The sequence below is a fragment of the Schistocerca nitens genome, chromosome 3 (assembly GCF_023898315.1).
Source record: "Schistocerca nitens isolate TAMUIC-IGC-003100 chromosome 3, iqSchNite1.1, whole genome shotgun sequence".
Classification (NCBI taxonomy): domain Eukaryota; kingdom Metazoa; phylum Arthropoda; class Insecta; order Orthoptera; family Acrididae; genus Schistocerca; species Schistocerca nitens.
Window position 1 is genome coordinate 177769836 of NC_064616.1, and position 288358 is coordinate 178058193.

Sequence of the window (288358 nt, forward strand, 5' to 3'; positions counted from 1 at the left end):
CGAATTAAACTATTTGCAGCTTGCGTGGAATAATTCATTATAAAATGTCATGTTATGACGTTTTCTATGCTGTGGGTCGCCCAAAAAGAAAATAGTCTATGGGTTTAATCAAACGCTTGTATATCACACAAAATTCAGAAATTGTGTGACAATGTACATAGAAAATTTTATTAAAAAACAAGAAATACTGCTGGATGTGAGGGAATACGCACTATGATGACAGAATCAGTGTAAACAATAATAGTACATTCACTAGCTGCATTAATAATCAATCTTTTGGGGTAGGTTGTTTGCCAGATATGTTAAAATATGCAGAAAAAATAAAATCACCCCTCAAGAACGGAGCAAGGGAAGATACAACACATTATCGCCCTTTATCATCTCTCTCCTAGCTGCCTTGTGTTTGAGAAAGTTGCTACTATCCAGAAACAATCATGTAACACATGAGATTTTTCATATAATAAATTTGGCATTCCGTAAGGAAAAACTACTATATATGTTATGTATGAATGCATGGTTTCCCGGCGATATGAATTAATAAAATTTTCTCGGGCGTGGGTGGGTCAGGTGGTTAAAATCCCACGAGCTTTCGACCGAGCTCTCCTCAGTCACTGTCAATTGGTAACATTGACTGCTGCGTAGCCGTGGCCGCGTCGTAATATAGCCGCACTGCTGGCTGTGACGTCACTAGTGCTCTCTTCCTCTTCCTCGCCATATGTGGTAATGTTTTCATCCCGCGTCCGTCGCGCCCGTTTTAACCTCGCGATGGCTGGGTCCCAGGCTGTGCTGAGCTGCAAACCGCCATCCTTGTTGATGGTGTTTTCAGAGATTTTTATTTTAATAGCTTCTTTGCCCCCCCCCCCCCCACCCATGAACAATGGACCTTGCCGTTGGTGGGGAGGCTTGCGTGCCTCAGCGATGCAGATAGCAGCGCTGTAAGGGCAACCACAATGGAAGCATATCTGTTGAGAGGCCAGACAAACGTGTGGTTCCTGAAGAGGGGCAACAGCCTTTTCAGTAGTTCCAGGGGCAACAGTCTGGATGATTGACTGATCTGGCCTTGTAACACTAACCAAAACGGCCTTGCTGTGCTGGTACTGCGAACAGCTGAAAGCAAGGGGAAACCACAGCCGTAATTTTTCCCGAGGGCATGCAGCTTTACTGTGTGATTAAATGATGATAGTGTCCTCTTGGGTAAAATATTCTGGAAGTAAAATAGTCCCCCATTCGGATCTCCGGGCAGGGACTACTCAGGAGGACGTTGTTATCAGGAGAAAGAAAACTGTCGTTCGACGGGTCGGAGCATGGAATGTCAGCTCCCTTAATCGGGCAGGTGGGTTAGAAAATTTAAAAAGAGAAATGGATGGCTTAAAGTTAGATATAGTGGGAATTCGTGAAGTTCGGTGGCAGGAGGAACAAGACTTCTGCTTAGGTGACTACAGGGTTATAAACACAAAATCAAATATGGGTAATGCAGGAGTAGGTTTAATAACGAATAAAAAATAGGAATGTGGGTAAGCTACTACAAACAGCATAGTGAACGCATTGTTGTGGCCAAGATAGACACGAAGCCCACGCCTACCACAGTAGTACCAGTTTATATGCCAACTAGATCCGCAGATGACAGAGATTGATGAAAGGTATGATGAAATAAAAGAAATTATTCAAATTTTGAAGGGAGACGAAAATTTAAGTCATGTTCAAATGGTTCAAATGGCTCTAAGCACTATAGGACTTAACATCTGTGGTCATCAGTCCCCTAGAACTTAGAACTACTTAAACCTAACTAACCTAAGGACATCACACACATCCATGCCCGAGGCAGGATTCGAACCTGCGACCGTAGCAGTCGCGCGGTTCCGGACTGAGCGCCTTAACCGCGAGACCACCACGGCCGGCTAATAGTCATGTGTGACTGGAATTCGATAGTAGGAAAAGGAAGAGAAGGAAACGTAGTAGATGAATATGGAATTGGGGTAAGGAATGAAAGAGGAAGCCGCCTGGTAGAATTTTGCACAGAGCATAACTTACCGTCTAGTAAGGTCATCCGAAGACCAGTATCAGATTTAGAAAAGATTGCTGTGTGGTATGGCAGGTGGCAGTTGACGCTAAATGACGAAAAGTGTGAGGTGATCCACATGAGTTCCAAAAGAAATCCGTTGGGAATCGATTACTCGATAAATAGTACAATTCTCAAGGCTGTCAATTCAACTAAGTACCTGCGTGTTAAAATTACAAACAACTTCAGTTGGAAAGACCACATAGATAGTATTGTGGGGAATGCGAGCCAAAGGTTGCGTTTCATTGGCAGGACACTTAGAGACAGCTTACACTACACTCGTTCGCCCTCTGTTAGAATATTGCTGCGCGGTGTGGGATCCTTACCAGGTGGGATTGACGGAGGACATCGAAAGGGTGCAAAAAAGGGCAGCTCGTTTTGTATTATCACGTAATAGGGGAGAGAGTGTGGCAGATATGATACGCGAGTTGGGATGGAAGTCATTAAAGCAAAGACGTTTTTCGTCGCGGCGAGATCTATTTACGAAATTTCAGTCACCAACTTTCTCTTCCGAATGCGAAAATATTTTGTTGAGCCCAACCTACATAGGTAGGAATGATCATGAAAATAAAATAAGAGAAATCAGAGCTCGAACAGAAAGGTTTAGGTGTTCGTTTTTCCCGCACGCTGTTCGGGAGTGGAATGGTAGATAGATAGTATGATTGTGGTTCGATGAACCCTCTGCCAAGCACTTAAATGTGAACTGCAGAGTAATCATGTAGATGTAGAATCATACCTAACACTTGGTTTAAGAATCATGAAAAAAGGTTTACACATGCAAGAAGCCTGGACATACTGGAATGTTTCACATAGATTATATAATGGTAAGACAGAGATTTAGGAACCAGGTTTTAAATCGTAAGACATTTCCAGGGGCAGATGTGGACTCTGACCACAATCTATTGGTTATGAACTGTAGATTAAAACTGAAGAAACTGCAAAAAGGTGGGAATTTAAGGAGATGGGACGTGGATAAACTGACATAACCAGAGGTTATAGAGAGTTTCAGGTAGAGGATTAGGGAACGATTGACGAGAATGGGGGAAAGAAATACAGTAGAAGAAGAGTGGGTAGCTTTTGAGAGATGAAATAGTGACGGCAGCAGAGGATTAAGTAGGTAAAAAGACGAGGGCTAATAGAAATCCTTGGGTAACAGAAGAGATATTGAATTTGATTGATGAAAGGAGAAAATACAAATATGCAGAAAATGAAGCAGACAAAAAGAAATACAAACGTCTCCAAAATGAGATCGACAGGAAGTGCAAAATGGCTAAGCAGGGATGGCTAGAAGACAAATGTAAGGATGTAGAGGTGTATATCACTAGAGGTAAGATAGATACTGCCTACAGGGAAATTAAAGAGACGTTTGGAGAAAAGAGAACAACTTGCATGAATATCAAGAGCTCAGATGGAAACCCAGTTCTAAACAAAGAAGGGAGAGCAGAAAGGTGGAAGGAGTATATGGAGGGTTTATACAAGGGCGATGTTCTTGAGGACAATATTATGGAAATGGAAGAGGATGTAGATGAAGATGAAATGGGAGATATGATACTGCGTGTAGAGTTTGACAGAGCACTGAACGACCTAAGTCGAAACAAGGCCCTGGGAGTAGTCAACATTCCATTAGAACTACTGATAGCCTTGGGAGAGCCAGCCGTGTCAAAACTCTACTACCTGGTGAGCAAGATGCATGAGACAGGAGAAATACCCTCAGACTTCAAGAAGAATATAATAATTCCAATCCCAAAGAATGCAGGTGTTGACAGATGAAAATTACCGAACTATCAGTTTAATAAGCCACGAATTCTTTACAGACGAATGGAAAAACTGGTAGAAGCCGAACTCGGGGAAGATCAGTTTGGGTCCGTAGAAATGTTGGAACATGTGAGGCAATACTGACCTTACGACTTATCTTAGAAAATAGATTAAGGAAAGGCAAACCTACGTTTCTAGCATTTGTAAACTTAGAAAAAGCTTTTGACAATGTTGACTGGAATACTCTCTTTCAAATTCTGAAGGTGGCAGAGGTAAAATACAGGGAGCGAAAGGCTATTCAAGGGGCATGAAAGGGAAGCAGTGGTTGGGAAGGGAGTGAGACAGGGTTGTAGCCTATCCCCGATGTTATTCAATCTGTATATAGAACAAGCAATAAAGGAAACAAAATAAAAGTTCGGAATAGGTATTAAAATCCATGGAGAAGAAATAAAAACTTTAAGGTTCGCCGATGACATTGTAATTCTGTCAGAGACAGCAAAGGTCTTGGAAGAGCAGTTGAACGGAATGGACAGTGTCTTGAAAGAAGGGTATAAGATGAACATCAACAAAACCAAAACGAGGATAATGGAATGTAGTCGAATTAAGTCGGGTGATGCTGAGGGAATTAGATTAGGAAATGAGACTCTTAAAGTAGTAAAGGAGTTTTGCTACTTGGGGAGCAAAATAACTGATGATGGTCGAAGTAGATAGGATATAAAATGTAGACTGGCAATGGCAAGAAAAGCGTTTCTGAAGAAGAAAAATTTGTTAACATCGAGTATAGATTTAAATGTCAGGAAGTCGTTTCTGAAAGTATTTGTATGGAGTGTAGCCATGTATGGAAGTGAAACGTGGACGATAAATAGCTTAGACAAGAAGAGAATAGAGGCTTTCGAAATGTGGTGCTACAGAAGAATGCTGAAGATTAGATGGGTAGATCACATAACTAATGAGGAGGTACTGAATAGAATTGGGGAGAAGAGGAGCTTGTGGCACAACTTGACTAGAAGAAGGGATCGCTTGGTAGGACATATTCTGAGGCATCAAGGGATCACCAATTTAGTATTGGAGGGCAGCGTGGAGGGTAAAAATCGTAGAGGGAGACCAAGAGATGAAAACACTAAACAGATTAAGAAGGATGTAGGTTTCAGTAGGTACTGGGAGACGAAGCTTGCACAGGATAGAGTAGCATGGAGAGCTGCATCAAACCAGTCTCTGGAATGAAGACCACAACAACAACAAAAACAAAAGCTTCATTTATGACGCTATCCCGAAATACCTTCGTCCTCATGACGACAGATGTTTCGTTGAATAGAATTCGGTGTCCATTTTCTAAGGTGTGTTCTGCCACGGCTGATTTTTCTGTATAGCGTAGGCGTAAGTACCTCTCGTGTTCCGTCCGGCGTTGCTCCACAGTGCGTACTGTTTGGCAGACGTAGTAATAGCCACACTGACATTGTATCTTGTACACTCCAGGCGTTCGAAGCCCTAGGGCCTAGATCGTCCTTCACCGATGAAATGTTATATCTCTTCAGGAGCCGGCTGATGTTTCCCGACGCTGTATCACAGAAAGGCAAAAACACAAGTTTTTTGCTTTCTTCTTCGGTGGTGTTCTCCTCTCTGTTGGTGCGTTTCTTGCGTGTCAGACGAGATATAGCCTGTGACACCTGTCCGTGGCTGTACCCATTTTCCTGGAAGACTTTTCGGGGGTGGCTCAGTTCTAGTGGCAGACTTTCAGGGTCTGAAACGACTTTAGCACGATGGACGAGGGTATTCATAGCGCCACGTTTTTGTGCCGGATGATGGTGGCTGAGAGCGTGCAGATACCGACCTGTGTGTGTCGGTTTCCTCTGGACACTGTGGCTGAGGTGCTCATTGGTTTTCCGTCGAACGAGGACGTCAAGGAAGGGCAATGCACCATCTGTCTCGACTTCCATGGTAAACTTGATGTGGCCATGATGCTGTTCAGGTGTTCTAAGAATTCTCCCAGTTTTTCACGACCATGGGGCCAGATGATAAAAGTGTCATCGACGTAACGATAAAAGCAACTTGGCTTAGCTGGAGCCGTGTCTTCTAATTTATCCATAAAAAGTTTGGCTATGGATGGAGCTAATGGGCTTGCCATAGCCCCTCCGTCCAACTGGTCGAAATACTGGCTCGCCATGTTGGAAATACGACGATGTCAACGTGTGCTTAAACAGTCCCACAATTGTACTATCAAATAACTGAGAGAGGAGTTCTGTGCAGTCTTTGACCGGAACACGTGTAAACAGGGATACCACATCAAAACTAACCGTTATATCTCCTTGACTAAGACGCAGTTGTTTAATTCTGTTGATAAAGTCGTCGGCCTTCTTGATGTGATGCACACAACGACCCATATGCGGTGCAAGGAGGCTGGCCAGGTGTTTTGCCAATCTGTAAGTGGGTGAGCAATGGTGTTCACAATGGGACGAAGAGGAGAATCCGGTTTGTGGATTTTTGGTAATCCATAAAGCGCATGTGGTCTCGGCGTCTGAGAGATCAGATTCTTAATAGCGCCCTCTTCCAGTGTTGACTGTTTTGGAAGCTCCGATGTCTTCCTCATTATTCTCGACGTCGGGTCCCGTGGCAGTTTCCGGTATGTATCCTCTTCAAGAATCAATTAAATTTTGGCGTCGTAGTCAGCTTTATTCAGAATGACGGATGCTGGCAGAACCACGATGAGGGGGTCGTTGCGGAGTGCGTGAAGACCATTGAGTTCAACCCTAGTCAAGTTAGACCTCCGTCGTTTAGATTTTGAAATGATACGACACGTTTCGCGACGAATTTCGTCTGCACACTCACTAGGCTTCTTGCGGAATGCTTGTTCAACCCCCCTATAATATCACAGATAGGGATGCTCCGAGGCGCTGGTGCGAAGTTAAGACCGTTCTTAAGCGCCGAAATGGCACCCACGTCGATCTCTTTCTCCGTCATGTTGATGACAGTTCGTTCTGTTGATTTTCGTTCTGCACCGTGTTGTTGTCGAGATAGCCGCGTGAACTTCCCTTTCTGTTTCTCTGTGGTCTTCTTTTGCGGTGACACCTGTTGTGCTGTGGTGGCCACGTCGAGCCGGCCGTTGTGGTCGAGCGGTTCTAGGTGCTTCAGTCCGGAACCGCGCTGCTGCTACGGTCGCAGGTTCGAGTCCTGCCTCGGGCATGGATGTGTGTGATGTTGGTTAGGTTTAAGTAGTTCTAAGTCCAGGGGACTGATGACCTCAGATGTTAAGTCCCATAGTGCTTAGAGCCATTTTTTGGCCGCGTCGATCCACTCCCAATCTACTTGCGAGAGTACCTCTGTCAATTGCAGATGGATAGCAAGCAGCTCGCGACCGTTTAAATCCACCTGACGTGGCTGGAAGCCCGAGAAACTTTTATTAATTCACATCGGCGCGAAACCATGCGTTCATACATGACGTACCTTACGAGGAAGAGACGTGGCACAGTATTAAACGCCTAGGGCCAGCCGCCGTGGCCGAGCGGTTCTAGGTGCTTCAGTCCGGAACCGCGCTGCTGCTACGGCCGCAGGTTCGAATCTTGCCTCGGGCATGGCTGTGTGTGATGCCCTTAGGTTAGTTAGGTTTAAGTACACTATTGGCCATTAAAATTGCTACACCACGAAGATAACGTGCTACTGTCGCGAAATTTAACCGACAGGAAGGAGATGCTGTGATATGCAAATTATTAGCTTTTCAGAGCATTCACACAAGGTTGGCGCCGGTGGCGACATGTACAACGTGCTGACATGGGGATAGTTTCCAACCTGGTGAAACGGTGTTGTAATGCCTCGTGTAAGGAGGAGAAATGCGTACAGTCACGTTTCCGACTTTGATAAAGGTCGGATTGTAGCCTATCGTGATTGCGGTTTATCGTATCGCGACATTGCTGCTCGCGTTGGTCGAGATCTAATGACAATTAGCAGAATATGGAATCGGTGGGTTTAGGAGGGTAATACGGAACGCCGTGCTGGATTCCAACGGTCTCGTATCACTAGCAGTCGAGATGACAGGCATCTTATCCGCATGGCTGTAACGGATCGTGCAGCCACGTCTCGATCCCTGAGTCAACAGATGGGAACGAAAACATGTTCAAATGTGTGTGAAATCTTATGGGACTTAAATTCTAAGGTCATCAATCCCTAAGCTTACACACTACTTAACCTAAATTATCCTAAGGACAAACACACACACCCATGCCCGAGGGAGCAGAATATGGAATATCCTGCAAGAACGGGCCAACGGCGACTGAAGGGAATCGTTCAACGTGGCAGAAGTGCAACCATACCGCAAATTGCTGTCAATTTCAATGCTGGGCCATCAGCAAGTGTCAGCGTGCGAACCATTCAATGAAAAGTCATCAACGAAAAGTAATCGATATGGGATTTCGAAGCCGAAGTCCCACTCGTGTGCTCTCGATGACTGCAAAACACAAAGCCTTATGCCTCACTTGGGCCTGTCAACACCGACATTGGACTGTTGATGACTGGAAACATGCTGCTTGGCTGGACGAGTGTCGTTTCAAATTTTATCAAGCAGATGGACGTGTACGGGTTTGGAGACAACTTCATTAATCCATGGACCCCGTATGTCAGCAGGGGACTGTTCAGCTGGTGGAGGCTCTGTAATGGTGTGGGGCATGTGCGGTTGGAGATACGACTCCTGAGAGGTGACACATACGTAAGCATCCTGTCTGATCACCTGCATCCATTCATATTCACTGTACATTCCGACAGACTTGAACAATTCCAGCCAGACGATGCGACACCCCACACGTCCAGAGTTGCTCCAGGAACACTCTTTTGAGTTTAAACACTTCCACTGACCACCAAAATCCCCAGACATGAACATTAGTGAGCATATCTGGTATATCTTACAACTTGCTGTTCAGAGGAGATCTCCACCCCTCATACTCTTACGCATTTATAGAGATCCCTGCAGGATGTGTCAGTTCCCTTCAGACGTTAGTCGAGTCCATACCACGTCATGTTGCGATACTTGTGCATGTCTGCGGGGGCCCTACACTATATTAGGCCCTACACAATATTTGGTTCTTCAGTGTATTAGCGGACAGAAGCTAAATTTCAAGTAATTCACTGTTAAAATGAGCAGCATGGAAGAAATACAGGGATTAGTAAAGACAAATAATGGAATCTGGAAACTTAGTCACAGGGGTGGGACTGTAAGTAATGTAACAAAACAGTACTCAGGGTCTGGCATCACAAACATAAAATTTACAGTATACCTTTGTAGTGCCAGATGAAGACATCTTAAAGACCTTCAAAATATGATGATGATGAGGAGGAGGTCCCATACTCTGAGGGGCGTAGAGGACGATGCGGGAGACCCGCACCGCCGACTAGGCAAGGTCCTAGTGGAGGTGGTTTGCCATTGACTTCCTCCGACCGTAATGGGAATGAATGATGATGAAGACGACACAACAACACCCAGTCATCTCGAGGCATGGAAAGTCCCTAACCCCGCCGGGAATCGAACCCGGGACCCCGTGTGCGGGAAGCAAGAATGCTACCGCAAGACCCTTCAAAATATATGGAATCATATTAAGTCTAACCAGGCAGAAATGGTCGAATGAGTACAGAATACAAGTAGATTCAGGAATATACAATGACATGCAGAAGCACATCTCATCTTTCATTATGTTGTGTGGACACAGGTGTTTCGTTACATAGAGAGTGGATAGCCTCAGAATTGCTCAGTATCCCATGCAGTAAACCACATGTGGAATAACTGCCCATGCAGACAACCGACACAACTGGCAGAGAAATAAATCGTATGCATGGGTAATGACGAACCTGAATACAGAGTTCCCATCGCTTACTCTTGGAGAAACAGAAGACCTGCAACCCTCAAAAAAGACAATGGGTAATGCCGTGACCCCAGCTAGGCAGCAGGCGGAGGCTGCAACAGGAAAGCCCATCCATACAGCACCCGACTGATTCTGCTCACCCACCCCCCACTGAGCGAGTTGCTGACTTGTCTGACAGTGTGTGAGCACACTGCGACTGCATGGTGGACCCTACCTACCTCAGACGGCAGGTAACGTTTGGGGCAAGCAGGTAGAGATCTGCCAGCAAACTGACGCACCTGGACCATGAAGCCAACTGCTGTAAAATCACCCTCACATAAGTGAACGGGTTAGGTCAGCCCCTCTTGGCTGGGGTTTTGCTGGCTGGTCAGCCTGTGCACAGGGACCTAAAGCCACTCATTCACATGTCGACCAGTCTGCCAACCCCCCCTACCAAGCTGGGTACTCTGACATGATCGCCTTTGTGAGATACCATTTTATAGCTTTTGTGTCCAAGGTCCAGCTCCACCAGCACACCGCTACCTGGTAGCCTAGACCTGAGACGGGTCAGCGACCTGCTCAGTGGAGTGGGGTTGACCGACTTGTCAGCCTATGAATGGGTGGCGTAATAGACAGTGAGGCCACACCAGTATCTGTAGTGGAAACGACTCCTGACCTGGCACCACCATTGTCACTGGCACCAGCCAGTACCAGTGAAAGGCGGATTAGCGATGACAACTTGGAGGAGAGCGAAGGCTCGGGATAGCTGAGGTTGGTCCACATGCAAACACAACATGCGGTGCCAAAACAAACGATGGAGCCGATGCAGGTCGAGTTACCAGTGACATAAAACGTCAAGAAAGCCGCAGCACTAGAGATGACACTGGAGCAGCTCATTAAAGAGCAAACCAACTAACTGAAAACTTAACCAGGAAGATGATGATATCACTAAACTCCTATGAGGAGAAGCAAAGAAAAGAGCAAACAGAAACAAGAGATGGCAGAAAAGAGCCTGGTACAAAGCGATCAAGAAGAAATAATAACTCGATCTAGCGATTAGCACTCTCGTGCACTTTATGTATTCTGCACTTCGCTGAAATGCTCGTAGAGCATGCAACTTTTTTTACAAGTTTTATTCCACCAGTAATCGAAACCAGCCTCCCCCACCCTCCCCCACTCTCTCTCTCTCTCTCTCACACACACACACAGACAGACACACACACACACACACACACACACACACACACACACACACACACATACACTGAGCAAGTGCTCATGACAGAGCCACACAGATTGTCGATTAAACATGGTTGGAAAGTAAAGTCGATTTTCTGGAGAATTTTTTAGAGTTGCATCGAACTGCTTTGGGAGTGGTATACTTAAGTTCTGAACTTTATGTACGATAAATATAAAGAATTACAAAAACCTTATTGCCGTGTGTTCTCCTTGTAAGATTTGGAACTGTACGATCCTTCTAAAGCCATTTGGTTTGCCCTACATATCAGAGAATGCTACCCAGGTAGCTGACTATGTGTTGGGTGCACACAAGGTTTTTATATTAGCTTACACTCCATCCAGTCCATATAATAGTACCTGTAGGAGATCCCATAGTGAAAGATCCTAAAAATGCCTCCACAGAGGTGCTTGATGAAATCCTAGTAATAAACTGCTGAACCACTCATAAAACGGTGCCAGAGTATGAAGCAATCCTGAAAACTATTGGACCTATTATGATTCTAGGTGTAGAAAGATGGTTAAAGTCCGAAATTGACAGCAGTGAGATTTTTAGGGCAAATCTAAATGTATATCAAGGAATGTGTTAATAGGGAATGGACGTGGTTTATATGTCGTACAAGACAAGAAACCTAAATGCAGCAACATCGAAACAGAAGTTGCATATGAGATAGTCCGGGAAAGACTCAATATAAAGGGTGAGCATCAATCTATAATTGGATTTTCCTATCAAATATAACCGAAAACCTAAGGGAATATCTCATTTCACTAGTACAATATCCTCTCGGATGCTATTTGAGAAGACTCTAATCATCCAACCACTGATTGGGAAACTTGCAATTTTGTGAGTAGTGGGCATGACAGTGCATTGTGTGAAACAATATAAAATTTCTTCTCTGAAAACTACCTATAACAGATAGTTCAGCAGTCCACTCATGGTGGAAACGTACTCCACCAAATGGCAACAAAAAGACCTGACCTCTTTGAGGATGTCCATTTTGAAACTGGTATCAGTGAGCGTGAGATAGTTGTACTAACCATGTTAAACAGTGCACAAAGTGCAGCTAAAACATTTGAGAGTTCAGCAAACTTGACAAAGAGGCAGTAGTATAATATCTCGATGAGGAACTTGAAATATTTAGCTCTGAGCAGGAACATGAAGATGTCTTGTGGTTGAAATTTAGGAGAATAGTTTTACAAACAATGGATATGTTTGTACCTCGTAGAACCATTCATGCTTATAGGAACCCTCCCTTGTATATGGCTTCTGAAAATAATCCGCTAAAGAAACAGTGGCTATGGCACAATAAGTGCAAAACATAACATTGGAGTGTTGATAAATACTAAGTGAAATTCAGTAGGCTGTCGAAAAAGAAATTCTGCTTATATGCTAAAGTCTGCCATTGGTACCAAAGATTGTGTCCAGATACTCATTGATGCTGCATGAGCTGAAATTAAACATAGCAAAACAAAAGCAGAAATATTGAACTTCACTTCCAATGCTTCCTTAAAAAGCTAGTTCCAGGCGTGCTGCCCCTGTTTAATTCTTGCACCACTGTAATAAGGCGTGATAAAGATATTAATGTCAGTAGCATTGAGAACCAGCTGAAAACAGTAATGTTGAACAAAGCTTCAGAACTCAGTGGAATCTCTGTCAGAGTCTATATCGAATTTGTGGCAAAGTTAGCACTCGTTTTCTCATACTCTATCACAGATCCTTCGAACAAAATACTATGCTCAGTAGTTGAAAGAAATACTAGGCCACACCCGTCTACAATATGCGGGGTCCCGCCCACTCACCTCGTATACGGTGCCTAAGGGATGCTGTGTTTCGGAGTGCTATACAACAATTCAAGCAAATATCATTAATAGTTTTATTTCAATAAAGCAGATTGCCAATACTTTGTATTTAGAACAAGTGTCGCAAGCGATGGGATATATGCAAACAATAATGTTCTTCACTGTAGACAAAGTCCAAACATGCAATGGATATGGATCACTAATGAGTGGTATCGTAGCGCTCTCTCCTAGGCCATGCTAATACTGTCCACTAATGTCCAGCCGAGGTTGGCAGGAGCAGCACTTATATCCACTTCGGCTAGATGCCACTCCTATTGTGGTGACGTCCAGGTCGGCGTACTATGGTAGTCTCCATGTGACCCGTGTTTACGTTTCGTGATTTTACTGTTTCCTCTTCGTTTACAGCTCTCATGTCAAATGAAAACAAAGTGGATATCTGTGGCTGGAAGCTATCAAGTGAATTAAAATACATTCACATAATTATGGAAGACAAAAATGTGTTATTAGTTTCAGTTTTCTGATCTGATTTTATTTCCACATTATTGGCAATCAAGTATTAATCGTCATGCAGAACACTGACGTTATTTCTGTCGGTTTGGTGAAGAAATTTGGTTTTTGTTAATCTTATCGAAAGAGGTAGTCTATTTTTTTGAAGCCAATTGGTTCATTCCCAGCTATCGGCTAATTTCAGCTGTCCACTAATTCCAGGTGCATGTTTTCATCTCCTGCCACTTATGGCATAATACCATAATAAAGAACCAAACCTGAGGTTATACTGTACTGGTACTCCAAAAGGACTGACATCTCGAAAAACTCACTGAAAACTTAATATCAGATAGGGGCTTACTTCGTTATGAATCTGGACATACAAATATGTACTTTAAGCCTAATTATGCAGTTTAGTGTGGTTTACGAAATTCCTATGCTCATGGAGTATTCTCCGACATCCTGTTTCTTTTATGAAATACTGTAAGATCTCTTAATTCTACATATGTGCGAAGATATGTAAATCTTCACTTGAATATGACTAAGCAGACAAATTTGGTCCGTAGTATTGAATAAAATCTTTTGCTTCAAATACATTGACAGCTTTAGCAGAATTTTGCAAATCTGCTTTCTGTAAAACACTATGTTTCTTGATCACAAGATGTGTTTAAGTACTTGTCTGATGCCTCACGTAGGCTTGATGCTATTTCTTAATTGGTATTGTTTAAATCTTAAACTTACTGAACACTATCCTTTGCAAAATTACAGACTGGCAGCACACTGTGTTTTATCATTGCAAATCCCTACAAGGCTTTATATTTACTCCTGGAGTAGAATGTAAGCTGCCAGTTATACAGTTTCTTGGCTTCATAGACAACCTCTTAAATTTGTTATACTGTTTGAAAAAGTCGTGAAAAACGTATTGTCCTTAGTTCTGCCATATACAAAGAATTGGTTTTTTAATTTTTGCAGGAAATTTGTATTTCTTTTTACTAGCTTTTTGCAGTGCTTAGTGAATTGGAAATACTACATAACAGTATTGCAGAGCACGAATAAAAAAATCTATGTTAAAGTCACCACATGGCAAAATATTAGGGTACTCTGACTTGCAGAGTCTAGTTTTGAAATGAATATTATGCCAAGGACTGCTTTTTCATTTTGCACTCTTTATCAGGATAGGACATGATAAAACAATTGCCCTGAGTACAGTAACTCTGTATGTCCCAACGACATACATAAACAACATAGACTGGCCAAAGCGCCACCATAATTGAAGACAATTGAAGACTTAGCAGCCATGTTTTTCAATGTCAGGTTGCGAAATACTAGTATTCTAATAGCAAAGGATCGTATGTTAGTTTTTGTTACACAATAGCATTTTGCTGCTGCCCGTCACAGAAACAAAGCGTTTCGGGAAATGATCCAGATAATGAAATGCATTTGACAAGTCCTGCGTCATTGCGATGTGCGATCTTCTGCGTTATTTTTGTGACTTTACTGTAATATAAACAAGCGTATTTTTGTAATTATAGATGTATCATTCCATATAGATACATGCAATTGGTTTATAATTTTTACACTTAGTTAGTCTATTTCTGATACGAATTACATTTCACACTTTGAAATCCTGCATTGCATATGTATAAGAGGAACAGTCAACAGATCGTTGGTTTTGTGTGCATTTGCCATATCTGTTTTCATCTGTCCTCAATTTGTAGTAAACGCAAATGATAAATAAACAACGTTTAAAAGCGTGCTTACAATGCTTAATTATCGTTGTTGTTGAGGAGAATTACATTTTTATAGGCATGATTTTTTTAGTTGTAGCGTTATGCCGCTTTATATTTGTTTCTCGGAAAAGAACAACAATGAAATCCCCTGTGATCAATTTATTTAGGTTGAATTTTAATGCAATTATAACCTGCTCCATGATTCAACACCCTACAACACACCACAAATCTGATATCAATCTGCTGCTGTCACTGCATAAAAGCCAGTATTACTGTTCAACAAGCGAAACCAAAATGATACTGAAACAGAGGATGACAGACTAAAGGCCGAAATACTAAATGTCGTTTTCCAAAGCTGTTTCACAGAGGAGGACTGCACTGTAGCTCCTTTTCTAGGTTGTCACACAGATGACAAAATGGTAGATATCGAAATAGATGACAGAGGGATCGAAAAACAATTAAAATCGCTCAAAAGAGGAAAGGCCGCTGGACCTGATGGGATACCAGTTCGATTTTACACAGAGTACGCGAAGGAACTTGCCCCCTTTCTTGCAGCGGTGTACCATAGGTCTCTAGAAGAGCGTAGCGTTCCAAAAGATTGGAAAAGGGCACAGGTCATCCCCATTTTCAAGAAGGGACGTCGAACAGATGTGCAGAACTATAGACCTATATCTCTAACGTCGATCAGTTATAGAATTTTGGAACACGTATTATGTTCGAGTATAATGACTTTTTTGGAGACTAGAAATCTACTCTGTAGGAATCAGCATGAGTTTCGAAAAAGACGATCGTGTGAAACCCAGCTCGCGCTATTCGTCCACGAGACTCAGAGGGCTATAGACACGGGTTCCCAGGTAGATGCCGTGTTTCTTGACTTTCGCTAGGCGTTTGATACAGTTCCCCACAGTCGTTTAATGAACAAAATAAGAGCATATGGACTATCACACCATTTGTGTGATTGGATTGAAGAGTTCCTAGATAACAGAACGCAGCATGTCATTCTCAATGGAGAGGAGTCTTCTGAAGTAAGAGTGATTTCAGGTGTGCCGCAGGGTAGTGTAGTAGGACAGTTGCTACTCAAAATATACATAAATGACCTTGTGGATAACATCGGAAGTTCACTGAGGCTTTTTGCTGATGATGCTGTAGTACATCGAGAGGTTGTAACAATGGAAAATTGTACTGAAATGCAGGAGGATCTGCAACGAATTGACGCATGGTGCAGGGAATGGCAATGGTATCTCAATGTAGACAAGTGTAATGCTCTGCGAATACATAGAAAGAAAGATCCTTTATCATTTAGCTACAGTACAGCAGGTCCGCAACTGGAAGCAGTTAATTCCATAAATTATCTGGAAATAGGAATTAGGAGTGATGTAAAATGGAATTATCATATAAAATTAACCGTCGGTAAAGAGGGTGTTGGACTGAGATTCATTGGAAGAATCCTAAGGAAATGCAGTCCGAAAACAAAGGAAGTAGGTTAGAGTACACTTGTTCGCCCGCTGCCTGAATACTGCTCACGGCTGTGGGATCCGTACCAGATAGGGTTGATAGAAGAGATGATAGATAAAGCCCTGTGGAAGACACTGCAAGAGAGATGCTCAGTAGCTCGGTACGGGCTTTTGTTGAAGTTTCGAGAACATACCTTCACCGAGGAGTCAAGCAGTATATTGCTCCCTCCTACGTATATCTCGCGAAGAGACCATGAGGATAAAATCAGAGAGATTAGAGCCCACACAGAGGCATACCGACAATCTTCCTTTCCACGAACAATACGAGACTGGAATAGGAGGGAGACCCGATAGAGGTACTCAAGGTACCCTCCGCCACACGCCGTCAGGTGGCTTGCGCAGTATGGATGTAGATGTAGATGTAGAAACCATTGGTTTCACACTTGTAGGCTTCCATGGATAACTTGAGAGTGGATAAAATAAAAGTGAAACATATTGGCCGGCCGGAGTGGCCGTGCGGTTCTAGGCGCTCCAGTCCGGAGCCGCGCTGCTGCTACGGTCGCAGGTTCGAATCCTGCCTCGGGCATGGGTGTATGTGATGTCCTTAGGTTAGTTAGGTTTAAGTAGTTCTAAGTTCTAGGGGACTGATGACCACAGCAGTTGAGTCCCATAGTGCTCAGAGCCATTTGAACCATTTTTGAAACATATTGTTGTTTGTTGTGCATTCAGCTAAAAACAAATCTCTACTGACAGTCTAATATTTCCGTCATAAACATAATAGGAATAAAGAGAAATAAAATGAAACACGTTTATGATATACAGTAATTGACAAGTTTAATAATAAATAGCGCTGTGTTACCTAGGCATACAGTTAGTTCTTCGACAGTGTGGGAGCGATGACCTTGCTGCTTGGTCCCCTCCCATGCATCATCCTACCAACCATCTTCGACAGTGAAATGTAGCTGTGTTTCTACATTAAACAGGGCCATTAATGAGAAATTCTCATCATTAAGATTTCAACAATATTAATTTTGTGTAAATTTGCCATATCTGTTTTCTCTGTCCTCAATTGATTTTGTTTTCCATAAATGGTGTAACCTACAAGGGAAGTACTGGTAATGTTTTAACAACAGCTTTTAAGAATAGACTAATAACATTCATCTACAAATTAAGAGGAAACAATGAGGTGACCAAACTCAGTTAATAATTCGGCCACCGTTCAACATTCTGAGTACATCAAGATATAAATTTAAGGGAAAATTATTCTCCCCTATTGACATTTAATAATTCCTTAATACCCTCTCTGCAACTTTGAACATACACAGGGCACGATTTATGATTAAGAAAAAATTCTTTTACTTGAGCTTTCTATCACAATACAAAGCTTCTGTTGTATCAGAGAAGTACATCATAGAGTAAATATCTCTGTAGTGAGCATTGCGTTCTGCGCATGTTGTCAACATTAAACCAGGATTGACACGTGTTTTCGGGACTTCGCTATGCGTGTGTGCTTTCTGCAGAGTTTGAAGTTTATAATATCAAGAGTTTTTGTTGTGTTTTCACCGTTTGTTGATAGTTTAATAGCGATAGTGAATTACTGTTGTTGCTACGAATGCAAAGAAAAATATGTGAAAGGAGGGATAGTAACTTTTTATGGGTACTATGTTTAAAAATTTCGAGACGCATTATAATTAAGGCTTGATTCTGTAGACCTATTTTTCTACGATTTTATGACTATACAATAGATATTACGGCTCGTACAAGAGCTTACAAACAATCGCTTCCTCTCGTAAATTTGCCAGTGGAACAGGAAAGGGAATGGTTAGTTGTTTCAGCAAATACTATCCTCCATGCATTTATCAATGACTTGTCGATTATGTATATAGATTTGAAAGACATATGTGTGTTCAAACCTTTTTGTTTACTATAAAGTTACAGTAGGATACCATGTTAAGTGTGTCTACGACATGGAGAATAATTATGTGTGATTTATATTTTAGTTTCCCGAAGGATGAACAACGAGTAAAGATGTGGCTCCAGAAAATAAGGAGGAGTAATTTTGTCCCCACAAAATATTCCAAAGTATGTTCAAAACACTTTCAAGAAGAATGTTTAGACAAGGAAAAATTTGGACGTGCATTCAGCTTAAATACATTTTCTGCACAAATCAAATAAAAAACACAATAGTGTAGCTAATCAAAGTACACATTCATCTTCTTTGGTGTATTTTGCCTTCAATTTATTTTCTTCACCATTTGATTAAGACGCGTAAAATATTAGTAAACACGTCCCCAAACTCTTTCATTTGTGTCACTTTCCACTTCCCTTAATGGTGTTATATGAATTGACTGTTACATGACCAGCTGTATTTGCTTTACAGTACATTTATTCTCCGATCGCCGTTTTTCCCCCTTCTTACTCAGTCTACTATTTATTTAATAAACTGGGCGCAAGTACGTAAAATGCGTTAAATAAAGACTTCAGTGTGTCACCAGTAAGAAAAATTGTGCTTTGGGCCACAAAAACGTGAAAATAAATATGCAGAAATAGCAGAAAAAATGAATTAGCAGGGATATAATCGCTAATGTGTGGCAAATTCGGTGTTTTTCGGACACTTGCAAAATTACTGTCAAGTCGTTTTGCAAGACTATCACTGCCAAAATATACGTCAAGCTCTGTAATACTATAAAGTGCCGTATAATACCGAAAACTACCAAAAATCGAGTGCATCTGAACTTTGACACCTATCGCAAAGAAGCAGAATGCAATATCACTTGCCCTTAAAAGTTACGTGGCTGGTTTTTTCCCGGTATCAAATGGATACTGTTAAGATGTCTTCGCAACATATATAAATAATCCCCGATACGTACGAAAAGAATCCGTCTGTACTAGGGATGTAGTGACATTCGAAATATACAGGGCGCTATACGGACGAACACACGACGTCCCGAGAACACGTGACCAGGACGGCAATGTATGTTGACAACACAAAATCTGTTCTGCGCATGTGAATGCTCACTCCAGAGATATTTACTCTATGAAGTACATAATGTTTATATTCACTGGTGCGCCAAAGAAACTGGTACAGGCATGCGTATTCAAATGTAGAAATATGTAAACAGGGAGAATACAGCGCTGCAGTCAGCAACGCCTGTATAATACAACAAGTGTCTGGCGCAGTTTTTAGATCTGTCACTGCTGCTACAATGGCAGATTATCAAAATTTAAGTGAGTTTCGACGTGGTGTTGTAGTCGGCGCACGAGCGATGGGACACAGCATCTCCGAGGTAGCGATGAAGTGGGGATTTTCCGTACGACCATTTCACGAGAGTACTGTGAATATCAGGAACTTGGTAAAACATCAAATCTCCGACATCGCTGTGGCCGGAAAAATATCCATTAAGAACAGGACCAACGACGGCTGAAGAGATTCATTTAATGTGACAGAAGTGCAACCCTTCAGCAAATTGCTGCCGATTTCAGTTCTGGGCCATCAACAAGTGCCAGTGTCATAAACATTCAGTGAAACATGCTGGGATTTTGGAGCCAAAGGCCCACTCGTATACCCTTGATGACTGCACAACACAAAGCTTTACTCCTCGCCTGGGCTCAACAACACTGACATTAGACTGTAGATTACGGGAAACATGTTGCCTGGTCAGACGAGTCTCGTCTCAAATTGTATCGAGCGGATGGATGTGTACGGGTATGGAGACAACCTCTTGAATCGAAAGACCCTACATATCAGCAGGGAACTGTTCTAGCTGGTGGAGGCTCTGTAATGGTGTGAGTTGTGTGCAGTTGGAGTGATATGGGACCCCTGATACGTCTAGGTACGACTCTGAGAGGTGACACATACAGAAGCATCCTGTCTGATCACCTGCGTCTATTCATATCCGTTTTGCATTCCGACGGACTTGGGCGATTCCAGCAGGACCATGCGACACCCCACACGTCCAGAATCGCTACACAGTGGCTCCAAGAACGCTCTTCTGAGTTTAAACATTTCCGCTGGTCACCAATCTCCCCAGACTTGAACATTATTGAGCATATCTGGGATGCCTTGCAACATGCTGCTCAGAAAAGATCTCCACCCACTCGTACTATTGCGGGTTTATGGACAGCTCTGCAGGATTCATGGTGTCAATTCCCTCCAGCACTACTTCAGATATTAGTCGAGTGCATGCCACGTCGTGTTACGGCACTTCTGCGTGCTAGCGGGGGCCCTACACGATATTAGGCACGTGTACCAGTTTCTTTGGCTCCTCAGTTTAAGTCGTTGTGTTCATCCATCTAGCTAAACTGCCGAGTGTGTTGGCGTTACAAAATATGGCATCTATTCCTGCTTGTTGCTGTCATCCAGAGAACTGTTAATGCATAGACAGCCTCTCTATGTTGATTATACACTTACATCTTTCATATGTCCCCTCCAAAAAAACATGTGGCAACACCGCAAATGGTCACGTGATACCCTACTACTCGCGAATTTCCAAACAGAAATGTGACGAAAGGTGTATGAGCAAACACCAAATACGGGCTTCCTACATTATCGTAGGTGCACATGCGCAGTAACGCCCGTTGTCTGGCGCTCTCACACAAACATTCAAACGAACCTTTGGATGTAACGGTTTGTATGGCAGCTGATGATTTGTTGACATTGTTACTATATGAGTTGTTTTCCTAAAAATCTGAGAAACCCAAGTCATCCTTTGGTGTAAGTGTATTAGAAAACGTAAATGTTTTTCATGTAGTTCCAATAGCGATGTAGACGCTAAGTGTTGGTATTCGTTGAATTATTAGGCGTATCTACTCTTCAGTTCAACTGGAATTTCAGAAATGATTCAGCCTAACAGGCGTTTTCAACGGGATGATGAGGGCAGTATTAGTACAACCTAACTCAAGATGTTGGAAATTCGAAAGAATCTGAAAAAGATGAAGAATGTGACTTTTCAGACGATGATTCAGACACAGGCCCAACTTTCCATTATAACAGCGATCACGATAGCCGTTCGGAACAGTCTGATGACAAGGAAGAAATGTATAAAGACAGAAGCGACTCAGAAAACGAAGATGAAGCAAGCTGGTATGTAGTGAAGAATGGTATAAAATGTAAGAAAAATTTTCCTCCTTAGAATGTGTGAACTAGAAGTTCCAATATTATGAAGAAATTTCCTGGACTTGTTAGTATTGCAAAACACGCAAAAACTGCCAGTGAATGTTTTAACTTGTTCTTTGGCCCAGCTATGATATCAGAAATAACCCAAAACACTAATACTTATTTTGATCATGTAAAAGAAGGCAACGTTGACAAATTTAGAGTCAGAATACGTCATAAAAGGATCATTTGTAGGTATAGTGTATTTGTTGGGTCTATATAAGAGAGGAAGGACAAACCTTGAAGAGTTATAGACTAGAGATAGTTCAGGAGTGGAATGTTTTCCTGCTCTTACGTCACTCCTTCGCTTTAGGTTCCTGATGAGAGTTATTCAGTTTGCTGATGTTACATCTAGATCAGGGAAAAAAGAAGTTGACAGATTAGCAGTCATGATAGATATATGTCAAACTTTCGAAGAGCACTGTCAGATGCATTGTGCTTAGGGGAATTTGCCACACTCGATGAAACGCTTTTAGCCTTCAGGTGCAGATGCGGATTCAGAGTTTACATCCCATCAAAGCATGCAAAATATGCTATGAAGATGTTTTCGGTAGTTGATGCCAAAATGTGGTACACATATAATCTGGAAATATACTGTGGAAAACAGGACTACTTGAAAACACCAGTTTCAAAACTGATATTATCGTTGAAAGAATGTGTGAGGTCACATTTGTTCAAACAGGAATGTAACAGAAGACAGTTGGTTCATGTCATATCATATGATAAGGAAAATGACTGAACATAAGCTAAATATGGATGGAACTATAAGAAGAAACAGAAGAAATCTTCCACCAGAGTTCACATTCTCAAAAAACCGAAATGTGTATTCCAGTTTGTCTGGATTCCAAGAGGGCTTAACTTGTGTTTCCTATATGCCAAAAAAAGGAAAGACAATTACATTATTATCTTGTATGCACTTCGATGTTACTGTTGATGAAGAGAGTGGGGACCAAAAGAAACTCGAGATCATAACGCTGGAGTGTACTGTGTAGATGAATTATTATTTTTCCATAACGTGGCGAGGAAGATGGCCTTTAGTAATATTCTATTCATTATTAAATGTTGCTGCCGTTAATACTTTCGTCATTTATAAGTGTAATTTTTGCAGTGAGAGTAAAAAGTGACGTAATTTCATAAAAGAACTAGTGCTTGAAGTCGCAAGAAAACTTGTTGAAGAAAGGGGGTGTAGGAAGTACTGTACTCGGGATATTAGTTACGTATAATAACAATTAACAGGTAGCACGATTCCACAAAAACAGTTTATTGTCCTACAAGGTACAAACTACAAGGGATGTAACAATCATCGATCAGAGCGAACAAACTGCAAGTCCAGAGAGAATAGTTGAGCTACATCAGGACAGCGATATTGTTCCGGGCGACTCCACGGAGCCAAGACAAGTTCACATAAGTAACAAAAGTATCGCCCTAGCTAGTGGCATGCTGCAGTTGAATGTGTGAACCCCCAGATTTTAGTGGTGCAACTTAAGTGAAGCAACTTTTATCATGCCACACGAAGTTCAGCTTGGTTGTCCTTTGTTGCACCACTTTCCTTCCGCCACTGCTCAGTGGTGGAAGTATTTCGAAACACGAGCATTCTTCTGCAGTTATGGTGGAGTAATTGCTGACGTACTTCATTTGATTTTAGTACGTTTTCATTTTATTACTGAAGAAAAGTGGAAACATTAGCCGGCAGGTACACTTTTGCAGCTGTATGTGTGTGTGTGTGTGTGTGTGAGTGAGTGAGTGAGTGAGTGTGGGCAATATTTGCAAACCAATGACGTTTCCCGCAATATTAAAAGATTTTTGAATGAATAAATAAATAAATAAGTATATGTAACCAAAAAGGCGAGTCCTTACAAGCGCATTCTCAGCACCTCTGAACACAGACAAGAGCTCATATGAATAAAACGGAAATATACTCGATTTTTTGGAGAACATTCTCAGGTTGCCGTGAATAAATTAATTTCGAGAATATACTTCACACGAGAACGCTCTCAGCGTGAGTGAAAGGGAGGGGGAAGTTGCTCAAAACACAGAACATTCTTCGATTTTGTATGACTAAAACAAGAGGAGCTTCTCACAAGTGGAGAACATTCTACGTTTTTTGAAGTGAATTCTGTTACATACTCCGAGCTGAGTAAGTTCTGTTGAAGTTAAGTTTTACCAACTTTTTGGTTGTAATGGCAGAATTGATGTTGCTGTGAAGGCAAAAAAAGATATACCTAGCCCAAAGAAATATTTATGAGAGAAATTGTAGACGTTTATACAGGTTTAACAATAAAACATTATTTGCTTGGCGAGATTCCTTCCATAACACCATGAAAGAAGAGGGGGCTGTCTTTCAAAAGAAGTGAAAAGTAAAACATTTTTGCTGCTATTTGGCAAATCCAAGTTTCCAGACTGAGAAACGAAATGACATAGATATCCACCAAACAACTATGCCAATGACATTTCCAGATGTTTATCATCATGCCTCCTCACAGCATAAATCATATAATTTGTGGTGTCGGAATTAAGTAGGCGAATCAAAAAAATTAGTAACTGGTTTATTACAAAGTTAGCGATCTGTTTCCCATAACAAACTGCACGGGCGACCGCTTACATACTTGATACATGAGTAGACCATTATGCATCGTATTTAACGAATATTATCTCATGTTAGAAAACTCATACAGAGTACCAGTTTGTAATTAGTGAATATGCCAAGTAATTTAAGATTTCATTAGCATTATTTGTTCACCTAACTTCAGTAACATAAAAGCTTCCCGCATGTCGAAAATTCGGTAACATCCCAAGAAAATTCATTCTTGTAAACTGTCCGTAATCGTCTTAATAAGTTGTTGCTGCACATAAGAGTAAAATCGAAACGTAGTGCAACTCTCCTAGACACGCTGATGCCAGTTCCATATTTGTACACTGAATAGTTTGCCTGTTTGAGCGAGTTGAATGAAACAAACATTATGCCTGCGTTGTGTGCCAGACACGGCAGAGGTGACGCACCGAGAACCTGCTCAAGAAGAATGGGTTGTAGTGAGAAGGAACTCCCTCGTCAGAGAATATGCTTCGATTTTTTAACTCATACGAAACTGAGAACTTTCTCAGGCAATGGTCTTTTGCTCTGAGAATCTTCTGAGGACGATGTTCTCTTTTTTTAGTCATACAACCCAAAAACTCTGGCATTGAAGATGCTTGGGAAGGGAAAAGAAGAGGAACCAAGAACTGTTGCAGTGGAAGCTAACGAAGGGAGATATTTCAAGTAGTTAAGTACCATTCTCACGTATTAAGTGGATAAATATAGAATAGAGAATAGAAACTCAATTGTCACTTAACATGTCATATACAGTCAAATGATTGGAATATTATTGGCTCATCAATTTAAAGCTGCTTTCTAATACACAATAATTTATAGCTGTTTACTAATTTGAAGTACCACAAAATGATTTAATACAATCATGTGGAAAATAAAGAAAAATTAAGAATAAATATGTACCTTAAGTACTTTTTTAGTATGAAATAGAATGAAATTAAACATAAGGCATAGTTATATGTGACAATCAGTCATAAATTCTCCTACGCTGTAATAAATTACATGCTTGGTACTTTTATAAATTAACCCCAAATTTTTCTGGTTCACAAATTTTAAAATTTTCACAGATTTTATCTCCCAGCCTCATATCCATATAAAAAGAGCCTTCTCCAGCAGTTTTAGCCTATGAGTTGGTTATTTATAGTGAGATTTGTTTCCTGTTTCGTAACCATGCTTGAACAGGTTATTCTCAGAAAGTGGTAGGTTTTGTTTGGAATATTTAATTGTCTCATAGATACAGAGACCAGAAGCAGTCATAAGAGCAAGGGCTTTGAACAGATGTCTGCATGATTGTCTTTTTTCTACACCTGCCACGACACTAATGATTTTTTTCTGTAGCCCATAAACTCTCTGTAAGTTATACCATATTTAATCACAGACACAAAATATGTGTAATATACAACTTTTTGGACTGATGTTTCTATTATGCTGCGTATAATATTCATTGCAAGTATTAGACTATTTAACGATACATGACATCTACATGGTCTTATCATGAATTTGATACAGTTTGTGGTAGCAAGGTGATTGTCCTCATACAATATTTCAAGTGTATCCTGTACAGCTGGTTTCGTGGTAAAGTGAATGATTTTTGTCTTTGTTAGATTTAGTTTCAGACCATTATTTGTCACCCAGATCTCGATTTCAGCAAGAGCCTGCTGAAGATGGCTATTTAAATTCTCTCTTTTCTTGCAACAGACTATCGCTGTCGAGTCATCTGCGTATATAATTGTACGTGAATGTATGTTAGTCGGCATTTCCTTTATATAAAACAATAATAATATAGGCCCAAGGATAGATCCTTGTGGGACACCTTGTTTGTCCGTAACAACAAAATTTTCATTTTAAATTTTAACTAAACCCTAGATCGTCAGACCAAACTTTTCCACTCCCGTTAAATTTTCTCACCGATACGTTGCGGGGCTAAAAGTGTGTGGTTTCTGTTATCTCGTATGCGTCAAAGTGGTCTTTCCGTCCAAAGATCATCACAGGAAAAGAAAGGCTTCGCAATTGTCTAGTGTAGTAGTGTAGTGTGTAAGTGTGCGTGTGTTTTGGGCGCAAGGTAGCAATGTTGTATTAGTTGTTTGGTGCAAAACAGTATATCAGACATGAATTCAACTGTATCATGTATTGTGTTCAGCTTTTATGTGAAAGTGCCGTCATGCAGGACAAAAAATGATTTGCTTTGACGAAGAAGAATTTGCGTAAATGTTATGAAATCTGGTTAATAGTACCGCAATGGCGGACGAAAAGTGGTATTTTTCTAAAGAGCAACTAGGAAACACACCAAGCAGACGATGTGGATATGATATGGACAAAGAATTATCGTATAGACAACAAGCAGCGAACTTTATTCAGGATATGGGTCAAAGGCTGCTTGTGTATCCTTCAGTGCACCATGTTTCTGTCGGCTTGTTTCTTTGTGTTTATGTTGTATTTTATTACTGTAGTGAGATGCAGTGAATGCCCAGCATGTACACATCGTTTTAATTTATGATCTAGAGATTATTAGCGAGACGATCTTTAAGTTATGGTTTTAGTTCAGATTTCAGGTGTTGCTTCATTTCCGTCCTGACACTTGCTAATCCGAGAAGATAAGAGACGGCATATATGTTTGAGTTTCACACTCCGAAGTGTATTCATTCTCTGAGCTGATTCTTGGCGCAATGGCGGATGGAAGCGTCTGTAAATGCATTTCCCATATACTGGCGCTCCCAACAGCCACCGCGTCAAATGTTAACTTAGTTTGCGTGAATATCTTTATATTCACGCAAACTAAATTGACATCTGGCGCGGTGGCTGTTGGGAGCAACTGTAAATGGGAAATGTATTTGCGATCGCTTTCCTCAGTCACTGCGCCAAGACTCGACTTAGTTTGCGCGATTAGTGGATCATAAGTGACGCTAATAGTTTAGATTATTTACAGGACGCCTTTGACGATAAAGAATGTAAAATATACAGTTCACTGTCTGACAAGATGATTTTTTTCTAAAGGCTAGTTATTCGTAGTTCATTTTTCCTAAAATTATTTGTAACCATATAATTGAATACTAAACAAATTCAGGTTCTAGATATCAAAGTAGTCTCGTGTTTGTACATCTAACTGTGCCTGTGCTATGTGATAATTGTCATTAATCAGTCATAGTTTTTCCATTGTTCAACATTAATATCAGATACACAAAGCTGTTTACTGATAAACTGTGTCGAGGATTTCACCCGCTCATTATATACTGCAATGTTAAGGTCGTCATTTATGCATGCTCTGGTATTCAATCCGTGTTAAATGCAGAATTTCTTCCAAATTTAGTGCAAGAAAACTGCACAATAATTGCAAAGCATTCGTGTTTATGGCGTTTGATTTCTGGGTTAGTGTTTTACTAGTATTTGCTTCTGTAGTCCACTGTGTGTGTGTGTGTTTCTTATTCTTCTCGATATCAAAACATTGCGTGCCGTTGTGTCGTTAATGAGATGTCTTAATCCTAGATTTGAAGGCATATCACTACCATTTCGGAATTATTTCGTGGGACGCTTGTTACATATTCGCGCCCAGATATACAATAAAATTGTGAATCGTTTGACAGTTATCCATATTATCATAGTGGAACAGATTTGGGTAACCGAAGATTTAACTATATGTTATCCGTTGTAGGAATATAACAAGGGTGTTTGAGTGCTGAGCATGTTCCATTAATATCATTGTCACTCACATAATGGCATTGTTCTGTGAAATTAGTGTTTTCTTTAAACTACTTTATTCAAGAAAACTATTCAGTTCAATGTCATTCGCAGATATTGCTGTAGTGTATGTGCATGTATATGGACAACACCAAGAGATTTCTTTAGTGACACATGGTGTTCAACTTTCTCTAGTGCTTCATCTGAGTACAGAGACTGTTTGTCCACAGTAGACAATGTAGGTCAGTGTTTATGAATCACAATTATTTGCCTAGAATTGCACTGCATTTGCTATTTGACTGAAAATCTCCTTTGCCATATTTGTGAATGTTGGGATTAATGCTGTAATAACGAGAACTACCATACTGCCATTTTATGTCATCAAGATTGGAAGACTGCAAAATGTTGTGGTTAATTTCCATACCTAATTGATAATGTTTAATATTTCAGGTGAAATACTTTTTTCCTGCTAAGTAATTCATGTGGATATGAAACTCAAATGTATGGCACTCTAATTCTTGCACTTAAGTTTTTCTTACCAGTTTATATCACTTAATGCTGTTCTGAGCACTGCAAAAATTAAAAACATTTGCACTGAGGAAAAAAGTGTTTGTGATATATTTAATCCTTGGGTATCCACACATTGTTTAAACTGTTAGGAATGATAAAAGCCTATAATTGAAAGTTAGTTCATCATTTCTACTTTTGTAGATTGGCAGGCGGTATTTATCAGTCAGTCATTCGGTAGTCGATTACATTTATAGCTCAAGTCATGGTTAATTGAAACTGTGCAAGATTTCAATATTTTGTTGGGTATACAACTAGTAACTCTGAGAATTCATACATTATAGTCCCAAATTATTTTTGCAATGTAATTTGTTTTGTGGGTCTAATTTCTCCCTCCTCCCCTGCTGAGTGTTATAAAGCAGTATGACTTTATTTTTATTATTCCCTACAATTTTTCCTGTAAGTTTGTCTGGTCACCTAATGTTTATTTTTTGCTTGATTGGTTGTTGAGTTATTTATAGTTACATTTCAGTTTATTGTTGCCACCAAACATGTACATCAAATGATCTTTATGGCCTGAAATATCCTTATGCAGCATTTAGGCATGTACATATAATCTTTTTCTCTGTAAATGAGGGGGCATTTCACAATATTTTGGGCAAGATATGTGTATTGCCGTTTTTAAGAAATTACTGACAGTGACATATGAAATGGAAGGATAATTGTACATTGTTTCTAAATACAACAAAATTGATTATGAGAAATTTGTGTGCCAAGACTAGTGTAACAGTAAACTTGAAATTTTGAAAATTCATGTTAGGCATGCAATATTATTTGTATGTGCTACATATCATACGGTCATTCCAGAAGGAATGAGTAAGTATATTTTTTTAATACAAAGAACACCTTGTTAACACAACTTACATACTTGTTGGCTTATTGAACCCATAATATCCATTTTAATCCAAGAAACTTTACATGATAGAAACTATCCTATTCACCAAGTGTTGGCATACTTAACATATTTTGTAATTCACAGGGAAGAAAACATTGAAATTATTTGAGAATTCTGGATATATGTGATCTGGTCCAGAAAGTTGCCAATAAGCTATATGATGGGAGTTCTGTAAATATTTTATAGCTGAACTCCAGGCAATAGAAACCATATATTTAATTTACTTGTGGCTGTTGTAGGGTTTTCAGGACAGGAAACTTTGACCAAAGGCAGTTTGAATTTAATGTTTTGATATTTTTGTACAGACTTGGTTTCAATTATCCATAAAATCATTTGATGAGCTTGCTTGTATGTTGCGGTACTGAAAATGATTTGATTTTTGCCATTAATGCTCAGTGAATTTCTTTAGAGTAGAAGTCCTGATTGTGCTTTGAAATGTGTGGGCTTTGACAACAGTAATGTTGCTTTAAACAGCTAGTGGAATTTCTCATAGAATGCTACAATTATCTTTCATGGAATGTGGTTTCTTAAAGTCAACAATGGCTAACATGAAAGTATCACATTTTCACTGTTTACTATGAATTTACCTTAACAGCTTTCATAGTACCCAACTATGCATCAATACAGCAATTGTATACATGCACCGTTTCTATGTGTTTCACTCATTCACGCATTTTCACCGCAATGCAATGGCTGCTGCATCATTGTTTTTGGCAGCAAAAGTGGAAGAACAGCCAAGGAAGCTGGAACATGTTATTAAAGTGGCACACATGTGTTTGCACAGAGACCATCAGCAACCATTGGATACCAAATCTGAGGTATTTTTTTTTTCCTCTTTCAATACAGCATGGTATATTATCCTTGTATTCCTGTGTTGTATTGTTTTTAAGCTCTCTTGAAAAATTCCTGTTGTTGTGATTGATAAAGTAAGACAGAGAATATATTTACAGTTTTGAGAGATTAATGATATGAGAATTTTGATACTGAAGTGAATTAAAGGTTAATTTAGAATCAAATATTTGTGCTAGTTAAGAAATTGAACATCATTTGAAAAAAAAAGGGGGGGGGTTGGCTGGTAATTGTAGGAAATCTGCAGTATTCTTACTAACTTATCCATGAGTCATCAGCCCTGTAGACAATGTGTTGCATCAGCAATCAGTCTGCACTGCATTCTGTCTGTCGTTGTTTCCTCCCAATTGACTACAGTCAGAACTTCCAAATCTTTCTTTATGTTGTTTTCCACTCTGTTTCTTGGCATACCCATGGATATTTTTGTTGTAATATGGGCAATGAAAGCTTGATAAGGGAATCAGGTCTCTAGCATACAGATTGTGATACTTACTTATTGCAGTCATCTGCTCTTTTGACATCGTTAAATGTTCGGCTGGTTCATGATGTCACAAATTTTGTTATTCTTTCTTGCTCTAGAAGTGTCTCTTTCTCTTACCAGTCTCCAGATTCTTCTCATCATATTTCTTGCAAATGTTAGAAGCTGTGTCCCTTTTAGCAAGTGTCCAGCTTTCTGAGCCATAGGGGATAATGGGACATTTAACAGCATCTTTGTTTCACAAAATGTGATACGGCTTTAGACTTGAACAGATCTCTGAGGGCATATAGACATCTGGAGCCAGCATAAATATTAAATCTGTGTGCGTTTTATTACAATAATTGTACCTACTTACCAGGTACTTGAACTTGGGTCTGTTAACTGTGAAGTGCTCTTGTGCATATTTGGTTGTGTCCACTTGGATATGTTCCATTTTTGGTTTATTGATAGGTAGTCCTGCTTAATCTGCTGCTGAGGTGATCCTTTTATACAACTCCCCAAGGTCTTGTTCACTAACAATATATCATCTGTGTAATCAAATATCTGAAACCTGCCACCTTCCATTTGTAGCCCATTAATCACTCTTAACTTTGCTCTCTCTCATAAGACTTTCTCCAGGATGAGATTAAATAGAACCCATGGCAGTGCACTTTCTTGTCTTAGCCCAGTTCTTATGGGAAAATGTTGAGTGTGCTCATCCAGTTCTTATTATTGCTCTTGAATCACTGATACATACTTTAATTATTTCAGTGAACTTATTTGAGATTTGAAACTCCTTCATGATTTTATAAGGGGTGTTGTGATGAGTACTGCAATGTGAAACCTGTAAAATATACAGTGTATCCCAGGAGGAATGGTCAATATTAAGGGATGCGACAGGAGCTATCATTTGAAGCAACCAGGTCTAGTAAACATGGGCTATGAGCACTAGTTCATCTTCACTACTGTGAAACATATCTCTTTTACTCTATAAGTTCTCATAGCTCATAAAGTATTAATTTTAGAGCCATGTTTACTAGACAATTTCTTATCCCAAAATGTGGAAAGCAAAGATCTTTCAGTAGAAGAGATTTGTTCCGCAATACCAAAGGTAAAGAAGTGCTCATAGATATTAAGGTATGGATTTTGGAGCCCATGTTTAGCAGACTTTTTTTTTTTTTTTTTTTTTTTTTTTCAAATGGTCATTCCTGTCGTATCCCTGAATATTGACCATTCCTTTTGGGATACCTTGTATAGTTAATAAATGTGTATGTCCTTGTGTAAAATGTGGAATGTAGTCAAATTATATCAGGTGATGCTGAGGGAATTAGTTTAGAAATGAGACACTTAAAGTAGATGAGTTTTGCTATTTGGGGAGCAAAATAACAGGATGGTCGAAGTAGAGAGGATATAAAATGTCAAGGAAGAAGGTAAATCTGTTAACATCGACTATAGAGTGAAGTGGCAGGAAGTCTTTTATGAAAGTATTTGTATGGAGTGTAGCCATGTATGGAGGTGAAACATGGACAATAAATAGTTTGGACAAGCAGAGAATAGAAACAGCTTTCAAAATGTGGTGCTATAGAAGAATGCTGAAGATTGAATGGGTAGATCATGTAACTAATGAGGAGGTACTGAATAGGCTTTGGGAGAAAAGAAGGAATTTGTGACACAACTTGACTAGAAGAAGGGATCAATTGGTAGGACATGTTCTGAGGCATCAAGGGATCACCACTTTAGTATGGGAGGGAAGCATCGAGGTTAATAATCGTAGAGGGAGACCAAGGGATGAATACACTAAACAGATTCAGAAGGATGTAAGTTGCAGCAGTTACTCGGAGATGAAGAAGCTTGCACGGAGAGCTGCATCAAACCAGTCTCTGCACCGAAGATAACAACAACAACAAATTGAGGTGACAAACAGTTGCTAAATGTTTGGTTGTATTGAAAGTATAGTGCAGGAAAACTCCATGTAAGATAATGACTATTGTAAAAGAGTTTGGGAAATGGAAGTTTCTGTTAATGTAACTGACATTAAAGGTATTTGATGAAGAGTATATATAAATTTGTATAACAGATGGAACTATGTCACACAGTGAGACCAAATTGTAAGTTGCAGGGAGGCAAGATAACAGTTGACAGAAATATGATATTTTTGCATTATTGTTTGTGACGGAAGTGGTTGTATTGGATGGGCACAGTTCATGTGAGGTACACATGCAAAAGATTGAGGATAAGGAAATGGTGAAAGTTGAGGGTGGAATGGGCAGCAGGGGAACAGAGTACTATGCTATATAAAGATTGTTGACATATGACAATGATAGTTACATGTTAGGATTTTGAAGAGGGCAGGTTAATATAAAATGAACAAGGTAGCCTAGAATGGAAGCAAGGAGTCAGCAAACTGTTGGGGTGGCTGGGGCCAGAGGTAAGTGTAGGACAAGGACTATCTGAGGGTTATGCCCAGATGGTTGTAAGACTGAAGGAAATGTTAAAGGGAGCAGGAATTTCCACCTATGCAGTTATGGTGGCATGAATTGTGAATCAGTGAAGCAGACTATTGAGCATTGTGCTGTGTCACTCTTTGATCAAACTGGACTCTCTCTCTCTCTCTCTCTCTCTCTAAAACACACACACACATGTTATTAGAATTGTACATTAAGAATTTCTTCCATGGAGTTGAAGGAGCTGTACAATTTCAGTTTGTGTTTGAAATTATTATTATTATTAGTGAATATCCACATTGGAGAACAATAAGCAGGTGATTTTTTGGTATGGTTTTGGTTCCCTCTCTGGAATACACTTCCACTTGTCAATTTTGCTTCTGTCTGATGTGTTTGTTATGTCAGTTTTTTGCTTTTCTCAAATCCTTCTTAATTTCAGTTACTCAAGGTATTGATGCTTTAAGGAATGTTACATAGTCCAATAGATGTTTAGTTAGTCTGTTTCCAGGTAATCTGTGTAGGTGTCCATAGAACTTCATTCATCTCTTTCTGATGTCTTTCTATGTTTGAAATTAATTTTAGTATATAGTAAATTCTTTACATCACCTGTGTAACTTGTCAAAGGTTTTAATTTGAAGAAAATAAATACTGACATCTGTACTTCTATTAATTACTTTGATTACTAGTTTTGTGTGTCACTGGCAGCATTTTCAGGCCCCTGTATAAATTGACAAAAACAGTCTTACTGTAGACAACAAATCTGATACGCAGCACCAGTTGTAATTACTTAAAATAAATTAACCATGCATATGCTATGAAGTAAAACAATAGTTTTCATATTGTAGTAATTAGAAAATCTTCATTGAAAAATATGCTGGGTCACATCGTACAAACAATGGTATCACATCTAGTGATTGTTCTGTAATGAAACGTCGTGAAGGCAGAGAATCTGTCCCAATACATGTGTATTAAATAATGAGGGGCTGAAATACCGAATGCATACAACCTGATAAATGAATATGTTTTATGCACTCATTATTTCAGCTCCTTATTTTTCAATATTTATAAAGTGAGACAAATTGTCTGTCTTTAGGACATTTCGTTACAGTATGGTCCCTGTATGTGATACCATTGTTTGTATGACATGATTCAGCCTATTTTTCAATGAAGGCTTTTCTAATTACTACAATATGGGAACTTTTACTTTATTTCATAATATTGTGTTGACATTGTATTTTAAGCGTTTTTTATTAGTACGTTTAATAGGTACAGGCTAGTCTGTGACCAGTGTTGTATGTCATGCATTTTACTTTGTGTTATATTTTTTTACTGATGCATATGTATGGTTAATTTAGTTTAAATAATAACTAATGCTGCGTATCAGATTTGCTGTCTATGGTAAGCTTGATTTTGTAGATTTGTACAGGGGCCTGAATATGGTATCGATGAGGCTCGAAACTGGTTGTCAAATAAAATAATTAATAAAAGTACAACTGTTGGTATTTATTTTCTTCAAGTCTTTGACCAGCTGCTGTCCAATTCCATTTACACAAGATGGAACTACAGAAAAATTTTAATGACTGAGTGACAAAAAGTGTAAGTCATTTCTCGCTCTAATATTACATTTATGAATATTGCTGCTGTTCGAAAATTCTGAATCGTTGTTGGTAACAAACTTTCTGAGGTAGTACATCTGGTGTGATACTGGAGAGTATGTCCAACTGTTAAGAGAGCTGTCTAAAAGAGGTTGTAGAGTGGGCAACATATATTATCTGAATTACACACCTTTATCCAGCAGAATAGTAGATGTTAAATGAGTGAGATATCTGGAAGTAAGTCTGTAATATCAGATGCTGGTAGGCAATCAAGGAAGCACCATTGCCTTTTGTTATTGATGTGATGACTTCCTTTGGCCCTTTGTTTGCTTGATCTCTACAAACTGGCAGCTAAGATTGTGACGCTGTGTGAGCAAACCGTTTGATATGATGAAACTTGAAGTAATAATTGATTTACATCTCAGCTTATGTCTAACTTTCCTTACTGAAATGTTGGAGCAAGTGCAAAAATGGAAGGTGTTATTTCAGCTTGTTGCCCATCCAGGTTTTTTGGAGTTTCTTTAACAGTGTGGGTTAAGGAAAGCAAATAGTTGACCCACAGTTCTCAAGTGCTTTGTAGGGGATGCCAAATTTTGGCCCAGCCACAAGCCAGTTTATCGAGATAATCATATTATGACACTCTTTGTCAGGCTCCTCTGCTAAGGCTTGTCTGGCTTGAGTGGCCCTACCAGAAGGTATGCTACTGCTGGCAAAGCCCAGAGCTTCATTGAGGCGTGCAAAGCCTTCTCCCCCTCGCCTTCCCTCCCGAGCACTGGGGATGCCTACTACAGTAAAATGATGTCCTCCAGGAGGAATATATATATAATAACTCTTTCCATATATGGTAGCCGTATCTCTAATAGCATATACAAGGTGAAATAGAACTCCTCTTGGAACCTTCCAGAGATGGTAGTATGCACCAAAACGAGAACATGGACTCTGAAATGCCTACCTTGAGAGATATGAGCACTTGTTCAGTAGGAGTGATGTGTGTTGCTGAGGTAAAGATGAACAAGTGCTCATAGCTCTTAAGGAATGCACTTTAGAACCCATATTTCCTAGACATTATTTTCTCATTTTGATTACATGTATGTTACTTCACAGGATTGAGATCATAATACAGAACACTCTTCTCACTGTTATTGTTACTTCTGCAAATGCTGATAATTACAGTAATTTTATCAATGATTTTAGAGTGTTTAGTTTTATTTGAATAGTTCTTAACATTAATATGGAGTTAATTCTCTTTGAAAGTATTTTTGTTTTTATTCTACATCTATACTTCTCAAAGCACTGTAAAGTGTGTATTTTAGGGTGTACTTTTATCATGTATTCAGGTTTATTCCCATTGCACTTGTAGATGGAGTATGGAAAGTATGACTGATTTCTTTGGAGAGAGAGAGAGTGTAAAAGAAGCCCATATGCATTTGTTCTGCAGTAGCTGTATAAATTTTTTGCCTCTTGTTAGTGTAAATTGATATGGATCGCTCACACTTGAGCAGAAATGTACAACCCTTAAAAGTGTCTTTAGCGACTCTATTTGTAAAAACATTACAGTTTTCACATCCTTCCAGTAATGTGTGGTCATTAAAGCTTCATATTCCCTGCTACTCCCTGGTATTTGTTTGTCATGACTGATTACAGTCATCATTAATCATGAAGAGAAATAAATAGGGGCCTACTACATTATTACGTTTCATGAAAGAAACTTTTTAACTTTCTTGACATCGAGAACTAACATTCAGGAGATAGTTTTTCAAGATCTGACAATATATAACTAAAATGTCAAAAAATGCTGTCTCATAGGTAGTTAAATCATTTTCTAAAACTTTGAGATGTGGATGTCCCCATCACACTTTGATGGCACGCACTTAAAATTATGCCTGTGGGTGATAATTGTAACACATTGCACCCTGCCCATCAGAAAGTCCTCAGTACGATCACAATTCTCCTCCCCTCCCCCCCCCCCCCCTCTCTCTCTCTCTCTCTCTCTCTCTCTCTTTGCAAATAGTTGCCACAGCCACTGAATTTTGTTGGTCTAAGAACACTGTATTGCTGTTGTCTGTTTTCGTCCTCATATCCTTAAGTGCCCTGAGAACCTTCACATGTGGCTTAACTACACAGGCTGCTGGAAGAGAGTCTATGGAAGGAATTTATGCCGCAGTTAGAGAGTGCTTTGTACATGGTTTTCCTACTTAGCAAGTATGTTTTAAGGAGCATGCCACTATCAACAGTATTATCCTTTGTTTCATGTCTATTGTGAAAGCATGTGCTCCACTTAAGAACCTTCCTGGTGTTCTTAAACAATAATCAATATCTGGCACCATTAACTTTTCCAGATAGCAAGGCATATGTATTTTTGCATAGCCCGCTTGACTGTTCACTTGAAGTGAAGCCACAGTTTCTCTGCAGAATCCATACCTAAATTTTGTTTTTTTACACAAAATGCCATGACGGCGTTCTTGCCCATCCAGCTTAGTTGAATTCTTCACTACTCCTTTTTCATCCTATTGTAAAACTTGTGTTTTGCATGTGTTTGTGAAATACTGGTTTACGTAGTTATAGAGAAATAGTTGTATGTGTGTAAGACACCTACCAATCTGCTGTGAGCTAATTGTAAATGATATGCAGTCAGGGAATTCCAAATACACTTTCCATTTCTGACATATTAGTATGTTTTAAATGTACATAGTGGCTCATTGTGAGTTGATTCTAACCTTTGACTAGGTTTAATTTATTTTAAATAATTCAGGAGTAAAGGAGCCCATTTACTGAGTAGCAGAAACGTTGGGTTGTTGATAGGCACAAGCAAAAGAGAAGAAACACTTGCTAACTTTTGGAATAAATTCCTTGTCAATGTAGTGGCTTGGGGAGAGGCAGCAGGTTTGCTGACTAGGAATATGGAAGGGAGGGGTACTGGAGCTTGTGAGGTGTGATGCACGATGAAGGTGACATGGATTGGGAGAGGGTCACTAGACAGAGGAAGGGGAAGCTATTGGGTGGGGGATGTGGGAGTGGGTCAGTGGAGGTTGGGACCAGGAGGGCTACAGGAGGAACTGGTGTGTGGGAATGATAACTTCTGCACAGTCCAGAAAAGCTGCTTGTGGAGGGTAGAATCCAGTTTGCCCAGGTTGTGAAGCAGCCATTGAAATAGAGCATATTGTGCTGAGCTGCATGTTGTGCTATTGGGTGGTCAACTTCATGCCTGGCTACTGTCTGGTGGTGGCCTTTAATACTGGTCAACAACTGTGTGGTTGTTATACCTACATAAGAAGCTGTGCAGTGATTGTAGCAGAATTGATACATGAAATGGGCGCTTTCTCAGGTAGCCCTACATCTGATAGGACAGGATAAGCTTGTGACAAGACTGGAGCAGGAAGTGCTGGGTGGATGGATTGAACAGGCTTTGCACCTTGTATTTCACAGGGATATGATACCTGTGGCAAGGTATTGTGAGTGGGACTGGCATAGGAATGACCAGGATGTCATATTTCTAGATTTCCAGAAGGCTTTTGATACCACTCCTCACAAGCGACTACTAATCAAATTGCTTGCATATGGAGCATCGTCTCAGTTGTGTGAATGGATTTGTGATTTCCTCTCGGAGAGGTCACAGTTGGTAGTGATAGACAGTAAATCATTGAGTAGAATAGAAGTACTATCTGGCGTTCTGCAAGGTAGTGTCATAGGCCCTCTGCTGTTCCTGATTTGCATAAATGATCTAGGTGATAATCTGAGCAGCCCCCTTAGATTGTTTGCAGATGACGCTGTAATTTACCATCTAGTAAAATCATCAGACGATCAATTCCAATTACAAAATGATCTATAGAGAATTTGTGTATGGTACGAAAAGTAACAATTGGCAGTAAATAAAGAAAAGTGCGAGGTCATCCATATGGGTACTAAAAGAAATTCGATAAATTTTGGCTATATGATAAATTGCACAAATTTAAGGGCTGTCAATTTGACTAAATACCTAGGAGTTACAATTACGAGCAACTTAAATTGGAAAGACCACATAGATAATATTGTGGGGACGGCGAAACAAAGACTGCGCTTTGTTGGCAGAACACTTGGAAGACGCGACAAACCCACTAAACAGACAGCGTACATTACAATTGTCTGTTCTCTGCTGGAATGTTGCTGCACGGTGTGGGATCCTTACGAGGTAGGATTGACGGAGGACATCGAGAAAGTGCAAAGAAGGGCAGCTCGTTTCGTGTTATCGCACAATAGGGGTGAGAGTGTCACTGATATGATGTGCAAGTTGGGGTGGCAGTCACTGAAACAAAGGCAGTTTTCTTTGCGGCAAGATCTATTTAGGAAATTTCAATCACCAACTTTCTCTTCTGAATGTGAAAATATTTTGTTGACACCCACCTATGTAGGGAGAAATGATAATCATAATAAAATAAGAGAAATCAGAGCTTGAACGGAAAGATTTGGGTGTTCCTTTTTCCCACGTGCCAGTTGAGAGTGGAATGGTAGAGAAGTTGTATGAAAATGGTTCGATGAACCCTCTGCCAGGCACTTAAGTGTGAATTGCAGATTAACCATGTAGATGTAGATGTTGTGTAGCTTCGGTGGGCAATGGAATACCACTTTAGGATGGGTGGGGATGGTCTTGGGTAGGGTGTCCCTCATTTCCAGGTATAATGGTAGTGAATCAAAGCCCTGGTAAGCAATATGCTCCAGTTGTTACTGTCCAGGGTGATACTGTGTGACAAGGGGGTGCTCCTTTGTAGCTGATTGTTTGGGGTGATGGGAGGATTAGGAATGTGTGAGGATATGATATTGGAACTCATCAAATAGAAAAGAGGCTGCACAGAAGGCAGTAGAGGCAGGAGGAGGGTAATAAGTTGCTTAGCTTTTGAATAAAGTCTGTTTTAGTGTGTGCAACACACACAGAAACACACATTCCTTCTCTCTTACATATACATAGTTGTCTCCTGAGACTGCAGACCAGCTCAGAAGAAGAAGATGAATTTTTATCATCATTTGGTGATTTATCAGATAATGTACCAATTCATCTTGTTAGGAGTAGTGTGATAATATCTGTCCACCATCAGCATGTAGGTTTTCTGTAGGTTGACTGAAACTTCCACTTCCCACTAATGCATGACCATTAGTGTAGTTTGAATCATTTCCTTGATGATGGTAAAGTGGTAGCGAACAGATCTGTAGTCGAAATTAATTAAAAGAGGAGGGATAAAAGTCCTTGCTAAGAAATCATGATTTGAAAATTGGTTTTCAACACGCGTTGAAGTTCAGGACTATTTTTAGGTATATTTCACTGCTAAGAATATTGTTCTAAAGAGAAACCTGTTGGAAACAACCCTCTTCCCTGATTCACAAGAGAGTTTCCACTCTTAATGATGGCCCATTTTACATGCAACATACAACTTTGTCCCACATATGTAGCTTTTTGTATTGTGCCTTGTTTGGAGTAATGTCACACTGAAGGGGGGGGGGGAACTAATAATTACATATTTCAATAGCTGTTTTTTCCCCTTGTAATTTGTAATGTTTGTGGTGGGTATTGGAAATAGCATTCTCAGATCCTCATAAACCAATCCTGAATGCTCTCTTAAACAGACTGCAGAAGACCTTCTTTATTTTTTTAAGTTTTGAATTTACACAAATTACTGCATGCTCTTACTATACCCGTAAGTAGTTTTTGGAGTGGGGTTATATTTTCATTAATAAGAGCCAATATACACTAAAGTTGTAATGAATAGAGAATGGTATTTCAATTTGCAATTTTATTTGCTCCATGTGTTATAAAACTTCTGTTGTACTTTCATCCCAGATGCTACCTGCCTTCCCCACTGTATGTTTCCCATGTCAGTGTGTGTCAAATATGATTCGAGAAACTTCTTCCTCAATGTTGTGTCATTGACACAACATATTTTAGTTGTTGAGTGATGCTTTGTTTCATGTACTAACTTTTCTTTGAATTGTGTAATTTTTCCGCTATGTATTAAGAGTTTCTTACTTTGTTCTGCAGGATCATTGTTGTTCCTCACAGCATTTCTGTGTCTTTGTTTCATCTGTGGGCATGTATTTCAGAAAGCTGTTACGTCTTTTTGGTATTTTTTGTGGAGTTTTAGCTGTTACCATTACAAATGAACTGTCATAAACTACTACTAAGCAGTCAGGTTAAACAGAACATGTAATGTGCTATACACCTGTTTGTCTGCCTTCTTAAATAAGTACGTTTCCTTCCCTATTACAGATACAAGCATATCATTTCTTCATACACATTTGTTTGCAGTGAGGAGACAGTGACAGTAATTTACAACTACGCAAGATAAGACAAAAGCATTAGCAATAGATGTCATTATTAAATTTTTGAATATTGTTCACTGTGACGAGAAAGAATGTCATTTACATTTTAGTAGATTTTTTCTCCATTTTCATTTTATTTCTGCTACCTTCAAGTTGTCCAGTTAACTCTCAATAGTGGTAAAATGCAGTTTGTAATTTTATATTTTTAACTGTACTCATGCCAATGCACCGTTACAAATAGGAATGTGCCCGGATTTGAAGCTGTGGAGCTTCTAGCTCTGAAGGAAGCATTAGTTAATGCGAACAAGTTGGATATTTAATTCGCAGGTGAAATTTTTTGTAGAATGTAACAGATACATGCAGAAGGATGAACAATTTGTTCTGTATGTGGAATTCATGAAGTTTCTATTGTGAAAGGATCTCATGACTTCATGATAATAAGCTTAATTTTATTAAATGATGATATTTATTGACTGGCAATGTCCTACACAGTGATGAACTAGAATGTGTGTAATATCTGTTGCTGGGTGTCTGCTTAGGTACTCATGCTCAGCTCATTTGTGAGTAGTGTTTGTGCAGTTCAGCCACACAAGTTATGATACTGAAACCACTGTATTTCTAACTGCAGAATCATCATCTTCATCATTTATTGCACACGAACAGGTCTTTTAGGCTCCTGACAGAAGACATATACAAAATACATAAATATAAAACATAACAAAATGATCAACACATCCAGTCCACAAATCATGACTGAATAGAATTGTGACATTACAAAAATTGATTACATATGTTTGCCCATTTACTTCTGTCTTGGGCATCCTCAGTGCTGTCTGTTGGATCTGCTCTTTCCAGGTCACTAAAGTTCTGTCTTTCCACCTCATTCGTGGACAGCCTCTTGGATGTCTACCAGTTAGCTGATTTACTAACACTGTGTTAGGGAGAGTACCCTCTGCTTGGAGAGCATGCCCTTCCCACTGTAGCCTTTGTCATGCACTCACTCTCTCAAACCACAGATACAGATCTTCATTGTCTCTTCTTTCCCATCTTGCAGTTTCTGTATTGTATACTGGACCATAAATTTTCCTTAAAATCTCCCTCTCAAATGCATAGATGTGCTTTCCATTGTCTGTGTAATTTACCATGTCTCACAATCATACAATATAACAGGTCACACTAGTTATGTGTACAGCTGTGTCTTGTTTTCCTGGGATACAATGCGTGGCATGTATATGCGGTTTCAACTGTAGTGTACCCAATTCATGTTTATGATTCTTTGTCAAATTTTCTTCACTGCCTCACTTTTATTCGACAATATTGACCTCAAGTACTGGAATGTTTCGACTCTTTCAAAATTGTCAACATCTATGCTGATGTTATCCATATTGTTTTGTTGACAAGTGTACCATATACTTCGCTTTATCATAGTGGACCAGTAACCTTTGGTTGGTTGTATAGATTCAGAGTTTTGCCTACAAAATTCACACTGATATGCGCCTACAGTTCTTCCGAGCAGTGGTTTTAGTTGACTTAGAGTGGTGTAAACTTTACATCCTATCTTCAGCAGTGAGGTCCTTCAGTAATTACACCCTTTTGTGGCGGTGTCCATTTTAAAAATCAGGCATATAGTTGCCTTTTTCCATTCTGCAGGTATTTCTTCTGCTGACCATATTTCTACTAAGCTATCTCATACCTTTTATCACAGCTTCCCCTTCCCTGTACTGAAAAAATGCTGCAGTGATGGCACTACTGCCTGGAACCTTATTGTTTTTAAGGGCCTTCAGCATATTTTTATCTCATCTGTTGCTGGCTCAGGGACTACTTCTCCCATCACCTGTAATCTCTGCAGTTCTTTGGCTTCTACCAGATTTTCAGGATTTATTACTTTGTCAAAATATCTTCCAAACATATCTGCTTGCTCCACTGAAGGAACCAGTGTTTACTTATCATCTCCTAGGATTAAAGTTTGTGGTCTGTAAATGCCTCCTACAAAACTTGTTAGGTGAAAGTAGTAGTGAGATAATTTCTTTGAATTTTCAATTTGCTCAGTAGTTGTTTGCCGTATCCTCATTTCTTCTGCCATGTGATTGGTGGTACAGGTACTCCTCTAAATATGTAGCAACACTTCTATGATGTGATAAATAATTAAGGAGTGTACCCAGTGAAAACTGCAGGGAAGTGTCTAGACACTTCTATACCCATGGCACTCATCAGTTCTGTATTGTACAGTTACTGAATTACAGCAAAGAACTTTCTGAGTGGAGATTACAATCATACAACACTTTTTAATATATTGCAGGGCATATAAGATTATTTTGCCTAAATCATTAGGAAATTGCATGGAAGAAGTTGGGCAGCACAAGTTAGTTTTCCCTCCATTGATGTGGTAAGAATATTTAATATACTCCCAAAATGTGTTAACCCACTAAAACTAATCTGTGGGACACTGAAATCCATAAAAGAACTTACAAGGGTAGTTTGAAAAGTTCTCGGAGCTGAATAGGAAAAAGTACTTACATCAGTGAAACTTTTTTTATTTTTCAATGTAGTCTCCTTGTAGATTAATGCACTTGGTCCTATGTTGTCCCAGTGCTTCGATCCCATCTCGAAATTGAGTTTCCTCCAGGCCAGCAAAATAATTGTCAACTCTGTAACTATCAGTTCTTCATTTGAAGTGAATCTTCATCCACCAAGAAAAATTTTCAGTTTTTGGAAGAGATGGAAGTCTGACGGAGCCATATCAGGTGAATAAGGCGGGTGTGGCAACAAGTCATACCTTTGTTCGTGTAATTTCACCAGGGCAATGGCACATGTGTGGGAGCCCCCATTGTCTTGTCGCAGCACCCATTTTGCAGTTAATTTTTTCATTTCGAATTCTTCAGTTAAAATGTGATATACCCTTTCACATGACATCTTCCAAGCATGAGCAATTTCTCACACTTTCAATTGGCGATCCTCCATGACCATTTTGTGCAGTTTTGCAATGATTTTTTGAGTAGTGACACATCTTGGCCGATCACTGTGTGGCTCATCATCTAAGCTCTCCTGATCAAATGTAAATTTATTTGTCCACTTGGCAACAGTTGAATATGAAGGAGCAGAGTCCCCCAGCATATTCTGGAAATCAGCATGAATGTCCTTTGCTTTCATATCTTTCTCTACAAAGTACTTAATCACTGCTTGAATCTTGATTTCCCCCCCCCCCATCTTCACAAATTACTACGCAGTAACAACAACAGAGCCACATCACTGCCACAGCTCTCTTCCAAGAGTACTGACATTGCATGTGTTTACAGGCAACAGTCCAATGAATATTACATGAACAACTCGTTGCGCCAGTGCTGACCTCTCGTGGTGATTCCGAGAACTTTTCAAACCACCCTCGTATAAACAGAACCCTTCTTGTAGAAAAAGCTTCAACAATTTACGTGTTGGAACACTGGTGTATTCATGTTTCATATGTTGAAAATGAGGGATGGAGAGGGGTAGGGGTAAAGAACAGACAACTTGTGCTGTTTGTGGGCAGCCTGATCAAGAGTTAGGATTAATCCTATAATCTCCACTGGCATGCATCAACTAGGAAATCATGCCTTTTGAGATAAGGATTGTCCAGTATTTGCTAATGATGATAAAATGTATACAAGTACTCTGAAGTGAAGATGATATGCACTGTTCTGCATTGAACAGTTTTTGCACTAGTTTCCACTGCCACTCCCCCAAAAAATAATTATTTCAATGGCAAGCACATTTTTACAGATTCAGGCTGCTGAAACATCACTAAAACTTGCATGACCTTTATATAAACAGTTATCTCTGAGCAAACACCAGTAAGCACAACACTGATAGTGTTTCAGAAGTTCCTGTCACTTCATATCAAAAACAGTATTAACACCACCTCCAGAAGGAAGAGTTTCTCTGCCTCCCCATCAGAAGGCAAAATTGTTTGGATAAAAGTGAAAATTGTTGAGAAAAAATCACCCAGGAAATAAGAAGCCTCCCAGTTGTTAGTTTAAACCCTAAGAAACTGCATTCCTTAGAGTTTTTTTTAAAGAGTTGGTTTATTCATGAGAGAAGTTTGTAGCATTTTATCAACAGTAAGGAGTTCACTGCAGTATTATATGTGGCAGACTTTTCCATCTTGTACTAATTTTCTGTGACAGATGAGGGCCATTCCGTGCCAAGTGGTCTAATATCGAGAAATGTTTCCACAAGACCATCATGGATTTTGATGAAATTTTGTATGAACATTCACACATGTTCTCAATGAACACTGGTAAAGCTTCAGTTTCAGAAATTCAATACTTTTGGAGATACAGTCGCTTGTTTAAGAGCATAGCACAACTTTCTATAGTGCGTCCTTGAATTTTCAGCAACTTTGAGATGAGATATCTCTGTAAGTATTTGCATTAAAGAAACAAAACTTGGCCATCTTATACAACTTTTTAGAGCTCTTTAAAGTAAAATATTAAGAAAAGGATTTCTGAGCAATTTTCATATAGATAATTTGAAGCAAATTTGGGGGAAAAAATAGCTGTTTTAAAAAAAATGCGACCTTTAGTTTTTTATATCTCCAAAAGTAATTGTGGGATGTACATGAAACTTTGCACTCCATAACTCACCAACACAAGGTCTTAGAATATAAAATTTCATTCTCCAATTGCTTTCCATTATTTCACAAATCCAGGGTGAAGTTGACGATTTTGCAAACAGTGCTAAAAATGGTTATTTTTAGTCAAATTTTTCAAAAAAGTGTTTTCTCCAAACTCTTCTAAACTATGGTCATTAGAAAGAGCATATTCTAAACTATCTAGAAAAGTGGATTTGGTTTTGCAATGCAAGCATATAAGGCCCTAAAAAGTAGCATCATCAAAGAGGCGCACTGGAAGTTTGAACACATTGTTCTGGCACTCAAATTATACCTGAAACCTTTTATTATGCCTAATAAATGTTTATTAGTGCCTTGAATAATTGAAATAAAAAGATCTGGTAAATAGGCAATGAGACTGTCAGAAAAACTTGAAAACTATGAGAGGTAGCCCTTCTGCTTTTATCGTAAGTGTTCATCTTCATTTGTATAAAAAGAGAGAGAGAGAGAGAGAGAGATAATAAAGAATTCAATGAATTGAATGAAAATAGCTTCATATTTTTTGTACTTCTCAAAATTGTAAACATTTACAAGTGGAAAATGAAGACCTAATTTTTGGATTCAATTGTATAAAACATTTTTCCAAAAAAGAATCGGTTTGCTTGAATCATGCATCAAGTGATGTAAATTTTCCAATCAATATTGCAGAGATTTTAATACCTAGGTGTTGTAACCTGTGAATTTTTGTCTTAAAGTTATTAGGGAAATATGTGAAATTGATTGGTCAAACATCTAAGAGTTTTAATTTTGTATTTAATCACACTTAAATGTAGCCTACTACCTTGGTAAATACGTAACCACTAGTTTCACAGAGAAAATTCACAAGATTCACTGTTTATAGAAAATATAATGGCAACAATTACTTTAACAGTCAGATTGTTTCATTATTGTGAGCCTTGTTTGAACAATCAGTATTTCAGTGGTGTGTTTGCAGCATAGTGAGTGGGTTCTCTTGACTGAGTGTGGCTTGTTAAGTGATTCATAAGACCATCAAAGTTTGTAATCTAATTTACAAAAAATTGTTTCGATTGTATCTTTTATAGCATATATCTCTTATGAGATTTTTCCATTGGTATTACACATTGTGTATAATTTCATTCAGTAGCAATTTGCCTGAAATTTAAGCAGATTATAATTTGCACTTAGAGGCCAAATACATTATGTAGTTACTGATTAGAGATGGATGCTGAAGGGAACAGCATATGAGGAAAAAGAGTTGCTGGTCCGACGTTCTGAAGCAAAGCTGGACAATACCTCTCAAGTTTGTGTACACCATGAAGCCCTGTTATTGACAATATGAGAGGTTACAAAAAAAAAAAAAAAAAAAAAAAAAAAAAAAAAAAAAAAAAAAAAAAAAAAAATGCTTAAATCCCTTTGAGAAGGTGAATCATAATGTTAAGGCAGGAATTCACACTCTTGATACTGAAACAGCTAATAAGGTTTCTGATATGTTGAAGAAGCAGCTTGTTATTAACATAAAGCCAGGTCAGAAAATTTGTCTGGCTTTCAGGACTACCTTAAATAAACACTTGGACGAAGCTTTATCAGCCTCATCATCACATTCTGATGAGGACTTTACACCAAAAGAAGAATTAAATAGTAGCTTATTGTCTATCGGTATTTCACCCCTGAAGAGAACAGTAAGCTACAGAGATAAGCCCCAATATGTGAAGAAGAAAATTCAAAAGGCTCAAAATGTGATTAAAAACAGAATTGTAAATGCAATGGGAGTAAACCGACAAATTGAAGATGCTAGTGAAATTAAGGAATGTGGAAACTGTGCCGACTATGCACATTTGCTGACTGAACTGAAAGCCAAGATGCAGAATGCAATTCATAAAGAACAGATACAAATTTTAACGTTGGCACCTGTAAGTTGGACAGTCAGACAAACAGCAGCTCAGTTCGGCGTGTCCGAAAGAATGGTGAAGAATGCTCGGAAGCTTAAGGCAGAGAAGGGCATTCTGGCACTTCCCGAAAATAGGCAAAGCAGGAAATTACCAGCAGAAGTTGCTAGTAGAGAGCGAATTTTTTTTGAAAATGATGAGTATAGTAGGGTGTGCCCTGGAAAAAAGATAGTATTTCAGTTAGACTTTTAGATAGGAAGACATACATGCAGAAAAGATTGTTACTTTGCAATTTACAGGAAATGTATGTTATCTATAAGAATATAAATGGTCCAGAAATAGGGTTCTCAAAGTTTTGTGAACTTAGACCCAAATGGTGTGTAACAGTAGGATCAGCAGGAATGCATGCAGTTTGCGTCTGTGCAATTCACCAAAATGTTAAGCTTATGCTTAACAGAGCTGGTATACGTGAAAATTATAAGGAGATTCTCAGCAAGGCAGTTTGCAGTTTGAACTCTAAACAGTGCATGCTACATCGCTGTGAAAGGTGTCCTGGGCCCGAAGCTATAGCATCTGAAATTGCCAGCTATTTCCTAGATCATGAGCCACAGGAAGTTATTGTGTTTAAGCAATGGATACATACCGATCGGGCCACACTGGACACGAAGCAAATGGTAGTGGATGAATTTATTGAAGATGTAAAAACTAAAATATGGAATCTATCATGCCATCATTACATCGCCAAGCAGTAAAGCTTGCACCTTAAAGGCCTTAAATGTCATCTGAAAGATGAAGAGCTTGTTGTCCTAATGGATTTTGCAGAAAATTATTCTTTTATCATTCAGGATGCTGTGCAAGGCTTCCACTGGGACAATAGTCAAGCAACAATTTATCCATTTGTTATCTACTTTTGTCGAAATGAGAAAGTAGAATCTTTAAGTTTTTGCATTATCAGTGATTGTTTGCGGCAGACACTATTACAGTTCACGTTTTTATCAAGGAGCTCATCAAATATATAAAATCACGGCTTGCACAGGTATCCCACATTCATTATTTCAGTGATGGCTCCAGTGCTCAATATAAAAGTTTCAAGAATTTCCTAAATTTGTGCTATCATAAGAGTGATTTTGGAATGACAGCCAAATGGAATTTTTTTGCTACTAGTCACGGGAAATCACCTTGTGACAGGATTGGAGGTACAACAAAGCGGTTAGCAGCAAGAGCAAGCTTGCAACGGCCACTTAATGGACAAATTCTTACTCCCCTAGATCTGTTTCACTTCTGCTCTGAAAACATTAATGGAATTAAATTTGTTTTCGTCAGTAAAGATGAAATTGAAAAAAAATATTGTGTCACAAGAAGAGAGGTTTAAACTTGGACAAACTGTATAGCACGCACTAGAGAAAATCATCACTTTTTACCTATTGATGAAACAACAATTCAGGTCAGCAGAGTTTCAAATGATTGTTCATATTTTCTAGCAAAAATGGGTCACAGTAATGAAGGGGGCATGTTAATGTCTGCTCTCCAACCAAGACAATATGTTGCATGCATCTATGAAAACGTGTGGTGGATTGGGAATATCTGTGAGACCTCCACAGAGCAAAGGGATGCATTAATAAACTTTATGCACCCACATGGTCCAGCAAATTCATTTTATTGGCCACCAAGAAGTGACAAGTGCTGGGTTCCGGAACACCACATTATTGCAGTTACTCCAGCTCCATCAGTAAATTCGTCTGGCCGGCAATATACCATTCCTCTTGATATTCATCAGAAAATTAATGTAGCATATCAAAAATTGAAATAGGTTAGAGGAAACAATCTAAGGAACCCAAGAGTGCCTTCTAATTTTACACAGGGCACTTAAATAATTTTACTATCAGGCTTGGGAACCTGTGTAAAGAAATCCTTATCAGGCTTGGGATCCTGTGGTAAAGAAACCCAACCATGGCTGTTGTTACTAAGCTATCGGGCATGGCCCCTATGGCAATGGGTTCTGGTTTTCTCAGGTGAAATGAAACTAGCAGTGATTAAGCCACCATGGACCATAGCAACTCATTTATACACTTCTTTTCCATCAGTAAGCTGGTATTGTTCATTAAACAGGCAACTAATAATTAGATGATTATGCAAATAAATTTTACGATTTACATTCATTCTTAATAATAATTTGTGTGTGTGTGTGTGTGTGTGTGAGAGAGAGAGAGAGAGAGAGAGAGAGAGAGAGAGAGAGAGAGGGGGGGGGGTGACAATTAAGAAATAACATTGTTTCTATTTTTATTTTTTTGCTATTCGGACTTAAACTAGGTCCTACTCATCAGGACTTCTTATTTCACTTATCCCAGGCATTAATAAACATGTATAAGGCAAAATAAAAGATTTCGGGTATAATTTGAGTGCCAGAAAAATGTGTTCAAACTTCCAGTGCGCCTCTTTGATGATGCTACTTTTTAGGGCCTTATATGCTTGCATTGCAAAACCAAATCCACTTTTCTAGATAGTTTAGAATATGCTCTTTCTAATGACCATAGTTTAGAAGAGTTTGGAGAAAACACTTTTTTGAAAAATTTGACTAAAAATAACCATTTTTAGCACTGTTTGAAAAATCGTCAAATTTACCCTAGATTTGTGAAATAATGGAAAGCAATAGGACAATGAAATTTTATATTCTAAGACCTTGTGTTGGTGAGTTATGGAGTGCAAAGTTTCATGTACATCCCACAATTACTTTTGGAGATATAAAAAACTAAAGGTCGCATTTTTTTTAAACAGCTATTTTTTCCCCCAAATTTGCTTCAAATTATCTATATGAAAATTGCTCAGAAATCCTTTTCTTAATATTTTACTTTAAAGAGCTCTAAAAGTTGTATAAGATGGCCAAGTTTTGTTTCTTTAATGCAAATACTTAGAGATATCTCATCTCAAAGTTGCTGAAAATTCAAGGACGCACTATAGAAAGTTGTGCTATGCTCTTAAACAAGCGACTGTATCTCCAAAAGTATTGAATTTCTGAAACTGAAACTTTGCCAGTGTTCATTGAGAACATGTGTGAATGTTCATACAAAATTTCATCAAAATCCATGAGGGCCATGTGGGAGCCTCTAGACCACTTGGCATGGAATGACCCATGAATAGGACAGTTTAAACAGCAGTCGGATAAACTATTCATATAATTTATACACTGAAATTTAGTTTGTGACAACTTTTAATTAATACACTGTGAGAGGACACTAGGCTATATAATGGACCTTGTAACCAACATGAGTGCTGAATCTGGTCAGGTGCCTTTTGTCAGGTCATGAACATGATTAAAAGATGTGGTTTGTTCCTCAGTCGACAAATATTTGTGCTAAAGCCCATCAGGCTGACAAGTACAGTTATATGCAGAAGCAAAAAAGCTAAGAGAGATCCTGCAAAAGAAATAAGTCAAAGATGTATAGGTTTTACACGAGTTGGTACAAATTTTCAGTATGGCTCCTGAAGCAGCTTAGATCTATTTTAAAAAATAGTGCTATTAAATTGTTTTGTAATATTTCAGTTGAACAGTGAAACAAGGAGGGAAGTTCAATGGGCTGCTCATTTTTTGCTGAACTTGGGCTCTAGGTTAACCATCCTAATGAATTCAGTTTTTTTTATTTTTATTTTTATTTTTTTATTATAGCTCCATGCAATAGACAGGATTCTTGAGCTGATGACAAGTTAGCATGTAATATTTTATGCTTTTAGTACTCTACAGTTGATATAGCAAATGTAGCTGTCATTCCATGGCAAGTGGTCTAGAGGTTCCTGCATGACCATCACGTATTTTGATCTAATTTTGTATGAGTATTTGCATATGTTCCCAGCATTTGGATATGTTCCCAGTAAACATGGTAAAGTCTCAGGATCACCGATTCAATGCTTCTGGATATATAGTCGTTTGTTTGACCCCATAGGACAGCTATCAACAGTGCACTCATGAATTTTCTGCAAATTTGAGACACACAATCTCCAGCAGTATTTTCTTGAAAGAAACAAAATTAGGCCATTTTGTACAACTTTCTCCACTCTCTTAAGCAAACTAATAAAGAGATTTCTTGATCAATTTTCATATGGAGAGTTTGAAGTAAAGTTGGTCGGGAAAAAAAAAAATATTGACGTTTAGCTTTTAGTTCCTTGAGAAGGAATTGCGGGCTAAACTCGATTCGTTGCACGTAACAGCATATCAATACAAGGACTTACAATATAAAATTTCATTCTCCTTCTGCTATCCTATAGTTTGCAAGTTGAGGACAAAGTTGATGATTTTTCTTAAACACTGTGTGCGCGAGGGCGAGGGCGAGGGCGTGGGCGTGGGCGTGGGCGTGGGCGTGGGCGTGGGCGTGGGCAAGGGTGTGGGCAAGGGCGTGGGCGTCTCACAGGTGGTGCTCTACATCTACATACATACTCTGCAATCCGCCATACGGTGCGTGGCGGAGGGTACCTAGTACCACAACTAGCATCTTCTCTCCTTGTTCCACTCACAAACAGAATGAGGGAAAAATGACTGCCTATATGCCTCTGTACGAGCCCTAAATCTCTTTCATCTTATCTTTGTGGTCTTTCTGCGAAATGTAAGTTGGCGGCAGTAAAATTGTACTGCAGTCGGCCTCAAATGCTGGTTCTCTAAATTTCCTCAGTAGTGATTCACAAAAAGAATGCCTCGTTTCCTCTAGAGACTCCCACCCGAGTTCCTGAAGCATTTCCGTAAACTCGCATGATGATCAAACCCACAAGTAACAAATCTAACAGCCCACCTCTGAATGGCTTCTATGTCCTCCCTCAATCCGATCTGATAGGGATCCCAAACGCTCGAGCAGTACTCAAGAATAGGTCGTATTAGTGTTTTATAAGCGGTCTCCTTTACAGATGAACCACATCTTCCCAAAATTCTACCAATGAACCAAAGACGACTATCTGCCTTCCCCACAACTGCCATTAAATGCTTGTCTCACTTCATATCGCTCCGCAATGTTATGCCCAAATATTTAATCGACGTGACCGTGTCAAGCGCTACACTACTAATGGAGTATTCAAACATTACGGGATTCTTATTCCTATTCATCTGCATTAATTTACATGTATCTATTTTTAGAGTTAGCTGCCATTCTCTATACCAATCACAAATCCTGTCCAAGTCATCTTGTATCCTTTTACAGTCACTCAACAACAACACCTTCCCGTACACCACAGCATCATCAGCAAACAGCTGCACATTGCTATCCACCCTATCCAAAAGATCATTTATGTAGATAGAAAACAACAGCGGACCTACCATACTTCCCTGGGGCACTCCAGATGATACCCTCACCTCCGATGAACACTCACCATCAAGGACAACATACTGGGTTCTGTTACTTAAGAAGTCTTTGAGCCACTCAAATCCCACATACTCGTACCCTAGTTAGGAGTCTGCAGTGCTGCACCGAGTCAAACGCTTTCCGGAAGTCAAGGAATATGACATCCGTCTGATACCCTTCATCCATGGTTCGCAAGATATCATGTGAAAAAAGGGCGTTTCGCAGGAGCGATGCTTTCTAAAGCCGTGCTGATGCATGGACAGCAACTTCTCTGTCTTGAGGAAATTCATTATATTCGAACTGAGAATATGTTAGAGAATCCTGCAACAACCCGATGTTAAGGATATTGGTCTGTAATTTTGAGGATCCGTCCTTCTACCCTTGTTATATACAGGCGTCACCTGCACTTTTTTCCAGTCGCTCGGGATTTTACGTTGGGCAAGAGATTCGCGATAAATGCAAGCTAAGTGAGGAGCCGATGCAGCAGAGTACTCTCTGTAAAACCGAATTGGAATCCCATCAGGACCTGGCAATTTATTTATTTTCAACCCATTCAGCTGCTTCACAACCCCAACTATGTCCTCCATACAGGAATCTGTACGAGACTCAAACGGCGGTGTTTGTACGATCCTCCTGCGTGAAAGATTTCTCAAATGCTAAATTTAAAATTTCAGCTTTCGTGTTGTTGTTTTCCGTTGCCAGGCCAGACTGATTAGTGAGTGACTGGATGCAAGCCTTCTACCCGCTTACCGATTTACGTAAGACCAGAATTTCCGTGGGTTTCCAGCAAGATCTTTTGCTAAGGTATGACGGTGGTAGTGGTTGAATGCTTCGCGTATCCCTCTTTTTACAGCAGCATGAATCTCTACTAACTTTTGCCTATCCTCATTCTCTCGATCTTTCTTGTACCGCGAGTGCAACTGTCTTTGCTTCCTGAGCATTCTCTGAATTGCGCTGTTAAACCACGGTGGGTTTTTTCTGTCCGTACCCCACTTTTTTGGCACATACTTGTCCAATGAGTGATTTACAATGTGTTTAAAATTTGCCCATAATTCTTCCACGTCCATCATACCGGAAGTAAATGGTGTACTGACTGGTGGTAGAGTGGTGTGCTGTGGACACGGTACTTCCCTGTCCCTGGTTTCACACTTGCTGTTTAATCACAGTGATTATATACAAATTTGGGAAAATATTTATACATATATTCAAATGTTTTTGATCTTAATTTTGAGTAAAAAGATTGTTTGGAATGTTTTAGACAATTCACATAATTTTTTTGTACGTTCTATCAGATCTGTGCTTTCAGACAGAGCACTGGTTGGGTGGGTGCTTCATTATTTAAAATGTATATTTAATGTTATTTTTGTGTCCACATACATAGTAATGTTTATTTACATTTGGTTACATTATATTTCAGTATATTACATTTCAGTGCATTATGTTACATCAATTTCACCACCCCCCAGCGGGTCCACAACTCTTTTGTGGATAAGTGCGTAGCGAGCACGGGACCCCAAGCTAATGTGGCCCTCCTTCCTTTCCAGGCTGCATACCTTCCTTTTCCGCATCCTTCCCTCTCCCCCATCTTCGCCACTCCTCCCTCACCTCTGGCTCTTTCCTTCCCTTTCTCCCCCTCCTCCCCCTCTGGGAGTATGGTTTGTGCCTACGTCCGGAGACGGACGCTCGTAAATGTACCACATTCTTCGCCTTCTCTGCTTGTATGTCTTCATCCTTCTTTGTCCTTCTCTTTTCCTTACCTCTTCTCTTTACCCTTTTCTCCGCTGCGGCGTTTGAGACCTCTCCTCTTTCCTTTCTCTTTCTTTGTTTTTCCCTTTCTCTTTCTTCCTCCCTGTGCGTGTGTGAAGGCTGACCCACGCATTTTTGTGCGTAGCCGGTGACGGGGTAACGCGTAATTCCCCGCTCCGGGTAGACAGGTAGGACACGTACGTACCCCCTGGTAACGGCCAGGCCCAGGGAGGGGTGATTACCCGACCTGATACCTTCCGAAAGTGCCGATTGGTCCCTCCGTCCGTTTGTCGGGAGGTGTGACCTGAGGTGTGAACAATCACCTAAGGCGGGAGTGCCCTCAGAGAGGGCCCCCACAAGGGAGGAGCGCGCCATCGGAGACGCCGGTAATCATGGGGGATTCTTCCGCAATGGTTTCCTCACCTTCCACTATGTCTGCTCACAAACGTAAGTTCACTGAGTCTCAGCCACAGACAGTTCTTCCATCGTTGCCACAGTTCCTTGTTGTTTCTCGGTCTGACGAAGGTCACGACTTCTCCACGGTCAACCCTTTCATTATTCAGAAAGGTGTCGACGCAATTGCAGGTCCTGTAAAGTCTTGTTCCAGATTACGGAATGGCACCTTGTTGTTAGAAACAGTCAGTGCCCTCCAGGCACAAAAATTGCTGTGTACTTCACTGCTCCACACCTTCCCTGTCCAGGTTGAAGCGCACCACACTTTAAATTCCTCGCGTGGAGTCGTTTATACACGATCCCTCGATGGATTGTCTGACGAAGAAATTCAGCACTACCTGTCTGACCAGGGTGTAATGGCTGTTCATAGAGTTATGAAAAGGGTTGACACGAACATCATTCCAACCCGCACTGTCTTCTTGACATTTGACAAAGTTCAACTCCCATCGAAAATCAAAGCAGGCTACGAGATAATTTCCGTTCGCCCTTACGTCCCAAACCCTACGCGTTGCTATCGGTGTCAGCGGTTCAATCACACCAGCCAGTCCTGTTCCAATCCGGCCAAATGTGTTGTGTGTGGCAAGGATGCCCATGAGGGTGCTTGTCCACCTCCATCCCCTCGCTGCATCAACTGTATGGGTGACCACGCTGCTTCCTCTCGTGATTGCCCCGTTTTTAAAGACGAAAAGCTCATCCAGGAAATCAGAGTGAAGGAAAAGGTGTCGACCTTTGCTGCTCGAAAATTATTCGCCAGTCGACAGCCCACCGTGCCTTAGACAGGAAAATACAGCACTGTCCTTGCTTCTCCTCGGCCAGCAAAGGAGGCGGCCACGCAGACTTACGACCTCACCTTTAGTGCCACGGTCGTCAGATCGGCCAGCGCAAAGATCGCCCATTCAACCTCCCCACTTTCGCCTGCCCACTCTATGGCTCACCCTTCATCGGGTTCTGCTAAATCTCGAGCCCAAAAGTCAGACACCAAGATTTGGAAAAAAGAGCATACTCGTGAAGATTTTTTACGTACCCCAACTTCACAACCATCGGTTCCTCCTTCTTCTAAACATCATATTTCCAAGAAGGCTACGAAGAAACCCAGTTCATCTCCTTCTCCGCCAAGGCGTGTCCCATCTACAGCACCACCTGGCGAAAATCGCCCTCGGCCGTCTTCTGTGTCGCCGAGGCGCACTGCTGGCGGCCGATCAACCGGCCGATCGCTGGTGGCAGGAGCTGCTCCTGAACAACCTATGGATCAGGATCTTCTGCCTTCGTCTGAATGCCATTCCGTGCTGTTGGTCGCAAGCTCTGAGCAGTCGTTGAGTTGACAGCAACTTTGGTCACATTCCTCCATTTTCTGTTCACCCTATGTCCATTATCCACTGGAATATCCGCATTCGAGCCAATTGGGATGAATTGTCGATCCTCTTACGATCCTACTCACCGGTCATCTTCTGTCTTCAGGAAACAAAGCTGCGTCCCCATGACCGCTTTGTTTTCCCTCATTTTCAGTCCGTCTGATATGATCTCCCCTCTGTTGAAGGCACTCCAGCCCATGGAGGACTCAAGATTCTTCTCCATGATACTCTCCATCATCACCCAATCCACTTAAACACTTCCTTCCAAGCTGTCGCCGTCTGTCTTTCCCTTTCTGGATACATGTTCTCTCTTTGTACTGTATACATTCCATCGTCCACACCAATGGCACGAGCTGATCTCCTTCATCTTCTTGGTCAGCTTCCACCCCCCTATTTGCTGGTTGGGGACTTCAATGCCCACCACCCGCTTTGGGGATCTCCACATCCTTGTCCACGTGGCTCACTATTGCTAGACGTCTTCCACCAAGCGGATCTAGTTTGCCTCAACACTGGGGTCCCCACATTTTTGTCTGCCTCCACGACAAATTTATCTCATTTGGACCTTGCGGTCGGTACAGTTCCGCTAGCTCGGCGCTTCGAATGGTTCGCCCTTGATGATACACACTCGAGTGACCACTTTCCATGTGTCCTTAGACTGCAGCCTCAACTACCATATATGCGCCTGCAGCGCTGGAAGTTTGCCCAAGCCGATTGGACACTTTTTTCGTCTCTAGCGACATTCGATGACCGTCACTTTCCCAGCGTCGACGATGAGGTCACACATATTACCGACGTTATTCTTACAGCTGCGGAACGTTCAATACCACACACCTCCGAATTGCCCCGGCGCCCCCCAGTTCCTTGGTGGAACGAGGCATGCTGTGACGCAATACGTGAGCGGCGACGTGCTCTTCGCGTTTTCCGCCACCATCCTACTTTGGCCAACTGTATCCGCTATAAGCAGTTCCGTGTGCGATGCCGTCGTGTCATCCGCGATAGCAAGAAGGCAAGCTGGAAATTCTTTATTAGCTCATTTAACACCTCCACTCCCTCCTCGGAAGTTTGGAGTCGGCTTTGACGGTTCTCAGGTGCGCCTAGTTTCTCCCCGGCCGTCTATTCTTCGGCGTCTCGACTCTACCCACCACCGTGGATTACGTTTAGTGTCTGGAGCTTTTTACACCAGCCCTGTGGAAAGCCTTTATGCTGAGACTGCTGAACCTCCGCTGTCCAATCGGCGAGCAGTCCTTCTGAGTCGTTATGCTAGCCATCTGTCTTCCATGCCTGCTAATCCAGCCCATGACATTTTTTTCGACACCTCCTTTGATGTAGGGTATGCAGGCCGCCCCTCCTCCCTACTACCACCGGGAGTCCGCTTCCGTCAACTGCTCCATTCTCTTTCCTTCCGCATTCCTAAAACCTTTTTGACAACTTGGGGTACAGCACCGCCTTGGCTCCGTCCCCGGATCTGCCCGCTCCGTGACCTTTGTCGATTTCCCAAGGATGGTACCCCTTCACTTGTTTATCATCGGGCATTTGCTGCTCTATGTGCACAAATGACGGAAGCCACATTTATTTACACCGATGGCTCGAAAACATCGTTAGGTGTAGGGAGTGCCTATATTGTTGGCGACACCCCAAATCACTTTCGGCTTCCCGACCAGTGTCAGTGTTCAGTTTATACTGCGGAGCTTTACGCTGTTCTCCAGGCTGTCCACTACATCCGCTGCCGGTCAGCGGATACAGTACATTACCTGCTCGGATTCTCTCAGCTCTCTCCTCAGTCTCCAAGCTCTTTACCCTGTGCACCCTCTGGTCCACCGGATTCAGGACTGTCTGCGCTTGCTCCACCTGGGGGGCGTCTCGGTGGCGTTCCTCTGGCTCCCGGGACACGTTGGTATCTGTGGAAATGAGGCAGCCGATATAGCAGCCAAGTCTCCCGTCTCTCTTCTTCGGCCAGCTATTCAATCGATTCCCTTCGCCGATCTACGGAGCGTTTTATGTCGTCGTGTTGGTTTTTTATGGCACGCACATTGGTCGACACTTCCCCATAATAAATTGCGGGACGTGAAAGCTCTTCCTTGTGCTTGGATCTCTTCCTCCCGAACGCGTCGTCGGGAGGAGGTAATTTTAACTAGACTCCGGATAGGGCACTGTCTTTTTAGCCATCGACATCTTTTAAGCGGCGATCCTCCCCCACTCTGTCCCCACTGCTCTCAGCTGTGGATGGTAAGACACCTTTTAATTGAGTGCCCCAATTTTACTCCGTTACGCGCCCGTCTACAGCTGTCACCTGATATATCGTCCATTTTAGCAGATGACACGCGCTCGGCCGATCGCGTTCTCGAGTTTATTAGTGCCAGTGATATGACATCAGTCATTTGAAGCTTTTTTTGGGGACAACCAACCCCTTTCTGTAGTGGATTTTTAAGCCTTCCTTCTGCTTTTAGTTTCTCCAATTTTATGACTTTCGTTCCCATTGCTGCTGGTTTCCATTTTCGGTTTTTACTATTTCCTAAGTCACGGACCGGGCGCTAATGACCATAGCAGTTTTGCGCCCTAAAACAAAAAAAACAAAAAAAACAATTTCACCAGACAGGAGCATTACATTTCAAAAATTCTTCTTTGTGCTATAAATCGTGAAGCAGGGAAAGGCACACAGTATTGTATTGTATGCAATACTACACATTTTCATCTGCTTGTACCTCTTCTGCTCATTACAGACAACACAGATTCTGTAGCTACTCCACTCTTCTGGCAGTTGAGGTCCTCCTGTCAGTCTTGAGGGGAGTTCAGATCTGTTTCCTCCACCAGGTCTTCTCTCTACTTCATATTTTTCCAGGATTTCCTGGATGACTCCGATTTGAAAGTGGGCCTAGCTAGTTTTCCGTACAAATTTCTTGTACAAACAATAAGAGTTAAAAAGTGACACGTCCATAATGTGAATGAACAATTTAGTGGATTTTCTGATGCTGCCCACTGTCTTTATTACCATGTCACTTTTATCCACAGATCCCGTTGATTTGTTGTAGTCCATCACTGCTGTAGATTTTAGTTTCTTCTGCCCTTTTTGACAATCCACCTTTGATGTTTCCACCATTTCTGCAAAGTGTGGGCTGTCGTAAACAACCACACATCTTTTTTGTCACACCATTTTAGTGCCAACTGTAATAGATACAAAACAGAAAGTAAACTCACATTTGTTTAGTTTTTCCCGCTATGTTAGGCATATATTTTCTTACGTGCCTGACTGTACCACAAGTATTGGTTACCCAGTCATAAACCGCAAAACAAGGCAGGGCTTATCTACAAATTGTCACAGTACAAGGTGTTTCTCTTTCGTAAATATGGTTCTACACTTGTAGCTACATCATCTCCTGAGTTGCCGAGGTCATATTTGTGATGTGAGCTGCAATAGGCAATGAAATCTAAAATATAATTTGTGTGGACATTGCAAATAATCAAAATGTTTATTCCAAAATGGCTTCGTTTAGCAGGTATATACTGCTTGTTTTTTAATCTTCCTTTGAATAGTAGAAGGCTTTCATTTATGCATAATTTTTTGTAAGGGTAGAAATTTTCTGTATATTGTTTTCTAAAGTGGTCAATTACTGGCCATAGCTTGTATAGTCATTATTGTGAGGCTTTTTTAATAACTGGCAAAATGTAAAAACTTCAAAATATGCTGAAATTGGTCTCTAGGTAGCAGTTTAGAAAACATTAGTGTGTGAATAACTGGGTTCTCAGACGAATATTGAGATAGGCTCAATTTTCTTACTCTAGTCATGATAAAGATTGTGACAGTAAAGATGTAAATATTATTGGTATTCACATCACTCTATATCCTTTGGACCCTTGTCGGAACATGACCAGCAGCCACCATGTGAGAAAGGTATCTATTAATTTCCTCACACAAAATATTGATATCCACACTAAAAACAGCTGAAATAAACTTAAATTGCTGTCATTGTGTACAATACCTTCCAGTCCAGAATTAAGTGTATCAGGCATACATTTCTTCGGGGCCATATTTTCACCTTTCAACATTATTTTTTGTTTTTCTTTGTTGTTCCGGTGCTGCTTCTTCTATGTCACTGTCTGTAGATTAATTTTCATCTTCAGTGGACAAGCCCAAGTTGAGAATTCTTTAGATATCGATGGAACAGCAGGAGTAGCACATATACCGTTTAGATGATAAATTGCTTTTGCCTTCAAAGTCACTACCTAGTATGAGGAAAAGAGCTTCCTTTGCAGTATATTGTTTCTCTGCCATATTTGTCTTGGTAGAAACAAAGTGAGGAGCTGAACACGTCAGTACAGAACGGAAACCAGGTGGGAAACCAGTAGTGCAACAAAAGCTGAAACTAGACTTTGAAACTGAATGCAACTGCCATCTGGTGACCCTGCAGCTAACTGCAGTCTTCCAAGACAGCCACTAGAGGCCACATGGTTAAAACTTCCACAGAAGTTGAGCGTAGTGAAGTGGAGAAATACCAAGAGAGGCCTAACTGCTAAAGCAGTCCACTGGCTGAGCGGCACAGGTGGAATCTTGTTTATAAGCCTGGTGGCCACTCAGTGCCTCAACGGTACAGTGAGTCCTTACCTATAGTCCTTACATTGTTTGACAACATGTATTTTGTTATAGATTACTTTTAGTTCTATGCAACTTCCACTTGCAAAACACAAACTGTTAAACTTCTATTGCCTCTTACAACCAAATTTAGCCTCATCAAACTTTTAATCTCCTCAACTCAAGAAACAGAAAACTGGTACTGACAAAAAGAGGATTCATTTCAAAAGCACAGAAGTGTTAAATGAGGAAGCTCTAGTGACACCCATGATGGGAACTGTTATAAAAATATCTTTTCTATCACTTTTGAGCTTCATTTTCTCTCCTCTTCTGTCTCAACAATTGAAATCATAACTACCATCACCTTTCTGTTGTTGAATATAGGTACACTGAAAAAGCACACAACTAAGTTAATTTAACAAAAGAATCAATTCCCCCACAGTAGTGGTGATTCTGAGTAAAATGCCTTGTTAGTGGCCTTATACAGTTTCACTTTTGTTCAACCAGCAGTGTCATTGTGAAATTTCAATGAAACAAAGTAATGTGGAACTGAGTGGTATGCTCATCTAACTAAATGCTTTTTGCTGCTCTGTATCTCTCTTACATTAACACAGTGTAATTTAAAAAACCACACTAATGACACTTTCAAATGACAATAGTGTTAGTACCCTAATCTGCTGGCTCAGGCAGACTCAGTAAACCTGCAATTTGGTGCAGAAATCGTACATTGTTGTTGTTGTGGTCTTCAGTCCTGAGACTGGTTTGATGCAGCTCTCCATGCTACTCTATCCTGTGCAAGCTTCCTCATCTCCCAATACCTACTGCAACCTACATTCTTCTGAATCTGCTTAGTGTATTCATCTCTTGGTCTCCCTCTACGATTTTTATCCTCCACACTGCCCTCCAATGCTAAATTTGTGATCCCTTGATGCCTCAAAACATGTCCTACCAACCGGTCCCTTCTTTTTGTCAAGTTGTGCCACAAACTCCTCTTCTCCTCAATTCTATTCAATACCTCCTCGTTAGTTATGTGATCTACCGATCTAATCTTCAGCATTCTTCTGTAGCACCACATTTCGAAAGCTTCTATTCTCTTCTTGTCCAAACTATTTATTGTCCATGTTTCACTTCCATACATAGCTACACTCCATACAAATACTTTCAGAAACGACTTCCTGACACTTAAATCTATACTCGATGTTAACAAATTTTTCTTCTTCAGAAACGCTTTCCTTGCCATTGCCAGTTTACATTTTATATTTTCTCTACTTCGAACATCATCAGTTATTTTACTCCCTAAATAGCAAAACTCCTTTACTACTTTAAGTGTCTCATTTCCGAATCTAATTCCCTCAGCATCACCCGATTTAATTTGACTAAATTCCATTATCCTTGTTTTGCTTTTGTTGATGTTCATCTTATACCCTCCTTTCAAGACACTGTCCATTCCGTTCAACTGCTCTTCCAAGTCCTTTGCTGTCTCTGACAGAATTACAATGTCATCGGCGAACCTCAAAGTTTTTATTTCTTCTCCATGAATTTTAATACCTACTCCGAAATTTTTTTTTTTCCTTTACTGCTTGCTCAATATACAGATTGAATAACATCGGGGAGAGGCTACAATCCTGTCTCACTCCCTTCCCAACCACTGCTTCCCTTTCATGCCCCTCGACTCTTATAACTTCCACCTGGTTTCTGTACAAATTGTAAATAGCCTTTCGCTCCCTGTATTTTACCCCTGCCACCTTCAGAATTTGAAAGAGAGTATTCCAGTTAACATTGTCAAAAGCTTTCTCTAAGTCTACAAATGCTAGAAACATAGGTTTGCCTTTTCTTAATCTTTCTTCTAAGATAAGTCGTAAGGTTAGTATTGCCTCACGTGTTCCAACATTTCTACGGAATCCAAACTGATCTTCCCCGAGGTCCGCTTCTACCAGTTTTTCCATTCGTCTGTAAAGAATTCGTGTTAGTATTTTGCAGCTGTGACTTATTAAACTGATAGTTCGGTAATTTTCACATCTGTCAACACCTGCTTTCTTTGGGATTGGAATTATTATATTCTTCTTGAAGTCTGAGGGTATTTCGCCTGTCTCGTACATCTTGTTCACCAGATGGTAGAGTTTTGTCATGACTGGCTCTCCCAAGGCCGTCAGTAGTTCTAATGGAATGTTGTCTACTCTCGGTGCCGTGTTTCGACTCAGGTCTTCCAGTGCTCTGTCAAACTCTTCACGCAGTATCTTATCTCCCATTTCGTCTTCATCTACATCCTCTTCCATTTCCATATTTTCCTCAAGTACATCGCCCTTGTATAGACCTTCCATATACTCCTTCCACCTTTCTGCTCTCCCTTCTTTGTTTAGAACTGGGTTTCCATCTAAGCTCTTGATATTCATGCAAGTTGTTCTCTTTTCTCCGCCGGCCGGTGTGGCCGTGCGGTTAAAGGCGCTTCAGTCTGGAACCGCGTGACCGCTACGGTCGCAGGTTCGAATCCTGCCTCGGGCATGGATGTGTGTGATGTCCTTAGGTTAGTTAGGTTTAATTAGTTCTAAGTTCTAGGCGACTGATAACCTCAGAAGTTAAGTCGCATAGTGCTCAGAGCCATTTTTTTCTTTTCTCCAAATGTCTCTTTAATTTCCCTGTAGGCAGTATCTATCTTACCCCTAGTGATATACACCTCTACATCCTTACATTTGTCTTCTAGCCATCCCTGCTTAGCCATTTTGCACTTCCTGTTGATCTCATTTTGGAGACGTTTGTATTCCTTTTTGCCTGCTTCATTTACTGCATTTTTATATTTTCTCCTGTCATCAATTAAATTCAATATTTCTTGTGTTACCCAAGGATTTCTAATAGCCCTCGTCTTTTTACCTACTTGATCGTCTGCTGCCTTCACTACTTCATCCCTCTTCTTCTATTGTATTTCTTTCCCCCATTCCTGTCAATTGTTCCCTTATGCTCTCCCTGGAACTCTGTACAACCTCTGGTTTAGTCAGTTTATCCAGGTCCCATCTCCTTAAATTAGCACCTTTTTGTAGTTTCTTCAGTTTTAATCTACAGCTCATAACCAATAGATTGTGGTCAGAGTCCACATTTGCCCCTGGAAATGTCTTACAATTTAAAACATGGTTCCTAAATCTCTGTCTTACCATTATATAATCTATCTGATACCTTTTAGTATCTCCAGGATTCTTCCATGTATACAACCTTCTTTTATGATTCTTGAACCAAGTGTTAGTTATGATTAAGTTATGCTCTGTGCAAAATTCTACCAGACGGCTTCCTCTTTCATTTCTTCCCCCCAATCCATGTTCACCTACTGTGTTTCCTTCTCTCCCTTTTCCTACTCTCGAATTCCAGTCACCCATGACTATTAAATTTTCGTCTCCCTTCACTACCTGAATAATTTCTTTTATCTCATCATACTTTTCATCAATTTCTTCATCATCTGCAGAGCTAGTTGGCATATAAACTTGTACTACTGTAGTAGGCATGGGCTTTGTGTCTATCTTCGCCACAATAATGTGTTCACTATGCTGTTTGTAGTAGCTTACCCGCACTCCTATTTTTTTTATTCATTATTAAACCTACTCCTGCATTACCCCTATTAGATTTTGTATTTATAACCCTGTATTCACCTGACCAAAAGTCTTGTTCCTCCTGCCACCGAACTTCACTAATTCCCACTATATCTAACTTTAACCTATCCATTTCCCTTTTTAAATTTTCTAACCTACCTGCCCGATTAAGGGATCTGACATTCCACACTCCGATCCGTAGAACGTCAGTTTTCTTTCTCCTGATAACGACGTCCTCTTGAGTAGTCTCCACCCGGAGATCCGAATGGGGGACTATTTTACCTCCGGAATATTTTACCCAAGAGGACGCCATCATCATTTAATCATACAGAAAAGCTGCATGCCCTCGGGAAAAATTACGGCTGTAGTTTCCCCTTGCTTTCAGCCGTTCGCAGTACCAGCACAGCAAGGCCGTTTTGGTTAATGTTACAAGGCCAGATCAGTCAATCATCCAGACTGTTGCCCCTGCAACTACTGAAAAGGCTGCTGCCCCTCTTCAGGAACCACATGTTTGTCTGGCCTCTCAATAGATACCCCTCCGTTGTGGTTGCACCTACGGTACGGCCATCTGTATCGCTGAGGCACGCAAGCCTCCCCACCAATGGCAAGGTCCATGGTTCATGGGGGGATTGTACATTGCAGAGTGAAATTGAAAAATTTCATAATCATCTAACTTGTGATTTTCTACTCTAAAAGCTTACTGAATCAGCAGTACTTTCATTTGCAGTTTATGTTGTCAAGATGAGTAGGCATTAAGGTAAACAACTGTGCTTTATCATAAGTAGCAATATCCTGAGCAAAACATAATTGTTCAGAAAATTTCCTGGTTAAAAATGTGACATTAGTTGCCTAACCAACCAATGTAACGTTTTGGCCAGACTCTACTGTGGCCTTATAGTGAGTGAGTGAGTGGCTATCTTTTTAACTAGTGCACTGCATCTTAATAAAGCCACATCAATTTAGTAGCTGTATGTAGAGCTACACAAATTTAACACACTGACTGTAAGTGTCTTTTCTTTGTGAGAGCACTGTTGTCAAGGAAGTTATTACTTAATTAAATTCACTGCCATCAAAAAATGCAACACTACACTTGTCTGCAGTGTGTCCTGTTAAGATATTCATTCATTTTCTCATCAAAATGTAATGCCATATGTGTTTTTGAGAATTTTACTAACAGAATAATGTAGTTTAAAAATTCATGATTTCTTTTACAGCAATATATGGAGCAAGCTCACGAGTTGGTGTTCAATGAAAATGTGTTACTGCAAACTCTTGGATTTGACGTAGCAATTGATCATCCTCATACACATGTTGTTCGTTGCTGTCATATGGTCAGAGGTGAGTGAGTTTTGTATGCAATGTCTTGGGTTGTTCAGTTGAAATCTTAAAAGCTAATAAGTTTATGATAATTATTTATGCAACGTTATGTTGCTGTCACATGTAACAATTCATTGCAGAGTGAAATATGATATAGCGTATAAAAATATAATACATTCTGAAAGCTGAAATTTATACAAAATCAAGTTCCATATATGAATAATTTAAAGTATTTTATAGCAGTAACTGGCTGAGTTTTGTTGTCATTCCATTTCTTCATAAACTCTTAATGCTCTTCCATCACTATGTTTCCCTCTGTAATTCAGGTTTTGAACACATGTAGGTTTTTAAATTGTCACAAAATTGTGGTGAGCATTGAGGCAGTCATCCCCCTGATACATCAGTTTGAAGATACTCATTTGGCAAAACACTGTGTCCTGCTGTGTGAAGAAGTCCTTAACTGCCTGCTCAAAGTCTTTTTTAAGGGACCGAAAGCGTGATAATCATATGTAGGGGGCAGGGGGCGAGGAGAGAGAGAGAGAGAGAGAGAGAGAGAGAGAGAGAGAGAGAGAGAGATATTGCAGGACCATAGGGCAGGCACTAGAGTATCTCCCACTTGAGTTGGTGTAACCTGTGTGTTATGACATTTGCAATGTGGGGGGGGGAGTTATCACGCAGCAGCACCAGCAGCAGCACCAGCACCACCACCACCTTCATTTACACACAAATTCTGCAAGCCCCGTATGGTGAATGATGGTGGATACCTCCTACCACCACTAGTCATTTCCTTTCCTGTTCTACTTGCACACGTAGTAAGGGAAAAATGACTGTCTCTAAATACAAGCCCTAATGTCTCCATTTTATCTTCATGGTCCTTAGGCAAAATGTATGTTGGCAGCAGTAGAATCATTCTGCAGTCAGCCTCAAATGCTGATTCGCTAAATTTCCATAATAATGCCTTGTGAAAAAAGCATTGCCTTTCATCCAGGGATTCCCATTTGAGTTCATGAAGCATCTCCATAATACTTGCGTGTAGGTCAAACCTACTGCATACCTGCCAGCTCTCCCGATTTTTCTCCCACCTCACAGTTATCCCATTATTTCTCCCTATTTTTAGCATATATAATATATATTTGATAATATATGTTTGATAATATATATTTGATTTGAAAAAATGCCATTTCAGTTTTTTGTCCAATGGAGGGAAGCCCTTAACACTAGTCACTTTTAATCAATATATGTATTGAAATTTTTAGTATTCAGGAAGTTACACATGACCTGTTTATCATGTGTTGGTGTGTTGTCATTGTAATTAAGTGAAGTCGCTTATTATCCTACGCTTTTACAATTGGTGCCTTCTATGTCATGTATTTGTAGCCATTTATAATTATGTGATGTCATAGGGAAAGGCTCATATCTGTTATCTCAAGATTATATTGGAAATGAGCTGCTGTTTTTGGTCATTTGTACCTCCCAAATTTTGAAACTGAATTTTGGCTTTTGAAAGTTGGCGGGTATGCTACCGGTAACAAATCTAACAGCATGCTTCTGAATTGCGTCGATGTCTTCCTTTAATCTGACGTGGTGGGGATCCCAAACATTGTAGCAGTACTCAAGAATGGGTTGCACTAGCATTGTATAAACCACCTCCTTTATAGGTGAACTAATCTTTCCGAAAATTCTCCCAATAAAACAGAGTGGAGCACTCACCTTCCCTTCTACCAATCAACCTGACTGTCAAGCAGCACACCACTCATGCTGTATTTGAACATTACAGGATAATTTTTCTTAGTCATTTGCATTAACTTACATTTTTCTACATTTAGAGCAAGAAATCATTCATCACACCAACTACAGTCAGTCAATGACGACACCTTCCTGTAGACCACAGTGGCATCAGCAAACAGCTGTAAATTGCTGCTTACCCTGTCAGTCAGATCATTTATGTATATAGAGAATAGGAGTGGTCCTATCACACTTCACTGGGGCAGTTCTGATGATACCATTGTCTCTGATGAACAGTTGCTGTTGAGGTCAACGTACTGGATTCTATTACTTGAAAAGTCTTTGAGCCACACACGTCTGGGAACCTAATCTATATGCTCAGACCTATGTCAATAGTCATCCATATTTAGAATTAGCTTACATTCATTTTACCGTGTTAGTATTTTCTCTATTTGGAATTTACTAAAGTTACTCAATGAAAATACTTTACTTTACAAAACCTGTGTTGTTAGCCTACACACTGAATGTGCTATTCACTTTGACCATCTCACATATTCATTCAGGTTTTTCCATTGTTTCAACAAACATCTGTATCTCATACTAATCTTGTGTTGTCAAATTTAAGGGCCTCTCAAAATCTTTACAAGAGCAGCAAAATTAGGATGTCTTTTCAGTGAGAAACTGGAAAGTGTAATCTGTGAAAATAGAGAGTAGTGTCTGTTCATTTAAAGCCAAACAAGGCACATAAAGATTTATTCCATTATTTACTTGACAGTAAGTCTCAGAATCAGTGCCCCTCTTTGGGTTGATTGCCAAAACAGGTCTACTTATGATGTGTAGGTTGCTATCTAAAATAGACTGGAACTTAGTTTTGAGAAGCCTTATCAGGAGAAATGCATTTTTCCAACCTCTGCCTGTCCCGATTCGTGCCTTGTTGGGGAAAGTGAAAATATTGGAGGAGTTGAGACGAGATTGCATAAGGGTGTTTGACTTGACCGCTGAACTCGTGCACCTTTATGTCATCTTCTTGCAGGTGGAGAGGGAAACAAGTATGGGAGGGGGAATTATAATAAGGTAACTGCCTGACAGCTACAGCGGAGTTGAATTTTTTTAAAAATATGAGACAGTTATTTGGGAGTGTGTAAACTTAATGTTGTTCAAAGGCAAATCAGTCTCCTCCAATACCAAGTTCTTCTATAGCCATCCTATTATTGTCATTGTAATAAATTATTTTGGGTATGTGTGTGGGTTGGTTGTGTCAAGGTGCTGGTGACATAGTGGATTTAACTCGTGCTTCCAACTGATGGGAAATTCTAAGATGTGTTGTAACCTCTAGGAATTTATAGCAATATAGTATTTCTACATTGTTTGTTGTGAACAGAAATAACTGATGAAAATTGCATTTCTTTAATATATCTTAAATGTAACTATCCTAAAAAATACCGTATTTCTCAACTCTAAGCCCCATCTGAGAAATGACACTTGAAATCAAGGAAAACAAAAATTTCCTGAATCTAAGCTGCACCTGAAATTTGAGACTCGAAATTCAAAGGGAGAGAAAAGTCTTAGACCGCACCTCCAAATCGAAACAAAGTTGGTCAATTGTAACATGAGACACAATTTAGGTCGAATGGATGAAGATACAGCTACAGTAGTTTCGTTCGAGTCGTAAGCTTAACAGTTAAGCTTTACCAAGTAGCCATTGCTTATTGTCAGGCACTCCATCTGTATTTCTACTGTGTTTATGTCACTCTAAGCTGAAAATGCGTTATTGTACTGTGTCATGCATTGTTTGTCGCATTCTGATGATTAGTGTTTATGACCTGTCGCCGCTCGCGGCATGGTTTGCTTTGTGCGCGCTACCCCCGCTTACAATAAAAAAAGAGAGGAATTGTCTCATTAGCGAAACAATGGCAAGAGACTGCTATTTATTGTTACTTACACTGCTGCTTTCTTTGATAATGATCAACAAGAACCAAATAATAGAGACTGCATATGATAGATGGTGTTCTGAACGACAGTTTAGTGAAAATTTTTCTCCGTTTGAAAATCTTTGCAGACGCCTCTTTAGTACATAACATTCTCCTCTTTAGTACATTACATTCTGTACAGAAATTAGTCATCTTAGATTTAAAAATCTAGTTAGTTGCCTTGCTTCATTTCTGACTATCACTATTCAGCATAAGAATAATATGAATATAAACATGATATGATATTTATATTCTTCTGCATTTGCTGTTGTCTCACTCTAGTTTCATAGTTTATTAGGCAGATAGGATTTAAATGAGATAGCAGCAAACACAAAAGAATACATGGCATAATGTTTACATTATTCTACCTTTTCTTATAATTTATTTACTGATACAGAGGTTTTGGCACCAGTATTTATCTTTGTGACTGCAAGCATGCCTGTATAGCACTACATATATTCGACGGCAGAAGTTAGTTGTGGCGGCACCTACCAACATTTTTCAGAACTTACGCTTACTTTGCACTCTATTCTAAGCCACAGGCGGTTTTTTGGATTACAAAAACCAGAAAAAAAAGTGTGGCTTAGATTAGAGTAAATACGGAAGAGTTGTTCATGTACTTATAGATACACAGATGAGAAAAGTTTCAACAATAATGTTATTTCCCCCTCTTTTGTTTCCGATCCTGCTTCTGTTGACCTCTGGATGTGTCCTCTGAAATTGACAGCCAGTAAAGATCTTGCACAAACATCATACTTCATGGCTTCTAACAGGTATGCAAACCCATTTCCAATTTTTTGCTGCATGTTATATTTAGATCTGGTAATCACTTTTGAATCTGATAGTTTTGAAAAGCTTTAACAGTGCTTCAGTACTTTAGCTGTGTGTCTTAAAGCAAATAACAATGTTTTCACATTTTCATGCATGTTTAATGGAATTTTAATTTGAACCCTTGAGTAATAGGGAGAATTTGTATTGTGTGACTAAGGTATGTCCTGATATGTCCTGAACTACATAAAACTGGAAACCCCCCCCCCCCCCTTACACACACACACACACACACACACACACACACACACACACACACACACACAGAGAGAGAGAGAGAGAGAGAGAGAGAGAGAGAGAGAGAGAGAGATAAAATAAACAGCACATTAATATCATAATATCAGTTGCAAATAAATATCTGGGTTCCATATTGAAGTCTTTGTGTTGTACATGCCGTGTTAAAGTAAGAAGGTATTATTGTGCTCACAATAATTTTGTGCAATTTGTATTACATTAGAAAGAATTAAGTAAGTCCGTCAAGAGTTTATAGGCGTGCCGTGTGGAAGATGAACAATACACAAAATATTGTTAATTAAAAATTTCAGGCAAAGTTTAATGTAGCAATAAATGAGTTTTGTGTGTTGCATTTACTTAAGAAGATGTAGTAGTTAGTTTAACATTTTGATTTGCCAAGAAGAAATGAGCTGGTGTAGGTTGTTGATCATTTTCAGGACTATTGAACACTTAAAGCGAGCATCAGAGTTAAAGTGAACATAACACCCCCAGCAGTTCAGGGGTTGTGATTTGTCAGGTGGAGGTAGGATTGACATTTAAACATACAAAAGGGAAGGAAGGATCTCTGATGAAAAATTGAGTTATTCAGTCACAGTTGTTAAAGATAATATTCAGTGTGACTGGTGTTGTTTCCTCTGTAGTTGAGCACGCGGAATGTGTATGCTGTTAAAATTGAAGATGGTATGTCATTGTCGTCTGTTTAACATCAAACTGAACCATATTTCATCTTGGCATTTTTCACATAAAGAAATCATTGTCAAAGGTGAAAACAGTAGTAAGCGACAGAAATATTCTCAGGACCAAATGATGACTGTTCTTTGTGCTCGTAGACTAACAGAGGCCTGGCCAACATTTGCACTCCCAGTGCACGCTCGGACTCTGCGAGCGCATTAGAGGCTGCTGAGTGCTCTGGCTTCCCCAGCACTGCGCTATTCTGAGGAAGTGTGTGAGAGACAGCTGAAGGCTACACATGCAGGAAACATGGGAAGACGTAGTTGCAACACAGTGCAACTATTTCTAAGAGACGAACGATGCAGCATACTTTTATAAGCTGGCGTTTTACAAGTGTGTCTATTTTCAAGTTTTAATTTTTGGCAAAGCAATTTCTTATGCAGATTATAATCTATTAAACCCAAATGTTATCAGAGCTTTGTCAATTCCAGAAGAGAAGAAAAAATGTTTACGCATTTTGTTGAACCAAATATTGAAATAACTTTAGCAGCTTGTCTGTGTAATTTAGGATACCTCTCTTGGGGGTAATATTTTATAAGTCTTGTAAATACCTGGACAGGACGAACAGGTCATTGAGCTGGATGTTCCATTGTACATCTATCACCTCAAGTCAGAAGTAATGAGGTATGTTAGCAGCAAAAATCGAAAACAATCTGAAAAATAAATCAAAATCTACCTTCAGTCTTGCAATGTCTTGCAATTTCTTTGAGAACTCATGATGAATTGTTTTACTGAAATGTATTCAGTCACGTCTGGTCCACAAATGACTGCCATGAGTTGTGGAAAGTGTTTCATGTCATGAACACAAAGCTGAATTTTCCACAGGGTTAATTTTTGTTTGATAGCATCATTCTTGTCCTCCACATTTATTACCAAATGATTCTCCTTTTGCATTGAGACTCACAAAAAATTCAAATCATTTGTGATGTCAACAATTAAATATTTTGTTACTCAGCTTTATTCCCTAACGGGCACCTTCAGTTCTGCTAGCATTCACTGTCATTTGTTAGGGAAAAAAAGAAAAGAAATGATTCGTGTCATCTTTGTGGCTGGTGTTATAATGATGTTTTAGTAAATGTTTTTCCAGCTCATATCAGTTGCTATGGCATATTAAGCCCTTTGCTTGGCCATTAAATTATACAAAAAGGAAGGCAGTTTCCATCTGTCATTCAACAATTGGCTTCTCCACTTTTTCTTTTTTGGAAAACACGTGGGTGCCTTAGTACTAATGCAGAACATAAATCTAATTTAATGCAAGTAATGTTGTCAGCAAACTGTTTGGCATCTGACAGTGCAACTGTCCAGCTGTAGCAGCATTCCGCTGCAGCCTTCGTTGTCTTCATCCTAACCCTTCAGCCATGCTTGCCGCTATGTTTGGAGCACTAGGCAAGAGTGCAACTGGAGCGCTCGTGCTCACGGAGCACTGTTTGGCCAGGCCTGGCCCAACACTTACCCTCTTGGTACCAAGTTACACTAGTCGTATAACCAAGAATAAAGCAAAACATAGCTTGTGGATTAGCCATCTGACAGTGGGAACTTGGATATGCTTTGTAATGTCTACACAGAGGTAAGACATATGCTGATAAAAGAGTAAGTGGATGTACTAATCTTTGGCGAGTCATGAGCAGCACTACAAATACACGCACCTATTTTATTTTTATAAAGGAAATAACAGTCTGCTGGTATCCTAATGAAGGCAATAGCCAATGTGACTGAATGAAGTGCTGCAGGATTTATATTGGTCATGGCTTCACGAGCAGGGCTCAAATACCTGTCTGACCACCCTGAGTTAATTTTTCACTGCTTTCTCAACATTGCCAGATGAATATTGTAATTGTTTATTCAGTAATGGCATTGTCAGTTCTTTCTTTAAACTGGAGACAAATGAACAAGTGGTCTCTGATGATCATTATGTTCTGAGATAGGAAACATTTTGAATTCTTTTAGCAGTCATTGCAAAATATAGAAATAATGCATTTTTCAGTACTCACAAGGGGAGGCCATGGCATTGGGATCACGGATTTACTTCAAACTTTGTACACCTTTAGTAGGCCATGAAAAGGACATAATGTGCAAGTAGCAAGATGAAGTTTTATGCATCTGTTATGTAGCACATGTATCGGTGCATAGGTGCTGGATCTTAGAGTTTACGATGGCCAAGTGGTTAGCTTTCGAGCTACAATACACGAACATGTATGGGGCAATGATTTGACTCCCGTCCAAACTTAATTTTTAATATATATATTTCTTTACATCATTGGTTATATTATTTAATGTATATGATGTTTGAGAGATAATATAACTTAAAAAAAAAATAGTGAATTTCATGTTATTTGGCTACTTGCTATTTTTAAATAAATTTGACTGTTAGAACAAACATATTTGTAAGTATTGACAAGTAAATGAAGAATATATCTAAAACCAAAGATGATGTGACTTACCATTCAAAAGAGCTGGCAGGTCAATACACACACAAACAAACACAATCATACACACAAAATTCTAGCTTTCGCAACCAACGGTTGCTTCATCAGGAAAGAGGGAAGGAGAGGGAAAGACGAAAGGAGTGGAATGTTTCCCTCTATTATATTCATATCAAGTAAATGAAGAAATGGATAGTTTTTCCTGAAAATGTATGCCTGCCATGATTTGCAAAATCCCTTACACACAATCTGGTAAGGTACTCGGAACTACTTTGTACCTCAACACTTCGAGCTGCAGGCACAGAGGAAGGCCCCATTCAGCAGTTAACCTGCGTAGTGGTGAGATGTTGCTAATGTAGCAAGAACGAGTAGTGTAGGTGAAAATTTTTTTGAACGTCACAGAATTTACTCTTGTACTATAAAAATGAAGGTTTGAGCGGGACTAGAACCACCGCCTCATCCACATTCATCCTACAAAGCTTGAACACTAACCACCTGACCACCATGAACTCTTAATGCCTAGCACCTATGCACAAATAAATGTGTTACATAATAGACAAGTAAAACTTCTCTTCTGATTTCCTCGGTATTGCCACAGTAGTGCACCTTACCACTTGCACATTATGTTGTTTTAATGGCGTACTAAAGGTGTGCAAAGTTTGTAGTAAATCCATGATCCCAATGTTGTGGCTTCCCCTTGTCAGATGGGGAGCAATAAATAAGTTTAGAAAGTTCTGAAGCAGAAGGTTGCAAATACTGCCTGTCCATCCACATTGAGATTTTATGTAGTTTGCGTGTATTAATTCTGGGGAATATCTAAATGGTTTCTTCTAAACTGTTGCTAATTTCCTTCTCTATCCTTGTGCAACTGATGTCTTGCTGTCTGTGTGGCATAATGCCTTAGCATTCATTATTAACATGACAGGAGATAAAAGCTTCATTTTTATGAATAATTAAGGCAGTGATCTGAGCTGTGGATAGACATTTAAAATAGTGATGAATACTTAGACTTTTAAACTCTTTACTCTTCAGAGTAGGTGCTTTAAATAGGTGTACACACACATTTTTTACTATGGAGCTTTACTGGTATGTTTAATGATCCAGGACGAGGAAGGTGGGCAAGAAGAAGATTTCTGAGAGTTGCATAGAGTGAAGACTCACCTGAAAGAGTCATAAGGATGAAAGAATGTGGTGTAAGGTAGATAAACAAACAAACAAACAAATAAATAAATAAATAAAATGAAAAAGAAGGTTGGTAATAGAGTAAGGCCAGCAAAAATTAGTAAATTCTGAAACCACAAGAGGGAGGCTTGGAATCAGAATGAAATAGAGTAATAAACAGAAGTAGGGCAGAGTAATGGAAAGGAGGTGTAGACATGGAAACATATACAAGCAGAGACTTAGTTCAGGAGAAATGCCAGACTGTAGGATGTGCTGGAAGGGCAGCCCCAGATGCACACAATTCATAGTTGTTCGTATTGTAGTGGGATTGATATGATAAAAGTTATGAGCTATTTAATCAACTATACTAGAATAGAATGTACTTTGCACTTGGTTGTGAAATTTGCCCATGGTCAAGGTTTGGAGTTGAACATTGACCAGAGAATGTGCATTTGTCAATCTCAAATGGAACACTACATGGTAGCTGCAACTAAAGGTCTTGCTGAAGCCTTTGCTGTTGGAATCATCGGTACCTACTTATTGACTGACTAATTATGTATCTGTGTGTTTTGAGGTTGTGGAACAAGGAGATTAATTTTTAATTGTTGAGACAAGTTTAGCATACCAGTAATGACATGAGCATCTCAAGGCAATAGTCCTGTAGACCATTCCATGCCATAGTGCTCACACACAGGTTTTATCATGTCTGGAAATGAAGGAGTGTACAGGGGAACTTGGCAAGCATTGCCTGAGATCAAGTTTGGCAAACCTAAGGTTCCAGAGGTGGGGCTGGGGAGTGTGGCTAGATCCCTGTTTCTTATAAAATCCGCACATTACAGCAGCACTGTGTTTTATTTTGTAACTTTCTTTTTTGACGTCTCATTCAGTGGCACATTATCATAGAATACACTGCTATTTATCAGAACAACACAATAACTTGCCATGTGGCATGGTGGCGGAATATAGTGTTCAACTTGGCTTAACTTCCATGGTTGTAATGTTGGCAGAAAAGTGTTTTGGCATAAAACTTAAGTAGAACAGTTCACAGAGGAAGTAATAGATGTTTAGGCAGAATACAAGGCATTTAGGCAGAACACATCTTAGATTGCTGTCTGTGGAGTGTTGGTTGCCCTACAATTTTATTAAACTACACAACCGCGTGTTTGATGTGAATTAATTCCTGTTTCTGTAGTTTCTCATGGCATGTAAATAGAGCCTATTAATTGTAGTAAAAACCCTCCAGCAGCTCGAGCAAGCCTTTGCATAGTACTTTCATCCACCTACCTATAAGACTTTAGGTGTTCAGTTTTCTTGAAAAGACTTCTACAAATATATCAGTAAATAACAACAATAGACCTTGTTCTTTGATGTTGAACATATTTACCATTATTCAAAAAAAGTAGGTAATTAAAATTTTTCTTGATGATGGCTTGGTGCAAGTGAGGTTCAATTTTGAAACTATTGATGTTGAAGGGTGAAGTATTTCTCATGTATCTAAAAGATGGTACATAATTGACTGATAACCGACGTAAGATCGTGTGGTGTACCTTCACAAACATGACTGCCTCAAAAAATTTTTGATGAATAGAATCCAGTATGTTATAGTGGATTTAGAATGTTTAGCAGCAACAAAAGTGACATAAAGTGTGTCCCAAGGAAGTGTTACAAGATCACTAATGTTTTCAGAGTACATAAATGGTTTATGATACAGTGAAACCTCTATATAAAGTTTTTCAAGGGACCACAAATTCTGAACACTGTATTGAGGAAAATACTACAAAGAGGCAGGCTTCCAAATAATAATTACAGGGCATTACTGAAGATAGGGATACCACTAATCAGCTTTGACAAATGGTGCCATAGATGACATTTTAAATTTTCACAATACCATAATATGATATTCATTGCAAATGATAAATGTATCAAATGACTAGTTTTTTGTAATTAAAACATGGGGCCCAGTAGGTGGATGGGTGAAAGTAAATGGATCAGTTTGTACTGTAAAAAGTTATAACAGATTCTTAAGATATGACATCATTGTCCAAAGCTGACAGGTGGTATCCCATTCTTCAGTTGACCCACTTATAGAAAATGAGCCAAATTTTGTTTATGATATACTGCACATATTACATAAAACACAGTAAGTAGTACAGATTAAAAAAGAATTAGTTACAAAAAATTACTTTAATAATTAAATTATGAAATGGAACTTAAATTTGAACAAAACTCTAGGAACCTATGCAATCTGAAAATCACATACCTATGATTTTTTAAAATATTCAAGCAAGCATGTTTGTTTTCTATTTCTCCTTGACTGTATGGCAATCATTTATTGCTCGTTCTGTCCTCAAGTCTATGGGCCATCATTTATCTCCTGAATGTTTCAAAGGCTTCAGCTGCCTTTAGAATATGAGGGCACAGGGTCATCTACCTTGTCACTGTCACTTTCACTACCACTATTATTCTCCAAGCTTCTCTCTGCAGTCAGTTCCCCAATACTTTGTACTCCTGTGGTTGCCACGTTGTCATCCACAGCCACAAAGTCCTCAAAAGTGACAGAATCACTGCCTATTAATTCCTGAAACTCTTGCAAATCACTTGCAACATCTTCCACAGGAGCTGCCATCTCATTCTCACAGAATCCGATTTTGTGAAACAGTTTTTAATAGTTTCAGCACTGACTTGCCTCCACGAGTACATAATTAAATTCATTGCCTGTAAAATATTCAGCTTCAGTTGTGAGCTCTGCTGGCTTCCCGGTTTTCCTTTGGTCCATCAAATTCAAGGCCTTTTTTTTACAAGGGCTGTCCTATATTTAACCTTAAGGATGTGTACTATTCCCAAGTCCAAAGGTTGCAGGTGGCTGGTGCAGTTGGGTGGCAGGAAAATTACTTTCACATTTCTCAGAAAGGATACGTCTGGTGGATGTGCCGCACATCTATCCACAAATAGCAGCACTTTTCTTGCAGCACTCCCCATTATGGCATCAAATTCTCTGAGAAAACGTAAAAATATATCACTCATCATCCATGCCTTGGCATTGTTTGTATATTTGCATGGAAACGTGGAAATGTTTTTGAAGCACCTCGGAGTTTTTGGCTTCCTGATAACCAAAGGTTTCAGTTTTTCACTGTCATCGGCATTTGTACACAACAAAATGGTAAGACGTTTCTTGCTCTTCTTACCGCCATGGCAATTTTCCCCACAAAAAGTAAATGTCTTATCCAGCATTAAATTGAAAAACATGCCAGTTTCGTCAGTGTTATAAATGTCACGCAGTTTGTAGCCATGTATCAGATTAGGGAGAGTCTGCATCCACTGAGTTACAGTTGGTTCGTCCACACTTTTACTTTCTCCACATTCCGCTTTGTATACAACACCATGATGCTGTCAAAATTTATTAATCCATCCAGTGGACGCCGTAAAATTTTCCATTCCTAACTGCAGTGATATTTGAAGCACCTTCTCCTTCAGAATAGTTAAGTTTATAGGAATGTTTGCAGTGCGTGCTTGCTGAAACCAAGTTAATAAAACTTCCTCCATTTCATTGTAAGTCGATGGTTTCACATGCATACGTTTCGAATTTCCACAATTCTCAAACCCTTCCATTATCGACGATCTGTTTCCATAGTAGTGTTGAGTGTTGAGGGGACCAGTTAAAATTGCTTAGCTAGCTCCACGTGACTCACACAAGGAGATGCCTCCACTTTTTTAATAACAGAAAACTTCTCTTCCAGAGAAATGTTCTTCCACTTTTCACTCATGTACACTGATGAAAGCTTTTTTTTTTTTTTTTAAAAAAAAGGTTATATCGAAGACACACTCTCACTAGACACACAAACTGTTTGCTGCTCAGCTCACACAACACGCTATGAATCCAAAGCATTGACTGAAATGGCACCAAAAAGATTGCAAGCAGAATGTGCGTCACATGTCGTGACCGGGTTCTGCCACTGACCTATGAAATACACTGAGTGCGGGCTTTCTTGTGAATCCACAGAACAGAAAACTGTGTGTCTACATCCAGTCACTTAAACGTTATAAAGAGGTGAATAATTGACGAGGGTTCCAAAAATATGAGCATTACATGGAGGAAATTGTAATATAGAGGAAACTCAGTAAAGAGGAAAATTTAACATTGTTTATATGGGCTTTTAGTCGGGACCAAAAAAAAATAGATGTAATATAGAGGAAAACATTATATGGAGGAACGTCATAAAGAGGTTTCACTGTATATCTAAACCATGAAGTAGATCAGAACCAGACTGATTTAGGATAGTAAGGTTTATCATATAGGGTCAACACTTACGTTCCCTATAGGAAAGTATTGTTGCTGGATGATTTAAGGAAGTGCACACTTACTTAGTCTGTTTTCTACTTGCTGCACTGAATGCTGACATTAGTTAGATGTAGGTAAATGTTAGAAAATGCCCATAAACAAGAGAAATAACCTGATTATATCTGATGTTGTTATTGGTAGTAATCCTTTGGGACCCTCATTTCTTAAATACTTGAAGAGAAAATTATAAAATGATATGGAATGGACCAAACATGAAATCGATCATAGGGAAGGCAACAGGAGAACTTTGTTTAGTTAGGCACATTCTGTTAATGAAACTGCATAGTGTGACTTAGACTAGAGTACTGGTGCACTTTTTTAATATTGCTTATCCATTATGTGTGGCAGGGGCGTGGAAGGACTTTAGAGACATTTTGCTAGGATTGTAACTGGTTGATATAAAATGAAACAGATACATGAGGAACTTAAAATAAGAATCCTTTGAAGGAAAGTAACATTATTCTTATGAAACTGTGCCCTGTTACAGAACTTTATAGGTCAAGTATTTCGTGTGTACTATGCAACAGTCCTGCTGCCTTCATTGTACATCTTCAATTGGGACCATAAGAATAAGACTAAACAGATTGAAGTATGCATGGAAGGCAATAATGTTTCATTTTTCTTTTCCTACATACGGAGTATGACTGACAGTGACTAATATTGGTACGAAGCAAATACACCACTGACCATTAAAATTGCTACACCAAGAAGAAATGCAGATGATAAACGAGTATTCATTGGATAAATATATTATACTAGAACTGACATGTGATTATATTTTCACGCAGTTTGGGTGCATAGATCCTGAGAAATCAGTAACCAGTACAACCATCTCTGGCCGTAATATCGGCCTTGATACGCCTGGGCATTGAGTCAAACAGAGCTTGGATGGCATGTACAGGTACAGCTGCCCGTGCAGCTTCAACACGATACCACAGTTCATCAAGAGTAGTGACTGGTGTATTGTGACGAGCCAGTTGCTCGGCCACCATTGACCAGACGTTTTCAATTGGTGAGAGATCTGGAGAATGTGCTGGCTGGGGCAGCAGTCGAACATTTTCTGTATCCAGAAAGGCCCTTACAGGACATGCAACATTCGGTCATGCATTATCCTGCTGAAATGTAGGGTTTCGCAGGGATCGAATGAAGGGTAGAGCCACGGGTCGTAACATATCTGAAATGTAACGTCCACTGTTCAAAGTGCCGTCAATGCGAACAAGAGGTGACAGAGACGTGTACCCAATGGCACCCCATACCATCACGCCGGGTGATACGCCAGTATGGCGATGACGAATACACGCTTCCAATGTGCGTTCACCGTGATGTCGCCAAACACGGATGTGACCATCATGATGAACAGAACCTGGATTCATCCGAAAAAATGACGTTTTGCCATTCGTGCACCTAGGTTCTTCGTTGAGTACACCATCGCAGGCGCTCCTGTCTGTGATGCAGCGTCAAGGGTAACCGCAGCCATGGTCTCCGAGCTGATAGTCCATGCTGCTGCAAACGTTGTTGAACTGTTCGTGCAGATGGTTGTTGTCTTGCAAACGTCCCCATCTGTTGACTCAGGGATCAAGACGTGGCTGCACGATCTTCTACAGCCATACGGATAAGATGTCTGTCATCTCGACTGCTAGTGATACGAGGCCATTGGGATCCAGCACGGCGTTCCCTATTACCCTCCTGAACCCACCGATTCCATATTCTCCTAACAATCATTGGATCTCGACAAACACGAGCAGCAATGTCGCGATATGATAAACCGCAATCGTGATAGGCTACAATCCGACCTTTATCAAAGTCTGAAATGTGATGGTAAGCATTTCTCCTCCTTACACGAGGAATCACAACAACGTTTCACCAGGCAACGCCGGTCAACTGCTGTTTGTGTATGAGAAATCGGTTGGAAACTATCCTCATGTCAGCACGTTGTAGGTGTTACCACCGGCGCCAACCTTGTGTGAATGCTCTGAAAAGCTAATCATTTGCGTGTCACAGCATCTTCTTCATGTCAGTTAAATTTCGCATCTGTAGCACGTAATCTTTGTGGTGTAGCAATTTTAATGGCCAGTAGTGTACATTTATTGATTTTGAGGTAAAATACCGTAATCCCTTTCAAAGTAGTCTCCTTGGTAATGCACACACTTCTCCCAGCACTTCTGCAATTGTTGGAAACACTTCTGGAACACATCTTTTGGAATGGTGATCAGCTGGGCTGTTGTGTTCCACATGATATCTTCTCTTCACCCAAAATCATGTTCCTTTCAGGGGCATTAACGACTTGGGAAATAGCCAAAAGTGACATGCAACTATGTCCGACAGGAATGTTGTTCTTGGTGAAGAAAGTTCAAATCAGATGTGCAGAAATGTTATCACCACAAAACTGCAATTTTTTGCTGGCCACTGATCTGGTCATTTGCACCACACAGCATCACAATGGTGACGAAGGACCTCCTGGTAGTATTAATTTATGATGATTTGTCCTTGTGATGTGTGTTCATGATGCACCACCCCATGAGAGTTGAAAGAAATGGCCAACATGATGTATAATCTTTGTTGTAGCTGTATTAAATATTAGAGTATTGGTATCAGCATGTTAGCTTCAGAGAAATTGTGAATACCTCTGGAATAATTCTGTCAGGGTTGTTTGAAAACAGCTTCTTGCTGAATGTAAGAAATACTCATTGTTGGGTGTGTGAAAATCCACTGTAGCTGAGGCAGGTTGAACATGGCAGCCAGTGAAGTGGGAACATTCAGTGTGGGATTATAGGAGGCTGTGTAATTGCTCCTTACTTGTGAATGGCAGCTAGCTATAATTGTTGAAAAATGTAAGGTAATGCAGATGGAAATAGGAAAAAGCAAACCCATAATATTTGAATACAGCATCAGTAGTGTGCTGCTTGACACATTCACATCGATTAAATGTGTGGGCATAATGTTGCAAAGTGATATGAAATGGAATGAGCATGTAAGGATGATAGTATGGAAGCTGAATGGTAGACTTTGATTTATTTGGAGACTTTTAGGACATTGTGGTTTGTCTGTAAAGGCTACAAGTGCAATCCATTCCATGTGTTCGGGATCTGCACCATGTCAGATTAAAGGAAGACAGTGAAGAAAGTCAAAGGTGGGCTGCTAGATTTTTTTTACCAGTAGATTCAAACAATGTGCAAGTATTGCGGAGATGCTTCGGAAACTCAATTGGGAATCTTTGGAAGGAAGGTGACGTTATTTTCAAGGAACACTTTTGAGAAAATTTAGAAAACCAGCATTTGAAGTTGACTGCAGAATGATTCTACTGCTGCCAATGTATGTTCCATGTAAGGACCACAAAAATAAGAGGAATTTTGGCTCATACAGAGGCATAAAGACAATTGTTTTTGCCACACTGTATTTGTGAGGGGAACAGGAAAGGAAATGGCCAGTAGTGGTACAACATACCCTCCGCCATGCCCTGTACACTTGCAGAGTGTGGATTTGGATGTAGATGTAGATGTAGCTGTACTGTATTGAAAAGATTGTAGCTTCTGACTATACACACAATTTATTATCTAAGCATTACTGACTCTTCTATGGGAAGTACGCCTTGATATAAACAGATGTATGTGATGCCAGCATGGCGGGTTCCTTGCTCACTATTTGTATGTGGTTAGGAAAGTGCTTGCTCACTATTTGCGTGTGGTTAGGAAAGTGCTAATCCAGCTCTTTCCTGGTCACTGGATAGAATGTCAAAGCGTTAAAAGTTGGCCCTGATGCTATCCAATGTGGCACTATTGGACTGTTTTCTCTGGGATAAGTTCAAAGATGAAGTGATAATATTAGTACATCCTTATTGAAGGAATCTCATCAGTCTTTCCAGAACTCCTTGGACTACCAAGTGCAAAAGTGTACTGCTGTAAACTGTTGGTGACTTTAATGGAATTTTATAATACTTTTGTTTGTGATTTACATTTTGTTGCTGTTGCTGATGTATTTTTGCAATATAAGTGTGTATCTTGAAATTAAAATGTTATTTTTTCATGAAAAGATATTGTTTAACATTCTTGATATTCGATTTCCTTTTTTTTAACAAAGCAATTCAATTTTTGACAATCATGTGTCTTTCAAGACTGATAGAATTGTGTGTAACTGTTATCATTGTTAGCTGGTGATCAGTAACTTTTTACAACTATTCCAAATCTGTCATTGAATTTTTAACTGTACCAAGCTGGTGTGCCTAATCAACTATACACAGGAGTTCCATAGGATTAACATTAACTCCTGCACTCTATGAGAAAAAACTGATTATTCAAGATAGACAAATCCTAATTTTTAAATATTTCTGTTTCTCCAAAACTACTTATCGGGTTTGGAGAGTAAAGCACACTGAATTTGTCTGTTTGGGGTCTACGGTATTAGCAACAGAAATTACTTAAGTTTATTTGAAAAAGGAAAGTTTGTAGTGATGTATCTGCAATGTGCCACTCAAAGGCTAAACTGACAAACTCTAGTGCAACAGAAACTGAGATTAAAGTTAAATGCGTATTTCAGCTTTAAATTATAACTCACTTTTCAATTCATCATAATATAGCTGTGGTAATTGTAATTTTGTGTGATGTACAAATTTTATGAAAACACAACATAGTCACTGAAACAGAGAATAATGTCACATTTGTAGTTTTTCAGCAGTTAATCACATTGTCTGTTGAAAAAGTTCACTTTTTATTCCACTTTAATTTCCAGTATGATTTATCATCACAGTTCCTCACAAGTGGTCACTAGTTTCTTCAGTAGTCATGGTTCACAGGAGGAATATACAGTACTTCAGGAGGAATATTAGATGTCCTAACCCTTTCCTTGTCTAGGGCATCCAGGTTTACATTTGCAAATTCAGGTTGGTGACCTGCTGTGGATTTCTTCAAATTTGCTATAAGGAATGAAAAATCTTCACAGATTTTGTCTTCTGCAGTAGAGTGTAAGGTAGTAATCTTCCCAGTAGAATCCATTGTGTGTCAAGCCAATTTACTGGCAACCCATCGACTGTCTTCTGCCTGTTTGTTATGGCGTCTTAAAGAGTCTTTGTAGATAAAAAAAATCATTGTGATTTGTTTCAACTACTACAAAGGGGTTCTTGGTTTTGCAGTAATGAATTAAATCGTTCCAGTCTTGTGGTGAGATGTTTTCTCTCTTTCTCACTTCGGATTCAGTTATACCAAAGTTGGAGTCATTTGGCAGATAGCTACCTCCAGGCATTAAAAATTGAAAATCAGTAATGTCCACTTTGGTTGCAGAACTTGGTAGAAGTTTCATCATGGTTAACATAGTTTTTGTGTTTCAATTCTGATCCATGCATAAACCTGAGTAAGTCAGTATATGCATGTGGTCTGTTGCATAGTTTGTTATGTGCTGTTACAGGCATGTATCTCCCTCTTGTGACCCCCCAAGAACTTTCTGTTTCTGGCCATTCATGCATAGATACGTAAACATAAACCCTTTGCTGTTATTGAAATCATGACAAACAAAATTTTATACACACAAGTTTCATTTATAATACGCAGTTGATAATGATAACTTTATGTACAAGCATTTAGGGGCAATACTGAAAGCAAGATGAAATGGGGTAATCATGTAAAATTGGTGTTGAGGAGGGTGGATGGAATACTTAATTATGAAGAAGCAGACTCTGTGGAAATATGTATAAGAAAACTTCTGTCACTTCGGCCTCCGAAAGCTGTAACAAAATGTTCAGTTGCCATGGAAAGTATTGTTACCTAAGGATGCGAGATTAAATGAATGGAGTTAAACATTTTGGCCACTGAAAATATAAATGTTTGTGAGGTTTCCGTAATCAAAAGTAAAAACAAAATTATTGAAAAAATTGAGTTAGTCAGTTTGGCCTCTGAGTGGCACAGTTAATACAGCTATTACAAAAGGCTTGATGTTTTTCAATGAGGACTTTATTACAGTTCATTGTGGTGAAAGTAAAATCTTGACATCTTAAAAAGTTTTAGAAATATTTGATGTGAACACCTTTAACTGTACCACCCTCATATGTAGATTTAGAATAGTAATCTTGCTGCATCATATACCTACTCATGGTATCATAACATGGTACTTGTTTTAAATGTAGTTGATTCTGTCAAAAGTGAGTATTAGTGTGCTATGCATTTTATATTAGGTTTGTGAATAATTTCATAGAGTGTTTGTTTTGCATGTTGTCATTCTGGTTGCTATGGATTACTTATTGATTGCCATTTTTTATTTGTAGTTTACTGTTGCTGTTTGAATTAACATATCGTCATTTTTCTATTTGGAGATAGGGAGTGGAGTGTTGGATGCTAAAAATTGAGTGTCAGCTGGAGAAATCAGAACATTTCCGACATATTCTTCTGTTTGAGTTTAATAGAGGGGTGACAGCGGCATAGACAACCAGAAACATTTGCGCTGTGTACAGGGAAATTGCCATTGGACAGAGCATGGCAAGAAAATGATTTTCTCATTTTGAGGAGAATCATTTTGACATTCCATGTTCAGGAAGACCTTTGGGATGTGATTAAGATTGTTTAAACGCATTAATACGCAATGATATACAGCAGTGTACTTGAGAATTGGCAGATGTGATGGACTGTGATCATTCTACCATTGTGCGATATTTGCATGCAGTTGAGAAGTTTCAAAAATTGGTGTAGGGTACTGCAAGTTTTAAGCCAAAATCACTAAAATCAGCAGTTGTCCATACATGCATATCTCTGCGTGCTCATCATCAATTGGTTTGTGAACAAGACCGACCATTCCTATCTACTGGTGCTGAGAAATGGTATCTTTATGCTAACTTAAGAAAAAGAAAAGAATGATTGAACCCAAACAAAGCAGCAGGTTCCCGTAAAAATCACCTGCGTGCATCCACAAAAGATAATGTTATGCATCTGGTGGAACAGCAACAGTGACAGATTGCTTCCTCGAGGTGTAACTGTTACTGCTGACATTTATTGTCAATAACTAAGATGTCTTGCAGAGACAATCCAAGAACAGAGTCCAGGAAGACTGTGTGAAGTGATGCTACTCCACAATAACGCCCACCCGCATTCTGCTAGACTGACAAAAACACTATACATGAGTTGGGTTAGGAACTGATTCCATACCCACCTTACTCATCTGATCTTGTACCCTCAGATTTTCACCTTTTCTGCTCTGTCAAATAACCTTCAAGAAACTTCCTTTCTGGATGAAAATGTGCTGTGAACTTGACTCATTGAGTACTTCGCCTCAAAACCACCCGATTTCTACAGTTGTGGAATCGAAAAGCTACCACAGTGTTGGCAGACTGTTGTAAATAGTAAAGGAGAATATTTTGTTGATGACTAAAGTCTCTGTTATGTGTATCTGTTGTGTTTATTAAAGTTATGGAAAAAGCTATGAATTTATCATGAACCTATCGTGTTGATGCTGTGTGCAACTGACTTAGTGACAGAATATTAGCTGTAAATAATTTAATTATCTCACTCTGCATTCCAATAATATGTAATTTGGTACCAACAATATGTTGATGGTTGGAAATGCAGCTTTCATTATTGCCAACAGAAACAGTTAAGATAGAAAGTAACATAATAGAAAATGCTGGTAGCCTTAGGAACTACACGATCCCTCTTTTTGGAGGAAGGAGTGATTGGTTGAGGAATGTTAGTCATCCTTTTATTTCTGAAGAAGGAACATATAGTTCTGAAAGATAAGAGTGTTATTTTCTATTTCTTTATTTTGGATTTTAGGTTTTTTTGCTGGCGGTACTGGGAGTTGTGCTCCCTGAAGAAAAGCCCAAGTTCAGGGCATTTGCTCTGTTCTTCTGTAATTTCAATTATTTTAACGCTTAAACTTCACATTTTATACATTTGATTGATAGAAATATGGGATGTATTGCTTACTCATTTAAATTGTAGATTTATGAATGCAGAACTTGTGTTGAAGTGTTAATGCAGTAACTTGTATATAACTTTTACAGTCTCCATTTGACAACGATGTGCCTTCAATACAAACCAACTGTTGTGGCGTGTTTCTGTATTCACTTGGCTTGCAAGTGGTCAAATTGGGAGGTATGTTTACTCATTATTTTCTTTGCTAAATTTTACCTGGTAAGGTGAAACCTTTATTTTGTAGCTGTTTTTAAAGCTCTTTAGATATCTGATTGTTAAAAGGAAAACCTGTTTTGTGGAATAATATAAAGAAACATTGTTTTTTCAGTCCCCACCCCAGTCCTTCCCTCCTATCTCCATACAACATTGTTGTATGATTTTCACAAAGTTTTGATGAATTGTAATTGAGTAAAAGTGGTTGTTCTAGAAAATGTGGGCTGATACACCAGCTGATCTGTTGGAGTTTTTCTTATATAGAGTTAGTGCTCTGTGATTGTTCTAAAAGCAGTAAGTGAAATATGTTTCGAATGCAAAATGGGAGAACAATGCAAAATTGAGTGCTGTGTGTTACTTAAATTATTGGTGTTTCTTTTATTTACAGTCATGAACAATTGAATTTGAAACTATTACCTAACAATAAGTAAACCCTCTGCGGTTAACAACCGTAGTTGTAAATCGGAGCTTGCTCCAACTAAGGTTGACAACCTTTGACAGTCAAAAATGGAAAGGTCTTTTAGGAAAAAAAATTCCACCGTCCTGCTCAAAAAGGCAGGAAAAGGCTACATCGGATTCGGTGGGTAGTCAACTAGAAGACAGCAACGAATCGGAGCGTTTGCAACCATCCAAATGCACATTAAAACACAAAAAGAAGATTAAACATGAGCAAATAAATTTTATAGCAACACACAACATAAACTCACTACTTCAGACTGGAAAACTCAAGGAGCTCACAGATGAACTAAATAAACAAAAAATTTTAATAACGGGGATCCAAGAAATGAGAAACACCACAGAGGACCCATTCGAATCACAAGGATACAGAATTTATAATGGGAAACCAGGACTGAGTGCAATGAAACAATGTCCCCAGTTTGGAACAGGGTTTTTAGTAAACATAAAAATAATAGATTCAGTAACGGATTTCCAAGCAGTATCACCAAGAATTGCGACTCTAACCTTTAAAACAATGAATAAAACCTATACAATAATAAATGCTCATGCCCCAACAAATGAAAAAAATTGTCTAACAAAAACAAAGGAAGAGGTAGATAAATTTTGGGACCTTCTAGAACAAACTGTGAACAGAGTAAATAAAAAGAATGTAAAAATCTTATTGGGAGATTTCAATGCTCAGTTGGGAAAAGAAAGGAAATATAAAGATATAATTGGAAAATGGAGTCCACATAAATTTACAAACAAAAACGGTCAAAGACTTGTAGAACTCTGCAGAGAACACAACCTTATATCTAAATCAACATACTTTAAGAGGAAACCAAGTAAACTTAAAACATGGAAACATCCAGACTGGAGGAAGGGCGAGTGGCAGCTAGACCATGTCTGTATGGACAAAAATTTTCATAAGGAGATCCACAATGTTAAAGTACTGAGAGGAGTAGACACAGGCTCAGACCATTATATGGTTAAAATTAAAATCAAATTCACACCGTTAAAGAAGAGGACCAGAAAAACTAATAAAATAAAAAGGAGGTTTGACCCACATCAGCTAATTCAAAATAATAAGTACCAACAAATAACACAAACCATCAAATTAACAGATGATCTAGAACAACTAGTGCCTAATCTTAAAAAAGAAGCAGAGAATCTAGCTCCCTTGAACCCACGAAGGGAACATGCGTGGTGGACATCAGAATGTGACAAATTCCATGAAGATAGACACCAAGCATGGTTAAAGTTTCAAACACATAAAACTGAAGAAAATGCCATCAACCTAAAAAATGAAAGAAAAAAAAATTCACTCAAATTATTAGAAGAATCAAGAGAGGATTTCATAAAGATATTGTAAAGTCTGTAGAAGGTAATTATCATAAAACCAACTCCAGGAACTACTACAAAATCTTTGGGAAACAAATACAACAATATGAGGCCCCTACGCTAATACTGAAAGATGAAGATGGAAGAATGACACACAGTAACAAGGAAAATGCAGAAATCATGGCAAAAGCATTTTACAAACTTCTGAATTGCGAGGAACCCAAAGAACCCTTACAAATCAACATAAATACCCCAATAAAAACCAAACCTAACAAACTAGACCCTCCAACTTTCCAAGAAGTAGAAGAAATTCTTAAAGAACAAAAAAATTATAAGGCATGTGGAGAAGATCAGGTTTTTGTTGAAATGTGGAAATATGCAAGTGACACAGTCAAGACCTCCTTACACATGGCTCTAACAAAAATTTGGGTAACAGAACAATTTCCCGAACATTGGACCACAGCTATCATCCACCCACTACACAAAAAGGGAGATAAGAGCAACCCAGACAACTACAGAGGAATCTCTCTCCTAGATTGCACATATAAAATTCTATCCAAGATCCTATATGAAAGAATCAAGGAGGAATTAGAACAGGAGTTAGGGGAATATCAGGGGTTTCAGACCATGGAGAAGCTGTGCAGAGCAGATAATTAGTTTAAAATTGATTATGGCATACTACAAGAAACGGAACAAACCTCTGGCAATAACATTTGTAGATTTTAAGAAGGCATATGACTGTCTCCACAGACCTTCAGTATTAAAAATTTTAAGAAATCTAGGACTCCATCCAAAACTAATTAAAATAATACAACTCACTCTAACCAACACCAAATCAAAAGTGAAGTTTAGAGGAGAAATTTCGGAACCATTCCTCATAAAAACAGGCTTAAGACAAGGTGACTGCCTATCACCATTACTTTTCAACTGTGCACTGGAATACATAATGAGAGAATGGTACAAGGACAATCCAAAGAGGATAAGAATTGGAAGTGCAAAAGATGATATTAGCTTAAACTGCTTGGGATTCGCTGATGATCTTGCTCTCCTAGCCAACACCATTCAGGAAGCCAGGCAACAAGTGAAATCACTACAAGAAATAGCAGAGAAAGTAGGCCTTAGAATATCATTTGAAAAAACGGAGATTATGCTAACTGATCCACCACTTGCAAACAAAATTACAATAGGAGAACAGGAAATCAAAATTGTTGATAAATTTAAATATTTAGGCGAAATAATAACATACAATCTAAATGAGAAGCCATGGCAAAATAGAATAAAAAAACTGAACTATGCAAATTACATTACCAAAACTACATACAACAAAAAAAGCCTATCTATGATGCAAAATTAAAACACTATAAAACAGTTACACAACCAGAAATAACGTATGCAGCTGAAACTATCTTCAAAACAACTAATACAGCAGAAATTGACAGAATACTAAAAATAGAAAGAAGAATAATTAGGACATGTATAAATAAACAGTATAAAATAAATGGACATTGGAGAATAGCATCAAATGAAACAGTATATAAGAAAATAGAACCAGTCATGAGCACAGTCAGGAAGAAACACATCTCATTCTTTGGACATCTGATGAGAACTCCAGAAAACAGAATTAGGAAAAAAAAAAAAAAAAAAAAAAAAAATACAAAAATTGTGGAATAGCAAGAGCGACATTAAATGGATCACAGAAATTAAGGAAGATATAAAAGAACTTCACATTACAGTAGATGACCTAAAAAACAAGACAGAGAAAACCAGAATACTGCAAGACCCGCAAACCAGACTACAAATGAAAATCAATAAAAGGAGTACAGGAAGAGTTGTCTCAGATGAAGAAAGAAAGAAAATATCTGAAAGAATGAAGAAATATTGGGCAGACAGAAGAGCAAAACACCTTTCATATAAGAATAGCCTCTAATAATTATATTACCTAAATATCATATTAAGTTATTGTCGAACCAAATTGTATCCCTGTGTAACAACTTGTTTAGAACTTTGTATTTTTGACTACAGTGGTCCAATGAAGGCCATAAAATAAATAATAATAATAATGATAATAATAATAATAAGTAAAATCAGCTATCACTCTTCATGACGGTGATTCATAATGGTAAGGAAACTGGAAGAAATCAGAAGTTTATCGGAGCTATCCTGATCCATTGCTGATCAACTCCCTCCTCCAAATAATGGAGACTGGAGGAATGAGGTCCAATTCACTTCATAGAATTGCTGATGTTTTACATTCTCAATTCATTTGAGGTTAGGACAGGGGCAGTCAAGTACTCTGGTCACATGCAGTGCTTGTGCAAGTGTGTCAATCCCTCGCACGAGTGCACACTTCCCCCCTCTACCACACAATGCTGTCTGAGTGGGAGGAGGGAAAGGAGAGGTAACTGCAAAAGCGTGGATTGTGGCTTTGTTTTACATTTCTCAACAACGTAGATCATAAACAAAACAAATTTTAGTTGTACGTAATTATTTCTAGTGCACTGAAGACATAATAAGATTTATGTATAGCTCAAACTGTTGTCATGAGAAAAGTGTCACAGATTTTTCATCTCACAGGTTGCCACGTAACAGTGACTTATTTGGTTTCATAATTGAAAAACACCTTTCATGTACATATGTTGATCGAAACATTGATATAATATTTGCAATCTCATGATGCAGACGTGGAAATGCTTCCCGAGGAACACAACATAAAACTCCTGGACAGTTTTAATGCAGAAGTCTTTGTCTTTTAAACAGGAATTGTATTACAGATTGACCAGTTTTGTCTGCAGATGCACGTGGACTCTTTCAGCTGAAATGGCTAGGTGTCTCAAAAACAGCTCAAAAACAGGTGTAAGAAAGGCTGTGGCCTCAGATGTTTAGGAAGCTTTTGCTGGAATTATTGAAACTCATTAATAGATTGTTCAAAATTCATGTTTCCTTTAACACTTCCGCTATTGTGGGGGTTTCTACACATCCTGCTACACTCTTCTCCAGGTGCTGTGGATGTGTATACACATGCCATTTGGGTTTCTCTACAGTGCTCTGGACATCTGTATGCGTCCTTAGCTGCCAACCTCTTATTGCTTCAGATGAGTTACATCCATATCTTGGCAAATAAAAAAAATTTGAATAATTAAAAAAAATGAAATGAGATATCTTACTGCTTTCGATTTTAAACAAAATTTCAATATCTAGTCTATATCGTTCACTGCATTATATGAGCTAAACTCAACCACATGCGAAGTTACCAGTGTGTTTTTACCTCTGCAAACACTTTAAAATTATGTGCAATGTTGTACTCAATTTGATGTGGCGCAGTAAGTATGATGCCTAATAAAAAGGAGTTCGGTGAAGATATCAGTCTGTAAGATGTACAAAAATCAAATTTTGTCACCTAATGGTGTTTGAAAAATCTCTCGGCATTTGGCAAACAATAGAGCCATAACAAAAGTTGTCCTCACCACAGAATGCAGAGAGCAGGCCTGCAGTAGTAAAAGGGCTAATGCCAGTTAGCTTAAGGAAATGTATGGTGTTCCTCGTTAGAAGTTGTCCCTTCCACAGTGCAGTTTTCTTTTTAAATGCATCCATTATCGCCATGAAATCAGAAATAAATTGCTTCTCATCTTGCAAACTCTCCCTGAAGGCAGTCTGCAGTTAACTCTATTTAAAATGCATGGTCTGCAATCCATTATGGATTCTCTAATTTTTGTTCTTGCTTTCCATTTTTCTTTAGAGATTCAGCAATAGTGGATCTTACATAAGAAACTCATTCCAGACATTTCATTTGCCTTAACAAGCATACTTTGCAGTAATATATAACGTATCCATACTCTTCATTCAGTTTCATAAAAAAACTGCTGTGACTAACGCTGTACATCTACATACATACTCTGCTAGCCACTGTACAATGGGTGGCATAGGATACCTAGTATCACTACTAGTTATTTCCTTTCCCATTCCACTTGCAAATAGAGTGAGGGAAAAATGGCTGTCTGTACCTCTGTATGAGCCCTAATTTCTCTTATCTTATCTTAGTGGGTCTTGGTGGCAGTAGAATCATTCTGCAGTCAACTTCAAATGCCAGTTCTCTGAACTTTCTTAATAGTGTTTCTCAAAAAGAATGTTGCCTTCCCTCCAGGGGATTCCCATTCTTGCTTTTGATCAAACCTGCCAGTAACAAATCTAGGAGCCCATCTCCAAATTGCTTTGATGTCTTCATTTAATATGACCTGGTGCAGATCCCTAACACTGGAATAATACTTGACAATGGGTCGTACTAGTGTTCTACGAGCCATCTCCTTTACTGATGAGCCATGATTTCCTTAAATTCTCTAAATATACCAAAGTTGACCATTTGCCTTCCCTACTACAAACATTATATGCTGATTTCATTTAATATCGCCCTGCAATGATATTTAATCAACCTGACCTGTGTCAAGCAGCACACTGCTAATGCTGTATTTGAACATTATGGGATCACTTTTCTTACTCATCTACTCATTACTTAAGAAGACTTAGCACCACTCACATATCTGGGAATTCTGTATGCTTTTACCTTCATTTTTATACATTTAAAGCTAACTGCAAATCAGCACACCAACTTGAAATTTTGTCGAAGTCATCTTCTGTCTTCCTACAGTGACTCAACATGACACCTTTCCATACTGCAGACAAGGGAAACTCCAGCATTGGTCATATAAATTTGAAACCATTATTATTGTTATTTCTTTACTTTCTCAGACGTTAAGTCTGGTTGAGAATGGAAAGTGACGCGGACCTTGATCAAGCGTCACTTCCTATTAACTGTACGGTATGTGTTATATTTCATTTAGGAACTTTCGGGTAATTGAACATGTATCAATAATTACGGATTTCTGTAGTTGTATATATGTGTTTGGATGTAGCTGTATTGCATTGATGTACTGGTGGATATTGTGTGGTATGACTCCTGTAGTTGATACTATAATTGGTATGATGTCAACTTTATCCTGATGCCACATGTCTTTGACTTCCTCAGCCAGCTGGATGTATTTTTCAATTTTTTCTCCTGTTTTCTTTTGTATATTTGTTGTATTGGGTATGGATATTTCGATTAGTTGTGTTAATTTCTTCTTTTTATTGGTGAGTATGATGTCAGGTTTGTTATGTGGCGTTGTTTTATCTGTTATAATGGTTCTGTTCCAGTATAATTTGTATTCATCATTCTCCAGTACATTTTATGGTGCATACTTGTATGTAGGAACTTGTTGTTTTAAAAGTTTATGTTGTAAGGCAAGCTGTTGATGTATTATTTTTGCGACATTGTCATGTCTTCTGGGGTATTCTGTATTTGCTAGTATTGTACATCCGCTTGTGATGTGATCTACTGTTTCTATTTGTTGTTTACAAAGTCTGCATTTATCTGTTGTGGTATTGGGATCTTTAATAATATGCTTGCTGTAATACCTGGTGTTTATTGTTTGATCCTGTATTGCAATCATGAATCCTTCTGTCTCACTGTATATATTGCCTTTTCTTAGCCATGTGTTGGATGCGTCCTGATCGATGTGTGGCTGTGTTAGATGATACGGGTGCTTGCCATGAAGTGTTTTCTTTTTCCAATTTACTTTCTTCGTATCTGTTGATGTTATGTGGTCTAAAGGGTTGTAGAGGTGGTTATGAAATTGTAGTGGTGTAGCCGATGTATTTATATGAGTGATTGCTTTGTGTATTTTGCTAGTTTCTGCTCGTTCTATAAAGAATTTTCTTAAATTGTCTACCTGTCCATAATGTAGGTTTTTTATATCGATAAATCCCCTTCCTCCTTCCTTTCTGCTTAATGTGAATCTTTCTGTTGCTGAATGTATGTGATGTATTCTATATTTATGGCATTGTGATCGTGTAAGTGTATTGAGTGCTTCTAGGTCTGTGTTACTCCATTTCACTACTCCAAATGAGTAGGTCAATATTGGTATAGCATAAGTATTTATAGCTTTTGTCTTGTTTCTTGCTGTCAATTCTGTTTTCAGTATTTTTGTTAGTCTTTGTCTATATTTTTCTTTTAGTTCTTCTTTAATATTTGTATTATCTATTCCTATTTTTTGTCTGTATCCTAGATATTTATAGGCATCCGTTTTTTCCATCGCTTCTATGCAGTCGCTGTGGTTATCCAATATGTAATCTTCTTGTTTAGTGTGTTTTCCCTTGACTATGCTATTTTTCTTACATTTGTCTGTTCCAAAAGCCATACTTATATCATTGTTGAATACTTCTGTTATCTTTAGTAATTGGTTGAGTTGTTGATTTGTTGCTGCCAGTAGTTTCAGATCATCCATGTATAGCAAATGTGTGATTTTGTGTGGGTATGTTCCAGTAATATTGTATCCATAATTTGTATTATTTAGCATGTTGGATAGTGGGTTCAGAGCAAGGCAGAACCAGAAAGGACTTAATGAGTCTCCTTGGTATATTCCACGCTTAATCTGTATTGGCTGTGATGTGATATTATTTGGATTTGTTTGGATATTAAGTGTGGTTTTCCAATTTTTCATTACTATGTTTAGGAACTGTATCAATTTAGGATCTACTTTGTATATTTCCAATATTTGTAGTAACCATGAGTGGGGTACACTATCAAAAGCTTTTTGGTAATCAATATATGCGTAGTGTAGCGACCTTTGTTTAGTTTTAGCTTGATATGTCACCTCTGCATCTATTATCAGTTGCTCTTTACATCCTCGTGCTCCTTTGCAACAGCCTTTTTGTTCTTCATTTATAATTTTGTTCTGTGTTGTATGTGTCATTAATTTCTGTTTAATGATTGAAGTTAATATTTTGTATATTGTTGGTAGGCATGTTATGGGGCGATATTTAGCTGGGTTCGCTGTGTCTGCTTGATCTTTAGGTTTCAGATAGGTTATTCCATGTGTAAGTGTATCAGGGAATGTGTATGGGTCTGCAATGTAACTGTTAAATAATTTAGTTAGATGTGAATGTGTTGAGGTGAACTTCTTTAACCAGAAATTTGCTATTTTATCATTTCCAGCGGCTTTCCAATTGTGAGTAGAATTAATTGCTTGGGTGACTTCATGTTGCAAAATTATCACTTCAGGCATTTGTGGTATCATCTTGTATGTGTCTGTTTCTGCTTGTATCCACCGTGCATGCCTGTTATGTTGTACCGGGTTAGACCATATGTTGCTCCAGAAGTGTTCCATGTCTGTTATGTTTGGTGGATTGTTTATTTTAATGTGTGTGTTATCTATTGTCTGGTAAAATTTCTTTTGGTTTGTGTTGAATGTTTGGTTTTGTTTCCTTCTATTTTCACTTTTTTTGTATCTTCTGAGTCGTTTGGCTAATGCTTGTAATTTCTGCTTCTTTTCGTCTAATTGCTCTGTCGCTTCTTGTTGTGAGATTTTACCTAACCTTTTTCGTTTTTTTTCCGAGATTTCATTTCTTATAAATTGTGTTAGCTGTCCGATGTCTTTTCTCAGTTTTTCTATTCTGATCTGTAGCCTGTGTTGCCATGCTGGTTTTGTGGGTTTCTTCTGTGTGTTGGTTGGTTCTGATCTCTGTCTAGTGTGTATATTTAGTGTAGTGAGTGCTCCTATATAAACCAGTAGTTGTAACTCTTCCATAGTTGTGTTTTCACTTATTTTGTTGTGTATGATTGTGTTGATAGTTTTTATTGTTGTTTCGACTTGTGGGTTATTTGGTGGTCTATGCAAGAATGGTCTTATGTCTGTATTTGTGTCTTTGTATTCTATATATGTCAGCTGAAATTTATTATTATTATTATTATTATTATTATTATTATTATTATTATTATTGCACATATAATTATGCACAAAATATAACTTCAAACCTAGTTATAGTAAAGAATATGCCAATTGCTAGTTGGCATGTTCTCTGCGATGAACACACATGTTTGAAGTTATTTTTTATTCATGGTTATATGGCTTCACAGGACCTAGTCTTGCACTGAATATGATCACTCTGTGATTGAAACTTGATATGCAGTAGTAATAATAATAATAAATGTTTTCAGATTTATACAACCAATGCTGGAGTTTCCCTTGCTTGCAATACTTATTTTGTGGTTAATGGAATTGAACCTTCCTATACACCACAGCAACATCAGCAAACAGTGACAGATTGCTGCTCACCCTCTCAATCAGATTGTTTATGTATATAGAGAATAATAACAGTCCTGTCACACTTCCCTGGGGCACTTGACGATACCCTTGTCTCCTATGAACACTCACTGTCGAGGACGAGGCACTGGGTCGTATTAATTAACAAGTTCAAGCTAGTCACATATCTGGGAACCTAATCCATGTGTTCGTACCTTCATTAACAGTTGCGGTGGGGCATCTAGACATGTGGAGTTTGCCTGCTGCCCTTCATCCATAGTCCGCAGGATATTGTGTGACAGAAGGGCAAGTTCTGTTTTGGACAAGCAATGTTTTCTAAAACTGCTGATTTATGGACAGAAGACTTTTCAATTCAAAGGAAATTTATTATATTCAAACTGAGAATATGTTCAAGAATTCTGCACAAAACGGATGTTAAGTACATCGGTATGTAATTTTGCGGGTTAGTCCTTTCACTCTTCTTATATACAGGAGCTGCACTTTTTTCCAGTCGGTTGGGACTTAATTCTGAGTGAGAGAGTCATGATAAATGCAAGCTAAATAAGGGGCCAATGCCATAGAGTATTCTTTGTAGAACCGAACTGGGATTCTATCCACACCTGGAAACTTATTTGTTTTCAGCTCTTTCAGTTTCTTTTCTACGCCAGGGATGCCTATTGCTGTGTCCTCCATATGCGAGTCTGTGTGCTGGTCAAACTACAGCATGTTTGTACGATCTTCCTGTATGAAAAATTTCTTAAATGGGAAATTTAAAACGTCAGCTGTCCTCTTGGCATCTTCTATTGCCACATCAATGTGGCCAAAGAGTGAGAGTATAGAAATCTGACACGTTTAGCGATTTTACACAGGACCAGAATTTTCTCAGCTTCTCAGTGAGAACTTTTGTTAAAGTATGACAAATGGTGGTAATTGTTGTGTGCTTCATGCATCAGTCGTTTTACAGACACACAAATCTGCACTAACTTTTGCCTGTCAGCATTTGCGTGTTCTCTTTTGAACCAAGAGTGTAATAGTCTTTGATTCCTCAGTATTTTCTGAATTTTGTTATTAAATCATGGACTGTCCTTTCCATCCTTAATCCACTTACTTGGAACATACTTCTCCTGAATGCGATATGCAGTCCATTTAAACTTTGCCCATAATTCCTCTATGTCCATCATACTGGAACTGAATGACGCCCACTCATTGTCAAAGTGGGATGCTAACAACTGATTATCTGCTCTTTCTAGCAAAAATACTCTCCTAGTCTTCTTGGTCTTTTTATTAAGTCTAGTAACCATTGTCACCAAGATGATGTCCTGATCACTAATCCCTGTCTCTATACTGATGCCTTTGATAAGGTCAGGCCTGTTCATAGCTACAAGGTCTAAAATATTTCCAGTGCATGTAGGCTGTCAAACTTGCTGTTCAAGACTGTTTTTGGAAAAGTGTTCAAAAGTGCTTCGCAAGACTAATAATAAAGTGTGCAACTTCAGAAAAATTACTCTTCTCACCACAGTTTCCATCATGTATTCAATGCCTGCATGTTTAACACAAAGTGCTTCTTGATGTACAGAACAAGGAATCCTATACAAGCCATCTGTCAGTTGTTATAATCTGTAGCTCTTTCATCATCAACTAAATCTTTAAATCCTTTCTACATGGTGGTGTAATGGTGTTTTATAGCAAATTATGATACCCATCGATTATTCAAGTACGTAATAGATATTGAAAGCTCTCATCCTTCTCCTCTGTGATTCCCATTCATTTTTATAGGATTGCAACCATAGAGCCCTAGATTGTCTCTCCTGCACAAACAGTCACTGGCCCTGGGAACTTCCTTTCTACCAGAATAAATAAGAAAGGATAAACATTGCTTACCCCAAGATTCTACTCAACTGGAGAAAGTTGGGCTGACCAAAATAAGGTTCAGCAAATTCATAAGAAAGTGTCGCATCACATTGGTAAATGAAATGTTGCACCATACCGAGGAGGGCAGAACAAAGCTGAGACATGGACTAGTGCCGAGACAGGCTGAACCTTGGACTGCATATGGGCAGCTTGTTGTTCCTCATGAAGTTTTTCGTGCCTGACCGACCCTGGGTTAGTTAATCAGGAAGGGAGGAGGGAAGGGCGCACAAGCAATTTCGTGCTCATGTGGTGTTCATCAAACCATTGTGTGTATTGGGTACTGTAGGCTAATGAAGTGATGCAAATGATTGTAGACAGTAGGATATTTTATTGTTTTTGTTGAGAGACGATGACTAGTATATTAAAATTTCATCCCATGTATTGTCTCCCATAAGAGAATACCTATGCCACCTGCCTGAATGATGCCTTGCTTGCTAGTGGAATATACTACCACTTTTGGTTTTCAACTTGTTTATACCCTGCTATTGACATTTGCCAATGTATACTGTGAGATGTCATTTGTCATTCCAAACAGTGGTTTTCCATGCTTGTAGCATCCAGTGGGGGTTATTTTCTGCCCACGATATTCTATGTACCACATATTGAGGAGATCATTCTCGATGGTATTTTTGACCACTGGCAGTTGTTCAGCATTGAATTGACAAATGATTTGCTGCGCTGTGGCTGGACTCTCCCCAGTTACGAAACTTGATGGTTGACCTTGTCATCAACACATTGTTTCCATGGCAGTTGACTCTGGCAGTTTCTCCAGAATGTAAGTGCTTTAGGTATGCTGTTGTCACAGTCGACATGAAAAGCCCAGTGCTTGCACAACCACAGAAATAGAATGTCTCATCCATTATGCTCACATGATACTTCTACTATCAGGTGTGTTGATATCACATGTCCTGCCGATTCTGCCCTCTATTGTCACGGAACTGCCCAGTGGGAGACATAATGACTCCCAGTCCATTCACAATGGTGGTGAGCACTTTTCTCCAATATAGCAGGTAGCTCAGATTTCATTACTCATGGTTGTATAAAGAAGAAATTTATAATTGTCAAAATAGTTCTTAAAAAAATAAATACCAAATGCTGCTAAATGTAAAAAATAAGGTCGCAAAGGTACAATGCCAGAAAGAACTATACAATTTGTAAAATCTGATTGTTGGAAAAACTCCTGCAATATTGTTCTTGATATAAATCCCTTGGCTTTAACTGTTAAATCACAAAGCAAAACAAAATATGTCTTTATTCACCTTCCAGAATACACAGTATGGTGTGCTTGTGTAAGTGATGGACTGTTAAACAACTAGGACAGCCTACAGTGGCTAGTCCATGTAGTACTCGTGGTGGCTGTTGTTGTTGTTCATGATGATGATGATGATGATGATGATGATGATGATGATGATGATGATGATTTTCGTTAATTGAAAAGGCATCTGCACTCTTCCCCCTTGGTTATGACAAATGGGTGAACCACCTTCATTGATAACAGTGTTGTCCTTTTTAGCAAAATGTAAAAAAAGGCGTGCAAACTCTTGTGCAGTTACTTAAAGAATCTATTGTTATACAACGAAATGCAATACTTTGTCAGCTGGATCAAACAAAATGAATGGGCTTCAGTGCAGCCAGATTGTCTGTATTGATACATATGAAACTGCAGAGGGATGAAAAACTGAAAAATCTAGTGCCTTACTGTGAACAAAAATGGGGACTCACTAGGTGCGAGGTGGTGTAAAACCAAACATACAGAAGTGTGTTGGTTGACACATTTCATTGCAAAAGAATACAATCATTCTTGTATAAAAATGTGTAAACTTGGACCAAGATATCTACAACCAGTTCCCTAGAGGAATAATTACTAAAAGGATAAAATAAAAATTCCCTCCAATCTAAGAATATTGTGAGTGAAGGTAAAGAGCTGTGGAGAGGTTCCACTCTCATATCCTGTGCATTAATGCCTGCTAAGTCATTGCAAGAATCGTGGGTGAGGCAAAAAAAAAAAAAACCCTGGTGTTTTTTCCAGTTGTCAATGAAAATCTAAACCTTACAAAGTCATTAAAGAATGCCACATGTTACCGAATGTATTCGACATGTAACTTCAAAATCACGAAACCAGGTTACATGGTTGGAAGAGACCTGGTGGCACCAGAATATGATTTCAGGTAGACTGTATAATTGTAAGATTGAGATTTAGAAACCGTGTTTGTATTGGAAAACATTTTCAGAAGTAGATGTATATCTTTCACCATAATTTCTTTGTTATTAAAAACAGACACAAGCTGAATTACGGAATAGTACGAAAGTAAGGAGAAAAGGTCCAGGATTAATTGAAAGAATTAAAGGTTATTGAGACTTTGAGCGTTCTAGATCAGTACTCTGCAAGCCACTGCGCAGAGCATGGTCGAGAGTACTTCATACTAATACTATCAACTTTCTTTACTATTCCATTTGCATACAAAGCAAGGGCAAAAATGACTGTTTATATGCTTCTGTATGCACTATGACCTTTCTTCTTTTTTCTCATGACCCCTATGTGAGATATACTTTGGTGGCAACATAGTGAGATATACTTTGGTGGCAACGTAGTGGTTGCCCAATCTTCGTTGATTACAGGTTCTCTAAATTTACCCACTAGGGTTTCGCGAGAACATTGTCATCCTTTTTAAAAGGATACCCATTTAAATTCTCTGAGCGTTTACCTTACACTTCCCTATGGTCTAAACCGACCTGTTACAATCCTTGCAGCAAGTCTCTGAATTTGTTCAGTGTTTATCCTGCATTAGGCAATAACTGGGTGAAGTAGTCAAAAGAGTCTTCAGAAATAAGATAGATGAAGAATGAGTAGTCTTGAGTTATGAAACAGTAGCTTTGATTTGTGAAATAGTCAAGGCAACAAAGGGCCAACTAGGGAAAAATGACAAGGCCCAACAAAAATAGTTGGATTTAATGATGAAAGGAGAAAATATAAAAATGTAACAAATGAAGCAGACAAAAGTAACTGCATATCTCTAAAAAGGGTTCTTGATAGAAAATGCAAACTGGGAAAATTTAAATAGCTAATGGGGAAGTGCAAAGTTACAAAACCATGCATGACTATTGGAAATAAGGTTGCCGTGTGTAAACAAATTAGATACCTGTGGAAAAAAGAGAAGCATCTGTATCCACATAAGGATCTCGGATGGTTAGCCATTACAAAGCAAAGAAAGGAAGGCTGAAATTTGGATGGAAATATTTGGAAGGGGTATATAAAGGAAAGACATGGGAAACAAATATTATGGAAAGGGAATGGGAATGTGATAGTGAGACTAATTTGATAAGGCACTGAAAGTTGTAAGCCAATTATTACGATACATGGGAGAACCTACTGTTCCACCTCATATGCAGGATATGAGACAAACAAAATATCCTGACTTCCAGATAATTGTAATAATCCCAGTAAACTCATGTGCAGGGTATGAGACAGACAAAATATCCTGACTTCCAGATAATTGTAATAATCCCAGTAATGAACATTAAGTGTCTACAGAAGAGTGGTACGACTGGGGAAGTTGACCTGTGAGGAGTTAAATTTGGGTTCTGGAGGAATGTAGAAAGATGAGACTCGGTGACTCGTCTTAGGAGGTATTTTGAAGAAAGGAGACTCTAAATTTATAACAACTGTAAATTTAGGAAAAAGTTTTTGACCATGTTGTCTGGATTACAGTCTTTGAAGTACTTTATGTGCATGGATTGAAGCAGCGGGTGAAACTTTGTACCAAGGCCAGGAATCGAGGCTGGGTCTCCTGCTTACTAGGCAGGTGGAGGCTCTCTATGTTCTGAAATAACACCTCTGCATCAAATTTAAATGTGGGATCCAGCCTCAAACCCAGGTGCAGATACACAATTTCAGATACTTTACTGGTGTCATATAGATATGATTTTATGCATATAGACTGATGCGGTGAGCAAAAATTTGTGCTAAGGCCGGGAATCAATCCCAAGTTTCCTGCTTACTATGCAGGTGCATTTAGCCAATAAAACACCTTAGCACAGTGTGCAGTTGTGTGAACCATATTAAATCTCCTGGATTCAGTGCTTTGGTTATAAGAAATTATGTTTTAAAAACTTGAATGTCATGACAAGTTTTTATGTGGGGATGGGGGGGGGGGGGTGTTGCATAGATGAAGAGGTGCATTCTGTCACGTAAATTTTAGAAATTAAGCACTGGAGGGAGCCAATTTAAGCCTGTGGGCCTCTTCAAATTGGTTGATACCTTTAAGCTGCGAAAAGTATTCCAGCCATTGATAGCAGATACAGTAAAATCAACATTATCGAGTACATATGCACAGCCTGAAACACTTGGGCCAGTTTCTTCAGTTTGTTAAACAGTTGACAGCTCTAGCTAATGAGCTTTTTTTTACGTAAGATTGGATTGGATTGTTTGGGGGAGGAGAGCAGACAGCGAGGTCATCGGTCTTATCGGATTAGGGAAGGACGGGGAAGCAAGCCGGCTGTGCCCTTTCAAAGGAACCATCCTGGCATTTGCCTGGAGTGATTTAGGGAAATCATGGAAAACCTAAATCAGGATGGCCGGACGCGGGATTGAACCGTCGTCCTCCCGAATGCGAGTCCAGTTTGCTAGCCACTGCGCCATCTTGCTCAGTTTTTCGTAAGAGCTCATTTAACAACTGCAAATAAGTACCCAGTAAACTGAAAACAGTACTATTCGATAAAAACAAGGTCAGTAAAGTTATTTTGTGTGTTCATGTAAGAAGTCAGGACAGGAAACGTAGAGGAGGTATAGTCTGTCTGTAGACTGAAAATCGAGCAGTGCTAATGGAGGGGGAAGTTACCTTTCCTGAAATAATACTAAATCTGCTGTACAGGATGACTAAGAATCAACTTACCCTCTAGCAGTGTAGAACAGTATGCAGAGATTTACATAGGTTCTGCCCATTTGCATTTATTTTGTTAGCCTTCTTAGTAACTCCTATCTGCATTCCATGTAGTGTTGACGTATTTTGTGGGAAATAAACGTCCCCCAGGCGTGTCTGCACAGTGATTCATAAGGGATGCTGTGGAGGGTTAGTATAATTTATAATTTTATGAAACACCCTGTAGTTCCTTCTTGTGACGTAATGGGATAGACAGAGGGAGGAATCACTTGCTCAATCTTCAGTTTGCAGACCTGTGAAGGAAGGAAGTGCATGACCACAATCCAGCTGCCTACCTTCCTTGCTCTCTGACACCCTCAGGACACGTTGTGTTCCTTAATAAGGCCTTACCACACTTAGGCTTGGTACACATATTTAATATTTATGTTTAACCCAGATTGTTTAAAGACATGTTAATCTTAATTTTAATATTATAACATTAAAACAATATTTTTAATAATCCACAACTTTCCTATCACTTGCAATGCTGAAACGATTAGTCCTAGAGAAAAAAGTGAATGGGACATTATTTTAGGAAATGTAATGTAGTATAATTGTACTGGGAAACATTTTTGCTAGGAACAGGAGGGGGGGGGGGGAGGGAGATGGAGTTTGTCTGTGAAGTATGGTTGAAATCCCAGTGTTATCTGTCAGGCAAAAAATACTTTAATGACCATTATATAAAAGGGCAAGATGAAAAGCTTTTGGCTTTGCATGGTGTTGATGGCGGCATATATGAAGTTTCGTTTTAGTTATGTTGGTACTCATTACACGAGAATGTCAGTCAGCTCTCAACTTCATCTGCTTAATGTTTTTTTTGGACAAATATTCTCAAGTAGTCTTGTTGGGCATGTTTTCCTAAAATGAGGTGACTCCAATAACATGTCACCGTAAATTTCTTTTTTGGACAGTAAAAATTCACCCAAAGTTCATGAACATGTGCACGAAATTCACACCTTCATTTTTAACAGTTAAGAAACATGTGGCTGAACTTAAACAGGTGTTTCAAGCTGACATCATACTCATACCAATAGGAGGGATATAGTAAATTTTACATGAAAAATTAACCGTGAGAAAGTTTTGTGCAATATGAGTGGCACATTAGGTGAAAGACGACCAAAAGCAGATCTAAAACTGGCTTTTGTGAGTAATGTTTAAACTGTTTTTATATATTCAACTGATTTTGCGTTCATATTTGTTATTGAAGATGCTGCAAATTTATCAAAAACTGTATATAAAGAGACTGATGTCATTCAGCATTGATAGTAAGCATCCCCATTGCCATAATAAAGAAAATCAGGTGAGGTGGAATAAGAAAAGTATGTCCTAATAACTTTTAAGGTTATATTGAAGTACAATAAACTGACAAATGTTGTCCATTTATCTCCCTCAGAACTAAAATCAAGGTGCGGATGTGTAGATTTAGGCAACAGTATCTTAAGATTTGACACTTGTTCTGTGATAAAATTGTGACACATTATTGTACTTAGATGTTCCTCCTTAATGTATTTGCGAGTATGAGCTTATCAGTCGAGAGGTTATTGTACAAAGTAACTCACACAAGAGCTGTATTGTCTTCTGCAGACATAAAATAATAAATGTAAACAATCAGGAATAAAATGTTTATTTTTATGGCTTGAATTCAATGCTGTGAAGAAGGTGAGCAGTTGGTTGGTCGGTTGGTTGGTAGGAGGGGACCAAACAGCAAGGTCATTGGTCCCATGAGATTAGGGAAGGATGGGGGAGGAAGTTGGCCATGCCCTTTGAAAGGAATGATCCCAGAATTGGCCTGAAGTGATTTAGGGAAATCATGGGAAACCTTAAATCAGGATGGCCAGACACAGGTTTGAACCATTGTCCTCCCAAATGAGAGTCCAGTGTGCTAACCACTGAACCACCTGGCTCAGTGAGCTGTTAACGTCAAGTTAACTGCAATAAAAGAAAGTAGAACATTTGAGCTTTCTTCTGACTCCAGCAGGAAAGGTAGTGAACTTAGAAAGTTGTTTAGCATCCAGATAAGTAATTTTTTTCCCTTGTGTAGCAGGAGTAGTATGATATAATTTGTGTGACACATTGTTCATATATGGCGATTTATAAATTTTTCTGTATTATTTTTAAACATATGTCCACATCAATTAGTTGTTTACTTCTTTCCTGTTATTTCTGGTAGTGGCAGCTGAATGTCAAGAAGAACTTTAGTTATAAATTTGCTAAATTATGTCTTGGAGGTCCCATCACATGCATGTATTTCAGATAATGTAATTTAAAACTCCTCCCACCTCCCCTCATATTGTCAGTATGCAGTTCAGTTTGACTTTTGTTTCTTCTTCTGTTAAACAGATACCTCAATCAAATGAAGGAAAAGATTGGTTTTGGTATGTGGACAAAACTGTCAGTCTTGATCAGTTGGAACAGCTGACAGCAGAATTTTTAATAATTTTTGACAAATGTCCAACAAAACTGAAACGGAAGATAATGAGTATCAGTGCTTCTCAAACAGCACCAATTCCGCCGACTATGGGAGGCTCCCTTTTCGTAAGTTTCTCTCATCTGTTAAGATATGTCAGGTTTAGAATTCTTTGTGTAAATATTTTATTTTTGCAATAAGTTTACTATGAAGATCATAAAACTGGTTTCAGTTACTGTCTTTCTGTTGTCAATAAAAGACTATACTGTGTGTCTCTGCTTTGCACATCTAGTTTAAATAAGTGTATTGCAATGTAATGCAGTGTTAGTAATTCAAATTTGGAATTGTGCTACATCTGTATGAAGTATCGAGATGTGTGTGTGATATTTTTGTGAATATGCTTCAAAATTATTTTATATAGTGTTTGAGTATCTGACTATACTTGTTGAAATCCTCTCTGAAACTTTATGAAGACTGTGTTTGTGACTGTATGCTAAACTGTTGAAACAGCTAAAACTTATGTGTATTAATCACACAATATTTTGGAAATTACCTGAAGATGAAGCAAAGTCCCCAAAATGTTTTTTGACAACAAACATAAGTTTCTGTGCTGTGTGTGGCTACCAAGTGTTTAATGGTGATAGTTAACTTTATGTTGTATAGATATGAATTTTTGCACAGAAATTATGTTAAGTTTATGTAATAACTACAAATATTTATACTGTAGCAATTATTGCATCAATTTAGGATTCAGAACCTCGGAAAGTCAAGCCATCTGAAGGAGCCAACCCAGCAGGAGAGGGTCTTGGTTTCCAGCAGTATGGCCAAGCAGAGCTTAAACATGGTAAAATCAGCTGTGATACTGAAGTTCTCTTTTGTAATTGAATTTTGTGGCAACTTAATGTTGCCACTTAAATCTCTCTCTCTCTCTCTCTCTCTCTCTCTCTCTCTCTCTCTCTCTCTCTCTGTGTGTGTGTGTGTGTGTGTGTGTGTGTGTGTGTGTGTGTGTGTGTGTGTGCGCGCGCGCGCCCTCCTCCCTCTCATGCTCCTCTTTTTATTTTTTACATTCCCCTCCCCCTCAATAAAATATATTGCATGTTTTATTTAGTTAGAAGCAGTATATAATCTTTTATGGCAACCATTTCCTTAATAATTGGTTTTACTATCTGTCACAAGCTGTATGTTAAACCCCCCCCCCCACACACACACACACAGAAAAAAGCAGTCTTTGACCTAGGCTATTACAATTTGCTCGTTGAAAGTCTATGCTGTGAAAATTTTCTCATACTGTGTTGCACAGTAGAGCAAACTGTATGAAGCAATGATGTGTTGTTAACACAGATGTGGGTCTTAGTGGTTTACAGTAATTGCTTAAGAATACTGGTCTTATTTCTTGACTACATACAGCATCTCTTAAAGTTTGTTTCAGTCAATGCCCACAAAATTTATTTAGTGTCTATACCATTTTTGACAGACCAACTTTTATTGATGACCTGTAAATATTTCTTGGCCAACAGCTGCGTCAAAGAATTTAAGGAGTCAACATTTTATATTGACAATGACTAGTCTGTCGAAATTGGTACAGCCACTTAATATTTGATGTGAGCGTTTCAGGAATTGAACTTAAAAAGTAATGCACTCAGTGATCCTCTTAACCATAGTGTGCCAAATGTGCAGAAAATTTGTGTCAGTCATTGTATAAATGTGGAAAACATAAGAAACAGATGTTACATGGGCAAATTTAAAGTATCAGCTAGTCACTACCTTTCCCACTGTCTTCAGTTCTGCACAGACATATTGTTCATAACTATGCAGACTATACTATAAAGCAGTGAAAATGGCGCCTGGAGGGGCATGTGTAGAAGGAACTCCTCCTCCTCTTCTGCCTGCTTAACCTCTCTCATGTTCTTGCTGTACACATCAGTTGCCACAAGCCAAAAGTCTTGGTCAGCATGTGTTCTGATGAACCCGGCAAACTATGTCATCAGACAATGCATTTATGTTCAGTACATCAAGAGACACTCACTTGAAAATGAAATGATACTCAAATCAGCAGGTAGCACATTGTAATAAAGATTTTGTAATCAGAAGCAGACAATGACTTTTCTCAAACAATTTATTATGGCCGTGAAACCATATGTTGACAAAATGTTTAGAAAATATTGTAGTGAAATGGCAGCCTTTAATGTATTCTCGTACATTTTAGAAGATTTATTACAGCCAAATACATTAATATTGCTCGTCTGTTAAATTATACAGCTATAGTGAAACCCCGCTTTTACACTTTTCAAGGGACTAAAAAACGTGGTGTACGAGGTGCATTCAAGTTCTAAGGCCCCCGATTTTTTTTTTCTCCGGACTGGAAAGAGATAGAAACATGCGCATTGTTTTAAAATGAGGCCGCGTTCATTGTCAATACGTCCCAGAGATGGCAGCACCGTACGGCAGATGGAATTTTACCGCCAGTGGCGAGAATGAGAACTGTTTTAAATACTTAAAATGGCGACGTTTTCCTTACTTGAACAGCGTGGAATCATTCGTTTTCTGAATTTGCGTGGTGTGAAACCAATTGAAATTCATCGACAGTTGAAGGAGACATGTGGTGATAGAGTTATGGATGTGTCGAAAGTGCGTTCGTGGGTGTGACAGTTTACTGAAGGCAGAACATCGTGTGACAACAAACCGAAACCACCTCAGACTCGCACAACCCGGTCTGACGACATGATCGAGAAAGTGGAGAGAATTGTTTTGGAGGATCGCCGAATGACTGTTGAACAGATCGCCTCCAGAGTTGGCATTTCTGTGGGTTCTGTGCACACAATCCTGCATGACGACCTGAAAATGTGAAAAGTGTCATCCAGGTGGGTGCCACGAATGCTGACGGCTGACCACATGGCTGCCCGTGTGGCATGTTGCCAAGCAAACTTGACGCGCAATGACAGCATGAATGGGACTTTCTTTTCATCGGTTGTGACAATGGATGAGACGTGGATGCCATTTTTCAATCCAGAAACAAAGTGCCAGGCAGCTCAATGGAAGCACACAAATTCACCGCCACCAAAAAACTTTCGGGTAACCGCCAGTGCTGAAAAAATGATGGTGTCCTTGTTCTGGGACAGCGAGGGCGTAATCCTTACCCATTGCGTTCCAAAAGGCACTACGGTAACAGGTGCATCCTACGAAAATGTTTTGAAGAACAAATTCCTTCCTGCACTGCAACAAAAACATCCGGGAAGGGCTGCGCATATGCTGTTTCACCAAGACAACGCACCCGCACATCGAGCTAACGTTACACAACAGTTTCTTCATGATAACAACTTTGAAGTGATTCCTCATGCTCCCTAATCACCTGACCTGGCTCCTAGTGACTTTTGGCTTTTTCCAACAATGAAAGACACTCTCCGTGGCCGCACATTCACCAGCCGTGCTGCTATTGCCTCAGCGATTTTCCAGTGGTCAAAACAGACTCCTAAAGAAGCCTTTGCCGCTGCCATGGAATCATGGCGTCAGCGTTGTGAAAAATGTGTACGTCTGCAGGGCGATTATGTCGAGAAGTAATGCCAGTTTCATTGATTTCGGGTGAGTAGTTAATTAGAAAAAAAATCGGAGGCCTTAGAACTTGAATGCACCTCGTAAAATGCAGGAAAATGTAAAAAGTGGGAAATAGTGTTTTAAGCATTAAAAGTTACATATAGGATCCTCCCTTGCTTTTTTGCACTTTATATAAGATATATGTACACAATAGGCATCAAACTACTTACTAGGGGCTTATTATCTAATAAAAGCTGCCAATGTAATTGGAACTGGTAACTGTGTGTGAAGTAGAAATTTTAGACTTCATTTCGTACATCATAATTGATGTTTTTGGGAAGCTTGCAATTGTCATTCATTACATAAATAATGAAACATTCCACAAGTTACATATTTTTTTGTGTTTAGCATGACATTTTTTGAGAATTTATTCTTGCTGTCAAGTACAAATATTTACATAAGTATTTTGTGTGGTGTCTGCATATGTGGTGTTCAGCTGTCTTGCACTGTAATTGTCTTTCTGAGGTTATCAGGCACTGTGCCTCCTCAGTTATATAGAAAACCACACACACGCACACTATCACTTATGTTGTTTGTTTGTGAAACATCGCAAAAAAATACTTGCATAAAGATTTGCACTTGACGAGAATAAACTTTCAAAATGTGTTGCTAAGCGTTGAGGGGAGGGGGGGTGGGGGGGAAAAAAAACACGTAAATAGCACTGTATTTAAACCAAAGACATTTTTCGCAAAGTCAGCAGATGTGTCAACTAGTGCCAGATGTGGCCAAATACCAAAACACACTAAATATGGTTCGAATACTGCAAATCAAGATGATCACAGCAATCATGAATTTGCACATGCGCAGTAGTGACAGTTTGGAAACGGTTGATTGTGTGAACATTCAAGTGTTCCTTAGATTTGCATGTTAATTTTAACCTCTGTTTCCCAGAAGTAACATCAACAAATGTGTCGCCACAGTCACCATACACCTGGTGGCTGTTCTGCCCGGAATTGATGAATTGTTGGTGAAGAGATGAAAGGGAAGATGACAGGAAAGGGAGCAATGTTCAGATTTCAGGGGGAAGGGGTGGGGTAGGGAGGAGGGGGTGGGGGTGGGGGAAAGCAACAAGAAATATAACATTTAATGTGTTAATTGCTGTTTGATTGTCTTGTTCAGAGGACTTGTTTTAGGCAATGACAATTCTTTCAGTGAACTTTTCTTGGGTGCTTTCCTCCAGAAAGTCATTTTCTGGCAGGTTTTCAGCATCTAAATCTACATCTACATCCATACTCCGCAAGCCACCTGTCGGTGTGTGGCGGAGGGTACCGTGAGTACCTCTATCGGTTCTCCCTTCTATTCCAGTCTCGTATTGTTCGTGGAAAGGAGGATTGTCGGTATGCTTCTGTGTGGGCTCTAATCTCTCTGATTTTATCCTCATGGTCTCTTTGCGAGATATACGCAGGAGGGAGCAATATACTGCTTGACTCCTCGGTGAAGGTATGTGCTCAAAACTTTAACAAAAGCCCGTACCGAGCTACTGAGCGTTTCTCCTGCAGAGTCTTCCACTGGAGTTTATCTATCATCTCCATAACGCTTTTGCGATTACTAAATGATCCTGTAACGAAGCGTGCTGCTCTCCGTTGGATCTTCTCTCTCTTCTATCAACCCTATCTGGTACGGATCCCACACTGGTGAGCAGTATTCAAGCAGTGGGCGAACAAGTGTACTGTAACCTACTTCCCTTGTTTTCGGATTGCATTTCCTTAGGATTCTTCCAATGAATCTCAGTCTGGCATCTGCTTTACCGACGATCAACTTTATATGATCATTCCATTTTAAATCACTCCTAATGCATACCCTCAGATAATTTATGGAATTAACTGCTTCCAGTTGCTGACATGCTATTTTGTATCTAAATGATAAGGGATCTATCTTTCTGTGTACTCGCAGCACATTACACTTGTCTACATTGAGATTCAATTGCCATTCCCTGCACCATGCGTCAATTCGCTGCAGATCCTCCTGCATTTCAGTACAATTTTCCATTGTTCACACTTAATCAAGTCTTTCACTGTGACATCATCAATTGCTTCCTCAAGTAAATTGTGCACATCATTCATTTTGCAGTTTCTGGATGCAGCCTTCCCATTCACTAGGCTCATTACATTTTTTATTTGGTAATGTTGACAGTGGTAAGGGGGCAGCCTCATGACCTTGTTTCCCATTTCTGCTGCTAAGCTATCAAGTTCATATTTGTTATAAAGGTGCTGCTGACACCATACATCCTCTGGCATTTCCAATTTTGTATAGCAGGTGCAATTTCTTCCTTCTTTGTACATGAATTAGGAATTTTCTTCTTTTTTTTCTTGAAGGTAACTGGCGTTATCCATGACATCTTGCAAACCCTTTTCTAAAGCCCACAATAAATCTAAATGACATTCTTTAAATGCACTATGATTCATTTCTTCATGATGGTCACAAAATTTAAATTTTTCTTTGCACTTTTCATGAAATCATATGTAAATGGTCCTACATGACAGGCAAAAAAATCTTTTTTTCTTTGCCAGTCCGCACTTTCAGCTGGCCATTGCCTTTAAAATCCTCCCAGATGTGCTCTATGGCGTAATTTTGACTGAACCAGGTCTCATCGAGATAAATAGTAGGGCTACAGTTTTCTTCTCTGATGTATATTTTTCTTAGAAAAGTAGCCTTAACTGCTAAAAAATGTGATCTCTCCATTAGAATACCTCTTCCATTGATATGTTTTGTGTGTCTAAATCCCAAAGATTTCAGAATTCTTCCACCCAAATGGCAGCCCCCCCCCCCCCCCCCTGTGAAAGCAATCTTGTAATTTAAAACATTTGTTACCTATTTTGCTTTGTAAGATACTTGCCACAGTAAGAAAATTCCAATACAATATGATGAACAATGTCTATTTGGAAAAGTCCAGTTCCATGACAGTTCTTCACTAATATATTTTCTTGGAGATGGAAACTTTATTCCGAACCACAGATTTCCATTATCCATGCTTCTGCAAATATTTTCAGTATGGTTTGTAGCAAAACACCACATGCCTTTGCTGTTGCAGTCTTCAGTGCCAAAAAGAATTCGTTTATTCTAGCATTGCCTTAAAGGTTACAAAGAAATCTGTATACCTTGTATATGACTCCCTTTGTTTGGCTCTGTGTGTGTCGAAACTGTTCATCTTAACTCACAAACAAAAATAACAATACTATGTGATGAAAATCGCTGTTATCTTCACAAATGTACACTTCCATGCAGTGCACGCAAACATGAATGCTGGATAGTGGATAGCAACTAAGTTAAAAAGCCATGCTAGGTGCAGCATGAATGAAGCATAGTATTGCCACATAAACCCTGTTAACAGTAGGTGTTTGTTCGGCAGCTGTTGATTTTTAAGATGATATCTGGACGGCACCCGTGGCTGAAATGACACTGTGGTAACAGTGTGAACATAGAGTTAGTGGCCAACTGGACCACGCCAAAGACTTCTTTCTGCCATTTAGCTCTTAGAAATGGAGGGAACGAGGAGCTGCTCCCTAGTATAATGACTAACCCCCATCCCCCACATTTGAAAGCCCTCCACCTCACCATGTATCTCTTTTTGGTCATATTATTCACACTATTAGCCCCTTCTTTGAAGTAATTATTACTCTGGAGTCACCGGACCTAAAATTTTTGTTTATTGTACAAAATAGAACTTCCCAAGTTCAAGGTTGGTAGTTAATTTTCCAAATTTTGTTGTAAAGACATCATCTAGTAATGTAATTTTCCTTTATTAGATAACATTTTAGTGTGATGCTCATCCTCTACATCTGTATATGATTAGCTGTTGTATGTCTGCTTCTTTAACAAAATCAGTTTTAATAAAACTTGCTTACTATTCCTGACTCTGGAAGTACACAAAACAAAATGTGTATGTAGATGGATACCTTGTGGTCAGTATAATACTCTGAATGTTTGGTGAATAATGCATATGTCACTGTTGGCGACCACTGTTTGTAGGTTCGACTGGGAGAACTTTGATATGAATCACGGTCTTGGTGCTCCCATACACCAGCAGCTCAACCACTGAAAACACAACAGTTGGTTGAATGGTGAGTGAAGACAACTCGCGTCAGGCAGACCAGCAAATTTGTGTGCTAGCCAAACCTCGTCAGTGTGTAACAATGAAGTCCAAATCACACTCAAGGAGAAAACCATGTAGCACAGCATTGCCATCAATAGGTGCACTGGAGAGCATGCTGTAGATCTTGATTGGTTGACAAGTGAGAGCGGGGCAATGTGCAGCAGCCATTAAATCTGCTGTGGGTGTTTTGCCATGTGAACTGGCACTGGCAAATGTATCCTTCCATGCTGCACCTAGCAAAGTCGCCAGACTTAAGAATAATTATATGAAGTGACCCATCAATATGTCTGGCCAGATTAAAAAAGTAGCACCACCTGCTTTCTTCCTTGTAGTTTTCACTTCAGTAGGCTAATACTGGATATATGATTTTGAGAGTAATTTCCTTTTAGCGTTTGTGTTTATTGGGGACATGTGTGGAATTAATGGATCACATTTGGTGAGGACTTCATGTCTCACTGAATTTCTTTGCTTCCTTGCCATTCTGTAAGTAATTCTGACTTCTTTACTGTCTGCCATAGTATCCCAATTAAAATGCAAGGGTGGTGTTACCACCTCAACCTTCTCAACCATTTTCCTTTTGTAGGCCAATGGTCTTGCCACAGTGGTAACACAGGTTTCCGTCAGATCACCGAAGTTAAGTGCTGCTGGGCTGGGCTAGCACTTGGATGGGTGACCATCTGGTCTGCTAAGTGCTGTTGGCAAGTGGGGTGCACGCAGCCCTTGTGAGGCAAACTGAGGAGCTACACTACCGCTCATTACTTTCAAAACACCCAGTCAATGACATCTAGTTCTCTGTAGATAAGGTCTAATACCATGGGTACAGTTGAGGAAGCAAAGGAATAGTACAACAGTTGTACACGTCATGGTTTTTGTGTGTAGTTATCGAGATACAATAGTATCCAACAAACTATGTTGTGTTCGTAAATGTGATATGTTTGTTTACCTAATTGCCAACGGGAGCTGCATTTGGTGCACTTGTGTTGTTCCCTGTAGTGATGTAATGTCCGCAGTGATTGGCAAGCATTGCTACGATACACAACACGTGGTTCCTGCATGTCGGTTCCTTCATGACATTGAAGTGTGCACACTGAAGTATGGCTCCACGAGTGGAGATATCCATAGAAAAACGTGCTGCAATTGCAGCACTTAGCCAAGCAGGTTTATCTATTCACCAAATTGTGAAACAGTGTAGTGTGTCTATAGGGGGAGTGCAATACATCCTCCACTGCCAGAAGACAACAGGTAGCAATAAGGACATACCACGACCAGGACGACCTCGTAAAAGAACTAAAAGTAATGATAAATTTATCAGAATTACCAGTAAGAGAAATAGATTCAAAACAGCGCCCCAGATTTGTGCAGAATTGGTAGAAATGAACACGACAAAAATATCTGTTGCAACATTAAGGAGGAAACTGACTGAAGCCTGCTTGTAAGGATGTATCACAGCAAGAAAACCCCCTTCCAACACCCATAAATAAACAGAAGAGACTTGAATGGGCTAGAAGACATCATAATTAGACATCAGAAGAGTGGGCGAAGGTGTTATTCACCGATGAATCCAAGTTTAAGATTTGTGTAACCAGAAGGAGAATATTTGTTCACCGATTTGTAGGGGAAAGGGCATGTGTTCTACCTACAGTTAAATGCAGTGGAGGTTCTATTATGGTTTGGGGATGTTTTGCCGGAGATTGAGTTGGCAACATTGTGGAAATAGAAGGATATATGGATCAGAAGCAGCACTACCGCATAGTTCAGTATCATGCAATATGAAGTGGATTGCATTTAATAGGGAAAAGGTTCACCTTAGAACAGGATAATGACCCAAAACATTGGTGGGCACACTGTACGAATTACATTGCATCAAAGGAAAAACAGAAAGTACTGAATGATATGGTATGGCCGTCCCAAAGCCCCGATTGTAATTGCATTAATATGGTCTGGAATGAAATGGACAGACATATCAGGGGCCGGCCGAAGTGGCCGTGCGGTTCTGGGCGCTGCAGTCTGGAACCGCGAGACCGCTACGGTCGCAGGTTCGAATCCTGCCTCGGGCATGGATGTGTGTGGTGTCCTTAGGTTAGTTAGGTTTAACTAGTTCTAAGTTCTAGGGGACTAATGACCTCAGAAGTTGAGTCCCATAGTGCTCAGAGCCATTTGAACCATTTTTAGACGTATCAGGGAAATTAATATATCCAGCAAGAAACATCTCTGGAATATTGGTAAGGATGTGTGGAATTATATAGATTCACGATACATACAAAAACTGATTAACCGCATGCCTCGAGTTAGTAAGGCAGTCATTAAATCCAGAGGAGGATACTTTTATGAAAGTAAAATACAATGATTGTGATTGTATTATATATGTGGAAGTTAATATAATTATATTTTGTGAGAAATAACATTTGATTTGTGTTGTAAATCTGAAATACCAGTGTGTATCGAAATTAATGAGCAGTAGTGTACTTGATTGAGAAGTAGTGGCTCTGGTCTTGTAAACTGACATATGACCAGGAGAGTGGTGTGTTGACTACATGCCCCTCCATATCCGCATCCAATGATACCTGTGGGCTGAGGATGACATGGCAGGCGGTCGGTACTACTGGGCCTTCATGGCCTGTTTGAGTGGGAGTTTAATTTAACGTAGTGTAGGACCTTTTGTAGACTGAGGTAGACTCTCAAAGACAGTGTCTCATATTGGAAGATAGTCTCTCAAAATAGATGAAGACATTTACAGTGAACTGTTACATGCTGGAGTTTGCTTTCAGCTCTTGCTCCGGCAACTTAACTTCAAGCTACCTGCCACTTTCCAGATGGGTGTGAACCCTTCGCCACCTTGGCTTCGTGCGGTCGTCCTGTCCGCCTGGGCTTTCATTCACTTCTGAAGAGACTACTCCAGTCTCGCTCTATTGCCTTCACTTCCATGACCTTCGCTCAGAACTTCGCAATAGTACATTTGTGTACGCTGATGGCTCTTCGACTGACAGTGGTGTCGGGTGCGCCGTCATCATTGGCACCAACATTTTTCGGTATCAGCTTCTGGAACACTGCTCAGTATTTACAGCAGAGCTCTTCACCATGTATCAGGCCACGCAGTACACCCGCCAACACAGGTTTTTCAATTGCGTGATCTGCTCCAATTCTCAGTGCCCTTCAAACCCTCTGTATGTTGTCCATCTCTTAATGCAACGGGTCCAGGAAAGCTGTTACTTGCTCACTCTTGGTGGAGCCACCGTGATGTTTATGTGGGTTCCTGGTCATGTTGTTCTGACTGGAAACAAGGCCGGTGACGCTGCTGCCAAGGCTGCCGTCCTTGTACCTCAGACCGCTAGTTTTTATATTGCCTCCAATGATCTCTGTGTTGCTGTCTATCAGCAGGTGGTGTCACTTTGACCTCATGACTGGTTCTCCCTTCATGGGTACAAGCTCCGGAGAATTAAGCCTCTCTCATTGGCTTGGACGACCTCCTCCTCAGCCCAATTGCTGCAAGGAGATAATTTAGGTAGGTTGTGTATTGGGCTGTCTTTTTAGCCATCGCCATTTGTTAAGCGGTGCTCCCCAACCATTATGTGCTTATTGCCCTCAACCTCTGATGGTTCACCATTTCCTGACGGAATTCCCCTTTTTTAACCAGTTACATTCTCATTTATATTTTCCGCCTGAGTTAGCGTCCGTTTTAGCAAACTACATGCGGGCTGTAGACTACGTTTTATTTTTTTTTCCATCATAGCAGTATGGCGATGGACATTTAATTTCTAGTTCAGGACCTCTGTTTCTGTATGGTGTATTTTATGGACATTTCTCCCCATCCCTGTTTTTAGCTGTCTTTCCTTCGTTTGATTGGGCTCAATGTGTAGTCGTTTTTAACTCCTTTTTTTCCTTAGTGTTCTGCAGTTCTGACATGGGTGTGTATGACCTTAGTTGGTTTTCCACCCAAAAAACAAAACAAACCAATGAATTGGTTTAGCACAATTTACAAAGAATGACGATGTAAGTCCTTTGATGATGTGAAAGAATTTTTGTATTTATTGAATTCACAAAGTATTTTTGTGGGAATGTTTGCTTGAATAAATGCTACAAACATTGGCCTGACAAGACTGAGTTTTGAATACCATTTATGGAGGCATACGGTTCTGTATCCAGACAGCAAATTTTGGTTGAAGCTGATGAAAGCCTTTTAGTATTTGGATATAAGTTTGTGTAATAAGTTTTTTGCAGCTGGAAGCAGTGACAGGTGTTTGGCAGGTGGTGTAAATGAATTATGAGAGCCTAAATAAATTTGTCTTAAAGATATTTTCTTCTGAGAAACCATAATTATGTTTCAGTGATCACTAAATGGTCCATATTCTGAAGGGTAGGCAAAGAAAAAAAACTAAGTGAATGAAGATGAATGGGAACTAAGTGAACGAAGATGGATGGGAAGTTGAAATGTTGGCACTTTGGGTTACAGTGGCATTTCTCAACTTTTCAGTATTCACGACTCAATTTTCGATCATAATTTTAACCGCCCCTCCCACCACCACCTTTTTCCACATGTGATTACTATATATACATTTTGATGCTAAAGCTGCAAAGTTAGAAACCTTACCAGTTATCAAGAATAAGTAAATTTATTGCTTGCTTTTTTGCAACACTGATCCACTACCTTGACAAAACCAGAAACGATGACCCCCTATTCCTCTGTCTTACAGGTAGTGTGCAAACATACTCCCAAAGGTCTCTCAGCTGCCAAAGTAGTAGTGTTTGTAGACTTCATGGCAAGTGTCGAAATCAAAAGACAGTTTAGTAATAATTCGCTCTTTGAATTTTAGTTGTGGGAGGACTGATGAGTTTTCCGCACTGAAAATGAACATTTCATGTACCATCAACGTTCTCAACTTCCTATCTTTGTGAACCCAGTTTTTCTGCATTGACTGCTTTAAAGACAAAGATCTCAGCTAAACATAGAAATAGAATTAAGAGTGTCTATGTTTCGTATATTACATCCTCGTTCGAAAAATGTTGCTTTGCAAGCCAGATCCAAGGGAATCACTTATAATTACAAAACTTGTTTTTAGTGTAGATTGAAACATTAATTATTGAATCATGTGCAGTACTAAACAGTCCAATTTTTCGTGCATTGTATCAGTGTAAATGTGAATCTTAAGTTTTTATTATGTCAGAATGTATTCTGCTTTACTTTTCTTTCAGAAAATTAATTGGTTTATGACTTCATATTTTCTTCTTTTCAATAACCTCATGCTCCCCGCCCCCCTACAACCCCACCCCCCACCCGAATAGGGGGTGTGCCCTACAGGTTGAGAATGAGTGAGTTACAGGGAAAGTTATTGACTGTGGCAGAGGGGGGGGGGGATCGACAGTATCAGCAAATGTTAATTTATTATGTGCAAAAGAAGGAAGATTATATGGAGGTATATCGTTTTGGATATTAAACAAAAATCACAAAAATAGCTGAAAAGTTGAGTGTTGACTGTGATCAGACTCATATTCAGCACATGGCATGGAATAAATAAAATCTGAAACCGTAGCTTGAGGCAAAGAATTTATACGAGGGTTGGAACTTTAATAGTGGCAACTATTTATTCACAACCGATACAAAAGAGTTAAATGTTTGCACTTGTTACTCTCCTTCAAAGTAGTCACCAACGTTGTGTAGAACCCGTTGCCAGCGATGTGGAAGGCATAGTATACTGTTAGCAGAGCCCGTTCTGTTGCTGGTGCAAATGGAGTGGTCTAAAATTATGGTGATTCTCATGTATGACTGTGATGGTGTTATCCTAACGCATTACGTTCCTACACGGCAGACAGTCAATGCACAGTATTACTGTTCGTTTTTGAAGCATCACCTGTGACCAGCTTTGTGAAGGAAGCGGTGACACTTTCTGCGCAACCCACCCATCATTTTGCACAACAATGCATGGGTGCATACAGCGCAAACTGCGGCTGCTCTGTTTGGTCAATGGGAGTGGTAAGTACTGTACCATCCACCATACTCCCCGGACTTAAGTCCTTGTGACTTTGATTTAATTCTGAAGATGAAGGAACCACTTCGTGGCATTCGCTTCAGAACTGTTCCAGAGATTGGACAGGCAGTAGACCACTCCATTCGCACCATCAACAGAACAGGCCCTGCTAATGGTATACTATGCCTTCCACATCGCTGGCAGCGGATTCTACACAGTGCTGGTGACTACTTTGAAGGACAGTATCAGGTGCAAACATGTTACTCTTAGTCAGTAAAATCATTTGTCTTACAAAATTGGTCTTAATGTGTGACACGGGAGCATCCCATATATGCTGTATAGGATTAAGAGATTTAGGTTGGCAGTTGGTTGGCATTGAAGGTGTTTATGTGTGCGACAAACCCAGTGGTGCTGAGTGTTGTCATCTTGCAGGATTGTATTGTTACCTACTTCCCTGATATATGAGGTGTGGTTATGAAGTAATGGGACTATTGCTTAAAACATTCTGTTTCAAAAACATACGTATTTAGTTATTGTTGCTGTCAATATACCTCCTCCCTCTATCCCTGTAACACTCCATGTGAATTTTCCATTGATGGAAGCAGTGCTAAAAGTCGTCCTCTGTGAACTTCTTGATGACACATGCCACTTTTTCTTTCACTGCTTCAGTGGACTGAAATCTTGTTCCTTTTGATGCAGAATTGACCTCTGGGAATAGATAAATCACATTGTGCTAGGTCAGGTGAATAATGCAGGTGGGCTAACACTGGGATGCTGTACTTTGCTAGAAACCTCTTAATAGGTGATGTGGTATGAGCTACTGCATTTTCATGATGCAGAACTGGAGACTTGTTCTGCCTCATTGTGGATATTTTTTCCACTGAGTTGAGCAAGAACCTCCAGTTAGTAATGCTGATTAATAGTTTGACCTTCAGGAACCCAGTGAAAATATACAATTCCATCAATGTGTGTGTGTGTGTGTGTGTGTGTGTGTGTGTAAATAAAAATAAAAAAAAATTTAAAAAAATCCTCATTTTTGGATCTTGATATGCTCATTCGAACTTCTTTCGCTCTCGGTGCCATTGGTCCCTTTCAGTGCATGGATTGGTGCTTGCACTTCACGACAGGTATCTGAAATCTTCATAACCATTAAAGTTTAAGTGCTGTTGCCACTGCACATGCACAGATAGGCACTGTTCAGTGCTAATACATTTGGCAACCTTCAGTCTCCCACATGTGTCTGTTGTTGTTTTTTCCGTGTTTGTGGTTCTAGTGTGCAATGACTTAAGATGAAAATTATGATGCCTTTTAGTACATCAGAATTGAAAGGCAGGAAACTGAATAGTCAATCTCTGGAGATTGTATGTAAAATTTTAATGTTTATGGAAGATGAGTTCACGGGTAGCACTATCCAGAAAATTAAAAGGGAAGGTAAGCTATCAGAATCTGGCAGAGGAAGGAAATTTGTAACTTCGGTTGAAAATACATAAATGCAAAACAACTATAGACATTGACAGTTTTGATGAGGTTGTCGTCAGGAGATTTGCTTAAAACTTTCCTCTGACCAAAAACCCATTGTCTACAGTGGAAGGAATTAAACAGAAGTTGAAAGAAGCTATAGACTTTCAAGATAGCAACACAAGTGTAAGGTGGTTATTGAAGAACTTAGATTTCTGCTGCTGGGGGGAAAATTAATAATAATAATAATAATAATAATAAAGCAGGCTCATACTGTTAGAGAGAGAAGCAACATTCAGGAAAAAAGAATTGCGTATTTGAAGCAATTAAACAATTTATTAAGGAAAACTGGGACATTGTTTAAGTTAATGAAACTGTAATTTTATCATCACATGTAGGTGGAAAATCGTGGAGTGATAATACAATTTGCGGTCTCCTCAAACCAATATCAAAGGATCAAAGCCTAACAACAACTCAAGCAGGTGGTGAAAATGGCTTCATTCCTAATGCACCTGTCAAATGGAAGTCAAATCGAGCAATGGGAGATTATACAGCCATTGGAACCAACAAAATTGTGAGAAGTGAATGACAGGAAAGATGATCCCCAATTTAAAACCTAACTCTGTGCACTAATACTTGAAAGTGCTCCATATCATAATGAAGATGATATTAGAAAGTGGCTAACAAAGGAACATATCCCCTTCTTGGATGACATGCTGAAACCTGTTCTGTATGAGCTTGTTCTAAGAACCAAGACAAGGCCCATCAAGTATTCCGTCGATAAGATTCTGTAAACTGTTGGTCATGTTGCCTTAACGCCTTCCACCTTACCACCTGGAATTAAATCTGATAGAGAACTTCTGGTCTATTGTGAAAGGTTGGGTGGCTTCTAGAAACGTTCTCTGTAGCATAAACCTGTGAAAATTTGTGCGAGGAGAAGTTTAATTCAGCGAATAAAGAAGATTAGATTCTGTTGTGCAAACACGTTAAAAAAAATTGAGCGAGAATACATGCAATAAGAAATCTCTTTAGATGGTGAAATTGATAAAGTAATAATACATTTAGGTGGCATAGGTAGTGATAATGACAGTGATTATGATGATTCTCACTCTGAAGATGATGTAGAACTGGAAGGAGTAACTGTGCTGTCTGACAATGATTGAAGGTGATTACTCACAGTCCATGTTTGCTGTTCAGTGTACATCCTCTTGTGCCAAGCTCTGCGGCCATTCTCTCTTCAATGTCACCCATGCTTTAAAGATATCTGGCACAGAGTGTAGTTTTAGTATCATAAGTGAAAAACCAATATATGTCACATGTCATCAGTGTTTCCAAGATATTAGGATCATTTTCAGTGGTATTCAGAGTGTCAGTACAAACATTTTTATGAAATTTTTGTTCAAACATGAGAATTTTTGGCTCCAGTTTCATGCACACATTTCTCATGTTAAATTTGTCATGTAAAATTTCACTTACCCATACTTTTCATTTCTTACTGTTTCAGCAATTGATCGAATACTCAATCAGTAGTCAGATCGAATCATGTTATCTATTTTTTTTTTTTTTTAATATTTTCATCTGTTTTTGAAGTTGAAGGGCAACCTAAGCATGAGTCATCTTCAGTGTCTTTTCAGCCATCTTAGAACTGCATGAACCACTCAAAAGCTTGTTTATATGATGAATTGTTTGCACCATACATTTCTTTTACTAAAAGATAGGTTTCGGTAGCAGTTTTTCAAAGTTTCATGTGAAACTTCACAGTAGTTCATTGCTCTATTATGACACTTACCATTTTTCCGGCAAAACAAAATGACAGCTCTTACACAAATGAAGGCGACAGCTGCACCAATTTGTCTATAGACATCAGAGGTGCGATATTCAAATGAGAAGGCTTCACTCTTCACAGCTATTGGTCATCCATTTTTGGTGCATGTGTAATTACTCTTGACAGCATTAGTCCCATTATTTTATAGCCACATCTTGTATGTAACTTTTAATTCATTCATCAGGTGTATTTGGGGAAGGGTATTTATTGACATCTGGCCATATGAAACTAGTCTGCTGGCACTACGCAAGCTAAATGAGGTTTCATATGTAAGGAGAATCGTCGTCCTTCTCTAGTGTCTGTGTTGAATTGTTCACTTCATAAAATACTGTAAATGGTACATAAAGTGTATGCGGATGGTCGTTCTGTATACATGTTGTTGTGTCAGTAATAGAGGTGGCCACATAAGACAGTTGGACATTTATGAAAAGGTAACACATCAGTAAGTTTATTTATAATATGTACTCTTAATAATTGAAATATACATAATTTTGAAGTGCTGTAGGTCTTTCAGTGGTGCTGAGTTATGTACAATGAGAATAATGTTCTTGATAAAAGCAAAGTGTCTTGAATGCTGATACAATCGGATAAATCACTGGTAACTCATAAAGCTTAGTAGTGCCATGCTATGTCACTGTATTTTCCTCTCTGCATTTTCCATACTGAGGTTGATAAAGAGTTTGTAGATTCACTGAGGCTGGAGTGAAGCTCTGAGTGTGTTGCTTAAAAATACATGACAGCCAGTCAGTCCTAGGCAGTGAGGTCATGAAAATTCAGTGTTCTCTGGTGGTGGAGAGTAATGGAAGAGCGAGCTTGCTCACTACACACTGGCAGGAGGTTTCAAAATGCTATCTCCTGTGTAACTGAGGGCGGTGCACCAGGTGTGGTCTACAAAGATTCTATTGATACCGCATGTATACTGTCCTTGATGCCTTTTTGCACTTTTATCAATATCAGTTGCTGGACCCACATTGGTGAACACTGTAGCTCTTGCAGTTTTCTTCATTTAAATCTCTTTGCAGGCAAAGCCTGCAGTTTCTGAAAAACAGAAGGTTGAACTGTCTCAGTTTCACCTTTTAATGGCTCTCCAAAGCATTTCATCCATTGAATGATGCTTCTCTTAAACTATACATAGTTGACTGACATACATATCGTTTTTCACTCTTGCAGCACAAACTATGATTTTATAATCCAGAAGTTGTAGTTACAGCCATGATGTCAGTATGCACATTAGCTGCATTCTTGTCTTACGGTGGAGGTGGAGGCATTAGCAAACCATTAGGACCAACAGTGTGTTCACAAAACTTATTTGAATGTTCAGAAAACATAAGGAAGGTTCTTGCATTTTAGGGCTCTTCAGGAATTGGCTTTGTGAGGAAGTGCATTCATATACACACAACTTTTGAACCGAGCACTTTCAGTGATACGGGTGAACGAACAGTGACATCCTGTACAGGGAAAGTGCAAGCTGTGTTCCGTCTTTGAGGTGCAAGTCTTTCGATTTGACGCCACTTCGCCGACTTGCGTGTCGATGGGGATGATATCATGATGATTAGGACAACACAACACCCAGTCCCTGAGTGGAGAAAATCTCCGACCCAACTGGTAATTGAACCCGGCCCCTTAGGATTGAAATTCTGTTGTGCTGACCACTCAGCTACCGGGGGCGGCTAATAAATAATTGCTAGATATTAAAGAGCTGAAAAATAACAGAAAAAATCCAGGTGCTGACTGAAGATTCTATGTTGGAACCTTGAATTTGTATTCGGACCCTTACTTACTCTCCGAGGCAGCCTATTGATTTTAAATGCATTTAAGTACTTGTTGTCAGCACTAAGTATTTGCAGGCAGCTTTAAACATATTGCTAGTGTGGGTTTTAATGTTAGCAAGGAAATGGGGTAATTTACCGCACTAACTAAGAAGCATTCCAGGAAGGAGCTGAAAATTGACAATTTCGATAGATGTGTCATTCAAAATACAAAATATGTTCTTTTAAAGCAGCTGATGATGAATGACAAACTGTGAAAATATAATGTAGGTGTAAAAGAGACCACTAACTGAATAGCAGAAGTGTTGAGTCATTGACAGGCACACACAAAACAAAAAGAAATTTTCTAGCTTTAGAATAAGTCCTTTGTTGATCTAGACTGCAAATACACACACAAAACACATGGTGCAGCACCCAGGGACAGTGACCATCATATCTCTCTCTCTCTCAGCTATGTTGTCTACTCTAGGTTGCTTACTTTGACCTATTGCCTAGTTCTTTATGTGAACCTCATCTCATCTATTGATACTTCCTCTCCTCTTCCCTTAATATTGTTGTCTGGTATGTTTCCTTTATATGGTCCTTGTGTGTGTGTGTATATATGGTTATAATAGAGGGAAACATTCCACGTAGGAAAAATATATCTAAAAACAAAGATGATGTGATTTACCAAATGAAAGTGCTGGCAGGTCGACAGACACACAAACAAACACAAACATACACACAAAATTCAAGCTTTCGCAACAAACTGTTGCCTCATCAGGAAAGAGGGAAGGAGAGGGAAAGACGAAAGGATGTGGGTTTTAAGGGAGAGGGTAAGGAGTCATTCCAATCCCGGGAGCGGAAAGACTTACCTTAGGGGGAAAAAAGGACGGGTATACACTCGCACACACACACATTTCCATCCACACATGTACAGACACAAGCAGACATATTTAAAACTCTTTGTCTTTAAATATGTCTGCTTGTGTCTGTATATGTGTGGATGGAAATGTGTGTGTGTGCGCGAGTGTATACCCGTCCTTTTTTTCCCCCTAAGGTAAGTCTTTCCGCTCCCGGGATTGGAATGACTCCTTACCCTCTCCCTTAAAACCCACATCCTTTCGTCTTTCCCTCTCCTTCCCTCTTTCCTGATGAGGCAACAGTTTGTTGCGAAAGCTTGAATTTTGTGTGTATGTTTGTGTTTGTTTGTGTGTCTGTCGACCTGCCAGCACTTTCATTTGGTAAGTCACATCATCTATGTTTTTAGATATATTTTTCCTACGTGAAATGTTTCCCTTTATATATATATATATATATATATATATATATATATATATATATATATATATATATATATATATATTCCTTCCACCTTTCAACCTTTTCCTTCTCTGCTTAGTATTGGCTTAGTAGTGGTGTGCCATCTAAGCTCTTCTTGCTCTTACAGTTGCCCACATTTTTCCAGAAGTGTCTTCAGCTTTCCTTATGTGGCATTTACCTTTACTGTAGTCATGCATGCTTCTACGACTTTGTATTTCTCTTGTAGCCATATGTGAATTGCCATTTTACATTTTCTGCCAATCTCATTTTGTAGACATCTGTTTTACCTTTACCTGTTTTATTTGCTGCATTTTTAGGGTTATAGGATCACTTTGTTGTCTGTCTGTTAATGACCACTTCTTCTCAGAAATGAGTAGAGATATAAAGTTGAAAATTTGTCATATACTAAGGTCCACAGTTCCTTTTCAGTGTAAAAAAATTTAAGCTTCTAAGTCAGTGCAATCAAAAGAGGCAGCCAGTTATGTCATATATTTTGATTCTCTCAAACTCACTCATCAAAACCTACAGATGAACTATCTGCATACATAATTAAGTTTGTATGGAACCATTAAAGTGCGAGTAATACACTTGTCTGGTTTTTATGCATTTTCTCCTTTGATCTATCAAGGATTTCTGCTGAGCGATGTCTTTTTGCCTATTTGATCCTCTGGTGGCTTTGCTGTTCCATCTCTCAAGGCTACCTATTTCTCTTTTCTTGTATTACTTTTTGCCTAATGCTCCCTTTGACAATCACAAGTAGTTCAGGTTGTTTCAACTTATCAGTGTCTCATCTCCTTAATTTTCCTACATTTTTGTAATTTTTTCAGCTTTAGTCTGGCTTTCACAATGAATAAATCGTGGTCAGAGTTCACATCGGCTCCAGGAAATGTTTTATAGACACAGTGAGCAATAATGTGGGCTGCAGCTAGATTAATTCTTCCTGTCAGTGTCAGTTCACAGTTTGATTAACAAATCCTTTTTTTGTACTGTTGCTGAATGCAACATGTGAATGGGTTATTTATACTAACATGCAGACGCTGTAACACAGAAGTTATTACTCCAGGAATAATAACAAGATCACTGGCTACACTGTGGAGCTTCTTTTTTACCTCATTAGTGAGATGACCATGAAATGCATCAAGGCAAAGCATTGATTGTAGTTTGGAAAGCCCATCAGGATGCAGTTCCCATATGTTTCAGAGCCAGTCAAGGTTTGAAGTTAGTTACCCATCCCCTCTCTTGACTTTACATTTTTAAGGGTCTTGGCACTTGTTTTCCACGTGAAGATTAAGAAAGGGGAAGTTTGCAGCCATCTGCAGTGATTACCAACATTACAGGTATGCACTATATTTCAAACCCTTATGTTTTGATGGTAACTTCTTTTGTCCCCTTGTCATCATCTGTGTAATTATGTGGCAAATCAAACAAAATTAGCATCTCATCAGTGTTACCTATTTGTCCCATCAAAAAATTCTTCTCTTTCCATAGTATGATGACATACTGCTGAAGCTTTTGTAGCTTTTTCTCAAAGTCCTACAGGAGCTTTTGGCATACTGTTGTACAGTGTTGTAGAAGTAAGCCCACGTCTTTCGTAAAGTGATAAACCCATCCATGACTAGCCTTAAGCTCTTGCCTTGTTATATTAAGAATTGCAACCACCTCTTTGCTTTTTTTTCTTATGGTATCACTAGTCACAGGTTGCCCAGTTTTCCTCCTTTCACGGGGGAATCCCAAAATTTTTACTTAAACATCTTCAATGTTGTCACTGAGCAGAAAATTCAAGTTTATACTCGAATGTAATGAGCCATCCAATCTTGTGCATGCACCAATTTTGAGTACTGCATATGGTAAAAAAAAAGTGGAATTAGATTCCCATAAGTGCGGTAGTAGCCATGTATGAAACTTCCTAGCGGACTGAAACTGTGTACCAGAGTGAGACTCAAACGTGTCTTCAGACTTCACAGAAGTTCTTCCTGGTACTAGTAAAGGATATAGTGGAGAAATGGCTTTGCTACAATCTTTGGGGATTGTTTCTGGAATGAAAATTCATTCTAGTGGCCATGTAATGTATGTATGTATGTATGTATTTATTTATTTATTTATGTATGCACGTATGTATGTACTGCTGTGGTGTGTCAAGATTTTGTATCTATCTGAGCTGTATTAATCTGTCCTCTCTGCTGTTCATAGTAGTTCATCTGCATTCCTGTTTCTCATTATTAGACCTGCATTACCCTTATTTGAGTTTGTATTGATAACCCTGTACTCATGTGACCAGAAAGCCTGTTCTTTTTGCTGTGACACTTCACTGCTCTGTCTGACGTCAACACACACCTTTCTCTTTTTAAGTTTTCTAACCTTTCTATAAGATTAAGGGATCTAACATTCCACACTCTTATCCATAGAACACAAGATTTCTTTTTCTGATTACATCCTCCTGAGAATAGTCCCTGCCTTGAAATCTGAAAGGGAACTGTTTTATCCCCAGAATATTTCATGCAGCAGAATGCCATAATTAAGCCATACAACACACTGCATGTCATCAGGGAAATATAACAGTTGTGGTTTCCTGTTGCATTTAGCTGTGCTTCAGCACCAACATAGCAAGACTAGTGTTAAGAGTCCAGATCAGTGAATCATCATGATTGTTGCCCATGCAACTACTGAAGAGGCTGGCATCTCCCACATTTTTTAGGAACCACATGTTTCTATTTTTTTTGGTCCATCATCATCATCCTGGCTGGGGTACATCAGCTGGTAATTAATTGTCAATGTCAATAAAATTCACCAATAGTCATATACTTTTTAGATTTTATTTTATTTTATTCTGAAAGTAACTAGTTTTGGCATTTCATTATGCCATCTTCTGGCCCCATACGCTTCTATCCAAATAAACGAACTTTTTATATAGCACAATAAATCACTGGATATTGTGACAACATTTTTTTAATTAATTGTAAGGATGTTAATTAATGCATTATTTCCTGCCAAGTATTTGGCAGGTTGCTACATTTTATCATTTGTTGATTCAGTTCTTATATTACTACAAACTTTGATTATTTCCTTTCAGCATATAATGCAATTAAAGAGGAGAACAAAAATTCTACAGCCACATTTCCGCCAGTGACTGGAGGTGGAACCAAGCACGCAGAGGTACAGTCACGTGAAACTAACTGGGATCATCGGGAGAAACGTGACCGTGACCGTGATCGAGAAAGAGACAGGGACCGTGACCGTGACCGTGAAAAACAGGACAGAGATAAGAGTGGGACATCAACGAACAGGTGCAATCTTCTGTTACATTCTGAGATATCTATTAAATAAAAATAAATTTGTGTATTTTGCTGTGATACTACAATGTGAGATGTTATGGACTGATTGTAACACCATAGTGATGTGATATATCTTGTGGCTGCAGTTGCTAGTTAGTAATTGAGTCAAGGGTTTTAATGATGAACAATGCTGTGTTCATGCAGTATCACTAATATTTTTGTGACCTTTGCTTTCACAGACTACTACTGTTTGAAATTTGTAGCTGTCAACTAAGACATAGAGTGTAACATGTCTGTTAGATAGGGGCTTTAAGCTTGGTGGGCTACTTGATGCTATTCGAAAAAAATGGACATGTACAGACACTGTATCCATCCTGTCATTTCTTCTCCCTTGTGTAAAGTTACATGTTGTTCATTACTTAGAACTGCACATGACAAATTGGCAGTGGTGTAGGGCCCTACACAAAGAAATTCTCTACTGAACCTGCCCTTGACATGACCATAGTTACATATAAAGAATTTGACACTGCTGAAAGAATGATATCAGGAATAGATTTCAATGGTACAGCTCACTTAAGAAGGTGCTTCATTTACAGTTGTGAAATATATTTCAGCCATTTCTTCTTGAGGTACAAATAAAAATAGCTAAGTATCCTGAAGATTCAGATTTTTATTCTTTTAAAAGTACAGTGCTTGTAACTCCAGAGACTAGTCCTTTACTTCTTTCATGATTGAAGCACTTGTGAAACATCTATTTAAAGTGTCTTGTAGCTGACTCATTACGATGTACTTGATACCTTCTGAGCACCGGACCAGAACTCTTTCAACAGAATTTTTCACTTTTTACTACGTTTTTATCAGAAAACAGTTGATCAGATTTTTTAAAAATGGTGGTTAAATTTTCTATTTTCTTTTGTGAGCAGCAGCATTTTTTGTGAGCAGCTGCATTGTTCTGAGGAACTAGGCTTTTTTTATATTCCAGGTATCTTCTCTTGTATTTATTCATTCAGAAGATTTGTGCGATATTGCCCTGTAGTTGTGTGCGAGGTAATCAGTAAGAAGAATCTGTTTTGGATCCTAAACAGTACTTCCCCTCAGATGAATTCGGCTTTGCTTCCCACCACCCAATGCTGCCTGGACTTTGTTTAGTTTATGGTATAAAGTAGCAGATCCACATCATACATGTGGTAGCAGCTGTCACTCAAAATCAGGTGGAACATACTTGAAGGACCCTAAGCATTACTCAGAAATTTGTTTTCGGACTTGCTTTTTGAAAGTGTTTAACATATGTGCCACTCATCTTGCACAGAAACTTCTAAAATTTTTGTGTATAATGTCCCATGCTCTTTCTTCTCAAACAATGGAAAATACAGGGTAAAATAATGACAATATTATAAAAAGTATAGATTGCTACTCTACTTAAGTGTGGAGATGTCGAGTTGCAGACAGGCACAACAAAAAGTTGGCTAAACAAGTAAGCTTTGGACCAAAAGGCCTCCTTCTGAAGTACACACACACACACACACACACACACACACACACACACACACACAGAAACATGGGACCACTGACAGTGGTCAGAGGCAGTGGTCATGTGTGTGTTGGGTATGTGTGTACTTCAGAGAAAGGCCTTTGGGCTGAAAGTTTACTTGGTTAGCAGTCCTTTTGTTGGCCCTGACAGCGACTCACCATCTCCACTTTGTGGTGAGCAGCAGTCTAGCCTTTTCATAATATAGTCTTTATTTTGAAACTCCTATGGAGTCGGATTGTTTTTTGCAACTTCAGTCACCTGTTGCTTAATACTGCATTTTGTACTTACTCTGTGATTTCATCTGTGGTTGAAATTTTGGGATGTCCCTCACATTGATCATGTTATAGAGAAGTGTAGTCACATTTAAATTCAGCCACCAATTTCTCTACCATGAAAAATGATGGAGCAGACAGCATACAAACTTCCACAAATTTGGAATGAATTTTCATTCATGATAAACCATTCAAAATGCAGATTTTGATAGCACTATACCATTACAGTTCGTCAGGTTGAATGCAACTCTCACAAACTAGCTCATTTGTAAAAGCCACAGAACACAACTATTTTGTAGATAAAATTGATGTTTGACTTAATGACTCGGCAACATGTACCAAAATAACAAAAGCAGAATTCACTGATGTCATGGCAAGAAATATTCTCCTTGCCCTCATGTTTGTCAGTGTTATGTATTCCTGAGGCACTGTATTGCAGCAGTTGGCAGAGTGGGGAACAGCCAGTGTGTCTCCACCTTAACCTTATAAGTGGTCAGGCATTTTCAGATCTTGAAACTTCCTGGCAGATCTTGATGCCGTAAAAACCATACTCAGTAGCAACTACACTTTGTTTCTGGATAATCCCCCCACCCCCCACCCCAGCTCTTCTATAGTTCTCATTCCATTTCTGATTATATTACTAGTGCTTGAGCAGTGTCAAATAGCTTTGTATCTTTTATCGCACTTGTAATTTTAAAGAACCATATAAGGTGAGGTAAATTTGTTAACCTACTTTGTGGACAGTGGTTTCGCAGTGACACATTGTTTCTACATTACAGGTATAGAACATATAGTGAAATCATTCATTTCTTCTGCATCTGCAACAGTGTTCGAATCATATTTTAATTTTTACCGCCTAACGTTATTGCATAGGCAGTGGTGTATAGTGGTTTTTTGTTTTTAGATATATGCAGAAGGTTTTCCATTGGTAACTCTGTATTACAAAGCAGCAGATCTCAAATGAAATAACATTCTGCCAGTGCTGTCTGGAATTTACCTTTGATTGTAAACCAAACTTCTATGTGTCACTTCCAAAGTACATTCCATAAAAGTAGAATTCAGTGTTGCCAACAAAGAGAAAGCTTTGAGACAAAGCATGGAGGGTATGGTGGATCTTACCAAGTTTTGTAGATGCAAGATCAGTCAACATGTTCTTGTGTCTGGATGGAGTGAATTGCATTTTATACACTGGTCAAATCATTGAGACAACCAGAGGGGATAACATTCATTATGTAAGGAATCCAATTCTTCTTTGTCTTCTGCGCTTCATGTATTAAGCTTAAAGCCTGTCCTTTTTTTCGGAGATTGACTGCGTCCTCTTAACAGCTCTGCTTTCCATTGGGCTTTAAGCCGATGCTGATTTGGGAAGTTGAGTGTTGTCCGTTCACTAAAATATTCTGTATCTGGTGTTTCTTGTTCCCAGAAATTTAATGGCTACACTTTGTATTTTGGATAAATTTGTTTTTGTACAGATACTCAGCATTCAGTTCTATGAAAAATGCTGGAAGAATGATAATTTTACTCTTGTGTCTTTTCTGGCCATATTTTAACATGTTATAAACAGTGCAAATTCCAACTTGTAGAAATAGCTAGCTGTAACTTTAGTGCTATCTAGTATATTTTGACAGCCCAAATATCTGAAAGATGATAAATATTCTAAAATCACGTCATCCACAATGATTTTACTTTGCCCTTTCCATTACTTTGATGCCATATACATTTGTGTGTGCGTGCGTACACATACATAAATTGGTGGAGCAATCACAGTTTGACCGTCCTTATACAGTATGTTGTCAGTGTGAATAGTCAAACCTAAAGAGCATCTTCAGCTCTAGAGCAATCATGAGAGATGTGGATCTAGATGATGATTAACTGAATTTCAGATGACTTTCATAAGATTAATGTCCGCTTTGGATATTGTCACGAATTTTGTGAGATACAGCTAATGAAGCATGTTTTTTCCAGTTGATCTCTGTGTGGATGAGAACTGGTGAGTTATAGAATCCAGAATCCTCAGTGATACCAATGTAAGCTGAATAGGAGATTGGAGGTTCTCATCCCTCTATCTTTGAGCTGTCAAATAACCGTTTTGGATGATGTGGTCGTCCACCAATGTTGATTCCTACAATCACTGCCAGTCTACCACTATGCTGTTATACAGCTCCATTTAGTGTGTCATTGTGTCTTCCAAGCCACATGCACACTCTACAGTGTCACGTGGTTACTGTGACCCAGAGAAAAGAACTATATGCATAGAGGCCAAAAGCACGAAGATTATTGCAATTAGTTTGACTTGATGTCCTGTTGTTTGAAAAAGTCTCTTGCTTGTTCTAACAGAGAGAACTATTGTCTCAGGCCACCGTTGCTCCTGAACAACAGTGCCTGATTTTCTTTGAATACCTCCTGTTGTCTAAAATTTGATTCCACTGTTCTGAAATTACACATTGAGAATACTTATCGGTATGTGCTGCCTCACACTTGATACACCAGTTTCTACCTATCATTGGCTCACTATGCTAAAAATTTTGATAAATTACATTGCTTAGACTGTGCACCAGCTTTTCATGTAATTAATAGCAGCATAATCACAGATGACTGCTGGGTGTTCAGTACTTGAATAGCGCTCCACTTATCAGTGAGCTATATGTTTAAGGTGTAGGTGAATGAAATGGTCTCTCTTCCCATTCCTGTAACAATGGAGTGACTGTACTCAACATTTCCTGAAGGTCACAATTTTTTTTCGTATTGTGTTGTATCTTGTCTGATCCCCAAACTGTTTTGACCATTGTACTGTGTATTTAGGTTTACTGTAGAGTTCGTAACTTAATATTTTAACGTCATAATCTTTGGCGTAGGCACAGTTGAAGACTGTGGCAATATTCATATACACAATAGTATATTTTTTCCCTTATTTTTAAGATCCATACCGTGCTTTCACTGATTTCTTGTCTGTTGGAACAGAAATTGTTACAAACTGGTATCCCACATTGTACACATTATTGGATTACATTTTGTAAAATCAGACATAAGGGCATATTATAACCAGGTTTGAATATCGTGCGATTCATGCAACCTCCTAAGGAGAAACTATTCATTACTACATTTTGCAGACATAACTGTCTTGCAAAGCCTGGTTCATTATTTTTATGTTACATGTTCTGTAATACCATGTGATAAGAAAATACTGTGAGCAAGTGGTCTCTCGATCCGACTGAAGCTAATAGTGCGCTCACTAACAGTAATGTGAATATACAGTTGTTTCTCACACATTTGTGTACAGCTTCTTCATCGAAGTGCATGTCCTTTTTATGGGGAAAATGAAATCACATAAATTGTTAGTGCAGCCTGTAAATATGGTGAAAGAAGGCAACTTTTGATATGTCTTATGTAATTCTGTAAAACCATCATCTCAGTTTTATTGTAAATATGTCACTATTATTTTCCTTGGCACTATTTGTGATTTTGACTTGAGTGATGAAGACCATTGCATATGTGTCTGCTGTTATTTAGTATTTAAAGTGTAGCATTCTGTTCTTCATTTTTCTTAAAAAAAAAAAAGAAAGAGAGACAATATTTTCAACAATCTTCCTGGCAGATTAAAACTATGTGCTGGGCTGAGACTTGGTCTTGGGACCTTTGCCTTTCGCATGCAAGTGCTCTGTCAACTGAGATATGCAAGCATGACTCACAATCCATCCTCACAGCTTCAAATCCGCCAGTACGGATCATGAGTCATGCTTGGGTAACTCATTTGGTAGAGAACTTGCTCGCAAACAGCAAAGGTCCCGAGTTCGAGTCTAGGTCCGGTACACAGATTTAATCTTTCAGGAAGTTTCCTATCAGTGCGCACTCTGCTGCAGAGTGAAAACTTCATTTTGGAGTATTTTCAACACGCTGTTGTATAAAGTGGAATTTAACTTTATGCGAAGTTTCAAGCTGTTTTCATGAAACACAGTATTAATGTAATGCTTGTTTCCTAGTTGTAAACTAATTAAATTATAAATAGAACTATACCTAAAATTTGTTGTGCTGTGCAAATCATATAGTTGCATATAGTTTTATGTTTATGATTCACAGGGAAGTTCCTCATCACCACCACCACCATCACCACCACCACCACCACACCAGCAACAGTGGAGGATCTTTGGCACCGTCATCAAATGGCCCCCATCACAACAAGTCAAGCTCAAATCAGGCTCTGTCATCTCAGTCACATCATCCGAAGCAGGTGTCTTCACGGAATGATGTTCCCATACGACAGTCTACATCTTCAGCACGTGATGCAGCACGTCGTGAACAAGCCCACAGCAGGGAAAGTTCAAAGCGGGATGTGTCTGTAAGAGGTACAAGTGAACACAAGTTCATACAACCATCTCGGCATGAAACCTCAGAGACAAGAATGCATAATACCTCACTACCCCAGGAGCTGCCAGTATCGTCAGCTAGTCATATTAAAAAAGAACCACGTTGTATTGAGCTGACAGCAGAGTCGGTTGTTCAAGGAAATGAAGCGGATGATATTAGATCATCAGTTTCTGATAGTAAGCATTCTAGTAACACATCATTATTTGCAAACTCGTCAAAAGATGGGATGATGGCTATGTCGACAGAAAGTAAAAATATTCAGGCAGAACATTCAAAATATACCCAGAATACAGATGCTATGAGACACAGGGGTTCAAATGAAAACAAAAACATTCTCAATTTGGTTCACAGTAGTGGTGATGTACGTGTTAAGGAACTAATGAGAGCTGCTGGTCCAGCTGATAGTGATTTGTCTTCAAATATGTGGCAAGGTCCGTCACAGAAGAGTCACAGTGATGCAGCTTCAGATCAGCACAAACATCAACACAGTCACAAACATTCTGGATCTGATAGCAAACATCGTAGATCTAATTTCACTGATTCACACAGCACTATTGCTGACATGTCAGAGCGAAGAGCAGATGGCAGGAACAGTTCTGAAGCGTCAAAATCCAATATTCTTGCTTCTCAGCCAGGAAAAAGTGATGTGAGAACAGAGCTTAAAGGTGATCGTAAGTTGGAAATGCCTTGTGATGTGAAGTATGAAAGACCGGAAAGGTGTGAACCTAAACAGGAACAGACACAGAATAGAGATGACCACAATGAAGACACTGTAACAATAGCACCAACTAAAAATGTATCTTCAAAATCACAGCAAAGTTCTGCTTCAGTTAGTTATAGCTCAGAGAAGTCTAGTCACAAAACTCACCACAGATCCTCAAGTCATACATCTCGAGAAAAATCATTGTCTGGGCAACTTCAGGTACATTCTCATGGACAGGGTACATCCCCAGGCAAGAGCCAGAAATCTCTCTTAAAAGTGAAATCGAGTGGACATTCGTCCAGCAATAAAGCAGATACATTGCAGGTACCGAGCATTAGTGTTAGTCATTCCTCTAGCCGAGTGGATGTGTCATCCGCGTCTTCTCAGGTTTCAAGTGGAAAAAATGATCAGTTCGCAGTTAATGGTCTTCCTGTTGCAGTTTCTGGAGAAAGTAAAAAGAGGAGGTCTGAGAAAGATGTGTCACCATCAAAACTGTTACAGGTTGAACATGAAACTGAAACAGTTAAGCATAGTCCATCAAATTTGTCCACTCCCAGCAAGCAGTTAGGAGGAACCTCTCAGAAGACACACAGTTCAGAGAAAACCACACCAACAAGAGAAACGCCGCACACGCCTCGTGTGGCGAAATCCAAGCAGCGTACACCATCATCTGCAAGAAAAGTTCCTTCACAGCCACCTGATACTACTCAGATACATTTTGGGTCGCCACCTCTAGTTGCCCCAAGCACTCCTGGAAAGAGTATCTCATCGGGACCCTCAAATCAAAGCCATAACCGTAACAGAACAAGTAGTTCGAGCAGTGAGCCTGAATTAGTGCCAGTGGTTAAGAAGCTAGACGAGATAGCAGGTTATGAGAACATAATCAGAGAAGCCAAGATGGGAATTAAACTACCGGGTAAAGCATCAGAGGCAACTCAGTCAGTTCGTGAAAAGAAGAAAGATGAAAGTGGAATGAAAGCTACATCTAAGAGTATGCCTGCATCGAAGGATGCAAAACCTACAAATATTGTTCGACAGTTTCCTAGTCACATGGTGGCAGAGTCACAAAAACCATCTATTACTAGTGATTTGGGAGCAATAGCATTTCCATCACCAGCAGCAGAAAGTGGTAGTGGTTTCTCTGGTTCACTTATCCATGAACTTAATCTTAACAATAACAACATGTTAGATGTTGTAACATTGCTCGATGTTCCGTATGAGAAGACTGTGACACTGACTTCAGAAGGGAACCACGTCGACACTCCTGTAACATCTGAAGCGACTGATGCCGATGACTCATTGTTAAAAAAGGTGTCGGAACATCATAGAAGTGACAAAAAGAAGAAAAAAGAAAAGCACAAACATAAAGATAAAAGAGATGAGAAAAAACATAAAAGTAAACACAAAAGTAAAGATAAAGAACGCTACAAAGTGGAGCAGCCTGAATCTATTCCAGCAGCTGCTGTTCCGATTAAAATAACGATACCAAAAGGAAAGATACAGAGTAGTTCATTGGAACCAGCTTCTACCAGTTCCGGATCTGGATCAGAACTGAAACTGAAGTTAGGGCAAAAACTGAAAATTGCCAGAGACCAGTTAAAAAAGCTAGATGTACCTAGTGATCCTCCACAAACTCTGCCAAATACCCCGTTAAAAGTGAAGATTCCTCAAGCTGCTCCTAGTGGTCCTCTGAAGATTAAAATCAGTTGTAACAGTGATAGTGGCAGTGCGACGAGTTCTTCGACTCCTGTAAAAGACAATCGAAAACGTGAGTGGACCGCTTCAAAGTCAGAGATGATAAATCAGCCGCCTCACAAAACTGCACGTGTGACGACACCAGAGTCGTCAAAAAAATCTACGGGTAGCAAGCACAATGGGGCCGAATTGCGATCCAGCAGAGGGCCTCATAGTACTAAGGTATGTGATAGGGGTCAAGTTAATCTGTCCAATTTTGGAGACAGCGTTTCATATCTGTACCATCCTTACTATGACCAACCATATCATCATCCCCAGGGGATTATTCCTCAGCCTGACTACATGTATGGGTACTATAGCATGCCATATGACATGCAGCAGTCCATGCACATGCCAATGCTATCAGTTCCGCCACCACCATTGCCACCTCACCTACACTCCATACCACCACCGCCATTACCTCCATTACAACTTCGTCCACCCTCACAGCCACCATTGCCCAAAGATCCCCCTCCACCTGTTCCTCCACCCCCTCCTCTTCCATCTTCACCACCTTCATCATAATGGGCTATAAATATTGTATGATACTAATGTAAAGAGGCATGCTTGTGTTAAAAAGTTCCTAATCTCTTTATGTGAAGTAAGAGTGTGATAGTAGATGCATTACTATTTGCATGAAATTTCTTATTGAAAATTCTGAAGTACAAGAATTAAATTACTTTCGTCCATGTGAAAAACTGTGTGCAGTTGGATGAAGACTGCATGTATCGTTTTTTAGTGAAAGGAGTGGTATCATTAGGAGTTGAATATATTTTTATAGCATTGACCGTATTGTTTTATTTAAAGTCTAGAAATCTGTTACATTTGTGGAGGTGTCACCTTAGTCCTTCAGATGTTATCCTCAGGTTATAAATCAGTTTTGATGGCAGATATTCTTGCATTCTTTTTTTCCCATGTGTCAAATGGTAAACTTCTTTCCATCCCTCAGCATTCTCTATCTCATACACACAGAGATAAATATATACTTATGTTCTTAGTCTTCTTTTGATTTGTGCAATATTATTATTCTATGAAGTTATCAGATACTCAAGAGTCTTTATTTCCAGTGAATCATGCTATTCATTCTTGTTTTGTATATTGAATGTTTGGAAAGTATTTCTTTATTGAGATGGGATATATTGTTACTTCTTTTTAAATGATTTATTATTTGTATGCATGTTTCCATGAATAAATTGTCTTTAATTTAATTGTTTTCATTCAATTTTTGCAACAAACTGATCAGTTTTTATCACATAAAATGCTGCATATATGGGAGAAGTCTGCCCATCAACACTTTTTTTTCGATATGAAATTGTTTACAATTATAATTAGGGGAGTGGTGATACGTAAGAGTATTTTTCAAACATCTCTGATTCTTTTACATTAATTTGAAGCTTGGCGAAGTCTTTCATTGATTGGTTCATTTTAAGCTATAGTGACCATCAAATTAACCCCCTCCTTTATTCCCAGCTTCCTGTGATTATAAATTGGTGATTGAATGCCTTACATCACTAGCCAGTTTCACTGAAGTTTCAGTAAAGTTCTTATTGTTGGAACAGAAATGGATGCTACACTCTTCGTTTGCTTACAAATGACTCTGTAATGATAGAAAGTATTGAAATGCATGATTTAATGAACACTCTGTTGTAGCAGTGTGCGTGCGTGCATGCGTGTTTTTTGTGAGAAAGTTGTGTGTGTGGAGAAAGTTGTTAGTCAGTTAATTTGAGTCCAGTGATTATTAGTAAATTCCTCTCGGTAAACTGTCAATTGAATTAGGAATGAAGTTGTCAGATTGTCTTTATTATGGTATCAAATTTGAAAGTACATTAAATATTTAAAAGAAACTTAATTCTGTAATGCTTCTCATGTTGTTGGAGAAATTATTTGAGTCTTTCAGGAGCTTCTGAGACAACAGAAAAGAGCCGCATTAGAGCAGTTTTAAGCAAAGCTTTACAGTACCTTTATCTTTGGAGCTTGAATTAAATGAATGATCAAATATAAAAGAAGAATTTTTATGGAACTCTCACGCAGCTAAATGTCCCTCGCACTCTTTGACTGAAAAAATCTGAATGAATTTTGTGATGAAGCATCAAAATTTTTCACGGGTCATGACTACGATATACTAACAGTTACAAAAATATGTTTTTAAGCATTGTTTTTCCCAGTGTTTGTATTTCAGCATTACCGGTTGTGTTGTGCCAAGCACTTAATTGTCTGTAAAAATGCTAGTATGAAGGAATCTGACAAGCACTCTGAAATAAAAAAAAAGAAAGTTATTCAAAAGAACTATTTAAAACTTCCTTGTTACCTGCTTGATGCATACAAATTTTGTACTTTACCCTCATATGATTAGGCATTTGTAAATTTGAAAGGAAAATTTATTTAAGGAAGTATATCTTCTGGCCAAATTGGATGCTTGTTTGCTGTAACTTTCATAATGGCGTCTCCAGACAGGTACCTGACAACCAGACATTTTAGTTGACATATAGATATTAAGGAAATTCGATACACTGCTAGAAAAAGTCACTCTGTTAATTAAGCTTTGTATATTTTCACATTTCCTTACCTAAGAAACATCTTAATATTTGCTGTCTATATATGTTTTGAGCTCTGGAGTGTTGTTATTTATTATGAATTAAAATATCTCTCATCTGTGAGCAAACTAAATATATATATTTGTTGTGGGAGAGGCACAGTTATCGCCAGTATCTTGCTACCCCCATACCTCTCCCCATTTGTTGCTTGTCTTTGCATGAAATAGAGGTGATTCTTATTAACACTTAAAGACCTCCGAAGTGATGTATATGACACTGCAACAAGTAATTTAATGTAAGACACATGGGGCTGCAAATGTTGGGAAATACTCAAAACGTGGATGACAAATGTTGAACATGTGGTGTCACCAGATGATGTACTTCACTGCATGTGCAACGATTGGGCTTGTTGATCCTACCATCACTGTTAGGGGCAGTGCTGCACATTGCTCTACTAGGCTACTCTGTTTTTGAATATTTTTTGTAAATGTGATCAGTTGTAAATGTAGAAGCTACTAAATTATTTTCCTCGCTGTAATCAAGCAAAAGCTGTTCTAATTTTGTGTTTATTTCCTTTTTTACCATCTTTCTTTGTGTACAGACTTTATGTAGTGAAGAACGTGTATATCATATACCGGTATCGATGCAGTTCACAAAATTATACTTATTTACTTCTAGCTCCATATGGTAGGTTTTTGTTGTACTGTACTTTGCAGCTAACCAACAGAGACCACAAGACTAGTAAATAAAATAATAAATGTCACCTCAGTGTAAATGTACAACCGTCTAATAAAAGAAAAGAAAAGAAAAAAGAAGAAGAAGAAGAAGAAGAAGAAGAAGAAGAAGAAAACACCCACTGCCTGTCAGACCCAAGACTCGAACCCTGAGCTACACTGACCTGAATACTTGTCTTGGGTTGTGATGATCAGGTCCAACAGACTGACTGGCTCCACTGCTGCTCCTGGTGACATGAAATGTTCAACATTTGTCATCTACTTTTGGGGTATTTCCCAACATTTGTGGCCCTATGTGTCATATATTAAATTACTTTTCTCAGTGTCATCTACATCACTTCAAGTTTTTTTTAAACATTAATAAGAGTCACGCTATATAATGCAGTGTAAGTGCAAAGTTAACTAAAAACTTTCATCAGTCTTTCTCATATAACTGTGCAATGTCTACTTTCATATTTCCAGCCTTATCTTTGATGTTATTTCGTCTTGTACTTTAAAGGTTATTTGATAAAACTATTCTATTGTTTAACAGTGAAAGTTTATTTTCAGGTATGTGAAACTTTTCTACACATTACTAAACGTTTCTGAGTTATAGTCAGGTGTAGTCATGTTACCTTTATGCAGCATGTCTTCTAGACTGTGTGTATGTGTATGTGTGTGTGTGTGTGTGTGTGTGTGTGTGCGTGTGCGTGCGTGCGTGCGTGCGCGCGTGCGTGAGAGAGAGAGAGAGAGAGAGAGAGAGAGAGAGAGATCCATTTGTGGTGATATTTGGTGAACAGTAAATTACATTTTCTTATCTCTAAGAGCAACTAGTGTCAGACTTCTTATCTGATAACAAAAAGCTTTTTTGAGCATGGGGAGAAAAAAAATTACAAGGGAAATTTTTTAAAAACAAAACCTGATCCTTATTGTAAAAGATCTCAACAAGTATGCTCTAAGATGCCGGCTGCATATGGTGTCCTACCAGTGTATTTCAGCATTGACACTACCAGAATTGAACATGGTTTTGTTCACTAGTGCTTCCAGAAGTTCGTACTAGTCTAGAGGAAGAGTTCTTTGACAGCTGTTTTGCAACATGTCATATAATAGTGTTGCTATCTTAATCACAGTTTCTTCTGATAAAATACTGTGAGAGTATGGGCTGTCAAGTCTCTCATGGGCTGAATTTGTCTTCTTTAACAGGTGCCATTTCTAGAAAAATAATATGTAAAAGTTTACACTGTGAATCAGATCAATAAGAGCTGCTAATACTTACAGAAAAATTTGGCGCACACACACTCACATAGTGGACTGGGTACTGGAGAAAGTTTCAAGTCCCAAGAACAATTTATTTGAAATAAATAAGATAAGTCTGAAATTTAGTAGTGAACAGTTTCATAGATCAAACATACTTCATAAAATTTCTTGATGACATATTAATTGTGCTCCATTTACAATTAGTAAGTTTTTTGGTCAATTTGAATTTGTCTGAGAGGGGCCATTTAGCAGGCCTACACATAGGCGTAGCACAGGTACATGCACATAATGTGTACTTTCTGTCTATTAATGATGTTGCCAAGGTGGTCAGTAGCTTATTTGACTGAATTATTAATGGACATATTTGTTTGAATGTGTCATTGAGACAGAGAGGACTAAGTACTCCAGTTCGTAGGCAGATTAAGTTGAACTGCTCATGTATATACAACACGTATCATGTTGCAACAAATTCAAAGTGATATTTTAAAACTAGAAAAATAAATTTCTCACTGTCACAGTGACTCTTACTTAATTGTAGATGTTGGTTTTAACGTGATCTTTATTATTATTCCAGGCACTCAATAATGAACCATCCCAGTCAGTTTTGAAATAGACATTGAGTACAAAACACTTTTAATGGGCATCTGGAACAGAGTTGTACACTAAATGCATCATAGACTAAGAGTTTTTGATCTTTTTTGTTGCACATCATTCTGAACATAGTTAGCACACGTATACCACTGTTTCCTTAAAGAATCAAACTCCTGTGTGTAAAACAGCTTTAAACTGCTAATTACCATACAGATCAGTTAACATGTTAAATGTTTTACGTTAAACACGTAAGTGAGAAAAAGTTTAGTAAAGGTTTGAAATTTTGTTTAAAGTTTGTTGAAGCCTGATAAGTGCTGTCATTATCAAACCTGGATGAGTATGATCTGGGTAATTTGCACTCTGTTTTAAAGAAAAACTAGTTTTTCATGCATCTCAATGTTTATGATGTCATATCTCCTGAACCGTCTGCCATAGAATGATAGATTTGCAGGTACATTTACTGTTACATGAGAAGACTGCAGGATGTGTTGTGAATACAGTTTAGAAGTAAAGAAGAGATAAATTAAAATGTCATGTCTGCTGCAGCAATTTTACTGTATGAACAATGAAATTGTAGTAAGGGATAAACTTTTTCCCTTTCATCATGTTTTGAGTTATGTTGGGCGAGTAGTAGTTTTGTGAAAGTTTGAAAGTATGTGTAAAGTTTGTTGCAAGTCAATAAGTGCTCTCAGATCCTGAATGAATACAATCTGGAAATTTACGTGTGGTGAGTTATCCTGTCTTGAGACATATACACAGTTTAGAACTCTAATACTTGTCTTATTGTATTGAACCTTTCACATAAGATTGTGTTTCTTAATGAGAAGATTATGTCAGCATATGTAATTTTTATATTCAGTCACTATTTATATGAAATACTGAAAATCAAATTCTTGGCATCCCTGGAAGCTGTTAGGTAGGCAACATGCAACTCTCTGCAGGTTTCGTGCCACGGGATAGTTGCTTAGTAATATAGATATCAGTAACATACATATGCACACAACAAATGATAACAGAATTTTAAAAAAATGGCATATTAGAAATGGTCCTAGTGACATCAGAACCTCAAGTTTTAAGGTTTACTGCTTGATGAATTGTGTTTACTTGTAACCTGGCAGTATGTAACAATGAATGGTTGCTTCATAGGTTCAATGATTCCTTTCATATCGACTGTTAAACAACTTGACATTCAATTTGGAGGGGATTTTTTGATGATATAGCTGTGTGTTCCATACCATGATCTGGGCACTGTTGTATATGACTGACTAGAACTAGTGTTTGTTGCTTTTACACTCTGTCTGAGGGGTCTCTCTATTGTCTCACATTCCTGTTTGGCTAATGTTTGATCCAGGTGTCAAAAAACACAGCTGTCTACCTTTGCATTGTATGATTATTAATATCTTCACAGCCATTTGAAGTGTCTGCTTGACAGCATTCATTTTGCTACCAATACCAGAGGCTCTTTTGTCAAGTACACTATGGCAGGACTAACATTGAATCTGAATTTACTGTATGATATAATTCATATTTGTGAGAAGTTTTAATGTTTAAAATCAAACACAACTTTGGGATTATGTTGCTTGATGGTATCTCATATTTGTCAGTTGTTGTTGAGAGAGAGAGAGAGAGAGAGAGAGAGAGAGAGAGAGTGTGGGGGGGGGGGGGGGGGGGGACTGAATAAGAGTAATATTTGCATATGATAGACAGCCATTGCAAGCATTCTCTGGTGTGAGGAGTCATTTTTGTGTTGGATGTTTGTTTCCAGACAGTTCTTAGCTTCAATGCAGAATTTTCAATTGTTATACTAAAAGTAAGATTTTTGTAATTGTGTATTGTGATCCTGTGTAACCTAAATAAAAATCTAAAATACGAGCTCTATAATTTGGGCAGTTCAGAACAGTAGTTCATCTTATTGGGAATGTGAATTATAGAATGAAAGTCAAATTAAAATGTCTGAAATTAAACTTATGGTTAAAAATAAGAACTGCAGATCTGTTACTACAACTTTAGTTTAGTATGCAATTTATTTAGCAATCATTACATCAATCAGATGTCATCTGATAAGAGCTAGCAAGAACTAGTGTTCTCATAGGCTATCCACAGATAAGCAGGTAAACCATCCAGCAACCCAGGCAAAGCGAGTTGCGGAGGGCAGAATGATAGTGAAATCCTTTTATGCAGTGACTAAATAAGTGCTCCATTTTTATAAAGTTTTTATTGACAACGTGTATAGATACAAAATACTGATTTAATGATTTTTTAATTCTTAGTATGATGATAATTTAGTTGACAGAAAATGCATTATCCAAAGTTATTTACATATCATTTTTGTAATTTTAAAACACTGTATTTCACTCTCATTGTATTGCTTCACAGTGTGATGTGAATCTCTTTAGGAAATTTTAAAGTGCCTTTGTATAATGTGATATTGTATGTTGGAGGAAAATGCAGAAAAGAAAGAGAGAGGAATTAATGAATGAGTAACTTTATTTTTATTTTTTAATAGCAAAGGAATTTGCAGAAGTGTATGAAAAATCTATGGAACCCAAAAATAACAAGAATAGTGTAGAGGTATCTTAGAACTGAGAGCGGGAAGAAGGCCTTTCATTGCACAGTTGGGACATTTGGCAACAAGAAAGAGATGGAGATGGAAGAAGAAGATTATGGTGAAGATGGAGGAGGAGGACCAGGAGGAGGTGTGTGTGTGGGGGGGGGGGGGGGGGGGGGGATGGCAGATTGAAATGGAGAAGCTGTCTTTTCTTTAATGTAGTGATGTGATACATCTGGAAACTTTATTGTAATCAAAAGTTTCGCGATGCTGTTTGCCCTTTAGAGAGAAATTTCTGTAAGATAACAAACATGTTAAAGAAAGCAATGTGTTCAAAATGTAAGCATATTGGTAGACGATATGAATAAATTAGAGTTTTAGGCTATCTTGAAGGTGTAGCCTTATATGGAAACATATGGGATATGATAACAGTCCAGACAGAGGATATTAGATTCGTATGAAATGTGGTGTTACAAAAGGATGACGAAGAAAATGAACAGGTACTGAATCAGATTGGTGGGAAAAGAAATTTATGTACAACTTGATTAAAAATAGGGACTGTTAGATAGGACACGTCCTGAGGCATCAAAGAATAGGAATGATGCAGGAGAAGTGTGTAGGGTAAAAACTGTAGAAGGAAGACCAAGGTCCTCAACCATGAAGTAGTAGTTTATCTGGAAATGATAGATGGAAGTGTAAGGCAAGGACGAGGGTGTAAAAATTGGAGGGGGAAGACCAATGTTTGAATGCAGTAGGCAGGTTAAAATGGTGAAGGTTTCAGTAGTGTTGCACAAATGAAGAGATTTCTACTGGATTAGACTAGCATTCTGCTGGATAGACTAGCATGAAGAGCTGCATCACAACAGTCTTTGGATTGAAGACAACCGCAATGACAGCCAAATTGATGACAAGAAAACCTATAAAGTACTAAACAATACATTTTGTTATCTAGAGCATAAAATTAATTCGCATCTGCTATTTCAGCAGTGTAAAAGTGTATCATGAAATAACCAGGTTATCACCATTTGCCGCCTATTGTTTTAAGTGCACGGTAGTCCTAAAATTGTGAGGAGTAGATGGTATAACAAACGTGGAGACTTCAATAGACGTATAGTATTTGGGAGCATCTGGCCATCCTGATAGCAGTTTTCTTTAGTCACATCAGTTGAATACTAGCATGATTTCCTTAACAAAATGGCTGGTTTCATCCTCCACAAATGTACAAATTGGGATAGTACTGCATCACAAACTTGTTTTAATTGTGCATTCTTTCTTTATGGTCACATAAAGATGATGATAACTGTTGATGTCTGCTTCACTGCGCAGTCATATCAAACTTTGGTTCACTTTATCAGAACATGGGGAATGAATTGTGTTCCATCTACAGTAGAATGTGAGCAACCACTGTGAATACTATCATATCTTGTTAGTGTTTGTGATGTACCTTCATGTGATCAGTTTTTCCACATTACTTTGGTTTGTTAGACATAGCACTTATGTTGAAGATGCACTACTGAATTGGTCAACATGTGCTTCCATCATGATATGACACCTTCCTATTAGAAGTCTTGAGTGTGAGATGATCACAGACAAATACCTGGAATATAACAAATCTATTAGGAAATGCCAGTTATGTATTTGTTTAATTTGCCCAATAGTACATCACCCTGCCCCAGCCCCCTCCCAACTGTTATTATTTATTCATCATCTTGTATTTAAAGGGCAACCAGATTCCTTAAAACACCAGTTCTTAATTAATTATTCATTCTACTACTGTAATTGTACTGTAGTAGTTGAATCTAATAACTAATTTTCAATGTTCACATAAATGGAGTGTTGTTTTTTTCTATAAATTCCAAATATTTACACTTTAGAGTTTTCTTCTTGATCAAAGTTAAATGCAGCCAAAAGTAATATGTAAACACTCAATGCAGTTTCATTACCCAAGAATAAATGTGAAAACTTCTTTGCAACAGCTTTTCTCCTGATGGTGTAGAATCAATCTAAACATTTATTTAACTATGTTCAAGACTGAGAGCTGGTTATTTAGTAGTAAAATATATTTGAAAATGCTTGCACGTATTCACTTGCTGTGTGCATTTCAGTTGAAAGATATTTATAGACCCATCCCAGTTAAGAATAGGGAATGTATTATTCTCAACAATTTAAGATAGGCCTACCTGAAAAGAAAATATCATTGTCAATGTGGTTAAAGTACTGTTTGTACAGTAATTTCCAACAGATATGTAAGTCTGGTTTAATATTAACTGATTTTCACTGAAGATGATTTGTAATTTCTTAATGTGTGCATAAGGTATATGGATTGTATATAGAAAGCAACTGCAGCTATGATTGAAAATCTGCTCTCAACAAGTTGGGATACAATTTGCTATTAAACTGTTCATTGTATTATATAACTTTTGTTACCTTGCTGTTCTGTGTTTCACATTTTACCATCTGCAATATATAACAGTAGCCTTCATTGAACATAACAGATTTTCATATCTGCATATGTTTCATTTGGTAGAGTGCATTTTGTGAATAGTAAATGAGGCAGTTTCAAAGATGTGTGTACTTTCAATGCATCTGTGTATCTGACAACAGTCATGAACAAATTGTAATGTTCTTATTGTGTGGTGTTTTATTCTGCTACAAGGTAAGGCAGTGTTATTTGCAAGCATCATAATGGAATTTAAATTGCATTGGAGATTGATGCAACTGAGGGTGGTCAGCTTTTCGGTACTGTTATGGATTGTGGTTAAGATTACATATTCATTCATTGAATAACATGTGATACAACTATCATATTGGAGCTGATAAGGTAGTAATGATAAATTATTGTTCATGCTTGGAATTATTTTTATCACTGAACTGTGAAAGCTGCTGCAATATGTATGCGTAAAATACAGTCGCTTTGCTTGTTAAAGTATGCAGTTGGAAGACTTTGTATAGATGTACTCTTAACTGGTTCTTTATATGCTGAAAACAGCAAATTATGTATTTACTTGTTAACATATCTTGGAATTCACATGTAAAAAAATGTTTAATTTCAGCAAAGACAATAATATTTAAAGAAAAAATTATTTTAATCTTGATGCTTTAAGTGAACCCATTAAATTAGCCAAGCCAACCAGCACCTGATTTGCGGAACCAATTGTACACTCATTACTATTGAGCATTTTTGTCAATTTTATAAACAGTTGCACATTTGATTTCATAGTTAAGTGTTGCACAGTTTCTTCTTGCAGCTGATTATTGAAATTTGAAGATTGTAAAAAATTGTTTTGCATTTTAACCAACAACTTATTCGTCTCTGTTAGCCTCATATCATGCTTTGTTATATTGTTCACAGTTTGTGTACTGATTTTCATTATCATTATTTTCATCATCATTCATAATGATATGTAAATAATGTTTGTTAGTATTAGTTATTTTTATGTTAGTATAAAACATAAACACCAAATCTGGAAACTAAAAAAGCAGTACCAGTGAAATGTAGCAGTGGTAATGGATTGTAAGGCAGTGGAAGGAAAGTGAGAGAGCAGAAGAGAGCAGGAGAAGTCATTTAAATTTTGGTGAAGAGGAAAAGTAAGCGTAGAGTGAGGGAAGCGAGAATTGAAAAAGAAATAAATCTGAATTCCTTAATGCATTGTGTAATTGAAAAGTAAGGGTCTTTTGTTTACATTTAAGTATCGATGTATCGGAAACACAGTTGCTCGAATGCATAACTATCTATTAACTGCTTACAAAGCTGTAGAAGTCTTTGTTTTTGGTTGGTAGTCATTTGGGTATGGATGACAGCAAACACCAGTTACTTACAAAAAGCATTGCTTCCACTAGTTTCAAAGTGCATGCTGTAATTTAATATTTATGTGCAAAATATTCTACAGCTGCTCAGATTCATTGGGAATTGTGCCTAGTTTATGAGCCTACAGTAATGAATGAAGTAAAAGGCCAGACAATGACCTTAAGACTTCAAAAGTGATTGTAAAAATGCACATGATGAAGAGTGGAGTGGCAGATTTAGTATCCTGACTGATTAAATTGTGCAGCATGTGGTGCAAAATCTATGATCAGGTTGACTGTTGGAGACTGCTGCTCAGGCTGATGAATTCCCTGTGTTGGATGCACTACATTTTACGTGTTTGTCATGAAAAAGTGTGGATATCACACATTATATGCAAGATGGATGCCAAAAATGTTTATTAGCCAACACAAAGAATGATAAATGTGTGCTTTTGAACAGATATTGTCAAGAAAAATGATTGGTTTTCACACATTGTTACGGGCAACAAGACATGCATATCCTACAGCAAAACATGATCAAAACAACGGTCAATGCAGTGAAAAAAAAAAAAAAGACTCAATCTCCTTATTCAAGCCAAAAATGATGACTTTCATTTTCAGGGATGAAAATGGTCTTCCTTTGGTTGACTCCATGGAATGTTGGTCAACAATTACAGCTGACATTTACTATGAAATGTTCATCAAATGAGATGAGCCATTCAGAATTGATGAAACAGCTGTATGGGAAAGCTCTCCTCCATGACACTGTGTGTTCACACTGTACTATCCATACCAAGGATAAGATTCAGCATTAAAACTTCTAACTACTCATCCTACAGTTCCAAACTTGTGCCCAGTAACTGTTACCATGTCTTGCCCTCAACTCTGGCTTGGTTGACAATGATGTGAAGAAAGCACCAAGCAGAAAACTTATATGCAGAGGGATTGAAGAACGTATTGCAACTTTACAGCTTATGGTTACAGCAACAGTAGTCTCAGAAGTCTGGCTGGGATGTAATTATGAGAAGCAAAGGTCGGGTACTGAGGTTGCAACAGTAATAAGTCACAAATACAAAATGGGAATTTCTGAGAGCAGAACAGGGATAGTATTGATATAATTGAAATTTTTTGTTTGTTGTATTGGTAATTGTGCCACATGCTGAAAAATATAATGTTTTGGACAGTTTTATCACCATTGGCAGTTGATCCAAAGTTGTTAGGGTGTATAAGGAGTCTTCAATCTTCACTTTAAGTGGTTATGGAATGATCATCTTAATTGAAAGGTGACATCACTTTTTGCAAAGATGATATGTAAGAAGTATGTCCCAAAACTGCAACCACATTGTAAACATTGTGAAAGTTCATGTGTGAGTGTTGGACTCTCTGCAGTTAGAAGCGTATGAATACTTCACACCATAGGCATACTGGAAAAAAGAGTAAACATATTACATGAAGAATTAATTATGAGAAAGCTTTGAGCAAGCTGAGTACCACATTTGTTGAATGCAGGCCAAAAACAGATGTGCAAACAAACTTTAGGCTGTTTTAAACCTAACCAACCAATTTTATATACCAGTTTGTTTCTGTGAGTGAAATGTGGGTCCACCATTTGAAGTAGCAGTCGACCAAGAGTGGAAGTATATGGTTCTGAAAAAATAAGGGGGGGGGGGGGGGTTGGGGAAAGCAAATATAATCTGTAAAATGGTTTATGTACAGTGTTTCCTGGAATGCTTACCTTCCATAGTGTTTGCCAATTGCTGTTTATGCCCTTTACAAATCTTTTGGACCAGCCAGATTTTAGAACAGAATGTTAGGCACTTGAATTGTAAAAGAGAGAGAGAGAAATATATTCAGAACAAGGCACCTGTCTTCAAAGAACTGAAGTAGTAAAGTACAAACTGGATGGACATCTGTGTGTTTCATCAGTTTTGCACTTGTGTATTCCTACAGCTACTGAAATTTGTGGCTGGGATGTTTAGAGTCCAGTGAAGAGGCTACGGCAGCCTAGTTCTTCAACAACTGCTCTTCAAGAATGAAGCATGATAAGCCAGGTGTGTTTAAAAAGGCGATTGGGTCAGAAATTAATGGTGTTCTTTAACTAAAAAATTATAACTTTTTACTGTTAGATTGGTAACATTCAACATCGCTCTTGTATGTGGAATAATTGATAAATACACTACAAATTTGACTGATGAAGAAGTGTGTTAGTATTCTTTCACTGAAACTTTATTTTATATTTGCATAATATTTACAATAAAGTTTTCTGAAGTGAAAAGTGTGAATGTGCTGTTTGCAAACTGAATGATGAAATATTATGTTGGAGAACCAAATGGGCCCTACGAGCTGCAAGATTAGGAGGTACAAGTGTGTGCAATTTGCTAGGGGTGAAATCATATTAACATTTTCCAATTCACAACTGTCAAGAAGACTGGATTATCACAAACTGTTCACTGAGACTACACGACATGGTATTGCAGAAAATACATCACAAAGCCTTAAGATGCTTTTATCATTCACGTAAGTTGAATATCTCCTGTCAACGCCAGAGCTTCTTATAAGCTCCAGCCCATACAAATACTTGGCTTTTGTCCATCTGAATTTAATTTACATTAATCTTCTACATTCCTCTGTGTCTTGGTTTGCAAATATTTGCTTCTTGACTTTTTATTTATAAAATAATCGTAATAATCTCTGTGCATACTCCTACTCACATGCCCCCCCCCCCCCCCCCCCACACACACACACATACATACACACCTCTCTCTCTCTCTCTCTCTCTCTCTCTCCCTCTCCCTCCCTCCCTCCCTCCCTCCCCCCCTCCCTCCCCTCCCTCCCTCCCTCCCTCCCTCCCTCCCTCCCTCCCTCCCTCCCTCCCTCTCTCTCCCCTCCCTCCATACACTTTTCACCTTTGTAATTTTTTTTGTTTTATCATTTGTGATAACTCTCTGTAAATTTATTTAGCTTGGTTTTTCTCTTATATTCCTCACCCCTGATTTCCATCTTATTGGTAACTAATAAGTTTCGATTATTTGTCTCAACACAGGTAAATAATTTTTGAGGCTTTCTTCTTAGTATCTCTTGTAGAAGGGAACCTGGGAGCTAGTTCTGACAGGTTAAAAAGTAAAAACTGTTTTCGTAACTGCTCCATTTTATTTCAAAGGTGAAAAGGTGCTTCCGTTGTGTACAGTAGATAATAGGCCATTGCTCTCATGTTTTAATTGTGCATTTTAAATCTACAGCAGTGTGTTCCAGATAAAATATTTTATTAGTTGGCCTGCATTTTAAATATAAGTAAATTGTATTCATCAGTATTAAACTGAGAGTTGCATTTTCTTTTCTGTTTATAATTCCAAAAAAATGTTCTATCTGTTACCAGAATAGCATCTTAACCAAAAAAAGCCTGTTGGAAATATTTGGTATATTTTAAGGCGATAGATCAAATTTTATTTTATTTATTTTTCTGTGCAAAATTGCGTGACCATGAGTTGTTGCAAAATGAATCAAAGTCGCAGATATATTGAGCAGGTTTTTGGTTTGGTAATAGAAAAGTTCTACAAGGAAACAAAATTAATGATTGAGAGTAGTTACCATTAATCAAACGGTGCAGTTACTGGTACAATGGCTGTTTTCTCAGCTTATTCTGTATGTGTTGTAAGTAGTGTGTTTCACAGGATCATTGTTGGTGGGTGTATGGGAAAGACTCTGTTCTAATGTTTACAGGGTTCTGTGTCTCAGGAAGTGTGTTGATGAAAGGTAGTTTAAATTGTAAAAATTGTAGTTGAAGTATTTAGGTATCTGACTGAGCAAGGTACTTCCTATCAGAGTAAATGTCGAGGAGAAGACTAACAGCACATATTGATAAGATCTGCTTGCTGCAACATATGCAGTGTCCATAACTGCCCAAACTGAAACTGTAGGGAAAAGAGTTTACTTATGTGAAGTATTAAATGGATGACAATTGTGAATTTGAGGTATTGTTGCTTGTTGGTGGGTTTGCTCATCGTTCAGCAGTGTTGTGTGATATTTGTGGAAGAATATCTTTCATAGGTATTTCCATTCTTGTCCTGAATACTCTTCAATCCTGCATGTATCCTGTATTCGACCTACTGCTTTAGATAGATGGTTTCTCTTTCATTAAACTGATTGTGTTGATCCTTGGTATGATGTCCCAATTTAGAGACAGTGTCTAAGTAATGACAGCAGTGCTGTCATTTCAACAAATGACAGTGCGAAAATTGGGTACATTTATGGGATTATATCATTATGAAGATACTACATAATAAACAATCACTTGTGATTGTAGAATACAATTGTGTTTGTAAACCATACAAAATGTACTTGCAAATTAGGTCTAAATTATTTATAAGCTGATAGTGCAGTTATGCAAACAAAAGCTGCAAGTTTTGAACAAAGTTGAATTTAAATAATGAATCCAGTAGAAGAGCCTTTGTCTTCATGGAAAGATGTCTCTACACATATGTACATAACAAACTGCCTATTGGCTTCTGTCTCAGGTTCTTCGGCCGACGTTCATCTAATGATTTTTCTGACGTTTTGCCAGCACTAGTGGCTGGCATTGTCAAAGCTTCACCCTCCATTGCCGGTGGTGAACTGGAGCCGAGCTCGCGGGCGCAGACTATATGTACCTGGCGCGCCAACGTCCGAGGGCTTCTCCGCGGTCATTTCCGGTGCGGTTCTCCTCTTGCTACCTGCGACGGTCGTTCGCTGCAGTACGGGAAGCCAGGATCCGTTGACCTTAAGGCTTTCCTCTTTCTTGTTCAAGCTGTTCGCGTGTTTTTGTATTTCTACAGCTTCTCTGAACAAGCGCGTGTGATAGTGGTTCTCTACAGCCAGAACTTCCGTGTCGGCGAATTTTATTACGTGGTCGGTCTCATTCAGTGCGTGTTCTGCCACGGCCGATTTCTCCACCTGCCCCAACCTGCAATGTCGCTTATGCTCCTTGATCCTGGTGTTAATGGATCGTCCAGTCATCCCGACATAAACTTTTCCGCATGTGCATGGTATGCGGTATATTCCCGACATTGCAAGTGGGTCTCTTTTCTCCTTCGCCGATCTAAGACACTCTTTGATCTTCCTTGTCGGTTTGAAGATCGTCTTTACGCCATGTTTGCGCAATATACGGCCGATTCTGTCCGTCACTCTGGGAATGTATGGCAGAAAGGCCGTACCCGACATTTCTTTTTCTGGTTCCTTACTTCGCCGAGTGTTTGGCTCAGTTACACTTCTAATATAATTTGTGGAGTACCCATTGCTCCTCAGGACTGTTTCCAGGTGTTGCATTTCTCGTTTGAGGTGTTGCGGCTCACATATTCGTCCTGCTCTCGTTACGAGCGTACTAATCATGCCCCTTTTCTGGCTCGGGTGGTGGTTTGACAGTTTGTGCAGGTATCGGTCCGTGTGAGTCGGTTTTCGATACACGCTGTGTCCCAGGTTTTCGCCGTCCCTTGTGACCAGCACATCTAGAAATGGCAGTTTCTTGTCCTTTTCTACTTCCATGGTAAATGTTATGTTGGCATGGAGGCTGTTCAAGTGTCTTAGGAAGTCACCGAGCTGTTCTTCACCATGGCTCCACACCACGAAAGTATCATCGACGTACCTGTACCACACCTTAGGTTTGCAAGTCGCCGAGTCCAGTGCCTGTGCTTCGAATTGTTCCATGAAGAAGTTGGCCACCACTGGACTGAGAGGACTACCCATGGTGACGCCTTCCAGCTGTTCGTAGAAGTCGCCATTCCACGTGAAATAGCTCGTGGTGAGACATGCATGGAAGAGCTTTCTGATGTCTAGCGGGAAAATGGAACCGATGTGCTCCAGAGCGTCACTGAGTGGCACTTTCGTAAATAACGAAACAACATCAAAGCTGACCAGGATGTCGTTTGGTGCAAGTTTCAGTTTCTTCAGCTTCTCAATGAAATGTCCTGAGTCCTTAATGTATGTGTCGGTCTTCCCCACGTGTGGTTGGAGCAGAGAGGCCAAGTGTTTTGCCAGCTTATATGTCGGTGCCAGAGGAAATACGCAAAAGCCTCAACAATTTTGCATATGTACATACTTCGGAATACACCACACGGTGAATGCTGTAAAGTACCTTGTACCACTATGTCATTCTGTTTCCTGTTCCACTCGCAAATGGATCAAGGGAAAACCAACAGCATATATGTTTACATATGAGTCACAATTTCTTTTATCTTGTTTTTGAGATCCTTGTGCAAGATGTATATTGTTAGCAGTAAGGTGGTTCTGCAGTCTGTTGCAAATACTAGTATTTAGTAAAAAGAGTGTCTTCTTCCCTCCAGGGATTGTCATTCAATTTCATGGATCATTTCTGTAATAATTGCATGTTGATTAGATCTACCAGTAACAAATGTAGCAGTGCACCTCTGGATTGCTTTGATGTCTTCCTTTAATCCAAGCAGGTGGGGATACCCAACACTCTAGCAGGATGCAAGAATGGGTCACACAAGTGTTCTGTACGCAGTCTCCTTTGTAGATGAGCTATACTTTATGTGAATTCTTCTTGTAAACTGAAGTTGACATTTTCCTTTCATTACAACCACCCCTACTTGCTCATTCCATTTCATGTCACTTTGCAGTGTCATGCTTAGATATTTAATTGATATGACTGTCGAGCACACCCCACCAATACTGTAATCAAACATCACATCATTTTGTTTCCTACCCCCATTATCTTACTTTTTCACAGTTAAAGGGAACTACCACTAATCATACTAAATAGAACTTCTGTACAAGTCATCCTGTATTCTACTACAGCCACTCACAGACAACACTTTCTTATACACTACAGCATCTTCAGCAGACAGTCGCAGATTGTTGTTCACTCTGTTCATCTGATCATTTATATATGTTGAGAACAAGAGCAGTCCTATCAAATTTCTCTGGGGCACACCTGACAAAACCATTGTCGCTGATGAAAACTTTCCATCTAGGACAGTATACTGGGTTCTGTTACTTAAAAAGTCTTACGGAGTGAGGTTGCACAGTGGTTAGCACACTGGGCTTGCATTTGGGAGGACAGTAGTTAAAATCTGCATCTATCCATCCAGATTTTGGTTTTCCATGATTTCCCTAAACTGCTCCAAGAAAATGCCAGAATGACTGCTTTGAAAGGACATGACCAGTTTCCTCTCCATCCTTAAAAAATTCTGTATTTGTGCCCCATCTCTAATGGCCTCTATGTTGAAAGGATGTTAAATACCAGTCTTCTTTCTTTCCTTTCTTTCTTTGAGTCACACACATATCTGAGAATCTATTTTATGTGCATGGATCTTTGTGTGCCACTACCAAAGATTTTCCAAAAATCTAGGAGTATGGAATCTGTCTGACGTCCATCATCCATGGTTCACAGGATACTGTGCAAGAAAAAGACAAGCTGAGTTACGCATGAGCAATGATATGTAAATCTGTGTTGATTTGTAGATAGGAGACTTTTTCTTTCAAGGAAATTTATTGTATTCGAATTTAGAATATGATCAAGAATTGTGGGAGAGCCATACCTAATTGTGTGTTATGATAAAGCAGATAGAGAAATTGCTAATGAAGATAGAATTTAGGATATAGACCAAATATTGGTCAAAAGGTGTTAGAAGTGTGGTACAAATCTGAATAATGTTTAATATTAAAGTTTATTTTCCTACTTTGTTACTTGTTGTAGTTGACAGACATGATCTAATTGTACACAATGAAATATATTTACTTCCAACTAGTTGAATTAATTTTGTTGGTAGCATGAACACCCTGCTACCTTTATATATATATACTTCCAATAGGCTTCTGTGGGAAGTATGGTAGTAATAAAAGGCACTGTGACAGCTGTGGCCTGTGTTAATGTTATTGTGGACTATGTGCGTTGTGCATGATGATGTCCCACAGGCAGAGGCGTCTTCCAGCAAGATAATTATCTGTTTCACAGGACAAGAATCGTGCCACAAGGGTTTAAGAAACATAATATTGAACTCATGTTGATGTATTGTTCAACAAATTCACCTGATGTGAACCAGATGGAACACATCTGGGATGCTGTCTGCACCCACAAACTAGCAACATGTAATTTACAAGAATTGCATGCCCTGTATGTAGACATTTACAGCTACATACCCCCAGAAACTGATCAAACACTAGTTGACCCCCAGAAACTGATCAAACACTAGTTGACTCCTTGTCATGCAGTATTGCTGCTGTATTGTCTTCCGAAGGTAGACCAACACACATTAATGGTTTGGTTCATCAGTGTATACATAATTCAGATTATATGAGTAACAATCTTTTTCCTCTCACATTTGCATGATTATGAATCTAGTTACCCAAGTGTGTAGTTAAGTTTTATGTAATTGTAACCAACAGCCAACAAAAACCTATCTGTTTTAGTCAACAGTTTCTGAAATACTACCTAGTTATACTCCATGAACAATAAAAGAAAGTGTGTGTGTGTGTGTGTGTGTGTGTGTGTGTGTGTGTGTGTGTGTGAGTGAGAGAGAGAGAGAGAGAGAGAGAGAGAGAGAGAGCAATTACAAATAACACCATCTTTTGGATTCTTGCCAAGACAAGACCATTTCTTAGTAACCAGTATCAGAAAAAACAAGACAAAATTTTCTTTGAACTTTTGAGTAGTCAAAAGACCAATGATCAAGTTTCTGATACAGTAAATTTGTGTTAGTACCGCAAATCTGGAAAAAAAGAAAAAAGATACAGGAATAAGGGAATAATTGCAAAATTTGAGCCATTCTTTTTTGTGTAAATAAGGGGAGGGGGCCGCAGAAATACTGTTATTTGCATTGTGTAAGAAACTTGGGTGATCATCATATTACAATGTTTGTGGCTGCACTGCCATAGTGGAGAAACAAAACAATTGGAAATTTCAGTGTAACACAACACATCCTGTTGTCTGTTTTGGAGTACATCCTGTTATTGTTTTGGAGCAGATGTTAAAAAAGGATTGAATTACTGCACCTCATACTCTTAAATGTTCATTTAGAACAAAAATTAGACAAACATTTTTTACATTTACATTAAAAAAAGGCTGTGTGAGAATCTACAACAGAAATGCCTGTTAATATGAAGGTTTCATTATCATTATGTAGCACCTGGCTCCATGGTTGGCTGTATCAAATGTTCCTGAATGGAGAATAGTCTGATGCTCATGTGATCTAACTTTGTATAGATTTTTGTAGTTTCCACACAGGATGATGAATACTGTAAAAGAGATGTAATTAATTGGCCGAAGAAAATAAGAATTTATATCAACCGTGTTCTACATGAGGAAAACCAGAACAAGACCCAATAGCTGTAAAAAGTTGCTCCCTGGCTACTGACTGGAAAGTCTTATCTGCTTTAATTTTTTAAAAAAATGATTGCAATTATTGCCATTTAGGTCATTATAATTTGAGGCATAAACTAGTTGGACCAGATATGGACAAAGTTATTAGTAGTAGCTTTGGTATAAAGAAACAATCATGCCTTTTTCCCGTAGAATTTTTAGAAAAATGTGGGTCAGAATGACAAAAGCTGGACATAACACCACACATCATCAAAACAAAACCAGTGTCTTATATCATATTGCTACCTGAATAATTTTGATAGATACTAATTTGAAGGGGGAGTACAGTATTGCTTTATGAAGTCACTACTTTAAAATGTATTTTTATTTATAACTATTATATTAAGTATTCTATTATACTAAGTATTCTTCTCCCTAGTCTCTTTTCCACTTAAATTGCCCATATAGTCAGTCATTTTGTATGGTACCTTTACCAGTGGAAGCAGTAACTGTGGTGGGTTTCATAGGCGTAGTGCTTCTTACTCCATCCATGTTTCAAGGCATTTTCAGAATACTGTTTTGTATGTAAGTTTTGCAAATGATGATTTAAAAATGTTTTTTATTGAATGAAACAAGTTTATTGTTACCAGTCACTGTTTACTTGTAACCATAGCACATTTCAGAGGTCTATGAAAATGAAAATGCATAGCTTGAAAAGTAACTATTATGATATACCTTCTGCTAAATTTTAGTTCAGTTTAACAAGATAATGGAAAGAAATTAGCTTGGAATTTGTTGATAACTTTACCCAGGGATTTGCTTGAAGAAATTACAGAAAGATAAAATCGGGGTTTGTTTGACAAACAAGTCCTGTGGAATAGCCAGTGCATTACACCATGCTGTGGTAACTTTCTCTTCAGAAATTTTGACACAATAACTACAAAAACTGTTTACATATAGGTATGTTTTTTGTGAAGGTAAAGGCATAGTACAGGGCTGCTTGTGAAAATTACTGAAAAATTACAGCACTGTTTCACAAGATATTGTCAACATCAAAAGCTATGATATGATAAAAGTACGATTTTGAATCATGTGGTGTATTGTATTGGAGAAAGTGTGGTTTTCTTAATAACAAATTTGATTTGGATAGGGTAGGTAGTTCACTGTAATAGAACTAACTATTACAGTGAAATTTGGAGTTTACAGGCTAATGAAAGCTGGATATGCACTTCTCTTTATTGTAGACAGTATCATGAGGGTGGAGGGGAGGGGGGGGGGGGGGAGAGAGATCATAACAGGTACAGCCATACATTGGCCATTTTCAGATTCTATATGACATAGGTGAGATTTGGGAAAGAAGTTTTAGAATTTAAACTATGGTGTTTGCCAGACAAGTTGCAGCGCCTTAACAGGAGATAGCAGTGCTTAAGTTACCATTGAGATCTCTCCTAAGATTGTATCACTTGAGTGGTTGATCCCTGTTAAAATGACAATTACTTTTTCCATGCCCTGTATAGACAAGAAAAGAATCTTTGGTCGGACCCATAATATTACACAGAATGCCCAGGATCACTATGGAGAAAAATATCAAGTGGGCTGTTTTGAAAAATGACCAGGAAAGAAGTTTTTTCTAATTTGTTGCTAAGTATGTTTATTGTGAGAAAACTGCCAGAGGATGGTAATAAAACGTTAGTTAGTGAGGAGGTATGGTGCAAAAGGCAGAGGACTCATATTTGGGAAGAACTGGATTCAAATATCTACTTGGCCACAGTTATTTAAGTTTTTTGTGTTTGTTTATACTCACTTCAAGTAAATGATGAAATGATTCTGTAAGCGGGCTTATGGCCACGTCCTGATCCCAACTGAGTTAGAGCTTCATCTATAGTGACTTGAGCACTGATGAGCTTTTGGAAACTAGCTTTTGTTTTTTCATTTTGTACATCCGAAGTATATACTTAATTAGCTGTTCATTTACTGCATCAATGTACAGAATAAAACCAGCTATCTGTTTTTTTTTTTTCTTTCCTTTTTCATTTATAATGTTCACTTGTTGAAATACAAATCACCCTGGAGGAAAATTCTGGGTTTGTTTTGTACATGTAACTAGTAAAAATGTATGTGAAATGTACATGTAACTAATAAAAATTGAAATTATTGGTTACCTTTAGGATTGCACTATTTTTTATTCTAGACAAGAAAATAACATACAATATTTTGTGGCATTACAAAATGTGTTGCAGAAAAAATTAACACAATCTGATACTTCAGGTGCTGGAAAAGTGTGGGCACGCGACCCCCCCCCCCCCCCCCCCCCCCCCCCCCCAACACACACACACAGTGCATGCACATGTGGTTAATCATGAGTGGGCAAATACGAGTATTATTATGATGTAAAAATGTAATGCATTCTGAAGGTTATGAATATTTAGATGTGACAGTTTTATACTCAAATGGAAGTTTCTTACGCCAGTTTTAAAATTGAGACAAAATTTTGTGGTTTAAAACTGAGTATGCAACTACAGTGATGAAGGTGCTGTTATTGCGAACCTAACATAACATAACGGAACCTAACCTAACCTAACATAACCTCCATTGTGGTTAATTGACATGCAGTTGCCCACGGCATGCATCCTTATGTTACATTCACTTTACCGGCACACATCACGTGAACTGAACCCTCCAGAAGCTAAAGTAAATATTTAGTGTGTCTGCAGCTTTTCACCCACTGTGCAGGATTGAGGTATGAGAGAAAAGGCTTGCATAACGTATTAAAACAGTTCCAGAATGAAACTTAGTCTGTGACAGTGTGTGCACTGTGTTTGGAATGTCCCCTAACAGATTAAAACTGTGTGTCCTGAACCAAGAACATTGGTTTTTTGTGGGCCAGTGCTTCTACCAACTGAGCTGTTCGGGCATGGCTCATGACCTACCTGCAGAGTTTCAACTCTGCCAGTACCTCTCTTTTACTTTTCAAACTTGCATAATTTGTCCTGTATACAAGTAGACATGTTTAGTCTGTCAGGTAGCTATTGTAATTGTTACTCATTTAAACTAGTCATTTTAACATTAGTTGTGCTTGTTCTTTCAGTCATTACTTTCATTGCATCATGTAATATTTTTCAGTTCAGCCTTTTTTATCGTAAAACGTTTGTAATGTGACATTAATGAATATATGCCTTGAAAAAAATACTTGCTGTTGCATTTGCTTGACTTTCTGTAGCTTCAATCACAATCACTTCTTTATCGGCAAAATCATGCAGCCTGCTGCAGAATTGCTGTTTCTGAGAAAGCAATAGTCACTCATCAGTTGCAAAGTATGTCCTACTCAATACTACTTTCCACAATTTCTGTGGACAGGTGTCCACTGTGACCATTATTGCACTTAGTAGTTCCCCGTAAAACATGTTGCCTGTTATTCAGGTACTGTGTGTTTAGAAGCATCACTATGTACCTTTCTTCAGGAATTCAGAATTTTAGGCAGTTTTGACCTTGTTTTGTTGAGAATTTTATATGGGGCCCAGCATTCAGTATTCACCTCAGTATTCAAAGATTAAGCTGCTTCTCATATTGTAGTCCACTCTATTGTGTAGCAACACTGGAACTTGGAGGACCGAGTGATCAGGCTGAGAAGTTCTGGACATTCCTACAAACACATGTGCATTATAATCAGAAATAGAATTTCAGCTAAATACATACTGCCTGTATAGGGGGAAGACTTTAGAAAATTTAGAAGAGCTTAAAGGATTTATATGCTTTTATACTGTAATTTACGTTCAGAACTTTGAAATTACATGACAATATAGTACCTCACTCCCTTCAGTATTCATCTGTAATGTGTAATGTATTCAGATTATTTATTTATCATATTTGTACATGGTTGAATGTGACATCTGTGTTTCGATGGTTTCAGGTGATGCCAAAGCCTGTGAGCACCAGTGTGATGCACGCGAAAGGAGAAAATGCATCAGTTGATGAAGAGCAATAATGCAGTTGTGCTTTCAAAAACAAATTCTTAGAATTTCTTATATTGAATTTAGCTAGCTGTTGAATAAACAGATAGATCACCAAAAGTGTTTGATTTCTTTCCTTGTTTTTATTTTTGTATCTTTATTGAACAAGAGTGACTTTGAATTGTGTATTTTAAAATATGATTGAAAGAGGTATCAGGGAACTTCTTCATTGCTTGTATCTGTCTTAATTTAATAGTGCTATCAGCTTTTATTCCAATCAATTCATCTTTATATGCTGTATTTTACCCTCAAATACAAAGTAATTCATAAGACATGCATATTCATAGACCATGCATGTTCATACAAAATGGAATGTACAGATTGTCTTCGTGTTTTTAAGATAATTGATATCGAAATTGTACACATTATTTATTTATTTGCTCCAAAGTCTTTTGCCTTCATATTATTAGAAAGATTGTTTTAAATGCCTTTTTATTGACAACAAAATGGCTATTAAGATGCAACTTTTAGATGATGGAGTATGCCAAATTAAATTTGGTGTGATAACCCTGCTCATTGGTTAAGCTGAATTATTTGTGCTAGTGTGTGTGTGTGGGTGTGTGTGTGTGTGTGTGAGAGAGAGAGAGAGAGAGAGAGAGAGAGGGGGGGGAGGGAGAGAGATGTGTGTAGTTTTTCTGTTTTGTATTTTATTGCTCCTCATGATTTATATAAAATACTTCTCTTCCTTTCTGATTTTTGTTACCGGGTAACAACTTTTTGAGCAGATTGTATGAGGAATTTACTATTAAAAAGCCACAGTGATCATGTGACACTACAGTGTTACATTGCCATGCAGTTATTTGACACACACTGTAATTATCTGTTACTTCGCATAGGTGACTTCCTTTTTACGACATATCCAAGTGAAAATCTGTACTGTTTGCAGCTGTATATATGTTGTAACAAATATCACACAAATGATAATATGGAGGAATTACCTGCTATTAGGCTATAGTTAGAGTTTCTGTCACATGAAAACAGCAGTAGAATACTGTAAGTTAAGGCTTATAATAATATTTTCATTCAGATAATTTATTTTGTTGCTATGCTATGTTGCATTTTTGTATCTGAGTATAGTCAGTGCCTGCTGTAGCATTATTTTGTTGTTGTTGTTGTTGTTTTTGTTGTTGCTGTTGCTTTTAATTTTTAAAATTAACTTAGTCATCAGCTCACTACCACCTCCAAGATAAAGAATTTATTCATCTCATAAGATAAAATTACGAACTGCAATGTTTTGATCTGTGTTAATTTAAAGATTTCAACCTGGTGCCCATAATATTGATATACTAAATACTTAGTCGTTCGAGATTGACAATGTTAGTTTTTCAGTGTTACATGGTATATTACTGTGTGATAGAACTGTGATGTATCGTGCTAATGTCAATGAACTTTCATGTACACTGTAACTTTTTGTTCTCCTTAATTTTGGTGTCTATTTCAATTGGTAGTGTTCTGTGGGTGTTATATGTATTATTATTATTATTATTATTATTATTATTATTATTATTATTATTATTATGTTTATTTCATGGGCTCTCCTGCTTTTCTACAATGTACATTCTGTATGTGATTAACCATTTGTTGTTGGGTAGATCTTGTATACATTATTGGGCATGATCAAGAGGACCTACAAAGATTTAACAAAAAGTAAGAATGTTAAGGGTTGAATGTTTTTAAATTGAACTAGCCTCTGCCCAAAACCATTAACTCAGCGCAGCATTTATTCCCACTCATACCACTCTGTTTTCAAGTTTTGTTACATACTATGCATGTATACCAATAATTGCATCAATATCTTAAGAGCAATGACTGTAATATTCAGGGAATTTTGTGCTTTACGGGAGAGTAGCACAGATATGGCAGTACTTGGATGAACAAATAGTTGCAATGCTTTGCAGAATTCCTCTTGTACATACTTTTGTGCTGTAATGAGCACCCTTGTAGTCTTCTGTCACTCTAAGGAACACTTTCTTGATTATCATTTCCAATGTTTCCGATATTCTTTGTGACTCACATGATCAAATCGCTGAGAAAAGGCCCCCTGCCTGCCTCCCTCCCTCCCCCCCCCCCCCCCCCCACACACACACACACAGACCGGTAGCAGCAGCAGCAGCAGCAGCAGGAGGAGGAGGGGGTGGGGGATTGTATAGAGGTGGAATTTGTTTAGGCGGCAATATTGTCTAGTGCTGTTATGTACCCCATGACATATGAAAGAGAAGTGTGAGGAAATGAGTGTGAATGAAGTATCTGTTTCATTTCCACATGCTCTTACCTGCCCAATTTGTCAGGTTTCATTTCAGTTCAAAGATTTGTTGTGACAGTAAAAGTGTGACATTGTATATTAGAAAATTGCTTCAATGAGTTTGTTTCAGGTTTTGTCAAATTTCATTAACAACAGAGTCTGTGTGAGTAAAAAATTCCACTATTGGTGTAAATGCTCCGAAGAGAGTTGTTAAAAATGACAAACCTACAGCATAATCTAGCAGCTGCTGCATGAGAAATGACTTTTGATTATGCATCTGTTTTATCTGGAAATCAGCCAAGAAACATACTATATTTCATTCAGTTAGAATCACTGCATTTGAATGACAAGTGAAAATATTTTGTACAATGTATTTGCTCATTTCCTACACTTATTTCATGTTGACCACTCCCATTACACATATTCCAGCCACCTCAGGCTCTGCCAGTTTGAACATTACACTTTGTTCCTTGCTAGTGATACATGAAGTCTTTCTAAATTAATGAATTAGTGCATATGAAAACGGCAGAAGATATCAGTGAAATGAAATGTTCCCTTTCATCACACATCACAATAAGTCAAGTACATAAAAGTAGCTATAAATGTTCACTTTTTATTAAATAAATCAATATGTATAGCTTTAGGTCACATCATCCAGATATTAAGTAAAGGAAGATAACACGATTTTCTTTGAGGTAACACACTACCTGGTGTGTGTTTGGAGCTTAGGGGCACTCATTGCTGAGGTTATCAGCACCCACAATACCCAGTATATATTACATGGCAATGAAAATTGGTTGTTAAAAGATACAGAAGATTGTGCCCCAAAATGCCAAGAAGAGTAAGCTCCAATTGTGTGGCTTTATAGGAAGTGAGAGAAAGGAAAGAACATTTTTGAGAGCAAAGAAAGATTAAGGAGACTCTCAGAACTTTGATTGTAAATGTTATTGAGGTAATTTAAAGCACCTGTGGGCTTTGTTCATTATAATCTGCAAGTATTCATTCATTTCAGTTTTTCCCCTTGTTGCTTGACCTTAAGAGACTGTATTGTACATTTAATTTTTTAAAATTTTTATGTAAGATATATAAGAAGTTACCTTCATAAACTTTGGGCCCGTGTTCCTCCCTTTCATTAAACTTAACCCCTTTTTACCTTTTCTGGGGAAGAATGCTGTAATGAGAGAAAGATGGTAAATATTTTGGATCATGCTCTTTGTTTCTTATCATTCCTTACATGTGCTTGCATTTCCTTAGTGTGTGTGTGTGTGTGTGTGTGTGTGTGTGTGTACACGATTTTCTGAATGTGTTCTCCTTTTCCTCACATGTAACTCTAGCATAGCATTTATGTGTGCACAATTATGCAGTTTTTCTTGTAAACTTTTGATGGTGGGCATGTAATTTTTGGGTTTGGACAGCTCATACATTTGTGGAGAGTTATATAAATCAGTCCATAAATTTTTTTCTTTTAAGTTGTTAATAATTCAAAGTGTTATTTATTAAAGAGACTTTTGAAAGAAAAGTGACATGAAAGATGAGTTACCATGCTCAATATTTCACTCTCGAAAACTGAAAACTTGTGTGTTTCTTCTGTACTGTTTCATCTCCATCACCTATGCTACTCCATTGTAAAGTAGAAAGTTACAAAGTTCAGTTACCTAAAGTATTATATATAACAGTAATATGTTTTGATTTGGCATTTGTTGTACTTAGTGTGTGCGCATGCATGCCATGCATGTGGGAGGGAGAGAGAGAGAGCTTGCTTGCAAAATGCACACTATGCAGTGGAGTACAAAATTGTGAAATGTGAACACACCACTTCTTTTGTATCTCTGCCATACATTTGTGTGATGTGGAATTCACAAGAGACCATTTCATAAAATTAAATATACTGGTCATGAATGTATGTAAAAATTGGAAGTATTTTGAAGATTTCCCATTGGGTGTTTGTGATTCTAAAGCTTTTGTGTTCTGAATTGTCTATATACATTGAATATGTGTTTTGTCTAACAGATAACTATAGCTCATAGTAATCAAATATGCAATAAGTAACACCAGTGAAGTTTCCTCTATTTGAGTAACAGTTGGCTCCCAGATGTTCATACCAGTGTATTCTCTTCATATTTTGGTAGTGTTATATGAATAATTATCCAGTGGAATGTATATACTGGTGTACTGTTCACCCTGGGTTTCCCTTTTGATATAATGTGTTTTTGTATATTTCAGTAGCTTGTTTTTTAGTACTTAACATGCCTCTTAAATGAAACTAGTGTTACGAGGAACTGAAGTAATATGAGTTTAATGGCATTGTGAGAACTAAGGGACATTCATATGCATTGAAAAACAAGAAGCAACAAGTGTCTTTTTCAACACACCAAATGCAAAACACATAAAATTTTAAGGATTATTTCGGATGGTAAAATAGCATGTGTGTGTGTGTGTGTGTGTGTGTGTGTGTGTGTGTGTGTGTGTTTGTGTGTGTTTTTCATGTTGTGAGAAGAATGTTATGATTTTTCATACTTTGGCATAAGAGACTTTACTGTTGAAATTTTAATCATCTTTGGAAGATGAGTAAAAGCTCTGGGGGCAGAGAGAGAAGTTAAAGATGGATGGGTTGTTCACTCATCCCCAGAAGTAATCTCCTGTAATATATAACTTGTTATCTCATCAAGTCATTTATAAACACATAAATAATAAGTCAGATGTTCCCTGTATTATAAAAGCTGTTTATTTTTGTATAGTAGCTTTCACAAGGCACTGCTTGTGATCTTATCTTTAGTGTGCTGATGCAATTGGTACACAGGGATATTTTTACCTTATAAACTTTTATGAAGCCTATAATAGTGACCTATGCAGTATGTTGCTTCTAAGCTTCATCCCATACATTGATAGTGTGGTTCATTGTTACTTAAGTGTTTTGTATGTTGTTTGTAAAATGTATATTGGTGTGATGTAAGAAACAATGCTGATAAAAAGAATAAGAAGAGCATTTTTGGTTCAGACATAATGCATCTGTTTAAATTGCTAATGAGGCTGTGTATGTGATTAGAAATTATTAATTAAATGAAGTGTTTATAATTTTGTTAATGTGTTCTCAGTCTATGAAATTTACACTGTGAACTTTTTTTCTATCACATATTGAGGAATTTTGTAATAAAGTTACCCTAGTATAGTTGATCTTCAGGATGAAGTTGTTGCTAGAGATTGAAAGACTGTTTCTGCCTTCAGTATCAAAAGATGAAATACAGGGTCCTGAAACAACTGTTTTGAGCTCCCGTGTGTGTGTTTTCGATACAACTAAACTGCAGGAAAAGTTGAGCACATACATTTGGCAAACATGACATATTAAAGATTACACCATAAAGCTTTTTTCAACCAATTCAAAGGAGTGATGAAATCATTAAAGTCTTATTGAGAATAGTAATACATGCATGAGAAAACAATATTTGTGTTTATTCAACATGGTTTTTAGAATGAGTGTAATCTGCAGCAGCTGATTTAGCTTCCCTTAAATATTCGACGGTACAAATACTGCAACTGTTGATGTTGTGATTGAGCCACATAATGTGCACCAGATTTCTACATAATGCTGCTAACTGCTTGAATGCTTAGTATGTTTTGCCTCTCTCCTTGATTGTAACAGAAAATGAGATCTTGATCTTGGTCATATCATTGTTTAGGAATTGTAACTTGCTAAAGTGGTCCCAGTGCAACATGTTGCGGTATTGAGATGGGATTCTAATACCACAGCCATGATTTTAGTCCTCAAGCTACACGAGCCCACTGAGTACTGCCTGTCTGGGTTTTGTTTTGGTGGGGTCAATGTTACCATGGTGGGTGCCAGTCAGTACTGTTAATTTCTTATGCCAGTACTATGTGGTGTATGCTTGAGCATCCATTATTAATGTGATGCAAAAACATGCATGTTGTAGAAAATGGCAAGCTTAGCTTTGGCACTTTTATTTTGAAGAATGTCAATCTCAGAGTGAAAAACTCAGGGAGACACTGAATATTTGGGTGCTACATGCTTACAAGTATTTGACCTCAGCAAATTGTATTGAGTGGACCAAGCCAAGTGGGGGGATGTTCTTGGGTACAGTGTCACTTACCTAATTGTTCATGATTTCTTAACATTAGTTTGGGCTGTTGTGGAGAGAGTGCTGACACCCAGTCAACTGAAAACACTTGTATGATTAGTCAACTTCAGAAATTTTCTACAAAAATAATAAAGCAGCAAATATTTTTCCTAGAATATCTGTGTTAAAATTAAAAATAGGAATTTTGAGTTGGTGTGAGTATTCTATGCAAATAAGAGACTTTAGTAGGCTGTTGATAAAGACCTGTGAAAACAGATTGTGTTAGTAGATACATCCGCTTCCCGACAATTCACCAGACCTTAAACAAAAAATTATTGAAGACGACCCCATTATAATAACCATGTAGCATCCTTAAGGTAAGACAGTACTTACTGAATCATGTACGTGGTTTCAACTTTTCGTTGGTTTGGGCTTTAAATGTCTAGCATACTGTTCTATTGCACGATTACACTGGAATCATTTGTGCTATGTCCATATTCTCCAGCTACCTTATGATGTTTGGCCAAGGGTAATTTGAACACCACTATTATGCCCTCGTTCCCCCTCCACCACATTCTGTTCCATTTAAAAATGGTGCACGGGAAAAATAAATGCTGATAAAACTTCCATGTGAGTTTTGATCTCTTGTAATGATCATGTTGTTAAATGTAAACTGATAGAGAAAAGTTACACATCACCTGTGCGTATCTGCAAATGTGTTCGAGCTGAGATTCAAGGGGAATGGGGATTAAAAGAGTAAGCCTTATAAGATGAAAAAAGATCAGTAGACAAAATAGTTGCCGCAGTGCCTGCATCTATTCAGAATAACACAGACACTGCAATATCGTAAAATAGCTTCTGTCTGAAAGTCCTCATCTTTGCAAATCTATAATAAACTAAATTCAAGATGATACTTCTCCACCTCATGCTTTGTAACCTGTTTGGATCCTTTCTGACATGGTGTTCCCAAGGATTAGATGTTGGTGCCAACCCTGTCCCACTCTTCGATGACGGACTTCCTGAGCTCATCCAGTAGGTGAGGAGGTATACTGTTATGCCACAAAGTAAATTTCAGGTAGTCCCAAGTATGTTCAATCAAATTCATGTCCAGCAGGTAATTCAGGCCATTCCATTTGATTGATTTCTCCTTTGTGGAGGTAGATGTTCATGAGATGGGATGTACTCAGTCGTTACACCCTTGAAAGACAAACATATCACGCAAATGTTGACTGTAAGGCTGCATAATAGGTTGGAGGATACTTTTTTGACCCTGCACTGTGCTGAAAGGTGTCTGACTTCTGTACATGAAACTGGCCCAAAACATGGCTGACCCAAATTAATCATGTGGAGACAGTTGTATCTGTATAGGGTAGAAACAGTCCACCCCCTTGCCTCAAAAAAGTTAACACTTAATTTTTTTTTCATTCGCTTTTTGTGTGTGGTATCTTTGAGTCTCAGTTTGTCATCAGCTGATGATGATTATGGATGACCACTACTAGGTATATCGTCAATGTTTTGTGTCTCACGGTAGCAGTTGAATGTTCGATGACATCATCATGGTGTAGTCCAATTTGCTGTAAAACTTCCCATGGTGACAGCCCTTCGTGTCTTAAATGGAGAAAATACTCTTCATCTAACCTTGAAATGAACCTTTGAGGCATGTTGACAGTCTGAACAGTGTACACAAGCTGACTGGAGAGAAATCTCTTGCTATTGAATTGCACGGAGAATGCGTGTTTACTTTTACCTCCATTACTCAGGTGGCTGGACATGGTGATTTCCTTTGCTGGCAAGGGTATTGAGAAAGTCATGAGGGTGATACAGAACTTCTTTGAGCAGTTTTTGTGGAGGTAAGTAATATGTTACCTGAATTCATGGAGCAATTAGATGCACACCACCTATTTTAGCATCTGCCTGTAAAAGGAATCAATGGCAAAGCATACCACTGTTTGTATCTTTCTTTTCCTCCCCCCCCCCCCCAATCCCTGCCTCTCTCCCTCACTCCCTCCATCCCATCGCATCCCATCTCTCTCTCTCTCTCTCTCTCTCTCTCTCTCTCTCTCTCCTCCCTCCCCTCCCTCCCCCTCCCTCCCCCTCCCTCCCCCCTCCCTCCCCCTCCCTCCCCCCTCCCTCCCCCCTCTCCTCCCCCCTCTCCCCTCCCATCCCCTAACCCCTCTCCCCTATCCCTGCTCTCCCTCTTTCCCCCCTCTCCCTCTCTCTCCCCCCTCTCCCTCTCTCTCCCCCCACTCTCCTCCCCCCCACTATATCCCCCCACATCTCTCTCCCTCCCTCTCTCTCTCTCCCCCCCTCTCCCTCTCTCCCCCTCTCACTCTCACCCTCCCCCTCTCCCCTCTCTCTCCCCCCACTCCCTCTCTCCCCCCCCTCTCTCCCCTCGCTCTCTCCCCCCTATCCCTCTCTCTCCCCTCTCCCTCGCTCTCTCCCCCCTATCCCTCTCTCTCTCCCCCCATCTCCCTCCCTCTCTCCCCCCATCTCCCTCTCTCTCCCCCCTCTCCCTCTCTCTCCCCCCTCTCACTCTCTCTCTCCCCCTCTCCCTCTCTCTTCCCCCTCCTCCCCTCTCTCTCTCTCCCTCGCTCTCCCCCCCTCTCCCTTGCTCTCCTCCTCCTCCTCCCTTCCCGCCTCTCCCTCGCTCTCTCCCCCCTCTCCCTCGCTCTCTCCCCCTCTCCCTCGCTCTCACCCCCCTCTCCCTCCCTCTCTCCCCCCTCTCCCTCGCTCTCTCCCCCCCTCTCCTCGCTCTCTCCCCCTCTCCCTCGCTCTCCCCCTATCCCTCTCTCTCCCCTCTCCCTCACTCTCTCCCCCCTATCCCTCTCTCTCCCCTCTCCCTCGCTCTCTCCCCCCTATCCCCTCTCTCTCTCCCCCCTATCCCTCTCTCTCTCCCCCTCTATCCCTCTCTCTCCCCCTCTCCCTCCCTCTCTCCCCATCTCCCTCTCTCTCCCCCTCTCCCTCTCTCCCCCTCTCTCCCCTCTCTCCTCCCTCTCCCTCCTCTCTCTCCCCTCTCTCCCTCTCTCCCCCTCTCCCTCCCCCTCTCCCTCTCTCCCCCCTCTCCCTCGCTCTCTCCCCCCTCTCCCTCGCTCTCTCCCCCTCTCCCTCGCTCTCTCCCCCCTCTCCCTCGCTCTCTCCCCCCTCTCCCTCGCTCTCCCCCCCTCTCCCTCGCTCTCTCCCCCTCTCCCTCGCTCTCTCCCCCCTCTCCCTCGCTCTCTCCCCCCTCTCCCTCGCTCTCTCCCCCCTCTCCCTCGCTCTCCCCCCCCCCTCTCCCTCGCTCTCCCCCCTCTCTCCCCCCTCTCCCTCGCTCTCCCCCCCTCTCTCCCCCCTCTCCCTCGCTCTCCCCCCTCTGTCCCCCTCTCCCTCACTCTATCCCCCTCTCCCTCGCTCCCCCTCTCTCTCCCCCTCTCCCTCACTCTATCCCCCTCTCCCTCGCTCCCCCTCTCCCTCTCCCCCTCTCCCCCCTCTCCCTCTCCCCCTCTCCCTCCCTCTCCCCCTCTCTCCCTCTCCCCCTCTCCCTCTCTCTCCCCCTCCCCCCCTCTCCCCCCTCTCTCTCTCCCCCCCTCCCCCCCCCCCCCTCTCTCTCTCTCTCTCTCTCTCTCTCTCTCTCTCACACACACACACACACACACACACACTAAGCTACTTGCTTACTTGCACTTTGACATATCATAGGCAAGAGAGGTACAAAAGGAACTTCTTTATTCTAGCTTGAGATGGGCATAGCACTTTGAAGAAGGTGGCAAAAAAATGAGCCTCTCCTCTGTGATAACTAGGGTAAGCCTCATTTAAGGGACAACATATATTGAACACTTATACATTTTCTGTAACAATAGATTAAAACTATTTGTCCATGAAACCAAAATAATAACAGTTCTTGATGGAAAATTAATATAAGCAATATTTCCTAACTGAAATTAGTATATAACAGTTCCCTGATTGAATTTGAGGTTGGTCCAAATGCTACTACTTTGTTGTACACAGATATTAAAAGTACAATTTTACGTTCTACTCAAGTCGTGGTGGATAAACCACATGCTCATCAGCTGAAACAATAAACAACAAAAGTCTCATTCTGACCAGATAAACAGCAGTGGTGGTTGTAGTTCAATTCCTACGTAAGTTCAAATGACCAACCTGTGATATTGGCTTTCCCTTCACAGGTGTACTCATCAGACATGGGTGATGTTATGCATATTGGTACATTTGTGTCCTTCAAGTCCAGTGGGTTTACTAAATTCCCCCCCCACCCCCCCCGCCCCCCTCTGAACCAGCACACAAGGCCAACGTGGGGGAAGAGGACGTGGTGGAAGTGGTCTTGAGTTGAGCGGTTGCCATGACAAGGCTCCTAAGAGATGGTTGCACAGACCCAGGGATTTGTAAGAGCAGGACTTCGGGAGTTCCAGGGACTTGCCTGACAGTGAAGCCAGATCAACCACCTCTGGGCATGCATCTCAGCTTGTGGGAAGAGAGAACAAGGTGGCATGAGAGTAGAGAGTGGTACAATGTGATTGCGATGATAGCAGCAGTGAGCTTCCTGACAAGGGAGGCAGCTAACAAGGTTGCTGCAAGCAGAGTTGATCATAGTGATGCACAGGATCCCAGATGTAGCCACCTACACTACCTGGTGATCCAGCTGCTTTGCGATGGGTCCACCCAGAAGTGCATGCACACAATTGGAGGGACGCGCGAAATTGTGTGGCTGCATGTTTTGTATTACAAGGGTGAAAACAGGAGACCAGGATGTATCCTGTGAGGACAGCAATGAACAAGCTCCATGGGCTTCAACCATTAGTGGGCATATACCTGTAAGAAGTTAGGAATGCATTTAGTGCTGAAGTCAATTTAGCGGACACTAAGGCATTTGAACATATATGCAAACCATTTTTGCAGTCAACTTGAGGCTGGATGTAGAGTAGGTGGGGTAAGATGTTTAATTCCACTGCAGGGGAAAAATCTTTTGAAATTTTGCCTTTGATCTAAACCTGATAAGCCATTTATGATTGGTTATAAGGTGAAATTTGCGACTGTACAAAAAAAAATGTAAAATTTTACGGCCACCAAAGATGATGATGGTCACCATTTCTTTTTTGATTTGGAAATAATGTCCTTGAGCTGAAGTAAGTGCTTGACATAAACATGACTGGCTACTGTGTAACATCCTATAACGTATGGGAGAGGACAACTCTAATGCCAAGTGGGGATGCATCTGTTGCTAACACCAACTGTATGTAAATTGCTAAGTCATAAGGCTGGGTGCAGATTGGAGGGCCAATTTTCAACCTCTGAAAAGCCAGATGACACCCTTCTGATCCTATTTTTCTGGAGACAAATTAATGAGTGGGCTGTGGAGGCTGCCTGAGGAATAAATCACACACAGTAATTCACTCCTGAAGGTTCTTAATGGAATTAGACAACGGGCTTTTTTTTGCATAGCTTCTACATATTATTTTTCTTCATTGAGGATTCAGCCTAAGTAATTGATAGCTGATTTAAGGTCTTTCTGTGCTGGGGCTGCAAATCTAGATGTGATAGCACAAATGTTGTTCTGTTTTCAGCCAGTGACCAGAATGTTAGTAAGATAATTCATACAGTGCAGAATCCTTGCAATAATCAATGTAAGAAATCTCTGGAATATGGTGGGGGTGCTACCACGTCAAAAGACAACCTGTTATATTGATACTGTCTGGGCAGTGTGTTCAAATCATCCTTGAGACTTTATCAAGATGATGCTGAAAATATGCTCATGCTATTTTGATTTTAGATAAGAGTTTGCCTGCTGAAAGTTTAGAAAGGAGATCATCTCCATAAGGCAGGGGTAAGAATTGCTGACCACTTGATACAGTGAACATAGCATTTATCATAAAAAAATACATCGTAATATACTTTTTAAATTATGGAGTGTCAACTATATTGGATCAAAATAATTTTTGATCACATATGTGTGTGTGACGAGTATAGTATTAAAACTGTAAAGACCTACAGCTGAACATACCATCATTATCGCACATTATTGTATACAAAGTGTCTAAATGATTTCATAGGGTACATACGAGATGATGAGTGCAGTTCACGATGTGACGAAAATCCAGACATGTAATACGCATTGAGGCCACAAGTGCTCTTGATCGATGGAATGACAACGATCGAGACAGATCATTATAAGTGTCCATTGTTCGCACAGGAGCTAAAGATTTGTGCCCCTTCAGGATGAATCAGAATACAAGAAGTTTGAACTAGGTAGAAGAGCTTGATACCTGAAGTAGGGCAGGAAGAGCCTCATCCAGCTGTAGGCCACGCAGGATGCAGCAGATGTCTAGCAAAGAAACTCAGTGTAGTTTGATACAAAAAGAGAGTAGGAAGAAAAGAGGTCTTGCTTGCTAGGTAGTAGGCATTGGGAAGAGTGTAGTCCAGGTGGTACAGGACAAATTAGAAATATGGTACTAGGTGGACAAGTACTGTGAAGCAAAATGCTAGTCTCACCCAGGTGATAGGACATTGGGAATTTGTGCAGAGATTTTGGCAAGGAGGATCAGATTATTGCAGTAGATGAGGCAGGTCACATCCAGGCTAAGGGCTATAATTACAGCATTAGGTGTGACCTGGATGAAACAGGAGTAGCAACCACACACACGAATGTGAGTTTTGCAGAGGTCCTGCAGTGCCATGATCGGCCCTGGATTAACACTGCTGTGAGCCATGTGAACAATGAGTTGAGCAGGCTGCTGTTGACTGAAATGAGTTCAGTGCCTACTGCTATGATTGGGAGATGGGGATATACTATAGACTGCCTATACCTGAATAGGAGAGGGAAAGATAGGTTGACTGAGCTTCTTGCAGATTGGTATACAGGGGGGCCACCATCACGCAAATCAAGATCCCTGTGGTTACTTGTGTCAGAGATGTACCAAAATTCTTAAGAATGTACAGAAAAGCAAGTTTAACTTATTTCGTCAAAATATTAGAGGTGTGGGTAATAAGGCAGAAGGCCTCTGTCTGTATGGAAAATTTTGCGAGATGTGTAGAGATAGACATCATGTGCCTATCTGAGCACCACATAGCCACAGAATCAGATAAGCTCCATATAAAAGATTACACTAGTAGCTTGCTTATGCAGAACTAATATGGGAAAAGGAGGAGTTGTTACTTATATTAAGACAGAACACAAGTTCAAAACCGATGAGACAAGTAGAATTTGTAGTGATCTGCTGAAGAGTAGTTTGCTTCTAATTGTAACTGTACACTAATCCCCACTGAGAAATTTTGAACTGTTTATAAGGAATCTGGGTTCCCTACTGTGCTACATGTCAGAGAGCAGTGAGCAGTTGATAGTCCATGGTGACTTCATTGTAGATTTTCTAAAGGATTCTGATAAGAAAAATGGTCTGGAGACCTTAAGTGGATCCTAGAATTCAATCTCAGTAGTTGATCTTCCTACACAGGTGACAGTATGAATGCTTCTCAGTGGAAATAATTAATGACTCCAGGACAAATGTTTTTAAGAATAGTCTACAAGATATAATCTGGGGTGAAGTTTATAATGAATCAAATGCTAACATAAAGTTTAATCTGTTTCATGATAAATTCAAACCATTATTTGTTAACAGCTTTCCAGAGAAGCTAATTAGAAAGAACATTAAACAGCCATGTAAAAAGCTTGGATCACTAGAGGGATTAAAGTATCTTATGAAAGGATAAGGGAAATTTATCTGTTGGCAAGAACAAGTAGAGATCCTGCAGTAGTTGTGAACTACCAAAACTACTCAAAATTACTAAGAACACTATTAAAAAATCAAGGAACATCCACATAATGTCAGAAAAAAAATTCCAGCAACAGACTTTAGGCTATCTGAAATGTAGTGAAACCAGAAACAGGACAACCAACCACAGAGTAGGATGACATCACTATTGAACTGAATGGAACAGCTATAAATGATGAGTCAGAGGTAGCAAATATATTAAATAATCATTTCTTAAATATAGTAGAAAGTACAGGGACAAAAATTTCAAGAGAGAAATCTCAGCAGTATGTTTAAAAAGTAACTCTGATAAATTTCAGTCATCTGACTGTACCACTAACTTCTCTTTCTGAAATTAAAAAAATATATATATTTCCTCACAAATGAATGCTTATATGGTGTTTCCAATAGAGTACTACTGATTTATTCCCATATAATAAGCTTGGTCTTATCTGAAATATGTAATGCATGACCTAAGTCAAGGCATTTTTCCAGAGAGACTGCCGGCTGCTTTGGCCGAGTGGTTTTAGGCGCGTCACTCCGGAACCCCGCTGCTGCTACGGTCGCAGGTTAGAATCCTGCCTCGGGCATGGATGTGTGTGATGTCCTTAGGTTAGTTAGGTTTAAGTAGTTCTAAATCTGGAAGACTGATGACCTCACATGTTAAGTCCCATAGTGCTTAGAGCCATTTTTGAACCAGAGAGACTAAAATATGGCATTGTCAAACCCATATTTAAGAAAGGTGATAGGAGAGGTGTCAATAACTGGTGACCTGTTTCACTGCTGACCATTTTCTAAATTTTTTCTAGAATAGTGTTTCACCTGAGGAACAGTAATATCCCCAGCAAACGACAGTTTGGATTTCTGAACAGTTTCTCTGCTGAGAATACCATTTACATGTTCATTCGCTAAATTTTACAAACATTAAATAATAAAAAAGCTCTGGTTGCTATTTTCTGCAACCTACCTAAGACATATGAACGTGTGAATCACAGTATTCTCGTGGATAAATTGAAGTTTTATGAGACTGATGATGTAGCCAACCAGTGGATACTGCCATATCTAATCAAAAGAATGCAGAAAGTTGTACTTAGTAATTTAACCAACATATTCCTGGGATGTTATTCTGATGGGGTGAAATCACTTGTGGGGTTTCCCAAGACTCAATCTTAGGTCTACTATCGTTCCTCATGTATGTAAACATTATTCCATCTAATACACAACAAGCAGAATTAATTCTTTTTGCAGGTGACACTAGTATTGTAATAAATCCAAGCATACATACAGAGACAGAATAAATGGTAAACAATGTTCTTAAAAATATCGTTGACTGGTTTTCAGTGATTGGTCTGACACTCAGTTGTAAAAAGGCACAACATATTCAGTTCTGCACTTCTAGGGCTACTACACCAATGATAAGTGTAACATATGGTGAGGACAAAATAATAAATAAGATGGAAACGTAAAATTTCTTAGGTGTCCATAATGATGAGAATTTAAACTGGAAAAACACATATTAGAACAACTAAGTTCAGCCACATTTGCACTTAGAATCATCGCAAACATTGGGGAGAGACAAATCAGTTAGTTGACACATTTTCCATATTTCCATTTAATAATCTCATGTGGAATAATGTTCTGGGGTAATTCATCTTTAAGAAGGCCAATCTTTATTGCTCAAAAATGTGCTGTAAGAACAATATGTAGTTCTCACCCATAGTCATCTTGTAGATATGTGTCTAAGGAGTTGGACATTCTGACTACTGTTTCAGAGTATATTTATTCTCTCATGAAGTTTGTTGTAAAGAACTGAAGGAAAAATGACATTCATTACTCCGCATTATAGTTGCCTTTAACCCCAATAGGTGTGCTATGGCTGTTCTGCATATGCACAGTGCACTTCCCTCTTACTGTGTCCCTCAGCTCTATGACAGTGAACAATTCTTGGTGTGCCCATAGTAACTTGTGAGTAGGTAGATTGCAGCATGTTGTATCACATCACAGGAAATGTTAAGATCATTATCCTCAGAATTTATGACTCAGTATTGGAAACAGAAAAATTTACTGACTAGTAAGAAGAAGTCATTTGTGCCCCCTGTGGAGGTCCTGCCCAGTGTAAACAATTATCACTGTTCTTAAGTAACTGGACATGTAAACCAGAAAGGAAACTGCAAATTCCATGATATGACTGTCAGATAAGTTTGACATCACGTGGACGCTTACTGACAATTCTTTTTCCTGTGTGCAAGAAAAGGGAAAATTATATATACATGAAATAACCACTACCACACACAGTAAGGTTGCTTGAGGTGTAGTTTGTAAGTATGATAATGAATGTTGCCACTGTTTATGCAGACTAGAAGAAGTGTTGGCAGTTTGTAGGCATGTAATCTGGCATCAGCACTACTGGCTGAACTATCAACATTGATCCACTTAACTATGTGTGATCCTCACCATTAGAACTTTGCTGTGGCTGTTGTGCTTATGCACAGTATACTTTCCTCTTATGATGCCCCTTGACTCTATGACAGTGGAAAACTCTTGGTGTGACCATAGTAGCTTGTGACTGAGTTAGTATTGGAAACAGGATAATTTATTGACTAAGAAAACAAAGTCATTTTTGCCCCCTGTGGAGGTCCTACTCAGTGTAAACAGTTATATCTGTGCTTTTACAGCTAGAATTTGAAACCAAATGGAATACATTGATGGATGATAACTGCCATATCAACTGGATATTAGAACTGAGGAAAATTTCTCTTTACTTTCAGTGTTTTTTAAGAGATACTGCATTATTGGTAATTTTACATTGATCTGGGTGGCTAAACAGGAAGCTATCCTAACACTGGCTGCACCTTTTAAGTCTCATTTTGTTTGAACTTTAAAATGTATGCAATGGTACTTGGTAAACATGGCGCATGTGGCAGCGAGCAAGTTGGTGCACTGGTTAGCTCATGGGACTCACATTCTAGAGGATGATGGTTAAAAGCCACATCCAGCCAGTCAGATTTGGGTTTTCTGTGATTCCCCTAAATTGCTCCAAGCAGAGGCCGGGATGGTTCCTCTGAAAAGGGATGGTTGATTTCCTTTCCCATCTTTGACAAAATCTGAGTTTTGCTCCGTCTGTAAAGATCTCAATTTCAATGGGACATTAAAACCTGATCTTTCTTCCTTCCTTGTTCATGTGACTTTCAAGATGTCATCTCATTTTTATAAACCCCCAAATTTTCCCAGAGCAAATTTAGATTGCACTAGTAACAACCTGTTTGAGTACTTGCAACAAGAGAATTGTGTTCATCAAGATGTTGTGTGGAGGCGAATTCCTTGCATTTCTGTTAGTAATTGAGTACTTGAAATATGCAGTGCAGGGCATTAATCACTATTTGTGTAAAATCTTTCCCATATCATGCTTTCCTTCAGGTCTTGAAACAACAAGAAGCCTGACACAACTGACAACTGCAAAGGCACAGAAAAATGGATCTGAAGCTACTGACTGAGGTATACTGTCCCAAATTATATATAGCTTTGGTGAGGTTTCCATGTCTGATATTTAGTGAAATACATGCTTCACAAATCTAAGAGACCGAAAGGCACTGTATCAAAAAGTGTTTAAAATTTTAAAATCCTTCAGCTACAGGACATGGAGAATAGAAGTACTAGTCTTTTACAGAGCCATCTTACGAATTAAGCTTGGTTAGATGTATATAGTGTGATGGTCAACACCTGAATCAGAATAACAGAGTGACTGACAGTTGAATTCAGCTGAGCATGAAAGGAGGGTGATGATACCAGTTCTGCTATTCCCCAATAGTTCGCTGAGGCTCTGGCAGCAGCAGCAGCAGCTGTAGGGTTATATACTGAATAGTTGCTCTTGCTTTCCCCTAATGCGGAGCATTGAGTTCACTATGGTGAATCATAACAGCCATGTCACTTTTTTGTGCCCATTCGGTGCCAACATCAGACACCATTTTGAGAAAAAGAAATATGCCAGACAGAGAATGAAACACCCACAAAAAAGTGAATTGCAACATTTATGTCACATGACGAGAGCATAGAGACTGGACTAATGATGAGTGAGGCTTCATGCTCTTCTCAGATGAAAGCAGTTTCAGTCTGAGTAGTGATTATGGTCATATTATCATATGGCAAGTGGTTGGAAAATGTAATGCACATAAGAACATTGATGAACATGACTGTTTTGGTGGTCCAGGTTTTGTGGGGTGGGGAGGCATAATGTTGCATGGGCAACATCTTTGAACATGATACACTCACCTGTCAGTGTTATTGTGACTTTGTAAATCTTTCCTTTTTGCATCTCTCAGGAGTGCATTGGGCCCTGACTTCATTTTTATGGATAACAGTGCACAAAAATGCAGACTACGAATGCACAGATGGATGACCTCTTGGAATGAGAGGATGTCCAGCAAATGGACTGGCGTGCCTGTTCCCCTGATTTAAAATCCCATTGAGCATGTGTGGGATGCAGTGGAAAGATACGTTGCCACAATACACATGCAGCAGTGGCCATCCAGCAGTTGTCAATCATGCTGATGGAGGAATGGAATGCCCTTCCAAAAGAATTCCTTGTGATCAGCTTGGTGATTATACACACTATTAAGAACCATGTCCTACCTTCTGTAATGTCTAGGGGACCAACATAGGGGACTAATGACCTCAGCAGTTGAGTCCCATAGTGCTCAGAGCCATTTGAACCAACATAAACCGTGGTGACTTCAGTGTAATTATTTTCTTTTAGTAAGGGTCATTTCTGATTGCCTCATTAATTATTTCTTCTTGTGTACTATGCTGTAGCAGTTATTTCTATGTATGGTCCAAGTTCCATTGAGCTGTGTCACTTTTGCCTAGTCAATGAATGACAAAAAATGTAAAATAGGGTAAAAATTTGTGTATTCACAAATTTTTTTAGTGGTAGGAGGGAGTGCAACGAACAATGTAATAAAAATCCTGACAAGTGGAGTGTGTGTGTGTGTGGGGGGGGGGGGGGGTGCATTTAAAATTCATTTTTTCATGTTTTTCTTGAGTATCTCAAAAACTGTGACTTTTACTGAAAATTTTTGCCAGTAAAAATTAAATATCCTACAAAAAAGGTCCTAGTCATGCTTTCTCTGGGACTAATTGCAGGAATTGTAAAAATCACAGATTACTGAAAATAGTGTTTTAACCGTATAAAATTAAAGTTTATTATTAAATGAAATGGGTTAAGGACAAGTATTAACTGTGTGTACCATTTCTAAATGCCGTATACATATTAAGGGATAAACTGTGTTCTGGTGGTGTAACAGGGGTAGGTGGGGGGGAGGCTAGATGTGTGAGGGAAGGTAGGTCACTGGATCGTTTTCATGCACTTCCTTCCTTCACAGGTTTCCAAACTGAAGAGCAAGCAGGTGATTCTCCGCTCTATCTTCCCCACTACATCACAGGAAGCAACAACAGTGTGTATCACTAATTTAAACCAGCACGCCTTATGAATCACTGGTGATTCAGACAAGTGAGGGAGGGGAGGTTGTCTGTTTTCCACAAAGTGCACCACCTACATAGAATACTTGTCTACTTTCCACAAAGTGTGCCAACTACATAGAATACAGATACAAGTTGTTAATAATACTAAGACAAGAAGTGCATATGGACAGAGTTTACATAAATCTTTGCACACACTCTGTCAGCTGTTGCATTCCTCTGGGATAGACAACTTCTGCCATCATGAGCATTGCTTGCTTTTCAGTTTACGATCAGTGAAATCAATAGCTCAGTTGGGGTTACTTCTGTTTCCTAATTGAGATGCAACATTATAGTCTTCACCCATTTCCACAGGAGCCATTGTCCTCTGAAATGTGGCTGTTTACTCCAATATAATTAAGGAACTCTGTGATTCATGAATCTCAATATACCACATTTCAAAATAATACATTCTGTGTTCTAGCATGACTGTAACAATAAGTCAAAATGGGAATGTGCCATCAATTTCAGCTCATTATAAGACAAGTGGCTGTAGATTAAAAATTTTTGTGTACTATGTGAACTCAGTTTTTAGATTGGAGATTGGAATGTGTTGCGAAGTTCCCTAAACTAGGGATCAGCTTCACATACGTCTGCTACATTACTGTATTTGTTTTAATTAAGTCTTAACTTTTCTTTACTTCCAACCAGTATTGTTCAGATTTGCTTATCTTTATTAAGATGCATTTTTAGTGTGCACTTATGTGGTTTCATCTGGTTTGTAACATTTATGTGCAGACAACTTTAGTGAACTTTGACAAGAGTGAAGTGAAGTGCAAAAAACTCAAATATTTTAAAACGAATAGCAGGTTCCTAACAACTGAAAAGTTGCACAACAAAGTTTTTTTCAACTTCGGCCTCTGCTAACAATGAGGATAAAATCTGTTATCTTCAAAACATGTAAAAAAGAGGAGTAAACATCAATGACCACTAATGATGATTTTTAAATAAAATAGAAAAGTGTCTGGTACAAAAAAACCTCTTTAATTGCAGTGTGCTTAAGATGGATAAACATACGAGGGGCGTTAAGAAAGTAAGCTCCGATCGGTCGCGAAATGGAAACGACTATGAAAATCCGATAAAGCTTTGCACAGATGTGTTGGGTAGTGTCTCTAGTATAACCCCAGTTAGCATCACGTCGCTCTTCTCATTTCTGAGCTCGCAGTGAGTGCGTAAAGATGTCTAGAAAATAGTGTCTGCCGCCAAGTACAAGTGCCTGGTGAGAAATTTCGCCTGAAGCTATGCAGCTAACATTACATAACTGTCGTGCTGTTTCTTCTTCAAGACAATTCTCAGCCGCATTCTGCAGGGGCAATGAAGATGCTCCTGCATTGTTTTCAAATGGAAATGTGAGATTACCCACAATACAGTCCGCAATTGTCTCCCCCTGAGTTTCATCTCTGGTCACATGAACCGCTGTCTTTGAAGACAACATTTTGACACAGACAACGAGGTGTAGGCCAGCGTGGAGAATTGGCGGAAAGCACTGGCGGCTGCCTTCTATGATGAGGCTATTGAAAAGTTGGTACAACGCTATGACAAAAGTCTAAGTCAGAACGGCGACTACGTAGAGAAGTAGCTGAAAGGTGTAGCTAATTGTTACAAGTAAAACATTTCTGATGTTCACTGTGGCTTCAATTTGGCAATCAATCGGAGCTTACTTTCTGAACAGGCCTCGTATAATAATCAATTATGTTAGAAAATCCTGGAAGAAAGTAAATACTTTACTCCTAAAGGAGACCACTCACTGAAAAGCAGAAGCATTGACTCTTGGACAGGCACACACAAAAAAGACTGAGAACTTGCTAGCTTTAAGGGTAAATTATTTTTCAAGGTTGAGTACAAATAAACACAAAACACACACACACACACATGAAAACATGCCTGTACCCCTATGTAGACTTGACTAGACATTTTATGTACTTAAAACTGAAACATCATTATGATGAGCAGTCATATAGTCTATTTTTTTCAAATTTACACTACCATCAATCATAAGTGTGCATTTATTTCCATTCATTTGTATTTTTCTTAATAAATAAATATGGTACAACATATGAAACTGAAACTTATGACTTGTTCAGAGTCCCAGACAGTATCTAAATAGTACTGTGCAGTCTATGGTGTCACCACTCTTCTGTAATCCATAAAAGGTAATCGTAGTGGAAGGAATATCTGGTACCTACTACATCCTATTTTGAAGCTTTGCAAAGTATTGGGAGCTAAATTATTTCCATAATCATGTAACATTACTATGAGCATTAGTACTACTGTAAATTCATTGGAACAAAGACATTAGATATACAGACACATATTGACAAAAAAATACAGTATCAGGACTCTCACCCATGTGTATTCTCTATAGACTCTACATTGAAAGAGTATAGTGTACCTTTCATTAAGGCTCCATGTTTCGGAAGTAACTGATGTTATGGGCTATTAATGGATTTGGTTTCTTACAAATAATGCACTCAAATGCAGCAAACTGGAGTCAAATGTACTAACTGAAGTAATACACTTGAGGGTAGCATTTGTGATTGATAAAAATAAAAGGATTAACTGCCTCAGATGGAGTTATGTAATGAAGATACATTTTAATTGCTTTTATCTGTGCAATATTTATCTATTTTATACCGTGACTAAATTAATTACAGTGATTCTAAATGATGACACAAAAGAACTGAAATCTTCACTGCACAAATAATTATTTAAAAACTTCATACATCCGTTCAGTTAACAAAAGACTCAAAGCTGCTGCTATGGATGTTTTTTACATCTATGAGATGAACAGAACAATGGCAGGAAGACTTTAGAGCAGTTGCATGAGTGAATCCCATTACCAAGTGACAATCAGTGCATTTGTGTTGTTTGGCAATGTGTCATTTTCATGCAGCTTTGTTTTCATGCTTCATGCAGGTGAAGGCAGTAGCTGCAACTGGCATGTGGTGTGCTCATGTTGTGTAGTGCTTAATTTTGCTGGTATATCTTCCAGCACCTGATTCTTGTGAAACTCCATGTCCTATAGGTTCACCTAGATGTAATTCTGTCCTGTCTATTATGCACTTTCCTTTACCCACTGTGTAACAAGTAGCTGTTTCCTAATCCAGGTACTGTGGGGCTTTTAAGTGTGCCTGAGATGTCGCTGTTTGTGCAAAATGCGTCATTCTCCTATGTTATGTTCTTTCCCATGTGCAAATACATAGCAAAAGACTACAAAAATTGCTTGTACACATTCATACCTGTGCACCACCCACATCTTGTAGCAAGTACATATACATCTATACTCTGCTAAACTATGTACAGTGTGGGACAGGGTTCATGGAGTTCTAGACTAATTTTCCCCTTCCTTTTCCATTTTTATGGTGTACGGGAAGAAACACTGTCAGTAGCCCTCTTTATATGCCCAAATTTGTTGAACTTTTCACATGTGATCATTATGAAAGATAGAAGTTGGAGGAAATAATTTACATATTGGCTTGGAAATGTTCTCCACAGTGCCCAGTGCTTTTCTTGTAGTGTATCCCATTGAAATTTGTTTGAGAACTGTAATAGTACTGTTGAATTGACTAAATGAAACATTGATGAAATGTGCTCAAGACATTATTCAGTGAGAATTTTCTGTGTCACATTCTATAAAAGGGACCAACACTTTAGAAATTTTCTGCTAAAAATCTCAGTTTACCAACTAAGTTCCCTGTGGCTAGATATATGTGCTCATTACACCTTAAATTGGGTGGTATAGATGCTCATAGATACCTGAAGTATGTGACCTTTCTTTGAGAAGAACATTCTGTCTCATCCTATTGTCTTAATGTCACAGACTGCCACTTTGAAAATGACTTCATAAGCATTTTGGAAAATGCTCTAGCTCTAATTCAGATGATACCAATGTTATGCCTCATTGACCTGGACTTAGTGGCCTCACATTAAATTGTGTTACCCAAATATTACTCCAGCAAATTACAGGAGGACAATATGAAATGAACTCTGAACTTTCATGCAAGTTAGCAGTTTCCTTTTGACAGATCATTTCCAGAGGTGCAAGAACTGATAACTGGTGGAAGTAAATCCTAAGACTGACTGAGGTCTGAACTGGGGATGTATGGATAAACAATCTGAAACTTGCCCACTTAGTCATCTAGTATAAATGTTTTCTCACATGAACTTAGCTTAGCTGTCTGATATTTGTCATATTACCTGTAAAAACTTGCGTATACTGTAGACTTATTATCAAGTAAAATGATGTAACAGTGCAGTAAATCATACACAGAAAACACACTCCGTCTTCAGGCCATGAGTGGCCTACCGGGGCCTTCCGACCACTGTGTCATCCTCAGAGGAGGATGCGGATAGGAGGGGCGTGGGGTCAGCACACCGCTCTCCCGGCCGTTATGATGGTATTCTTGACCGGAGCCGCTACTATTTTTTTTGTAACATAATAAACTTTTATTTACAAAATAACAAATACAGTGATGAGATTCAAAGGTACTTTCAATTTCTATTTCTGTTAGTTATCGAGTCTTTTCTTTTCTTTTCTGATATGTAACTTTGTTGCAATTGTCTGTTTCGTTATATGTTGTACGTTTGCAGGTTGATTTACACTGTTGCACTGATTTGTAAGTCAGAGGTGCAAAAATATTTCATTTTTTTTCAGTTTTTTTTGCACTTTTGTTAATTTTATGGGTTGTTGATTCAAACACTTCTAAGTTCTTGACTTTAGGTAGAGTTATTGGTCTGGTGCCATTATGTGGCATGTAACTATTTGTAGAGTTGTCTTATTGGCTAAGGCTTACATGTAGGAAACAAAGGACAATGGAGGTGTCCACGAGATGGTGATTGAGGGGAAGAGAGAGAGAGAGAGAGAGAGAGAGAGAGAGAGAGAGAGAGGGCAATAAGGAATACATTTGAGACATAATTAAAAAAAAACTCTATAAGTGGACAAACATATTCTAGGTAAGCTTAACATGATTAGATAGGAATTGCAGAGAGATGTTTCTTTTGTTAGTGTACTCACATAGTCATCTTCGACGTAGCGAGTGATGTTTCGCACATTTGTATGAACGCTACCTGGGTATGCGCTATATGTGTAGCCGTAACACTCATCTAATAATATTTACACTTTTTTTTTATATATATATTTTCATTTGAGACGATGATATTTTCGTCATGTTGCACTATTTTGCTTTGCGGACACTGTGATTGCACTGCACAAATTTTACACCGCACTCACTTGTAACACAGAACACTTTGGGGGCGTTGGAGGGTCTCTGCATCAGCGACGATGGAGGCGTGGAGGGCTAGGGGGGGGGGGGGGGGGCGTGGAGTGGCGGTGGCGGAGGCGTCAGCGGCGGCGGCGGCGGCACCAGCGGTGCCGGCGGAGACGCCGGTGGTGGTCGTGGCGTGTGGGGATGGAGGGCGTCCTTGAAGGCGGCATCCAGCGCTATCTGTAGGTAGTTCTGGAATGTCTGCCGGTAGTTGTTTTTCCGCTTGGCTCACTTGTGTTCCTCCCAGAGATCTGTGAGGAACTGCACTGTGTCCATTTGTTTTTCGCGATTATGGCGTGTGCTGTCATCGCGAACGTCCACATTGTCGCGATGCGTTTGGGTCGTGGGAAACATTTTGCTGCCAGGATCGTGAGGGCTGTGGCTTCGTTCGAGCAGCTCCTCAATTGGCATCACGAGGCTGAGTGCACCCCGAAAAATGGCAACAGCACATGGCGGCTGGATGGTCACCCATCCAAGTGCCGGCCACACCCAACAGTGCTTAACTTCGGTGATCTCACGGGAACTGGTGTATCCACTGCGGCAAGGCCACTGCCAAATCATACATGTAAATATGTATTAAGCCCTCAGCATCACCAATGATTAGTGATAAATCAGCTCTCACCCACCACATTCTGTTTTATAAAGTCTCAAATTCTCATATTTAACATCCTCCCCATCCTCTCCACCCTTTGTAATTAATTTTTAAGAAACAGGTACCAAATGTGTATTTTCTGGCAACTATGTCACTGTTACATGGCTAGATGGGTTGAGGCTAAAATACAGTGTGCTCATAGCTATATGTGCCAGAGTAGGTACTGTTGTTTAATCTTCTTTCCATGATCCCAGAATATCAGTTTCTGCATCCTTCTCAGTTACCAAATGTGTATTTTCTGGCAACTATGTCACTGTTACATGGCTAGATGGCTTGAGGCTAAAATACAGTGTGCTCATAGCTATATGTGCCAGAGTAGGTACTGTTGTTTAATCTTCTTTCCATGATCCCAGAATATCAGTTTCTGCATCCTTCTCAGTAGCAACAATCGAGTGTTGCTACGGTACTTCATGGTGTTTGTTCACATAGCCTGGATTTCTCACATACGTCTAGAACTTCAATGGATGTGTCCATTTCAATGGGGCTGGTGTGCTTTTGTGTGAACCAAGAGTATCTAGAAAAAAACAAAGCTCACAGTTTGTAGCAATAATGACTCATAATCACATTCCGAGATCATATAGTTATTCACCCACCAGAAATGTTTACTGTCGGAGCACCAACCTCCTTGAAACAATAGCTCTGCTTCCAGTGCTCAGCATCAAAAGATCATTCGCACAACACCCGTGTGCTTTGGAGATGCTTCAGGAACTTAAATGTGAGGGAAGGCAATGTTCTTTTCGAAAAACACTATTGATAAAATTTAGAGAATCGGCATTTGAAGCTGACAGGAAAACAATTCTACGTCCACCAACATACATTTTAATTAAGGACCATGAAGATAATATTTTAGAAATTAGGGCTCATACGGAAACATATAGATAGTCATTTTTCCCTTGCTCTATGTGTGAGTGGAACAGGAAAGAAAATATTAGTGGTACAGGGTACGCCACACACCATATGGTGACTTGTGACATATGTATGGAAGTGCAGATGTAGATCACAATATGTGGGGGGTGAGAGGGAGGGGGGGGGGGGGGCAACACTCCTTCCATCAATGTAACTCCTGCATCTTAATTTAATCCTTTCAGATGCTCTGGCTACAATTGTGTACATTAAATTTTACTGTGTCTTAACTGCAACAGAAGTATTTTTTTTCCCAATGGTAACCTGAGGTACACACTTGTGAAAGTGCAAGTGCTGCTGACTGTTGGGCATCACTATGAAAATATCAGCTATCCAATGTAGGAGTGCACAGTAGCTCGTGACAGTGTGCAGCAGCTTGTGGCCACCAGAATACATGGATGTGGTTGGTTCACAATATTCCACTGTATAACTGAATATTGTCATTGTTACTGGTATTTTACATGGTAACTGAACAATCATTTTACTGTTTATCAAAATAGAGAATATTTTGTAATTAGTTATTTTAGTCAATAAATTAATATAAGTGTACAAAGTATGTTTTGAAATGGGTACATATTTTTGTATAAATCTTGCATCTAAAATCATTTAAAAAATCACCTAAGAGCATTACAACATAAATAAAAATTTTCATTTCTCCAGAAAAAATTCAGGTCAGAAAGGATTAAATATTGCCCAGACATCATTATCTGATTCATTAGGGCTGAAGTGATCATCCAGAAGTTTGCACTGCCTGAGAAGTGACAAATGGAGAGTTGAATACTTGTCTTGTGCTTGATCATTGCTAGCTTCTTTGAGTGGCATGAGGAACATGATAAGGTCATTCAGGATCTGCTCATCTGTATTTTTAAATCTACTTAACTATCGTTGTGGGTGCCACTCCTTAACCTCAGTCAAAGTATCACAAACTGACAAAGTGATCACTCAGACTTCAACCTCTTGATTTTGTGAGTCTCTTTGAAAGACCACCTCTTTTACAGTATGACACTAGCACTTTACATGAGTTTATTTCTTTCCTGCACACATTAGTTCAGGATTCAGTGTTAAAAAAAACTACATCTTAAAGGTATTTTTAAGCAAAGTGCTAAGGCAATGACAATCACAAGGAAGCCTAGTGTAATCCTTCAGAGCTGCAACTTTATTAGAACCTTGATCTATTATGCTAGGTAGTGATTTCATTACGTTATCAGAAATTTGCAATGATTCAAAGTGGCAAAAAGACTGATAAAACATAGCTGCCTTTTCATCTCATCAGGAAATGGGGTGGTAAACATTACTCTGTTTTCCATAAGGCATGTTCCACTAATAGTGGTTACAGTTACTGTAGTGTAGCTTGCTCTATGTGCATCATCCATCCACATATCAGTTTCGAAAGAAGCTCTTTTTTGGTAATAGCACTAGTAACTCATGGTGCTGGCACCTTTTTAATAATATCTGCAATGGATATTACTCATTTCTTAACCATAGTTGGATGAGGCAGCATGGCTTCCAAATCAGCTTTACTGTCCATTTCAGTTCTTACAGATATGAGTGCTTGGGCTACATTCTGGAAAACTGAGATGTGAACTGCACTGAATGGCATAAGATTTTCACAGGATAGGTCACTGAATTACAAATAGCCTGTTTTGTGATCTCTTGGACACAACAGTGATGTTGTCCTGTTCCCTGATTTTATTTAATGGAGTGCATCTATTTTTTCGTGGTGGAGGTGGAATAAACAAGAATACAATAATTTTGTTTGCATTAGACAATTTTTTTATGTTTTCCATTTGAAGTGTGGACTATAGCATTGAACTTTTCGCAGACATCACTCTTCCTCTTGTGAAGCACATTTGCAGTTGTGTACACCGCATCACTTAATTTTCATCTTAAGTTATCTACAATGTTACAAAACACAGCTTCGTTAGAAGATATGTGATTGCAACAGTTGGTTATTTTCACCCTCTCAGTGTTATACTATATCAACAAGATCATGCACTCAGCTCCGTTACTATGTCATAATATCTAATCTGACATCACACAAGGGTAGCTAGATAGCAGCACTGAAGGCAGGAGACAGGTGCCAGACAGCTACCTACTTCAGTGCAGCAGGTGGCCAACTCTCTACACTGTGGTAATGAGAGCATGTGCATGCTAGCTGCTCCGCAATCTATCTCAAACCATTTTAGAGAAACTATGTGGTAAAACAATTTGATTCTATTGCATCTTACAGTCTTATTTTCATTAATGGTCACAGTTATTATGATCATTCAAAATTAATTAACCCACCATATGAAACTTGAATAGTTTTCAATTAAAAATATAAGTTGCTATGAGTTTACATTTGTTGCATGTTAGGTCATACATTGTTGCATATGAAATGTAGGTAACATATTGAATTTTTCCTTAAACTTAGGGATGTAGGGACTGTGTTTAGTGCATTTACTTCCACCCATGTGAATGAGCAATACTGCAAGTATAACTGTTAATAACATCCATCACAACACGTAAATGGTTCAAGATATCAAATGAGTTTTTGATAAATGATATCACACAATAAGGAAAGTATTTTGTCTTATGATTAATACATGAAACTTTCTTATCTGCTGCAACATACAAGTAACTACAAATTTTCCAATGGAATAATGTAGTTTTTTAAGGGCTATCAATAGCTGTTGAAATGGGAATTGGTATGGACTTGCAACCACATAAGCAAAGAAATTAGACATTTATTTTTATGCCAAGAATAAAGTTTTTTGCTTCTTCAATAATAAACTGCTTCAGGAGTCTATCATAATTACAAGTACATTAGCATGTTGTAACATGAATCTTTATAAACTCTGCTGTGATTTGAAAAAAAAAAAAAATATTCAAATTTCAGCATTGCAACAAGAGAAATGTAGGTGTTACTCAAAACTTGTCACTAATGACACACTCCTCCATGCTTCAACAAGGGAACAAATCAATGAGTAGGAAGCAACCACAGTGCACCTATTCTCAGACTCATCATATGTGTAAAAGAAAAGAAGCCAAATATAGCACTGATTTAACAGCAGCACCTTGATTTCTAATGCATGCAGCCCTCAACATTGCTCTCGTACTCACTTCGTTTCTGATCTCTGCCCATTATGTTGATCCAGGGCTGCAACTGAGCTGTTGATATTGGTACTGGAAGTTCTTATATGAGACGGGTACATTTTTATTTGTTGAAAAAAGCTGATTGCCTGTATCGATATTGTTGGTAGTGAATATGTATAATGACAAATAATTGAAAATAATACTATTCTTGACCACAATATAACGAAAATAAGTCTTCCTTGTGAAGTATGATTATGAGTGACACAGTGCTATGGAAGGAAGGAAGACAAAAACATGATCCTTTAGTTAAGAGCCAATTCTTCATATTCTTCATCCCATTTTTCCTGCAAGTTTTTTACTGGGGATATGTCATATGTTTTTACCTGCAAGTTATGCAATATTTGTGTAATGAAGATGCCCACATTTGGTAAAGTATGTGGTGATGGCTGTACTATGACGGAACATCAGTTCACAAAGCCTTTGTGTGTCCTGTAGATCTTGCAACAACATTACACAATCTTTTTAGGCATCATATTAACTAAGTAATGTTCTGTGCTAGTTTTTCTTGCTGTCCATTAATGAAACAATGGAAAAAACGTAGATTCAAAACACTCAGAAGGAAAAACAGTAACTTCCAAAGAGAATAAAAGATATCACCAGCCAAGCATTTCAAAACTGCATGAAGAAATTTACATCCAATACATTGGATGAAATAGACAATCCTTTGAATCAATATATATTGCTTAAATTTTACAAATATTATTTTATTTGAAAAATCTGGATTTTTTTTAGATCTAAATCTACATATTTATCTACAGGGTGTCCGCAGCTCATGGTCTAGCAGCTAGCATTGCTGTCTTGGATCACGGGGTCTGTGGTTTGATTCCCAACTCGGATGGGGTTTTTCTCTGTACGGGAACTGGGTATTTGTGTTGTCTTCATCATTTTATCATCATCATCATCATCATCATCATCATCATCATTTGTGACAGTAGCTAGATTGGATTGTGTAAGAAATTGGACTGTGAAAAACTTGGGACTTTGTACGGGCACTGATGACTGCGCAGTTGATTGCCCCACAAACCAAACATCATCATCATCAACTGAGTGTTTCCTCATAGTGATTACAAACTTTTAGGAAAGAGTGAGTAAACCTAGAGGATAGAAAATCACACAGCAATGCATAGTCAGAAATTCTTTCCTGCCACAGTAGTGGCGACAAAAAATGCAAGAAAGCAAGGAGATGAATGGGGTGAGAAAACATGTTTATTATGCATAGTACAGCAGAAACAGAGAAACAAGAACAAAAACAGACAACAATCATCATTAAAGAAGGTATTCAAAATTATGACCCCAGACCATGATCAGGGCTCACATCTCTAGTGCACAGAAGTCCATGTGGCAGAGAGAGATGTCCGGGGTCATAATTTTGAACATCTTCTTTGATGATGATCATTGTCTGCTTTGTTTCCTATTTCTTGGTTTCTGATTTTTAAACATAATAAACATGTTTTCTCACCCAGTTCGTGTCCTTTCTTTTGTGTTTTGTGTCATCTCTAGTGCTTCAGGAGAGCATTTCCGACCATGCATTGCTATGTGATTTTTTCATCATCTAGCTGTACTCTATCTCTCCTGAAAGTTTTTAACTGCTGTGCTGAAACTCTTTGTATTTTCTGCAGACCATTGTGAAGTGCATGGCAGAAGATACTTTCCATTGTACCATTTATTAGGGCTTCTTCCTATCCATTTGTGTTTGGAGAATGAGAAGAATGATTGTTTAACTGCCTCTGTGTTCACAGTGATTACTCTTGTCTTTGTTGTCCATATGATAGTGATACATAGGGGATGGAGATATAGTATATTAGTAAATTCCTCACTTGATGCTGGTTTTTAAAACTTTTTAAGTAGGCTTTCTTGACATCGTTGGCAACTGTCTTCAGGCATCTGCCAATTCAGGTTTTTCAGCATTTCCATGATGCCCCTAATGGGCCCATTCCTACTGCCTTTCTCTGTATATGTACAATATCTGCTGGTAGTCCTATTTGGTATGGGTCCCATACACTTGAGCAATGTTCTAGGATGGGTCACATTTTTTTGTGAGCAGTATTCTTTGTAGACTCATTTACCTATGACTGAAGCCTATCTGATCATTCCGCTTCATATCCCTAGAAATTGTTATACTCAGCTATTTGTATGAGTTGACTGACTTTTTTTTGTCTCTTCTCATAGTCATGGATTCTATATGAAGTGCTATCTTCTTATACTGTCTGGCTTCATGACTGATTTACCAGATTGAGAAAGGCTACTTACAGTTTTACATTAAACATGAAGCATGGTGCAGCTTTCTGCTTTTTTTTATACGTAAGGGCTTGCCAGGAATAGAGTGTATATTATGGATCAGAAAATTCATTAACAGCCAGCAGGATTTGCACTTCATTTTTTTCTGTTCTCAGTGCTTTAACAGCATCTGTAGTTAACTTGTAGCAATGAATGCAGTGCTGTTGATATGGCACCCATACGATTTTGCATAAAGAATAATTGAACTAAAAGTCTGCTGTAGAATTACAGTTGTTTAGTATTAAGTATTTTTCTTTTTATCACTCTGTGCTCTCTGTTACAGTGGCATACTGTGGGGTCTGATTGCCCAGAGTAATTTAAAATATTGCACCCCCTTGTAAGCTGTCACAAATCCAAGATTTAAAACCATTTATTTTGTAAACCTACAACTATAATCATAAAATCAAATTGCTTCTATAAAGTCATTAATGTTTATTTCGAAACTGTAACAGTTTATGGTAGTAATATAAGTGTAACAAAACAGGGAAACAGAAAACATTAAATGTTAGACATTTCAGTATATAAATTGAATGTACTGAAAATCTTCTGGATTTTACTCTTGCAAATTGTTCAATTACATGGTTAAAATTTGCATTTATTTTTCACTGAATTGATAAAATTGCAAGAGCACTTAAACTTTCCTGACTTGTAGTTGGTCTCTGATAGGTCTTTATTAGCTTTGTTTTGGAAATACTTCTTTCACAATAGCATTTGTCAGAATGATTGTTACAAAAATTCTTAGTGCCACAAAATGTTAATTAAACTATCTTTCATCTTCCACTTTGTTATCCAGCTTAATAATTATAAAGCTGCCCATGAAAAAATATTCTATTCTAAATTAACTACTTTAAATATAGAAATGTGGCATCTAATATGATGTACTTCAGCAATCATAGCTAAAGCATTCAGTGTGGAATATTTTTCAGATAAATGCTGAATGTTTTGAGCACTGAATTCATCTTTTTCTGCATACAGTAGTATTTGAATCTGAAGGAGGAGGGCAAATAGCTCATGGAATATATTCATTTGTAACATACTACTGCCTCTGCCTCAAGCTGTTCCCAATGAGTTACCTTAATTAAATTTAAGTCAGAGCTGATAAGTTTTCTCACCAGATGTTTTCTTACATCTTCTGATTCTACTTTCTTTTGAAATATCAAATATATTGCATGTCTCCACGGCTCTCTCAGCTGCTTTTGTGACTAGAGAATCATGATTTTCCTTACAAAATAGAGCCAGTGCTTTTAGCTTTAAAACATATTGATGAAGTCCAAGTCCTCTTTATTGTAGGCATATCTCAGCATCATTTCAGTTCAATTCAATTTATTAGCATCCTTGTAGCACATCATCAAAACGACATAGGACTTGTCAATAAACATTACAATTTAAAATACATGTACATGAAAATTTATAATTGAATTTACTTGTCACTTAGACATTACAATTTTAATAGAACTACAAGAACTTTAACATAAAAATATACAAGTAGGATAACAACATACAAAAAAAGCTAGTGATTCTCACATCAAAGATTATTTCCATTCTTACATTGACACTGTCTCACACTTACATAGAAACAGCAAGTATTTAAATGTGAGCAATTACACATATTTATTATGTCATGGAAATTTTAACTGCACTTTTATTGTCAATGATTCATAAACTCTTCAATACTGTAAAAACTATTGCTCAATAACATGTTCTTTAATTCTCTTTTAAATATGTGCAGTTTTGGTATTATTTTTAGTTCTTTGGGGAGAGCACTGTAGAGGATTTTGGGTTGGTATAGTACACTTTTGTGATATTTAGCTGTTTTATGAATTTCTCTGTGGAAATCATTCCTATTCCTTGTTTTGTAGTTGTGAAATTTTCTGTTGAATGTAGAAAATTCCTGAGGATGGTAATGTCATGATTTTTAATTCTTTGAAAGCATGCCTACAAGAGTCTCTATATCCTATACCTTTTTTTATTCAGACCTTAATAAACTGTGCATGAATGAGAAATAAACACATAACACTGTTTTAATATTACATAAGCTTTTAAGCATTCTAAGTATGTAACACATTTGACTTAATTTTTTGTTCAATGATATTACATGCTTTTCCCATCTTAAGCGTTCATCAAACCATACGCCCAAGAATTTAGTGTGTAATGCTTGTTCAATCTTACACTTACCCAGTTCTACTGTAAGGTTAGTTTTTATTTTATTTGTAATATGTCTGAAGTTGATCCACATTGTTCATTTCAGTAATCACTGGTCTCCAAAAATAAAGGAATGCAAAGGAAGGATAGGTCATCATGAAAACCAACAAACTCCCTGACCCGCCCCTCAAGGTTTAAAAAGCTTTTGTTATGCTTTCTGTGTGCTCAGCAAGCACATGTGCAGATTCATACTTTGAACTCTGTCTTGTGTCTCAAGATCACTTCATATTAATTGTGTAAGAACATTCCACCTATGTGCAGGGCATGAGAAAAATGTGCGCACATTTTGCACTGTGCCAAAAATGTCACTGATTTTGTTCCAACAATAGCTGTATGTACTACGGCAAGATTAAGTGAGTGATTGTTTTATGGCACAAACACTGCTTTGGGGGGGTTTATATCCAAAATACGTCTCTGAACACCACTAGTGAGTTCAGTCATGGTGGCAGGTTTATCAGTCCTTGTCCATAACAGTACTACAGTTTTACGTATTTTTGTTAAATATTTCTATTCTGACAAGATCACTGATTAGTTTGATGAATTTATTTTGGCTTCATGGTGAAAGATACAAACCAAAGATTCACAACTGGGTCATATTTAGCAAGTGGCTTTAAAGTTTCAAGGATATTTCCACAGTTATCATTTCCACAGAGATCTTCTGATTGACCATGTAAAGATACAAATTGTCTGGCTAAATACAATACACAATCAATAATTCTTGCTAATACAGCTTTCCATTTCTCAAATGACTAATGTTGTTCTAATTGAATAGCATCATCAGTTTATCACATTCCTGTATACACATTCCTAAGCTCTTTCCAGTTTTCAAATGCTTCAACATGATGATAACTTTTATTATGATCTAATACTCTGGCATTAAGCTTTATGCATGTTTTAAAATTGTGTGGCTATTCAAAAGAACTTATTTCTGTATGTTTTTTAAAAAGCATGGATGGAAATTAATATATGGCATGTTTTACAGGAGGATACAACAACCATGTCCTTAAAACTCTCTCACCATTCTCTAACTTCATATAAAACCAATCCTTAGAAAATGATCTGCCTGTATTATCTGTTGAAAAAAATCCATCTTTATTCTACAGTTCACAAGTTCCTCTCTTAACATGCTCATTTTTCAGTCTTGCTTGCATTTTCTGGCCAGTAACTAATAGCAGTAAAAACTTTCAAATCACTCTGCCCTGAGAGAGTGATTTTCTGTGTCTATGCAGGTGTGAAGCATTTCCAAGCAAAGTTGTCTCTGATTCTGCTATAGAGAGTGAACAACTTTCAGACTCTGGATTATATGAACTTGTAATTTTTGGTGTTCTTACAGAGTGATATCAGCAGCTTTCACAATAAATCTGTCAAGACACCCAGATAGTTGAGGAAGCTGTTCCTGTTCTATAATTTATTTCTTCACTAGGCACCGGGATCCTTTCTTAAAGACATTATGGATGAGATAAATAAAAAAAGAAAAGTTAAGCAATTGTAAAAATGCCCATAAACAACTAATAAATAAACACAACTTATAGATAACTAATGTAGAAACCTTTTAGTCAACATAGTGTCACTAGTGAAGCAAGAAGGCAACTGTGGCTACAGCAGAGGGTGATATATATGTAAAAGTCAGGAAAGGAACAGCAAACAAGACAGGACATGCACAATAAGTTCTGTAGCTAGCCAAGGGCCCGGAACAAGGAACAATAAGTGAGGTGTTCACACTACCACAGTTTATTTCTTTAGACTCTTTATTTTTCTGGCTTACATGAAATTCTGTTAAGAGGCAATTCAGTAAACAAATACAAAAAGAATGTAGTCAATTATTTGCAAAAACTAATCAATTTTGAACAAAGATCATGCTTGGGATAACTCAGATACACCTCTCAGGTATGGAAGGTTTGGAGGGTTGTTTGGGGAAAGAAACCAGACAGCGAGGTTATCGGTCTCATCGGATTAGGGAAGGGCGGGGAAGGAAGTCGGCCATGCCCTTTCAAAGGAACCATCTTGACATTTGCCTGGAGCGGATCGAACCATCGTCCTCTCAGGTATGTATTGGCAATAAAAAAGTTGCTGTTCCCACAATTCAAAAACAAATTTATCAATAAACAAACTTTTTTATCCACCGTTTCTGATGTCTTTTCAGTCTTGATGTACAGTACTGTGGAGAAACTTTATTTCCAAATAGAACTACAACAATGGAGGTATGAAGCAAGCAAGAATATGTGTTTTGCCCATGCGCCATGAGTGAAAGCAGACCACTCCAACCAGTTGGGTATCTCACGACCCGCCTTTTTGAGGGTGGGGACGAGCCCCACTCCCTTGACCCAACATATAAGATATAACTGTCAAAAAACATGAACATAGGACATCAAGTATGGTGTGGGCTATGTATAAGTCCTGAAATGTTGTATTTTATTTTAAGATACAAATTATATCTTTCAATATTTTTTGCACCCTGAAAAATTTTGCACCTGGGGTACGGCATCCACTCCATTGCCTCACCTCCCCCATCCCCCCCTCTCCCTCTCCATCCTGGCATGGTGTGCCACTACTCTGTTATCTAAATAATTCTTGGCTTTGTAATATGTATTATTTAAGAGGTATGCTTTAACTAACTTTTTAACTATTTAGATTTTACTTGCCTCTTCAGCCTCCATGGGCAATTAATTGTACAGTTTTATTCCCCTGTAGAAAATGCTCTTTTGTGTCTTTCGTTTGTTCACTCTTGGTTATGGAAGTTTAGTCTGGCTCTTGTTGTTCTGTAATAACGAATGCTGCTTTTTGTGAGGTAACTGCTGATGTTCTTCTTGACATGTATAACAGATTGTTAAATGTATGCACATGATGCAGTTAGAATCCCCAGCTGTTAAACCAGTTCTTTACTGGGAGCTTGGTTACTACTTTTAGTTATTATTCTAATGGCCTTTCTCTGTAGTTTGAGGACTGTGTGCAAATATTTGTGATTCCATAGCTGAAGATAGAATGCATAAAGGAATAATATGTGATCACAAGGTATTTTTTATTATCCACTGATTTCATGACTTTAAGGGCAAAGCTTGATGATGACATTTTCTTTGTTAGTGTACTTATGTTTCCATTCAGCTTCATGTGACAGTCAATATTAATTCCTAAAAAGTTTCTGTTTTTTATACAATCTATGTAATTTTCATCCACATTTAATTTTACAGAATTATTTTCCTCCTTCAGGTAGAAATTAATGATGATTGTTTGCTTTGTTTCAGTGTAAGTTTATTGCTTGATGACCAACTGTAAATATTCTTTAGGGTTTCCTTTGCTTTTTCTAATAGGAGTTGTGGTGTTTAATTTGTAATTACAATGTGGCTGTCATCAGCAAAAAGAATTTTCCCTCATGTCTAACACTGGAAACCATTAAAGACAATATAGATCTTAAAACACTACTCTAACCTTTGGTATGCTTTGCATGCATACTTCTTGTTTCCATATGCAGCTAGTGTATACTGGAATCTTTTCTCAGGGTTTAGTTGATCATTTTCTTAGCAGATGGCAACACAGTCATTATTTGGTGACAAATATAGCAAAAGGTTTGCTAGTGAATTTTACTCACTGTTGAGAATTAAATTTTATAATGTACTACATGCTGACACAATTTCTAAGAGTTAAATAGTATTATAATCTAATATGAATAGAAAACAAGGCAGATCTTAATATTTTCCCTGTAAATAAGTTTCTGTGTAAATAAAATTATTTGTTGCCATTTGGCAACATCATGCATTCAGTCTAGCATTGTCATGCACTTTTATAGTTATCTGGTGCTCTCATATCTGATGAATTGTGTGTAATTTCAATGGTTTTTTGCCATTTCTGTTATCAATTAAGGTAACATTAGTACCAAAAAAGATTGTTTTATGGATGATGGTGGATGGTTCAAATAAGGTAACATGAGTACCGAAAAAATGTACTTTATGGATGATTAACAACAGTTAAAGAATTGACAGAGGAAATATGGCTGTCAGAACTAATTCTGAATTAAAGTGAGGATGAAATTTACAATGAAGATGAAATTTGTGAGAGGCAATAAATTCATGAAAACCCAGAATGAACATGTAAATCTTATAGTATATGAAGTGGATGATTTCCATCTAGGCGTGTCTTCAAGTGAATATGATTGTGCTGAGCAGTCAGAGAATGCAGACACCTTAATAGTTAGAGCAGGAACTTCAATTGCAAGTACAAGTGGATGTTCTCCTGGAATATCTGCCCAAGGTAGAACAGTAAATACAATACAGATACAAAAAATATGAAATGGACTGTGGAAGAAAGGAGAGATGAAGTATGTAGAGCAACTTTTTCTTGGAACAGAAGCTTTACCAGATGATATGTGACTCTGTATGATATATTTCCATATTTCTTTACTCAAGATATTTTGGAGTTGATTTCACAAGAATCTATGCTTTATAGTACTCATATGAGTTTGTCTAAACCCTGCAATGCTACTGTAGAAGATATTTGGAAGTTTTTAGGGACCTCCATCCTTTCTTCTCTCGTAAAACTGAAAAATATGAGAATGTATTGGAATAGTATGGTGGGACCATCAGTTTTACAAGACAGTATTACTATCAAGAAATTTGAGCAAGTGAGGCACTTTTTGCACTTTCAAGACAATTTATTGAGACAAGAGAATGATAAAATATATTTTTACTCATCTGAATGAAACATTTGGTTCATTTCCAATGGAGGAGTCATTAACTGTAGACAAACAGATGTGTGCTACTGCCAGACACCATCTCAAGATGTATATGCAGATAAACCACATAAATATGGTTGTAATTTTTTTTTTTTTTTTTTTTTTTTTTTTTTGCTGTGTGATTTATCTGCTGGGTATGCCTACAAAAAGCAATCGTGTACAGGACATGAAATTGAATGAGACAAGAATGATGCAGAGCCTGATCTCAGAGCCAGTTGCAATGTGGTTGTCAGATTATGCTGGAATGTACCTGATAATGTAAATCACCAAGTTTACTTTGATAATTATTACACATCAATACCACTGCTATATTATTTGAAGAAAGCAGTGCTTTAACAAGACCAATAACTGTTTCACTAAATATCATGTTCAGTAGTTTTAATGTCTTCACATTCATTTCAAAACAATATCTGGCTTTAAAAGCCACTGCATATCAATGAAACAAAATATAAATTCAAAACTAAATATCTCACAAAATGAAAAATTTGATTCATGAAACATATTTGTTCAAAGATTTTCTTGTTTGATGTGCTCTCGTAAAAGTGTTGTTGGTTGATGAGTGAGTTAGTTTCAATGCATAATGTTGCCAGATGGCAAAAGGAGATAAATAATGAATTTCACAAATTTACATGAGTGATTTTATTTTTAAATATTTTCCCCATCGTTAGTGAACTTTTTCTACCACATATATTTTTTTGAGCTAAAATTAAAACTCATGCATTGTAGGGTTAATAAAGGGTGTTAGGAAATTCCCATTACAAACTTCTAAGACTTGTAGAGGGGAGTGAATACATAATATTTTGAATAGGAACTCATGTACAGAAATGTACTGTTTCTGTTCTACGACAGTTTCAGTTCAGATATGTAACATGTCCACATCTGCTGAGGGAAAGAGAAAAGTCTCAGAGTTGCTTGACCTGGCATGCAATAGGGTAAACAGGACAACATGTACTACATCACCTCATGCCACTTAATGTCTGCCTTATTGCAAGGCCTATGCAATGTCTGCGCACCTCCGAAGCAGTAAACATCATTCAGTATACGTTTTCAGAATACACAGACATGCTCCTTGTGTACAGCAAAGCTCAAGGTAATGGAAGAGCAGCTAGTTGGCTGTATTACAAATGTTTTCTGCAATATAGCACGCCATCACCAAAACTTTTTGTCCAAGTTACACAGTGGCTCCAAGAAACAGGTAGCTTCACTGTGCGGAGGCAGGACTGTGGTGTTATATGGCAAATCTGCACACCCAAATTTGAAGAAGACGTACTGCATCACATTGAAGAGAACCTATCAAAGAGTACTCAAACAATTGTGTGTGCAATGGATGTTAGTCACAGTATCATCTGGGACGTTCTGTGTGAGCAACAGTTAAATCCATAGCACTTACCAAGGGTATATGCTATGTGTCCAGCTGATTTTCCACAACATATTGCCTACTGCATGTGGTTCCTGCACTGCTGCGTCAGCACATCCCTGTTTCCACATCAAGTTCTGTTCACAGATGAATGTAAGTTCACTAGGGACTGTATTCTGAGTTTGCGAAACAGCCATGTCTGGGCATAAAAAAGCCCTTGTGCCATGCGTGTTAAGGGATTTCAGCACCGGTTTGGTATTAATGTGTAGGTACGTATTCTGGATGGGCATGTGATTGGGTCATAGCTCCTTCTTCCTAAGCTAACTGGTACTGCATAATTTATCTTCCTACAAAATATATTGGATCTGTTCTTGGAAGCTGTGCCACTGAATGTCCATCAGTAAATGTGGTTCCAGCATGATTGTGCACCACCTCACTTTTCATATGGTGTTTGGAGACATATCAACAGATGATATGGTGAAAGATGGATAGACCGAGGTGGTCCAACTGCGTGGCTGCTGCGATTGTCAGATTTATCTCCTATGAGTCGTATGTAAAGTTTAATTTACAAGACTCCTGTAAAGACAGAGGAAGATCTGCTTGCATGAATTCTGGCTGCTGCACTAGAAACTGAAGAGACACCAGGTGGGGTGGAGAGAGTGTACCAGAACATGTTTCGTAGGTAGAATGTTTGTCTCAATGCTGGTGGTCATCACATGGTGCTGCTGATGTAATGCATCAGTACTGTTCTATACATACAGTATGAATGGCTCTTTTTTTGTTTTAGGATAATGTAAATATGTAATGTTTAAGTGTTAAGGCAAACAAATGTGCTTAAGTGATAAATGGATATTGTGTAATGTTTCCTTTAGAATTGTCATCCAATAATGCTACTACATCAAACCTAATTCAGTTCCTCATGCAGAAGTGGATGAGTTAAACATCTGAAATGAAACTGTCATAGAACAGAAATGGTACTTTTCTGGACATGGGTTCCTATTCAAAATATTATCTATTCACTTCCCTCTACAAGTCCTAGAAGTTTGTAATGGGAATTTCTGAACACTCTGTGTACTTGGGATCTGATGAATGTTTCACTAACAATTCAGCTTTATTTGAAGTCTGTGCTCTCTCTATTCTTTGTGTCTCATTTTTCAAATGTGATCAGAACTTGTCACTGGCAATTCCTATTCCTATTTTTATTCTAGTATTTTTTTAAAATAGAATTTTGTGATCAACAGTGTTAAAGATCTTTGATAAATCTAAAAATATACCTTTCACACATTCATCCTTATCTAGTATCAAGCACCACTTTTTTATACTCTCCTATAACTGATTTTGTACTTCTGTTACTTTAGAAACCAAATTGTGCTTTACTGAAGATGTTAAATACATGGTACTGAATTTAATGGTATGCCTGTGTAAATTGTAAAATAGCTGTGATTCTTCACATAAATTTGTTAGTGAATTGTAAGACTGCAGGTGGTCAATCACTTCCCGCTAATGTACGTGCTTATTAGACATATCCTTATATGCACTGTAGCCAAGAGCTTGTGCTGTAGGTTATCAGTTTTACCTTAGCTGTTGATCCACTAGCATCAATGTATGTCACAGTTGAAAGAAATAGTGTGTTGAGGAGTACTAAAGCAGCTGAAAAGTCCCTGCAAAGAACTATGCTCTTGCAGATAATGGTAGCAAAAATAAGGCAATCACATATAAGATAGAGCAGTGGGCACTGGAGACCTTCCTGAGCAGAGTAACCACCAAGGTTTTGTGCAGAATCAGATATGTGTTTCTGGGAATTCACAGAGATTAGTGGTATGACCTGTCTCTGAGAGTGGAAAAGTATCTTTGGGGCAGAGGAAATATGTTATTACTACTGGTAACCCAGGCACACACAAAGAACATGTACAAGAACTGTGGTAAGTAAGAACAGAAAGGTGTTGTAAGCTCACTTCAATCCAGATAAGTTTCTTGATAGCAGTAAATGCCTTCCAGGCATGCAAAGAGGTACTACCCTACACTGACAGTGGGTACAATGCTGTTCCGGAGTTAATATTCCTGAAATTTTGTGACTTTGCTGTAAAATCAATCTAAAACAGTGTGCTATAGAGCTAGAGGGAAAGTAATGCAGCTAGCTGCCACAACTAGCTGCCACTGAACAGGGTTCCCATAATCTAGTCACTTAGGGTAGGCTCCTGAGATAAGACCTTAAAAAAAGCCCACTTGAAAATGGTGAGTTATATAGGGTACAACGTTTCATGTGACAGAGAATTTCTTACATACAATAAGTAGACAGAGAACAGATTATACCGGTCTGTGTTGACAATTTTTGGAAAGTATCATGTATAAGTTAGAAATGGAATTATTCCATTAACTGAAGAAAAACATGTAGAGGTATCAACTATAGAGGTAAGAAAGCCATGTATGTTACAAAGTCTTACTATATAATGTATTTACCATTCTCCAAGTGGCAACATTGATACTTTTACAGGAAAATTAATTCAGGGACTGGAGATGGTTTCTAACCTTTCTCATTTGTTGAGATTTAAACATCAACACCATGAACTCAGAAGGGTTCTGCAGTACATTCTTGAACATTATGAACACCTATAGAATATCGCCATTGATTAATACTGCCACAAGGTAAACAAACGTTCATCAATCATTGGCTATATAGACTACTGGCCATTAAAATTGCTACACCATGAAGATGACATGCTACAGACGTAAAATTTAATCAACAGGAAGAAGATGCTGTGATATGCAAATGATTAGCTTTTCATCGCATTCACACAAAGTTGGCGCTGGTGGCGACACCTACAACATGCTGACATGAGGAAAGTGTCCAACTGATTTCTCATACACAAACAGCAGTTGACCGGCGTTGCCTGGTGAAACGTTGTTGTGATGCCTCGTGTAAGGAGGAGAAACACGTACCATCATGTTTCCGACTTCGGTAAAGGTCGGATTGTAGCCTATCGCTATTGCGGTTTATCGTATTGTGACATTGCTGCTCGCGTTGGTTGAGATCCAATGATTGTTAGCAGAATATGGGATCGGTGGGTTCAGGAGGGTATACGGAACGCTGTGCTGGCTCCCAACAGCCTCGTATCACTAGCAGTCGAGATGATAGGCATCTTATCCGCATGGCTGTAACGGATCGTGCAGCCATGTCTCGATCCCTGAGTCAACAGATGGGGACGTTTGCAAGACAACAACTATCTGCATGAACAGTTCGACGATGTTTGCAGCAGCATGGACTATTACCTTGGAGACCATGGCTGCGGTTACCATTGATGCTGCATCACAGACAGGTGCACCTGCGATGGTGTACTCGACGACAAACCTGGGTGCACAAATGGCAAAACGTCATTTTTTCGGATGAATCCAGGTTCTGTTTACAGCATCATGATGGTCGCATCTATGTTTGGTAACATCACGATGAACGCACATTGGAAGCGTGTATTCGTCGTCACCATACTGGCGTGTCACCCAGCGTGATGGTATGGGGTGCCATTGGTTACACGTCTTGGTCACCTCTTGTTCGCATTGATTGCACTTTGAACAGTGGAAATTACATTTCACATGTATTATGACCCGTGGCTCTACCCTTCATTTGATCCCTGCAAAACCCTATATTTCAGCAGGATAATGGATGATTGCATGTTGCAGGTCCTGTACGGGCCTTTCTGGATACAGAAAATGTTTGACTGCTGCTCTGGCCAACACATTCTCCAGATCTCTCACCAATTGAAAACGTCTGGTCAATGGTGGCCGAGCAACTGGCTCATCACAATACGCCAGTCACTACTCTTGATGAACTGTGGTATTGTGTTGAAGCTGCATGGGCAGCTGTACCTGTACATGGTATCCAAGCTCTGTTTGACTGCACACGCCATCCAAGCTCTGTTTGACTCAATGCCCAGGCGTATCAAGGCCGTTGTTACGGCCAGAGGTGGTTGTTCTGGGTACTGATTTCTCAGGATCTATGCACCCAAATTGCGTGAAAATGTAATCACATGTCAGTTCTAGTATAATATATTTGTCCAATGAATACCCGTTTATCATCTGCATTTCTTCTTGGTGTAGCAATTTTAATGGCCAGTAGTGTACTAACTGACACAGAGAATGAAAGTTGTAATGGTGTAGATAACATAACCTTGGCCTTTCAGATAATTCCAGTCAGAGATACAAATAGAAGGATTTCCTCTAAGTCATGCAGATGAACAATAAAAGATGGGAAGATGTGTGCAGGAAGACTAGTTTTTAAAGTTTCTTTGGATATTTAAACTCAAATTTGAAGAAGTGACCCAAAAATACTAACAGTCATTAACGCACAAAACAAAAATAACTGGTGATCAGTGGGATAAGAAAATCCTCCATAATTCTCAAGTGCCTCAACAGCATAAAAAACAACCAAATCAATCCAGCATTTCAAAGCTGCTACCACATACACAAAATTATACAGGGCGAACATTAATAAAACTGACAAACTACAGGTACTGATTCCTGACTGAAGTCGAAATGGAAGGAAAATGATCCTATGAACATGTGTCTGGAAATGCATTGATGCCATGGCAGATAGCACTAATAAATGACAGTTCCTCTGACCACATGCCATGTATTCCTTGTGTGTTGCAGGCTGTGTGATTGACACGATGTATAGTAAGTGGCAGAATGGTCCCTTATTCATATCGGGAACAAGCCAGGATGGTGTTTGTGTATGGCCAAGCGTATGGAAATGGTTGAGAGGCAGTGCAGCTATATCAAAACAAGTACCCTTGCAGACACCAACCATACCACACAACATTTCAAGCCTTTTTTGTGTGTTTGTGTGATCATGGGTCCTTTCAGACAGATGAACAAGCATGGTGGCAGCAGACCGTGTGTACACAAGATTTGTAGGACTGGGTTCTACAGGATATTGAGATCAACCCTTTTAGAAGCTCCAAATCTGGTGTACACACAGTCCACCACTTCCATGCACATGCCACTGGAAAAAGCATTATGGCAGAGCAGACTGATTCTACACACAAGCAGTGCAATGAGAGGTCATTGGCTGAATTTGGGCATCCACATTCTGCCAAGTACAATGATGTTGAGTGTGTCTCTGTGCAGACTTCACCCCAGTGACCTTGGTGGTTCAGCACAAATCGACTGGAAGTTAACTTTTGACGTTAACAAAACATTTGTGTGACAGTAAATAATCAGAGGAAGACAAGAAATATTCATTACATAATGGCTGGCAGTTGCAAAAGCCACAATTCATGCAAATTTGGCAAACTGTGAAACTTTGTGTGCTACCACCTTTTATCCCCCTGAAGCCATGATATTCCATGACATTCAATGTTTTTGTTTGCTTGTTGATGTTGTAATGTTGAATTCATTAAACCTCTGAATATGAAGTAGATGCACAGTGGAAATTAACATCTGTAGTAGCGTAAACATCATGCATCAGTGAAACAGTATGAGGGTTCATACCCCCCACAAAACCAAGATTAGGCATGAAATTTATTTTGTACATGTACGCCTAATTTGATTTTGCGTTGTGAAAGTCATTAAAACCTTGGATATAGAGTGGTTGCAGTGTAGTTGTTTTCCATAACTCATACAGAAACTACTGAATTTGTGCCCTCTGTGTAGCTTTAGTGAATATTCTAAAAAGAAGCTAATGATAAAAAAATCATGGATTGATACTTTGTTAACTGTGTATTACCAACACAGATACAACTGAGGGTATTGTGTGTTGTTAATACTAGAAATTACCAGGTATATAGGTAAGTAACATCAGTTTATTATTCAGACATGTCTGAAAGAACAGGCACCACATGGAATCTGCAGCTGTGATACATTACATGTAAATTGAAGGTGGCGCAGGGGAGAAAGGATATGAAAGGGAAGTGATTACTGATGTCAACTGCATTGGGACATTACTCAGTATTACCAGTGATGAGCGAAAATGTGTTGCACCAGATCCGGATTCGAACCCATGATCTCCTGCTTACCAAGTAGGTGCATGAACCACTGCACCATCCGGGACACAGTGCTATCACAACTGTATGGACTATCTCCACATGCCTCATCACTGGCCCACATTCCCACTGAGCACCACCTACCTGCACTCCCTATCCATTTCCTCCATGCTTGCTACTCTGAGACTTCCTCAGGAGATCAGACGAACTTGTGTATCTGCACTGAAGAAGGTGGATCTATTGCCCATCTAGGTGAATCATTTATATGAATGATGGTGTCTTTTCTTTCAGACATGTCCAAAAGAACAGACCCCATACATTCATATAATTGATTCGCCTAGACAGACAATGGATTCACCTTCTTCAGTGAGGATGCACAAATATGTCCAGCTTCCTGAGGGACTCTCAGAGTAGCAAGCATGGAGGAAATGGACAGGGACTGCAGATAGGTTGCACTTGGTGGGAATGTGGGTTGGAGGTGAGGTGTGACAAGATAGCCCATGCAGCTGTGATAACGTCTCCCAGATGCTGCAGTGGTTAAGTGGTTAATGCACCTGCCTACAGCCCCCCCCCCCACCCCCCCCTCCTCAACCTTCAGTTTACATATAATCATTAAGTAGTCATTATTTCAATGCCCCTGTCCCAATTTAATAATTTCATGGAGTATCTGCAAATTTCACTATTTTCTTCCTCAGACACAGTCTATTGTACTGTACACTGGTAGTTTTTTTTTTTTTTTTTTTTTTTTTTTTTTTTTTTTTTTTTGCCACTTGTTCATTGGAACTAATGTATTGATCATTCAGATGTCCTTTGTTATACAGCTGGCATACAAAACTGTATTTAATATCCACATTCTTCAATCATCTATGTTCCAATTTTTGTAACAGACATATACATGAATGATTATGTTCAAAAACTGTTGGAGTTTTCACAAATATTTTAAATTCTTCAAAAGATTCTTCAGCCACAGGACGTCTGTTGCAGCTGTTGCTGAAGCAATATGTTCTCCTTCTGTTGAAGATAGTGAAACACACATCTCTCTTCTTTCAGCCCAGCAAACAGTATTTCCAAAAACCTGGGGTATGTATACTGTCGTAGATATTCTGTCTTCTTCACTTCTCCAGTCATAATCGACATAGCAGAAATGAACATTTGAATTTCCCTTTTTGTAACACAGACCATCAAGCGTTCCTTTATTATGCTGAAGAATTCATGTAAATCCTTTCCAGTAGAATTCTGTTGGTTTATTTCGATGTCTACTAAAATAGTTAACCGACGCACTTATGTCTGGTCTTGTAGCTGTCATTAAGTACATCAAACAACCTATTAATTCTCTGTATGGTTTATTTACAACTATGTCACATATTTCTAACAGACTAATAGTGAAATACCTATCAGATCCAAAATATATTAATGTAGGTGTGCCCGAGGGAAATGTATTGGGCTAAATCCTTTTCCTTACATATACATGGTGTACATAACGTTCAGGAACACTTTCTATTATTTATTGCACGTGAACTAAACATTGTACAGATGTCATACATATTGCATTTTGAAGAGACACTCTAAAAGTGTTTTTACAAACATTCAATATGCGAACCATGAGTGACTCCGCAGATATCAATACAGTGATCGAATTCTTGCCATATACGTCCCAGCATGGCATCGTCTGTGGCAGTCGCTCTGCTACATCATGTGGTAGAGGCCGTACATACACCAGATCTTTAATGTGTCCCCACAGAAAAAAAGACACACGGAGTGAGATCTGGCAATCAGGGAGGCCATTTCATGAAACAGCTGTCCTCTTCTGTAGCACTGCTGATCCATCGATGCTGCAGATCCGTGTTCAGGTACTCACGAACTTCGTGATGAATATGGGGTGGAGCCCCATCCTGCTGGAAGATGAACGGAGAGTCTGATTACATTTGAGGTGTCAGCCATTGCTGCAACATGTCCAAGTAGGAATATCCAGGGACAATGCTCTCAGCAAAGAACAATGGCCCCTACAGTTTTTGATGTCACAAGGCAAAAAAAAACGTTTACCTTTCAGGAATCACACTCAAATTAAATGCATTCATGTGGATGCTTTGTACCCCAGATTCGACAGTTGTTTCTGTTCACTTTCACTGTATAAATGATTTCCCACAGAGTGCCAGGTATGGAGAAAAAAATACTATGTGCTGATGATAGCTCTGTAGTGATTACAGACAAAAATTCAACTCAGTTAACAGAAAAATCCAATGAAGCTCTCACAACTAATCATTAAAGCATAGAGTAACCTTAAATGTGAAAAAGACAAACTGTATAAACTTACTTCATTGAAAGGAAACATCAATGTATTAGATTGTGTAACTGATACAAAATTCTTGGGGATGAATGTAGACTGTCAATTGAAATGGACAGAATAGGTGAGAATTTTGGCAAAGAGGCTATCCTCAGTATGTTATGCCCTGTGAATTCTTGCACCAGAGTGCAATATTTCTTGCCTCACAATAGTCTACTTTGGATGTATGCATTCAATCCTCAGTTATGGGATAATGTTTTTGGGAATAAGTGCTGGAAACACATTTTGTACATCCATTTGTTCCATAAACAAATCAATTTCATTCACCACACTAAGAAAAATTCTCAGTGTTGTGAGTTGAACAACTGGAGTATGAGTCTCCTCATAGTCATATCCTTTTACCTGAGCACAACGTTTAACAACTAAATGTGCCTTATAACTTTCAGTATTTCCAGATGGACCTCTTTTTACTTTGAACACCTACTTACTGTCAATGGCTCTTTTATTTGCTGGAACTGATGAGTAAGTCCAAGTTCCACTAGATAACAGGGAACCTAATATTTTCTTTATTACAGTATTTTTGTCCATTCTTCTTTATCATGCTGATCCTTCACATCTTCAAAATTCAGAGGTACGTTTTCCACAAATACTTCTTCATTCAAGGCTAACATCATATAATCCTCAAAGTATCTAGGTTTTCTTGTTATTCTGTTGCTTTTCCACAGATATTCTGCTTCCTTCACTTCTGAAACCACAGGCTTTGAGTTATCTTCAACAGTTTCTTCAGTTTACTCTTTGTTAGTTTCATTCTAATGGCCTTTTCTTCTGCTATGTTCTGCCCGTTTTAACAGTTTCCTTCAACATCCAATCATTACAACTTTCACATTTAAATAGAAACTCATCTTCTTAAAAAATTGCATCTCTTACAAACACAATATTGTATTGTTTGGGCCACCACAATCTGTAACCATTTGGACAATACCCAGTAGTGGAACATTTTAATGACCTGGTGTCAAACTTATTTGTTGATAGTTTCTTTGGAATGTGCAAGTCTGCATCACACCCAAACACACATAGTTTCTTTAAATTTGGCTTCCTTCCATAGCATAGTGTTGCTGGAATTGCTCCATCTAAAGCTGAAGTAGAACTACAGTTAATTATACAAACAATTGCCAGTACCACTTCTGATCAAAATTGCTATCCAGGTTTGCATCCAAGAATTGTACAGTGAACCTTTTCGATGATAGTATGATTTAGTCATTCTGCTGCTCTATTTTGCTGAGGTGTACACCTTATGATAAACTAGAACTGCACTCCCTTTTCTTCAAATAATTTTGTCATTTCATTTGAAATGTATTGCCGACCACTGTCACAATTAAAACTGCTGATTTTCATTTTAAAATGAGCAGTAGACATATATTTTAAAATAATGAAACACTTTAGACTTTGATTGAAGAGTATAAGCTGCTGTAAAGTGAGTATAACCATCAGTGAAAGTCACTATTTCTTTCTTTCTTTCTTTCTATCAAAAGAAACAGGTGTTACAGAACAAAGCACATTACTATGTATCAGTTCAATAGGTTGTTTGGCTTCAACACGAGGCTCTGCTAGATAATGAAGCTTCTTCATTTATGCCACAACACTACACCACTGTCTGAAGCACAAGCATTGCATGCAGAACTCATAGTATGTTTGAATGAAAGGGTATACATGCCTGAATCTTTTCTGAGCTACAGCTAGAACTTTATCCCCCTCGAACTGAACCCACTGATGTTTGAAAAACAATGTAGTATCCAGCCATTTCTAGTTTACACACTGACAATAAATTATTTAGTAAACATTACACTACAAGAACATATTTTATTTTCATTTGCAATTTCCTTCCAGAAACAATGCATTCAGCATTACCTTCTCCAACCTTCTGGCAAACTAAAATGTATCTGTTTTGACAACCTTTATTCTAATTGGATTTTCCAGTTCCTACACATGCACCAAGGGAACAGATTCATTAAATAAATGTTCTGTTGCCACAAGTCAAGAAATGACTCTACTTTGCCATGTGGAAAACTTCCAGTGACAGCTGAGAAAGACAAATTATTTCACTTCGACCTATTTCTTGCACAGTTTTTTTTCTATGTTAGCAGAATTGTTACGTTTATGCTTTTGTGGAAATTTAACTGTGCACGTGGGTGTCCTATATGATCTGGTCTCCCACAACTGTAACAGATATATTTAGACTGAGCTTCAGTTGAATTGTAAATACCTTGAGAGTTGGTTGTCACTTGATATTACCTTTGACCTTGCTGAGAAACAAACGCTAGTGACAAAGACAATTCATTTAATGACCTTTTGTTGCCTTTAGAATTATTATGTTTTGCTTCTTCATCTCATAGTATACTCCTTAAAAAATTTAGATTCAATTGCTCTCTTAACTAGGTTTCCAGAACAGCAACTACAACTTCATATTGTGGAGGCATTGTTAGTAACAAACTGATCACAACATCATTTTTTTTTTTCCCCAATATTAGCACCCGGTGCTTTCAGATCATATATTAACTTATCAAATTAAAAAAAATCTACAGTATTATCATTTGCATTAAACTTCATTGTCACCAGAGTCTTTCTTAATAAAAGTTGATTAGCCATACCTTTCCACTCAAAAGTTTGGGTTGACAAATTCCACAAATCATAGGCAGTTTCCTTGTTATTGACATACTCCATGTAACTGTCTAAAGTTCGTTTGATATTTTTGTGACTTACATTTCTTGTCATTTTTGCTAAGTTCTCTCAGAGGAATTTTCTTATGTGTGTGATGTCCAGCTGCATCATCTGTACACATTTCTGTGTAGGGCTTCTCCACTAAACTCAATAATTCCAAATTTGCAGTTGCTAAAGTTCATGACATCAGGGAGTGATGTCTTGTACTTCTCCATCTCCTGAACCATGACTGTGAATTATGTACTGACTGCATTAATTAACTTTTGCACCTTTATTTGTTGTACTGTAAAACCTGACATCTGGGCCAATAACCTGTTGTTAATGATAGAAATTACCAGGTATTTGATTAGTAATATCAATTTATCATGTAACACAATTAAAACCACAGTACAACCATGAAGGCAGGCACAGACAGAAGGAAAAAAGCACATATAAAGAAGATAAAATAACTCAAAAGCATTAATTATTAAACTATCATACCTGTTCATTATGGAAAGGTGTTTCACATATCTCAAAACAAATAAATGAGCCCTATAGGAAGGTGTATTGTTCACTGGAGGCATGATGCCTGGATTTACTTATGTAGTTTTATGTTTCTTTGCTAATATTGTGGGACTTTTCAGTAGCAGTACCTGTTGTTGCTATACCCAGTTGTTGCATTTCAGTAATCTTGATTGCTCTTGCTGTTTTATAACTCTGTTTAATAACAGACTCTCTAGCCATGGCTGTAGTGTGCATGTGAGAGCTACCAGTTGGAGAATGTAAGAGTTTAGATTAGCGTGTTTTACTGGTTTATAGAATAGGCCCAACCTGTTTTGCAGTTGTAACTAAGTGAAGGCAACAGCCACTAAGCAAGTACTGTATTATATATCAAAAAATGTACCCATTGGATCTCTAATCACTGTTTCACTGTCAGTGCCATTCTGGTTCAGATAAACTTTGTCTTTACTGTGTCATGTTATCCTCTTCAGAACAACCTGAATCTTCTGAAGTGTATGGGTTATTACTTATTATGGACTACACCCTACTCTGAGGCCTAATGTAAGAAAAGAAAAAAAAAAGTAATTTTCTGTACTTGGGGGTACAGACAACTTCGGTTCAATGCATCAGTGTTGCCTTCTCACAGCCTCTGATCTTGTTCCTGCTTTTGGCACACCAAACAGATAGTTTCATGTTTCCATCTAGATGTGCATGTATAAATCCTACCTAGAACCTACATGCTACAAAAATATCTACAGCTTAAAAATTTGAGGCATCAGGTCTTGTTTATGTACACCTGTGCACAATGAATCAATTATCTACAGATGAGTACTTGCCTGTCTTTAGTTTTTGGTGTGAGCTTGTAGTAATTTGTAATTTGTAATTGGCTGCACTTTTAGGTAACAGAATAAGAACTAATCATAACCACATATGGGTGGAAGAATAAGCAAACAATGGAAACTCTAGGTTGGAAAACCAACAATATAAGGAAAAGTATAGATTGCTACTCACCGTAAAGATGACATGTTGAGTTGCAGACAGACACAATGCAAAGACTGTTACATATTTAGCATTCAACCAAAGCCTTCTTCAGAAAAGAAAACACACATACTTTCATTCACACATACAAACACATATCATACACACGACTGCCATCTCTCGCAGCTCAGACCAGAATGCCAACACATTCCCGTTCAAGCTGTCGGGGATGGTGGCAGGTGAGTTCTGCTTACTTGTGTGAATGAATGTGTTTGTGTTTCCTTTTCTGAAGAAGGTTTTGGCTGGAAGCTGAATGTGTAACAGTCTTTTCATTGTGCCTGTCTGAAACAACTTGTCATCTTCATAGTGTGTAGTGATGTATGCCTTTCCTTTTGTTATCGGTGGAAGAATAAGGATGTGTTGGCAGCAAGTGCAGGTTGAGGTGACACAAACATGATGTTTGCTTTCAAATACCTGCGGTCACCATATTTTCTACTGGAAGTGATACACCACTTGATGACAGTTTCATATATAGGGAGAAAATTCCCATGAAATCAAACTTAATGAAGATTCGTGTGTGTCAGAAGGCATATGCAGCTGCAAGATTTTATGCAGTTGTTGGTTATCATCAGTTTGCTATTATGTCTCATTGAGGCCATATTGCCCCACTGGAAAGATTATTTAATGTATAGTTGTTTTGTCAGTTGAAATGGAACGTTTGCTAATCATAGGTTACCCACTGTATCAAAAGTTATAAATTGAGAACACACAGTTTACAGTGGATGAAGATCCTGCCATTTAAACACTGCTTTAGAAGCAACAATGAACCTCTACCAGATGCCATATTCCTTGATGGATGTTGTAGATCATAAAGGATGAACTCATACCATGTTTGGAGTTTAGCACGATCATGTTATTTTGACAGTACCCTACCAGACAATAGCCTAATAGTTATGGTCTTTGTAGACTGCAGTGAGGGTTTTGCATCTAGTTCATATGTTGTGATATGTCTGTGTTGTGGGAACAAACTGATGGCAATTTATGCAGACACAGTTTGTCCTCATTATGTAGCTCTAACTGTAAAAGAAATGCTGGAATGCTCTCTCACATAAACGTGATGCGAGTTGCTCTAGACATGGTTGGCAGAAAACTCAGTCTTGACATTCTTAGATATTATTTCCCATAGCAGTATAAAATAACTTCTTTTTTTCTCTTTGGATTAAGCTCCTGATTGAGTGAACAAAAGTGTCAACTGCCAGTGACAACTGGAAGCACAATATCATGTATTGTTCAATGACACAGGAAAAATTTAATATATTTGATGGTACTGTACATGAAGATGTGCTCTCTAGTGACCTCGTTGTTGGTGGGACATTAAACACTAACTGCAAATGTGTGCTTAGAGCATTTGTTGTTTTACTCAAAGTGGTTCAAATGGCTCTGAGCACTATGGGACTTAACATCTGTGGTCATCAGTCCCCTAGAACTTAGAACTACTTAAATCTAACTACCCTAAGGACATCACACACATCCATGCCCGAGGCAGGATTCGAACCTGCCACTGTAGCGGTCACGCGGTTCCAGACTGAAGCGCCTAGAACCACTCTGCCACTCCAGCCAGCTGTTGTTTTACTGCTTATGTGTTTTACATATGCAGTGAATCAAATTTTATGAAATATTGCATTTATTACCAAGATGGACAACTAGGTATCAATTTCATTCAGTTTTTCGTGAATAATTATTCCTCAGTGCAATGAAACCACCGAAACAGAAAAGGAGCAGCAGAAAAATGGTTCATATGAAAGATATACTAAATATGGCATAGTTATTTTTTAACAAGAACCAATGTGAGTAAATGATTCCTCAGTTCTAAAAAAGTATATATATCACCAATTTTTCAAGTTTACATAAACTGTATGTTTTGATGTTCATTTGTACAGGCAAGAAAATTGTACTGTGATACAGGATACTTTTCAGATATAGCATACTTATGTACTTCTTTATGACAATAGTTTAGTTTTAGGTTAATAACTGTTTAACATGCAAAATCAACTGTGATCTCAGGTTACACATTCATTCAAGACTGGAAGAACCACAATCTCAAATTTTGTAAACATATTCCTGCATGATCCCATATTAACCTCTTATTATCCTCTGATTTTTAGTGAAACTAATTTCTCCAGAACAGTTCGTAAAACAGTAACATGCTCTGGACAGTAACACTTATTGTTAAATGATTCAGCAGTTCTGAAACATTCTTTACATGTAACATTTACTCAATTTATTACTAGTTCATGTTTCTCTCATCCTAAATGTCTGTGTAACCATACTTGTAGACACTTTATGCAAGATGTTTGTTTATGTCACAGCCCCTAATTCAAGTACTGTATTGCTTTGAGATGATCAGCACATTGAAGTGTATGCCAAGTCCCTCACATGCATTTCCCTGACCTTGCCTCTAACTTTTTATTATGGGAATATGTAAAGTGTATTCTGTACTCAACACCAATAATAAAAGTAACTGGGTTTTTGAATGTGTGTGTGCATCTTTCATAAACTTGTTCTATAGTGAAACCAAATAATACTTCTAGCAACAGTCATGAGGTGTCACTAATGCTTCATTATGACTTAATGGAATTATTACATTTATATTTCAATATACTGCAAGCATATTAAGGCAAAAGTGCCATTCTCTGTTTCAAATGAATCAATATTCTTTTTTTTTAAATATTTTTGTTAGATACATGTCATCAGTGGAACGTTATTGACCATGTTTACTACAACACCCAAATCAACTCTCACCAAGGCACCACTTTTTATCTAAATGAAGTAATGAGGTGCATAATGTCTATCTAGCATAAATATAACTTGACTAAAAGCTTGAAATCTTCTTTATTAAACAACAAAAATTGATTTTCACACTTTTTATGAGACTTATCACATTTACCGTACAGCAGTTACATTAAAATATATAGTTTTAACACAAAGACTATGAAATGAAGACTCAGTCCAGAAGCATCAACATTACTTGATTACAGTATTTCACAAATACAATTATTACTTTATTTCTACATGAGACATTGCCTTACTTCTACCAACATGAACATTAAAAATGTTTCTGACAAGTCCAATCACCTACAGTTTGGTGCGGAAAGTAATTCCAACAAAAGGATCTCCAGTTTTTTTGTAACATATCAATACTAGTATTAATTAATGTAAGTGTTCACAATGGAGTGGCTTGAAAAATACATGTCAGTTAGCATCTTAGCTAAACCTTAACACCTAGCCCACCAAAACCATGTTCGACAGTGTCCTTGGGTGCATTACGTGCTCCATCCTTTTGCCATATGAGGCCACATGCACCCTGAAACATTGTCAAACATGATCATTTTTGTGTTCCAGGCGTTATTGTGAGGGGCAAAAATAATGTTGCATGGATGTATTGATTCCAAATCTTTGAACACAGTACACTCAATAGTCAACATCCTTGTGACATTCTGCTCCTTGCTGATGTTTGTTCTTTGAGGAGTGCATTCTACCCTGACTTCATTTTTATGGATGACAGTGCGGAACTTCATTGACCAGTGCAGGTACAGGAGCTCTCATAATGAGAAGGGATTTTGCGAATGGACTGGCCTGCCCTGCCCTAACCCTAGTAATACCAATTTCATTTTCCATAACATGCATTACCAGATGGGAGCAGGGGGTACTTTATACACACCCTTAACAAAATTTTAAAAATAATAATTCATTAATTGTTGTTGAATTACATTAATAACATACTTTTTAAAGGCATACTGATATGTACGTAGGGTACAGAACCTGAAAACCTTTTAAACTGCTCTTAGCAATAGCAATGCACTTACAATAATGTGCTCAACTGGGTTTATGAAAACCACAAAAAAAAAAATTTAAAAATTCAAATTTTGTTCATTGTTGTTGACTTTTACTTTCAATATACTTTTTAGAGATATAATGGTGTGTAAGGCCCTGAACCTAGAAATATTTAATACAATATTCACTGAGAAAGTAACCTCTATTACTGAGATTTAAATTTTTGGGTTAAGTTTAACTGAAAAATTTAAAACATACGTGGAGTCTGGTAGAAGAATTCAACAATAAACTTTTTTTTCAAAATTTGAAAATATAAAGTAACTGACTAGATTACAATATTTTTGAAAACTGGGCTTATAATATCCTCCCCCTTCCCCCTCTTGATATTGCAAGGTTTAATTTCTACCTAGCATGTGTGCAGAAGACATACTGCAGCACATCTGCATGCAGTTGTCAACTATGCTGGTGGAGGAATGGAATGCTGTACCACTGAACTTGGGACCAGCCTGGGAGCACATTGCAGAACATGCATTGATTAAGAGACATGTCCTGCCTTTTTTAATATCCAGAGGTCTGCTTGCAACTCTGAACACACACCTATAAAAAAAATCAGCCAACGATAGGTTCATAGATTTAGCCAATAAAAGTAAAGCTACATGGGCTGTAGTGAAACAAGAAACAGGAACTGTGAAGCAGAGAGGCACAAACACACAAATCAGGAACAAGGAAAACTTAGAAAGTAACCTGAAAGAATTAGCAAATTATGTGAATACCCACTTTAGCAGCATTACAACGAACATACAGAAAAATTTTCCAAAAGTTGCTAATCAACCAATACAGAAGCATATAGCAAAGTCAATGGTATTGCTTCCAACTACTTAGGAGGAAGTATGCAATGTTGTAAGGCAACTAAAGAACAAAAACTTGGCAGGTTTAGATGAAATCCCAATGTGTGTGCTGAAAAAATGCATGAACGGTATTAAAGCTCCACTAACAGAAATCATAAATGAATCCTTCAAAACTGGTTGCTTCCCTGACTATCTGAAGCATGCCAAAATTTTACCAGTTCACAAGAAAGGTGGCGTAGAAAACATTGAGAACTACAGACCAATAGCCCTATTGTCTTGCTTTTCCAAAGTGATAGAAACAATAATGAAAAACAGGCTTCTGAGCTATCTAAGTAAATTCAACCTCCTCTGCAATGACCAGCATGTTTTCAGGCCTGGTAGAGGTATGGAATCTGCAATAGCACAATTTACAAAAACAGTTTTAGAAGCACTAGATGAGAACAACTATGTAACTGGCCTTTTCCTAGACCTGTGTAAGGCATTTGATCCAGTTGACCACCAGAAGCTGTCTCATAAATTAGAAGCACTAGGAGTAAGGGGAGTGGTTCTCAAATGGTTTCGTTCATATCTAGAAAACAGTACAGTCAGTAGAAATCACACATGTCTCCAGTGGCTCAAAGTACATTGAGAAACATATCTGATCCACAATGCATTAATACTGGGGTCCCTCAAGGAAGTGTACTAGGCCCTGTATTATTTATGGTGTGTATAAATGCTTTCCCGCAACACATCAGCCATGGAGAGAAGATATTGTTTGCGGGTGACAGCAACATAGTAATCACCAGTAAGACACCAGCCAAATTTTAGAAAATTCTACTGAAGTGCTGAGGGATGTTCACAAATGGTTTCAGGAAAACAAAGTAACTCTCAACGTAAAGAAAACGAATACAATACGCTTTACAATGAACAGAAAACAGAGTCCCTTAAATTTAAAACTAGATAACATCTCTATAAATGATGTACCTACAACAAAATTCTCAGGGTTGCACATTGACAGCCAAATGAAATGGAATGAACACGTTATAACGTCAAGTTGAACACACATTTCAAAAACGACAACAAATGTAAGTCACAGAGCAAGTTGACAAAGCAAGACATGTGAACACGGTAACATTCAAATCAGCACTGAGTCCAAGTCTGGCAGCCGCTGGCTGCTTGGCCGCTTAGGGGGCGCAGCTGCTGCATGGCTGGCAGTCAGCGCCGCGTATAGAGGACGCGCGTAACTGCGCGGCGGCACTTTGAAAGATCGGCGAGTCACAACACTTTTCCCCCCTTTGAATTTTTGGCACTGGTCTTGATGGAGGTGGCCTGTAGATTGCTAACGTCCATAGGTGTTGTTCCACTGGCCGTAAAGTCTCAAGGAGGAGGCTTCCCATACGGACGGAAGTGTCCCCAATGATAACGGGTCAAGATGACAGGAGACGTAGAGGTCGAATCTGCCGGGGCCCCGTGTACCAATCTGCCCGTTGCGGCAAGTTCGGTTGATATAACAGGAGACATGGGCGATGTGTCGGCGTCCGTAGGAGGAGGAGGCGAGTAGAGTTGCTCCGACAGATGGTCATCCGGTTCCTGCATGGGCAGGTCTCCTGGTAGCGTCCATTCTTGTGCTGGCACCGAGATGACGGTGAGAGGGCTGCATTGTGAGTAATGAGAGATGCCAAGATTCCGAGCGTCAGGTAGAGCCGAAGGTGGTGTAGCAGCATTCGGAACAGGCATTGCCCGCATGCAAGACCGAAGCTGGTCCGAATGACGCACTGCAACACCCGTGTCCCTCTGTATTTCATACAGGCATCGGCCACGGTGTCTTAAGATGCGGCCCGGACTCCATTTTGTCCGCCTGCCATATCCCCGTACCCATACGAGGTCGCCGGCGGTCAACCGGCCATGCGAAGGCACCCGCGGCTGTGAGGTGGAAGGCTGTAGAAGATGAAGTAGCGTGCAGGCCTGTCTGCCATGTAAGAGCTCAGCCAGGCTGTGGTCGCCCATGGGGGTGAAACGGTAAGAAGCCAGAAATTGGATAAGCACTCGTGTTTGCAGCGGTGGTAGGCGACGTGCAACGGACAATGAAAGGAAAGTTAGAGTAGGCATCGATTACGAGTAGCCAATAAGTACCTAAAAAAGGCTACGGTGACAAAGATGACTTCGGGGCGGTGGCCTGTGACGCACAAGGGCCGCAGGCAGTGACCACGTGTGCGATCTCAGAGTCGATGCCGGGCCAATACACATGACGGCGCGCCAGAGATTTTGTGCGAGAGACACGCCAGTGCCCTTGGTGAAGGAGGCGCAAGACCGAAGCACGCAAAGACGCAGGTACCACAACACGCGGCGAAGTATTTTCAGTGGAAAGGAGGATAACACCATCCCCAGCAGTGAGGCGGTAGCGCAAAGCGTAGTAGTTCCGCAATGGATCAGAAGTCTTAGCGGACGGACGATCTGGCCAACCCTTCTGAATACAGCGTAAACCCCGGGAGAGGGTAGGGTCAGATCCCATAGCACCCGCCAGCCGGTCCCCGGTGATGGGGAACCCGTCCACAACCTGCTGCTCGGCAACATCCAGGTGGAAAAACAAAAGTTCGTCCCTATCGAATGCCAGATCAGGACCCATGGGAAGGCGAGACAGTGCATCAGCATTCGCATGTTGAGCCGTCGGCCGGAAATGAATCTCATAATTGAAACGAGACAAGTAAAGTGCCCAACACTGGAGGCGGTGTACAGCCTTGTCGGGAAGCAACGTTGATGGATGAAACAAGGAAACAAGTTGTTTGTGGTCCGTAACAGGATGAAATCTGGATCTATAAAGAAAAACACCAAACTTTGGAAGAGCATAAATAATGTCCAAAGCTTCTTTTTCAATTTGAGAATATTTTCGTTGGGCATCCGTGAGCGTTTTGGAGGCGTAACCAATGGGTTGTTCAGAACCGTCAGAAAAACTGTGCGCAAGGACTGCACCAACCCCGTATTGAGAGGCGTCCGTGGCATGAACAGGATGCTGGCCAGGTCGATAAGTAGCCAGGCACGGCCTGTTTCAGCATAGTCTTCAATTTTTGGAAAGCCGCATCGCATGACGCGGACCAGTCAAAAGGTACGTTTTTATGCCACAGGCGATGCAACGGCTGAGCCACCGAAGCAGCACACGGTAAAAACCTGTGATAGTATGCTATTTTCCCCAAGAAGGCCTGCAGTTCCTTAACAGATGTAGAGCGAGGAAGGGCATCGATCACAGCGACAGTTTGCTGAAGCAGACAAATACCATCCCGAGAGAGTTGAACAAATTGTGATTTCTGAAGATTACACTTAAGACCGGCAGTCTGTAAGACATGAAAAAGTGTGCAGAGATTCTGAAGATGTTCTTCAGTGGTGGAGTCAGTGACAACAATGTTGTCCATGTAATTGATACACCCAGGGACAGGGAGAAATAATTGTTCCAAGAATCGCTGAAAGAGAGCAGGGGCGCTGGCAACCCCGAATGGCAATCGTTGGTATTGATAGAGGCCGAAAGGTGTGTTAAGGACCAGAAACTGCCGGGAAGCAGCGTCGAGAGGAAGTTGATGATAAGCTTCTGACAGGTCAATTTTAGAAAAATACCGGACTCCCGCAAGTTTAGTGAACAATTCTTCAGGTCGGGGCATAGGGTAAGTGTTGATGAGGCATTGCGCATTTACAGTTGCTTTGAAATCACCACAGAGACGGATATCACCATTGGGCTTAGCAACGACAACGACAGGAGAGGACCACTCACTGGAAGTGACAGGAAGGAAAACCCCTGAAGTAGTGAGACGATCCAGCTCCCGTTTTACCCAATCACGAAGGGCCACAGGAATGGGCCGAGCCCGAAAAAACTTAGGCCGAGCAGTGGGTTTGAGCGTGATATGAGCTTCGAAGTCGTTTGCACGGCCTAACCCAGGAGAAAAAAGGGACGAAAATGTCGTCGACAAGGAATCCAATTGAGCATAAGGAATAGCTTCAGAGGCGATATTGACAGTCATCTATGGAGAACCCAAAAACGCGAAAGGCATCGAAACCAAAAATATTTTCTGCGTTACTCTGGTCGACCACAAATATGGGAACAGAGCGAACGATGGATTTGTAAGATACCTCAGCATTAAATTGTCCCAAGAGAGAAATCTTCTGTGTATTGTACGTCTATAATTGCCGAGTGACAGGTGATAGGAGTGGAGAATCCAACTGAAGATACGTCTGAAAATTAATCATAGTGGCAGCAGAACCAGTATCCACCTGCATGCGAACATCCCAACCAAAGATTTGGACTGTGAGGAATAACTTTCCTGAAAGGGAAGAAGTGCAATTGACAGACAATACAGAAGCAGAATCAGCGTCACGGTCATGAACATCATGTATGCGGTCAGATTTGCAAACGGAAGACACATGACCCTTCTTTTTGCAATTGTGACACACGGCCTAACGTTGGGGACAATCCTCGCGTGAATGTTTCGTAAAACACCGCGAACATGAAGGAAGTTGCGGGGTTTTTGCTGCAGTTTCTGAGAGGGTTGTTTGCGGTTAGGCCGAGGCTGTGCGTGGGAGGGTACTGGGGCCACATCGGCCGGCGAGGACACGCCGCACGCGTCGTCCACAGCGCACAGAGGTTGTATGTCCCTGACGTCACCCCACGCCTCTAATTGCGCTCCAGCGGCGTGAGAAATTTCAAAAGACTGCACGATGGATAGGACTTCATCTAGAGTCGGGTTTGCCAACTGAAGGGCACGTTGCCTCACTTCTTTGTCGGGCGCCGACCGGGTAATAGTATCCCGTACCATGGAATCTGCGTAGGATTCTTTGTAAACGTCAGTAACAAATTGACACTTTCGACTGAGGCCGTGAAGCTCAGCAGCCCAAGCGCGATAGGATTGATTCGGTTGTTTTTGACAAGGATAAAAGGCAACACAAGAGGCTACCACATGCGTTTGCTAATGAAAATATACGTACAGAAGTGAGCACATTTCAGCAGAGGACAAAGACGCAGGATCTTTCGAAGGAGCCAATTGCGACAACAATTGATACATTTGAGGTGAAATCCATGAAAGGAACAGAGACTTACATGTTTGTTCGTCCGTAACATGAAATGCCAAGAAGTGCTGTCGAAGATGTTTTTCGTTATCAGACCAGTCTTCTGCCGTCTCGTCGTAAGGAGGAAAAGGAAGTATAGACAACGACGAGAAACGGCCCGCATTGGATGCCGCGACGAAATCGCGAATGGCCGATGTGAGAAGCGTTTGCTGTTCAATGAGACCTTGCAACAGTTGCTCTAAAGTAGCCATGGAAACCTGTGGGTCAACGATGAAAAGGAAAAATCCACTACCTCGTCGCCAATTGTTATAACGTCAAGTTGAAGACATACATTTCAAAAACGACACAATAGATGTAAGTCACGGAGCAAGTTGACAAAGCAAGACATGTGAACACGGTAACATTCAAATCAGCACTAAGTCTGGCGGCCGCTGGCTGCTTGGCCGCTTAGGTGGCGCGGCTGCTGCATGGCGCCACATATAGAGGACGCGCGTAACTGCGCGGCGGCACTTTTAAAGATCGGCAAGTCACAACAGAACTCTCGAAAAAGATATCCACAACATGTCATGCACTTAGAGTCCTTGTATCCGCATGCCGTAGTGAATGTTTGAGAACTGTATACTTTAGTTATGTTCATTCAGTAGTCAGTTATGGTATTATTTTCTGGGGAAACAGTGCTCAGAATTTACAAACAGTATTTAAAATGCAAAAGAGAGCAATAAGAATTATAACAAAAAGCAGTACGTGGGCCCACTGCAGAGTTGTCAAAATGTTAGAAATTCTAACTGTTCCTTGTGAATTTATATTCCAAACCATAGTGTACATCAAGAAAAATATAGAAAACTATAGCACAAATAGCAGTTTTCTTAACTATAGTACAAGAACAAGTCACTGCCTTCACCTAGACAGGAAGAATAAACATAAGACTCAAAATGGCTTCTTGTATGAAGGTGTAAAACTGTATAATAAACTGCCACAGAAAATTAAAGAAGCAGATAACGTGTACTGCTTTAGGAAAAATCTTAAAATTGTTTTTGCAGGAACACTGCTTTTACACTATAAGTGAATTCCTTAGTACAAAATGATTGTAAATAGCTTTTATTTCACAATATTTTGATAAGGAGCAAAAATGATTGTAAATAACTTATATGTCATAATGTTTAACTACATGTTACAACAAACTGTATAAATATATGAATGTACGCAAATGACAACATCCATACATTTTTAAAATGTTCACGGATGGCTAAATAAATAAATAAAAATAAAAAAGATAAATTAATGGTAACTTTAAAAAAATAATTACTGTACAGAAGATTGTCACCAATGAAACAAACTACACGCAAGAGACAAACAGTTAGTTTCTGGCATCTGCAGATACTGTTTATATCTTTCTTTTAGTCTATAAAATATGGTTAGTGTGCAATACAGAACCACACTTCCTCCCCCCCCCCCCGCCCCCTCCACATACTACTGGACAAGGTGACATACTGATCTGCAACATACTCTGAGGTCTGAGTTAGGCTGGTAGGTGGCAATTTAGTTATGAGTCTGTGAATGCGATATAAATAATACACTCCTGGAAATTGAAATAAGAACACCGTGAATTCATTGTCCCAGGAAGGGGAAACTTTATTGACACATTCCTGGGGTCAGATACATCACATGATCACACTGACAGAACCACAGGCACATAGACACAGGCAACAGAGCATGCACAATGTCGGCACTAGTACAGTGTATATCCACCTTTCGCAGCAATGCAGGCTGCTATTCTCCCATGGAGACGATCGTAGAGATGCTGGATGTAGTCCTGTGGAACGGCTTGCCATGCCATTTCCACCTGGCGCCTCAGTTGGACCAGCGTTCGTGCTGGACGTGCAGACCGCGTGAGACGACGCTTCATCCAGTCCCAAACATGCTCAATGGGGGACAGATCCGGAGATCTTGCTGGCCAGGGTAGTTGACTTACACCTTCTAGAGCACGTTGGGTGGCACGGGATACATGCGGACGTGCATTGTCCTGTTGGAACAGCAAGTTCCCTTGCCGGTCTAGGAATGGTAGAACGATGGGTTCGATGACGGTTTGGATGTACCGTGCACTATTCAGTGTCCCCTCGACGATCACCAGTGGTGTACGGCCAGTGTAGGAGATCGCTCCCCACACCATGATGCCAGGTGTTGGCCCTGTGCGCCTCGGTCGTATGCAGTCCTGATTGTGGCGCTCACCTGCACGGCGCCAAACACGCATACGACCATCATTGGCACCAAGGCAGAAGCGACTCTCATCGCTGAAGACGACACGTCTCCATTCGTCCCTCCATTCACGCCTGTCGCGACACCACTGGAGGCGGGCTGCACGATGTTGGGGCGTGAGCGGAAGACGGCCTAACGGTGTGCGGGACCGTAGCCCAGCTTCATGGAGACGGTTGCGAATGGTCCTCGCCGATACCCCAGGAGCAACAGTGTCCCTAATTTGCTGGGAAGTGGCGTTGCGGTCCCCTACGGCACTGCGTAGGATCCTACGGTCTTGGCGTGCATCCGTGCGTCGCTGCGGTCCGGTCCCAGGTCGACGGGCACGTGCACCTTCCGCCGACCACTGGCGACAACATCGATGTACTGTGGAGACCTCACGCCCCACGTGTTGAGCAATTCGGCGGTACGTCCACCCGGCCTCCCGCATGCCCACTATACGCCCTCGCTCAAAGTCCGTCAACTGCACATACGGTTCACGTCCACGCTGTCGCGGCATGCTACCAGTGTTAAAGACTGCGATGGAGCTCCGTATGCCACGGCAAACTGGCTGACACTGACGGCGGCGGTGCACAAATGCTGCGCAGCTAGCGCCATTCGACGGCCAACACCGCGGTTCCTGGTGTGTCCGCTGTGCCGTGCGTGTGATCATTGCTTGTACAGCCCTCTCGCAGTGTCCGGAGCAAGTATGGTGGGTCTGACACACCGGTGTCAATGTGTTCTTTTTTCCATTTCCAGGAGTGTAGATTGATCCATAACATAGCCTAATGTCAAAGTTTGCTGATGCACATGTACAAATCAATACAAATAAAATGAAATACATTGGAAATATGTTTCATACATGCCACAGACTCCAATTCCAGTTTTGCTACCATTTCTCTCCCATGCACATTTTCCACATGGGATCTTAACTCCTGCCATTTCGAACATGTATAAGCTTCATACTTTGTGCACGCTTTAATAAAGAAACAGCATAGGTGCTATGCATTTTCAAAAAGCAAAACAACTAATTAATCTTCGAACGATGTCCATGACAGCTTAACAAAGGAACGGAATTCATGGTACGCATAATGTTAAAGAAACTAGTACATTAATGCCATACATACACACACAACATGAGAGTACATCATATTACATAATTACTACTTTCCTTACCTGCCCTTCTGTAGGCCTGTGTGTTTTCATGTGCGGTTACAAATGTGACATATTTTCTCTGCCTTTCTGTTCCTGTGGAAAACACACAAATGTTTCCACAAGTTATGCCTTTGGGCAAAACTCTTCCTACATAGATCACAGAACATCACACATTTGGTCCATAGCTAATATGTAGAATAACCTTTAGCTAAGCAGCTTGAACCAAACTTGCGTATTGTGTAAAGTGTACACAATATGCTGCTTGTATCTGAAAATAGAATGTTTTCATTGTCTGATAATAACCTCTATCATAATTGGCTCACTGCCATATGGAGTAAGTGTCTTTGGAATGGAATGTATTTTAGTTCGGGGAAATAAGGCCTCATAGACCATCTGCCAGAATATTACAAGAACTCGCCCACCTGTCCTCATTGCAAGCAAAACCACCTTCACCAACAATGGCCACGAAATCAATCTCTCTGTCCACACCCACACTGACACAGATACCACCACCGATGCCATTATTGTCTCCTGCAACCTCTCGAGGTGCACCACAGTAAAAGTCCTAGATCAGCAGACCTTGCCCAAATTCATATCTTAATTGAAAGCCATATTCCAACCTTCAAAATTCCGATGACATCCAAAGTGAGGCTGACTTCTTACAATATGCCATCTTGGATGCCATTTCCAACCATATCCCACTGTGAACTCTCTACTATGCCTGCCCTCCTCTCCCTCCATGTGCTCTTGTCCTGCTACAAGAAACTTATTTGTTTATTTATTTAGCATGCATAGAAATTAACAATATAGAATATATAAAATGAAATTGTCTACAATTGGATTTGTCATACACAGAAATTAAAATATAGAATGTACAAAATGAAATTGTCTATAATAAATGACAGCAAACCAGGGTGCGATTTGTGCTTTTACCACAAGTATGTCTGCTTGTGTCTGTATATGTGTGGATGGATATGTGCGTGTGTGCGAGTGTATACCTGTCCTTTTTTCCCCCTAAGGTAAGTCTTTCCGTTCCCGGGATTGGAATGACTCCTTACCCTCTCCCTTAAAACCCACATCCTTTCGTCTTTCCCTCTCCTTCCCCTCTTTCCTGACGAGGCAACAGTTTGTTGCGAAAGCTTGTATTTTGTGTATGTGTTTGTTTGTGTGTCTATCGACCTGCCAGCGCTTTCGTTCGGTAAGTCACATCATCTTTGTTTTTACATAGACTGAATATTTAGATTCATAACTTGAAAAGCATTTGATGCGAGCCTAGATTTAGTTACACATGCAGTTTGTTTTATCGAACTGGTCATAGAGAAGTTGGTTGTCTGCACATTTATTGAAAGTTCTATACTGCAACTTTTCCTGTTCTGGGGTAGAAAAAATCCTGGTTCATTCTTGAATGTCGTTTTGGTCTTAAGCTCATTTTTCCATTCTTCGGTGTGCCGGTTGTCACTATAGGCTGCACTGATCTTGTTTTTCCGTTATTCTTGCAACTACTTGGAATAGTGGAGTGTTTCCCTGAATTATTGATCTTGTTTTCAGACTTCTGTGTGCTTGTTCCAGCAGGAGTGAGCTGTACTGCATTTGTTATTACATTGGTTGTCATACATACAGAGAATTCCTTTGCACTTGTGACTGAGACATGCTCACATGCCACTAAAAGCTCCAGTTACTCATAAGACAAACAACGTGAGGGCTGCCACATGACACGCACTAAACTAAACAAAAGACCTATAAACCCTAAAAAGTATTGGAAAGCATTCCATAGACTCTCCGGAATCAATCCCACTCCCACCTATCTCATCTTACGTAACAACAGATCGCTTCCAGACAACCTCACCAAAGCCAACCACTTCACATACTAGCTGGAGGACACATTTACCATCCTACATGATCCCAACTTTGGTTATGTGATGTACTCTTACGTGTATGAACGGGCCAACACAACTATCCCACCTCTTGCACCAAACTTCCAATACTTAAACAGCATTCCACAGACAGGACTAAACACACCAATAAAAGCTGACAACATTAGACAAATGCATCACTAAAAAGTGATAAACTGCACCTGGTCATGGTACAATTACCTACTGCCACCTCAAGGAATGTCCCAGAGCTTATCATGAAACCCTTGCAATCCTTTACAACACCATCCTGCGCACAGGTTATTACCCAGAGCAGTGGAAAATATCCAAAGTCCTCTTCTCCCCCAAACCTGATAAGCCAGCCTCCCAGACTTCATCACAAAAGTCCTATCAGCCACATGACAGTTTTCAGCAAAATCTTTGAAACTATTCTTACCCAACGAATCCATCAATACCTTGAAATCCACCTACCCATTCCCAGTACCCAATGTAGCTTTCGTCCCATCCATTCCACTGACGACCAACTTTCCTGTCAACTGAATAAACGGAAGTCGGCCATATTTGTTTCCCTTGATACCCAAAAAGCCTTTCACTGGGTACAGCATTCTGCATTGCTCTTCAAGAGACAAACCTATGCACCCCCAGTTAACTATGTCCACCTTACAACACCCTTCCTTCAATATCGTTCTACATATGTCACAATCAACCATATCTGCTTCCGCATTTTTCACTGTGCTACAGGTTGCCTCAGGACTCGGTCCTCTCACCCCTCCTTTACATCCTGTCGTCTGCAGATAGTCCCAAGCCGCCACCCTCAACATACCTCCTGCAACATGCCGACAACACCACCTACGAAGCCACTCATCATACCCTTCAACTCTCCCACGCCTCCCTCCAACGCCACCAGAATCTCCTAGCTGAGTGATGTAGCACATGGAAACTTCAAGTAAACCCACAGAAAAGCCAAGCCACCATTTTGGTCACACCACTCGGCATTTCCATCATCCAGATTTCCATATCTGCATCTACAACCAACCCATCCCTCTAACTAACAAAGTGAAGTATTTAGGATTAACTTTCTACAGAAAATTAACATGGAAGCTCATCTCCTTACCATCCAACACAAAGCCCAAAACCAACTAAAATTACTAACAGACTGCACCTGGGGTTTACATCCTTCTACTACTATCCTCACCTACAAGCCCCTCATCCACCTCATCCTAAGCTACACTAAAGTTGCCTCCGGAGAGATGAAATCTGTCCCGAAATATACTCCTCTTCCCAACCTTAATCACAATGCTCTGACTCACACCATCATCCAATTGTATCCATCCCCCTTCATCCACCTTGCTGTCTTCTAGTCGCTACCTGCAGTTCTACGGGGGCCCATAGTCATACTCATCATTGCACCTTCATTATGAAAACTGTTTCGTGTATTACCTCGCCTCACCATTATAGCATGGCATCATTCATCTAAAAGAGTGTATTTTAACAGTAATATAAAATCGTCAAACTAGTTTTAAAAACCATTGGTATGTTCATCTATGTGTATTTTACAAATCCTCGTTTATTGTCACTTCTTTTTATGTAAAGATCGTAACTATCGTCCATCCATGTATTTTTTTTACAAAATCATCTCTTATTGTCACCTTTTATATGTTTTAATAATTTTTAAATGCAGTTTTTGTAACCTTTGACCGAAGAGCGGATTTTGTCTGCTGCCAGCTCGCCCCCGTTGTGGGGAATGTAAATAACAATAAAGAAAAAAAAAGCACTCATTGAGCGGCCGTGGGGTTTTCCAGCTACTTGGCTTGGCCGGAGGGGACCACATTAGCGAGGAATGGAAACCATCCTGCGCTAACGACTGAAATACTGAGCCGAAAATACAATATATTCACATAAACTGTTGAAATACTTGGAAATTTGTTACACAGAATACAAAGACATTTTTAAAATCGGCAGAAGCTCTGGGCTCCAACAAAATTATCACCAAAATAGTACGACTTAGGCTTTAAGAACTATTATGTATTACTTATAACTATGTTACAACTGTTCACAGACAAGTTAAGGATACGTATGGCACACCAATGAAACGGTATTGACGTCATTTACATGGTGATACAGCTTGGTGTTGCAGCTATTGCACAAATAAATTATTAAACAAATTATTATTTCTTGTTGTTGAAGCATAGGACGAAGCAGAGTTCTCCACAGGTACACAAATTGTTAGCAGCAGCGTGTTCCATTGGCAATAAGTGCCATGGATTTATTATTAGTGTAAATACATTTTGTTGTAATTATTAATGTTAACAGTGTTGTGTTTGACCAGTAATGTATTATTTAAGTACGCAGAAATGAGTAATGATTTCGACTCAAGCTGGGTCATCATCTTAGTACAAGTGTAATTTATATAATATTTGTCGAAAACTAACAACTATTCCAATAATGAACGTAATGTATGTACATAAGAAGGAAAAAAATATGTGTGAAATCTTATGGGACTCAACTGCTAAGGTCATCAGTCCCTATGCTTACACACTACTTAACCTAAATTATCCTAAGGACAAACACCCACACCCATGCCCGAGGGAGGACTCTAACCTCCACCGGGACCAGCCGCACACTCCATGACTGCAGCACAGTCTAATACACTCCTGGAAATTGAAATAAGAACACCGTGAATTCATTGTCCCAGGAAGGGGAAACTTTATTGACACATTCCTGGGGTCAGATACATCACATGATCACACTGACAGAACCACAGGCACATAGACACAGGCAACAGAGCATGCACAATGTCGGCACTAGTACAGTGTATGTCCACCTTTCGCAGCAATGCAGGCTGCTATTCTCCCATGGAGACGATCGTAGAGATGCTGGATGTAGTCCTGTGGAACGGCTTGCCATGCCATTTCCACCTGGCGCCTCAGTTGGACCAACGTTCGTGCTGGACGTGCAGACCGCGTGAGACGACGCTTCATCCAGTCCCAAACATGCTCAATGGGGGACAGATCCGGAGATCTTGCTGGCCAGGGTAGTTGACTTACACCTTCTAGAGCACGTTGGGTGGCACGGGATACATGCGGACGTGCATTGTCCTGTTGGAACAGCAAGTTCCCTTGCCGGTCTAGGAATGGTAGAACGATGGGTTCGATGACGGTTTGGATGTACCGTGCACTATTCAGTGTCCCCTCGACGATCACCAGTGGTGTACGGCCAGTGTAGGAGATCGCTCCCCACACCATGATGCCGGGTGTTGGCCCTGTGTGCCTCGGTCGTATGCAGTCCTGATTGTGGCGCTCACGTGCACGGCGCCAAACACGCATATGACCATCATTGGCACCAAGGCAGAAGCGACTCTCATCGCTGAAGACGACACGTCTCCATTCGTCCCTCCATTCACGCCTGTCGCGACACCACTGGAGGCGGGCTGCACGATGTTGGGGCGTGAGCGGAAGACGGCCTAACGGTGCGCGGGACCGTAGCCCAGCTTCATGGAGACGGTTGCGAATGGTCCTCGCCGATACCCCAGGAGCAACAGTGTCCCTAATTTGCTGGGAAGTGGCGGTGCGGTCCCCTACGGCACTGCGTAGGATCCTACGGTCTTGGCGTGCATCCGTGCGTCGCTGCGGTCCGGTCCCAGGCCGACGGGCACGTGCACCTTCCGCCGACCACTGGCGACAACATCGATGTACTGTGGAGACCTCACGCCCCACGTGTTGAGCAATTCGGCGGTACGTCCACCCGGCCTCCCGCATGCCCACTATACGCCCTCGCTCAAAGTCCGTCAACTGCACATACGGTTCACGTCCACGCTGTCGCGGCATGCTACCAGTGTTAAAGACTGCGATGGAGCTCCGTATGCCACGGCAAACTGGCTGACACTGACGGCGGCGGTGCACAAATGCTGCGCAGGTAGCGCCATTCGACGGCCAACACCGCGGTTCCTGGTGTGTCGGCTGTGCCGTGCGTGTGATCATTGCTTGTACAGCCCTCTCGCAGTGTCCGGAGCAAGTATAGTGGGTCTGACACACCGGTGTCAATGTGTTCTTTTTTCCATTTCCAGGAGTGTATATACAGTCGCGACACTCTCGCTGATTTTTGTTATATACCGCGACAACAGCGCCCCAAGCGGTGGAGAAGCTACGCTGCTGGATACGGTATTCAGTAAATGTAAACAGTATCGTTTATATTCATTTTTAACATGGCTTTTACGAAAGGCAGCGTATGTAGCGCAATCAATTGCAGTAATATCGGACCGCAGTGGCCACGCGGTTCTAGGCGCTGCAGTCCGGCACCGCGCGACTGCTACGGTCGCAGGTTCAAGTCCTGCCTCGGGCATGGATGTATGTGATGTCCTTAGTTTAGTTAGGTTTAAGTAGTTCTAAATTCTAGGGGACTGATGACCTCAGATGTTGAGTCCCATAGTGCTCAGAGCCATTTGAACCATTTTTTTGCAGTAATAATAGGAGGAAGACACCACATTTGTCATTCTTCAGGTTTCATAAGGACCTTGAGAGGTATGAAACATCACATTAGAGCGCTCTTTATTTACAATTTTTTTCTAAACTGTATCGAATTACTGAATTTGTTTCTCTTTTTTAGGAGCAAGAAATGGTTAATAAATAGTAGAAGACAGCACCTGCTGCAAAAAGATGTCCTTTATTTGCACAATAACGTGAAGTTTTGTGCGTAACATTTCGAGTCAAACCAGTTCATGAGCGCGGAAAAGAAGACATTGGTATGGAATGCAGTTCCTACGTTACTTGACGTGCCGAATTACCCACAACTAGTGACGATGAAGAGAAAATTGCCATACAAACGTGAAAGTGTTACTGCACAAACAATAAAACTGTCTCCTGACACAGAAGAAACAGCTACCACAAGTGTTCCTACTCGAGAGACATGTATAAAATAACTAACAACGGAATCTGCAACACAAACATCTTTTTAAGATGAAATGCTTAGATTACTTGAAATTATTCGCGTGAAGTTGGTCAAGGCAAGAGAGTTGCTTTAGTTATGGTGAAAGGTTTAGAAAACAATGGCAGAAATGTAACAACTGACAATTTTTGCACTAGCCTTAGTTTGGTAAGAGAACTTCTGAAAATCAGTCTCACACTCTTAGGAACAATTAGAAAAAATAAAGGAGAACTACGACAAGCTTTCACTCAGACCAAAGGTCGAGTCAAATATTCATGTCTTTTTGGATTCCAAGAGCATGCTTCAATTGTTTCATATTGTCCGAAAAAGGGAAAAGTTGTAACCTTGCTCAGTACAATGCATTCAAGGAAGGAAGTGGAAGATCGTGAAGAATGCAAGCCAGTAATGATTCTGTATTATAATAAAACAAAATCAGGAGTGGATACCATGGACAAGCTGGTTAGAACGTACACTACAAAGAGGATGAGCAGAAGATGGCCAATGGTATTATTTTACAACATGATTGATATCAGTGCACTGAATGCATTTATCATAATGCTACATCTTACACCAGACTGAGGAGAAAGGACCAACTACAAGAGACGGGCATTTCTCATAGAATTTGGAAAGCAGTTCGTCGGAAGAAAGCCAGACAAAATTATTTCCCCAGTACTTCCACCAACAGTACAGACAAAAAAAAAAAAAAAAAAAAGAGGAAGGTATCCGTTCTGTAAAAGGTCTGAGGATAGAAAATTCACCGATAAATGTTCAAAATGTGGATGTTCTGCATGTAAAAACCACCCTGCAATTTATTGCTGTAAGTGTAATGCGTCATAATGTCGATTCGGAATTTAATCAAAAATGTTTGTAGTTCCATGAGAATCGTTTGTAAATTTTACGGAAATAAATAATTTAAAAAATATGCATTTTAATTTAATGTAATGTCACTGAAATCATGTTTTAGATTGTAGAAAAAATAAGGAATGTGATATTACTGTACCATTACTAAAACTATCCTTAGTAGAAAATAATTTCAGTTTGGGTCACTAAAGACCCCAATGGTACTCGGTGTAACAAAAAATACTCGGTATTAGAAGGGTTAAAAAATATTGGTTCCAAGTACTTGAAAAAAGATGCTCTAGATTTATTGATAAGCCAAATCAGTATACCATTGAATGGAAAACGTGGTGCGATATGGAAAGATGAAACTAAATTATTTGCACGTAATTTGTTGTATTATAGTACTCAGGCATACAGTTTTTTATCACATTGTTTTAGCCTTCCATTAGTATGTATCTTAAAAGGTATGTGGAACATATACAATTAAATTGTGGGATAAATAATAACATATTTCATCTTTTAAAGCATAAAGTGCAACAGTTACTAGAAACTGATATAATTGTTAATTTGTCTATGGATGAGATGTCACTAATGGAAAATTTGATATATGACAGCTCTAGGGATCGTGTTATTGGATTTGAAGACATGAGTTTCATACGTACATCTGTGGTTGCCAATACTGCATTAGTTATAATGATTAACCGCATCTTCTCAAATTTTAAACAACCATTAGTATATTATTTCTCCAAAGGACCAGTAGGAGCCACCCATCTGATGCGCATATTTTTTGAAGTTGTCAAAAAACTCACAGAGATTGGTTTGGTTGTAAAAACGTGTGACATACCAAGGCTCGAATTTTGTGGAGTGGAGACACAGACTGGGTATCGCACCAGTTAATCCATGCTTAGTATACGAAGGGAGTAAGATCTACTTTTTTTATGACACCCCACACTTGATAAAACTTCCCCCATGAAGCATGGACCTTGCCGTTGGTGGGGAGGCTTGCGTGCCTCAGCGATACAGATGGCCGTACCGTAGGTGCAACCACAACGGAGGGGTATCTGTTGAGAGGCGAGACAAACATGTGGTTCCTGAAGAGGGGCAGCAGCCTTTTCAGTAGTTGCAGGGGCAACAGTCTGGATGATTGACTGATCTGGCCTTATAACATTAACCAAAACGGCCTTGCTGTGCTGGTACTGCGAACGGCTGAAAGAAAGGGGAAACTACAGCCGTAATTTTTCCCGAGGACATGCAGCTTTACTGTATGATTAAATGATGATGGCGTCCTCTTGGGTAAAATATTCCGGAGGTAAAATAGTCCCCCATTCGGATCTCCGGGCGGGGACTACTCAAGAGGACGTCGTTATCAGGAGAAAGAAAACTGGCATTCTACGGATCGGAGCGTGGAATGTCAGATCCCTTAATCGGGCAGGTAGGTTAGAAAATTTAAAAAGGGAATGGATAGGTTAAAGTTAGATATAGTGGGAATTAGTGAAGTTCGGTGGCAGGAGGAACAAGACTTTTGGTCAAGTGATTACAGGGTTATAAATACAAAATCAAATAGGGGTAATGCAGGAGTAGGTTTAATAATGAATAAAAAAATAGGAGTGCGGGTTAGCTACTACAAACAGCATAGTGAACGCATTATTGTGGCCAAGATAGACACAAAGCCCATGCCTACTACAGTAGTACAAGTTTATATGCCAACTAGCTCTGCAGATGATGAAGAAATTGATGAAATGTATGACGAGATAAAAGAAATTATTCAGGTAGTGAAGGGAGACGAAAATTTAATAGTCATGGGTGACTGGAAGTCGTCAGTAGGAAAAGGGAGAGAAGGAAACATAGTAGGTGAATATGAACTGGGGGGAAGAAATGAAAGAGGAAGCCGCCTTGTAGAATTTTGCACAGAGCATAACTTAATCATAGCTAACACTTGGTTCAAGAATCATAAAAGAAGGTTGTATACCTGGAAGAATCCTGGAGATACTAATAGGTATCAGATAGATTATATAATGGTAAGACAGAGATTTAGGAACCAGGTTTTAAATTGTAAGACATTTCTAGGGGCAGATGTGGATTCTGACCACAATCTATTGGTTATGAACTGCAGATTGAAACTGAAGAAACTGCAAAAAGGTGGGAATTTAAGGAGATGGGACCTGGATAAACTGAAAGAACCAGAGGTTGTAGAGAGTTTCAGGGAGAGCATAAGGGAACAATTGACAGAAATGGGGGAAAGAAATACAGTAGAAGAAGAATGGGTAGCTCTGAGGGATGAAGTAGTGAAGGCAGCAGAGGATCAAGTAGGTAAAAAGACGAGGGCTAATAGAAACTCTTGGGTAACAGAAGAAATATTGAATTTAATTGATGAAAGGAGAAAATATAAAAATGCAGTAAATGAAGCAGGCAAAAGGGAATACAAACGTCTCAAAAATGAGATCGACAGAAAGTGCTAAATGGCTAAGCAGGGATGGCTAGAGGACAAATGTAAGGATGTAGAGGCTTGTCTCACTAGGGGTAAGATAGATACTGCCTACAGGAAAATTAAAGAGACCTTTGGAGAGAAGAGAACCACTTGTATGAATATCAAGAGCTCAGATGGCAACCCAGTTCTAAGCAAAGAAGGGAAGGCAGAAAGGTGGAAGGAGTAATATAGAGGGTTTATACAAGGGCGATATACTTGAGGACAATATTACGGAAATGGAAGAGGATGTAGATGAAGACGAAATGGGAGATAAGATACTGCGTGAAGAGTTTGACAGAGCACTGAAAGACCTGAGTCGAAACAAGGCCCCGGGAATAGACAACATTCCATTAGAACTACTGATGGCCTTGGGAGAGCCAGTCATGACAAAACTCTACCATCTGGTGAGCAAGATGTATGAGACAGGCGAAATACCCACAGACTTCAAGAAGAATATAATAATTCCAATACCAAAGAAAGCAGGTGTTGACAGATGTGAAAATTACCGAACTATCAGTTTAATAAGTCACAGCTGCAAAATACTAACGCGAATTCTTTACAGACGAATGGAAAAACTGGTAGAAGCGGACCTCGGGGAAGATCAGTTTGGATTCCGTAGAAATGTTGGAACACGTGAGGCAATACTAACCTTACGACTTATCTTAGAAGAAAGATTGAGAAAAGGCAAACCTACGTCTCTAGCATTTGTAGACTTAGAGAAAGCTTTTGACAATGTTGACTGGAAAACTCTCTTTCAAATTCTGAAAGGGGTAAAATACAGGGAGCGAAAGGCTATTTACAATTTGTACAGAAACCAGATGGCAGTTATAAGAGTCGAGCGGCATGAAAGGGAAGCAGTGGTTGGGAAAGGAGTGAGGCAGGGTTGTAGCCTCTCCCCGATGTTATTCAATCTGTATATTGAGCAAGCAGTAAAGGAAACAAAAGAAAAATTCGGAGTAGGTATTAAAATTCATGGAGAAGAAGTAAAAACTTTGAGGTTCGCCGATGACATTGTAATTCTGTCAGAGACAGCAAAGGACTTGGAAGAGCAGTTGAACGGAATGGACAGTGTCTTGAAAGGAGGATATAAGATGAACATCAACAAAAGCAAAACGAGGATAATGGAATGTAGTCTAATTAAATCGGGTGACGCTGAGGGGATTAGATTAGGAAGTGAGACACTTAAAGTAGTAAAGGAGTTTTGCTATTTAGGGAGTAAAATAACTGATGATGGTCGAAGTAGAGAGGATATAAAATGTAGACTGGCAATGGCAAGGAAATCGTTTCTGAAGAAGAGAAATTTGTTAACATCGAGTATAGATTTAAATGTCAGGAAGTCGTTTCTGAAAGGATTTGTATGGAGTGTAGCCATGTATGGAAGTGAAACATGGACGATAACCAGTTTGGACAAGAAGAGAATAGAAGCTTTCGAAATGTGGTGCTACAGAAGAATGCTGAAGATAAGGTGGGTAGATCACGTAACTAATGAGGAGGTGTTGAATAGGATTGGGGAGAAGAGAAGTTTGTGGCACAACTTGACTAGAAGAAGGGATCGGTTGGTAGGACATGTTTTGAGGCATCAAGGGATCACAAATTTAGCATTGGAGGGCAGCGTGGAGGGTAAAAATCGTAGAGGGAGACCGAGAGATCAATACACTAAGCAGATTCAGAAGGATGTAGGTTGCAGTAGGTACTGGGAGATGAAGAAGCTTGCACAGGATAGAGTAGCATGGAGAGCTGCATCAAACCAGTCTCAGGACTGAAGACTACAACAACAACAACTTGATAAAAAGCGTACGTAATAATTTATTCAGGTATAACATTATCCACACAACAGATGAAGGATGGATTGGCACTGCTTCATGGAAGGACATTTGTCAGTTGTACTCAAGTGATTGTGAAAGGAAGTACAAGTTGGCCCCCAAGCTCACTAAAAGAGCTGTCCAACTGCCAGAATTTTCAAAAATAAAGGTAAGCACTGCAGTTCGTGTGTTGAGTCATATAGTAGCAGCAGGCATTGAGACACTTGTTACTTGTGGCACCATATCATCATCTGTTAGTGCTACTGCAGATTTTTGCCAAAAAGTAAACGATATTTTTGACATACTTAATGCATATAGTGTTAAAGGACCTGTATCCTTAAGGAACTGCATTACAAGTGCCTCAAGACATTTGGAAATATTAAAGACACTGAAGCCATGGATACAGTCATGGAAATTTGTAGATGTTGATGGGAAAGATTTTTCATCTAGGATTAAGTGTGTTAAAGGACTTCTGGGTAACATAAGCGCTTTGAACATGTTTGTTGATGATGTTTTGGATGGAACCAAGTTATATTTATTAACACGCAAAATTAATCAAGATCCACTGGAAAACGTTTTCTCAGTCATAAGTCATAAAGGTGGTTTTTGTAGCAACCCAGCACCACGACAGTTTTGTGCTGCATTCAATAATTGTGCTTTAAGCAAATTAATGAACATACACAGTGCAGCTACCTCCAATTGTGAGGGGATCAACTGGGGTCAGACAATAGTGGATATAAAAGCAGCGGACAAATTAATTATTTCACCACTATTGGACGTCATTGACACGAGTTCAGTGATCAGACTACCAAATGTGGAAGTCAAAACAGACCTCGGAGAGGCAAACAGCATGAGAAACATGTCTGGTTATGTATTGAAGAAACTGCATACAATTCATGACTGTTATAAATGTAGGACAGTAATGGTAGATGGCAGCCAGACGTAGATGCAAATGACAATTTTTATTGTCATTTTAAAAGTTATGAAGGCAACTGTCGAAGCCTATTTATTTGTACAGAAGATGTCAAAGAATTTTTAACTCATTGTGAGACTAAGATGACTTCTACTTTTGATGAATATACTCACATAAGTATTTGTGGTGCTTTCTTTGTGAACATGTTGATGGACATCCCCAATTTTCCACCTAGGTGTTGTGCTGAAACCAAGCTGCTGTTAATAAGACTGTTTGTGAAAGTGAGGCTCTTTTGCATTATTAAATTCAGTACTCAAGACTTAGTCTGTAGGAGCAAGAGAAGAAATAAAAAAGTGATGAAGCTGGCTCATTTGGGTTGCTAAAGTGCTAGGACTGACTCATTCATTTAATTTTATTTTCGTTAAATGTATCAATGGGATATAATAAAGTTTTAAAACAGTCATGCTTTTTATTGAGATAACCTGATACCACAAAGAATAAGATGGAAATTGTATTTTTGGAAACAGGCTTCGTGCAAAGCAGAATGTAATGAGAAGTGATGTGTCGCTTCATTTTTACACAAGGAAGAGCAACAGTATACTTCACATGTGGGATATACAGTGTGTATTCTCTTACTTTCAGTGGAATAAGTGCGATTGTATGCTACTTCTTAATCATTTCTTCAAGAATATGTTGCAGGTTATGTCACTTCATTCAATAGTTCGTGCTCTGTTTACTTATATTTCACGATCATTTATGTCTCTCGCTGTTCTCCTAACACCTGTGACGCAAAAATATGCTAACTATTTTGTAAATTACGTACAAAACGAATTAAAAACAAACATTATATTTACGTCGCATCTGCCGTCAGAGGTAGGCGAGCTTTCTGGCCCCTAGGGGCGCTAGTGTCACTTGAACTGTCAAATGGTAACAACTTTCACAGCAGTGAGTGAGCGACAACTACATAATCCAGGTAGTTCGTAGATGAAGGGTCGTTAGCTGTTGATTGTTCCAGGAAACGTTGAAAAATAGCAGGAGCTGAATCACTTCCAAACGGTAGTCTTTGAAACTGGAACAATCCCAGGTGAGAGTATTGATCATGAAAAATTGCTTGGAATGCTCGTCTAATGGTAACTGTAAAATACCTCAAGCAAATAAATCTTTGAAAAGAATGTGCACTGTCAATTAATTCTTGTGGTTGTGGGAGAGGAAAAGAATCCATGACAGTCTGTATGTTTACCGTGGCTTTGAAATCAGCGCACAGAAAGCTTCTGACAGCTTATTAGGTATTATCAGGGGGGACGCCACTGGCTTACAGAAAAGAGTTGTCTCGTTGCAGTTCCTTTGCAGATTGCTCACGTTTAGGGTGGGAGACAGACATAACATGATAAAATCTTTAACAGTAATGTGCTCCTCAAGATCTTTAGCTCTTCCTAATTCTGGCTCAAAAAGTTCACTTTGCTTATTGTACAAATAGGAAACGTGTCCATGAGACTCTGAAAACTGATTTGTAACATGTCTTGGATGCAAAGATTGAACAAATCAAATAAGCGTAAGCCAAAAATTTTCGCACTGTTTCTAGAACATAGTATATGGAATGAAACACACTTTGTAATGTCACGAAAAGCTGTTGGCAAGCTATACGTGCCTAGTAGTAGTATTTCATGTCTGTTATAAGCAGACAAAATAAAACTGGGTTTTTGTAGCTGTGAGCTACCAGTCACGTCGTAGGTGTGTCTGTTGATTACAGAAACAGACGCACCTGTGTCTAACTGAAATTTAGCCACGTTACGAGCCATTCTTAATTGGCCAAATCGTTACGTTTTTCTTCTGTCTGTGGACTACAGCAGATGGTTACCACGAAGTGTGCAGGTAAGGCTTTGTTTGTGATGTATATACGCAGACTGAAGCGAAGAATCTAAATTTGTACCAAGACGAGGATTTGAACCCAAGTCTCCTGCTCGCAAGGCAGATGCACTAACCACTACGCCATTCTCTCTTTCTTCTTTTTTTCATCTTGTTCATTGTATTTGGTCGTCGCGGAAGTCACATTACATCCGTTGAAGTTCGTTGTTGGTGCCTTCACTCAGTTTTCTTATTTCAGAGACCAACCAGCTCTCTGACCGAACACACTTTTTGTTTTGTTGATCTCATTTTGTTCGTTAATGTTCGTTGCATTTGTTCGGGGCGGTTGTCCTATGACACCACTTCAAATTCATTGTAGATCCATTCCCTCTGACCGAACACGGTTTTTTTTTATCGTTGTGTTTGGTCGTTGTGGACGTCATTTGACATCCGTTCAGGTTTGTTTTTTTTTGTTGAGCCTGCCACTCAGTTTTTTATTACAGAGGCCAACCAGCTCTCTGACCGAACACGCTGAGCTACCGTGCCGGCTAGTCTGGTACAGTGGCTTTGCACAACTGCATGGCCCACCCTAACATGCTTCTCTCCTTAATCCAAATTCCCATTCGTGCGCCTCAGCACATTTGACGTTCCCCGTAAACTAGAACAGCATTGCAGACGACCTGCAGATTTATTGGAATAGCATCTCAGCAGTGAACGAAATGGGAGATCCTTCCTGGAACCCAGACACAGGTGCTTTAATCAAATGATGCCAGCCACACTGGCTCGGCTGTGACAACATTTTAGATTAGATTAGATTTACTTTCTTTCCAATTGATCTGTAATGAGGAGGTCCTCCAGGATGTAGAACAAGTCAAATGGCTCCGAGCACTATGGGACTTAACATCTATGGTCATCAGTCCCCTAGAACTTAGAACTAATTAAACCTAACTAACCTAAGGACAGCACACAACACCCAGCCATCACGAGGCAGAGAAAATCCCTGACCCCGCCGGGAATCGAACCCGGGAACCCGGGCGTGGGAAGCGAGAACGCTACCGCATGACCACGAGATGCGGGCCACCTTCCACAGGTTTTTTAAATGAACACTATATGAAACGATCATTTTACAACACTCATTAACTAAGATCGCCTTAATGCACCGAATTTAAAATTTAATTTTTTTATTTATAAGGTAATAAACATATAACAGAACTACTACAATACTTATTTACAATGAACACATGGTGCAGAAGTTAGATTGTACCACCAATAAATCTTTTAGGCTTCTCTTAAACTGAATTTCATTGATTGTTAAGCTTTTCATGGCTGCTGGCAAATTATTGAAAATGTGCGTTCCTGAATAATGCACACCTTTTTGTACAAGAGTAAGTGACTTTAAATCCTTGTGAAGATTATTCTTATTTCTAGTATTGATTCCATGAACTGAGCTGTTGGTTTGAAAAAAATGATATATTTTTAATGACAAATTTCATTAAGAAATAAATATATTGGGAAGCAGCAGTTAGTATTCCTGGCCTCTGCAGGATGTTCTTGAGTTCACACCACATATAACTCTTATTGCACGTTTTTCTGCCCAGAAAACTTTAGCTTGGCTTGATGAATTGCCTCAAAAAATAATCCCATATGACATTATGGAGTGAAAGTAAGTACAGTATGCCAGCTTTATCATTTGTATATCCCTTATGTCTGACGGAATTTGCATTGCAAATAGAGATTTGTTTAGACGCTTCAGCAGTTCTGTGGTGTGAACTTGTTGATAGCTGCATTGTGGCTGTGTAGTAGACTGGCAAGTTCCCTGGTGGCATTGTAAACATATGGTCTGGATATTACTTTGCTTGCTACTCATGAAGCACTTCACGACACGGACATGCTATCCTGTCATGAGTGGAAAAACACTGGACAAGACTTCTGCACCTTATTTGGAAGTACACCTTGTGTAGTAAGTGACTGAAAGTTTCGTTATTTATTTTGTTAAAATTTATAATACACGTCGACATTAATTGAAGCAGTGAAACAGCAATCTGAATTGTACGACATGAGTGTACTAAATTACTTGCCCTCTACTACATTTATAAAGTGGGTTTTTATAGATATTGGTACCGTATTTAATATTTTACAATGAAATGGATTGCAGCATGGCTGCAACTTGGAGTGAAAAAGTACCGTGGGTAGAATGAGATTTATTAGTAGGAGGGATTTATTTTTATGTTGTCAGGCATTTTTAGTGTTACATAAAAAAACTGCAGATACTGAAAATTGTTTGTTTAAATATGTATTTGTGGCAGGCCTATTTACTGTTAAGCAGCTCTCAGAATTGTGTGAAATAGTTTTGCAGGCATCAGTAGTCAATGTATATTTGGTTTCGCTAGCTAACACCAATACAAATAAGGCAGTTTAACTATTAAAAGCTAAATACAACACGTAAAGAAAATCTTGAAGGGAAAATTATTGAGGGAGATGTGACTAATGCACAAAAGTTTGCACTGGTCTAGCAATTAAAAGTTAATCTTAAACCAAATTTTCACGGGTTGTGATGGCAGTCGTAACACTGTGCTCCTTTTAGCAATTCTGGGTGCAATTTCAAGTAACAAATGAAAAAAAAAATGATGCTTCCACTTTACAAAATATAAAATGCAGATTCCTCTTCCTCAAGCTCCTTGTATAACGTTTGAAATTACTCTTCTACACCACGTAATGGCATATTTTTTTTTCAGAGCCATGCACTTACTTTGTGTTGTTTTGCACTTCTGTACCCCTTCGTTAATATACAAGCTATTCCTGCAAGCCATATGGGTCCAATGAATGTCGTTTTCATACGAATGTGGACTCCAGCGTCCATGCAGATAAGCTACCGCATTTTGTATGTGCACTTCGCCGGTAGAAACAGTTGATAATCATCTTGCGAAGATTGCAATTACAGCAAAAAGAACAATTGAGGACAGCAATGCGAGCTGAGATCACGTGATTTGAATTGGTTTGACGTGCCATGCCCTGACGGTCAGTGTAAATACACCTTGACGTGGCTGTGACATGACGCTGCTGTGACGGACAGTGTGAAAAAAAAATGGTTCAAATGGCTCTGAGCACTATGGGACTCAACTGCTGTGGTCATCAGTCCCCTAGAACTTAGAACTACTTAAACCTAACTAACCTAAGGACATCACACACAGCCATGCCCGAGGCAGGATTCGAACCTGCGACCGTAGCAGTCGCACGGTTCCGGACTGCGCGCCTAGAACCGCGAGACCACCGCGGCCGGCCAAAGGACAGTGTGAATTGGCCTTTAAAATTCTCAAGTGAGGAAATAATTAATAATTATGTAATTTGTGTTCAACTTAGACGCCTCTTAAATCATAAAACTAAAAATGTTTCGCTGATATACCCTTTCAGATCACTATGCTTTGAAATTCATTCACAGTTTATATCACTTCTCATAAACTCTGTAAGTCAGAGAGTAAACACTACTTTCTTTTAATGTCGTAAGGTATATAAATTTTCATTCAGTAAAAATCACCGCTCTTCCTGATCTTCGCACACATCTCGATATAAATAAATTGGAGTTATTAATTTTCTTTTTAGAAGACGCAAAACGATTTATTACGTAACACCATACACAGATGACTGCTGCGTAAGTATTTCAGTGTTCATCTGCCATCAACCATGGCTTTTTCAGAACAGCTAACATCAACTCTGACATAACACTGAAGTTGCAACACTACATTTTCGTTTTTGAAACATAATTTCATTGTTAAAAAAACAGGTCACCGCATCTAAAGGAAGCATCTGCCATCTTCTTCCTGTACACAGCCGTCGAGGTCTGCGTCCGGCGACTTAAACATTCTGGCCAAAGTAGAAGGTTCCTTCCGTTGCCGCTTAGCTGGTGGTGGTGGTGGTTAGTGTTTAACGTCCCGTCGACAACGAGGTCATTAGAGACGGAGCGCAAGCTCGGGTTAGGGAAGGATTGGGAAGGAAATCGGCCGTGCCCTTTCAAAGGAACCATCCCGGCATTTGCCTGAAACGATTCAGGGAAATCTCGGAAAACCTAAATCAAGATGGCTGGAGACGGGATTGAACCGTCGTCCTCCCGAATGCGAGTCCAGTGTGCTAACCACTGCGCCACCTCGCTCGAGCCGCTTAGCTGATGCGCCGCTCATGAAACATAAGAAACGCCAAACACAAACATTTGTAGGTTTCAAAACAGATATTACCATAATCTACACAACAATATTGTCTGTGTTGTACTATACTTAACATGAATAAGTTCAGGTGGACACTTGTCACACGTCGCTGCTGCATTAACTGATACTGTAAAAAACCCTGTATCATCACGCAGTGTTTATGTGTGGATCAGACACGTTTTCGTGATTACATCATGTAGCATAACTTCACTAAGATCTTATCCGTAAGAAACTTGTACCTGCAATGTCTCGTTAGCCCTTTATGTTCAGCTATCCACTGTTTTAATAACTGCGCAGGATGCTTCCTAAGACAAAAAAATTTAAATCTAGCCACAGTGACATAAATCTCTGCCTCACAATCGTCATTAAGTTTTCTAACAAGTTCCTCATATGCAACATCTTCCGCATGAGAGTCGGGAAACAACTTTGTTGAGCTTTTCTCCGGTGGAGAGGTGCCGTTTTGTTTCGGGATCGAAGTGATGAACCCATGTTTCACTGCATGTAACGACGTTCCACAAAAAACTGACACGATCAACCTCGTAACGCACAAGCATTTCTGCACAGATGGTCCTTCATTGGTCTTTATCGCCTTCTGTGAGGCGGCGAGAAAACCAGTGGGCACATATCTTTGAGTACCCAACTGGTGGAATAGTGTGTCAGGACTACCAGCAGAGACGTCCAGTTAAGCAGCGAGGTGTTTGATTGTGATCCGTCGATCACCTCAAATGAGAGTGTCCATACGTTCCAACATTGCAGGAGTAACAGATGAGTGCGATGGGCCAGCACACGAGAGAGTGGACAGATCCGACCTTGTGCGATGATGGCAGACGCCTCGACCAGTTACTCACCATGCTTTCGTCCACTGCCAGGTCTCCGTAGACATTCTGCAAGTGCCTCTAAAGATCTGCGATGTGGTTTTCCGCCGAAAGGAACTCAATAACTTCCTACTTGGAACGCACCTCTGTTACAGACGCCATTTTGAAGGCTACATACAGCGCCGCCACCTATCGGAATTTCATGGAACTATAGGGGCTGAAGCAGGAATATTCCACGATGTCTCACAACAAATTCCGCAATGTTTCAATCACAGCTTGCCAAGGGGTGAAGTGGGAATATTCCACAATGTCTCTCAACAAATTTCGCATCTTTTTCAGCCGAAATTGGCCGAGAGAAAAAAGTGTTGCAATACTTATTTGAAAGCCCCTCGTAGATGATACAAACATTGGAATAAATAGTAAATCAAATATAAATTTAGAAAGGGCAGCTAATCAAATTTTTACTGACATTAATAAGTGGTTCATAGCCAATTCACTGTCATTAAACTTTGAAAAGACCCACTATATGCAATTCAGAACTTCCAAGAGATTTCCTTCTGGTGTGTGTATAAAATATGATGACATGGAAATAGGAGACGTTGAGAGCGTAAAATTCTTGGGATTACAACTTGATAATATATTCAGTTGGGAGAAACATACGAGGGTCGGTCAAAAAGTAATGCCTCCCATTTTTTTTCTACTTAAAGAAATTATGTTAAGTGAAAAATTTGAATTTGGCGCCATTCCTCAAACCTTCTTCTGCAATCCACTGCAGTAGTAACTTTCTGTGTCAACAGGTGGCAGCACAGCAGAAGTTTGTAAGATGGCCGACATCGATGTTCGTTTGAGACAGCGTTGTGTGATTGAATTCTTGAATGCAGAAGGTGAAACGCCCATACGCATTCATGAAAGACTGAAGAAGGTGTATGGTGTTGTGACAGTGGATGTCAGCACTGTTAGACGATGGGTTCGTCGTTGTAAGGAAGCTGAAGGGCAAACACCGTTGACTGACGAAAAGCGGAGCGGCAGGCCGGTGAGTGCAGTGACTCCACACAACATTCAGCAAGTTGATGACATCATTCGTGGTGACCGTCGGGTGACTGCAGATGAAGTGTGTCGCATTATTTCTCTTAGTAAAGGCAGTGTGATCACGATTATTAAACAATTGGGGTACTCAAAAGTTTGTGCACGGTGGGTTCCAAGAATGTTAACCGATCAGAATAAAGAGGCAAGGAAAACAATAGCCTCCCAACACTTGCAGCGCTTCCGTTTGGAGGGAGATGAGATTCTGAAAAAAATTGTGACCGGGGACGAAACATGGGTGCATTTTTTTGAACCCGAATCAAAGAGGCAGTCAATGGAATGGCGTCACACAAGCTCGCCGAGGAAGAAAAAATTCAAAACTGTGCGATCGGCAGGGAAAGTTATGGCAACAGTTTTCTGGGATACAGAGGGTGTGATTCTGGTTGATTTTTTGGAGCAGGGATGCACAATAAATTCTGTTCAATACGTCACAACCCTCAAAAAACTTAAAGCACGTCTTCAGCGAGTTCGCCCAACAAAATCAATGGCAGATGTTCTTCTTTTGCATGACAATGCAAGACCACACACCAGTCGTCACACCTCTGACGAGATTGTCAAAATTGGATGGGAAGTTTTGCCTCATCCCCCATACAGCCCTGACCTGGCACCATCAGACTTCCATCTGTTCGGGCCACTAAAAGAAGCTCATCGTGGGATTCATTTTGAAGATGAGGAGGCCGTCAAAACATCCGTGCGTCAATGGCTTAGGAAGCAGAGCTGTGATTTTTACCGTGCTGGGATACATGCCCTTGTTCAAAGATGGACCAAAACTGTAGAGATGGGCGGAGATTACATTGAAAAATGACAAAATGATCCTCAATGTTGTGGTTTTCAACCTATGTAATTGCATTTAAATTTCCTGACAATTAAACGTAGAAAAAAAATAGGAGGCATTACTTTTTGACTGACCCTCGTACTAACGAAAATCTAAAGTGCCTAAACAAGCCTGTGTTTGCAATGCGAATGATGTCAGACATAGGAGATATAAATATAAAAAAACTGGCATATTTTGCTTCTTTTCACTCCATTATGTCATATGGTATCATATTTTGGGGTAACCCCACAAACAGAGAAAAATTTTTTAGAGTACAGGAGCGTATAATAAGAGTAATGAGTAGTGTAAATCCAAGAACATCATGTCGAAACCTATTCAAAGAATTTGGCATATTAACCTCAACTTCTCGCTATATTTATTCCTTAATGAAGTTTGTTGTAAATAATACATCTCTTTTTCCAACTAATTGCTTAGTACACAGTATCAATACTAGGAACAAGAACAATATACATAAATATTTAAAATCACCTACTCTTGCCCAGAAAGGAGTCCAGTATTCAGCAACACATATTTTCAATAAGTTACCAGCAACCATTAAGAGTTTAGTTTCAGACAAGGCACAATTTAAACATAATTTAAAGGAATTTTTGGTGGCCAACTCCTTCTATTCCATCCATGAGTTTCTCAGTAGGTGTAGTAGACCATTTTAATGAAAACTTATTACACTTTAATTTTTGACAATACTTGGTTGTAACAGCCAAGTAACTACCTACTGTGTGAATGATGGATGTATGGAAAGCAGATGTAAGTCTTACGTTTGTAAATAGTATACATAATCTTACTGTTCTTAACTGAGGATCACTGAAATGAATAATTTACTTTAATTTTTGACAATTCTTGATTGTAATAGCCAAGAAACTAGCAAATGTATGAATGATGGATACAATGAAAGCAGATGTGAGTATTGAACCTGTAAATATTAGAGGTTTAAATTTAATTCATGTACATAATTTTACTGTTTATTGACTGAGGATCATTAAAATTAATGAAACTCAAGTTTTTATAATTACATTTTTGTAATGTGTTTATCTGACATATTCCACACCCAGGAGGATTCCCTTTCTTATGGGTTTATGGAATGAATAATTAATCTAATCTAATGTAGGACTATACTACATAATACAGACTCAGGACACAATGATGACTGTTCTGTACATTGAATAATAGTAGTGTAGTTAATACATCTGTTTGTAGTTCTTGTATTGAATAATCATTCTACCCAGAAATGTTCTCAGCCTAACATGATGGTCAAATATCATTTAATTCTGAAGTATAGTACACTGTTGTGACTAACAACACTAGCTTGCACCTGGATCTGAACTACGATGAGGCTGCTATCAGAGTGGGCTGATGTAAGTTGTCATCCAGCAGCCACCACTTATGGAACTCCTTGAGGGCATGTCTTTTCTCTAATTCGTTGATGCGTCTGGCAGCAACTTTCTTTAGCTTGCGGTTCCATCGTGAAGCACCAAATTTATCCTGGAGCACCACTTCTGTGTCTCTCTGTCTCAAGTATACTGCAAGCTGAAAAGCACCCTACTTTAATGCTTTTCGCTTTAATTGACAAAGCATCAGCAGCGGTTATGTAGTGACCATTACGAGTGAACGATACTTGTCATTATTGCAGTATTTATTTACTGAATGACAGTGTTGCTTACACTGGAGTCGTATTCGGGAGGACGACGGTTCAATCCCTCGTCCGGCCATCCTGATTTAGGTTTTCCGTGATTTCCCTACATCGCTCCAGACAAATGCCGGGATGGTTCCTTTGAAAGGGCACGGCCGATTTCCCTCCCCGTCCTTCCCTAATCCAATGAGACCGATGACCTCGCAGTTTGATCTCTTCCCTCAAACAACCCAACACAATCCAACAGTGTTACTTAAGGATGACTTATTCTAGACATTACTGTCAGCGTTTTGTGTTCCTTGTTCTATGTTCTGATGACAACTGCTCCTCCTTTCATGTTAGCAGAAGCTGGAATCGAACTTCCACTGCACACATTTGCTGGATTCATTTTCTCCAATTCTTTTTGAGCACACCTTTTTGGTCTTTCTTGGTTTGGAACCCTACGTTATTCATAGCTTAAAACTCTCTGGGGCTGTTCACATTCTGCAGTCAATGCTGTGTTTCTGTTTTTACATCTGTCTTCCTCTGTTTTGTGGATAGTGCTAGATACATCGTTCTTAAGAAAAACTTTTTCCATGTCTGCAACTATCAAAAGACCTGTTGGCGCTGCCATGTCTCCTGGATGCAAGCTGTAGTCACTTCTGCGCCCGCTCAGTGAGCACACTGGCAAGTGAATGAAATTGTTCCTCCTGGTAGTGTAAATGAAACTTGGCAATAACTTAGAATATGTTTGGCAACAGTGTGACTCAAGTTACTACCTGGATAGCACAGAAATATCCTGCTAAATTCACATAATATTTCATGTCATTTCCAGTGATTGAGTGATTTATACTTAAGGGGTGAAACCAGGTTATCGATTTTGAATCTCGTTCCGCGCGGAAAATGAAACTAATTTTGTCTTTTACATTGCCATTTATCTGTTCTAGTCACCACTGGAAAAAAAAAAAAATGAAATGATCGTGTGGCATTCTTGGTCGGAAAGGCCCTGTCCGGGGAAGTTCGGCGGCCGGGTGCAAGTCTTATTTCAGGTGACACCACATTGGACGACTTGCGCATCGGTGATGATGAGGACAACACAACACCCATTCCACGGGCCGGGAAAATCTCCAACCCGGCCGGAAATCGGACCCATGGTACCCATGGTACGCGAGCATGTGACGACGAAGCAGGCAGACACCACTGGGTAATATGGGAGAGAAGAATGCGACAGCTGTTCGCCAGATCTGAGGTACTGCGGTTGTGAAGTAAAGATTGTGTTTGGTCTCAGTTCCAGTCGTGATGGAGAACAATTTTTATGCCTATTGTATGATAGAGGTACAAGCAGCCAGACAGAATATCAATAAGGAAATCTTAAGAAAACTCCTCTATCATAAGTCCTCTCGCTACTTCCAGTACTCGGGGCGAAAAACGTGTGACACTACACACCTGATAATTCATTTGTCTGTCTCTACTGGCATATTTTTTGATTTCTGTAAATACACAATTTTACTTCTGAAACTGTGGCACTGAATAACTTCTTAAGCGGTCTTCTTTATGCGACTACTCCATCTGTTAAATTCCTATTCTATATACATGAGTATGACGTAAGCCAGCATGTAAGCACAGACTGTTTGAAAGTCGAAAGTGGGTAATATCTTGCTAATTCGTGCCGATTCAGGCACACTCGTGTTACAGATGCTTCACGTTTCATTAGAATAGGCTTTCGTCATAAGGTTATCGCAGTAAGTTGTAGTTCATTTGTATTAGTACAGTGCATATTTTAATAGTGTTTTCCCCCTAGTGTACTGAACACGACAATAAACATAAGAGAGATATTAATCATTAGCAATAAATCCTCTAACATTATCTGAAAGCCGGCCGGTGTGGCCGAGCGGTTCTAGGCGCGTCAGTTTGGAACCGCGCGACCGCTACGGTCGCAGGTTCAAAATGGTTCAAATGGCTCTGAGCACTATGGGACTTAACATCTGAGGTCATCAGTCCCCTAGAACTTAGAACTACTTAAACCTAGCCGGCCGGAGTGGTCGAGCGGTTCTAGGCGCTACAATCTGGAACCGCGCGACTGCTACGGTCGCAGGTTCGAATCCTACCTCGGGCATGGATGTGTGTGATGTCCTTAGGTTAGTTAGGTTTAAGTAGTTCTAAGTTCTAGGGGCTGATGACCTCAGCAGTTTAGTTCCATAGTGCTCAGAGCCATTTGAGCCATTTGATACTTAAACCTAAGGACATCACACACATCCATGCCCGAGGCAGGATTCGAACCTGCGACCGTAGCAGTCGCGCGGTTCCGGACTGAAGCGCCTAGAACCGCTTGGCCACCGCAGGTTTGAATCCTGCCTCGGGCATGGATGTGTGTGATGTCCTTAGGTTAGTTAGGTTCACGTAGTTCAAAGTTCTAGGTGACTGATGAACCCAGATTTCAAGTCCCATAGTGCTCAGAGCCATTTGAACCATTATCTGAAACAGTCTGACAATGCTCAGGTAGTTTACCGATTCCACACCAGTAGGAATCTATAGAGCGTTTAAATTAGTTGCTTTCTCTTCCTGGGGGCTGGTTTGTGTTGTCCTCATCATTTCATCCTCATCATCATCATTCACGACAGTGGCTAGATTGTGGTGGCCGAGCGGTTCTAGGCGCTTCAGTCCGGAACCGCGCGACTGCTACAGTCGCAGGTTCGAATCCTGCCTTGGGCATGAATGTGTGTGATGTTAGGTTTAAGTAGTTCTAAGTTCTAGGGGACTGATGACCCCAGATGTTAAGTCCCATAGTGCTCAGAGCCATTTGAACCATTTCAAGTGGCTAGATTGAATTGTGTAAAAACTGTCCTGTGCAAAAATTGCGACTTCGTATGGGCACTGATGGCCGCGCAGTTGAGCGCCCCGCAAACCAAACATCATCATTTACAACAACTGTATGTTCACTTTTAAGAGTTCACTAAACGATGTAACCAGAAAAGAGACATTCGTGGTAGGGGAAAGTAGGGGTTACCATTTTTTGTGCATGCCTCCCATCCACAGAGTATGTTGTGCCTCACCAGTTACGGGGTAGCTCCCCCGGCGTAGTTCAAAATGGTTCAAATGGCTCTGAGCACTATGCGACTTAACATCTATGGTCATCAGTCCCCTAGAAGTTGGAACTACTTAAACCTATCTAACCTAAGGACATGACACAACACCCAGTCATCACGAGGCAGAAAAAATCCCTGACCCCACCGGGAATCGAACCCGGGAACTCGGGCGCTAGAAGCGAGAACGCTATCGCACGACCACCAGCTGCGCACCCCGGCGTACTTCCGTAGTGGAAAGATATGCTGTGAGCCCAGCACACGACAACTGCGGGGGGGATCAGAAAGAACCCTTCTCCGGAAGTGGGCAAAGTAGCGTCGGTATTGTGTCATGTGTTCGAGGGTTTCGTGGGTGTCCTGGATCAGTTACCAAGTTCCTGGAAGAAATACACAACTGATATGCCCTTAAACTATGTGAGTGCGTCATGTTTTGCTAGTGGAAAGTGAATGTCCGCTACCTAGAGAAGCACCTGTGGTTCAACAGCTGCACGCAAGGCGCGAAGATAACATGCAAGAATGCGTGTCACCAGCTGCCAACCTTTACGGTATGTTAAGCACTTCAGTCTATGTCTGTTGGTGTCTGGACGAAGAAAACCTGGGCACATAGGGGAATCGGTTAGTCCGATATCGATTGGCGGAGCTTCGTCGCAAATTTGTGATAGACTATACGGCACCACAACTCCTTCACTGCGGTAGGAAGAAAGGGTACGTGAATCGACTGCCACACTCTTGGCCATCGTACACCTGGGTGCTTGGCTTGTATGACATTGTAGAGAACGTGTTGCAGTAGCACTTGGAAAAAATCCTTCGCCCTCAGTAGTCGTGCAGTCAGGAGTCCAGCATGTACATAACTGTATTCTACACTACTGGCCATTAAAATTGTTACACCACGAAGATGACGTGCTACAGACACGAAATTTAACCGACAGGAAGACGATGCTGTGATATGCAAATGATTAGCTTTTCAGAGCATTCACACAAGGTTGGCGGAGGAAAGTTTCCAACCGATTTCTCATACACAAACAGCAGTTGACCGGCGTTGCCTGGTGAAACATTGTTGTGATGTCTCGTGTAAGGAGGAGAAATGCGTACAATCACGTTTCCGACTTTGATAAAGGTCGGATTGTACCCTATCGCGATTGCGGTTTATCGTATGGCGACATTGCTGCTCGCGTTGGTGGAGATCCAATGACTGTTAGCAGAATATGGAATCGGTGGGTTCGGGAGGGTCATACGGAACGCCGTGCTGGATCCTAATGGCCTCGTATCACTAGCAGTCGAGATGACAGGCATCTTATCCGTATGGCTGTAACGGATCGTGCAGCCACGTCTCGATCCCTGAGTCAACAGATGGGGACGTGCTGACACGAGGAAACCATCTGCACGAACAGTTCGACGACGTTTGCAGCCGCATGGACTATCAGCTCGGAGACCATGGCTGCGGTTACCGTTGACGCTGCATCACAGACAGGAGCGCATGCGATGATGTACTCAACGACGAACCTTGGTGCACGAATGGCAAAACGTCATTTTTTCGGGTGAATACAGGTTCTGTTTACAACATCATGATGGTCGCATCCGTGTTTGGCGACATCGTGGTGAACGCACATTGGAAGCGTGTATTCGTCATCGCCATACTGGCGTATCACCCGGCGTGATGGCATGGGGTGCCATTGGTTACACGTCTCGGTCACCTCTTGTTCGCATTGACGGCGCTTTGAACAGTGGAAATTACATTTCAGATGTGTTACGACCCGTGGCTCTACCCTTCATTCGGTCCCTGTGAAACCCTACATTTCAGCATGATAATGCATGACCGCATGTTGCAGTTCCTGTACCGGCCTTTCTGGATACAGGAAATGTTCGACTGCTGCCCTGGCAATACATTCTCCAGATCTCTCACCAATTGAAAACGTCTGGTCAATGGTGGACGAGCAACTGGCTCGTCACAATACGCCCATCACTACTCTTGAAGAACTGTGGTATTGCGTTGAAGCTGCACTGGCAGCTGTACCTGTACACGCCATCCAAGCTCTGTTGGACTCAATGCCCAAGCGTATGAAGGCCGTTATTATGGCGAGAGGTGGTTGTTCTGGGTACTGATTTTTCAGGATTTATGCACCCAAATTGCGTGAAAATGTAATCACATGTCAGTTCTAGTATAATATATTTGTCCAATGAATACCCATTTATCATCTGCATTTCTCCTTTGTGTAGCAACTTTAATGACCAGTAGTGTATGATGAAGTCGGAGATATGGGACAGAGGGGGTTCAATTTGTGCCACTGGCACCGGTGGGGAAGTAAAGGCTGGCATGAGGATTTTGAGGAGACATGTGAGGGACATGTGGCGTACAGTCCATCCTTTCATCGTTGTGCTGATGTATAAGGGTATTGTCCAAGCCCGCACATTGATGAGGCCCAGTCCAGCCTCACTTGGAGAAAGGGTGAGTGTGTCATATCAGACATTGCTTATAGATCCTCCAGAGATATAATATCCAAAGGCCATCTGGAACTGGCGCCCCAGCACCACTGGCATAGGGGGGACTTGTGCTATGTGAACAAATTTTGACTCCACGTGAATGTTGATGAGTTCCACACATTGTAGTGGGTCCAGGGTGTATAGGACATGCTGGCAGATGTCTGTGCAGACTGATTGTAATACACTGTGGTAGTTCATTGTCACCATATGATGCATGTTTTTTGTAAAGTTGATGCCCTAAGTATCGAAGTTCATCGACTTGAGGCAGGGGTAACTACCCATTCTGATAGAGGCCTTGTCTGATGTTTATGTCTGATGACCTGGCAACATTTCGAAGACAGCCTGCAGCACTCTCATATTGCATGATCCATTCCAGCATGACGCAAATCTCGATGTCTGATCGTAGAAGTAGGAGAAGATCGGTAGACAATGCTCAACAGCAAAAGGTATGAGCACGTAGTGTTAGGCCTGAAAGAAGGCTAGCAGGCTTTTTAGAGTGGTTCTAAGGCAACTGCATACAGAATCGTGGAGAAACGCATCCTTGCCGTACAGAACACTGGATGGGCACCGTCTCCAGCACCCTACCATTTACTTGCACTTGTGAGACTGCACAGTTAACAATCGTTGTAGAACATCGATGAAAGGCAGTGGTAAATCCAGAAAGGCCACTATCAACAGGAGAAACTCATGCTGGACTCTGTCCAAAGCACTGTTAAAGTTGATGGAGACGAGTGAAGCATGAAGGCGACAAGACGCTGACAGCGCAATCACGTTCCGGCATTCACTGGTGGCCATTTGTAGATTGATTTCGACCCCTTGTGACGTCTGCTCCAGGGAAAGGATCAGCGGTAGTATGGTCTGTATACACATTGCCAGAAGTCTAGCATATATCTTATAGTCCACATTTAACATGCTAAGCGGTTGGTAAGCAGAATCACCAATGCCTGGGTGGGCTTATGGATAAGTATTGGTAGGCCTGTGATGAAGGCAGGTGGTACACTGAAATTCGAGGTCATCAGTTACACCAAAATTCAATTGGCAGAATGTCTGGTCCAGGTGACTTGTTCACCATTCCTTTTTTGAGTGCTACATTGGTATCATCATGTGTGATTTCCTCAATCAGTGACGCTGCTGCTTTATTGTCTGGGTTGCATGTCACATGTTGTAACATGGCCTCAGTCCCTCCTTCATCCATGTTCCTTCCATTGTTGAAGTGGTGGTAATGTTCCACAAAGGCATCAACGATGGCCACATGGGTGTCTTGTGTGGTGAGAGTCATGATGAGCTGCTGACTGGGTGATGGTGTTCGACCATGGTGTGGGACATGGAAGGTGATTCCTCGCCCACCTGTTCATGTTCCCATGACGACCTCACACCCACACTCCATAGCTTATGGTGTGTCAGCAACAGTATCGTTCAAAATGGTTCAAATGGCTCTGAACACTATGGGACCTAACATCTGAGGTCATCAGTCCCCTAGAACTTAGAACTACTTAAATCTAACTAACCTGAGGAATCACACACGTCCATGCCCGAGGCAGGATTCGAACCTGCGGTCGTAGCAGTCGCGCGGTTCCTGACTGAAGCGCCTAGAACTGCTCGGCCACCGCGGCCGGCGGCATGTGGTCAACACACCACTCTCCCGACGGTATGTCAGTTTCCGAGACCGGGGCCGCTACTTCTCAATCAAGTAGCTCCTCAGTTTGCCTACAACGGCTGAGTGCAACCCGCTTGCCAACAGCGTTCGATAGAGGCAGACCAGATGGTCACCCATCCAGTGCTAGCCCAGCCCGACAGCGCTTAACTTCGGTGATCTGACGGGAACCGGTGTTGCCACTGCAACAAGGCCGTTGGCTGATAATATAAATGTGACGGTATAAATGGACAAACGGTGCTGGATTGTGTGGAGATGGTTCAGATGTGGTTAATTCATTGACGAACTTCCACTGTCAGCTGCTGGTGGAAAAGGATTCTATATTTAACGTCTCTTTGTGTGTAGTCAAGAACGACAATATATTCGAGGCTCTACTCCCAGTCAGTACAGATATTTTTCATCATGTTATTTCTGGTTAAAGAAATCCGCACGTGTTGCTGCTGGTGGAAGAGCGATATTTAACGTCCATTCGTCGCTAGGAAGAAAATAGCGATAGTTTCTATGTTCCAAACCCAATAAGGCAAACATTATTGATTCGTTTCGTCATGTCACGTTCGAACATCTCGCTACTGGTGAAAAAAGTCGACGTCTAACGTTTTATTGTGCATAGTTAACAATTTGATTATATCCTGGGTCGGAATCCCCATCCAACACAAAACTTTGCACCATGTCATTTCATGTTTGAACATGTGCACACTTTGTTACTTGTGACTGAAACCATATTTAACATCTTTCGCGGTTAGTTAACAGGGTCAATAGTTACTGGACAGGAGTATCGGTCCAGTAAAAACTTTTTGTCATGTTATTTCAGGTTCAGACATGATAGTTGATACTGGCCAAAAATTAGATGTTTAACGTCTCCTAACACCTAGTCAGCAACGACGATCAGTGCTGTGTTTGAGTCTCTTGTTATTCACGAAAGCTTTGCCGTTAGTTTGGATTGGATTGTTTGGGGAAGGAGACCAGACAGCGAGGTCATCGGTCTCATTGGTTTAGGAAAGGACGGGGAAGGAAGTCGGACGTGCCCTTTCAAGGAACCATCCCGGCATTTGCCTGAAATGATTTAGGGAAATCACGGAAAACCTAAAGCAGGATGGCCGGACGCGGGATTGAACCATCGTTCTCCCGAATGCGAGTCCAGTGTGCTAGCCACTGCGCCACCTCACTCGGTTTGCCGTTAGTTGGTAGTGACTATAGGCAGTGGGTTAGAATCCACATACAGAACAAAACAGTACGTCCTGTTGTAACGCCGGAAATGCATATCCTCCTATTTCCATCTGTTGTACTATAATTTTTTTCCTTGTTTTGTTACCTCAAGATATGACATTTCTGTGTCTTTATATATTGTAATTGTTTTACTATTTGTATATATATATATATATATATATATATATATATATATATATATATATATATATATATATATATATACTCCTGGAGCCGGCCGAAGTGGCCGTGCGGTTAAAGGCGCTGCAGTCTGGAACCGCGAGACCGCTACGGTCGCAGGTTCGAATCCTGCCTCGGGCATGGATGTTTGTGATGTCCTTAGGTTAGTTAGGTTTAACTAGTTCTAAGTTCTAGGGGACTAATGACCTCAGCAGTTGAGTCCCATAGTGCTCAGAGCCAGCCATACTCCTGGAAATGGAAAAAAGAACACATTGACACCGGTGTGTCAGACCCACCATACTTGCTCCGGACACTGCGAGAGGGCTGTACAAGCAATGATCACACGCACGGCACAGCGGACACACCAGGAACCGCGATGTTGGCCGTCGAATGGCGCTAGCTGCGCAGCATTTGTGCACCGCCGCCGTCAGTGTCAGCCAGTTTGCCGTGGCATACGGAGCTCCATCGCAGTCTTTAACACTGGTAGCATGCCGCGACAGCGTGGACGTGAACCGTATGTGCAGTTGACGGACTTTGAGCGAGGGCGTATAGTGGGCATGCGGGAGGCCGGGTGGACGTACCACCGAATTGCTCAACACGTGGGGCGTGAGGTCTCCACAGTACATCGATGTTGTCGCCAGTGGTCGGCGGAAGGTGCACGTGCCCGTCGACCTGGGACCGGACCGCAGCGACGCACGGATGCACGCCAAGACCGTAGGATCCTACGCAGTGCCGTAGGGGACCGCACCGCCACTTCCCAGCAAATTAGGGACACTGTTGCTCCTGGGGTATCGGCGAGGACCATTCGCAACCGTCTCCATGAAGCTGGGCTACGGTCCCGCACACCGTTAGGCCGTCTTCCGCTCACGCCCCAACATCGTGCAGCCCGCCTCCAGTGGTGTCGCGACAGGCGTGAATGGAGGGACGAATGGAGACGTGTCGTCTTCAGCGATGAGAGTCGCTTCTGCCTTGGTGCCAATGATGGTCGTATGCGTGTTTGGCGCCGTGCAGGTGAGCGCCACAATCAGGACTGCATACGGCCGAGGCACACAGGGCCAACACCCGGCATCATGGTGTGGGGAGCGATCTCCTACACTGGCCGTACACCACTGGTGATCGTCGAGGGGACACTGAATAGTGCACGGTACATCCAAACCGTCATCGAACCCATCGTTCTACCATTCCTAGACCGGCAAGGGAACTTGCTGTTCCAACAGGACAATGCACGTCCGCATGTATCCCGTGCCACCCAACGTGCTCTAGAAGGTGTAAGTCAACTACCCTGGCCAGCAAGATCTCCGGATCTGTCCCCCATTGAGCATGTTTGGGACTGGATGAAGCGTCGTCTCACGCGGTCTGCACGTCCAGCACGAACGCTGGTCCAACTGAGGCGCCAGGTGGAAATGGCATGGCAAGCCGTTCCACAGGACTACATCCAGCATCTCTACGATCGTCTCCATAGGAGAATAGCAGCCTGCATTGCTGCGAAAGGTGGATATACACTGTACTAGTGCCGACATTGTGCATGCTCTGTTGGCTGTGTCTATGTGCCTGTGGTTCTGTCAGTGTGATCATGTGATGTATCTGACCCCAGGAATGTGTCAATAAAGTTTCCCCTTCCTGGGACAATGAATTCACGGTGTTCTTATTTCAATTTCCAGGAGTGTATATATTTATGCCGATGTATAATTGGTTTGTTTTGTAAATATTATTTGTATTTTACGCTGGGTCTTGCCTAGGGAGAACTATGCTATCGAACGAATACATCGATAGGTCGTGTGAAGAACGAAAGTGTTTAGGATCTTGGGTAATGGGTAGTGTTAACTCGGTCGCGTGGAGCGCGGGCAGAGAGAGTCTGGCTGGGGTAGTGCAGTGGAGCAGGTGTGTTGTGTGAGGCTCCCGCGAGTTGCCGCGCTTTCGGGGTTTGGCAGCATGTAATTGCGCTCGACTGGCTATAATAGTTTCTAGCACGGTGTCGCGGATGGGAAGCATTAGCTGGCACATATCAAGAGCCCATTTTGCCTGGTGACCGTGTCGAGAAGAAGGCGCGCCAGCATCCAGCTTCTGCAACAGCGACGGCCGACAATGAGTGACTGTCGCCACCTCCTCGATCGACGACTTCAAACCTTCAATCAGCCAACAAGGAAGACTAAAAGCACGTAAAGTTTCAGAACTGTATGGCAGACCTCAGCTTTTAAAATTGTTGCATCACAAAATTACAACAACTTAGCATGAACCTTTGTTGCTCATTGTCCCAATTGCATTACCAAGCAGGGTCCCTTCCTTTCCCGGAATGAACCCGAGTGTCGTTGAAATTCAAACGCCAGCATCATTCGATTTCACTGCTTTAATTTCAAAGTTCAGTTAAGGTATTCATAGCTGGCTACAATATTTAGATTACACAAGCACAAATTAAGAGTGCGAGTTTTGTTACCGTATTTTAGCTTACCTGTGACTGCAGCTCAGCTTGGTACGTACTAAATTTTACTATTGTTAATTGTTCAGAATCATCTAGTTCAAGTTCAAAGTTAAATCTCTTATTTCTAAATTGCGTGGATTCAAGTAGCTTTTGAAATGATTGTTGAGGTAGCCCAAGAGTAACCGTATTTTACTGAATTTCGATGTGCTTCAGAAACAAAGCTCACTATTAATTTCAGTCACTAAATTAACTTTCAATTTTCCGGTTTTATTAATTCTTTTGCTAAATTAAGTCAGAGTGTACCGAAATTTATTACTTCTGACAAACTTTCAGTTTTCACACTACACGTGTCAACCTTCAGTTGCCACGCTTCTAGTGCTAATTATATGTGTAATAACCTTTCTTTTTCAGTTACTATAGTAATTGTCCATAGGCCTGGCGACCGTAATTTCCCCCAAATCTCAAATATCTAATTACTGCTAGTTAATTGTTAACGTAACGGCCGCACATTTACTTTCTTTATTAACTTTACCCCTTTTCGAAATTAATTTCCACCAGTTTCATTTGCATCTTTCCTTTCATTAAGATGTAACCCTTTCCTCCCTCTTTACCGACAGATTAACTTCGGCGACGATTGCTTTTCCCAAATTTCCACTAGGTGCACGCGGTTTAATTTTTCACTGTCATTAAGGTCGGTAAGTGAGGTGGAGGTTACACTGTCATTTAAAGTTCACACGTGTGCAAAACTAACTGCTCAAGCTTAGGTTTCTAATGTCACTGCGTGTTAGATAACATGGGCGATAGGCGGCATTCGAACTGCAAGTAGATACACGAGCCATCATGAGTACAGTGAAGTTACTAATGATAGGCTATTGGTAATGAGGCGCTTGACGCTGTTAATAGCGGTTTTCCGAACTGGTTAGTTCATTAAACAGTTTACGCAATTGCGCTCGAAAAGCGAAAGACAATTAATAGATGATTGAGTACATTTTAGAGAGCAAGAATACTTAGAATTATCACAGAACTTTGGGAGTCCAGATAGTCTTGCAAAAGATGCTATTCACAAAAAAATTAGTTTTGAGTAACTATTACCGAACTTTTATGTGATAAAGTTACAATTATTAGTTGTCTCAGATACTAATGATCCGAGTGGTAATATTTTGGAAATGTAATTTACTGTAATAAATTTGAGTTTGCAGACGTTGAGGACTGTCTCATCTCTAATAACGTGTTTCCTGGTATTTGAAGTACGAGGGTGGTTTGATAAGTCTGGTAAAAAAACTAGAAATGGCTCTGAGCACAATGGGACTTAACATCTGAGGTCATCAGTCCCCTAGAACTTAGAACTACTTAAAACTAACTAACCTAAGGACATCACACACATCCATACCCGAGGCAGGATTCGAACCTGCAACCGTAGCAGTCGTGCGGTTCCGGACTGAAGCGCCTAGAACCACTCGACCACCGCGGCTGGCTTAAAAAAACTAGAAAAAAGGTTTGTTTCGTAAACAACTCACCTTACTTCTCGACACAGCCTCCTCTGAGAAATATACACGTGGACCAGCAATCCTCCAGATTTTTCATCTCATCGGAACTGTAGATCCTGTCAGACTTGTTGACTGCAACGATCACTTCATTTGACGAAAATTTCTTCCCAGTAAGAAAAAGTTTCAAATTAGGGAACAGGCAGAAGTCACCTGGGGATAAGTATGATGAACAGGGTGAATGAAGAACCAATTCAAAGCCCCGTTCATGCACTTTCGCCATTGTTATCGCTGTTGTGTGGAATGGTATATATCCTGGTGAAAGAGCACATTTTTGCGTGGCAACCTTTGTATTTTTACAGGCAACTCAAGTTTCAATCGCTCCAACAGTTAAGTTAGCTATGGTTCTGTCTTTTTCAAAGTGATCTATGAGGGTTATTCCTTGGGAATGCCCCCTCTCCCCCCCTCAAAAAAAAAAAAAAAAAACAATGGTCATCAACTAACCAGCTGACAATACGGTCTTTGCCTTCCTCGGTGCACTTTCACCAGCCTTTGGCCATTGTTTTGACTGCTGTTTTGACTTTGGTGTGTAATGATGGATCCAGGTTTCATGAACCGTCACAAATCGCAGCAAAATGCTTACGGACTGCGATTAATTATCGCGAGACATTGTGTAGAAATGTTGTGCCGGATGCGGTTTTGGTCGACTGTGGGAGGTCGTGGCGCCCACCTCGCCCACAGCTTCCTCATAGCCAAATCTCCATGCCGGAAATCATGCATTCGCTCAGTTGAGATGGCTACAGTCTCAGAAATCTCACGAATTTTTATTCGGCGGTCATATCATGGATTTTCTCAACGGTTTCCTTTGTGGTGACCTCAACTGGACGGCCAGAGCGCTGTTCATCTTGACTGCTCGTCAGATCATGTTTAATTTCATTAATCCAAAAGTAAATGGTCTACAGTGGTGGTGCAGAGTCCGCGAGAACTTCATCCAGTTCTGTTTTCATTTGTGCGCCAGTTCAACCCCTGCCAACTAAAATATTTGATAACAGCACGAAACTAGGTTTTCTCCATTTTCAATCGCAGTCGACACACTGACCATTTCAGACGACTGTCAACAATGAACTGTACGCTGTACATTGTTGAAATTCTTTATACATTCCTTGAAATAACCAAGCTTACCAACCATGAAGGCGCAACAGAAATATTCTATTCTTTCATGGAAATTTACCAGACTTATCAAACCACCATCGTACTGTGGTATAAATTTACATCTGCGTTTATTGACAGGTAGAGCCAGTGTTCTTTAGTGGTCACTGGTGGTAACCATTTTGTATAGTCAAACGACAGTACCGAAAAGAAAGTTACGTTTCGTGGAGTGTATGCAAATGAGGAGGAACTCAATTCAGAGCGTTGGGATGCTTTTGAGCATGAATGTGGCTTGAGTTAGGCAGTGGGCTTTTCTGCAGCAAGAAAAATATCCATACGCTCGGTACGAGTCATCTGGAGCGCTACTGTCTGTCAGCGTGGCGAGCATTGTTGAGAGTTGTGTTGACGTGTCACGGAGGAGAGGCACACCGACAATGGTGGCTGCACACCGCAGTGGCATCACGCCGGCTCTCCGACCAGCTGCACCAGGATGCTATCCGTGTGTGAGGCCTTTTAGGAGAACGATCGTTGCCAGATTGCATTCGCTGTGCGGGACCAGAGCCCGGTGTGATGGTATGGAGGGCTGTTGGATATACATCACGATCGCCTCTGGTTCGCAGAGCCGTGGACAACAGCCCCTATGTTTAGGACGTGATGACGGCGATGGCTGTGCTGAGGCCGTGCAGATTTTTGTTTATTTATTTTATTCATCAGAGGATCATCTCACAATGATATTGGATTAGTCAAGGTAATACTGTGCCAATCAATGTGCTAAAATATAGCACCCAGCATACACTGAAGAGCCAAAGAAGCTGGTGTACCTGTCTAATATCGTGTAGGGCTCCCACGAGCACGCAGAAGTGCCGCAACACGACATGGCATGGATCGACTAATATCTGAAGTAGTGCTGGAGGGAACTGACACAGTGAATCCTGCAGGGTTGCTCATAAATCCGTAAAAGTACGAGGGCGTGGAGACCTCTTCTGCACGTTGCAAGGCATCCCAGATATGCTCAATAATGTCCATATCTGAAGAGTCTGGTGGCCAGCGGAAGTAATCAAACTCAGAGGAGTGTTCCTCGAGCCACTCTGTAGCGAGTCTGGACGTGTGAGGTGTCGCATTGTCCTGCTGGAATTTCCCAAGTCCGTCAGAATGCACAATGAACATGAATGGATGCAGGTGATCAGACAGGATGCCTACGTACGTGTCACCTGTCAGAGTCGTATCTAGACGTATCAGGGGTCCCATATCACTCCAACTGCACACGCCCCACACCATTACAGAGCCTCTACCAGCTTGAACAGTCTCCTGCTGACATGTACAGTCAATGGATTCACGAGGTTATCTCCATACCTGTACACGTCCATCTGCTCGATACAATTTGAAACGAGACTCGTCCGACCAGGCAACATGTTTCCAGTCATCAACAGTACAGTGTCTGTGATGACGGGCCCGGGCGAGGCGTGGAGGCTTTATGTCGTGCAGTCATCAAGGGTGCACGAGTGGGCCTTCGCCTCTGAAAGCCCGTATCGATGATGTTTCGTTGAATGGTTCGCACGCTGAAACTCGTTGATGGTTCAGCAATGAAATCTGCAGCAATTTTCGGAAGGGCTGCACTTCTGTCATGTTGAAAGATTCTCTTGAGTAGTCGTTGGTCCCGCTCTTGCAGGATCTTTCTCCGGCCGCAGCGATGTCGGAGATTTGACGTTTTACCGGATTCCTGATATTCACGGTACACTCGTGAAATGGTCGTAAGGGAAAATCCTCACTTCATTGCTACTTCGGAGATGCTGTGTCCCGTCGCTCGTACGCCGACTATAACAACACGTTCTAACTCACTTAAATCTTGATAAGCTGCCATTGTAGCAGCAGTAAACTATCTAAGAACTGCGTCAGACACTTGTCTTATATTGGCGTTACCGACCGTATTCTGCCTGTTTAGATATCTCTGTATTTGAATATGCATGCCTATAACAGTTTCTTTGGCGTTTTAGTGTAACATTCTTTAAGAGGATACAAGAAGTAGCCTACTGGCATAGGTCACGTGGTCTGCCAAGGCCTCGATTAAGGAACCATTCAGGTATTTGCCTTACAAGGGGATCGTACGAAGTTCTTTCACCAATTTCATTCATAGTGGTAGGATGTGTAAAGCACGACTAAGAGTTCGTCAAATGTAAACAGGGAGAAGCAACAATCAGCCGTTTGCCAGACAATAGAGTTTAAACGTTTTAGGCGTGTTTATACCCTTCGTATGATGGTCGCTAGTGTTCGAGGAGTCCGGGGCCGAGAGAGTAAGTTCTTTACAATCGTCGGTTGTCTGGATCGAATCTAGCTTCCAGTATAAGTGTACTTTTTTTATATTGCCCGTAATTCTAACAGCAGATATGCGTAGTACGGTACGAAACTGTGTGAGACGTGGGACTTAGGGAAAGCAGGAAAAGGTGGACGGGGCTTAATCAGTTACCGTTGGGTGCCCAGTAAACACACACACTTTATTTAATGAAATGGTTTTAAAAAACAATAATTTAAAAAAATTGGCTGTAACACGAGCTACACTGACGGCTGAAGGCCGTATTAAGGAAGAATTCAAAATTATTTGTCGGCTGAAGGCCACAAGCAATAGGAATAATTTAAACAAAATATTATTTTTAAACTATTGACACTATCAGACCAAGTAAAAAGGAGTGATGCATAGACAGTGCTCCAAGGATCGACATGAGAAAAGTCCCTGCAGCTGCGTAAGCGGTCAGACAGGCAGCCAAGCGTTATGCTCACGTAACAGGATGGCAACTCAAACCAGGGACAGTTTAAACGCCGATAAACTCTATTACCAAATCCACCTAACATCTGATAACCAGTACAACGATGGAATAATTCAGGCGAGGGCGAAGTGACAGACAGCAGTGCGTCTGCAGAATCCGGCTTTTAAAACACCGAAAGGCAGATGGAACCACTCCACAAATGCAGTACGCAGACAGCGTTAAAATAACTGCTCATTCAAACACACTAGATACACACGTGCCTGCGAAAACAATTCCACCAACAACTCAAACAATGTTAAAACCAGTCACTGTGGAACAACAAGCACGAACCCAAGTTGACACAAACACAGAGTGCCCAGAAGCGGTAGGAAGACCAAATACACGTCGCCAGATGAGACGACCGACGGAAGGACCAACCAACGGTCGTTCCCGCTCAAGTCAGGCAAGGGAAAGGTGCCAGTGTGAATCGTCGACTGACAGCTTATTGCCATGAGGTCACTTCTGCGGACACACACACACACACACACACACACACACACAAGTGAAGGTTGCACTACTCGAATATAACGTTCCATTCAACTTAAACTCGCTGAATCCGGGCCGCGACGTGGTCGTGCACTCTCGCGACCACATCCTTCCATCGGGCAGTGCATTTATCGCCAGCTGTCCCGGCGAGTACCGGCGCTGTGCGGACCACACTGCTCCTCCGTCCTAAGCGAACTGCCTGACACACGACGACCCGGAAATACTTGAGGTCGCTCCAAAGATTGTACCACAGTACTTGCTATCGATAAGCGCTGCTGCGCTGCTGTGGCGCTAGTGAACAGACTAAGAAAACGAGAGGTCACAATTCCAATACAGGACGCCAACCTGTCAATGGAACCAAGGCGAGCCAGAGCACGGCTCACTGTGTGTTGACCGAGAACCGTTTATGAATGTAAGGCAAGTCTGCTTTGCAATAGACATTGAAAACCCTGCACATACAACAATGCTGCTTTAATTACATATGATGTATGGATTAATAATTATTGTTTTCCATGTTTCTATGATCAGTGTCATTCAGATTCGTGCAGCAGTCCATAGGTTACACATTATACTTTCCACAAATGTAGATACAAAAGCATAAATGAAATTGCTATACTGATTTGCCTGTGAGTTCTAGACTGTCCGTTTATTACATCCAATCTCCTTATAAAAAATTATGTCCTACTTTGAAGATAAAGATTATGAAAATAATAAATGAATCATTAAATACTGATAATTTACACAGTTGTCATCAATGAATGAATGAAATATGAATGGGAACGAAAAAAAAGATGTCGTGACAGTGAGACTAGATCCAAAGATCTCACGCTTACGAAGCTAGGCGCTTACTCGCTCGGCTGCGGATTCCTTTATTGATAACAAACATACATAGTATATAAGCACGCTTAAAATTTTGGAACTCGATTTTCCCGAAAACGTTGAGAATTGTGTCTTCCTGTCGGCATATGTTGAAGTCCTAGTCGTGCCCTACACACCCTGTCAACATGAATCAAATCGGTGAGGGAAGTTCGTACGGTTCCCTTGTCGCTGATCTAGGGAAAGCACGGAAACCCAAATCATGGTTGCCAGATAGAGCAGCTCCGTCCTCTTGAAATGAGGTCAGTATCCCAACAGCTGCACAGCCTCATTCTGCAGTTTTCTACTGTATAATGTTCGTCCATTTACACACAAACTATTTCATGTAACTTGCAATACAAAATATAGCTTTCTTCTTCACTGCCCACACACTGAGGATACCCGTTGATGACTTCTCGGCCGTTTCTGGTCAGCTGCAATGTAAAACATACAGGGTGATAATTACTGAACTATATGAAAAAAAACCGTAAATTAGTTACAAACTACGGGCTACGTACACTTTATTTAACAAGTAAACATCATTATACGTAGATATTTGGATTTAAGTGATGGCATGTTCGATATGTCTGTCGCCATTGGCGATGACGTTTCGCAGATGAATAGCGAAATTCCGCATGACACGCTAAAGCATCGGAACATCGGTGCTGTCGATGACCTCCTGAATGGCTGTTTCCATCTCAGCAGGTTTTGGGATTATTGCTGTATACCTTGTCTTTACTATAGCCCCACAAAAAGGAGTCGCATGTGTTCATGTCTGGAGAATATGGTGGCCAATCGAGGCCCACGTCAGAGGCCTCTGGGTACCCCAGAGCCAGCATGCGATCCCCAAAATGCTCCTCCAGAACATCAAACACTGTCCTGCTTCGATGGGGTCGAGCTCCAGCTTGCATGAATCACATCTTGTCGAAATCAGGGACACTTTGGATAATAGGGATGAAATCATCTTCCAAAATCTTCACGTACCATTCGGTAGTCACTGTGCCATCAAGGAATATTGCACCGATTATTCCTTGACTGGACATTGCACAGTCACCTGTTGAGGATGAAGAGAGTTGTCGATCGCGAAATGCGGATTCTCAGTCCCCAAAGTATTAGGGAGTTGGGGTTATGAGGACACTTTTGATATCAAATTGATATGCAAATTAATTAAACAGATCAATTAGTCACCCCCGTCCCGCCCACTCCCATCCCCCACCACGCCCACCCCTGCCCCCGGATGACGTCACGTGTTTTGCTCAGCCTGCACATATGCCCCAGACCTCTCCCACCTCTCCACCCTCCCCCTCCCCCAACCTATCCAACTGGTGGGAATTTCGAATTTTGGCAGGAATTTCAAAAGTTTTGGCGGGAATTTATTTACCCCAGGGCTCTTCTGACATCCGACCCCACCACCCAGCCGGGAATTCGCTGTAAATTAAAAATGACGGTGTCATTTCCGGGACTCGAACCCTGGTCCTCCTGGATGGAATGCCCAAGTGTACCCCCTAACACAATTATACCCCCATAGGCCCTTGGAATTGACGGGAAATTAAAACTGGTGGTGTCGTTTCTGGGACTCGAACTCTAGTCCTCTTGGGTGTAAAGCCCAAGTGCACTCTCCTAACACAACTAAACCACCAGAAGCACTTGGAATTGATGGGAAATTAAAAATGGCAGTGCCCTTTCCGGGACTCAAAACCTGATTCTACTGGATGGAAAGCCCAAGTGCACCCCCCTCCGCCCCCTCCCCCACCCCCAACACATGGAAACTATCCAGATGCGAGAGAGGAGGTTAGGTTAGTGTACTTTATTCATTTTGTTCGGGAAACTGACGTAAAGATCGATCCTAATTACATAATTAATCACAAAGATTGGGCCTAATTACACAACTATATGCATAGCGCTACACAAGGACGGCATAAAAGTGCAATACAACTAAAAATTGGCGATATCATACAACTGGTGTTATCCTGCTGGGAAAGAATTTCGCAATACCATTCGAAACTAGTGACAGACACACTCAAACTCTACCCTTCACCTACAAGCTGGTGGGAAAAATGTAAGGGTGTAAGAAACTATATTTTTTTGGCGGGAAATTTGTTCAACTGACTAGATGCTGGTGCTGGACAGAGAGGAGTTTAATAAGTGTATTACCTGTAAGCATACAGCCGAGGCTAGTATTTATAGTTGTTTGACGACAAAGTTCACTACAGATGCCTGCTCAAAACTCACCCTGCAGCCCAGGTAATCGATGACAATACACGCTAACATAACTGGTGGAAAAAATGCGTCACAATTCTAATTACAGTTCGAAATTGTGAAAAAACCAGCACTCGTAATGAACGGGTCATAATGCAACATATGTACTGGCGAAAAACGTCGTCCTAATAGACTGCAGAGGGGGCGGTAGTTGAACGTGCGTTCTCATCGATGTAGAGTCACAAACTGCCGAAAATCGAGGCCTTCTCCCATCCCTCCCTCCATCCATCCACGTACTGGGAGGACACAGGCATTTTCAAACGGCCAGCTACTCGCGACACATGCTGGCCGCTGTCCAGCTTGGAGCGATGGTCTTCGCTGATAGAAAAGCAGGTATAGTTAACTAAACAATAGGAGATAAAAGTGCATCTTGTTCGTCTGTAGTGACACAGCGGCCCCTAACGGTCCCTAAAGGCCTCCAATAGGCCTCTCGTTCTGTGATGGAAAACAGTTTTATTTAACGCTAACAGGTCTTTCCTGCAATCTGTTAAAAGCGTTTCTCTAATTCCAGAGAACGGTCCAAATTCTCCCATAACACTCGGCTGTGTTGTCTAGGACCGTCTAGGATTCTGTCGCTATATTTTAGTCGAACAAGTTGCACCTGAGGTAATCGTCCTTTCATCTAATATTGTCTAGCTGACTATACACGCTATTGTCTTGGCGTAGGAGCATCGGCTTACGGTAGCGGCCAGATGGTGGAAAGCCAGACACCCCCAGACACCCCCAAAAACATACGTTTTTCATATTAGATGCACTGTGCTGCCATCTACTGCCAGGTACTCCATATCAGCGACCTCAGTAGTCATTAGACATCGTGAGAGAGCGGAATGGGGCGCTCAGCGGAACTCACGGACTTCGGACGTAGACAGGTGATAGGGTGTCACTTGTGCCATACGTCTGTACGCGAGATTTCCACACTCCTAAACATCCCTAGGTCCACTGTTTCCGATGTGATGGTGAAGTGGAAACGTGAAGGGTCACGTACAGCACAAAAGCGTACAGCTCGACCTCGCCTGTTGACTGACAGAGACCGCGGACAAGGGTCGTAATGTGTAATAGGCAGACCTCTCTCCAGACCATCCTACAGGAATTCCAAACTGCAGCAGGATCCACTGCAAGTACTATGACAGTTAGGCGGGAGGTGAGAAAACTTGAATTTCATGGTCGAGCGGCTGCTCGTAACCACACATCACGCCGGTAAATGCCAAACGATGGTTCGCTTGGTGTAATGAGCGTAAATATTGGACGATTGAACAGTGGAAAAACGTTGTGTGGAGTGATGAGTCACGGTAAACAATGTGGCGATCCGATGGCAGGGTGTGGGTATGGCGAATGCCCGGTGAACGTCATCTACCAACTTGTGTAGTACCAACAGTAAAATTCGAAGACAGTGGTGTTATGGTGTGGTCGTGTTTTTCATGGAGGGGTCTTGCACCGCTTGTTGTTTTGCATGACACTATCACAGCACAGACCTACATTGATGTTTTAAGTACCTCCTTGATTCCCACTGTTGAAGAGCAATTCGGGGATGGCGATTGCATCTTTCAACACGATCGAGCATCTATTTGTTCATGGTTCAAATGGCTCTGAGCACTATGGGACTTAACATCTGAGGTCATCAGTCCCCTAGAACTTAGAACTAATTAAACCTAACTAACCTAAGGACATCACACACATCCATACCCGAGGCAGGATTCGAACCTGCGACCGTAGCGGTCGCTCGGTTCCAGACTGAAGCGCCTAGAACCGCACGGCCACACCGGCCGGTGCATCTGTTCATAATGCACGGCCTGTGGCGGAGTGGTTACACGTCAATAACATCCCTGCAATCGACTGCCCTGCACAGAGTCCTGACCTGAATCCTATACAACACCTTTGGGTTGTTTTGGAACGCCGACTTCGTGCCAGGCCTCACCGACCGACATTGATACCTCTCCTCAGTGCAACACTCCGTGAAGAATGGGCTGCCATTCCCCAAGAAACCTTCCAGCACCTGACGACATATTCCTGCGAGAGTGGAAGCTGTCAAGGCTAAGGGTGCGCCAGCATCAAATTGAGTTCCAGCATTACCGCTGGAGGGCGCCTCTAGCTTGTAAGTCATTTTCTGCCAGGTGTCGGGATACATTTGATCGCATAGTGCACTTTGCTACATCATTAGAGAGCTGTTTTTATTATAACATATCAACTTTACGATCTGCATTTTTTAACACTTCAGTTTATCTATATTTTCTTGTCTGCATTTATCGGTTAAATGACCATCTGCCTTAAGAAAGACTGCGCGTTGCTCAAATCTTTTCACGAGAATGTGGGAATTACTCACCAACTTTGCACCTTTGTGCCACATATGTCAGCCTACCAACTTCGTTTCTTTTGTTTCTCCCCATTTTCATTTAAACATATATTTCGACGCTTCTCTCTCTATATTTTACCTCCATCAGCCTACTGACCTTATTATTTACTTACACATTTGGAGTGTTCATCACACCACTTTCACACATCTCCTTTAATTATTATTAAAACGCTTTGGCTTGCCTCCAATGGCACCATGTTATTACTCTCTTTTATCTTCAGACAGCCTTACTCCCAACTGAAAATTATTAATTTCTGCAGAGACTATTGGTTGAGATTTTAGGAAATTCCAGCTTTAGTAACTTCTCTTAATGCAAAGTGTCTCTCTATTTTCGTAGTTACTGACCCTTTTTTTACGGATTTTGTTTATTTCTTATTTACTTTAGCCATGCTTTTTCTCTTTCTGGTGCACAAAAGTTACCCATTTTTTTAACCTTTAGAATTCTTTCCTGCAAATTACCTGTCACATTCTTTTGTTAGTCATCATTTGGGTATAGTCATGTTCGGGAATCATTCTTATTCACTAGGAAGACTTACAAACTAATAGCATATATAAGACACGAAGACATACATTCATTACTTACTACGATAGAACAGAAGAAGGGAATGAAATTTGAAAGGGAAATAAAGTTTCGTCCAGCTGGGACCGCACAGTACACCAAACAGTGTATCCCTCAAAGAGAGGCAGACTCTCTATACTCTACAGTATCTAGTTACTTATTTTTAAATCACATTGTTATCATCCTGAATGGTCCTTGATGCCCTTGCATAAACTTCTTGGTTTTAGATCTTTCTTTAGTTCTGACTGCTACTAGCTTATCAATGCTAAAACTAGTGGGGAAAACTTTTGCGTCATGCCGTCTTTTTCTGTTCAAAAACCTTTTTTCAGAAATATGATCTGTTGGGCGCACCTTACCCTCTATCTTAGCTCTCTCCAGAATTAGCATCTGGCAGCTTACTACCGAATTCAGTATCTTCCTGCAAATATCCGTTATTCCTCATTACTGTAATAGTCAGTTCCCATGTTTTATTATTACTGCGTCTCTGTTTATCAGGAACCTGATCTATTGTTACGTTATCTATATCAACCCGTATCAAAACCTCGTGTTGTACTGGTCTAGAAACTTTTCCAGTAGCACCTATTATTTTCAGACCACTTACTTTCATGACAGTTAATTCACTCTTATTAGGAATAGAATCAAAAAATGCTTGGGGCAAAGCACTTGTTTCACTGCCACTGTCAAGAAGACAACGAACTGTTACTCCTGAGATGTTAGTTTTTATAATAGGGTGAATTATTTTACTCTGAACAGGTTTATCATAAACATTTTCTAATAATTGGCCAGTAGCAAGAACATTCACACTTAGATTCCGGGGCTCGTCAATCTCTACATCTTTAGCTGCCTTTTCCAACCTGTCCACCAATTTTAAATTAAAGCCCTTGACGACTCCCTCTACTTTCGTTTCCTGCACATCTGCTAAACTATTCTCTACCTGCAAGTAACTGCGTCCCAGCGAAACATTGCTACCTATATTACTGTCGTCGGCTTTTACAGTTTGTGGCAAGTCATTACAGCTATCAGGTTCCTTGACCTCATTATTATTGCTTCCCCCTTCATTCATCAATTCCTCGGTTTTCGCCGGCCGGTGTGGCCGAGCGGTTCTAGGCGCTACAGTCTGGAACCGCGCGACCGCTACGGTCGCAGGTTCGAATCCTGCATCGGGCATGGATGTATGTGATGTCCTTAGGTTAGTTAGGTTTAAGTAGTTCTAAGTTCTAGGGGACTGATGACCTCAGCAGTTAAGTCCCATAGTGCTCAGAGCCATTTGAACCATTTTTTGAACCTCGGTTTTCAAACTTTGCAAAACTGACTCTACTCCCTCCACCGCAACTCCAGCCTTCAGTTTGCCATCATTGTCGAAGATGTAAGCCTTTACCTCATCTTCGTCCACATCAGACTCAAACTCGTTAACTTCTTCCCTGTTAACTATAGTGTTTTCTTTCTCTTCCTTGACCCATTTTTCTAAAGTATCCAAAATGCTGTCGACCATATTATGAGAGTAACACATCACTGGCACTGTCTGTTCCTATTGCATCATCCCTGTTTCCTGTTTGAGTGTGTTGGCTGACTGTAGTTCGTGTTTTTGTTACTGGCTGTGTTACTGTTTACGCCTTGTGAGCGCTAGTTTCCTCATAGACGGGGTTTAGTGTCTCACTCGCTGTCTGTTATGTTCATTTGATACAGAATCAGATCGGGTAGCATTATTCTCCCCGTCTTGTTTCAACTGCACATTATTTACATTTCTGCTTTCCTCATAATAACTGTTGCAAAAGCGTGGTGACTGTCTATCCCCTCTTGCTCTACCACGGCCTTGATTATGATAAAGAGACCTTGTATCCCTCACTCTTCTAACATTCACGTTGCCACTGTCATTATTTCTGTTGTTTATATGATTGTTAAAAGACCTGTTATTATTCTGCATCTGATCTTCAGCAACAGCTACTCTTTCTACTTGCTCTAAATATTCGACGAACCTATCCACATTATCCCTAGGTGCGGAAATGATTCTTTTCTGCCGGTACCAAGGCAGCTTACCTTCTAGTCACATTATGATCATTTCCGGTTTCATCTTTTCTGTCAGATGTGACAGCCGTGAAACACACTTCCTAGAGAACTCTTTTACTGACTCACGTCCTGGAGTAAACTTTCTACCACCCCAAAACTCTCTTAAAATATCGTTTTCCTTATTGTGTGCCGGCCGAAGTGGCCGTGCGGTTAAAGGCGCTGCAGTCTGGAACCGCAAGACCGCTACGGTCGCAGGTTCGAATCCTGCCTCGGGCATCGATGTTTGTGACGTCCTTAGGTTAGTTAGGTTTAACTAGTTCTAAGTTCTAGGGGACTAATGACCTCAGCAGTTGAGTCCCATAGTGCTCAGAGCCATTTGAACCATTTGAACCTTATTGTGTGACCAGTACTCATTGAGAATTGCAGATTTGAATTCAGAAAGAGTTTGCATCTTTCCATTACGTCAGCTGACCACCGCAAAGCATCTTCTGACAAATGACTTCTTATGAAGGAAATTTTCTCTAAAAATGGTTCAAATGGCTCTGAGCACTATGGGACTTAACATCTATGGTCATCAGTCCCCTAGAACTTAGAACTACTTAAACCTAACTAACCTAAGGACAGCACACAACACACAACACCCAGCCATCACGAGGCAGAGAAAATCCCTGACCCCGTCGGGAATCGAACCCGGGAACCCGGGTGTGGGAAGCGAGAACGCTACCGCACGACCACGAGATGCGGGCGAAATTTTCTCTCGATCTGACGAAGCATTAGGCAAAACTACCTCAAAATCATTCCAGAACTCTAATGGATAAATTTGTTTATTTGGATCAAAACGGAAAAACTGCCGACAGCCGGCCGTGGTGGTCGAGCGGTTCTAGGCGCGTCAGTCCGGAACCGCGCGACTGCTGCGTGCGCAGGTTCGAATCCTGCCTGGGGCATGGATGTACGTGATGTCCATAGGTTAGTTAGGTTTAAGTAGTTCTAAGTTCTAGGGGACTGATGACCTCAGATGTAAAGTCCCATAGTGCTCAGAGCCATATTTGAACTGACGATATCCGATGGAAGCGGCGTTAACTGAAGCCACATGCTGTACAGTAGTATTACAGGAACTACCAGAGGTTACTCTATTTTCTGTGTTAGTAATACTAGCACTTAGTTCTTCTACTTGTAGTTCTACTGCTTCTACTCTGTCAGAATATCTTTTGTCCACATCTTCACATAACTGCACACAATCTGCTTTAACTTTCTTAATACCTTTTTGGCTAGCATTTACTCTACTAGTTGCTTCTTCATATCGATTAGAGCAAAATTTGGATTCGTTGTCTACTCTTTCTGACAACCTCCCTTCCAGAAATTCATCTGCATCTTTGAAATCTTTGCGAACTTTGTCAATTTCACTTTTGAAAGTACTATGAAGTTTATTTAGCTGTTGCCCTACTTTGATTTTCAGATCATGGTGATTAGCATCAATTTTATAATTTCAACTACTCAGTTTTGAGATCATTTCATCCTTTAATGCTTTATTACCATCCCTCAGTTCTTTATTGCTAGACTCAATCCTACTTTTCAGTTCTTTATTACTATCCTTTAACTCTTTACTATTGGATTCAACATTACTTTTTAGTTCTTTATGATGCGATTCAAGTTTAGTAAACAGTAATTGCATCCAATTTGGTGCATTCGGGAGGACGACGGTTCAATCCCGTCTCCGGCCATCCTGATTTAGGTTTTCCGTGATTTCCCTAAATCGTTTCAGGCAAATGCCGGGATGGTTCCTTTGAAAGGGCACGGCCGATTTCCTTCCCAATCCTTCCCTAACCCGAGCTTGCGCTCCGTCTCTAATGACCTCGTTGTCGACGGGACGTTAAACACTAACCACCACCACCACCACCAATTTGGTGCCTCTACCTTGCCACTTGGCATTTCCACTGATTTTAAAGGATTTTCTAGCATTCCCTGACTTGGCTGAATTTGAGACATATTCAGCTCAGTTTCATGATCTGATAACATAATTAATTCTATTTTCTCCATTTTGACCTCTACTTCAATTACTTCGTCATCATAAAATGGTTCTAACTTTGCAATATCCTTGAAATTCAAAGCAGATTCTACTTTTGACAAATCACCCTCCAATTTCCGATTTATTGGTTCGGCGGAAAAATCCTCATGAAGTTCAGTTTCTGATTCTGAGGATTCATTGTCAGAGACTGGTTCCATCTTAACATTCACATAGTTCTCCATTTTTAGTAACCTGTTAGCAGCAACTAACAAATACTTTAAATATTCTTGACTTAACTTGACCTCGAAAATGGTGTTGGCACCGGTGAGCGTGCCCAGCAGCTTGCAGGTGTCTCGCAGCTCCGTGAGTGATGATGCACCTTCTTCTAACCTCAGCGCCGGTGGCAGCCGCCATCTAGTATCATCTTCTTCCCTCCTTCCGTCACAATCAAGGTTACTGTGGCTAACACCCTCACTTTATGTACCACGCCGGCCGAAGTGGCCGCGCGGTTCTGGCGCTGCAGTCTGGAACCGCGAGACCGCTACGGTCGCAGGTTCGAATCCTGCCTCGGGCATGGATGTGTGTGATGTCCTTAGGTTAGTTAGGTTTAACTAGTTCTAAGTTCTAGGGGACTAATGACCTCAGCAGTTGAGTCCCATAGTGCTCAGAGCCATTTGAACCATTTTTATGTACCACACTCGCCGCAGGGCGCGTTGGTCAATGACAGTGTGAGGAGGAGTCTTTCAGTCTCTGATTTTACCATAACACTGCGAGAATGCTGTGTGACTCCCATCAGCATAGAGATAGATCGTAAATTAAGCACTATGCTCGAAGTGTTAGAAATATGTAGCGCGCTGTCTGATATACTTTGATGATGTATATGTTCGAGAATTAACAATGCATGGATGTACTGCAGAGTCATCTATCTACATTCGCAATCATACTTGCAAAGTGGAGAGGGTGTGGTTTAGTTATGATACTGAAATTGGGAAACATTCTGTCACATCATTGGTTGGTGTTGAAAGTATTGTAAAATTGGTAAAATTGTTCACACAATCAACTGTGATGCTTATTATTTCAGTACATCGGGGATGTCTTTTCCATCCCATCCGTCCACTGGTACGCTGTTGGTTACCACATAATGATTGACTGGCATCAAAAATGGTTCAAATGGCTCTGAGCACTATGGGACTCAACTGCTGTGGTCATTAGTCCCCTAGAACATAGAACTACTTAAACCTAACTAACCTAAGGAATCCTACCTCGGGCATGGATGTTTGTGATGTCCTTAGGTTAGTTAGGTTTAACTAGTTCTAAGTTCTAGGGGACTAATGACCTCAGCAGTTGAGTCCCATAGTGCTCAGAGCCATTTGAACCATTTTTTGGTGTGTCTGGATTGGCTACCAGCCCAACAGAACAGTCAAGAGGGGAGATTCAATGAGTAGAGGGCTGTTCGACTGGTTTGTGCAACTGGGGGGGGGGGGGGGGGGCGGTTTCGTTTTTGTTAATTCGTCTCCCGTACCGATGCTTGGTGAAACATTGTTGTGACTCTTCGCCTTTTTCATGTTCTGGTCCTCCCCTAGTAGAGAACTTCAGGTCTTTCCATAGTGGGTGATACCTGTGGTCTGTATCTTGTGGTGGACTAAGAGCCAGTGACAGTTTCCAGCTGTACCAACAGTGGAACTGCATATCATCTCGGACATATCATGTGTGACGAGGGTGAAATTCGTCCTGAGTCGGCCGTCTGATGTTTGACCATTCCAGCACTCACTGTCGTTCCTGTGAGTCAAATTGGTCTGGCCAGTCCAGCGAACCGCTGCACTTCAGACTGAAATCTACCGAGATTTCAGGGCCCTGATAAAGAAGTTCCACGTGTTGTGATAATCAGAACTCCACAGCGCGTAGTTTGCACATTTTCATGGATTCATCAGAAAAATTACAGCTGCCGCAGCGCGCTGCTCCTCGCCCACAGCGTGCCATTTTCAACCTGCCGCATAAATCAAGGTGAAAGGGAAAAATACTGCTGCATCGGCGTACGGTTGTTAAATGATATTCACAGCCCCGTGTTCTCAAGCCAACCATAGTTTGTAGTATATTTGGTCATAGTTGATTCCATTTGAATAAAGTTGGGCCTCACAGTGGATTCATGTGCCAAAGTCACATTGTGTTGTAAAAGGGATTCATTCACGGGAAAATTAGTATAGCTTCCACGCCAATATATGCTTTGCCAGTCAAACACCATCCCTTTTCTGATTTGTGTTTTTCAATTTTCGTGTAAGATTTATCAGCTTTTCGTTCTTATAAAAACTTGCCATTATTTTGTAAACTTAAATATGCCACTGTTCTCATTCTTACTCTCTCAACTTTTCACTATTTTTATTTCATTGTGCTGGTACAGTGGTGCACGAGCAATTTAAGGGTCATTCTTATTAAATTAACTAATTTGGCTATTAATTTGAGTTCTGAAAGTGGCCGCTGGCATAGGCGACAAAAGTGCCATGAGTAAATTCATTAATTTCATATATAAGAAATTAAAGGTGTAACGATTTGAAGGTTATTGAGAAGATAATACTTATCTTTATGTAAAGATAACAACATTCAGCATCACTCAGATATATATTTATGATTAAAGCAAGCGACAGCTTGCAATATATTGCATATATGTATGTTGAATCTCTGCTGTTTTACATCATATGACTCCAGAGAGAGTGTTAAATTTATTTGTGGCATTCAGCCGTCTTACATGATATTTGGTCTCAAAACATGTTAGAAAAATATTGGCTCGCTGCTGTGATCGTTCTCGTGACCTGCTTGACACACTGCACAACGCAAAGAAGAGGCGAATTCCACTCGATACTTTAATAGTATTCCACGTGAGCTAAGTCCATATAGTGGATGTTAGCTATGATTTCATCAGAGTAACATGAAATATTTGAAGCTCTTCGCTCATCTACCTACCGCCTTCTATTTCTTCCACCCCCTTCTACCTGCTTCATCACACCCTGTCCCTCTCCATCTTCCACCTGACTCCTCACACCTCTCCCCCGTCCACATGCCTCCTCACACCATCTTCTTTTTCCATCTGCCAACTATCCCCCTTCGTCTTCTACCTGCCCCCTATACCCTCCTCTTCCTCTCTGTCTATCTCCTCCTCGCCTCTCTCCGTCCATCTCCTCCTCCTCATTCCTTCTGTCCATCTCCTCCTCCTCATGTTCTCTGTCCACCTCCTCCCCTCTCCCTCTGCCTGTCTTCCATCCCCTCTCCCTGTCCACATCCTCTCCCCTCTCCCTGTCCACATCTTCCCTTCCTCTCTCTCTCCATCTCCTGCCCTTCTCTCTGTCCTTCTCTTCCCCCTTCTCTCTGTCTATCTCCTTCCCCAGTTCTCTGCCCATCTCCTCACTCCTGTGACTGTACATCTCCTCCTCGCCTCTCTCTGTTCATCTCCTCCTCCCACTCTCTCTGTACATCTCCTCCCCTTCTCTGTTGACTTCCTCCCCTCCCTTCTCATCTCTCTGTCCACTTCCTCCTCCCTGTCTCTCTGTCCATTTCGTCTGCCTCTACTCTCAGTCCATCTCCTCCTCTCCCTGCCTACCTCCTCCTCTTTCCTTCCTTGTCCATTTCTCCCTCCCCTCTCTCAGCTCATCTCCTCCTCCCCTATATCTGTATTCATCTCCTCCTTGCTGCCTCTCTGTCTGTCCATCTCTTCCTGCACACTGTCCGGCCCCGGTAGCTGAGTGGTCAGCATGACGGAATGTCAATCCTAAGGTCCCAGGTTCGATTCCCGGCTGGGTCGGAGATTTTCTCCGCTCAGGGACTGGGTGTTCTGTTGTCCTAATCATCATCATTTCATCCCCATCGACGCGCAGGTCGCCGAAGTGGCGTCAAATCGAAAGACCTGCACCAGGCGAACGGTCTACCCGACGGGAGGCCTTAGCCACACGACATTTCATTTCCTGCACACTTCTCTCTTCACGTCATCACCCTCACGCCAGTGTGAGGTTGATGGTTCTTACCCCTACAATATTTCTTTCCAGATAGTAAATAAATGTGTACCAAGTTTCGTAGACATGGATCCAGGGGGGTAGGAGGAGCTTTTCACATGAGGCTCTTCCCACATACGCACATGTCACGTGTATTTCACATATTTTTAACATATTTCACACACATTTGTACACAAATTTCATCTGTCTCTCTAGCGAATTTCGTCCTACAGTTTCATTTTCAAGCAGCTAAAAAAATGGTTCAAATGGCTCTAAGCACTATGGGACTTAAACATCTGAGGTCATCAGTCCCCTAGACTTAGAACTACTTAAATCTAACTAACCTATGGACATCACACACACATATCCGTGCCTGAGGCAGGATTCGAACCTGTGACTGTAGCAGCAGCGCGGTTCCAGACTGAAGCAACTAGAACCGCTCGGCCACAACGGCCGGCAAGCAGCTCAATGCTTATGACATCATAACTTCTGAACTATGTGTTATACGTTGACATAGTATTGCAGGTATGTTTAGTGGTATATGAGAATACTGTCTGATAAATGTGTTGCGAATAGAGTTATTAGAAAAGATGCAATAAATTAAAATTTCATGCCTTATGTTGCAGTTGCACTGCATAAACATCGAAAATGTAGTAGGCGATAAAATTTTTTATCTTTCGTCAATTTGTGGGAGTGCGAGCGAGAAAAAAGTTTGAAATAATATGTAAAGTTTCTTTCAAGTCACTAAGAGTAGTGGGACTTGGAGAGCGTCACCCCAATATCCATTGTTGCCACATACATCCAAGATGGCGGCGAATACGTCATCCAAGATAGCGGCTGTGACGTCATCAAAGATGGCGGATTTTGGCGGGAAGATAGGTTCAAAATGGCTCTGAGCACTATGGGACTTAACATCTATGGTCATCAGTCCCCTAGAACTTAGAACTACTTAAACCTAACTAACCTAAGGACATCACACACATCCATGCCCGAGGCAGGATTCGAACCTGTGATCGTAGCAGTCGGACAGTTCCGGACTGAGCGCCTAGAACCGCTAGACCACCGCGGCCGGCGGGAAGATAGGTCAATTGGGCTACCTCCACTAACCTAACCCTCTCCCCCCTCCCCTCCCCTACCCAGAAAATGGCGGGAAGTTCTAATTCCATCAGGACAATGCCACACACCTGTACTAACCTAAGAAAATGGCGAGAAGATAGGTCACTTGGGCTACCTCCACTAACCTAAGTCATCTGACCGCTACCTCTTCCTAGGAACTGGCGGGAAGTTTGAATTTGGGGGGAAGATATGTCAATTGGGCTATCTCTACTAACATAAAAAATGGCAGGAAAGAAACGGCAGTTGGGCTACCTCCACTAACCTAAGTCATCTGACAGCCACCTCGTCCTAGGAAGTGGTGGGAAGAGGACTCAACCTGTGCTGGACATTAGTCTTTATTTTGCATGCACTATTTATTTAAGCACTTAGAGGCATTACCACCATCAAGTGTAGTCACCATGGGGTCCGGAGTCCAACTGACCTAGTACACAGTACAGCAACCAGAGGGCACTGTCGTCCATTCCATGATGTAATCCAAGATGGCAGGGGAAAATGGAGGGAAACAGTGTGGTCGCCATGGGGTCCAAAGTCCAACTGACCTATTACACAGTACTGCCACTAGAGGGCGCTGTCGTCCATTCTATGATGTAATCCAAGATGGCGAGGGAAAATGGAGGGAAACAGCGTGGTTGCCATGGGGTCCGGATTTCAATTGACCTAGTACACAGTACTGCCACCAGAGGGTGCTGTCGTCCATTCTGTGATGTAACCCAAGATGGCTGTCTGGAGGGGAAAATGACTCAGCCTGCACTGGGGTGCTGGAGAGAGGAAGGAGTGTACTTTACTTATTTTGGAACAATTTATTTAGGGATGGATTTTAGATAGTATATTTATCACACCAATACAAAACACACTATCTGACATGCTTGGGGCCATGTCACACAGCCGACAGACCTGTGAACTACTGGTAAATTATTCAAATAACGCTCTGCAGACACGCAAACAACTCCTAAATTACCGAAATAATTTCAGTACACAGCACACAGACATGCAAACTCCTCCTAAATAATGCAGTACACTGATATGCAGACACGAAATGAACTCATAATCTGTCCAAATAATGCATAGCACAGCCTACAGACCTGCTCACAAAATAATGCAACAGACACGGAAACAACGTGCGTAGACACTGCCTGCCGCCCCCTGTCCACTGGACCACACGGGAGGCTACCACAGAAATCTGGATGCACTGGCAGCTGCCAAGCCACACACAGATGCCAGTTCGGGTTCCTCAAACATGAGGTGGTGACATCATTTTCATACTTGACACCTGATAAATTCCTCTCGAAATACCGTTGCTGACTCGACCAGACAGGAGCAAAGGCCTATTTGCAGAACGCAGACGCTGCAAGGGCGCACGCACGTCAAAGCTGCCACGAGCCACCACTGGATGCAGGCCAGGGGGAGCCATCGTTCTCACGCCGCTGCTGCCTACACTGAGCAGGTGAAAGTTGGGTCTATTTTCGGGTATACAGTTAGAGTTCTTCGAGTGTTATACTGAAATCACCGAATTCTAAGGCGCGCTCATGCCGGTCCCATACACAAGACGCCTCTGGGCTGCATGTGTGTTTACCATTGTTGACGCGATGCCTGCGGATACTGCTGTCACAGAATAGCACAGGGTGCATCATTCCTAGAGATCCTAACGGGACATGCAAGCTGCATCTAGCCATGCACATGTACCCAGCATGGCTGACGCATCACGCGAAATGTTCATCCTGCTATCAATATATGTCTCAGAAACGTTAAATGTTCTCACCACTAAAAGCCTGTGCACGCTCGCGAAAACACCGTTAATCATAAAATCATTCTTGTTGTTTGAAAAGAGAGCACTCTCTAAGCACAGACGAGGGGTGGGGGGTGGATGGAAGGGGGGAAATCAAACCAATTACGCAAACAGAATTCGAAGCAGCTACAGGTCTGGAGATGTGCTAATGCCACAGTGGCGTATGAGTGACGGCATTCCCGCTAGAGATGGATGGTCTGTTTCCACTTGTCTCTGAACACTTCCTGTCTCGCTACTTTCCATACATCCCTTGCCTCCATCTTGTTCGAATCAGTTTGTAGACGCTCCTACATCCAACCACAAAGGATGTCTTGTGAATGAATAGAGCATTATGATTGTATGTTGTACAGATCACCATATTGCACCGACAATTAAACCCTGCAAAGTGGCCTACAGATCGTTAAATATGGAAAGACTCTTACTCAGTTATACTGCTCTCCCACTGTGGACAGGAGTTTGAATATTAGAGCGTTAAACAAATCTCCAACCCAGCAATATATCGCCGCATACCGTCTTGAAGTAGTAAACATACAATTCGTATCCTGTGCCATACAAAATCAGCCCTTCTACATCATTTGTACATATACCGCAAAGACAGAGAGCACCGTACACACTCCTCGCAGCACTAGATACTTTCCTGTGAGGTCGGCGGTCATCCACCCCCGACGGGTGACCAGAGCGCCCTCAGCAGACCAAAGTAGCTCTCAGAATTGTTCTACAAATTCGTTCTACAAATTAGAGCTCGTTCCCCCTTGGCACAAACACATTACTGTATCTGGTCCGGACCTGCTTGCTTACTTGCTCTGGGATTACAAGAACACATGTATTTTCGCATGGTTTGCCATAATATTATACCATTTTCGCGGCCCCTATCGATATCAAGCACACAGCAGTATCATACTTATTGCTCGCTCAACATAATTCCGAAGATTTAGACTGGAAATTATTTCTCTACAAACCCAAAACTTTAGCTACGTGGGGCGTGCTGTAAACCACTGACTAACTAGAAACTTGTCATGTCTGCGAAGACATTTACGCGGACACTGGAAAAAAAAACGGAGAAAACTGATATTTCCACTCACGTATACTGATGTTGGTGATGCAGCAGAATCCAAATCATTCCTATAATTTACAAGCTCAACTAAGGTGTTTCTCATGTATAGAGAACCGGCAAGCGTTGACTTCCACATGCTAGATGCACACACCACAATCAATCTTCTCTCAAATAAATAAAGGCACGAAATGTGCGGAAGTAGTCAACCGAACAATTTACATGGGAGGAAATAACGGTCCAGCACAAACACACCTCCATATTCAATCTTCTCAAATTTCCACATGATCATGAAAGCTATCCAACAATTACTAAGTATTAGTTCGCTATTTGATCGTCTAGAGGGCAACACGGTTACGTTATCTACATTCCTACACTCTAACAGGCGTCTCCATTCGGTCAGCTCCTACCGTTAATGGGAAACATGAATCATCCCCACACAGGTCACCGATGCTGCGCGCCCAGCACGCATGGGTAGAATCATCATCCTATGAAATCGGTATCATATATATTTTATCTCTGTACTTACAACTAAATGTCATGATCGTGATCTCAGTTGAACGACATTCGACAATGAGTGAAGTATCGGAAATACGCCCAGTTGACGGCTGTGGCTCTGGAAATAGAAATATCAGTACCGTTCTTAATACCTGACATACTCTTCCCTTTGCTATCACAGTACTTGACATCAAATCCATACCTTCCTTACGAATGGACAGTCATTTCCTTTGCACGTGTCAGAACACAAATACATACTTTATAAGCCTGATGCTCAAGGTGAACCTATCACATACCCCCTACTACTAAGTATAATACTTCGTCAATAACTTATCGCTGGCGATACGAAATAATACTGACCGAAAATCTATGATGGGTGGACATGTCTCATAAGTTTTTCTTGCGAGTGCTACCACTGTGTCTTAGAAAGAGAGGTTTAATCGTCTTACAAACCGCCAGATGTTAAAAAGACCCGATCCCAACAACTACTGTATGTTACTGTCACAAGCGGTCTTGGTTCTACATGTGCACACATGTATCCATGTTAAAAGCTATAGTCCGCAGCTCGTGGTCGTGCGGTAGCGTTCTCGCTTCCCACGCCCGGGTTCCCGGGTTCGATTCCCGGCGGGGTCAGGGATTTTCTCTGCCTCGTGATGACTGGGTGTTGTGTGCTGTCCTTAGGTTAGTTAGGTTTAAGTAGTTCTAAGTTCTAGGGGACTGATGACCATAGATGTTAAGTCCCATAGTGCTCAGAGCCATTTGAACCATTTTAAAAGCTATATCGGCTTTATAAATCCACGTATGGTATTACCTACGAATCACATAGTTTTTCCAGACAAATACCAAGACGGTGATCACCAGAGTGTATATTATCAGACCAGCGGTCCGGTTACACATAGCCCAAGATGTAACCTCGTCATAAAATCGCTGAATTTTGAAAGTGATTCGGCTAAGGAACGTGGTATAAACTGCTATCTGCAAGCCCTCACGCCGCTGCCACTAAATATTTCTCCAGTATTTGTAATGTATTCTGTCTCAATACCATGTCAGATGTTCTGTGATATATCCACTGAGTTATAGGCGATGACTGATTGAGAAGGATCACAAACAGTAGTAGATGGTGTGCTGATTGAGGTCGTAAGAAATGTGCACTAGCTCTTCAGATCTATAGTGCTACGCAATCCGCTAGAAATGGTGTCTATGA

At 40.0% G+C, this 288358-nt stretch overlaps 1 protein-coding gene and 1 pseudogene across 2 annotated transcripts; both read left to right on the top strand.

Moving 5' to 3' along the window:
- Positions 1 to 26122: 26122 nt before the first annotated feature.
- On the top strand, positions 26123 to 163189 carry LOC126248121 (cyclin-T). 2 transcript variants are annotated; one of them, XM_049948805.1, is made up of 10 exons: positions 26123 to 26465; positions 29826 to 30039; positions 65575 to 65698; positions 70100 to 70145; positions 87068 to 87158; positions 106255 to 106449; positions 107069 to 107165; positions 129393 to 129606; positions 135475 to 138382; positions 162831 to 163189. In XM_049948805.1, the coding sequence occupies exons 1-10, from the start codon at positions 26323 to 26325 to the stop codon at positions 162903 to 162905; spliced, it is 4107 nt and encodes a 1368-aa protein (XP_049804762.1). In that variant the 5' UTR covers positions 26123 to 26322; the 3' UTR covers positions 162906 to 163189. The 2 variants fall into 2 exon arrangements, with proteins under 2 accessions (XP_049804762.1, XP_049804761.1); XM_049948804.1 differs by lacking the exon at positions 162831 to 163189 and having other exon boundaries at positions 135475 to 139270.
- On the top strand, positions 114589 to 114706 carry LOC126250399 (5S ribosomal RNA; annotated as a pseudogene).
- Positions 163190 to 288358: the final 125169 nt, after the last annotated feature.

Coding starts and splice junctions, on each gene's coding strand:
- LOC126248121 (XM_049948804.1), top strand. CDS start 26,323: ATGGCGGACGAAAAGTGGTATTTTTCTAAAGAGCAACTAGGAAACACA. Junction 30,040..65,574: donor CATTGGATACCAAATCTGAG/GTATTTTTTTTT, acceptor TTTCTTTTACAG/CAATATATGGAGCAAGCTCA. Junction 129,607..135,474: donor AGTGGGACATCAACGAACAG/GTGCAATCTTCT, acceptor TATGATTCACAG/GGAAGTTCCTCATCACCACC.